We start from the raw sequence: 210,000 nt of genomic DNA, 5'->3' as shown, positions 1-210,000 counted from the left end.
AACCCCACTCGCAATTGGGAACGACAAAGAGAAGAGCTCCAGTAGCACCTTGACGTTTATTTCCAGCACAACCCTGACGTCTCCACACCACCCATTTCTTTCTGCTTCATACTGGACAGTTTTTTGGGGGGAAAAAGAATTAAAAATCAGCATTTTGGGGTTTGTCTCCAGGTGAGTTCGCAGTGTGGTGACCACAGGGTTGAAACCACCACTGAAATACCTCAAAAATAGTCTTCGGAGGACAGAATTAACCCAAATTTTAGAGAATCGCCTAAAACAAGCAAGATTTACCCTTCAGGGAGGCATTTCTTCGCAGCAGGAGCAAGAAGGAAAGAGCCAAAATAAACAACACGAAACAAAAAAGCTCCCCAGCGGTCTTCATCCCAAGAGGAAAACCCATTCAGTTCCAGCCCCAGGGCCCCGAAGCAGCGCAGTGGTTTCCTTCTCATCGAAGAGTTGGGTTGGCTTCAACCACGGGTTGACCAAGACGTGGTTGAAACTCAGCAGACGGTTCGGGAACTCCTCCGTTTCCTCGTCTGAAGACCCCCTGGGACGGCCTCAAGGCCCTCTCACCGTCTCATCCCCCCAGCTTTCTATCCCAATCACCCAACCTCTCCTTCCAGACCCACCGCTGGGTCCCCACCGCGGCCTCAGGAGCACAGTTTGATGTAGGTCACGGTGGAGCAGACGGGAGAAAAGGGGGAACACTTTCTCTCGGAAGGCGACGTGAAGGTGAAGATGTGCTGCATGTTCTCGGCGTTGTAGAAGGACACCTCCTCCCCTCGTAATCCAGGTACACCCTCACTTGCTGAGCTTCTGCCCGAGGCACAGCGGGGTGCGTTGGGGCGAAGTGACGGCCCAGTAGCGCCCCCGTTCTGCTGCACTGCCCAAATCCCTTCCTCGGGAGAAAACTGAGTCAGCCCTTTCCTCCTCACCGACTCCTTGGCCACCCCGAAGGCCCAACCGTCCGAAGCCCCGACCTCCACTTCCCAGTAATGCCGCCCTGATTGAAGCCCGTGGTGGCCAAAACCCGCGAGTTGGTGTCGAATCTTTTGGGGTTGTCGGGCAGATCCTGCTTCCTGCAGCCCATCCTCACGCTCTTCAGGTCCGCGGAGAGGATGAGGAGGTGGTTGGCCGAGTCGGGTCCAGGGTCAGGTCCTCTGTTGGAGACAGCAGTTGTAGAGATGAGAAGACGACGACTCAGTAATTATTAAAAATAATGCAGAAAAAAACACAACAGAAAAAGGAAAAACTGGGGGTGTGTTTTAGGGTTGTGGAACCCCATCCCAAACTCAAGGCCTCAGTGGGGATGGGGATCCAACCTCAAGGCCTGAAGAGCCAACGGGGATGGGAACCCAAGGCCTGAAGAGTCAATGGGGATGGGGATCCAACCTCAAGGCCTGAAGAGCCAACGGGGATGGAACCAAGGCCTGAAGAGTCAATGGGGATGGGGATCCAACCTCAAGGCCTGAAGAGCCAACGGGGATGGGAACCCAATGGGGATGGGAACCAATGGGGATGGGAACCCAACGGAGGCGTTGGCTGGGAGATGCTTAGGGCTCACCTTGAGCTTTTACGCCTAAATGGGAGCAATTCCAGTGCTGTGCACAAATAGAGCCACACGGATGAGAAACCTGGGGGCAGATCCCCGTTGAGGACATCAGAGGGTCACCAGATCATGAAGGGTGAAGCCCCAGTGGAACAGCGACATTTTATGGTGAATAAGCACCATAATAAGCAAATTATGGTAAATAAGATCTGGTTCATGATGCCCCATAGGACAACCCAAGCACTGGGGCACTGTGATCTTCAGAGCCCCTCCAACCTACAAAAGGACACCCCAGCTTTGGCTCTTTGTGGCCCGCTGTCCCTCAGAAGCTCCGGGTGTTGAGACCCCAGCTTCCTCCATGGGGAAATAAGGAGAGCAACTCAAACCGCCACGGAACGGGGCAGCAACAACGCAGGGCTGTTAGCAAAGAGCGCAGTAAAACCACATGCAGGTGATCAGTAATTACAGGCACGAAAAATTGACCTTAGATCAAGGCTTTTTTGCTTTCCCCCCCTCCAAATAAATGGATATTTTCTGATTCTTTGCTTTGCTCCTGGCCCCCTAGCATAAATAGACACCATTTCACGCCTGATGTCTGATACGGCGTTGACTTTTTCTTCCCATAATAAACACCCACGGAAAGCCGTGACCTAAAGGCACCTTCGCACACCGGATCACAGCCAACAAAGAGCGCACGCAAACTGATGAGTTTGGATCCCAACATCTTTTCCCCTTCCAAAATAAAAAACATAACGAGCGCGTTAATGACCTCAAATTGTGGTTGTAGTCAGCAAAGTCACCACCAAAGTCAGGATGAGACCCCACTGTGGCTTTGGGGACACCCGGGGGGGGGGGACGGGGACCTCAGGAGCAGAAAGGCGTTGGGTTTTGTGCCAGAGCTCCTTTAGCTAAAGGCCTTTTTTTTTGCTCTGCTGACATCCAATGGTTTGGGGATGGAAATGGGGTGCAGAGCCTGAAAGGATGCGGGTGATGGGATGCTGGTGGGTGCTGGGAGAGGGACCATAGGAAAGCCGTTGGAAAAGATGGCGCAGGGCAGGCAGGGGGCTGGGATTCCGTGGGGTTTTCTATCCCTGCTCATGCACACACACCAACATGCAGGCAGGGCCGCGTTGCTGATCCTGTCGACCTTCCTTCTTCCTCTCTGCGTTGCTCAGATGGGTCTGGGGGGGTTTTGGGGAGCAAAGCGGGGCCTCTCCTTAGCGGGGGGGTCTTTGGGGAGATCCCAACCCCGTGGGGTCTGCAAGCCCTGTGCTGAAAACCATCTGACGAGCGAAGAAAATAATGCACACCCATGGCTTTGCAAACTGGAGGATGGGATCGCAGGCAATGGGAGCCATGGGGCGCCGTGGGGCGGCTCTGGAATCTGCACATCCTGCAGAATTCAAGCAGGCCAAGGGCAGGAAGGGCAGCGACCCCGTTTTTTGGGGGGAGGGAGACAAAATCTGTTCTTTCTGTGCCACGCTATGGGTTGGTTAGGGGTAAAGAGGCAGGAAGGACCTCGCTCAGCTGGCAGATCCCCGGCGTCAAAAACCGGCCTTTGATTCCTGGACTGAGCAGGCTGGATCTGGAAATCATTGAGAAAGAAGAAATTAAATATATCTGTGTAATTTAGAGTGCCTTTCTTTCTTTTTTTCCTCTACCCTCTCTTTGGCTTTGCAAATTACAACCACAATTTAAAGTCTTTGCCTCGGGGCCGTTACACCTTCGCCGTTTCTCCTTTTACCTTTTTCACCTCTTCCCAACTCATCCCGCAGGTTTTCTGAAAGGAAGAGGGGGAGAAGTGAATGGAAACACCCAGAAAATGGGAAAAAACAAACCCCAAAGCATCAAAATATTGTTTGCTATTGAAGGGTTTGCTCAAACCTTCCCTATCGTGCCCGGCTTTGTTCTCCCCATCATTCAATGAGCTCTCAGCACAAACCCTGCTCCAAAGGTGCCAATTTTATTTGTTTTCCCCTCTTTCCTCTCCTGTTTTCCTTCCTCTCTTCCCTTTTTCCTTCCCCCCTTATCCTTCCTTTGCTCCTTTCTCCTTCCCTTCCTTTCTTTCTCTCCCCTTCTCCTTCCTCTCTTTACTTTTTCTCTCCTCCCTCCCCCTTTTCTTTCCCTTTCTTTCTTCCTCCTCCCCTCCTTTTCTTTCCCCCCTTCTCCTTCTTCTCACTCCTCCTTCCTCTCTTTTCTTTTTCCTTCCCCCCTTCTCCTTCCTCCACTCCTTTCTCCTTCCCTTCCTTTCTTACTCTCCCCTTTTCCTTCCCCCTTCCCCTTTCTCCTTCCTCCATTCCCTTCTCTTTCCCTTCCCCTTTTTCCTCCCCTCTTTTCCTTTTTCCCTTCCCCTTTTTTTCTCTCCCCTTTTCCTTCCCCCCTCCCCATTTTTCCTTCCTCTTTTCTTTCCTCCACTCCTTTCTCCTTCCCTTCCTTTCTTCCTCCCCTCCCCTTTTCCTCTCCCCTTCTCCTTCCCCTCTTCCCCTTCTTCCTCTCCCCTTTTCCTCCCCCCTTTCCCCTTCCTCCTTTCTCCTTTCCTTTCCCCTTTCCCCTTCTTTCCTTTCCTCTTTCCCCTTTCCTTTCCCCTTTCACCTTTCCCCTTTCCTTTCCCCTTCCCCTTTCCTTTCCCCTTTCCCTTTTCCTTTCCCCTTTCTCCTTTCCTTTCCCCTTTCTCCTTTCCTTTTTCCTTTCCCCTTTCCCCTTTCCCCTTTCTTTTCCCCTTTCCCCTTTCTTTTCCCCTTTCCCCTTTCCTTTCCCCTTTCCCCTTTCCTTTCCTCTCTCCCCTTTCCCCTTTCCTTTCCCCTTTCCCCTTTTTCCTTTCCCCTTTCGCCTTTCCTTTCCCCTTTCCTTTCCCCTTTCCTTTCCTTCCCCCTCCCCTCCCCCTTCTCTCCATCCCCCCCTCCCCCATTCCCTTCCCACATTCCCGATCCTCTCACACCATCTCGTGGCCGTTTCACACCGTTGCGATGGAGCAGCCTTGATGGAGCAGCCTTGAAACGATGGAGCAGCCTTGAAACGCCACCCCGGACCGCCGCAAACCTTCGCATCTCCTCCTCCTCCCCGTTTCCCCCCGGCCCCGTTTTCCCCGTTCTCTCCCATCTCCCAAACGAGGACGGATCTTCCCCCTCCCTTCCCCCCACCTTGGGCTCGGCGCTGCCCACCTTTGAACCTCTTGAGGACTTTCTCCAGGACCACCGTTTTGAGGCAGAAATTGCAGACGTGCACCTTCATGTCGGTGCAGACGGGCACGGGCTTCTGGCACTTCACCTCTTCGCTCCTGCAGGGGGGGAAATCACTGCGTTTCCTCTGCTTTTATCCTTATTTTTGCATCCCTATTCTCCGCTCGTTTCTGTTGTGCCCCCATGTCGTGTCAGGACCGCAGCGAATTTAGCTGTCAGAGCAGAGGGTGATTCCCACCCTGCAGAAAGTAATGGTGCGTTCAGCTCCTCTCCCACCACAGAGCCCAAATCTGAAAGCGATGGGGCAACCTGAGGGGGGGGAAAACGCCCTGTTTTCCCCCAAAATGGACGGCGTGCTGCACGCAGGCACCCGGTCTGCAAAAACTGACCCTTCAGTAAAGACGTTTTGGGGAAAAGAAACTTGAAAGGAAAGGAGAAGCGGCGCTCCGTACCTGCTGATGATGCTCATCACATCCTGCAAAGGGAGAAAAGAGGCCGTGAGATGTTTGTGCAGCCTGCAATACGCCTCAGTGGGGACCCCCACCCCATCAGCACTGCTTTTGGGGGGCGCCCATCCCGCTACTTTTGGCCACGTTCACGGTGTGGTTTGGGTTGGAAGGTGCCTTTGGTGGCCTCCAACCAACCCATCATTTTTGGAGGTCCCCATCCAACCCATTCCCTTTCAGGGGTCTCCCATCCAACCCACTCTTGGATGCCTCCCATCCAACCCATTCCTTTGGGGTCTCCCATCCAACACATTCCTTTTGGGTCTTCCGTATGGAGACCCCAAAGGTAGAAGGGCATCAGCCTGAGAGCTGAAGGGACACCGCTTTCCACATCTTGCCCCCTAAACGCTGGCATGAAAGCTGCACATTTGGGTTCCTGTGATACCTGGGCTCCCAAGGGAAGGGTTCACCCAAGGATTCATGGCGTTACGGGGGCAGATATTTCCACGGTGGAAATTATTCGCCCTCAAAAAGGGTGAGTAATTAATTATGGAGGAAATTTACAGGTTAAAGTACCCTCGCTAATGAGGAAACTCGTGGAGGTGAAGTCTACACTCAGCTCTATTTGTTGCCCTTTAAAATGAGGGAAAGAGGGGCAAAAACTGTGAACCAGGATGAGTTCAAAGCCAAGCAAAACCCAAAAATACCCTCCAGGGAATGGGAAGGGGGCTGGCTAAGGATTAAAGAAAACAATTAAGCTAATCACCACTCATTACACCATCACTTTTGTGCCTGTCGATGGGAGCTGAGCAAAGACCTCACAGAATCACCCCGCAGAGGCTGGGTAAAGATTTGCTCTGCAAATATTTACAGTGCTCTCGATGGGGCGTCAGAAGAGCAGGGCTTGAAATTCAGGTTTGGGCTCAAAGAGGAAGAAATGAATGGCGCAGAGCAGAGCTGTGCCTGCAGTGCTTTGCTCCCGGTTGCAGCTGTGACCGACCTTAACGTCACCCGTTGGCTTTTTTGCCTTCCAGAACGGCGTCAGGTTCTGCCTGGTTTTGGGGTGGGCCGTTGGGGTTTGTGTTCCCAACCCCGCTGCTGTTGCAGAGGAGGGTTTGGGCAGTGCTGGAGTGACTCCAGCTCCGTTCTTTGCAATCAATACCCAAACTCCATCTGTTCCTCCCCTCGTACTTTCCAGCTTGGTAAGAGCTCATTCTGACTTGAAAACCCAGCTCTGCTTTCAGCTCCCAGCCGAGGCTCTGCTGCAATCGCTGGCGTGGGGCCGCGTCCTGCTGGGCTCCGCGTGCCTCCATGCCCAGCTCTCGCCTTCCCTGCTCTGCCAGAGGAGAGGATTCCTCATTAGAAGTGAAAGTAATGGCGGTAGTAAGAACAAAAAGGGAGTTTTCTCCCAAGGATGTCGACAGCGTCCAGGAACACGTGAAGAAAAAGGAGATGGAAGCGTCAAGATGCAAAGCTGAAGGCGAATTTCTTTGCTAACCACGATTCGCTGGTCCAAAGGTTCCCTGGTCCGAAGGTTCCACCATTCTTCGGTTCTTTGATTCGAAGATTTTATGATCCACTGATCCAGTGGTTCTACAGACCAATGATTCTACGACCCAATGGTCCAACAGTTCTACAGATCAATGGTTCTACGATCCAGTGATCCACTAGATCTACAAATGAATGGTTTTATGATCCAGTGATCCAACAATTCCACCAACCAATGGTTCTGTGGTTCAGTGATCCACTAAATCTACAAGTCAATGGTTCTATGATCCAATGATCCAATTGGATCCAGTGATCCAGTGTTTCTACAAACCAGTGGTTCTATGGTTCAGTGATCCACTAGATCTACAAATTAATGGTTCTACGATCCAATGACCCACCATTCTACAAACCGATGACTCTATGATCCAATGGCTCTACAAACCAATGATTCTATGATCCAATGGCTCTACAAACCAATGGTTCTATGGTTCAGTGATCCACTAAATCTACAGGTCAATGGTTCTACGATCCAATGACCCAACATTCTACCAACCAATGATTCTATGATCCAATGGCTCTACAAACCAATGGTTCTATGGCTCAGTGATCCACTAAATCTACAGATCAATGGTTCTACGATCCAATGACCCAACATTCTACCAACCAATGACTCTATGATCCAATGGTTCTACAAACCAATAATTCTATGATCCAATGGCTCTACAAACCAATGATTCTATGGTTCAGTGATCCACTAAATCTACAAATCAATGCTTCTACCACCCAATTATTCCACAGTTCTACAAATCAATGGTTCCATCATCCAATGACCCAACAATTCTACGATCCAACGATCCAAAGACTCGTTGATCCCACGGCCCTGCGATCACAGACCCAACCGCCTCACCTTGAGGAACTCCAGCACGGGCTGCTGGATTTTCTCCTCCAGCTCTGTGATGAGTTTGTTGAGCAGCGTGATCTCCTTGGAGAGGTCGGTGATGTTCTCGTTCTGCCTCTTGGCAATGCTCTTCTCCATCTTGTCCAGCTGCCCCAGCAGGATGTGCTCCTGGTCGTGCAGGAACTGCCGGAGCCCCTCAAACTCCACGAGGAGTTTCTGACGCTCGGTCTCGATGGTTTTCTGGGAGGGAAACACACCAAAAAAAAGCTGGGTTGGCTTCTCTTCCCGCGTTGCTGCGGGCCTGATGTTGGTGCAGTCAACCAGCATTCAGGGGATGCATCCTCTGCAAGCACAGAGGAGGTTGCACGCATCATGGCTGCTTTGCTCTACGCTGGCCATCGGCACAGCCCCAGCTGAGCCTCAGCAAGCGGCGTGAAACCATCGTGGTGTGAAAGCACAGCCCTTGGCTGGTGTTATTTCCAGCTGGAAGAGCAGCAGGAAGGGCTGAGAGCACAGTTTTGTGGCAATGGTAGAATAGAAGCAAGGGCTGGGGGCGGCCCGGTGGTGTTTGTCCCTTCCGACAAGCGACATCCCAACCCAGACCCACCGCCACGGAGCATCGCACTGCGCTCACCAGAAGCTCCTGGGTTTTCTTATCGTCGTTCACTTTGAATTCCAGCAGTTCCTGCCTCTCCTTTTTCAGGAAATCCAAGCGGCCCTGGATTTTCTCCTGGGAAACCAAGAAAGGGATCATTTATCACTGATGATGTTCTCCCTTTCCCCTTTCCTTCCCTTCCTGTTTTATTCCGTTGCCGTTTCGCTCCATGTGGGCGCAGTTTGTCCTTCCAGCCCCACAAGGACAAGCAGCATCTCAAGCATCCCTTCTCACTGGATGGATTTGCTGCCTCAGCTCTGCCCATGCACACCCACACTTTGCAACCGACAGCAAACACAAAGAAACCTCCGAAGGGAGACGCAGGAGACCATGGCAGGGAACGTGAACTGCTTTCACCAGCTGCCACCGCCTTGCTAACCTTTTCTCCTGACACAAGCTGAGCCTTGGCTGCAGGCAGTGCCCTAGAATAGCCGAGGGTGTCACCTTATGGGCACCCATTGGGTGCAGAGGGCAATTAATCTGCTTTGCAGCCTCTCGGCTTCTCTGGATTTCCATCCTTTCTGCGGGGAAGGGTGGACCTGCAGCCCTTCTGCTGAGCTCAGGGTCCCCATGGAGCTCATGGTCCTCCAGCCCTCCTGTAAACTCAGGGTCTCCATGGAGCTCCAGCCCTCCTGTACAGCTCAGGGTCCCCATGGAGCTCATGGTCCTCCAGCCCTCCTGTACAGCTCAGGGTCCCCATGGATCTCATGGAGCTCCAGCCTTCCTGTACAGCTCAGGTCCCCATGGTCGTCCAGCCCTCCTGTGCAGCTCAGGGTCCCCATAAAGTTCATGGTCCTGCAGCCCTTCTGCAGAGCTCATGGTCCCCACAGAGCTCACAGCCATCCGGCCCAAAGCTGATATCAATGCATAAATGCGTTGTGCATAACTGGAAGGGGATTTCCCCCCCCCCCCCCCCCTTTTTTTTTTTTTTTTTTTTGGAGGAAGAGGAGGAAAACTAGAGAGGAAGCAGCGACAAAAACCTCTGCAAGAATCGGCGCTTCCCATTGCAAAAAAAATCAGCACTTCCCAACTCCAAACCGAGCGACACCACGGGGAGACGAGAGGAGAAGAGCGGATGCTGAAACGGAGGGGGGAAAGACACACGGACAGCAGACAGGCCGCGCTCGGGGTGGACAGACAGACAGACAGATACCTTGTACTCCTCGGACGCCTCATCCACGGGGACCACAGCGTGAGGCCGGTGCTCACGGGACCGGTCGCACACCACGCAGATGCTCCTCCTGTCATCCTTGCAGTAGAGCTTGAGGGCTTCGCGGTGCTTCACGCAGAGCCCGTCCTCCTCCGCTCCCTTCGCCCCGCGCAAGGCGAACTGGCTGATGATTTCGGACATGTTGGCCAACTGGCGGTTGGGTCGGAGGCTCTTCTGTTGGAAGATCTCCCTGCACTGAGGGCAGGGGAAGTCCATCTCCAAGTCCTTCCAGCTCTTGACGATGCACGCCCGGCAGAAGTTGTGCCCGCACTCGATGGACACGGGATCCTTGAAGAACTCCAAGCACACGGAACAAGTGGCCTCGTCCTGCAGGTTTCCAGGCAGGAAGACGGCAGCCATGGCCTCTCTCCTGCGGGCAAGGACTGATTTCACCGGGGCTGGAGGCAGAGCATGAATGCTTGGCACGCGGCCCCATGGGCGTTCCCGTTCCAGGAACGATCCCACTGCAGTGTCCGGTTTCCTTAAACTGGTAACGAAGGCCTCAGCTTTAGGGCACAGAGCACGGCTGGAGGAGAAAGGGAGCGAGGAGACGTCCCTGCTCTTTGCTCCTCCGAAAGCAGCTCGGGTCTCAGCTCCCCACCTGCATCAATGGCTGCTGTTATTAAGGGAACCGTTTGGGGCGCGGGGACCGAGCGGCAGAGCTGCAAAACTCAGGGCAGCTCGCATGGAGCAGCTGCTCCGGGAGCTCCTGATCAAAACCCCAGTGCTTAAAATGGCTTTGGTGGAGCTCCAGGGCTGTAAAAAGCAACGGGAGAAAGGGGAGACGCGTGGCATAAAGCGATACGGAGACGGGGCTGAGCGTTTCCCAAAGCCATAAATATCAGGCTCTAAACGAGGGGGGGTCTCGCAAAACAAGAAATCCCACGTTTTTGTTCCCAAATCTGCCTTCCAAGCAGGGATATTTAACACGGGGGGAACTCCTGGGTTGCTGGATGGGGTCGGTGCTGCGGTTTTCTCCCATTGCAGAGAAGGGAAGGAAAAGTCGTGGGTAACACGAGCCCAAATAACGAGCTGGGTGCTATCAACAGAGAAGAGCAGGCGCTTCTGGGGGGTGATTCATCGCCTCCTAACGAGGGAATGAAAACGGCATCGGGTGACACGCAGATCAGGGGCACCCATCGGCATTTGTTGCTGCTCCGCGTGGGTTTGAACCCAGCCCTGGGGTTTTTTTTGGGGGGGGGGGGTTGTGGCATGGGATCCCTTCCTCCTCTACATCCCCATCCTACTTCGAGCCCAGGAATAACGCAGAACGAACGGCTGTGCGTTGCACATACGTGTACCCACACGCGCCCCATGGATGCGACGTGCGCCCCGTCGTGCCGTCAGCCCCCGAGGGGAAGCGATTCCCACCCCTCTGCGCGCGCATCGACCCGCGCTCCCCCCCCCCTGCGCGCCGCTCCGTCCTCGTGCACGCGCAGCCTGGGAATCGCTCGCCAGGTCGGCTTTCGTCGAGCCTCAAGCAGGCAGGAGTCGTTTCTTTCGCTTTGGAGTCTATAGGAGGAGGCGAGGGGCTGCCGGAGTCGGGAATTGTGGATGGGGGAATATCGGAGAGAGAAAAGGAGGGGTGGGACGGACGGACAGACAGACGGACAGACGCATCCCGCCACCCGCATCTCAACGTACCTCGGAGCGGAGCTGTAGGAGAGGGGTGTCCTCCTGTAGCTCTGCATGGAGGACGGTGCTGTAGGGGTCCCGGCACCCCCACCTGCAGCGGGGCGAAGCGCGGGCCAGGGGCGGCCGCTCCGCTTTGCTGCGGCGAAAGGATCCAGCTCAAATCCCGAGCGCCACCAGCACCGCTCAGCTCCGGCCCCATTTGCGTCCCCCCCTTCTCCTTCCCCCCCCCCCCCCCCACCAGCCCCATCTCACTTACCAGCCCTTCCCCTCCCCCATTGCAGCTATCCCAGGCACCCGCCGCTCTCCTTCTCTGCTCTCCTCCTCTGTGCCAAAGCGTTTTTCCCAGCCCCGGAGCCAGGATCCTGTTTCCAGCACCTCCTTCCACCTGTCTCCCAACCCAAGTCCTTTCCAAAGCGGCTCTGCGTCCTTTAACCCCCCTCCCACGTCCCAAAATCCGAGGGATCGAGAAGGACCGAGGCTCCCCATCCCTTCCTCCACCACGGATCTCAATGGTCGCAGCAGCGCTTTTGGGGCAGCACCGTGCCAGCATCACCTTTAGGACACCTCTCACCCTCCACGGTCGTCTCGTTTGGGATCAGGAGGACTTTGGCCAATCCCAAACAGCACATATGGAAAACTGGACCCCGATCGCATCTTTTTCTTGCAGGATTTTTCAGCATCCTGGTGCTGAGCATCCAGGTTTCCTCCTGCTTTGGGTGTCTCTAAGCACATCCAAGCCCCAGTGCTGCATTTCCCTTTAGGAAACGAGTGAGCAATCACTGCCCCACACCGGATTTTCTCCTTCTAACCCCAAATCCTGACCCAGAACCTCCAACCACACGACTCCCACGTTTCACCCTTATTCCTCCCCGCATTATAATGGCTTGGGTTCTTTTTTTTTGCCCTTTGAGAACTCAGAATAACCCACCCCACCCCTTTAGGTCCCACCTGAAGTCAGGTTTGGTGCCTCCTGGGGACCATTTACCCCTTTGCATTTGATGGATGAGCCAGCTCTTGAAAAAAAGGGGAATCTGGGGTTCGTTTGGGTGAAATAAATATCTGCACCTTGTAGATACGTATCGTCTTTATTCCTCTTAGCATCCCATTCTCAACCCTTGGTTAAGAAGGCTGCAAAAATCCCAGCCCCGCATGCTGGGATGCAAGCAGGGAAATCACCTTGGGCCGCCCTTGGGGTTTTAGTTTGGAATTAAGATTGGAGCCACTGAGAATGCTGAGCCTGAAGGGCTGCTCATAGGGACGCCTGGAGAAGGCAAGCGCACGCAACGAGCCAAAATTTCACAGGGCCTGCAATTGACAGCTGGTTTATTGCAAGAGCTGGAATAAGAATCAGGCCAGGCGCACAGGGGAGCCCTGCAGGCAGGTTGGGTCCAAACACCCTGATTTAGGGCAAAAAGGTTAAAGTTGGGTTCGGGACTCGCAGCATGGAAGGGGCTGGGGCACCTTGGGGGACCCCATTGGGTGTGGAAAGGGCTGGGGCACCTTGGGGGACCCCATTGGGTGTGGAAAGGGCTGGGGCACCTTGGGGGACCCCATTGGGTGTGGAAAGGGTTGGGGCACCTTGGGGGACCCCATTGGGTATGGAAAGGGGTTGGGGCACCTTGGGGGACCCCATTGGGGGTGGAAAGGGGTTGGGGCACCTTGGGGGACCCCATTGGGTGTGGAAAGGACTGGGGCACCTTGGGGGACCCCATTGGGTGTGGAAAGGGTTGGGGCACCTTGGGGGACCCCATAGGGACCCCACTGGGATTAATCCGTGGGATCCTCATCCCACTCCTCGTTGCACAGGTCGGTCTCACAGCAGGAATATCGGGACGTCAGGCGGGATTCTGCATCTGACGCCCTCTCCCTGCCACAGTTCAGGGCAGAGGTGCAGCCCTGTTGGTAATACAGGGTCACCCTCCCTGAAGGAGAAAGAGGAAAAGGCAGCATTAAACTCATCGTCTCCACTGAGATAAGATTTAACCTCTTCCTACAGCCCTTGCCAACATCCTCCTCCGTTCTGCAAACCCGCCTGGGTTCCCATGCGTACACAAAGATGCCCCCCATTTAACCAAAAAAAAAAGATATCATTTTGAATCCATTGAACCCAAAAACCCCCCAATAAAATAAAAGGTTTTGAGCCCCACTTCCTACCCAGGGAGGTTTTGATGATGGCACATTTCTCCCTCCGCTCGCAGGTGGTTTCGTTGGCCCCGCGGAAGCACCCGACGTAGGGGATTTTGTATTTGCAGACCTTGCACTGCAGAGCTTCAACTGCAAGGGAAGAACGACAACAGAAACGACGCAAAGGGTTTTCAGCCCAGTTCTGCAGAGATTTGGGCCAATTTTCCCCCATTTTTTCCCAATTAGAAGGCAGCAGCGGCCCCAAAGATTGGGATCCCAACCATTGGGGTCCAACCATCACCTTCATTCACAAACCCACTGTGGCACAGAATGGTTGGGTTGGAAGGCACCTTGAAGAGCACCCGGTTCCTGTGGTGTTCTCCTCGTTAAAGCCAAATTAACCCCAGTCCTAATTAACTCACCCACTCCGACACACAGGACAAAGGCCAGCCCGACGAAGAGCAGCTTCATCTTGGGGTTGAACTTCCTTTGGGAATCAGCCCTAAAATGGGGAGAAAAAGGATAACAGAGACACAAACATCCATTTCCAGTCTCCTTTTCGGGGCAAAAACCAGAAATTCGAGGTATTGAAGAGAAAACCCAAGCGCCCAACGTGGGGCTCGAACCCACGACCCTGAGATTAAGAGTCTCATGCTCTACCGACTGAGCTAGCCGGGCTTGCAAAAATGCCTTTTTCTGCCTTTTTTTTCCCCTGCCTTAAGCTGTAGATTTTTGTAGGCGTTGAGCTTCAGAGTTGGCTTCACGTGGGAGCTGATATCACACAGCAAAATGCACCGCAGGGAAAAAAACCCAAAGCAAAACCCCAAAAGGGGCCCCTTTACCTGAACGCCACCAGGACTGACAGCACCTGCAGCCCCCACTGCCTTTATAGGGGCCGGATTCCTGCCATGTTGGGGCTGAACGACCCGAGAGCGGCTGGCTGATATTGTTTTATGGGAACAATGCTGCGAGCAGCTGGGCAAACACAGCGCAGGGGGCAAAAAAGCGCTCATGACGCGGGTGAGCACCTCTGAGATCCTTCCATTTCCTAGGGAATCCCACCCTGAACTGCTCAAAAATCCACGGTTACGGCCTTAAGGAACGCTGTGTTTAATTACGGCGCGGCGTTTTTAATTGGGGTGTGATTCCAAAGGTGATTCCAAGGAACCTGGAGGTCACCTTCGTCACCTGCGTCACACGAAGGCGGGGGGTTTTGTGGCTGCCCTTGGGCTGATGGCACAAATCCCAGTGAAACGCGGGTTTTCTAGAGCGTGAAGCCAAACGTTTGCCCAAATTGAGGGAGGTGTTCCCAGTGCGTGGCATTACAGCTCTGAAAATGGGGAGCGGTGTCTGAAAATGGGGAATGGTGTCTGAAAATACGGGGCATGATGTTGAAAATGGGGAATGGTGTCTGAAAATATGGGGCAGGGTGTCTGAAAATGGGGAATGGTATCTGAAAATATGGGGTGTGGTGTTGAAAATGGGGCAGGGTGTCTGAAAATAGAGTATGATATTTGAAAATGGGGTACGGTGTTTGAAAAAAGGGGGGTATGACATTTGAAAACGGGGTGCGAGATCTGAAAATATGGGGCATGATATCTGAAATTATAGGGTATAGCATCGAAAATGGGGCATTCGGTCTGAAAATATGGGACACGGCGTCAAAAAATATGGGGTCCAGCATCTGGAAATATGGAGTGCAGTGTCGAAAATGGGATGCGGTGTCTGAAAATACGGAGCACGGCATCGCTGTGTGTTCGTATTTCTAAGCTTTGTGCTGAGAATCGAAGGCAGGGGATTTTCTGGAAGGCGTCGGTGCATCCTGCAGCCTTTGCGTGGTTGATTTGGGGCCGGGTTTGCTGCTCTTCATCGTCGGGTTCCAAGGCTGGAAAGGTTTGCACTGCGTTAAAACCTCGATGCTCAATGCAGCGCTGAAGGAGGCAAACAGGAATCGCTCTGCAATGCGAACACAACGCTTCTTTCTGAACAAAACACCCCGATTTCGTGTTTTTAACCCCGTTTTTCCTCCTTTTTTCTTGTGGCACAAAGCAGCTCCTTTTTTTTCTTTTTTTCCCAGGATTGAGGGGAAAAAATAAAACGCACCGCCCAACGTGGGGCTCGAACCCACGACCCTGAGATTAAGAGTCTCATGCTCTACCGACTGAGCTAGCCGGGCTGCTAACAACAAATTAGCAGTGAAGCACTAATCAGCGTGCTAATTGCAGCTGTGCACCGTGCAGGGGGAGAGCGGAGCGTTGCAGGAGGAGGAGGGAAGCAGCAGAAGGAGCTCCGGGCTGAGAAATTGGGTTTGTTTTCTTCCTTCCGCAGTGCAAAATCTGCACAACGCACAGAGAGGCTCCGGGCGGCGCCAAAGGGCCGCGGGATTTATGCGCGGGGTTCAGCTGGGGGCGCTTCGAGAGGAAAATGAGGTTTAAAAATGAAAGTTTTTGTTATCTTAAATAAAATATATCAGTTTGAGGCGGATCTTCCCTGACCGGGAATCGAACCCGGGCCGCGGCGGTGAGAGCGCCGAATCCTAACCACTAGACCACCAGGGAACCCCATAGGAACCCAGTTTTACCATTCGCCCCCCCAAAATCGCGTTTTTTCCCCTCATTTTGCTGCTCCCTAAACAAATGGGATTTTTACCCGCAGGGCATCCGCTGCATTCAGCTCGAACAGCCCCCAGCCTCCCCTTCTCAGCTGCGATAGGAAGGCAAGCAGGCAGAGCGCTGCTATTTCTGCTCCTCCACGGAAGGATGAGGCTCTAATTATTGTAATTACAGCTTTTCTCATCCTTGGCAGCCACGAGAGTCCCAGAATATCGATTTTTCTCTGATTTTTGGGCATCTTTCCTCGCTGGGAGACAAACAGAGCCCCACCGTAACAAACGGCTCTTCCTCCAATTATTGCACATTTTGCATAGAATTCCCCATTTCCAGACTCCATTCCCCCCCCCCCCAAAAAAAAAACGGTTCACAAATCCCACGTTACAGCTAAAGCCGCATCAACAAATGGGATAAAAACGTGAACGTAAGAGGTTGGAAGCAGCTTAACGGGGAAAAAAAGCCGTGTTTTCCCCCACCAGGCTCTCAGAAGAATGGAAACGCGGCCCCGAACAAAAGCTCAGTGGGGATGTGGGTCAGCAGCAAAGAGGGGAAAGCCCAATTTAATGGCAGCGAGCTGCGCTCGTTAATTGGATGGGGAGGCTGAGAGTTTTGGCTGCTGGTCCAGGTCATGACCTGGGAACAAACAAATCCATGCAGGAGCAGGAATGTGTGAGCGTGAGGCTTCCTGCTTTTATTCCGTTGTGTTTTGTTTTTTTGGCTTGTGTTTGGGGTGCGTGAATGCGAAATGTAGGGGGGGGAAGAGGTGATGGGGTGGCTTAGGAAGTGGAAATACCATTTGGGGAATGGAAAAGAGGCCGATGTAAGTGCGAAAATGAAAAAAAAAGGGACTGAAAACGTGAGGGATTCCTGGAAGAAAGCGGTTTGAGTGAAAATAATGGGTGGAAATTGGAAAAAAGTGGTGTAAGTGCTCAGATGAAGGGGGTTGAAGTCAAAGTGTGGGAAAAGAACGGCAAAATAGCGCTCAGGGTTTGTAGAATAAGTCAAAGTACGGGGCAGAACGGGGAAAGGCAGCTTGGATTCTTAGAAGAATATGGATATGTAAAAGATACAGACGTGTAAAAAAAAAAATTAAAAGGTGAATGAAAAACTGAAGTGTTTCTGCCCGGTTTCGAACCGGGGACCTTTCGCGTGTGAGGCGAACGTGATAACCACTACACTACAGAAACCACACACGAGGCTGCTGTAGGCCGCTATTTCCAGTAGGGTTCACCAAAGCTCTTTTTCCACCCGAATTCCTCGCCGAACCTCGAAAACGGCCGTTTTCCGGTAAGCAGCAAAGATTGGAGGCGTGAGGAAGAAAAAAACAAAGGTGAAGGGAAAGAAAACAGAGCCTCCGACCCGTTTTACGGGTTGAATTTCCCTGACCGGGAATCGAACCCGGGCCACGGCGGTGAAAGCGCCGGATCCTAACCACTAGACCACCAGGGAGAGCTGGAGCGCTGCTCTATTTAACTTTATCTCATTTTTCAATTTTTTTTTCCTTCACTCTGTTATGTTCTTTCATTTCGCCCTTTTTCTTACCTTCTCCTCTTCCTCTTTTCCTCCCCTCGATTTCAAACGCTTTTCCTCGTTGCGGATGAGCTCTTTCCGCTTTGCGCGTTGCTAACGCTTCCTTCAGCCCTATGCAAAACATTGCAAAGAAAAACAAAGTGCAATAATAAACTGTGGGATTGGTAAAACAAAGTCTCACAAGAGCTCCCTGGTGGTCTAGTGGCTAGGATTCGGCGCTTTCACCGCCGCGGCCCGGGTTCGATTCCCGGTCAGGGAAAGGCCTAGTTATTTTCCTCAAATTTCATCGCATTTATAAATTCTGACCACCCCCAAGGAAAATATCAGCCTTAAAGCGGAGCTGCGAAATTTAGTTTTTTCCTTTTTGTAACCGCTTTTCCTTCCACCTCCTGTGCGGATGTAAAGGATGAAAAATCACCAAAATCGCGAAAATAGGTTAAAAAGATAAAAGTAAAGCCAGTGTTTCTGCCCGGTTTCGAACCGGGGACCTTTCGCGTGTGAGGCGAACGTGATAACCACTACACTACAGAAACCCCTGTGAAACTCTATCCTTGCCTGTCCCCTCTGTGACCTCAAAATCTGCTTTAAAAAACAAATAAAAATTAGGTCATTTTCCCACTTTTTTAGGTCATTTCTTCGGCTTTCTTGCGAGGGAGGCTCGTTTTGCTGATTTCTCACCCATTTTTGCATCTGCTGCAGCGGTTTGTTTTCCCCAACGCAAATCGGGGCAAATATTATGGCAAAAAAAAAAAAAAAAGGTGGTTTTACCGCTGTTGGCTTTAAAATAAAGAGAAAAATCAGAATAGAAGGGAAGCAAATGCTGCTCTGCTGTTCCCCCTCCATGGCCGTGCACAGGACTGAGGAAATCTTCCATTAAATCAACCCTTTTGGGGCAAAAAACAGTGAAGTGCTGCATCTCGTGGGACCGTAAGAAGCGAAGGGGAAAAAAAGATGTTAAAATTTAAGGGGGGGGAAAGGCAAAAAAGTGCACTTGTCAGGAGTGGGATTCGAACCCACGCCTCCAGGGGGAGACCAGAAATCCCAGCAGGGAAGGCAGAACCTTGAGTCTGGCGCCTTAGACCACTCGGCCATCCTGACGGCGAGAAAACGGTCCCTAAAAAGGGATTATCTAGACCTAAAAATGATGTTTTTTTAATGTACGTTTTAATTGGGGCTTTTATGGGGCTGGTCGCGACAGGGTTGGTTTAGATTGGGAAAAATAAAGGGGGAAAAAAGAATCAGGCGCCCAACGTGGGGCTCGAACCCACGACCCTGAGATTAAGAGTCTCATGCTCTACCGACTGAGCTAGCCGGGCTGTGCGGGTTACCTTATTTGACCCTATTTTGGTGTTGGTTTCAGCGGTTTCGTCGTTGTCGGGGGCTGCAAAATGTGCCACCGGGCTGCGTTTTTCCGCGCTTATTCCGAAGAAAAACGGCTTTATTCGGGGCCAAAAAAAAAAGATAATTTATTTCGGGGGTCAATTAAAGGGAGAATTCAATTAAAGAGTGAAGTGAGAGGGAGGTAAATGAGTCCTTATGGAGGTTTCTGTAGTGTAGTGGTTATCACGTTCGCCTCACACGCGAAAGGTCCCCGGTTCGAAACCGGGCAGAAACACTTCGGCCTTGAGCTTTTTTCCCGCTTTTTGAGATTTAATTATTATTGTTGCTGCGTTTGGGAGTGAAACCCAACGCTTCCCGTCGGCAGGAGTTGGGAAGGAAACAGAAGCAAAGAAAAGAAGGAGAATTATTCCTTTTTTGGGGGGGGAAATTCAGAATCTTTCCAACGAGTAAAAGGGGAAAAATAAAAAGGGAGAATTGGGGGAAAAAAAACATGTTTCCCTGACCGGGAATCGAACCCGGGCCGCGGCGGTGAGAGCGCCGAATCCTAACCACTAGACCACCAGGGAGGCTGAAAAGCTGCTTTCATTGCCTACTCCATCACACCTACCCAAAATTACTTTTACTTTTCCCTCTTTTATCTTAATTTTTGATCAATTTTCCTTCGATTTTAGCTCCTTGCCTTTGGGGCTCATCACTTCAATGACCTCCAAGGGTCCCTCCCGACTCGAACGATTCTACAGCTTCAGATCAAGATCCCACAAGGCATTTTATCTCCTCATTTTGACCTTAACGCTGAAATTTGGGGGGTTTTAGGCAACGTGGCCATTGCACGACGCAGGAATGGCTGCTGTGCTCTGACACATCGGGGGTTCTGCAGATGTTCCCATTCACCACCCCCAATCCCGTTGCCCACGCTGAGAAAACACCACAACTGTTGCTTAGGAGAAGTAATTTCTTATGATTTCTGCAGTTTGCATCCAGGATTTAGCAGGTAACACTCATGGGGTCGCGAACCAAAAGCCATCTCTGTGGGGTGATGTCCCAAAAGCCACCTGTGGGGTGACCCCATATGTGGGGTGATGAAACCATGAGGTCAACTCCGATTTGCGGTGATGAAACCATGGAGCGTTCCAAGATTTGGGGTGATGAGACCCTTTGGTTTCCCCAGATTTAGGGTGAAGTGCCCTTGGGGTCTCCCCATAGTTTGTGTGATGAGACCATGAGGTCTACCAAAGGCTGGAGGTGATGAAACCATGGGGTGCCCCCAGAATTGGGGCGATGAGACCATGAGACCTCCCCAGATTTGGGGTGATGAGACCCTTTGGTTTCCCCACATTTGGGGTGATGAGACCCTCTGGTTTCCCCACATTTGGGGTGATGAGACCCTTTGATTTCCCCACATTTGGGGTGATGAGACCCTCTGGTTTCCCCACATTTGGGGTGATGAGACCCTTTGATTTCCCCACATTTGGGGTGATGAGACCATGATATCTCCCCAGATTTGGGGTGATGAGACCCTCTGGTTTCCCCACATTTGACTGAGTGACGCTCGATGCATTGCTGCCCCACGGGGTCTCACGGGCCCAGCGTGAAGCGGCAGCCCCTCCCCAGGCAGAGCAATGGAAGGAGCCTCTCCCCACCAAAAGAAGTGGGAGGGTAGGCAAAAATGGGCACCTCGTTGTTGGCATCGAAAAACGCCACTCGCCCGGCCTCGTAATCCAGATAAATCCCAATCACCCTGGGGGCAGAGAGCAGCGCGATGGGGCTGGCGGGCGACGTGAGAGCCTGGTACTGCGCCCCGCATTGCCCCACCGCCCAGATCCCCGCCTCGGGTTTGACGCTGATCCTTCCCTTCCTCCCCACCGACTCCTTGGCCACTCCGACGGCCCACGCCTCCCCGTCTCCCACCTCCACCTCCCAGTAGTGCCGCCCAGCGTTGAAGCCTCGGCAGCCCAGGACGCAGCGGGACGAATCGAAGCGTTTGGGGTTGTCAGGGGTGGGGTGCCGGGCTTCTTCCCATCGCACGCATTTCTGGTCTTCGGACAGGAGCAGCCGGGGATGCGCCGTGTCGGGATCCAACGTCAGACTTTCTGAGGGTGGGAGAGATGAGAGTTGGAAGCACGGCTTGATCCCAGATTGCTTAAGGCTGTGATTTCCCTGCTCTCCCTTCTCCTCAGAGCCATCATTTCCCCATTCTCCCCACCCCGGGACATTCCAGCTCCCAGTTCAGGATACTGGAGTGATGCAGGAATGGTTTCATTCCTACAAGGCTTGAGGAAGAGGAGTTTTGTAGTCACCACGAGGTTGGAAGGGACCTCTGAGGAACGTCAGATCTGCATTCCATCCCCCACTATTCCTTAAGATCCTTTTTTTTATCCTTTGATCCATTTTGTTGCCTACAGACATGTAGAATTAACCCAATTTTTTTCCAACACCAAAGAGGATCTCAATTGAGTTCGTACCACCCATGAAAACATGCTTGAAAATCCAGCTGACCAAATATTCCGTTTGTTTACCAGAAGGAAATACACACAAACTGTCAAAATAGGGCAAACAGACCCAAATCCATCTCAAACTCAACACTTCTCCCCCTACCTCGAAACTGCATCAATGTCTCCTTGAGGGAGGTGTTTTTCTGAGCAGGGCTGGTTGAGTTCCCTCCTTCTGCAGGCAATATCTCTGTCACCTTCTGGGATTTCTCATTCTCCAGCCTGGAAGGAATGCACCACATTTCCTATTTTCCTCGCCGGTTTGGGTTTTTCCAATGACCCACCTCCTTCACCCACCACCATTCACATCAGGGTCTGCTATGGGGGTAGAGATTCCAATCCATTTCCCCTTCTGGCTGGATGCACTCCTGGGTGCTTAATTATCGGGTTAATTTCATTAGATGTTTGAATAGGGTTGCGATTTTATATGGCCCAGGGCACCTTTTGGAGCACCCTGCTTTTATCCTGTAGGTCTGAAAAGGGGGTGATATGGGAGTGGGATTTCACTGCTGAGCATCGCAGCCATAGGAACAAATTACACTCATAGAGACGCACGGAAGGAACCACAAACCTGCTCAAGATGTTCCTGCTGTCCTGCAAGGGGAAGAAGGGAGAAGAGCATCAGGGCAAGAGCGACGTCAACCCAACGTCATGACCCACTTTCATGACCCTTCTCCTTCTGTATGTGTAATTAGTGCCAATCATAGAGTCGTTAAGGTTGGGAAAAGACCACCGAGGTCATCAGGTCAACCCACCCCACTCATAGAATCACTGAGGATGGGGAAGGTTTTGAGGCCATCCAAGGACTCCAACCCCAACCCGTCACCCCCAATGCCACCAAACCATGACCCCAAGCACCACACCTACACCCACACGGCATGTTCTATGCTCCAAACCAGGATTCCCTGCAGGTAGATTCAGAGGTTTGGATGACCACGCTGTGTGTGAAGGGATGCAATCTTTAGGCATGCCATTTTTTTGGATGCAGAAGCAAGGTTGGATGGACGAACCCCGTACCCATCTAAAACAGGGATGTGAATCAACTGTGCTTGAATTAAAAGCGTTTCGAAGCTAACGGTGATGGGAACCTGTAGGAATTCACACGGTGGCTGCTGGCATTTCTCCTCCAGCTCGCGGATCTGCTCACTGATGGAGGAGATCTCCTCCAGGATCTTGGCCAGGTTCTCCTCTTTCCTCCTCACGATTTCCTGGTCCAGCTTTTCCAGCCTCCCCATGAGGAGGCGCTCCTGTTGCTCCACGAACCGCTGCAGCTCCTTGATGTCCAACGCCACCTTCTGCCTCTCCTGCTGGACCTTCTCCTGCAGGGAAATGCAGTGCAGGGGTGTAGAAGCGCTGCAGCGGAGCTGATTCATCGGGATGACTTTGTGTGCAGAGCAGCCATAAATTCCATTGCAGAGCGATGAGTAACGCTCTTTATTTTTGCTATTTCTAGCCCGGGCATTTCCCAGGGCTGTGATCTTTGTACCCAAAATGCTGCAGACCTTTGGCCAGCAGGCTGTGAGATGAAGGGATGACTGAAGGGAAGGCACAAGGCTGCACTTACGAGGAATTCCAGGCTTTTCCCTTCCTCAGCCTCTTTCAGCCCCTGCAGTTTCTCCTTCTTTTCCTTCAGGATCTGCACGTGAGCCTGGATTTTCTCCTGGATGGAGAAAAAAAACATTTTCCCGGTGCGTTTCAATCCAGCCCTCTCCCTTATGCGAAATTCTGGGATGATTTTCAGGATCTCTACGATGGTCTGGGAATGAGACCTTGAAGAACATCGGGATGAACAACGATGGAAGAAAATGGAGAGCCCTAAAGTGGAGAATGGCCATCCTCCAGCTCACAAAACACATTGAAGGAGGATGGAAACTCAAATACGGTGGGGAATGCCACACATAAGAGCCATCCTTCACCCTCCTCCTCCTCCTCCTCGGTGCCCTCCACCATCTCCTCGATGGGGGCAGCGTTGGGATGACCAACGGTGGAAGAGAACAGAGCCAACAAAGTGAAGACTGGCCATCCTCCAACCAAAACACGTGGAAAGAAGTTGGAAAGCCAAAGCTTTCCAAGCAAAGCAGCCCCCCAAGGCCCCTCCACGACCCTCCGTACCTTCTGCTCCTCCACCGCCTCCTCGATGGGGACGGCGGCGTGCAGGCGGTGCGCCTGGGACTCCCTGCACACCAGGCAGATGGGAGCCTGGTCCTCCTCGCAGAACAGCTTCAGGACCTCGTGGTGCCTCTCGCAGAGCCTCTCCCCAGCGCCGGGGGCCCTCAGGCTCAGCCTTTTGGCAATCTCGATGATCTTGGCCAGCTCGCGGTTGGGCCGCAGGTTTGGCTGCGTGGCCGTCGCCTTGCAGCGAGGGCAGGGGAAGGTTTGCTCCTCTTCCTCCCAGCAGCGGGTGATGCACGCCCTGCAGAAGTTGTGCCCGCAGTGGATGGAGACGGGATCTTGGAAGAAACCCAAGCAGAGGGAGCAGGAAGCCTCGTCCTGGAAGCTCTCAGCTGGGTTATCTTCATCCATAGCGGTGACAGCGATAAATGACAGAGCAGCTTTCGTTTTCTGCTCGGTCTGTTGCCCTTCCTGCAGGTGCTGAGGAGAAGGTGAAAGGGAGCAGTGAAAATAAAACCGCCTTAATTACTTCCTGCCTCGTTAAGAGCGAGGCAGGACAAACACCCTTCGAGACCCAGAGGGATGGAAAGGTAACCGTATTTCCACCCAGGCCATTCCCCTTCCTGCACGTGGAGGGAGAGGGAGTTTCATCGCAGAGAAAATAAACAGCCTTAATTACTTTCTGCCTCGTTAAGAGCTGCAGACCTCTGCAGGGCACCCCCTAAATCAAACACCAGGGGAAACGGATGGATGACCCCAACCCCACTCTTCCCTATGGGGCTCAGCCCCCGGCAATCTGCCTGCACTGCTCATTAATAAAGGCACCTTTATAGCACTAATTAATTAGCAATGCAGCTTGACCAGCCCCCCCCCCCGCCCCGCTCTCAGCACCAAAACCTCCCCTTGTTTCCTCACTTCTTTTCCATTCGTTGCTCCTGTTTCTGCGCTCACCCCGCAGCTCTACTTTCAATTCTGCTTTTAATCAGCTTTCTGATTTTGTTTTTCACGGCTCAGCGCTGAGCCGAGCAGCAGCAGCCAATTACAGCTTATCTTTAATCGCATCCTGTTGCCAAAAGCTTTTGCTCTGCTCGCTCTGCAAAGCCCCCCGCTGCGCCCAGCCCCAAAAACCGCCGTTTCTCCCCCAAAATGTGGCTTCAGAAATACTGAAAATGGTTTTAAAAATACCACGGGCTGTCCTGGAGCGTAATTCTTCACCCCACTGAATGAGAACCCCTCAATTTGCTCCATCCCACAGCCCACCGCCCTGCAGCGCATGCAAAGGTTGCATCCTGCATGCAAAGCAAGCGGTGCATGCTTGCACGGGGACAAAGCATCTCCTGAGAGCGCCCCTAAGCAACACATCTGCTGTTATCCGTGTGTGGCGACCCTCAGCTCGCAGCTTTTGGGTGCAGGACACTCAGAACGAAACCAGTGGGACGTTGATGTCCTCCAAACCCAACGACGCTGCTTTGCTTTGCTTTGCTTTGCTTTGCTTTGCCCCAAAGGGCCTCAATGGCCCCACCTGCACCCCACACCCGCCCCGTGGCCATGGGAATCTCTTTTTGTCCAGTGCTGAAAGGTTTGGGGCCTCTTGGAGGGGCATCCATGCGTGGCTATGGGTTTTCTGATCCCACCCCGTGGCCTGGCTTCCCGATCCCATTGCCCTCCTAGGGGCGTTTGGGGGGAATTCGGTGGAGATTTGGAGCAGTGTGGAGGAAAATGGGGTTTCTGGGGGCTGCCTGAGCCCATTTATTTTTGCCAGCAGGAAAATGTGATGGAGAGAAAATGTGGTTGAGGGAATACCTTCCCAAAGGGAGAGACTGAGGAGTGGGCGAAGCATCCATCGCCACATCCAACAGATGTGAAACAGTAAGAAGCCACAAAGGGAATCATTTCTTGTAACATCAGCCCTAAAACTTAAAGCTTAAGCTGGCTTTGAGCGAGCCCAGTTCAGAAATTTTGGTGCTTTATTATTATTATTATTATTATTATTCCTATATTGCTGTAAACTGAGGTGTGGCACCATTAAAAATAATTGGCATCCTCCTGCAAACGAGCCCCGAGCTCACAGCGAGCAGCACCCGATGATGCAGTGACAAAGCGTGGGCTCAGGGGGGGGCAGGAGGCTCTGCTGTGGGGCAGAGGCGTTTGCTCAACCCCTTCCTGCAAGGAGAGCAAGAACGTGACTAATTAAGGCGGACTTTTTAAATGGGTTTTCTGCTTAATTGCTTCAAGGCGTGGATGTTTTGGGTACCAGAGCTGCGATGTTCAGGGCACGAGTGCCTCTTTATAGGGGATGCAACCAGCGAGGCTCGGACCGTCGGCAGTTGTCCCCCATCCCAGCTCAGACCCCTCCCCAAATCCCCTTTGCTCCCATCCGTGCTGTGGGTTCTGTCCCCTTTCTTCCCCCCCTGCCGTGCCATAAGGACCAGGTGTTTTGGTGCTGATCTGTAGGGCGCAGAGACCGCTATGGGGGATGCAATACGCATCCTGGACCCTCACCCTACCCCAAGCCCCCTCCCCAAATCCCTTTTGTTCTCACCCCCCGTTCTTCCCCCCTGCCAACCCGTGGACGTGTTTAGGGCACACTTCTATGGGATGCGGCCATTGAGCCATCGCCACCTCTCCCCCACCCCGAGCTCAGCCCTGGCTCTGCCCACCCCAAACCCTCGGAGGAGGGGGGGCGATGGGAAGGGAAACGCCTTCCAGAAAGAAAATGAAACTCTCAGTGCTCCGCGGGGCCCCATGGCTGCACCCAACCCCACGTCCCACCTCCCCAGCGAAGCCTCCTGCCCCATTTGCCTGGAATATTTCCGAGATCCCGTCTCCATCCACTGCGGCCACAATTTCTGCAGGGACTGCATCGCTCGGTGCTGGGAATGGTGCACGGGGGATTTCTGCTGCCCGCAATGCAAGGAGACGGCGGCGGAGAGGATTTTATGTCCCAACAGGGAGCTGGCGAGGATGCTGGAGATCGCCAGGAGGCTGAGCCTGCAGGCAGCCCACAGGGACGCTGCGGGGCAGGAAGGATGCAAAAAGCACCGGGAACCTCTGAGCATTTATTGCAAAGACGATGAAGCTTTCATCTGCCTCATCTGCCGCGAGTCGCGGCTGCACCGGGCTCATGTGATGCTTCCTGTGCAGGATGCTGTCCAGGAATACAAGGTAAAGGCTTCATTTGTTGGCTTGGGTATTATTTTTTGATGGCGTTTTTTCCCATCTCACCACGATGCTCCCTCCGTGGCACTTCGCTATGGGGCTGCAGTGCGTCCCACCCCACACCCAGGGCTCTAAATGGGGGGCAGAAGCGCCGTCCCCCTTCTCTGGGTGCTCAGAACCCCCACAGCAAAGCAGGCTGTTTCACTATGATGCTTCTGCTGCTTCACTTCCCACGCTGGGTCCTGACCTGAAGGTTTCTGCAAGCCAAAGGGCCGAGGGCTTCAGCCCCTCCTCCCCATTGCAGAACTCGATCTGGTTCATCCGTGCATTCCTGATGGCTAAAGGTAAAAGACACAGCAATAAAGAGGGTGCTTGCAATGAGTCGGATCCAAAAGCTCTGTGGCATTGATCACCGTTTAAACCATTCCCTTGTCCTGAGCTCCTGGACCAAGAGGCTGAAGGGGAAGCCCTGGAGCTGACCACCATGCAGACCCCCTCCCAAATAAATGCGTTTCGGGCGCTCTGCGATCTCCCAGCTCCTGGAATTGCATTTTCTTCCCCCAGGAACAAATCCAATCCCGTCTGCAAGCGCTGAAGGAAGGCAGAGACAAACTCCTGGGGTTCCGAGAGGCTGAAATGAGGAGGAATTGGGAGTATTTGGTGAGCGTCTGTTTAACTGTTATGAGCAGGATGGGGGTCTGGGTGGGTTCCTTTGGCTTTAGGGGTGATAATCGGAGTTTTGCACTGGGATCGGGGTCTTTCTATGCACCAAACCTGGCGTGGGTTTTTTCTTTTGGTTGATTGGGGTTTTTTTTTTAAGGATTATAAGCAGAAAGAAAAAAAAATAGCAGGTGGAGTTTGGAGCCCTGGGAGGAACTCAGTCAAGGGATGGAAAGAAAACCTGATTGGGAAGGGAAGCAGCTGGGGGATGCAAAGCAAAACTTCATTGGGGAGAGACTCAATGGGGGGATGCAAAGCAAAATCCCACAGCAATGAAGCATCGTTGGCTCGGGGGTGCATTGCAATCCATCGGGACATCCCTGCTGTGGAATACGCTGGGATAATCGGGTGCTGCCTCTTCCTGGGGGTGCAGGACTTGCTGGCTCCTCCCGTGACCCCTTGTCCTTGCAGGAGAAAACCAGCACCGAACGGCAGAAGGTTTTGGGTGTATTTGAAGGGCTGCGGCTCTTCCTGGAGGAGCAGGAACGTCACCTGCTGGCCCAGCTGGAAAACACGGAGAGGGACGTGGAGAAAACGCAGGAAGAGAACGTCACCATCCTGACCAAGGAGATCTCCCAGCTGGATGCCGTCATCCAGGAGACGGAGGAGAAGTGCCAGCAACCAGCAAGCCAGTTTCTGCAGGTGAGGAGGTGGAGAATGCCTCAGTTGGCATCACCGTGTTTTATGGCTGTGGGTGATGGCCGACAGAAAGCTGTTGGGTTTTCAGTAGGGATTTCGCTGCCAAAATCTGTTCACTGAGTTTCTTTTTCCTTTTCTCCTTTCCAGGACATCAGGAGCACCGTGAGCAGGTATGAAGGGAGCTTCCTGAGCTCACCTCGTTCAATGGAAGCAAATGGGATGGAGGGGAGGGAGAGATGCCATGAAGTGGGAATGGCTCCAGGCTGGGAGCTTCCTTCTTTCCTCTTCCTCCAGGTTGGGAAAGGAGAAATTCCAACAGCCCGTGTTGCTTCTTCCAGACCTGGAAAGGAAACTCAGTCACTTCAGGGAGAAAAATAATGCATTAGAGGAGATTCTGAAGAACTTCAAAGGTATTGAGCATGGGCTGAAGTGGGGAGCATCAGTTGTGCTTGTTGGAATCAGAACCATAATGGACTTCTTGAAGAGAAAAGAATTTCTGGGCGAAATAAGAGATTCTGGGCAAAAAACCGCTGAGATTATGATGTTAAATCAGACATTTCTTTTCTTCTCCCCTTTCTTGTAGAAATCCTGATGTTTGAGCTGCCTGAAAAGAGTAAGTCCATCTTCTGGAGCAGGAGGGATTGAGAGAACCCAAAGGAAGGATGAGAGCAGCATGGGATGGGCTGTATTTTGGGGGAAAATCTGGGGAAGATACTTCTGTCTGAACAAAGTAATAAAAAAGAGGGGGAAAACATCTCAAGGAGTCAGGGAAGCCTTTGCCCAAAGAGGGTCCCAAAGAGGGTCCCAAGGAAGGAAGAGCATCCCAAAGAGAGCAGAGCTTCCCAAGGGATGGGGTGAGCTCCAGCTGACCTCCCTGCTCATCCCAGCAACCCTGGGGTCACGGGACACGCTCTGGTTTCCTTTGGCAGTGAGTGTGACCCTGGATCCATCCACAGCTCACCCCCAGCTCTCCGTGTCAGCGGATGGGAGCAGCGTGAGGTGGGAAGATGCCCAACGGGATGCAGCCAAGGAGGAATTTGGGACCGATCCCTTCGTGCTGGGCCGTGAGGGCATCACGTTGGGGAGATGCTGCTGGGAGGTGGAAGTGGCACCCGAAGGCTCCTGGGCTGTTGGTGTGGCCAAAGAGTCCCTAAAGAGGAGGGAAGAGAGCAGTGCGAGCCCTGAGGTTGAGCTCTGGTCTATGGGTTTCTGTGAGGGACAGTTTTGGGCTCTGTCCTCCTTTGAGCGCATGACGTTGCCCCAAATCCAGGTTCCCAAAAGGGTTCGGGTCACCCTGGACTACGAGAGGGGCCAGGTGGCATTTTTTGATGCTGATAAGAGGGCTCTGATCTTCATTTTCCCATCGGCCTCATTCAAAGGGGAGAGCATCCACCCCTGGTTCCTGGTGTGGGGCGAGGGCTCTCAGATCACGCTGTGTCCCTGAGGCTCCCCCGTACCCAAACACCAATATTACGACCCCAACATCCCTATCCCAGCGCTTTGGGAGGCTCCTATTGAATTCCTCGTTGGATTTTCTGTCTTCTCTTCCCATTCCCGGCCACCCCAAAAGCTCAAGCACCTTCAGGTCAGGGTTCAGAATTATCAATGCCAGTTTTGGGGTTTCATTAGCAAGCAGAGACCCTTTTACCCCGTCTTGCATCACTCGGATTCTCCAATCTTACGGTTTTAGATGAAATAAAAAGGTTTGTATGTCATAAAGTTCTTCCGTGCCTGTTTATTCACTGCTCCTGGATGCCAGGTTCATGGGGATTAAGGGGAGACCAACGGGTTCTCTTACACATAGAGGTGCAACCAGATGGGGAGAGACAGAAATCTTTAATCTTTCTGATCCACCAGATGTTCAGAACGACCCTGAGGATGTGGGAAATAAATCTGAAGGGTTTGTTGGCCCAAATCCCAAGGGTTTGGGGTGAGTAAATCCCATTCCTGGTGCCTGCACAACGTAGGCCGTGTTGGAACCCAGAAAGACCCATTCAAGTGGGTCATCCCTGAAAGCTGTCTACTGTATTCTGCTGTCTATTGGCAGAGAGAAAGACACAGAGGGGAAAATCAAGTACTTTATTAAGAGTCATTGTACACTCTGAGGCTTCAAATACCAAAACTTCAAGAAGGTGGACCACTTGATTTGAAGGTGACCATCTCAGGTCGGGGACAGCAGTACCTGATCAGGCAAACCCTGGGGAAATCCGCCTTCCTGCCGCTCTGTTGGGTGGGATTTTCCCTTCTGACCACTCTTTCCTACATTCTAATCACCCAGCACAGCATTTTTTCCCTTCTGTTGCCCCGTTTTTCTCTTGCTCAGCACTTCTTGGTGATATCACGTCAGTCAGTGTCATACCGGTGTGATTCCACGGCGGTGGGTTCGTAGGGATGAAGGATGCACAAAAACCCAGCTTCTCATCTCATCTTCTCCCCATGGGATGGGCAGGAAGGGGGCCGTCCCCTGAGGCTGTAGGATGTGGGGTGACCCTCGTCCGTGTCTCAGGGGCACAGCCTGAGCTGGGACCTGACCCCCACCACCCACAGCCACGGACGGACCCCCTCCCCAGCGAAAGATGCGTGGGAAAAAACAAAGATGAGCCCCCCTTCATCGGCGTCAAAAAACGCCACCGTCCCTCCGGCGTAGTCCAAGTGGATGCTGACCCTCCTGGGCACCCAGCGCAGTGCTAACAGGGTCACCTTGTGGGTGGTGAGAGCCCGGATCTGTCCCCCCCATTTCTCCACCCCCCAAATCCCCCCTTTGGGACAGAGGCTCAGTTGACCTTTTCGTGGGATGGATTCTCGAGCCACGCCGACGGCCCAGTCCCCTTCGTCCCCCACTTCCACCTCCCAGCAGTGACGGCCAGAGGAGAAGCTTTGGTGGCCCAAAACAAAGGGCCAGTAGGCGAATCTTTCAGGGTTATCGGGGAGGTCCTGCTGTCCCGCCCCACGTTTCACACTCTTTCTGTCTTCGGAGAGGACGAGGTCAGGGTGAGCGGTGTCGGGGTCCAGGGTGATGCTGGCTGCGGGGTGCAAGAGGAGGGGGAGGTTTTGGGGTCCTCCGTGCTGAAGCCACGAGGATGGGGAGAGGTTTGGATCTAAAGCAAGGTTTGGATCTTTGGAGAGGGTTGGCACTAAATGGGTTGCATGTGCTCCAGCTGGCCCCACTGGAGGAGGGCTGTAGAACAGGACCGTCCCTCCCAGCCTCAACCGTTCTGTGGGGCCATGGGTTGGCATCAGGAGGGTAAAAAACCCCAAAGAAAGAAGTAAAAAGATGAAAAGTGGAGACCCCTCCCACATGCTGGTGCCATATGACAATAAAAGAGTGTTTTGAGCCCCCAAAATGACCAGAAATGAAAGGTGTTTCTGCAGACTTCCAGCTCCAAAAGAAACGGTGGGGGGAGAAAAAATGGAAGGAAAGGGATCTGTGGGATATTACCCAGCACAGCCTGCAGTGCTTTATCTCCTAGGCCAACCCAGACCTGTTCAGCCAACCCCCCTCCCCCCAAAAAAAGAGCTGAAATCTGAAGGCAGGGATAATGACTGAGGTCAACCCGCCCGCCCTATTTGCTGATGGGAAATCATCAAGGCGAGGGATCTGCCCTGGGGCCATCATCCCAAATTACAGCCAGGCTCGGCCTGCAGGGTGAGGAAAACTCGTTTGGTTGCCCTGATTTTGTGCGTTCCTCCCTCAGCCTCCATTTCTGCCCGTTTGGGTTCAGCCCGTGGGTCCAGGCGCGTCTCCATCCAACAGGTAACGCGGCTTTGGGTTCCCATGCTGGGCAAAAAAGCACTTTTAGGAAAGGCAAAGCTGGAGGGGAGCAAAGCCAGAGAGCTTCACCTGTGAGCACTTCTAAGAATCACAGCAAAACGTGTAATTAAGAGAGTGGCAAACGAGGCATTCAGTCCTCCGGGGCTCAACCACTCGTTTCTCCCGACTGGGGGTAACCTGCTGCTCTTCCATCTCTCTGCATTACTCTGCTGTGTCCAAAATGAGCTGGTTTTCACCAAAATATCACCGTTTCCCACCTGAAACCTTGCTGAGTACCTTGAAGCTTCTTGAGGTGTTCCTTCAGAGCTCCGTTCCTCCATGAGAAATGGCTCAGCCTCTCTTCTGACCCCGCTGGCAGCTGGAAGGTCACCTTTCCGCACCTGGGGGAAGGTGGGAAATGGAAATGATAAATGGAAAATCGGTGCATTTTTTCAGGGTGGTTCCATCACAGAGGGCCATCCAGGAAATCCGATGTCATGAGGGACCGGGGGATGGAGATGCTTCCCCCCTTGGCAACCCAAACCTCGCCAGGGCAAAGGCTGAGCTTTTCTTCTTGAAATAACGACCTAATTAATTACTGTTTCTTGGAGACCTGCTTGGGTGGAATGGGCGAGAGAAAAGCTTGGAGGTATTGCAGGGAATTAAAACGAGCCTTTGCCACGCGGAGGCTCAGTTTTGAGATCGAGGCCCCTCTGATCATTACATCCCCTGGAATCACCAAGGAGGTAAAAGCAGGAAGCAGCACGCAGAGGCCAAAACACCCAAAATACCCCCCAGATCTCACAGTTCCCCTGGAGCAGAGGAGCGTTCGCTGATGAGCTTCCTTCCCTATGGTCATCGCTCGATGCAAAGCTCACAGAGCAGCTTTTCAGAGGGGCCACGTACCTGGTGGTGGGGCTTTTCACGTCCTGGGGACAGAGAGAGGAAGGGGAGAGGGAACTCAGGCCAGCGCACGACCCCTTTTGCCTTTAAAGCATGGAAAATCGAGCTTTTGAGTGAGGATGGACCTCTGGGGTCTTCCAAGCTGTGCCCCATTTTGTCCTTAAGTCATAAAATAACTGTTTGAGCAGAGATGGATCTCTCTGCTCTTCCTCCGTGCGGAAGGTGAGCAGTCAGGAGCACCCATGCGCCGCAATGGATCCTGCAGATCCACCCCACTTTTATCTCCCAACCCAGCCGTGGTTTTTCCCCTTTTAAAACGGATCCCCACGAGGATCTTCCACACTAAAAATACTGGGAGGCGAGGAGAAAATGGTGGGAGGAAGAGGAGGCTGCAGACCCCCCGTCTCCTCATTGCGGTGGGGGCTTCAGGCTGATGGAACGGTGTAAAATAGGAGGAAAATACCTGATGGAGCCACCAGCCCTGGGTGGGGAGGACATCCCTGAAGGATTTTTCCCCTTGAAAAGAGCTTCCCTGGAGGAATTCACTCACCGAATGCTGACTCTTCTCTCCCTGTGGTTTCGTTTCCTGCTGGGAAATCTCCTCCGAGAGCTTGGCGGTGTTTTTCTGCCTCTTCTCGATCTCATTTTTCAGGTCTTCCAGCTGCCCAGAGCAAGAAGAGCTCCGTGTTTTCCTGCTGAGCGCTCCCTGCCGGGGCCCAGCTTTCCTTCTGATGCAAGAAGTGGAACATAAAGAGCAGTGGGGCTGGAAATACCATGGGGGGCTCATGGGTGGGCATCACCCACCGGAGGAGCTCAATGGTGAGCTGGAACCCTTACTGAATTGTGTTGAATTTGGGGGGCGGGGGGGGGGGGGGGGGGGGGGGGGAAGAAACGAAACTCAAAAAGTCATAAACAGATGGGCGCGAATTCGGGGCAGAAATCCGAGGGTCCTAAAGGCACAGGAGGCAAAAAGGATGGAGAGAAATGAGGCTATGGACGACACAGCGCTGACACCTACCAGATCCTCCAGGTTTGGGCACTCCAGGGCTCTCTTCTTCCTCACAGCCCTTCTCTCTCCTCCTTTGGGAAGCCTAACATCCCTCTGGATTTCTTCCCTGGTGAACCTACAGAACCTGTTGTTTTCAGCCCTTTGATGGGGTTTGGGGTTTTCCCTTCCTGTTCCTTCCCATTCCGGGGTAGAGCTGCGGGACGGATGGGTTGAGCCCGCAGGTCTGCTCCTGGTGGCACCCTGGGCTGGGTGCGCTGGGAGCTCTGGGTTTCTCCTCTGTCTCTTTCCCAGTTTCTTGTCCTGGGGAGATGCTGAGCGACGTCGCCTTGCAGTTTTGTCAGCTTCCTTTTAGGATAAAGCCGTCGGGAGTGGGGTTACGTGGGGAAACCATAAGGAAATAGGGGAGGAAACGTGCAGGCAGATCCTTGCGGGGATGAGGAGGAGCACGAGGGTCGATCTGTGGGGCTCAGCCTCTTCTCTTGCAGCCCAACGCCGACTCAGAGCACTCACAGTCCTGGCTCTGAGCTCTCGAGGAAACATTTCCAGCCATTTCCACCCCACTGCCCTTGTGCTGAGCCCCACGGCTAAGTACAAAAACAGAATAAATCCATGCGTTACGTATATATTTAATTTTTGCATGGCAACCACTGAGACCCAACTGAAGGAGACGACTGCCATTCACTCGGGCAGGTTTGCAGGGGCGAAATCCACTTCCAGCAAACCCTTCCCATGGGGAAGAGCCGCAGGGATGGCAATGTGGGAGCTGAGGGAGCAGAAGCAAACTCCCTGCAACTGCAACCCCTGGGGCACAGAGCCTTTCATCCCAAAGCAAGGCTCCCATCTTAGATGGGGCAAATGGGTTTCGTCATGTCCTGAAAAGCACTTGATTGCAGAGCCTGGAAAACCAGCTGGGCTGGAGAAGCATCTGCGTTGCAGATTTATGGAGGAGAATTGACCCTGGTGGGAGCATTTGGCAGCAATGCACGGCACTGAGGAAAAATACCAACGCAGCAAAGAGCCGTACTGAAATACCAGCTGTAGGTTTGACCTTTGGGGATGCTGAGGCTGGGCTTCGTCGTGGGATGCACACTCATATCGCATCTGCTATTCTGAGCCCTGATGTCGCCCGCTCCCTCCCACTCTCTTTTTGTTCCTCTTTTTTTGGTTCTACAATCACCAACCTGTGTTCGTTTCGGTGCTGCCTCTTCCTCTTTTGTGCTTTCTCAGAAGAAAATGGGTTTTTGAGGGAATCCGTGCAGGTGAGTCCTCACCCTGAGCAGCTCCCCTTCACTTTGCTGGCCCAATGCTGACCCGGAGCCACGCACCCAAAGCCAACCCAGAGCCGTGCACCCGTAGTGAGGCAGAAAGGAGTGTGCAGGACGGACTTTTAATTAAGATTAATATCAGGAACGTAGGCAGAGACCAGCTCCCCACACCAGGCATTGCTATTTGCAGCGAAAGGCCGCATCCCTTTGCAGAACACCCCGGATCTGCCCCGCCATGGATGTCAGATAGGAAACAGACAGATGTATGCATTTCCTCCCAGCTCTTTGTTGCTCTCTGGTGGTTTCTGCAGAGGAACCAACGCAGGGCTCCCCGTGGGGCACGAAGCAGCCGGTCCCCTTGGCAGGATGCTCCAAGCGAGCGCAGCACGCATCCCACCCGACGTCCCTTTCACTAACGGGCATCTCAAGGACAGATCTTTAGTGGAGACCTGAACCCGACCCAGTCCAGATGGGACATCAGCTGCCCGCTCGTGGGCTGCTCCTCCGAAGGGGAATTTTGGGTGATTTCTTGCAGGCGAGCCCCCATCCCTATCTTGAACCAAGGGAGGACCTTCTCCCCATTGAACGAAGCCCTGGTGTACACCAAGATGGGAGTGTCGTCATCCGAGCTGAAAAACGCCACCCGACCCCCTTCGTAGTCCAGGGAGACCCGAATCCTTCTGGGCAATGCATTCAGACGTAGGTTGGCACGGGGGGACGTGAGGGAGTGATAGGCCTCCAGCGCCCAGACCCCTTCTTTGGGGCTGAAGCTCATGGGTCCCTTCCTCTTCATGGAAGCTCGGGCCACCCCAAGGGCCCAAACCCCCCCCTGTCCCACCTCCACCTCCCAGAAGTGCCTCCCCGAGGTGAAGCCCTGGCAGCCCAACACGCAGGGCTCGAAGCTGAACCTCTCGGGGTTCTCGGGGAGCTCCTGTGGCATCAGTTGACCCCGGGCTTGTTTTCGGTCCTCGGAGAGGTGGAGGTTGGGGTGAGCGGTGGTGGGGTCCATGGTGATGTTGGCTGTGGGACAAGAGGGGGAATGGAGATGGGATTTAGGCTTGGGGAGAGCTGCTGAGGTTCCTCTTCCTTCCACCCTTTTCTCCGTGCACTTTTGGACGTGGGTTGGTGGTTGGGTTGGGTGGCCTTTGAGGGTCTTCTCCAACATTTGTGATTCTATGGGGTGTGTGGGGCTGCTACCAACCTCAGTGTCCCCCAGTAGAGAAATGTGGGGAGAGGAGAAGAGAGGCAGGAGAACGGGGAGAGGACAAATTTTAGGGCAGCATAAGGAGGGAAGGGCAAAGACGTGGGGAAGGGACAGCTTGCATTCATGGAGGGGAAGGGGAAGCACAAACACTCTCTGGTTTTGCCTTGAATCTGTTTTTTGGCCCTGCAGGACCACCAGCATGAGGACCCTGACCCCATTCCCTCCCTTCCCTCTGGGATTGCCTTGTTTTTTTCCCATCCACACACCAAGAAAACCACCCTCCCACCCCATAGCCACCACTGCTGACGTACCTGGCTCTTGCAGTTGAAACATCAGGCTGTCTGAAAAGGAAAATAAAAGCACAACATCAGGTTTATGCTTCAGGAAAAGGGGCTGGGAGATGGGGAAGGGAAACCATGGGGGTCTGGGGGCTTCGCAATGCAAAAGCTCCGGGTTTATTGCAAGACCCCCGTGATCTTCCTAAACCTGGAGGAGACCCCAACCCAAATGGGTACCTTGGCACTTCCTCAGCGTGCATCTCACCAGGACGTTCTTGTGAAGAAAGTCCTCCAATCTTCTTTCCAGAGTGGGGGAAATCTCTGCCGGGGGGCTGAACTTCATCACCTCACAGCTGCAATGAGGGGAAGGATGGGGATGAGGGGAACGTTGTGTTTGTTGGCCAGTTGTTCGTTTTATTCCCCATAGGAGAAGCCATGGGATGAGGATGTTTGCCTGGGGACAAAATCCCTTTCTCCCCTGCCTCGAAGTCCTCCCCCAGCTGCCATCCAAAAATCGGGGTGAAAATGGGAAGGAGCCACATTACCTATTCAGGAGCCTCCTGATGTCCTAAAGGTGGGAGGAGAGAGGAGAGATGGATCAGAGGAGGAGCACCATGAGCTCCTCCTTCACACTGCAACGCACAGCAAAGACCACCCTGCCCACGGCGTGATCCCCCCAGCAGCAACACGGGGAGCTCCCACAGGGCTGAGTTTGGGCTCTCAGGGTTTGCGCCGTCCCCCCATTTCCCACCATCTCTTTGGGTTCTCACCAGCAGGAATTTGCTGTCGGGCTGCTGGAATTTGCCCTCCATCTCCCAAATCAGGGTGTCGAGGTGGGACATCTCTTCCAACACCTTGGTCACCGCGTCCTCCTGCACTTTGGCGATGGCTCTGTCCAGGTCTGCCAGCTGGACCAGCAGGAAACGCTCCTTCTCCTTCAGAAATCGCTGCAACTGCTCGAATTCACACACTACCCTCTTCCCTTCCTTCTTGGTTTTCTCCTGTTGGGATGAGAAAGAAAGCCAATGGGACGGAATGGGGGCAGGAGGACCCCCCTGGGGCCTCAGGACGCCGTGTCCTGGGGGATGTCCAACCAAATCCAATGGGAATTTACAACCAGTGCCAATGGGAACTTAACACCAAAAAGCCAAAGATCGTCTTGCCGGGGATTTGGGGAGCAGCTGGGATTTTTCAGGAAGTTTATCCCAAAAGCAAAACCAAAGGAGGGGGTGGGAGCTGAGTCCTGTAAGGGGGATATTTACAGAGTTTGGGAGGATCTGCAGCGTTATCTCCTTAACACAGGGGATGCTGTGTGACCCCGGCTGATAAACACAGGCTTGGCATGTTCCCAGCCCGGCTGCGATGCCAAAAATGCATAAGTGCCCCCAAAAATACATCAACACAAACAGGGCAGGGAGGAGGGGAAGGCAGAAACCTCCCCTGCTGCACCCACCAAATACAAGCCTGTCCTTCCACCAGTCTTTCTGCTTTCCAGGTATTTTTCCCTCTCCTCCTTTGAAGCCTGGAGGCGAGCCTGGATTTCTTCCTGTGCCAAAAGAAGACAGGAGGAGAACCTGTTTTCCCACTCTGTCGGATGGGAGAGGATTTGCTGAAGCCTGGAATCCTATGCAAGGTGCAGAGCTGGGCAGAGGGAAGCTTTGTGTGCTGCTCTGGAGCTCTGTGCAAGCTGGAAGTATTTTGCAGAGAGAATTGGGGGAGCGAAAGGGAGGGAAATGTAAAGAATGTAGAGAAAAATGCTGCGAAAGAGCAACAGAAAATCAGCACTGGCAGCTGTGCAAGGAGGCGTGGAAGGGCAAGATAAGCACACGGTGAGATTTCCCTCAAAAACACCCCAAAACAGCAGCTCTGGGGTGTGCATCTGTATTTAAGAGCTCTCAGTGGAGTGCTTTTTTGCAAGGCTGCAGTCAAAGAGCAAAGCACCAAAGGAAGGGGAGGCTGGGAAGGCTGCAAAGAGCGGACGGCGTTGGTCCCGAATTGCAAAGGGGGAGGATGGGGGGCAGCACCAAGGAAAGGGTCGCGTGGGGGCGCCCATAGGGATGCGCTGCGCTGGCGGCTCGGGGTTTTTGGGGACCATACCTTGTACTCCTGGGCCGCCTGGTGGGCAGGGAGCACAGTGTGGCAGCGGTGAGCCTGGGAAGCGTCGCACTGCGCGCAGATGGGCTCTTGGTCCTCTTTGCAGAAGAGCTTGAGAGCCTCGCAGTGCTGCTTGCACCAAGTCGAGGAATGCAAGCTCAGCTGCCGGGCGATGCCGGCGATATTTGCCAGCTCTCTGCTGGGGCGGAAATTTTTGTGCAACGTCGTTTTCCTGCATTGTGGACAGGGGAAATTACCCTCCAGCCCTTCCCAGCAGCGGGAGATGCAAACCCGGCAGAAATTGTGGCCGCAGGGGATGGAGACGGGATCCTGGAAGTAACCCAAGCAGATGGAGCAGGAGGCTTCGCTCTGCAGGCTGTCCAAGGGGCTCTGCGTGGCCATGGGCTTCCTGCTGGGTTCCGATCCGCAGAGGGAATAAAAGGCCTTTCCTCCTCCTTATCTCCTCGCTGATAGGGGAAATCCGGCCCCGAAGGCTGAGCCTGAGCCAAGTGGGGCTGGGAGATCTCAGCCCATAAGGGGATGATGGTAGGACCGGGAGCAGCTTGTGGATCCCCAGCATAAGACTGCCAAACTGGGCGGATCTGGGGAAAACTCAGAGGAAAACTCAGATTTTATCCTCTCCTCAAGCAGCAAAGAGGGTGGGGAAGGGAATTTCTCCTCTCTATGCAATTATTGTAAGGAACTTCAAAAGAAAACTCATTGAGGTCTCCTTGTTGGGATGGAATATAGACGAACATTGGAATAAAAACAGAAATGCGCTGAAACATAGAAATGTATTGAGGTACAACGTGCACTGCACGCTGCTGCGTTGGATGCGACTCTGCTTAACTGAACGGAATTACGTGGGTTTGGAATCAGAGAATTTGAGCAAAAATCCAAGCGCCCAACGTGGGGCTCGAACCCACGACCCTGAGATTAAGAGTCTCATGCTCTACCGACTGAGCTAGCCGGGCTCCTGCTGGTTATAGTTCATGGGCATTACTTCATGGTGATTACAGAGAGAAGTACTAATTATTCTGCTTAATTATTTTCGTAATTATCCTGCTAATTATGGGTTCTAGGAAATTGCGAACCCACGAGGAAGAGCTGCATTAGGAAAAAGAATGCATCCCTATGGGAACAGTCCGGCAGTGCTGCAGGGAGCGGGAAAAGAGGGGAAAAACAGGAAAAAATGGGCAAAACAGGACGTTTAAAAGTGGGAAAATTAAAAAGGAAAAAAAAAAGGAAAGAGTAAAAGTGAAAGTCGTGTTTCTGCCCGGTTTCGAACCGGGGACCTTTCGCGTGTGAGGCGAACGTGATAACCACTACACTACAGAAACGCGCTGACAGCCGCCCCACCCCATGGAGACATGAAGTAACGATTCCAGGCTCCGGTGCGGGATTCGCAGATGCAGGCCGCTCCGGACCGATCCCGCGCCGGTTCCGGTGAGGACAGAGCGCGGCGGGTGACAAAATAAAGGGAAAATGTAAAATTGATGCTCCCGAAGTGGGACTTGAACCGTGGTCATACGGTTGAGAGCAGCGCGCGCGCGCGCGCGCGCTACCGACTGAGCTACCCGGAGACGGAGCAGTCGGAAGTCACGCCCCCTAGAGCGCCCACCCCGTTGCCTAGCGACAGGAGGGCCGCTTCCGGTCAAGTGCTGCGCGGAGGGGGCGTGGCTTGCATTAAATAGGACGGAAGTTCCGGTCCGGTGGTACTGGAAACGGGGCGTGGCTTGCGGCAAAGGGGACGGAAAGCGGAAGTGCTGCCGTTGGTTGGCGGAGTTCGTACCATAGAGGAACGACGGCGGCGGTGGGAGGGAGGGAGGTAGAGCGGCCCCCGGGGGGAGCGGCGAGGGGAGCGGCGAGGCCCGAGGAAGGAGCGGAGCCTGCGGGGGTGCGGGGCCTCGAGGCGGGCCCCAGCGCTTCGCTGTGGGGCAGGAGAAAGGCTTCGGGGCAGGAGGAAGAGGGCCTCGGGGCCTCCCCATGGAGGCGGTGGGCGACGACGGGGCGTCGTCGGGGCGGCTGAACCCGGTGGAGACGCTGCAGGAGGAGGCGATCTGCGCCATCTGCCTGGACTACTTCGTGGAGCCGGTGTCGATCGGCTGCGGGCACAACTTCTGCCGGGTTTGCATCGCGCAGCTGTGGGGAGGAGGAGGAGAGGCCGAGCTGGAGGAGAGCAGCGGGGCCGCGGCGCTGGAGGAGGAGGAGGAGGAAGAACTGGAGGAGGAGGAGGAAGACGAGCTGGGGGAGGAAGAGCTGGACGTGGAGCAGGAGGAGGAGGAGGAGGATGGAGGTGGGGAGGAGGAGGAGGAGGACGACATGTGGAGCGAGGAGGAGGAGGATGGAGAGCTGTGGGAAGGTATTGGGGGTCGGTTTGGGCCTGTCCTGTTGGGTGTCTTTATGGATGGGGGAGGGAATGGGGGGCACCCTCTGTCAGTTTGCAGATGATGCCAAGCTGGGGGGATGCGTTGATCTGCCTGAAGGTGGGGGGGGCCCGAAAGAGGGGTCTGGACTGGGCTCGATGGGTTGAGGGCAGTGGAGTGGAGTTCAGCAGGATCTGCACTGAGGTCACAGCAACCCCATGCAGCTGTACCTGGGGCAGAGTGGCTGAGAGCTGTGTGAGGAAAATGGATTCGGGGCTGGATGTGAGCCTGCAAGAGGCCAAGGAGGCCCATGGCACCTGGCTTCTGTGAGAAATAGAGCAGCTAATGGGAGCGGGAGGTGATTGTCCCTCTGTGCTGGTGCTGGTGAGGCCGCCCCTCAGTCCTGTTCCCAGTTCTGGGTCCCTTCTTGCTACAAGAAGCCCGGTGGGGATGGTGGGGGTTGGACTCGATGATTCCCAAGGTCTTTTCCAACCTTGATGATTCTGTGATCCTCAGACCCCGTGGAAGAGGAGCTGTGGGACGGAGGGGTGCAGGAAGAGCTCTACTTTGGGGACGATGATTACGATGAGGATGTGATGGAGGAGGATGTGGAGGAAGAGGAGGAGGAGGAGGACGAAGCTCAGAGCCCTCCGCCCCCCGTCCTGCCTGCCCGCCCTCGCCGCCTGCAGACCTTCACCTGCCCCCAGTGCCGCAAAACCTTTTTCCAGAGGAATTTCAGACCCAACCTTCAGTTGGCCAACATGGTGCAGATCATCCGGCAGCTCCACCCTCACCCGCAGCGCCTCGCGCCGCCCGCCGGCCCCTCAGCCTCAGGGGGTCCTGGGGGGAATCCGGGGATCCTGGTGGCAACGGGAGGTCGGGGGTGTCCGAATCTGTGCGAGAAGCACCAGGAACCCCTGAAGCTGTTCTGTGAGGTGGATGAGCAAGCAATCTGCGTGGTGTGCAGGGAGTCGCGGAGTCACAAGCATCACAGCGTTGTGCCCCTGGAGGAGGTGGTGCAGGATTATAAGGTGGGGTTTGGGGAAGGGTCACGGTGGGGATAATGGGTGAGGTGGGGTTTGGGGGAGGATTGCTTGGGGGAGGATTATAGTGAAGGAGGAGGGATTTGGGGGATGGGTTGTGGTGGGAGAGCGGAGGCTTAAAGGGAAAGTGAGGTTGGGGTTGAGCTAGGTGCGTCTTGCTGGGCTGGTTGGGTTGGAATCGTGGGAGGTTGGGAAACCATACATTGCTGTGAGGAGGTGGAAGGGTCTGAGTACCCGTTTTCTGACAAAAAACCACCTTCCCAGCACAGTTCCTCAGAGAAAGCAGAAGGGAAGTGGTGTGAAAGTTGGCTCTGAGGTTCCGTTTTCAGCTCTGCCACCAAATTAGGGACAAAATGAGGACAGAGGAGATTGCCCCTCCTCTGACAGGGTTTGTTGAGTTGTGTTTCCTTCCCTCAGTACAAACTCCAGAGCCACTTGGAGCCACTGAAGAAGAAGCTGGATGCGGTGTTGAAGCAGAAGTCGAATGAGCAGGAGAAGATCACAGAGCTGAGGGTAAGAGCTGAAGGTTTCTGTGCTTCGTAGAATCGTACAGAAGAGTCATCGGGGTTGGAAAAGACCGCAGAGATCCACAAAGTTCCAGCCATCACCACTGCTGGGAGTGTCTTGGTGGCTGAGCAGAGAGAGAAGCTTTGCTGCTGCTCTGAGCTCTCAGAGGCTTCGTATTCCCTTCCCTGCAATTATTGGGCTGCGAGGCCTTGGAAACGGTTTCCCAGTTGAATTAGAGCTTAACGAGAGAGCTGTGTGCCTCAGTGTTGGGTGGGAATTGGTGGTTTGGGAGCCGGTATCCCTCCTCTGAGTTGAGGATGCTTTACATCTCTAAACCCGTGCAGACTTTGCTCGGTTCTGGCCATGGTGCATTGGGGATACGCACGACCTTGTGGTGCGTGATGAAACTGAGGGAAGCACAGCACAGCACCCCACAAAGGAGCTGATTTCTCAGCGCCCCCCTCTTGCAGCCATTCCCAGAACGCTTTTTCCTCCCTCTGCAGGAAAAGATGAAGTTGGAAATCAAAGAATTCGAGTCCGATTTCGAGCTGCTCCACCAGTTCCTCATCGGGGAGCACGTGCTCCTGCTGCACCAGCTGGAGGAGCGCTATGAGAGCTTGCTGGCCCGGCAGAGCAGCAACATCAGCCAGCTGGAGGAGCAGAGTGCAGCCCTCAGCCGCCTTATCGCAGAGGCAGAAGATAAGAGCAAACAGGATGGGCTGCAGCTGCTCAAGGTCTTCTTCCATCCCTTTCCTTGTCTTTATGGCAAGGCGATAGCACGATGACGGGAATAATGCTCCAGAGAGCTTCTGTGTCACAGACAGTGCCTGTAGTTGGTGGGCTGGGTGTTTCCCCACCCCTCCTTGTGGTGGTTTTTGAGGGAAAATGGCAAGAGGAGGGGATGAGAGAGATTTAGGGCCTGCTTTAGTGAGGAAAGCCTCCAGCAGTGTGTGGGCTGTGCCTTTAGTGCTTTGTTCCCTGTGGGGAAGGGAATCGTCCTGGCTCAGTGCTGAGTTGTGGCTGATAAGAGGATTTATTGGGAGCAACGGTGGGATTGGCATCAGTCCTCCCTAATCCTTTCCTTCTCTTTCCCACCTTGCTGCCTCCTTCCCACAGGACATCAAAGGCACTTTTATCAGGTCAGTGACTTTGTTTGCATCTTTTCAGTGTAAATAACTATTTTCTTTTTAATGTCAAAAAAGCATTTGAGCTTTTTGTTTTAAATCCTGTGTGACCAGCACAGTTGGGGCCTGGTAATGCTGGGGAAAGCTGTGTCCTAACTATTGGATGATGGAAACTTCTGCCTGGATGGGGTGTAAATGGGATCTGGAGAAAAACTGGGGCCGTCTGGGAGAGGAGAAGGATGGGGAGGAGATCTTGGCCCTGATTTTAGGAAGCGTGGCTGTGCCCATGCAGAGCTTATGCCATAGCAAAACTCCTCGGTCTGGAGAAAGGATTCTCCACGTCTTGGCAGACAGATGGGCAGTGCTGGGAGTTCTCAGCCATGCTGGGAATTCTCAGCCACGATGGATGCACGTGGCTCTGTCTGCTGGGTGGGGGAGGCTGGCTGCACCAGTGCAACCAGTTTGGCCGATCCGTGCCCTGCTCTGGTTTTTCCAGAGCACATATAGGCTGCATGCAGGGCCTCCTCTCTTCCTTTCTGCTGCTGAAATTCTCTGCTTTCCTTCTCCCCTCCAAAAAAAAGATGCGAGAACATCAAATTCCAGGAGCCCGAGATGGTGCTGGTGGATGTGGGGAAGAAATACCGCAACTATTTCCTGCAGGACGTGGTGATGAGAAAGATGGAGAAAGCCTTCAGCAAAGTCCCCCAGGGTGAGAAAGTCCTCTTCCTTCCACAGATCCACCTACTCGGGATGGGGTTCCTCCTTGGATCCTTTCACTTGGGATGGGATTTCCCTTCCAGCTCTGTCGGGGTTCCCCTTCCCGCTCTGTGCTCCCATGCTGTGCAGCCCTACGATCCTTTAGGAAAAGCAGCATCCCTCTGTTCTCCCCGTGCTTTTTCCCTTTTGCCTTGTCCTGGGTTTTCCTTTATTGTAGCTGCTGCATAGAACTGGGAGCGATGGATCTGGATTCACTGTAAATGAGGGATGGGCGCCTCAAGCTCAGCACGGCGCAGATATGAGCCCAGATGAGGATTTAGGGCTGGGGTACGAGGGGAAAAAAGTGCCGGGTGACCCCCAACCCAACCCCACTCTGCCTTCCTTGCAGCCGACATCACGCTGGACCCCGACACCGCTCACCCTCGCCTCAGCCTCTCCCTGGACCGCCGCAGCGTGAAGCTGGCAGAGCGGCGCCAGGAGCTCCCCGACAACCCCAAACGCTTCGACTCCGATTACTGCGTCCTGGGATCCCAGGGTTTCACCACAGGCCGCCACTACTGGGAGGTAGAAGTCGGGGGCAGGAAAGGTTGGGCGGTGGGGGCTGCACGCGAGACGGCTCGGCGTAAAGAAAAAACCATGGGGCCTCATCAAAAAAGGGAGATCTGGTGCGTTGGCACCAATGGGAAGAAGTACCAAGCGCTGACGGCCACGGAGCAGATGGCTTTGTCACCCAGCGAGCGGCCGCGGCGCTTCGGCGTCTACCTGGACTATGAACGGGGTCAGCTTTGCTTCTACAACGCTGAGAGCATGACCCACATCCACACCTTCAACGCTTCCTTCCACGAGCGCATCTTCCCCTTTTTCCGAATCCTGGCTAAGGGCACTCGTATCAAAATCTGCACCTGATGGCCCTCTAGCTTCTGATTTTTCCCCTTTCCGCCCCCCATCCACCCCGCCTCATCCTTTGGGTCCCGCTTTGGGACCCGACGCTGCACTTGTTGTCTCGCACCTGCTTGCTCACAAGGCCTCTTCCCTCCTCTCTCCTGTCCCAGCCTCTGTCCTCGTCCCAGCTCTTCTCCGGGGTCGCGATCCCAGGCTGGTTTGGTTTGGAAAAGGGATCCAATCTCCTCGCTGGAGGTTTTCCCTTCAGCTCTTGGTGCTACGGGCTGCCCTCTGCCTTTCCCAGCCCTCTGCAGCAGCTTTCCAGCGTGCCGTTCCCTGTTCTGTTTAAAGCCTGCGGTCGAGCTTTGCGTTGTTTGCTCTTTGGTTGCAGAGCTCGAGCTGAGGAGCTGGGTCTGTACGTTCTGACACCCGTCATCAGCTTTTCACTCAGGCGCACCAAGGAGCCTCGTTTCTTTTCATTTTCCAGTTCTGGGGCACCACCTTCTGCCCCCCTCCCATCCAGCCGCCATCTGGACCTCAAACCTTCCACGTCCTCCTTGTTCTGCCGCTTTGCCCACCTTCCCCTTTTGCTCCTCTTCCCATCTCTGGGGGTCTCCAGCTCTCCCTCCGCCCCGTCGTCCCCTCGCCAACCATTTCTTGTGGGCCTGGCACTTTATTTAGGGCCACGTAGGCCGGGGAGGGTGCAAAAAATCGGGCAGCTTCCACCTCTGAGGCCGCTCAGAGCGCAGCGCCGCAGCGGTGGTAAGCAGCTTCATTTCCCCTCGCAGCTTAAGAGCTCTCTGAGGTGGGGATATTTATTTTCTCTTCCCTTTTCTCAGCTGCTGTTGAATTTTCAGCTGAATCCTGTCCCACCAGAGAGACTCTGATCGCACCCTGTTGTGTTTTACTTCTTTTTGTTGGTGGATTGGTATTTTTTTTTTTTTCCTGTTGGCGTTACAGAGCTAGTTCAAAATATTTTTGGCTAAAATAAGAATTAAATGGAGATCTAGTTTTTTGAAATGTCAAGAAATAATAATAATAATAAAGAATAAAGTTTTAAAGCTGAGCCTCTTGCTTATTGAGAGCCCGCAGGGGACAGGAGTTGGTGCAGCCCTACCTGTTAACTCCTGCTGGTAAGATGTGACTTAAGCCTTGCATCATTTATCTTAAGTTAATGAGTTGTAATTGGGCTTGGGCTGTTTCCCTTCAGCACCTTGTGAAGGCATGGAGGCTGCTGGGTGAACCAAGCTCTGTGCTACCACTTCTTCTGCTCTCACAGCATCTTTAGTGCCTCTATTGGTGGTGGTGGTGTTTTCTTTTTGTCCATGGCTCTATTTCCCCAGGTCTGCACTCACTGTGGGCTGCTACTGCTCCACAAAGGGCTCAGGGAGACGTTTGAGTCCCTTCTTCCAAATGTGAGAAGAGAGCACCGATGTCCCCATCCTTACAGTTGTGGGCACAGCCTTGGTGCCAAGTCCAGAATGGGACATGAGGCAGCCGTGAGCTCAACAGAGCGCTCTTTTATTGAGTTTTGTGCATAAAATCTGTGTGCTGTTGCCACGTCCTCATCTGGTTCCAATGGTGACTTGCCACACCCGGACGAGGTTATCTGTGTAGCCAGCAAACAGCGTCTGAGGAGAGAAATGGAGGAATTGGATCAGGAAGAGACAGAAATCAGCCTTCAGGGTACGAAGGTAAAGACCTCAGGAGGCAGCTCCCCAAGGCAGAGGTGCTGGAAGGAGCAGGGAGTTTTAAGGCTGCGAGGAAGAGGGGATGCTTCTACCTGCCCATCCGCAGACCACGCCAGAGAGGTGCACTGGGGTGGCTCAGCTTTGCTGCTGGTGCTGATCACCTCCTGCTTCAGCTCATCCACGATGATTTTGCCTTCCAGGTCCTGTGCAGGACAGAAGAGAGCATGAGGGATTCAAGTTCCTGCAGGGAGATTGTTGTAGCCAAACCCAACCCTTCCAACTCACAACAGGCAGTGGGGTGCTCAGAAACAGCCTCTGGGTTTCCCCACAGGGATGCAGTCAGATGGCATCGAAGTTTCATCACAGCAGAGCAGTGGCTGTGCCCCACAAATGCCCCACACCACCCTCCAGATGCGGGGGATGAGGACAGTGCCCCCAGGGCGACCCATCCCACGTGACCAAAAGGGCTCTGCACCACGAGATCGGTGGGGCAGGACGAGGATTTCGACTGCAAAGCTGCCCCCAAACACACAGGATAAGAAAAGTGGTTCTCTGGGGGGAAACAGGGCCGTTCCATACCCAGATCTTGATGCTGGGGCCAGTGGCAGCGCAGAGCCAGTAGCGGTTGGGGCTGAAGCACAGCGCGTTGATGATGTCCCCTCCATCCAGAGTGTACAGGTGCTTGCCTTCGTTCAGGTCCCACAGCATGGCCTGGCCGTCCTGGGGGGCAGCAAAGAGGAATCACAGCAAACCATCAAACCTGTGGCTTTGTTCCAGTTGTCCTTTTAAAACCTTCCAGCACGGAAACAGCTCTCGGTTTGTGAGTGAGATGTGGGTGAGTTGTCACAGGATAATAAGAGGCACAGCACTGAGCTGTGAGGACACCAGAATAGGCTGCAGTTCAGCCTCAGTCTCCCCCCAGGGTGTACCTTGCCTCCAGAAGCACACAGGGAGCCATCAGGGGAGACGGTCACCGTGTTCAGATATCCTGTGTGGCCAATGTGGTTTGTCTTCAGTTTGCAGTTAGCCAAGTTCCAAACCTTGATGAGGGTACAAACATGACAGGGTCAGAAATATGGAAGAGAAAACAACAACCCTCTCCTGATCACTGCTCAAATCCTCCCCAGGACGTCGCACAGACCCCAAAGGAGCCGCTCCTCTCACCTTCACCAACTTGTCCCAGCCACAGGAGACAATGATGGGGTTGCTGCTGTTGGGGGAGAAGCGCACGCAGGAAACCCATTCGGAGTGGCTCTCATCCTGAGGAGAGGAACAGCGCTGGGTTGAGAGCAATGAAAAGCATCCCCAACCCGAGCTGCTGCATCCCACCGCTCCACGAGCCCCTCATAATTGCAGGACGTGTCCTCAAACCCCCCAAAAGGAAAGGTCAGCAGGTCACCGTGTCACTTGTAATCATTAGGCCGGAGCTGGTAGCTGCGGATTATGGATCAAAACCAACACAGCAAGGAGAGAAACGTGGGAACACGGCCTCAGAAACGAGCAGAAAGGGGTTTGTTTTCACAGCGTGAGAACTCAGACCCGCTGCCTCACCTGCACCGTGTATTTGCAGACGCCCAAAGTGTTCCAGAGTTTGATGGTTTTGTCCCTGGAGCCCGAAACGATCTGGCGGTTGTCGGAGGAGAAGGCGACGCTCAGCACATCCTTGGTGTGGCCAACAAAGCGGCGCGTGGTGGTTCCTCTGCAGGAACACCAGGGGGGTCACACGGGAGGGACAAAGCTCAGCAAAGCACAATTAAATTAATTAAGCCTCGCGTCCATTGAGGAGATCCTGCTGCACTGCCTGAATTCTGAATGAAAAGCGAGATAAAACAGGGCAATCTGCGCTTTCCATCTGGGTTGAAGAGTGCTGGCTCCTTTCCTCCTTCCAAACAGGAATGCTAAGGGGTGCCAAAGCTTTTGATATGGGATTGGAATAACCGTGAGGAGTTTAGGATATAAAACTCAGCTTCTATGGACACAGCAGCGTAAATGCTGAATGCTTTTGGAGGGCTGAGGTAGTTCTGCTTCCTGAGTTTCTTCTCCTCCAGCACACTAAAAATTGCAGTGAAAGAAGAGCTGGAGCTGCTCCAACCTCACTCCAAACTCTGCATCCCAAAATCACACTGAAAGAAAAGCCTGCTTGCTCCTGTCTGTACCCCACAGTGATGGTGAAGGAAGAACCAAACCCCCTGTGCTGCTCCACCTGCTTCTCTCCCATCATAATTGCAGGACGTGTCCTCAGATCCCGGAGGATCAGCACGCTGTGTCAGGTGTAATCACTGGGAGAGGGAGCTGAGGGAGGAATCGCTTCGGTCCTCCCTCCCAGCAGGATCTGTCACCCAACCTAAGAGGAAGTCACCTCATTTTCATGCTGCATCGCACACCTTTCACCCACCTCAACCCCCAAACAAAGCACAGAGCCCAGCTCTGCCCCAAATCCCTCCGCCCCGAAGCCCTTTTTGTCCCCAGGACTCACGTGGTGAGGTCCCACAGCCTCAAGGTGCCATCCCACGAACCCGACAGTGCAAACTGCCCATCGGAGGAGATGACCACATCGCTGACAAAGTGTGAGTGGCCACGCAGGGCGCGCTGCGGGATCCCATAGTTGGTCTCATCACGGGTCAGCTTCCACATGATGATGGTTTTGTCTGGAAGGGGGGAAAGGCAGCACCATCAGCTCCATCCCTTCTCATATTCCTGTCCTCACAGGGTTTTATTTCCCCCATAGCAATGTGAAGGTAACACACAGCACCCTTTCCTCTCAACCCTCCAACCCCTCCCTATGTCTTCATACACCGCAGCCTCCCCACCCTGCAGCTCCCTGTCCCCAAGCCCTGCACACCCCATCTCCCCCCTTTCTTGCACCCATGGTTCCTCCCCAGCCCCCTCTTCTACCACTGATGGTCTCCCCTTATTCCCCTTCAGCTCCCCCGTAGGCCCCACAATTCCCTCCCCGCCCTGCAGCTCCCTGTCCCCAAGCCCTGCACCCTCCATTTCCCCCCTGCCATGGCTCCCCCATAGTCCCCTCCTCAAGCACTGTTGTCTCCCCTTATCCACTTTCATTGTCATCCCCCATAGGCCTCCCAGTCCCTCCTCTCACCCCCATATTCCCATATTCCGCCCCCACTCAGCCCCACATTTCCGCCCCCCCCCCCATTCGGACCAGGCCCGAACCCTTCAGGCGCGGCCCTCACCCCGCGACGCGGAGAGAATCATGTCCGGGAACTGCGGGGTGGTGGCGATTTGCGTCACCCACCCATTGTGGCCCTTCAGGGTACCGCGGAGGGTCATCTGCTCCGTCATGGCGGCGGCGGGACGGGAGGATGGCAGCGGATTCAATCGAGGGCCCGGCCCGATCCGCTCCTACCGCCTGCGATGGCCGCCAGCGCGGAGAGAGAAAGAGGGCGGTGACTTCCGGCGGAAGCGGAAGTAGCCGCTGCGTTGTACGGCAAGGGGGTCAAGATGGCGGCGCCCATAGAGGGGCACGCTGAATGAGGGAATGGGCTTTGGAGGCGGACGGGGAAGGCTTTTCTCTGCCGCAGCAGGGACGCGAGGTGCGGGCAGGGCAACTTCTTTAACATTTTCTATTATTTAGCCTTTCATATTTAATATTTTTATTATCCCTGTTGTGCCAGGACAGGGAAGAGCAGGGCATGTAGCCTGTGCTCATCACCTGCAGCTGTCCTGCATCCCACAGCCAGCCCAGCTTTGTGATGCCTGAGCAGGATCTGACCCAGGAAGGCAAACAGGGAAGCACTGTGTCCTCCTCCCTTCCCCTTCCCTTCCCATCCCTCCCACGCTGCTGTTTGGGGGCTGTGACCCCTCCCCATTGCTCAGCACCCATTCGAGTGAGCAGTGGTTGATGGTGATATTTACAAATTTTTGGCGTCCTTTTGTGTTCCGCCCCCATTTTGACTCATCGGCCTTTTTCTATCTGTCCTCATCAGCAGATCATTCTTATTATTAGATCTGTCTTTTTCCAGCAACAGTTTTGCATTTTCACCTTGGTTTTATCACCTAACATACAACCTTTGGTCCCCATTTGACGATACTCGTGCAGATAAATCCCTAAAGCAGGAAATAATTCAGTCTTGGCCCTTCCTAAACCCATTTAGGTTCAGATTTTTTGCAGCATTCAGCCAAGACACGCTTCCAGAGCCAGGAATAACACATCTTGAAGTGCCAACGTGTCTTAAAATCCAGAAAATTGCCCCAAAACAGGCATGACTCATCAAGCACCATAGTGGGAATGATTTGCTTGGATGACCCCGTAGGTAAGGAGCCATTTGTTGGACACCACCACGTCGTTTTTCACAGCCCTGTGAGCGCAGCTTCTTGAATTTCACTCCAGACGTTCCAGATTTGGAGACCTCAAATGGCAAAGGTGAAATGGGCGTCAGCTCTCCGGGATGAAGGAATCTCTCCCAGGGTTTTCTGCTGGATCACAGCAGGAGGATTTGCTTTCCTAAAGCATTGAGTGACGTGAAGAGCCCAGATTGGAGCCAGCGGCCACATTCTTCTAAGGGAAAACCCTTCGGGTGCCCCTACGGTTCCCTTTCTATCACCATAACAAACCCCTTCTCCATCCATCCACTCATCCCCTTTTGGGTTTGGAGGTTGACAAATCCCTTCTGAAATTCTTATATTGCACACGTATCCTTCTTTGTTTACTTCTGAGGCAGCAAAGGTCCTCAGTGACTTAATTCAGAGTGAGATCAACAACCTTAGACATCCTTTATTAACTTCACATCGTTTCATGTTGTTCAGCAGCAAAAAAGAAATACAGGAATAGGAGTTTATCTGTGGGAATGCGCTGCATTTTCGTGCTTGTTTGGCTGATTGAAGGAAGCCGGGAGGAAATGCTGTGAAATAATCCCAAATGCTGAGAAACTGCGGGTGGGGGAGGAGGTGCCCTCTGTCCTGATGAGCAGGAGGGGCAAAATAGAAAGGAATAGGCATGAGCTCATTTCATATCTCTTTATTTTAGGGCATTGCTCACCAGTGCTGTCACGTTATTTGGGGCCAGGAGTGGCTGCTGCCCCATTGGTGCCCAGAAACCAACGCTGCCCCATTTGACATTGGGGTCTGCTCACAGACCACATCCTCCAACCAACCCATGGCTGAGAGCAGAGAGGCGACCAGCTCTCCCCTCCATTTCTACCCTTCCCTGCAGAAACCTGTTCCTGTCTATACAGGGCTCCCCATCCCTCCTGCCACCCTCGGCATTTAGGTAGGCTATAATTAGGCTCTGGGAACGTCCCCCTGCTGCCAGCACAGCTGTCGTGCCTGCAGTGACCCCTTCCAGCTCCCTGCGGACACGCAATCCCTCCAGCAATCCTAAATACCCATTTCCTGCCCTCCTGGGACAAACGGAGCTGCCAAAAAATCTCCAGCCCCCCACGGACGTGACCATCACAGCAGCAAGGAGCAAAGCAGGCGCAACGTGACTACGGTGCAGGTCGGGGTAAGCCTTTCTCTTTCTTCCCACAGCCCAGGATTTGGGGGGATCCTATTGGCTCTATGGGGCCTGGGAGATGCAGGAGAAACGCGATCCGTTTGTGGTAGCGAGGAGCAAAACAACCTTTTAGAATCCCGTACCTGAATCCGACAGCACTGGAAAGCAGGGGAAGGATTAAAAGAGCAACGGGTTCTTCTGTATTATTTCTCTCGTAGGGAAATGCAACACAGAAATCATTGGAGTTGCTTCCTCTGCTTTCTTGGCACAAATTTAGCTCCTCGTAACAGCGTTTATCTGACTGAGACCCCAGTGGGATCTACAGGGGTAGAACACAGCAAACAAAGCCTGACTGATGTTTCCTATGGGATCTGTTGCCTTTCCTGTGCGATTTGTTGCCTATTCCCATTGAGATTTCTGCTTTTCCTGGGGGGCTTTTTGCTTTTTCACGGCTTTTTCACCTCCGCCACTGTAGTGAATAGGAATTTTTAGGGCTTTTAGGACACTGATGCCATTGTGAACATAGGGATGAACTTGTAACAACTTCCTGGTGTGGTTTGCATATGGGATAGAGTGGAATTCATGGTGCTGTGGACATCTAACAGAGATGCCTGAGGGCTGGGCCCTTTTTGTGCCCCTTTTGGGGGTCAGCAGATTCCTTTGATTCAGATATAAAACATCTCAGCCACAATTTCACCAATCCTCCCAGTGCAGACCCAAAAAAACCATCTCCAATGACAAAGTCCACAAACTGAGAAAAGCAGCATAAAGCATCAGTGGCCCCAAATATTTATCCCTTCTCCCATTTATTTCTATGCGTTTATCTCCCACTTATTCTGGGCATCAGGATGGTGGGAGATTCCAGGTCTGCTTGTCTCCTAATTGTGATCTTTTAACGATGTTTCCTCTTCTCCCATCAGGTGGACATTTGGAAGTGGTTCTGATTGGGAAGAGGACGTGATGATGGCATCAGGTAGAGCTCACGAGGTGCTGTTTATCAGCAAAGCAATGTTCCAGATCTGGTTTTTTTCCCATTTTTCCCATATTTTTTCTCATTCAGGGAAGAGGAACGCGGATCTTGGTGAGTGATTTTCTTCCTGTTTCCATCAAAAAGTCCCTTTCCATGCATAGAGGATACACGTACCTCCCACTGATACCCATTTCCTTTATTCTTCCCTTATGTTTGCACTTCCCCGTATCTTAAACACATGAAACAAACCCCACATTAGATAAATTCATAAACAGTGCATTTTTGGACTATTATTTTCAATAGAAAAGCATTAAATGGGTGCAGAAGCCCCTCTGGAGGGGACTTTGCAGCACCCACAGAGAGGGGCGCAGGGCTGAGCGCTCTCTCTGTCTCTCTTTTAGAAGAATGGGACGCAAAAATCAGTGAGTGCCCTTTTTTTCCTCTGCCTTTATGGTGAGATCTGAGTGTGGAGGGCCTGAATTAACGCGAGTTCCTCTGTTTTAAGGGAAGCTAACAGAAGATTTTGGTAAGTCGCTTATTTTATTCAGTCTGAATGCACGTCTCGACACCTTTACCATCAGCGATGACCGAGGTGTGTGTATGCATCTCTCTTTATTCCATTTAGAAGAGAGTGACACGGAGCTCGGTGAGTGCCTTGGGCTTCTTGTCAAGGTGCAAAGGTGCAGCAGTGGGGACTGGGAGAAGCCCTTCAGCTCTTGGGTTTGTCCGCATCTGAGTCAGGATGCAGAATTGGAGGAGGAGGGGCAAAGCTTTGGGCATTCTGGGGGTCCTTTTTGCTCCTCGGGGTTAACCCACGTCCATTTCTCTGTTGTTTCCAGAGGAATGTGACACAGAAGATGGTGAGTGTCCTCTATGGGAGGGCTGAGGGTTGGCCCAGAGGACGACTTCCAGCAAATCTCCCCCTTTTTAATGGATGTTTTGATGCATTTCTCTGTTTTAAGGGGAACTCATGGCTGAGATTGGTAAGTCATTTGTGCTTACGTGTGATGTGTGATTATAGAGCCCTATTTGTGCCCCCTACCAAACAGGGCTCTGTGCATCTTAAGCTGGTTCCCATGGGGTTTATCCCTCGCTTTTCACACGAATATTGGGGTAAAAACCAACAAAAAGCCAACAGAGGGGCTGCAGAAATGGTGGTCGTTGGGTGACGTTGTGTTCTGATCCAAGGGGTGGCGAAGCCCATGAGAAATGGTTCTTTCTTTCTCTTTTTCAAGACAATCTGACTGCAGAGCTTGGTGAGTGCTTCCCTTTGCTCTCTGCTTTGTATCTCTGCTGGGTTTTTTAGGGGAAAAAATGCTTATTCCCCCCATAAACACACACAAATGTAACCCAACCTGGGCTGGGAGGAGGCTCCGACCCCTCACAGCTGCAGGTTGCAATGATCACAAATTGGAAGGTGGTTCCACCAGGTGGAATTCTGACAGTGTTTCTCTTTGTTTTCTCTTCCAGAGGAACGTGATAGGAAAATCAGTAAGTGCCATTTTCCTTCTGGAATTAATTGGGGGGTGATGGGTTCTTGCTTGGGGGAGAAATCAGTGAACGCATTTTGTTATGTCTCAGAATTGAAACTAATGCTCATCTGTTTCTCTGTTTTAAGGAAAGCTCACATCAGACCTTGGTAAGGTTTATTCCCATTAAATTATCCCTAATTCTGCACAAGTGCTGGGTGTGAAGTGGAAAAATGTGTGTATGGAAGTGGATGTATGCACACGTTCATTCATTCCTATAGATGCTCTCATGAATTCCTATAGATGTACTCAATTATTCATATGTATGTATATATTTGCATATATTTGTGTATATTTGTGTGTGTGAAGAGTTTGGGGTTTCCTCTGCTTGAAGATCGGGGTGAATGAAAGCAGATGTCCTTAAAAAGCCTTACTTTTAAAACACAAATGAGGGATGCATTGGGATAACGTTTAAAAACGGGGGGGAAAAAAAAGGATGAAAGGGGTAAAATATTGAAAAGAACAGAAAGTTCAGAGAACTGGAGGAAAATAAATGATAATTTTGGTTGGATTTGGGCTGCTGTGCATTCCTCCATTTATTTTCTCTCCTTGCTTTCAGGTGACGTTGACACAAAGCTCAGTGAGTGGAGCTGCTCTTCCCCCCCCTCATATTTAAGAACATTTTGGGTATTTTTAAGGCTATTTAAGAATATTTGGATTTATTTTTTTATCTGAAGAATTGATTTCTGGTGTGTGAGAAACGTGGGGTTTATTGTTGAGGATGGAGTAAATGTCCCCCCAAAAAAGTGGGATTTTGGGTTTTGTAGACGGGGAGGTGAGAAATAAAAGCAATGATCTGAGTGTGCTGGGGCCAACGGCTGGAGGAAATGCAGGTGATTAATATTAATTTTCTTCTTTCTCTTTTCTTCCCAGAGGAACGCGATAGGAAAATCAGTGAGTGTCCCATTTTTGGGGCCAAAACCCTTTAATTTGGGGAAGGGATCGGTGATACAGGCAGATAATCTTGTTGGCTTTTCCCCCTTGGCAGCCAAGCTCTCAGCAGAAATTCGTAAGTCCTTTTCTCCCCCAGTCTGAACCGTTTCTTTGCATTCTCAGACTTGCATTTTTTCGCTGTTTTAATTAAAATAATGGCTTTTTTTCTGTTGGTTTGTTTTTTCCCTGTTCCATAGGCAGACTGACTGCGCTGCTGGGTGAGTGGTGCCGTTAAATCCATGCATGGTTTTGAGCTGAAAGCCCTTAAAAACGGGAACTCTGCACCCAGGCAGCTCATTTCTGTGCTTCGCTTCATTTGCAATGGAATAAAAACGGGGGGGGGGAGGAAGTGGGTAAAACGAGCGTTGCATTGAGCAGAGCTGCCGGCCGAGGGCAGGAGGGCGCCGTGTGGAAAATGTGTATTTTAACCTTTTTTCCTCCTTTCTTTCCCATTTAGGGGACCGTGACTCCAAGCTCCGTGAGTGCCTTCCTCCTCCTGATTAAAACCCGAGCCAAGACGTGGCTTTTCCTCGCCGTGCCCCTAAAATCTCTCCTTTTCAGCACGGTTTTCCCCAAACTTTGCTTTTCTCCGCCCCTTACGTTGATCCTAAATGGGCGTCGTGCCCGAATCCGTGCCTTTCTTCCCTATTTCCTCTCCTGCCTGATGGCAGCGCTGTGTTTTTACCAATGGCTTTATGGCACGCTTTGTGCTACGATGCCCATGCACCTTATTGCCGCTACCTGCCCTGTGAACCAGAAGATAAATTGGATATAAAATAGATAATTCTATCGACAGAGGGTGACTTCTGGATCGACTCCTGAACGGCTTCATTTCTGAAAGGGAAAAGAAGGGATCTGATGTAAAACAAACTTTAATTTTTCCCTTTTTTTACAGGCAAACTGACTGCAGAACTCGGTAAGCCCTTTTCTTCCCCATTCCCATGAAATAAATGGAAGTATTTATGGAAGTAAGTGGAAATAAACCGGTTGATAGAGGTCAGGACAACCTGAAAACCGATCCAAATCTGCTTTTACTCATTTTTCCTTCTTGTTTTCCGTAGCTAAGTGCGATGCTACCATCAGTAAGTGCTGCTCCACGTGTTGTACCTCCACCTCGGGGTGATTTCCTGCTGTTTCAGCACGGAAATGAGGCCGGAATTCCTCAAATCCAACAAAATTCGGGTGGCTCGAGGGAATCTTTGCAGATATTGGGGAAATCAAAGCCAAATTTCGAAGGGGGGGAGGGAAAATCTCGGGGTGTTTCAGCAATGCAAGGGGGTCTGATGGCATTTTCTGCTCTCAGGGCTGTTTACAGTGGAACTCGGTGAGTCTGTTGCCCTTCTGTGTGTGTTTTTAATTATCACCTATTAGTAGCATTAATAATATGGATCAATATTATTATTGCTGCTCGTACGGATTGTTGCACAGTTATTTGTTTATGCCTTTTTCCACATTGCATTTTTTGTTATTATTTTTATTTATTAGCATGCATCAATGCCTGCCTTATGTTATTATGTTAGTTATTATTATTGGGCGGGACATATATGATGTATATTTTATATTATTATATATTATGATTACTAAATTATTTAATATATAGTATATAATATATAATATATAATACTATACTATATATATACTACATATACTACATATACTATATATACTATATATAGTGTATATATATAATATAATATATAATTATATATATATACTATATACTATAATACTAATATATATAATATAATTATGATTATAATTAATCATAAAATTATAATATTATGATTATAAAATATTGTATGATTGCTATATATTATGTTCATTATGTACTATATGCTACATATACATATATATGCTTACATATTATTCTATATTATAATATATACATAGTATATATTAATCATGCAATATGTAATATAATGTATATATAATGATGCCATATCTAATGTGTGTAATATATTATTATAATATGCATTATATTATTATAACACATTTAATTATTTCTGCCTTTTTCCATGTGTTTCACTGACCTGATGAAAAACTAAATATCCTAAAGGCAGAATTAAAGAAGTAACGAACCCCCCCCAAATTGACACCAAATAATTGGAGCTGTGGATCACATCACCAAAGCAAATTTGCCTTCAGCCCACAACAGGAAATTAATGATAAAGGGGCTTAAATTTGGGATGCACAAACGATGGCAAATAACCCCCTTTTGGCTTTTCTCTTCTTGCAGGGCAGCGTCACACCAAAATCGGTACGTGAGGGGCTTGCTTCCACCATTGGAAAGGAGGAAATTGCATCAATTTAATGTTAACGTGAAGCTGGGGTCAAATTGCTGATAATTCACCGTCAGCTGTCTGTGAATTGACAGAAAAAAGGCTAAATTTGAAAATAACATTTCTTTTTCATCTCTCTTTTAAGGGGAACTCACTGCAGAAGTTGGTGAGTCTCTCCCCCATCGACGTGAGCAAAAATGGCTCATCAGATATATAATAATCCCCTGTTTCTGCTTATTTTTAGGGGACTACAGCAGGAAACTTCGTAAGTGCCTTTAATTTTCTCCATTAAGGGTTAAATGTAATTAATTTTTTTTGATGCTTCAATGTGCTGCAGCCACCAAAAGCGTGTTTTAATTCTGAAGGTGATGAGCATCAAACCTTGAGCACCAGCACTGCTGGGGGCTGAGATTCGGGGAATTTGGGCTTTTAGAGTGGAAATGTCTCTGGGTTTCTGTGCATGGGCTCAGGGAAACACAACCAGGAATGAGACCCCAAAATGTTCCCACCTGAGGCCTTTTCCCATTGGGGATTTATTCTTTAAATCCGTATTTCTGCACGTTTGAGCGTGACTCATTGAACATCACAATTTTGGCGATGTTGAGCAGATATATATTGATATTTATTAATCAGTGATGGCACTGGGAGAAGATCTGAACCATTGAATCCCCATTTCTTTTCTCTTTAAGGGAAACACGCGGCGGAACTCGGTAAGGAAATTCCCTCCTTGGGTTTGGTTTTCTCTTTTGGGGGGATTTTTCCCTCCTGCATTTCTCCCCCTTCCCTCCTGCATTTCTCCCCCTTCCCTCCTGCATTTCTCCCCCTTCCCTCCTGCATTTCTCCCCCTCCTTTCCTCCCCCCTTTCCCCCCCCTTCCCTCCTCTTCCCTCCTGCATTTCTCCCCCCCCTTTCCTCCCCCCTTTCCTCCCCCTTTCCTCCCTTCAGCTCAGTTGGGTTGATCTGGAGTTATTTTCACATCTCTGAAGTTTTGAATGGGACGGGGGCAATTTCTGTTAGACTCACGTTTCAAATCGAAGGCTCGGATGAATAAACAGACCCCAAAAACGCAGATTTTGAGCCAAGAAAAATCACCTCAAGATGAACCTGAATGTCTGCGCTGTGGGCTGAGCACAGCCAGGCCCTGATTTCTCTTTATTTCTCTCTTATTTGCAGAGGAACGCGATCTGAAAATCAGTAAGTGTCACCCCAAAGCCAGGGGGCTGTGCTGGGCTTCATCCCCACAACATGAATGTTATGAATTCAATATGCACATATTTATAATTTTTTTATATTTCATATGTTTAGCATCAGCAGCATTTTAAAAAGGAATAAAATAACCCAAGAATCTTAGCATCAGTAGCAGCACAACGATGCAGTGTGGATCAAAAGCAGTAATTCCTATTTCTTCGTCCCCTTTTTCCTTTTAGGAGAACATGAAGCAGAGATAAGTGAGTGTTGTCTTCTCTCTTTTATGATGGAAAAGTTCTTCCACTGTGATATAAAAAATAAACTCAATGATTTGAGGGTTTTTTGGCTTAACCCAAATGCGGAGTGCTTGAAATCCTATGTACTGAATAGAGAATTTCCCATAGAAAAAAACCAGCGATTTGGGGCTGGAAGGAAACAGTTCCACTTCCTTGCTGAAAAGGGAATGAAAAGGGGGAAAAAAAAAAATCATAAAAAATGGAGTTTTTTGAGTCATGAAATGGGTTGGGTTCCACGTGGGAACCTGAATGGTGATGGTCAACACTTTGTTTTGGGTTCAGCCCAACAGCATCGGTGTCTCAGTCCTTATTTCTGTATCACCGGTGTTAAAAAGCACTGTTTTGAACCAATATATATTTTTTTAATTACTTTTCTTTTTGTTTCCTTTTCCTTTTCCTTCCTTTTTTTTTTCCCCCCTTTTTCTCCCTGTTTTGCTTTAAGGGCGCCTCACTGAGCTGCTTGGTAAGTGCATCAATTTCCATCAGTAAATCCAGCAACAAAACAAAACGTATTTTTTTTGGGGGGGGGAGGGGGAAGGAGGGGATAAAACACAACATTAATGAAATCAGTGCTTTGGAAAATGAGTAATTATTATTTTTCCTGGACATGAATGCTTCCTTTTCCCTTCTGTTTGCAGAGGAACGCGATTCCGATGCCCGTAAGTCCCTTTCTTTGCCCCACAGCTGTGATTCCCCCAATGGGAAAGGCAAAATTTCTGCCCCAAAAATCTCCTCTTTGAGACCACAGGAGACAAGAAAAGAAGCAGAAATGCCCTTATTTATTTATCTCCTTGCTTATGTGCAAAACCGGGTGACTCTTTTCCACCCGGCGCGTTGGGAAGAAATAGGCAAAATGGGAGGAAATGAAATTTATTCCTTTTCTTTGTTTTTCTGTTTATTTTTTAGGTGAGCAGGACATCCTCATTAGTAAGTGTCACTTGGGTTTGCTAAGAAATGCAGTTGCTGGGGATGTTTGCACCGCGATTGCTGCCACTGTTGGGGCTTTGTGTTGTTGGAAATGGAGTTACTGCAACAGAAAGAGGAGCAGGATGGAGAAAAATGGGAATAAATGGAATTGTTTGGAAGGAGAAGGTGGAATAGAATGGAAATATTGGGGGAAGAAGTGAAATAGAATGGAGTTATTCTTAAAAAATGGAATTTGGGAAAGGGGAAATGGAATGGAATTATCTGGGGGCAAAAGGGGAAATGGGGATGGAATTGTTTGTGGGGGGGGGAAGGAGAAAATTAATGATTTGAGGGGGGGAAATGGGGAAATGGAATGGAAGTATTTTAAAAATGCAGAACTGTGAAGGTTTCAGCCCATCTCAGAGGGTTTGGTGTCCCCGAATTCCCCCATCGTGACCCATTGAGCATCCTTGGGATGGCACCCAATTCTGTTTTCTCCTTTTTAAGGGAAACTGTCGGAAGAGCTCGGTGAGTTGCTTCCATTTCTTCCACAAAACTGATGCTGGATATTTTGTGTGTGTGTGTGTTTCCCTGCTTTGTCTCATGGTGTTCAAAGAGAGAACTGCAGAAGGGATGGGGCAAAGAGGATTTTTGGGATGAATAGCAGGGAAAACAGGGGCGGGATGGCGATGAGTTGGTGCAGTAATCTGTGGCACTAAAGGTGATTCATATCTTGCTTTTTCTCTTCTCTTCAGAGGAATTGAGGGGCAGGGAAGTTGGTAAGTGAGATTCCTCCCACTCTTCTGCCCCCCCAAAAATAAGGGGTGATTTGGATTCTGATCTCTTTTTTTCTCCCTTCATGTTCCTAGAGGAGAGCAATCCAGAGAGGGGTGAGCATCGTTGCCTTTCTATTGCTGGAGAACCTGTTGGCTGAAGGAATCCCCCCTAAGCATGCTGATGGGATGGGAATTCTGCAGCAGTCCTTGTTCTGATACGCAGTTATTATCCCTTCTTCATCTTCTATACGCAGAAATACAGACTTTTCCTTTTTTTTCTCTCTCTTTTTCCCTTTTTTTAGGAGAACACGATGCCAAAATCGGTGCGTGCCCACCTCCTCCTGTGCTTGTGGTGCCTTCAAGAAGCCTGGTGGTGACGTTTGGGATTGATGGGGTTGAGGATTTGGTTTGTGATAGAATTTGGGGGAGGATTCAGGCACCCAAACACAGCGTCAGGTCCCATCTCGTGTTCTCCTCTGGGCTTGGATCCTTGGATACCCCAAATCCATAATATTCCATTAGAAGTGACACATCCACCAACGATACATCCACAGAATATAAGGGAATAGTCTGCATTTTTAGTCTCCATTTGCTTTAGGTCCCATTTTCAGGTTAACCATGGAAAAAAACCCCAGTGGTAGAAAGTCACAATTCAGGGATCCCGCGTGTGAAATCATGACTTTCACTTTAATTGTAAGAAGGAATGAAACTCACTGCTTTTATTCCCTTTTAAGGTGAACTCTCCGCAGAAGTTGGTGAGTGTTTTTCCGCCCTCCAGCAAAACCAATGCACGCAGTTTGCAGTCTGTTTTTGGATATACATCATAGGTGGATATACAACCTGTGTGTCACGACAGCTCTGGTTTCCTTTTCTCCTCCTTTTCTTCAGAAAAACAAGAGAGAAGAATTGGTGAGTGTCAAACTTCTCCCCCAGAAATGGACTTTGGTGCGTTGGGAAGATCCCTACCGCCGCGTTGGTGCCAAACTTAATGGAAATCCTGTATTTTTTCCCCCATGTTTCCAGATGAACTCACTGCAGAGCTTGGTGAGTGACGATTATAACTCACACCCAGTGATAACGCTGTTTTTATTTGTATTTTCATGTATAATACACGTGTTTATGTCGTTATGATAATTCATGACGAGTTGCCATAAAGCAAACAGTCACAAAGCACAGAAATACGGGTTTGCTTTGAGACCAAATCATGGGAAGTCACAACATAAGAGGATAACAGCCATCTCTGTTGTTCCTCTTTTCAGAGCACTACAGAGCAAAAGCAAGTGAGTTTCTCCTTCCTCGTCTCCGGCACGTGAGAGATTTCGGGGTCTTTTGGGACAGCTGTGGAGATTTACACATAGAGCAGCACGAGATGAGAAGGCACAGTTTGATAACCTGCATCCAAACCGGTCTGAAATTGGAGAAATTTCAGAATAAATCATCTCCCTGGTACCCAATTATGTGATGGGATTAATTACAACTTTCCCAGGAAAGGAACACTGAATTTTTTCACGCCTCCATCAAGCGTGACGTCCATCAGGCTTAACCTTACAGCTTAAAGAATGGTTCATGTTTTCATTTAACCCCCGTGTCAGTTAAAAGATGGACTTCAGCATCACAGAAATAGCCCACAAGTGCTCAAAAAACGGGTCATGAATTCCCAGCCTTCCTCAGCGAATTGGAAAAAGAAAAAGCTAATTAATTTCTTTTTTCTTTTCAGGAAAATGTTTTGAGGAACACAGTGAGTGCCCTTTTCTCCCTTCTTTCAGCATCCCTTTTCATTTTAAGTTTGCATCACTGTTAATCACCCATCTTCTTATTACGCATTTTTAGGAAGAAGTGAAGAAAAGTTGGGTAAGTCATTTGGTTCATTGGGTTTCTGCTTGCAGACCCCATCCAGGAGCTCGTGTCCTTTAAATGTCTGCACTGTAGAAATATCCAGATTAAACATGTAGGTGGGATATATTGGGCCTCTGTGGAGGTATTGCAGACCCCATTTATGCGTAGGGGAATCACAGAATTGTAGGGGTTGGAAGGGACCTCCAGAGATCATCGAGTCCAACCCCCAGTAGAAGTAGAACCCCCAGGGAAGTAGAACATCAAGCTGTTGAGCCTTGAGCTCCGCAAAGACCGAGCCACCCTATTAGGACTCAAGCAGAGTTGAGTCAAATAGATTTAATTCTTTCTTTTCCATAGTAAACGTGACTCTGGACCCAGAGACGGCCCACCCTCGCCTCATCCTCTCCGAGGACCAGAAGAGCGTCCGATGGGAATACAGCCTGCAGGAATCCCCCGACGGCCCCGAGCGCTTCGACGCCGATCCCTGCGTGCTGGGCTGTGAAACCTTCAGCTCTGGGAGGCACTGCTGGGTGGTGGATCTCACAGAAGGGCAGTACTGCGCCGTCGGGGTCAGCAGGGAGTCCCTTCCGAGGAAAGGAGCCATCAGCTTTAACCCTGACGAAGGGATCTGGGCTGTGCAGCAATGGGGGTACAAGAACAGAGCCCTCACCTCCCCTCCGACCCCACTGAACCTGCCAAGGGTTCCCAAAAAGATCCGCATCTCTCTGGACTACGAATGGGGTGAGGTGGCGTTTTTTGATGCCGAGAACCAAATCCCCATCTTCACTTTTCCTCTGACCTCCTTCGGTGGGGAGCGGCTCCGGCCGTGGTTCTGGCTGGAGCTGGGCTCCCTCTCGCTGCCCCAATAACCCCGGAATCCCTGAAGATGCCTTACAGCAGCTCTTTGAGACCAGGGTGGAAAAACTCTCAGGAAAAAGCAGCATCAAAACCTCATTCTCCCCCTTCCCAACCAACCGTCGTCATGCAAAGGAAAGGAAATTCATCCTCAACATCATCAACGTCCTCTGTGTGTCATGTCTGGTGGCCCCCATTGATGTAGGGGTGGCTCCTGTTGGTGTCTGGTGCCCCCTATTGACGTAAGGTGGCCCCACTGACATATGGGGTGGCTCCTGTTGATGTCTGGTACCCCCTATTGACATGAGGTGGCCCCAGTTGATGTAAGGTAGCCTCCATTGACATGAGGTGGCCCTCATTGACGTATGGTGGCCCCCATTGATATATGGGGTGGCTTCTGTTGGTGTCCAGTGCCCCCCCCATTGAGGTGAGGTGGCCCCCATTGACATTTAGTGACCCCCATTGACGTATGGTGGCCCCTGTTGACGTGAGGTGGCTCCCATTGATGTATAGGGTGCCTCCCGTTGGTATCTGCCAGCCCCCCATTGACATGAGGTGGCCCCCATTGATATATGGGGGTACCCTGTTGACATGAGGTGACCCCCCATTGACGTATGGTGACCCCCATTGACGTATGGAGACTCTATGAGCAGCCCCTACCCTGGATCCAAAGCCTCCTGATTGCAGTGCCAACCTCTAGGGATGTTAAATGACCCACAGAGAGGATGGGGGCCTCTTTGGCCTGATGGAGAGAGGTGGGCACCAGGGTAAGTCGCTGCCTACATCACTGCTGGTGTTTTGTCTCAGCAGCTGATGTAAATTTCTGTGGAGAAGCTCTGCTGGTGGGCAGCTTGTCTCCTCTCAGGGCAAAAAGCAAAATATACAACACATGCACCCTGCCATCCACGTGGCCGTCTCTCTCCATCAGCTGTTGAAGGAGAAATCTGTGCTCAGAAGAGATGAAATGGGGCTGAGATTTGGCTTGGGAAGATGATCTGATTCCAACCAGAGTCCAGGAGACTTTGGGGAATGCGTGAGTCCTACAGGAGAATGGATAACCCTTCATCCAAGAGCAAGCTGGCACGAAGCGCTGGGGTGAAAACCCATAATGCCACGTGGTTTTAAGGTTTGGGGTGGCTTACACCCTGCAGCTCTGCTTCTAGCAAGGCTAGGGAGCCTAAACTGGGAGCCCTAAACCCATGGAGGAGTCAAACCTGTGCTTGAGACCATTGTGGGCCCAGCTGAAATAGGAGGTAGGCAATTACAGACATCACTGAAGCCACCCCAAGATTTGGGGAACTTTGGTTTTCACCTTTCGCTGCACTTTCGTAGGATTTCTCGTCAATGTCTGCGTGTTCTTGGCCACCTGGTTAAAAAAAAAATTGGTAATAATAATTAAATCTTGGCTTTTGCCCCGCTGTGGGATGGGCAGCTGGTGGTTCCCAGCTCACAATAAACCACTCGAGACTCTCTGGAGCATTTGTTTCTTTTTCCAGCTGGTTCCACGCGGGGCTCTCCAGCCCCTCTGCAGCTCACAGACTTTCCTTTGCAGCGCCTGCTCCACCTATTGCTGAAAAGGGGAAAATTTGAGATGGATCCCATTTTGTGAACATCTCCCACCTGCGGGTAATGCTCAGAGCTCTCAGCCCTGCGGGTTTAATTTCTCTTTCTGCAGCTCGTTGGGTCGGGAACCTTCATTATTGCAGTAATTAGGGATGGGATACTGGAGGCAGGAGAGGATCCAAGCAGGGGAAAGGGGAGAGGAAGGACGTACTGTAATCTGTCTGACAGCCTTCAGATTGGAGCAGCTAAAGGAGCAGCTCAGAATACCATCCCTCCCTCTGAATAAGGGCAAAAGTAACAGTTAATTAAAATATATATATATATTTTAATTGACAATCAGCATAGCAAATGGCACAGAGGTTGGGTAATGCTGGTGGTTGGTTTGCGTGCAACTCAAAATTGCAATTAGGAGTTCCTGTGCTAAGGGGAAAAAAAAGGTGAAAAATGAGTTCAGAAGCTGCCCAGCTGTTTAATTAAAGCAGTTGGGTGAATGTTGTGCTGTGGTGACCGAAGTAAGCGAGCCCTGTGCTGCAAATGCCCCCATCTGTCCTGGAAACGGAGGATGTCTTCCCCTATGGCCAACAATGACGGAGCATTTTAAGCCCAAAGCTTCATCCGGCCAAATTCCACAATGGAGACACGGATCTGCAGGGAGATTCCAGGCAGCACATTCTGTGTTTCCTTAAATAGGGCTGATATTTCCCCCTGTCCCACATGTGATCCGTCTGAGCTCACACAGCCCTTAAAAATCTGCAAGGATCTTGTTCTGCTGCCTGCCGGTGAGTGTCTTTTTGGGGCTATTTGGCACCGTTTTGGCAACAGGAGATGTCAACGTCGCCCTGAGTTCTCCCAGAGTTCTATGAAAAGCTTTAAAATTGGGTTTCTGCACTTTTTCCATCATCTGCCTGTAGGGAGCAAGCTGTTATCAAGGGGGGGAGGTGTGCTTTCAGGAGGGTTTGGGTTCTGTTTTGGGGGATTTTGGGCATATAAAGGTGGTTTCCACCTTCAGGATGAGCCTTGGAAAGGAGCGTTTTGTTGGCTGTCCCCTTGCCTTTCTTCCTACAAAGCAGGCTGCTTCCCACAGCCTTGGGAAGGCTGCACCAAAGTCTCTTCTAGCAGATTGCAAAGAGAAGGCGCGAAAAAACGAGGTTAGAATTCAAGTTTTTGGGGTTGAAATCTGGGTAGGAAGGCCAGAGTTTGATATTTTGGGGGTTGAAATCTGGGTAGGATGATTGGATCCTTCTCCTTTCTCCATACCAAGATTGGAGACACCGATCTGAGATGTCAAACTGCACGATGGAGCCTTAAGTAAGACAAACTTCAGGCCAGATGCCCAGGAGAGGTGTTAAATTTTGGTTAAAGCCCACACCGGTAGCAGCAGAAGGAAGTGAGCGATTCATCCTTCCCAAAACTCAACTTTTAGAAGAAATTAGGGAAGGAATCCTGCTTCCATGCTGAACCTCTCTGTATTTTCACCCCAGGGCAGGGAAAGGGGGATTGCAAGAGATTGGAGGCCGCACCACCATGGCCTCCGCTGCTTCTAGAGCAAAGGAAATGGGAGAGGGGGGCCACCACCACCACCCTGTCCCAGAGCATCGGATGGACGATGGAGGTGGAGGTGGAGCGTGGCCAGAGCGAGGACGGCTCGGAGATACGGAGGTCATCGGCCACCGAAACCACCTCAGGAAAGGGAATTTCCACGCAAAGCTCCACTTGGAGCACCTGGCAGAGAAGCTGAACCTTTTGGGGCTGGACGGAGACAGAGGGGAGAAGGAGAAGCTCTGCTCGTGGCGCAAGAGGACGTTCCTCTCCAATGGACCTCGGGATGATGGAGGTCCCACTGGAGCCCCCATAAAGGAGTCGGTGCAGGAGGACGGGGTCAGCCCTGTGTTATCCCCTAAAGTCCTGTTTTATCCTCCATGTCCACACTGCGAACTTCTTTTCTGCAAAACCCAACGCATTGCATCTCTTCCCTTCTTTCTCCCCCCACAACGTCCTCCCCAAACTCCTTTTTCTTCCTCCAGGAGCAGATTTGCAGCCATTTGGAGAACCTCAAGAAACAAAGGAAGGAGCTCTTAGAACTCAAAACGAGCGGAGAAAGGCGATGCCAAGACTTCCTGGTAAGAAGCTGTTGCCTTCAAGCTGGAAAAACAGACATTTTGGGGGGATCCATGTTGTTGCTTTTCCACATCCTACAGACACGGACGGAGGCTGAGAGGCAGAAAATTGCATCAGAGTTCCGTCAGCTCCGCCGTTTTCTGAAGGAGAGGGAGGTGATGCTTCTGGCACGGCTGGGAGAGCTGGACAGGGCTGTGCTGAGGAGGCAGGAGGAGGAGGAGGCCAAGGTGGAGGGGGACATTTCTCTCCTAAGCATCCTCATCTGTGAGATGGAGGAGAAACTCAAGCGACCCACGTGTGGATTGCTACAGGTTGGATTCCCAAGGGTTGGATGCTCCATTGGATCCCCTCCCTTCTTGTCCAGCCTTCTCCAAAGCTGGGGGAGACTGAACTATATTTTTCCCCCCATCTCTTTCAATTCCAGGATGCCAGAAGCACGCTGAACAGGTTTGTGCTCCTTCAACCTCATGCAGTGGGGTGGGAAGGGCTCCCCATCACCACCCCCATGGATTCTAGCACAGAAATGAGAAAAGTGTGTGACTTGGGCAAGGTTGGAAGTCCCATGGGGAACAAAAAGTGCCCCTGGATCCCAATGTAGGAATGGGCCAAGAAAAAGACCTCATGGCCATTGGGGTGACCCAAGGAGCTGCATTCTGTATGGAGCTGGTTGGCATCCCCAAACCTGTAACAAACGAACATTTTGAGGTCAACCGTTTCATCTGCCATCCCCACATCACCAGAGGTCCCCACATCTCAACCTGACCACCAGTGCCAGCACTGATGAGGTTTGTGTCCAGGTGGGAGATGGGCAGAACTCAAAGGACGACAGAGAACTTTGCAGATGTGGAACAGAGGCTCCGTGTCATCTCCCAGCAAAATAAAATCCTCAAGGAGACGCTGGGGAGATTCCAAGGTATTGTGGACCACAATATTTCTACCATGTAGAAGTTGCTCTGTACTGAAGTTTGGGTTTTGTTGTTGTTTATAATAGGAGTTGTATTGTTGGAAACAATTTGCATCAACTCGCGCTATCAATCATTTTTAGGCCTAAGAGCATCTGTCTTTTAGGACAAAATCCCACAGACCCCATATAAAATCTTGCACAGATATCCACAAAAAACACGGTGGGAACTGAAGCACTGTGGAATGAAAACTGTGGGACATGACATCCAACCTTCTGTTCATCCCCAGATCTTTTACCATCTGAGCTGGAGAAGGAGGAAGGAGCATCCGTAGGAGAAGAGGGAGAGGGTGAGTCCTTACAGAAAGCATTTTCCTTTTGCTCCGTTGGTCATTTTTTAGCCAAAATGCTGCTTCAGAGCACCTGGAAAATGATGGTTTTGAGTTTCCTAAAGATATAAAGGAGTTTCCTATATTTCAGCAAAGGTTTTCCGAGCTGGAACGTCGCTGATCCCAAAACAGATCTGGGGTGCTGTTCTAGTTTTAGGGTGATGCTCACCCCTTTCTTCTCCATCCCCAACAGCATTTGTCACCCTGGATCCCAACACTGCCACTGCGGGGCTTGTCCTGTCCCGGGACCGACGTGGGGTGAGATGGATGGACACAGGGCACAACGTGTCCCCTTGTCCCCAACGCTTCGATGTCTCCTGCTGTGTGCTGGGCTGTCGGGGCTTCACCTCAGGGAGGCACTTTTGGGATGTGGAGGTGATGGGTGGTGGCACGTGGGCACTCGGGGTGGCACGCAGCTCCGTGCCCAGGAAGGGTTGGCTCACTTTCCATCCCGATTATGGGATTTGGGCCGTGGGATGCTGTAGGAACCGCTTCCGAGCTTTCACATCTCCCCCAACCGCCCTCCCCCTGGGTGGGAATCCCAACAGGATTCGAGTGGTGTTGGATTATGGAGGGGGACGGGTGGTTTTCTACCTCGCTGCCCAAAAAAATCCCGTATTTGCTTTCCAAAATGCTTCTTTTTGCGGGGAGAGCATCTTCCCCTTCTTCTGGGTGGGCAGAGAATCCCACCTCCACCTCTGCCCCTGAGAGAAGGAAAAGGGAGGTCTGAAATTTTGGGGTGAGCATCGCCGTCAGCTCACCTGCAGCACATTGGGATCTTCCAGGCTTTGGGCTTTGTGCTCGTCGTGCCATTATTTTCATGGCATCCTAAAATGGTGCTGCATTATTTTTATGACATTGTAAGAGGATGGAGCAGAAAATTTGTCACAAATTAGCAAGGAAAAAAAAAAAAAAGCAGCAAATGAAAACATGGAATTTTCTTGTTGTGTTTAATGGGATCCAGGGTTGGGGGAAGGACCACGGCTCTGGGTGCTGTGGGATCATTTGTCTGTGTTCCCTGGGAACTTGGGATGGCATAGAGGGGACAGAGGGGGGCTGTAGGGTGACAGCATGGAGAAGATTCGGGTCTCCCCATCCCATGCTTGGGATTCAGATTCCCCTTTTTTGGGCTCCTTTAGGTCTCCCTACTCCTTTTTCGGGGGACAGAAACCCCCCCTGTGCCTCTTTTTGGGTCTCCCCATCCCTTGCAACGTGTGGCGGAAGTGAAAAAGAGACAGAAATTCTGCCCAAACCCACAGATTTTATGGAATAACCGAAGCGAAAGTGAAACCCAGCCGGGGCCGGGCTGCAGCCCGTGAGCATTTCTCCCCATTTCTCCAACCTCCCACAGCTTACAGCGACCAGCAGCGCTTCCAGAGCGCTTCCTGGGGGCTGGAGGTGCAACATCACAGCACGGAGCGGCTGGGAGAGGTGGGAATTCCCTTTTCCAGCTGCGCTTCCCTACGGGAAGCCCCAAAAGAACCTTTCTGGCAGCGGTGGGATTCGAACCCACGCCCCCGAAGAGACTGGAGCCTTAATCCAGCGCCTTAGACCGCTCGGCCACGCTACCCAGCTGGAAACCCCCAAATTCTCGATGGAAAATGAGAACAAGAAAAAAAGAAGTTAAAAAAATAATAATAAAAAAGGGGATTTCCGTTAAAATCACACTGAGGCGGCTTTGGTGTTTTCTGCCCAAAGCGCTGCGCTTTGTTTTGCTCACCTGCAGTACGGCAAAACGTTTTGGTGGCGTTATTTGCTCCGCCCCATCGAAGGGGACACACACCAACCCCCACATTAGGGGGGGTCCATCCCACCCCTATGGGAGGTGGGGAGGGGGCTGAGGGGCAAAGCACGACGCGATCCCCAACCCCAGCGGGGAGCAGCGCGGTGTAAACGCGGGCTCGGGTCCGGTGGGCGTTGATATCAAAGGGCGTTGATGTTTCCAACCCCTCTCCTTGGCCTCGCCCCCATTGGGGGCGGGACGGTGGGCGGTGTAAGGAGCTGGGGCCATTTTAGGCTGCGATCTCCTTCGGCTGCTCTCGTCGGGGCCGTGAGCTGCTGTTGGGGGAATGGGGCAGAATGAGGGGCGCACGCGGCTGCAGCACCAGGAGGAGCCTTTGGGGCCGTTGTTTCTTCGGGCATCCGGTGTGAGTGATGGGGGTCGTGGTGGAGGAGAGACACCCCCCCCCCGCTGTGGGGCTTGCAGGGTCAGTTCTAAAACGCAGAGCTGTTCTCATAGCACTGCGATGGGGCACAGAGGGCTGTCGTTGGTGCTCTTCCCTTGAGAAAGGTTTGCGTGGATTTTTAAAGTTGTTATCATTACTCTAATTGTGTTTTTTAAGTATTCTGTCTCGCTTTTGTGTATTTTTTGTCTATTACTGTGTTTTCTTCCTGTAGGGAGCCTTGTTCTGCTGGGAAAGCCACGCGTGGTGAGGAGGGTTGGTTTGTTATCCCATGGAGCCCACGTTGCTTTGGTGCCAGGATGAAGGCTCAGCCTGTTCTGTGGATCTAAACCCCCAATAACTGACAGCAGTCAATGATTGAGTACCATGTAGGTATCCTTTATTATTTTACAAAAGAGAATGGCGTTAACACCCAAAGCAGTTCTCTGCCTCTGCTTCTGTATGCATATTTATATTTTCAGAGGCACTGCATATTCATTAGAGTTCCACAAGCCCTGATGTATGGTCAAACCATTCCCCAGAATGTCCGTATCTTTCCAGGATCTCCATCTCCACCCATTTTCCTCCCTTATTTGGTTTATTTCTTCCAGCTGTGCTGCATTTTGAGGTCACCATCCTCTGTTCAATGGTCCCTCGGGCAGCTTTGGCTCACAGAGACACAGTGTTCTCACTCAATACAGACACTGGCTTGTCTCATTCCTGCTTTGGATCTCCATGCTTGCTTTTAGTTATCACAGTTTTGGTATCCTGTGCGATCAGGAGGATACAAAGTTTAACACCCGTGATTATTGCGAGGTGTACTTAAAATCTCAGACCAATTCTTCAGGTTATTTTTCTGGGTTAGATGTCCCACGCAGCCCCATGTATGCTCGCGTGTGCGGGACCCACACCTCTTCAGTTTGGATACTGAGGATGGCTTGAATCCCGTCTCACTGCAAAGGAAAAGCAGAAACAGTGCATGGTGGGAGGAACGGCTCATCCCACAGCTCCCAAAGGAAGACCCCGTCTTTTATTTAATTTTGGAGGGAGGACTTACCCAGTTTTTCAGCTAGTATCTCTGCAATGAAACAAAATTGAAATGCATGATGAGATGGGTCAGGTTATCATCCCATGGCTGAACCTATGGGAAGACCCCAAATCTCTGGTTTGATGAGGGGGACTCACCCAATATTGCGTGCTTCTGTCTGCAAAGGAAAAGCAGAAATAATGCGTTATGGAAGGAACATCTCATCCCACAGCTCCCAAAGGAAGACCCCATCTTTTATTTACTTTTGGAGGGAGGACTTACTTTGTTTTTCAACTAGTGTGTCTGCAATGAACCAAAATTGAAATGCATGATGAGAAGGGTCAGATTATCATCCCATGGCTGAACCTATGGGAAGACCCCAAACCTAGGGTTTGAGGAGGGGGACTCACCCAACTTTGCATGGCTTCTGTCTGCAAAGGAAAAGCAGAAATAATGCGTTATGGAAGGAAGGAACATCCCATCCCACAGCTCCCAAAGGAAGACCCCATCTTTTATTTACTTTTGGAGGGAGGACTTACCCAGTTTTTCAGCTAGAGTGTCTGCAATGAAACAAAATTGAAATGCATGATGAGAAGGGTCAGATTATCATCCCATGGCTGAACCTATGGGAAGACCCCAAACCTCGGGTTTGAGGAGGGGGACTCACCCAACTTTGCATGGCTTCTGTCTGCAAAGGAAAAGCAGAAATAATGCGTTATGGAAGGAAGGAACATCCCATCCCACAGCTCCCAAAGGAAGACCCCATCTTTTATTTACTTTTGGAGGGAGGACTTACCCAGTTTTTCAGCTAGTGTCTCTGCAATGAACCAAAATTGAAATGTATGATGAGAAGGGTCAGATTATCATCCCATGGCTGAACCTATGGGAAGACCCCAAATCTCTGGTTTGATGAGGGGGACTCACCCAACTTTGTATGGCTTCCCTCTGCAAATGAAAAGCAGAAATAATGCGTTATGGAAGGAACGTCTCATCCCACAGCTCCCAAAGGAAGACCCCATCTTTTATTTACTTTTGGAGGGAGGACTTACCCAGTTTTTCAGCTAGTATCTCTGCAATGAACCAAAATTGAAATGCATGATGAGACGGGTCAGATTATCATCCCATGGCTGAACCTATGGGAAGACCCCAAACCTCGGGTTTGAGGAGGGGGACTCACCCAACTTTGCATCGCTTTCCTCTGCAAAGGAAAAGCAGAAATAATGCATTATGGTAGGAACATCCCATCCCACAGCTCCCAAAGGAAGACCCCATCTTTTATTTAATTTTGGAGGGAGGACTTACCCGGTTTTTCAGCTAGTGTCTCTGCAATGAACCAAAATTGAAATGCATGATGAGCAGGGTCAGATTATCATCCCATGGCTGAACCTATGGGAAGACCCCAAACCTCGGGTTTGAGGAGGGGGACTCACCCAACTTTGCATTGCTTCTGTCTGCAAAGGAAAAGCAGAAATAATGCGTTATTGAGGAACATCTTATCCCACAGCTCCCAAAGGACGACCCCATCTTTTATTTACTTTTGGAGGGAGGACTTACTTTGTTTTTCAACTAGAGTGTCTGCAATGAACCAAAATTGAAATGCATGATGAGAAGGGTCAGATTATCATCCCATGGCTGAACCTATGGGAAGACCCCAAATCTCTGTTTTGAGGAGGGAGACTCACCGAACTTTGCATGGCTTCTGTCTGCAAAGGAAAAGCAGAAATAATGCATTATGGAAGGAACATCTCATTCCACAGCTCCCAAAACGTTAAAAAAAAAAAAAAAAAAAAAAAAAAAAAAGAAAAGTAATGGGAAGGGAAACTAGTTTTGCTGGAAAAGAAATAGAAGAGCAGTGCAGAGGGGTAAGAGGGGCAACTGCTTATCCCAGGGCTAATGCCAGGGGGCGATCTTGAATTCCCTCACTTTAGGGAAGGACACTTACCCAACTCTGCATCTTTTCCCTCTGCAAAATAGAAGCAAAAGAAATGCATGGTCAGAGGAACTTCTCATCCCCTGGCTGCTCGCATACCAGTGCCCCAAATCTTTATTCTGGGAAGTGGCCAATTACCACTGGGAAGCAATTAAGCCAATATGAAGGAAATTGGGCAAGAGTTTTGCATGTGGATCAATCAGGATCGACACATCTCATAGCCCCAATACATCCCACAACACCAACACATCCCACAGCCCCAAACCATCGCATGAACCCAGTCTGCAGTCTTCTATCAGTTCATTAAAGGGATTTTGGTGGTGTAAGGGGCTGGAAGAACTCACTCAACTTTCTGCTCTGTGCCACTGGAAAACAAAGTGGAGAAAGAGGTGGTCAGCAGGGCAGCTTGGTTTGTGTGAACGTCTCAAGATGGCCTGGAGCTTTCCACCTGCCCCACGACCCAGCCACATTCCTATCTTCCCACCCACACCCCTTTCCTTTTTCCCCTTCCTTCATTCCCAAAAAGAAAGGCAAACGTTATTTAATGAGCACTGGAAATGCCAGGAGAAATCTCCCTTCCTCCTCCTGTGTACCTCCGTGGAGCAGAGCTCAGCACCACCCCGACCATCCCTGTCCCTGCACAACATCCCCTCTGCTCTCAGCTCACCTTTCTTTCTGAGGAGAAAAGCAATGATGACAAATGACCCAACGAGAAGTGTGATGACCACAGCCAGAGCCACCTGCCAGGGATGGACGATTTGGGAAAAGGGATCTGAAAAAAGCATCAGGAAAAGGGTTCCTTTTCCATTGCCGTATGTGGAAAAGCAAGACTTGGGTTTCTTGAATTCACAGAACCTGAAGGGGCAGCAACAAGGGAGCAGTGACACACAATGGCCACATGCCCAGCTTGGCACAGGTGGAGGAGCTGCTCAGTATCCTGTGCCCACTGCCTCTGAGACATGGAGAAACCCATCCCAGAAACCCAACCCAACCACCTCATCCATTCAGATCCATTCCCAAATCGCGCCGTGTGCCCACTCCAACTCCAGCATCTCATGGAGCAACTCAGCCCCGACCTCTTTCGAAGGCTGCTGTCCTTCAGCTCTCCATGCATGGATGTGAGGATGAGGATGGACAGAGTTCAGGTCGGACACACGAACCCAGCGGCACCTGGAGGTGTCACCCCAGCCACTGACCTGACACCTCCAGGTTCACCACAGCGTCTGCGTAATTATCACCATCTTGCACAGCACAGCTGTAGGAGCCACTATCAGAGAATCTCACAGCAGTGATGCGCAGTTCCAGGTTTCCATCAAAGAGACCATTCCTGAGCAGTTCTGTCCTCCCTTTGTATTCCTCCATCTGCTCCAGGTCCTCCCCACTTTGGTAGTGGTGTACTAAACCAGAGGACCGGTGCTGGATCCATCTGATGTCTGAGCTCCAGGCATCCTTGCAAGGGGACAAGTGGCAGCGTAGCACGACATCCTGTCCCACGATGGCAGTGACATGGACGCTCGGTGCCACCACCCTGAGCTGGGCTGGGCAATGAGAAGGGCAGAGAGAGACGGTGAGATGGTGGCTGTGTGAATGTGGGGGCATGGAGCGGCACAGGGTGAGTTGGTTTGTGCTGCATTGCATGTAAAACAGCTGGAGAGGCAGCAGGAGGGAGTGGGGAAGGATTGCTGGGGGTGAGAGGTGAAGAAGAGACAGAAATTCTACCCAAAATGACACGTTTCATGGAACAACCAAAGTGAAAGTGAAACCAAAGTGAAAGTAAGACCCAAGTGTATCTGGGTGCTGGGCTTGGATCCTCCCTGCCCCACGGCTGCTCCCCCACCTCACAGCAACACCTCTGGCAGGCACAGCAGCCCCACTGGACCCCTACCTGATACTGGGCGGAGGAGGTGCAGAGCCACGAGAGGCAGGAGGGTCCTCCAGGGGAGGGCAGAAGTGGGGTGGTAGCAGCCCAATACGGAATGCATCTGTGCTGGAGAAGAGGAGGGGGGAAGGAGTTGGGGAAAGGAGAGAGAGGAAGAAAATGAAGAAGGAGGTGATGCAAGAGTTGGGGTAGAAGATGTGTAAAAAATGGGTAAAAGATGGGAGAAGAGGACAGGGGAAGGAGGTCAGGGTTGGAGATGAGGGAAGGAGTGGGGAGAAGGAGAAGCAGAAGGAGACTGGGGAAGAAAATTTGGAAAGAAGGTGGGGAAAAAGTTCAGGAGGAGTATGCAGGAAGAAGCTGTAGGAGAAGATAAGGACCCAGAGGGTTATAGCCACCAGGAGAGAAGGGTTAGGGATTGCTCAAACATGAGTTCCATGAGCACAGCCACCACTGCCCTGCGTGGTGCCAGTGCTCCTCACAGGCTGCTCCTCACAGGTGACCCCAGAAGGATTTCCCCTACAAGGAGCCGCACGGAGACAGAAATCCCTCACCTGAGCTGCAGGAAAGTGTGTGGCTGTGCCCTGCTTCTCCTACCTTTGCCCAGCTTCGACCTCTGCTCAGCTCCAGGCTGCAGTAATTTAATTTGAGGAACTTTGCCCTTTCGCGATGAGGAAAACAACTGGAGAACTTTGAACACCAACATCCCATTGCAGCTTTGTGCACCACCCTGGGGCTCTACATTCACCAGGAACATGGATGTAGGAGAAGCATTGCCACAGAACAGGAGGAAGCCGTGGGGTGCACTGTGTGAGCATTTCTCCCAATTTCTCCAGTATCCCACAGGTTACAGGGACCAGAAGTTCTGCCTGAGTGATCCCTAAGGGCTGGTGGTGCAGGATTACAGCATGGAGCAGCTGCAAGAACCCAAAGCACTTCCCACACTCAGTGCACTCATAGGGTGTGATCCCAGCTTGCAACCTCTCATGCAGGAATGGTCAATTTTATCCTAAAATCTTCTTGCACTTGAAGCCATGTTATTTTCCCCATGTATATCCCCCCATATTTTCCCCCATTCACAATGAGGTCACCCTGGAGCCTGCTCTTCCCCAAACTAAGTTCTTGTGATCACACAGAGGATGACATGGTGGTAACAAGCCACGTGGATGCAGCAGGGCAGATGGAGAAGGGGCGAGGGGAGATGCCCACCAGCAGAGTTCCCATGCAGGACGCAGCAGTTTTGCTGCCAGCATCAGGAAGCAGCTTCCCCTCCTTTCCCCGCCGGGAAATCACTCCTTTTCAATGCTTTTTAATTTCTCTCACCCACGTTTTGCTCAGATCTTCCAACTCAGCCCAAGCTTTCCATCCCCTCATGGGTAACTTCTCCCTCCAGAGAGCCGTCTCTCCCTCCGGAGAGCCGTCCCAAAACTGCTGCTTTCCTTGCACAAAAGGTGAACCATTTTGGTAGGGGGAGGGGGAGGGTTGTGGTTGCAGTGTGAACAAAGCCTGTGCACTTTTAGAATTCACTTCCTGCCTGCTGGTTTCATTTCTGAGGGCTGAATGGGCAGCACAGGCAGACAGCAGCATGGGTCCAACATTTCAATGTCTGCTGTGGGAGAAGGAGTCCAACAGAACATTCCTGAGACACAAGAGATGAAGGAAACAGACCCTGATGGAGTAATGTGAGGTAACCAGCAAAAAAAAAGGCAAAAAGGGTGAAAAAAGAGCAAAACCACATCTGTTGTCTGTTCCACCAGAGATCCAGATCAAATGGGTGAGAAGGAAAAGCCCCCACGTGCGGCTGCTCATCATTCCTGGGCAGTGCTGGAGGTCCTCGTCCTGCTGCTGCTGGTGGCAGTGATATGGGGGTGCCGATGAGCATCCCTGTGATGACTATGTCTCCATTTTGGTATAGAATGGGGGATTTCAGACTCTTGACTGGCTCCCCAAGGAAAGCCCCAGTTCTACATCTTGGGGCACGAATGTTGTGCACTAAACCAGGCTGTGCTCAACCTTCCCCATCAACCCAAGGGCATCACCCCATCACGGTTCATCCCATTCCCCTTGCATCTGCAGGATGGAACATAAAAAAAAATGGATAAATTCCACTTTTCAGCTCTCTGCATCTCAATGGCCCAATTTTCCCCTACTCTGTGCCACAGTTGCCATTCAGGAGTGCCTCCCAAGGGATGATCCCAAATTTTGGGACGGCCCTCCGGAAATCCAAGGCAGTGCTTCTGCTGAACCCCCCCCCCATCTACACCAAGAACAGAGAAATGAGTGATTCTGTGGTCACTGCCGTCGGTCTCACCCCAAATCTGGCACTGCTCCCCCAGGGTCACCTCTGTGAGCCTGGCTGCATCCCCATCCCCTCCAAGATGGATTTCCTATTGCAGGAAGCCAAGGGAAACGAAGCACAGCGGGAATGGGGCAAACAGATGCGTTCTGCTCGACAGCCAACCCAGTATTTTTTATTGAAGGAAACAACACAGGGTTAGGAGCTGACTGCATGAGCGCACACAGCGACGTCCCCCAGTGCCTGGCAGTGCTGGGGTCTGCACACCCCAAATTCTTTGCAGAGCCGTATTGCAGAGCTTCACCCCAAGGACTGGGGCTTTTGGGGTGGGCACACATTGGGGAGGGGGGCTGCACTGCCCTCCGCCTCCTACGCTTTATGGATGGAGATGCAAAGGTTCTTTCTGGCAGATCCATTCATGTTCACCATTACAGGCATCGTCCTCCACTTCTGTGTTCTTGAAGGTCCCACAGTGATTCTCCGTCGATGCAAGATTGCCAAACCTACAAAATAAGGCTGTTTGCACCCAAAACACCTGACTTGAAGGAGGCAGGCAGTGGTTGCAGAAATACTCACTCTGCGGTGTTGAAGGAGGAGTTGTCCACCCATTTCCATTGGTTTTTGGACACTTCCAATCCAATCCACACCGGTTGATTCACTGCACCTGCAATCTCCTTGAGGTTATCCTGGGAAATGGCACCAAAATCCTTCTGCAAGGGGCTCGTGGGGTGCAGAGCCACCAAGTCGGTGCGGTTGGACCCCAGCAGATGGGACTCAGACAGCAGCCGTGCTTGGAACGCTGCCTGGCTCTGCAGGTGGCTCCATGGTGGGAATGGCCTCAATCCCGAGGTGGTGGCACTGCTGGGACCACCTGAGCTCTGCTTCCATCCTCCATCCTGTCTGAAGGGTGGGAGGGGGACACAACCCCCATGTGCCCACCCCTGACCTGAACCCTGCTGTCCTTAACTCAAATCACAATGTGCCCAACCCCAATGCCACTCCAACCCCAATGTGTCCGACCCTCACATGCCAAAAGCTACCCATAAAGGTCCCGATCCTGACCCCAATCCACACAGTGATGCTTCAGCCCCATTTGGGTTTGGAACCACGCACCCTCCTGCTGCCACCCAGTCATTCCACAACAGTTTTCTCCCACAAAATCCACCAAACCCGCACGTTTTCAGGTCCCTTCCAGTTCTCTGCTCTATCTTTACCTTCTCTGCCTTCTTCCGGAGCACCACCAGCTGAGACTGCAGATTTTCACACTCCCTTTTAGCTTGTGTCCAGTTCCCCTTTCCCATGGAAAGCCTGTAGCATCGGTCCCCTAAAAGCCTCCAGAACTGGGGACAGAGCAGGCAGGCAGCAGGGGCTGGAGAGAAAGAGCCGTGAGCATCTTCAGGTGGGAGAAATCCCACCCAGGAGGATTTCCTTGGGAAGGGCATTACCTGCAGAGCTGTTCGGTGTGGATTGGCAGAAGAACTGCTCAATGGAGGCGTTCCCACTCAGCTGCATCCCCCTGCTCCCGCTGGTCTCAGGGCAGTGCTGGGCAGTGCTTGGGGGTGGAGTTGTTTTCTGAAAGACTTTTGGGCACAAACTGGTGTGAGATGCGGCCCTATGGGGGACAACCCCACGGAAACCACGCAGGGTTGGGTTTGAATCCTTGAGCTCCTGTGCAAAGCCTTTGTGGTTCTGATTGAAATCAGTTCGGCCATCTAAAACCACATGTTGTATAAGATTGGACATGATGTGTATTGCTTCTATCCCCCCCTGCCTCCCCCTTGGTTTCAGAACAGAGAGTCTCTTGCAGAAGGGAGTTCCTCTCATTGAGTTTTGCTTTGGGAATATTGGGTGATCACCCAAACCCCAGTGCAAAGCCCCAGCCTCACTTTGGGCTGAAAGAACGTGTTTTCTGCTCAGGAAGGGCTTTGCTTTCCTGTGCAGTGGATGTGGTTGGGATCTGGTCACTCACCCCACACGCTGAGCCCCACCAGCAGCAGCAGCAGCAGCAGCAGCAGCAGCAGCAGCAGCACCCCCAGCACACCGACCTTCTGGAAGAGCCACCGAGCTGGAAGAGCCCACACTTACATAAAGCAGGCATTTTGAAAAACCTTTTATATTTACAAAAAAATAATTACTCTGTGAAAGAGCCCCTCCACCAGCCTGTAACAGAAGTTGATGGCTGCTTTGTTTCCTCCACAATTTGGGGACCCCAGACCCTTCCCATTGGTTCCCATGCTGTGTATGAGCAGAAGATGATGCCTGCTCGTTTTCCTCCAGTTCTGGGGTCTCCAGACCCTTCCCTGTTTCTCCCAGTGGTTCCCAGCTGGGAAGGAGGTGGCACAGAGGGGTGACAGCAGCAGAGCACGTGGGCTGGGCTCCTACTGGAGGTCGGATGGGCACAGGGACATCACCTCCACGTGTGGTTTTGGAGGTGATGGAGGCCCTGCAGGTCCCATAGAGCATGGGGTGGAAGCTGAGCAGCCCCCAGGCCCTGTGAACCGAGCCCGGTGTGGGGCAGCTGGAGGCTGGGAGGGCTGTGACCTCTGCAGCCCCCGTGCCACATGGATCCAGGATGCGTCTGCCACCACTTTGTGCGCTGTCTTCCATTTTCTCACATTGGGTTTCCCGATATGGGCTGATTTTTGCTCAAAACCATCACAGCTCTGCCCATTCTCAGCCTTCCTTCTCCCCCATCCCTGCCTTTTCTCCTCTATACAAGCCAGCATCAACCCAGAGCCCAACCGACATTTCTGGTGCTGCTCAGAGTAACAGAGAGAAACACAAACCCCCAAACCAAGCCTGCAGTGAGCGCCCACCACACAGAGCATCCCTTACCGTGCTGCTGCTTCGCAGGAGACAAGCAGCCTGCAGGCTGCCTTAAATCAGCATAAGTAATTTCCTCATCCATGGCTCAGAAGCTCACGAGAACGGCCCCAAAATGACAAAGTCCCGCAGCAACTTCTTGCTTTGCCACCAACCCGCCTGCGCCTGCGTCCACTGCCAGGAAATGGCGTTGGCTGGGCTTTGTTGTCTTGGTTTTTGCTTTTAAATGACAACAGAACAAAACACAGACCCCACAAACATGGGTAGAGGTACCCTGCAGCCTTTCCTTTGGGGCACGATGGCCGATGCCTCACGTTGCTGCTCTGAGGGGTGGAAACACCTCCGGGTTCAGCAGGGAGCGACGTGGTGCTGAGCTGTGGGGCGAGCAGTGAGAAACTGAAAAATCACTGATAATAAAAGCCTAAAAGAAAACAGTAAAAATCAAAGACCCCAAATCGAGGCTTTTTAGGGGTCAGAGTGCATTGGCTGGTAATCAGGGCGGGGGAGAAAGGCAATGGTTGGTGATTCCTCCCCAGCCGATGGCTCGGCAGTTTGAGTGCTGAAGGGATGGGTTTGACTTTTAATTACCGCTGTCTATTAATGAATGCATTTAATTTCTTTGCTGTCCCTTCTCTTCCACGCTAAGATGTCCGCTGTGCTTCTGTGTGCTAAAAATAAAAGGTGTGAAAGGGCCCCGTCAGGGCTCTGCCTCATCCTGACCGTAGCGTGCAAGCAAAAAAGTGCAAAGATGATGAAGAAAAAAGGTGTTAACCAACAGCACTGCGTCCAGGCAGCGAGAAGCCCTTCTCCTTTGTGTGTCTTCGCTGCCACAATCGCTTTTCTCCCCCGCTTTCTGCGATAGTTTCATTGCTGAATCATTGCTTTGTTGGATATCATCTCCAATCCTCCTCAGTTACCCCATGGGAACACCTTTCTGGGGACGGATTTGTTGCTCCCCAGACTTTGGCACCTCTTCCTTTGCACATTTCTGGTCGTGGCCTTTGGCAACTCCATTCCTTGCCGACGGAGGAAAGGATGGAGACGTGTGCGGTTCTGCATGGGGTCTGCAGGGAAAAGGGCTGCAGAAGGAGCTGAGCGGCTGCTTTGCAAGCAGGAAGGTCCCACTGGTTCTCGTGGAGGGAGAAGTTACCCATGAGGGGATGGAAAGCTTGGAAGATCTGAGCAGAACGTGGGTGAGAGGCATTAAAAAGCATTGAAGATGAGTGATTTCCCAGCAGGGAAAGGAGGGGAAGCTGCTTCCTGATGCTGGCAGCAAAACTGCTGCACCCTGCATAGGAACTCTGCTGGTGGGCATCTCCCCTCGCCCCTTCCCCATCTGCCCTGCTGCATCCACCTGGAAATCCCCCCTGAAAAAGCCCATTTTGTGACCATGCACCACATTTCTGTTTGCATTCAGCATCGGACGGACACAGGCAATGGGTTTGGGGGCTGTGGGGGGATTTGGGGTGTATCTTTTTGCTGAGCCTAGCTTTGAGGCATGGGGGACAATTCCACTGCAAGGGGAGGGGGGTATTTAAGTGCATGTGGTTGTGATGAGTGTCAGTGGGAGATGTTGTGACTGCATGGGGGAAGGCTCTGATTTTCCCCATAAATTGGGGCTGATGTGGCTCCTCTTGTTCATTTTTATGGGGAAGGGTTTTTTTTCCTTACGTGGCATTGCATTTAATTTCAGTTCTCTCTCATTGCCAATCCCTGGCAATGCTGGGACTTCTCCTTTCCATCCTCATTTGGGCGATCGTTGCCCCAGAGGGAGGAATTGCTTTTCCTTTGGGTTGCTGCGATGAGTGTTAGCACCCAGAAATACATCCTTGTGGGTCTCTGCTTTTGAGGCGCTGCTGATGGATGCGAGTTTTGGTTTGCAGGTGAAGTGGAAGCCCCAGAATGGAAGAAATGAGGGAGCATCCCTACTTTGGGGGCACAGGACGGAGCAGGAGGGAAGGTAACAGCAAAGCCACGATCCAAAGACACCTCTTTGTTATTGTTATTGTTTTATTAATTAATCATTTAATTTGAGAACAAAAGGGAGGGATGTGGGGGGGGGGGGAAGAAAACGAGTCCCATTTCTCACAGCACTTCCCCCAAGGGGAAATTTTCTGCCGGCTGTTGAGCAGCAGGTGGACTTTTTGCTGTGAGCAGCCAGGCTTTGGAAGAGTTCTGTTGTTATTGATGCGATTCTGTGACGGTTTTGTTATAATTAATTACAATTAATCCTCACTGAGGCACTGCTTGGGGAAAAAAAAAAAACATTTTGGGGTCTCCTGCTCACACCTGGGATGCGTTGTTGATCCAGCAGTGCACTGGAGGTCTCTTCTCCCATAGGTCCCAGCCACAGGGAGTGCATTTCCTTCCAGCTCACGATGGCAGCTGTGTTCACAGTGCTGCTCATCACTGCTGTTGCCTTTGCAGGTGAGTGTTGAGGGCTTCGAAGAGCAAAGAAAACTCTTTGGGTCGCTGTGGGCATCCCACACTGGGGTCTGTGCCCCCAGGATACACGGCCGTAGGGCTGTGGCCCCGCAGCCGTGGCTGATGGGCTGTGCCCTGTGAGTGCAGGGCATCACAGCGGGCAGAAAAACCTTCCTCCACAGGACCAACCCCATCTCTGTGGCCTCTTTGCACCTGGCCTTGCCCAAAATTGGATTATTTTTGAGAAAAATGGGCCGTTTCTCTGCTGGTTATAGGTGCAACTATGGCACTCTAACCAAGCAGTTAGAGGTGCTGGCGTGAGTCTCGCCAAGCCAAGCGGTCTGTAGGACCAAAAGAACTCTTTCCTCTCCCATTAATGATGAATAACTCCACCTTCGGGCACCGCTGGGGTGGAAATCCTCAAAGCCTGCAGTTTTGAAGGTGCAGCTCCCACGTTTCTCATCCCTTTTGCTCTGTCCGTGGCAGTGCAGGCATTCCAGCCCCATCCCCAGCCCTGTGCTCAGTGTCCCTTCGACTGGGTCGGATTCAGAGGGAAATGCTATTACTTTTCTGAGGATGAGAGCGATTGGACGGCCAGCCAGAACAACTGCTCTGCTCTTGGTGCTTCCTTGGCTGTGTTTGACAGCGCTGAGGACTTGGTGAGGGGAACACAAATGAGCCACCCGTGTATTTTGTCCTTGGCTGCTCTTTCAGTGTTTCCTTTCTGATTCTGGGGTGAGGAGGTGGATAATGGGTTTCTTAAGGGTAGGTTGGGTCTACTCCTTAAAATCCAAGGAAAAAAAGAGATGTATTTCTATAAAGCTATGAAGTCACCACTCTGCCTTAACGACCGTGAGCTTTGGTAATGAATCGGGCACTGGGGTTATTGACTGAAAGAGTTCTGCATGCAGGGAACGTCCCAGAACAGAGTGATCTGTTGTCTCTCCTCTTTCCCAGAGCTTCACAATGAGACACAAAGGCAGCTCCCCCCACTGGGTTGGACTCTCACGGGAAGGCGAAGAGCATCCGTGGCAATGGATGACCCGCTCGCCTTCCTCTCACCCGTGAGTTCCCATCCTTGCCTTGGAGGCTGCAGCTTCTCCAGCCCTGAAATGTGGATTTGGGAGTGTGGGTGGTGGTTTGTGGGGTGAGAAAATGAGGGGAAGGCGCTTCGCACCGAGTCATAGGAATTAACTGAGCGGCAAAAGTGGCGCAGGAAAAGAGATTCCTGTTTAATTAATCATTTTTGTCTGATTTCACCACTGCGATTCCTCCCCCCCACCTGGGGTCTGTGTGTCTCTCTGTCCGTCCGTCTGTCTGTCTGTCTGTCCGTCTGCCCATCACCCCATCCAGGTTCCAGGTGCAAGGCGATGGTCTCTGTGCGTACCTGGGGGACTTCGGGCTCAGCTCCTCCCACTGCAGCGCGCACAGGAATTGGGTTTGCACCAAACCCGCGTTGCAAAACCCGAGGAAGAACTTCTGCATCAGCACCTGAGCGGCTCCCGGACCCGAACACGCGGTGCAAAAGAAGGAACCGAAAGCGAAGAGCTCCGCTTTCAGCTGCGCTCAGCAGCAGCAGGAGGGCAATGCGCTCCTCCAGCCCAGGTCCGACAGTGCCGCCTATGGGGCTGCGCGCCCCAAAGCAAATCCCGGGCGGAGCTTTGACCCCAATTAACATTTTTTTGCACCTTCTGACTCTTGATGACCGCTAAAATCCCAATTCTGGGGGCTATCCGTACGCTGCTTGCAACGACCTTCACCCCTGCGCGATGCAGCAACAGATTTTGGGGGGGGAAATTCATTTTCACCCGTTTTTCTCCATAAGGAAATACTCGGAGCGCCGTGAGCCCAATTTTAGGGACCCTAAAATCGATGAATAAATCTGCAAATTATTTATGTTTTGTGTTTTCCCTTCTGCGTCACTGCACGGGTGTAGAGGTAAATTCACAGGTAACGACTTTTAACGACCTCTGCTCACAGGTAGCATTTTTGTTGCTCTCCACCACTCCTACAAATTCAACAGACCGATTCCTTCTGGTGATTTTATGCAATAAAAGAATATATTTGGTTAAAGAACCCAAACCACCACCTGGTACTGAAGGAAATGGAAAAGCACAGACCGCCCGCTCCCTTCCCCTGCTGTCGCACAACAGAAGGACCCCAAGAATGTGCAGACAGCGGGGCGCCGGCTGAGCGACTTCTTCTCGGGGTGGGCACAGAGCGGGCGATGCGGTGACAAACGGGCGGCACGGGGGGAGGGCCTACAGAAGGAGAGCCGAGGAGACGGCCGGGGATGCGGGAGGTGCGGATGGAGCGGCTCGGAGGGGCAGCAGCTAATTCAGCATCCCTGCGGGGAGAGACGGGCAGAGCTGAACCCCGCGCCGGGCTCGGGAACGGGAAGGGGAACGGGACGGGACGGAGCGGGACGTTACCTGGAGCGGCGGCGACGGGGCGCCCTGAAACACAGCGAGACGAGGTCAGCGCGCCCGCAGACCCCCGCCACCCTCCCCCCCCTCCGGCGCAGCCCCGCTCCCAGCGCTCACCTTTCTGACCGCGCAGGAACACGACGAGCCCCAGCGCCAGGAAGACGAGTCCCAGCACGAAGCCCCCCACGCCCGTCAGCAGCTTGCTCCTGCCCGCGTCCGACGGCGGCTCTGCGGGGACCAAGGCGGGGGCTCAGCGCCGGGGGCCGCGCTCCCGCTCCCGCTCCCGCTCCCCCCGCGGCGGGCCGGGGCCCGGGGCCTTACCCCAAGGCTGGCTGACGGGCTGCCGCAGGCTGCCGTGCTCCACCCGGCACACGTAGCTGTCCCCGCGCCGCGGGACGGTCTCCAGCACCACCAGCACCTGGTACGTCCAGTCCCCGTTCTGCATCACGTCCGTGGACACCACGCGCTCCGTCTCCTCGCGCCCGTTCACGAGCCACTTCACCTCGACCTCCGGCGGGTAGAAGCCCGTCACGTAGCACGCCAGGCGGTCCGTTTCGGGCAGGGAGCCCGACTGCAGCGCCGACACCCGCACCTTGGGCTCCACTGCGGGGCACGGGGGGAGCGCTGCCGACCGACCGCCAGAGCGCGGCGCGTGCCCGGCCGTCCGCGCTGTGCCCCGCGGCACTCACCGCTCCTCTGCACCGTGAAGGGCTCATCCACCCCGTAGTTGTGCCGGCAGAACGTGTCCACTGAACCCCGTGTGTACTCCAGATACTCAGTGTCGTTGTTCCAGTATTCAGCTGGCAGCTCTCCCAGCGGTGTATCGGCCACATGTTTCCCCACTTCGCTGTCGAAGTGCGCGAACTGCTGCCGGTTGTAGAAATACCTCTCCAGAAATCTCACCCGCTCGGTGCCGTTGAAGTACAGGCACTCACTTGTCGTACCGTAGAGGAAGAACGCTGCGGGCAGAGGGCACGGTCAGGGCTCACAGCTGCCACCCGCCAGACCCCCCGCCCCTCCCCGGCCCCGCTGCCCCCTCGACTTTTCTGTCGCCCCCCTACCCCGTCCATCCCTCCGGAGCCCCGAGCGCCTCGCACGTCCACAAGGGCTCCGGCGGTTTCTCCGGGGCGGACGCATCGCCGTCCCCGCGCCGCGGCTCCCAGCTCACCCGAGGGCCGCGTGCCGGCGGCCGGCCGGGCTCCCAGCGCCAGCAGTGCCACCAGCACGGCCCCCGCCGCCGGGACGCGCCCGCTCCCCATGCCTGCTGCCGCCGGACGATGGGGACCCGGCACCCCGCGCCAGCCCAGAGCCCTGGACCGGGCGGGGAGGGCCAATGAGCGGCGGCGGCGCCGGTCGGCGTCACCCGTCTCCGGGCAGAGTTCGACGCTGCGGGGCTCCCTCTGACACTCTGCCGCCGTCCCACCGACCCACGGAAGTCCCCACAGCCCCCGTTCCCCTCCGTGTTCCCCCCATGATCTCACCATGGCCATCCTGTGCTCACCTCACCGAATGGCCATGGTCACCCCATGGTCACCCCATGGTCACCCCATGGTCATCCAGTGGTCTCAACATAATGATGCCACCGTCACCACTTTGTCACCCCATTCTCATCCCATATTACTTCTGTTCCCTCCCGTTGTCCCCTCATGGTCGCACACCATTTTCTTCCCGTGCTCACTCAGTGTTTTCTTCATTGCCCCTCGTGGTCACTCACTGGTCACCAAAGACCAGCATAGATCACCAGAGACCACTGAAGACTTCTGAAGACCACCAGTGACCACCAAAGAGCACCAAAGGCAACCATGGATCACCAGAGACCACTGAAGATCACAAAGACCCCCTAAAGACCCCCCATGCAAGCGCAGAAGGGTCGAATATGTACTGGAACCTCATCCTTATGTCATCAATGGATCTGGGTGGGTGGCAGTGGTTGCGTTTAGGTCAGCATACGGGGAAATCAGGGATGTCCCACCCGTGACCCCTTTCCAAAACTGCTTCTGAATGAGTTTCCCCCCTCTGACCCTTTTATTTTTAATGGGTTTCGGGGATTTATCATCAATATTTGCGGAGTGACGGAGGGGGCGTGGCCACAGCGGAGCCGAAAGCGAAAGCAGCGGAGCGCGATGGCTGCGGGGCTGCGGCTGCTGCTGGCGGGTGAGACCCGACCCCCCCCCCCCCCCCCCCCCCCCCCGAACCCCTCGTGTCCCACTCCCCACATCCACTCCCCCGTGCTGAGCCTCTTCCCCACCCCTAGGGTTCTTCTGGTCCCAATTCAGGGTGGAAGTCGCCGCCTCCCCTCCGCCCCCCCCCGCTCCAGTGCGTTGCGCGCTGCTGGAGAAGGAGGGGCGCAGCAGGGGGGGGCTGCCGGGGGGGGGAAAGGCCCGTCCTGCACTGCTGCGCTTTGGGGGGGACGCGGAGACCCTTCCCGAACCCGGCCCGAAGCCCGAAGTCATCTTCAATGTCAGCGGTACGTGGGGACCCCCCGGCACCGTGCTGAGCCCCCCCCCTTGTCCCCACCCCAACCTGTGTCCCCACCTCCTTTACTTCCCACAATGTTCCCATCGCCCCTCAAAATGTCCCCAATGTCCCCCAAACCCCCTCCTCCCCATGACCCCCCGGTTCCTATAATCCCCTCATGACCCCAGTGTCCCCAACATTCCCATTACTCCCCGTACCCCCATTATCCCCAAAATGTCCCCCATGTCCCTCAGTGTCCCCATCACCCCCATGTTCCCAAGGTCTCTGTTGCTCCTCCATGTCCCTATGGTCCTTATCATCCCCAAATTGTCACCAATGTCCCCAAAATCCTCATTACCCCCCCCACGTCTCCCAAAGCTACCAAGATTCCCATTACCCCCGATATCCTGATTACCCCCCAAATGTCCCCAATGTCTCCCCAGAGACCTCATTAACCCCAGTAGCTCCCAAACTGTCCCCATTGACCCCATTAACCCCAAAATGACCCCATAAACCCCCAATCCCCTGCCTCCAGACCCCTTCGTCCCTCTCACCTCTCTCTCTCCCGCAGACCCCTGGGGGGCTCTGACCCCACTCGGGGTCCCCCCCCGGGCTCCCCCCAGCTGTGAACTGAACCCCACGAACCCCCAGACCGTCTCTGCCCCATGGAGCCGCCCTCTGCACCCCGACGCCCGCAGCCCCCCAACCGCGGGGGGGCAGTGGTGGTTGGCGGCGGTGGGGACCCCCCAGTACAGCGCCACTGCGCTGCTGCAGGGGGGGGCAGGCACAGAAGGAACCATTGCTGCTGCCGGTAAGGGGGGGCCTCGGTGTCCCTCCCTGGGTGTCCCCATGTCCCTATCTGTCTCTCAGTGCGTCCCCATGTGTCCCTATAACACCCATGTGTCCCCATGTCCCCTCACCTTCCCATGTCCCCCAGTATCCCCATGTTCCCCAATATCCCCATGTCCCCTCACCTCCCCATGTCCCCACAGTGTCCCCATGTCCCCTTGCCTCCCCACATCCCCCAGTGTCCCCAAGTCCCCTCACCTCTCCATGTCCCCAAGTGTCCTCATATCCCCTCATCTCCCCATGTCCCCCAGGGTCCCCATGTCCCCTCACCTCCCCATGTCCCCTCATCTCCCCACATACTCCAGTGTCCTCATGTCCCCCCAATGTCCCCACGTCCCCTCAGTGTCCCCATGCCCTCCTGTGTCCCCATGTCCCCTCACCTCCCCATGTCCCTACAGTGTCCCCATGTCCCCTTACTTCCCCACATCCCCCAGTGTCCCCAAGTCGCCTCACCTCTCCATGTCCCCAAGTGTCCCCATGTCCTCCTGTGTCCCCATGTCCCCTCACCTCCCCATGTCCCCGCAGTGTCCCTGGCGGTGCTCACCAACACCCCAACACTCCAGGTCCGTGTGGGGTCCCCCACCCACCTGCACTGCGCCTTCGCCGCCCCCCCGTCCCCCTTTGTCCTCGAGTGGCGTCACCAGAGCAGGGGTGCGGGTCGGATCCTGCTGGCCTATGACAGTTCCACCGCCCGCGCCCCCCACACCACCCCTGGGGCCGAACTGCTGCTGGGGACACGGGGTGGGGACGGGGTGACGGAGGTGACGCTGCGCCTGGCGAGGCCATCACCAGGGGATGAGGGCACCTACATCTGTGCCGTGTTCCTGCCCCATGGGCACACGCAGACGGTGCTGCAGCTCGACGTCTTTGGTGAGTCCACGTGGGGCTGGAGGTGTTCCTGTGGGGTGTGGGGTTGGGTGGTGTTCCTATGGGGTGTGTGAAACCAGGTGGTATTTCTATTGGTCATATAGGGCATACGGTGGTATTGCTATGGGTCATACAGGACATATGGGACCAGGTGGGATTCCTGTGGGGGCTATAGGGTGGATGGGACAGGGTGGTATTCCTATGGGATGTGATTCCTATAGGATGACATGATTATATATATATCATCCTATAGGATGATGATATGGCATGATATGGCATGATATATGATATGATATGATATGATATGATATGATATGATATGATATGATATGATATGATATGATATGACATGATATGATACGATACATGGGATGATGATTCCTATAGGATGGGGTGGCATCGTCCCATAGTTCACCTATAGGTTTATAGGGGGGGATGAGCCCTGTAGGATGGACCCCTATGGGCTATATGGGACCAACGTCCCCCCACATGTCTTCCAGAGCCCCCCAAGGTGACGCTGTCCCCAAAGAACCTGGTGGTGACCCCAGGGACATCAGCAGAGCTGCAGTGCCACGTGTCTGGCTTCTACCCCTTGGATGTGACAGTGACGTGGCAACGCCGCGCGGGGGGCTCGGGGCCATGGCGATCGCCGGGGGGCACAGTGATGGACAGCTGGACATCGGGCCACCGCCGGGCTGCTGATGGAACCTACAGCCGGACGGCGGCAGCACGGCTGATCCCCGCACGTCCCCAACACCATGGGGACGTCTACAGCTGCGTTGTCACCCACACCGCACTGGCCAAACCAATGCGCGTCTCCGTCCGACTGCTCGTGGCTGGTGAGGGGGCTGTGGGGGTGTTGGAGACATGTGGAGGTATTGGGATGGGGGGGCCGTGGTTAGGAGGGACATCGTGGCTGGGGACACCAAGGGGCACTGGAACTGAGGTTGGGGACGTCAAGAGACATTGGGACCGCGGTTAGGAGTGGGACATCAGGGCCACGGCTTGGGACAACAAGAGATGCATGGATTTGGGTTGGGGACCGCAGCCCCAGGGTTGGAGACCCCACCCAGGGTGGTGACACCGTTCTTAAGGCTGTCCTTGTCCCCAAAGGCACTGAGGGGCCGCACCTGGAGGACATCACGGGGCTCTTCTTGGTGGCTTTTATCCTCTGCGGCCTCATCCGTTGGCTCTACCCTACAGGTGAGTGCTGTTCCCACATCCCAGAGCCCCCACATTCTCACACCCCATGACCCAGTGTCCCCATGAGCAGTGTCGTTGTGTCCCAATGTCCTAATGATGCCAAGTGTCCCCATGTCCTCCCACATCCCCCGTGTCCCCATATCCCCCCATGTCCCAATCCGTTCACTCTTTCTCTCCTCTCAGCCGCACGACCCGAAGTGGAAACCAAGGTAACACCCCTCAAAAAACCCCAAAATACCCCCAAACACCTCGAAACACCCCAAAACTCACCATTCTCATTCCCGTGCCTTGCAGAAATCACAGTGACCTCCACTCCAGCTCTCAGCACCTCAGCTTCGGATAAAGAGTTTTTCACCCCAAAACGTGCTGTCTCCGTGTGGTGGTGTCCTCACAAACCAGATCTGGGTGTGGGGAGGAGGGAACTGGGGGCAAACTGAAAGCACTGGGAGGAAGTCTTGGGTTGGTGAGGCAGCTGAGTGGCACTGGGGACATCTGGATGCCATCCCCTGTGGACATCTGTGTGACACGGGGATGGGATTGGGTGACACTGGGATCCCATCCCATGTTGGACATGGGGATGCCATGAGGGATGGCCAGGTCCCATCGCATGTTGACATCCGGGTGACATTGGGTGGTCATTTCCCAACCCATGGAGGCATCTGGATGACAGTGGGGACACCTGGGTGGACATCTGTGTCCCATGCCACACGGACCCCTGGATGGCATTGGGAATGGACAGGTCTTGTCCCATAGAGGACATCTGGGTCCCACTAAGGACATCAGGGCCCCATCAGGGCACATGACTGGGTGATGGTGAGGTCACCATGATGGGAGCACTGGAGGAGCTCGTGCTGAACATGGCCTGGTCACAGAGGGAAATGTCGGTTAAACATGAAGGGGAAAAGGGGGGATATGGGATGAGTATGGGGCGACAAAGTGGTGACGGTGGCATCATTATGTTGAGACCAATGGATGACCATGGGGTGACCATGGGGTGACCATGGCCATTCCGTGGGATGAGCACTGGATGGCCATGGTGAGATCAAGGGGGGAACACGGGGTGGGACGGGAGCCGTGGGGACTTCCGTGGGTCGGTGGGACGGCGGCAGAGTGTCGGAGGGAGCCCCGCAGCGCCGAACTCTGCCCGGAGACGGGTGACGCCGCCCGGCGCCGCCGCCGCTCATTGGCCCTTCCCGCCCGGTCCCGGGCTCTGGGCTGGCGCAGAGTGCCGGGTCCCCCTCGTCCGGCGGCAGCAGGCATGGGGAGCGGGCGCGTCCCGGCGGCGGGGGCCGTGCTGGTGGCACTGCTGGCGCTGGGAGCCCGGCCGGCCGCCGGCACGCGGCCCTCGGGTGAGCTGGGAGCCGCGGCGCGGGGACGGCGCTGCGTCCGCACCGGAAAAACCGCCGGAGCCCTTGTGGACGTGCGCGGCGCTCGGGGCTCCGGAGGAATGGACGGGGGGTGGGGGTGGGGGCAGAGCAGCTGTGGGGGGGCAGCGGGGCCGGGGAGGGGCGGGGGGTCTGGCGGGTGGCGGCTGTGAGCCCTGACCGTGCCCTCTGCCCGCAGCGTTCTTCCTCTTTGGTCATATATCTGAGTGCCAATTCCTGAACGGCACCGAGCAGGTGAGGTTTCAGGAGAGGTACGTCTACAACCGGCAGCAGTTCGCGCACTTCGACAGCGAAGTGGGGAAATATGTGGCCGATACACCGCTGGGAGAGCTGCCAGCTGAATACTGGAACAACAACACCCAGATTATTGAGTACAAACAGGGTCAGGTGGACAATTACTGCCGGCACAACTACGGGGTGGATGAGCCCTTCACGGTGCAGAGGAGCGGTGAGTGCCGCGGGGCACAGCGCGGACGGCCGGGCACGCGCCGCGCTCTGGCGGTCGGTCGGCAGCGCTCCCCCCGTGCCCCGCAGTGGAGCCCAAGGTGCGGGTGTCGGCGCTGCAGTCCGGCTCCCTGCCCGAAACGGACCGCCTGGCGTGCTACGTGACGGGCTTCTACCCGCCGGAGGTCGAGGTGAAGTGGCTCGTGAACGGGCGCGAGGAGACGGAGCGCGTGGTGTCCACGGACGTGATGCAGAACGGGGACTGGACGTACCAGGTGCTGGTGGTGCTGGAGACCGTCCCGCGGCGCGGGGACAGCTACGTGTGCCGGGTGGAGCACGGCAGCCTGCGGCAGCCCGTCAGCCAGCCTTGGGGTAAGGCCCCGGGCCCCGGCCCGCCGCGGGGGGAGCGGGAGCGGGAGCGGGAGCGGGAGCGCGGCCCCCGGCGCTGAGCCCCCGCCTTGGTCCCCGCAGAGCCGCCGTCGGACGCGGGCAGGAGCAAGCTGCTGACGGGCGTGGGGGGCTTCGTGCTGGGGCTCGTCTTCCTGGCGCTGGGGCTCGTCGTGTTCCTGCGCGGTCAGAAAGGTGAGCGCTGCGAGCGGGGCTGCGCCGGAGGGGGGGGAGGGTGGCGGGGGTCTGGGGGGGAGGGTGGCGGGGGTCTGCGGGCGCGCTGACCTCGTCTCGCTGTGTTTCAGGGCGCCCCGTCGCCGCCGCTCCAGGTAACGTCCCGTCCCGTCCCGTCCCGTTCCCCTTCCCGTTCCTGTGCCCGGCGCGGGGCTCAGCTCTGCCCGTCTCTCCCCGCAGGGATGCTGAATTAGCTGCTGCCCTGCCGAGCCGCTCCATCCGCACCCCTTGCATCCCCGGCCGTCGCCTCGGCTCTCCTTCGGGCTGCCCCCGCGTCCCTTCGCGCTGTCACCACGATGCACGTTTTGTCCCCATCCTAATAAACGCGCTGACTTTGTCGCCGCCGTTCGCTGCCCGTGAACCGTTGGGGACTTTCCGTTCCGCGAGGGGGTGGGAGGGAAGTGAAAGTTTTGTGGGGAAGCAAACCCAGCGCCCTATGGGCCCCGCGGGGCAGGGAGTGGTGGGCCTGGGGTCGGGTTGGACTCAACCTTGGTGGTCATTTCCCCCCATAGGGAGCTCACGGCCACCCGACGGCCCTTATTGAGACTCCATGGTCACACACATCACCTTTCTGTCACCCCGTGTTTCCTCGGGTCCCTCGGTGGTCACCCCATGTTTCCCCAAACCCCTCACGTCCCCTCCCTCATCTCTCCCTATTGACCACCCGGCCCACCCCTATGATAACCCAACGCCAGCACCAGCGGTGTGGGGACACAGACACAGGGCCCTGGCTGTGTCCCTACAAGCACAGGGTGGTGACAGCCCACACAGCACCATTTGTCACCTCGTCATCTGTCACCTGGCAGAGGACATGCAGCCACAGCCCGGCTCAACTCGAATAATATTTTCTTTATTTACATGTTAAAGAATCGAAAGGTTGGAAACATACAGTAAGATGAAAACACGGCTCTAAGGGTCTAACAGTGGGGCAGGAGGGTGAAAGAAGGGGAGGAAAAAAAAAGGGGGGGGGGAAACCCAAAACGAGTAGAAAAAAATTATACAGTCAACGTAAAAAAGGGGTGGCCCTCCCTCCCCCAGTGGGAACATGCGGCGCTGCGTGCCGGGGGGATTTATGTACAGGGGCCGGGCAGCTCCAATAAATTAAAACCTCCAGATACAACGGGGTGGGGTGCAGAGCCCCTCACGGTGTGGTTTTCCTTCTTTAAATGCTTTTTTTTTTTTTTTTTTTAATTTTTTTTTAATTTTTTCTCTTTTTTTTTTTTTAATTTTTCTTAAAAACCCCAAACCTTTTTTCTCCCCCCCCCCTTTGTTTTGGAAAAAATCCCAGAAGTCAGGAGAAAGAAGAAAAAAAAAAAAAAAAAAAAAAAAAAAAAAAAAAAAAAAAGCCAACCCTAACACAACAAACAGTAAAACCTGCTGGGGGGCACTGCTGACCCCCCCTTGTCCGACCCCACAGCCCCACACTGCCCTGGGGGTGCGCAGGGGCCTCCGGTCACACCGGGACCCCCAGCGGAGTCCATGGGGCATCCCCTGGGCTGCTGGGGGGCTCCCAGTCCGCTCCACGCCAGCCCGGTCCTGCAGAGCCACTCGGGACGTCGCCCCATGCAGTGCTGTGGGGTTTAACCCGAATCCGAGTCGCTGGTGTCCGAGGACGAGGAGCTGGAGCTGGAGCTGCTGGAGTCGGAGCTGGAGCTGGAGGCACTGAGCCGCGAAACGGCCACCTGCTGCGCCGACTCGGGCTTCTCGTTGGCTGCAATGGGACAGAAGAGTGCTCAGCACCACGGTGGATCGCACCCCAATCCCACCCTGGAGCCCACGCTCACCCTTTTTTGGGGGTTTCTTGGCGGAGTTGAGCTGCCCGCTGACGTCCTGCAGCCGTTTCTCCAGCTCTCGCTTCTTCTCCAGTGCCAGTTCCTCTTTCGTCTTCCCCACCGGCTTCTTCATGGCTGTGAGAGGTTGGGTTCAGCCCCGCGCCTCCCCCCCAGGGCCTCCCCCCCAGGGCCGCCCCCTCCTGAACGCAGCCCCCCACTCACTCTCACTGTAGGGTTTGCGGGGTTTCTTCCGCAGGCAGGACAGCACGTAGCGCTCCAGCTCGCGCAGCGTGGAGGGTTTGAGGGTCTCGAAGTCGATCTCGATCTCCTCGGGGTTGGAATCGCGCAGGGAGGGCTCCCGGGACTGGATGATGTGCACCACGCGGCCCAGCTTCTCCCCAGGCAGTTTGTTGATGTCCAGACTCAACTGCCTCTTCTCATCGTACGTCATCGGTTTGCTCTCCTCTTCCTCCTCTGAATCATAGAGGGCGGGTGGAGGCGGCAGCGCCGCTTTTGCTGCTTTCTTTGAGTTCCTGCAGGAAGCAAAGCACCATCAGGAAGATGAACCTCAGGAGTCACCCCACAGCCGACCCCCAAAAAGCAGCCTGCACTCACTTGGAGCCGCCCCCGCCGCCGCCGCCCTTCTTGGCTTTGCGGAGCTGCGCCTGACGCGCCCGGCTCTCCTCGTCTCCTCCTCTCCCTTTGTGCTTCTCCGATTTCTTCTTTTTCTTTTTCTCCCGCTTCTTTTTGGGTTTGGAAACGGGGCCCTGTGAGAGGGCAGCCAGCTGCTCGTGCACGGCCCGCAGCTGTGGGGGGAGACAGGGGGTGAGGCGGGCATGGGGAGCGGGCACAGGCAGCAGCACTGGCCCGGCTCCGGTCCTCACCTGCTCCTGCAGCTCCGCCAGGCGGTTGGCACGTTCCTCCTCTGAGTCTGAGCTCTCCTCACTCTCCGACGAGCTCTCGCTGCTGCTCTCGTCCTCATCATCATCCTCATCGTCTTCATCTTCATCGTCCTCATCGCTGGAGGATTCCTCGGAGGAGGATTTGGACAGGGCTCCGAGCAGCGGGGCGGACACCGAGGGCGGGCTGGCATCCTGCGGCTCGTCGGGCATCTTGGCGTAGCTGAACTCAAAGACGTCCTGAGAGAGAGGACAGAGGGGTAAGCCGGGTGGGCTGGGGGCTCCTGGGGCTGCTGGGCAACCCCACCCACCTGCAGCTTGCGGGCCATGGCCACCACGTCGTGGTCGGGCGGGTTGTATTTGTAGCAGTTGGAGAACATTAACCGGACGTCGGCAGCAAACTCCTGCGCGTCGTGGTAGTCCCGGTTCTCCATCTTCCGCTGCGGGGAGGGAAGGGGGTGAGCAGACCTCAAAGCCACCCCCAGGAGGCTGTGCCAACACCCGTGGGGTCCCCGAGCGAACCTTGATGGTACTGAGGTCCATGGGGTGCTTGATGATCTCGTGGTAATCGTGCAGCCCCAGTGCCGAGGCGTCGACCGGCTTGTAGAAGGGCCATGCGTAGGCGGCGTGCTTCTTGGAGAGCAGCTCCTTCAGGATGCCATTGCAGTATTTGAGCTGCTCCGACAATTTGCCCTTTTTGGAGGTCTGGTGCTGCTGGGAATCCGGCAAGTCCTTCTTGGGGGGTTTGATGGGGCGGCCGCTCTCGCGCCGCGCAGGGATTTTGGCCGCCTTGGCCTCCAGCAGCGTGGCCGACGGGGAGGATTCGCCGCTGGTGGCGATGATGGCGGTGGTGGTAGGGGTGGTGGTGTCTGCTTTCCGCTTGACGCCCTTTTTCTACCAAAACACAGAAAGGCTGATGAGCGCGAGGCCCGGCGCTGCCCACGGAGCCTCCTCCCGCCAGCACAGAGCTCCCATCTCCCACCTTGGCCACGGGTTGGGTGGGCGCAGGCGCAGCCAGCACGGCCGGGGCAGCGGAGTGCAGCGATTTGAGGAGCGGAGCGGAGATGACTGACGGGTGGGGAATGTTGACGATGGTGGTGGCGATGTCGGGGCTCGGGGTGTACACAGCGGTGTGAGACACAGAGGACACAGCCGGCACTTGCTGAGCAGCTGTGAGGCCTGCAAGGAGCGCTGCGGACAGGCAGAACCGCTGTTAGCAGCCAAGTACCTCCAGTGCTCCATCTGAAGCGCAACCCAAAGAGCCCCAGGTACCTGCTGCCCGCGACGCTCCCTTCTTGTGGCTGTTCTTGGCCACCGGGACCACGATCTCCTGCTCTTCTGGTGGCATCTGGGCCACCTTCTGCAGGAAGATCTTCTCCAGGGTTTGGGCCATCAGCACGATGTCATCCGTGGGCTATGGGGACAAGCGGAACGTCATGGGATGCAGAGGTGGCACCGCAGGCCCCAAAGAATCCACGCCACAGCCCTCACCTTGTTGTAGATGTAGCAGTTGGTGAACATGGTGTTGAAGTCCTGCATGCACTCAGCTGCCCCCCAGTAGTAGTTGTTCTCCAAGCGCCGCTTGATCGTCCCCATGTCCATGGGCTGCTTGATGATCTTGTGGTAATCCTGCACAGCGGATGGAGGACAGTCAGCGCCACGTCGGTGACCGCACCGCACCCCTCCCGGCCCCAGAAGCGGTTGTTGGGGGTTTTTGGGAGCTCAACATCCCCCAAAGCATCCGGAGGCTGACACGCACACAGATCCGCTCTCGCACCACGCACCAAAAGCAGGGCAAAGGGGTGCAAAGGGATGGAAAAACACCTCCGGGTCTGGTCCCCGCCCGAGAGTGCCACCGTGCTGCTCTGAAGGGACCTTCGGGTGCTCTTGTGGGGCGCCTACGCTATGGGGACAGCCAAAACACCGCTGTCCGCAGCATGAGGTGCAAATGGGGCCGCTAACGCTAAAGTAAGAGCAAACCTATGTGGAATTTACCTCTGGGCTTTAAATCCTTGGGCGCCACAGGTGCACGGGGGGCTGGCGTTTAATATTGGGGTCACAAGATGTCTTCTACAAATTCATGGATGGGAATCTGCAAAACGCATTCAGGGCACAAGAGATTAGGTGAGGAAACGTCCGGGTTCCCTCTAGAGCAGCTGCGTCTCCTCAGCCATACCCGTGCGGTGGCACTGGGAGGGGACGGCAGCTCTGAGGACAACAGGTCACCTACTGGGGGGCTTCAGAGCCCGTGGGGTTGGGGTTACGCCTCTAAGAGAGGGCGAGGCCAGCACAGCCCAGGCACCTGCAGCTGCATCTCTGTGGTGGAGCCCATAGAGGGGACAACGCCGTCCCTGTGGCACTCTCAGGCTGGGGACCGCGGCTCGGGGTGGCCCTCAGCACCCGGGGGACAAATGTGGGGACACACAGCCATGCTGGGGGACCCGCAGGAGGGGGCACGTTACCGGCAGACCCAGCTTGACGGCGTCGACGGGCTGACGGAAAGGCCAAGCGAACTGGTGTTTCCACAGGGCTTTCATCACCACTTTGTGCAGGTACTGCAGCTGGTTGGTGACCCGACCGGGCTTTTTGGGGTTCGAGACCTCTGGCGGAGGGGGGTTTGCCTGGGGGGTCTGCAGGGCTGGCACCGAGGCCATGGTGGGGCTCTCGAAGCCCTCGTAAAGCAGCGAGGGTTTGCGGATGCGTTTGCCTGGGGTCGATTCCGTTGCCAAACCCATAAGCCCGGCATTTCCCTCCCCCAGAATCCTGCAAGGGAGCAAAAGACATCATGAGCGGGGACGGGGCCAGCGTTCCACCGCCAAGGCGCACCAAAACAGCTCAAAAAACAGCAAAAAAATAATCAAAAAGAAGAAGGTGGCAGCAAACAAAGAGGCGGTGCAGGGGGTGACCTCGGTGCCCAGCAGTTTCACCACCCTGGGGTACAACAGCCTGCACTACAGCGTGACAAGGCAGCGCCCACTCAGACCCTAAACTGGAAACACAACAGTGGACACCAGATGTTTGGTAATGGGCACAGAGTTTAAGTGGGAAAATGATTTAAGCAGCTGGGAGATGTGGGATATCTGCAGCACGAGGAGAATTTATCACTAGGAAAACACGGGGAATGTTGAGCACTGGGGCTGCTTTCTCAGACAGCTCCCAGGGTGTCCCCCATCCCGCCAAGGACGCGGTGGGAATGACAAGGAAGGAAGGTGACATAAGGACACAGCGGCCCCATCAGCGGTGCTGTAGGGTGGGAGGACAGGGGAGACCCCTCAGTGTGGGGACAGTGCCCCTGAAAGCAGCTCAATCAGCAGGGCCCTAAAGGCTGCCAGGCCCTTGTGATGCTGACCCCAAGGACCAGGGGGGCGAGCAGTGGATAAATGGGGGTTGCCCAGACAGGATCCATGGGAAAAGCAGGGCTGCCAGGCTCCTGTAGGACCTGTGCCCCTGTGTCCCTGACAGAATCCATATGGACTGCAGGGCTGCCGGGTCCCCACATCCCTGAAGGATCCACAAGAATGGGAGGTGGATGAGCGGGAACAAGCAGCAGAAAAATGGGATTCAGTGACCCCAAATTCAGAGCTTTGTGACACAAAAGCCCCGTACCTCTGGTGGAGGTCCACACTGCACCCCAATCCCCAGGCAATGAAGGGGCAGCGGCAGGGAGCCGTTGTGTGCCTATATCCCTGACCCCAAAGGATCCACGGGGATGGGGAATGGATAAATGGGGATTTAGGAACTGGGTCCCATGCCCCTGTCCTCAAAGAATCCATGGGGACAGCACTGTCGGATGCACTGTAGGACCCAGGGCTTCATATCCCTGTCCCCAGAAGATCTATGGGGATGACTATACTATGCACCTCCCCGTGTCCCTGCTAGGATCCATGGGGACAGCAGCCTACCAGATCCCCTGTAGGATCCACAGCCCTAAAAGCAGCTTGGTGGGTGAATAGAAAGGAACAGTGGGTCCCTAAGGGGCGCCAGGTCACCACGTCCCAGTCCCCAAAGGACACACAGGTACAAGGAATGAATAAATAGGGAGAAGCAGCATCTCAGTGGGATACAACTGATATCAGGTGCAGAGATTTTGGACACATCAGCCTCATCTCCCCTTAAGATTCAGGTCCCCATGCCTCTGTCAGAACTATGGGGACAGAGAGGCTGACGGATTCCCCATAGGACTGAGTGCCTGTGTCCCTGACCCCAAAGAATCGATGGGGACAGAGAGCAGATAAACAGCGAAAGCCCTGTAAGATCCAGGTCCCCGTAAGGATCCATGGGGACTGCGGAGCTGCCACGTCCCCGTCCCCAAGCAATCGATCCACGGGGCTGAGGAGCACATAAACGAGGACAACCGGCAGGCAAACGAGATGCAATCGGCCCCACGTGGAACGCTAGGACACGGCAGCCCCACACCGCCATCCCCACAGCCCTGCGATCCCCGTCCATAACTGCCAACCCCCCCGGCCCCCATTCCTGCCCCCCATCACCTACTTGCTCTGGGGATTCACATTCTGCAGCATGCCGGCGGCTGCGTGCCCGGCCCTGGCTCCCGGCCTTCCTCCTCCACCTCCTCCTCCCGCCGCCGCCTCCTCCGACGTCCCCCCCACTTTGCCCACCGAGCAGCGCCCGTTAAGGCAGCGGCCCTCGGCCGGGCATGAGGCGGCGGCTCCGGCCGGGCCCCGCCGCGCGCCCTCACATCAGCGGAGAAAATGGCGGCGGGGCCTGGATGGAGAGGGGGGACCTTTCTGCTCTCCGCTGCGCTCGGAACCAACCGCGACGCCGCCGATATAGGACTGGGAACGCCGCTGGGAGCCGGATGGATCCTCGGAAGGGCGGCGTGAGGCGGATGGAAGGCGGGCGGAGGGCGGATGGAGGCGGATGGTTCAGCGGGAGGGCTCCATCTTGGCTCGTAGGCCCCGAAGAGAGATCGGTGCCGGCGGCCGCAGGCAGGGGTCGCTACGGAGGCCGGGGAGGGTCCGGTGGAGCCGTCCGGGAGCGCGAAGGCGGGGGCTGGGCCCGCCCGGTGGAGGATGGAGGCGGATTGGGGCCGCCCCCCAGCGCGCGCCGAGCCCGACCCGCACCGTCCCTTCGTCCCCACGAAATGGCGCCGCTCGGCCTGCCCCCGGCCGCCCTTATATAGACACCACCTGGATGCTGATTGGTGGGCGGACGCGCTGACGTCAGCCACCCGCTTGCACCCGCCCCACTGCTGCCTCATTGGGCGGCAGTGCTCACCGCGCAGCGCTCCTCTTGGCCGCCGCACACGCCACTCACCCTCGCCGCTCCCCCCCCGCCCTTCCGCCCGGCACTATGGTTGTCATTGGTCGGCGCTGCCATTCCCGGCGCGGCGATTGGCCACCGGGGATCACGTGAGGGCGGCGCTGTTGGCTGTTGTTGTCGCGCGCGAAGGTGCAGAGGGAGGGGGAGGGCTGAGGCGGGCGGCGCCATTTTGTGTGGCGGCGGCCAACGGGCGCGGGCGTCCCGGGGGCTCGGACCCTCCGCCCAAAAGCTCTTCAGGGGGCTCAGCGGACCCCAGTCTGTCCCTACGGGGCTCGGTGGGGCTCTCCCGGCCGGCAGCGGCCGTCGGGCAGCGGAGCTGCAGCGGTCCGCGAGCCGTGGGCTGAATTGTGGTGAGGCGGTGAGCCGGGCCCCGGGGATCCTGAGGGGTCCTGAGGTAATCGCGAACCTCAGCGCTGTCCTGGGGGGTTCAGTGCCACCCTACGGTGGCCCTGGGCCCTCAGACCATCCCCTGCCCCGCTCCCACAACGATCCGGGGGGAGTCGAGGCCACCCCATGACTATTCTGAGGTGCTCCGTGCCCCTCCTCCCCACGGCAATCCTGGGGGGCTCACAGCTACTCCAAAGCGACCCTACAGCAATTCGGGGGGTCTCAATACCACCCCACAACAACTGGGACCCTCAAAGCCTTCCCCCCTCAAACCAATTCTGGATCCCTCAAGGCCGCTCCACACCAACGCTGGAGGTCTCAACCCTTCCCTCCCCCCCAACACACACACCGGTTCTACGGTCCCTCAGAACCACCCCAGAGCGATCCTGAGACGTTCCAGAGCCCCTCTGTATTAATCTTTAGTTTCTTAAGGCCACCCCAGAGCACGGAGGTCTCCGCTGCCTTCCCCCGTAGCAATCCTGGGGGCTCGGTGCCACCCCACAGCAATTTCGAGGCACTCAGAGCTCCCACACAGCAATCCTGGGGTCCTCGAGGCCACCCCACGCCGATCTCAGGGTGCTCAGTGCCACCCCACAGCCGCCCCACGCCGACCTCGGGGTCCTCACGATCACCCCACGCCAATTCTGAGAAACAGTGCCACCCCGCAGCCAATTCCGGGGTGCCCCATTGCCTCTCCAAAGCCCCCACTCCAATCCGGGGTTGCTCAGTGCCACCCCACAGCCCCCCCCCCCCCAATCCCACTCCTGGATACCCCACGGATACCCCAACGCCCCAAGACAAATCTGAGTGTGCTCAATGCAACCCCCCGCGCAACCTCAGGCTGCCCCAGGACCCCCCCCCCAACTCACGCGTGACCCACAGACCCCCCGTTTCCTCCCCACCCCGAACTCCTCCGGCCCCACACGCCAAAGGCTCTCAAAGACCCCCCCGCAGCCATTCCGGACCCCAACAGGGCTTTGGGGTCCCCCCACGGCGCTCCGCGGTGCCGCCCCCCCCCGCCCCGTGACACAGCACTTTGGATCCCCGCGGGCCCTCCCCGCCGCCGCCCCCGCGCGAACACCCAAACATGGCGCTTTTCGCCCCAAAAGCGCCGCGCACAAAGCGGCGCCGCCCATTGGTCGTCTGCCCGCCGTCTTCGCCCCCCATTGGTTTCTTCTATGGCGGAGGGGCGAAACCAGATTTGATGGACAGCTCGTGCTCACGTGTCCTCCCCCCCCGGATTGGGTCTTTTTGGTTAAAAAAATAAAATAAAATCATAAAAAAAGGGCGAAGTTGCCCCATCCTCACTCACCTGAGCCGCTCCCACGGAGGGCCACGACCCCCGACCCGATATCATCCTCTCGTCGCCCCCTTAAAGCCCCGTTTTTGGGGCAAAAAATCAAAAAAACATCCCAGGGCAGAAAAAGGAGCCACGCGCTACGTCAGCTGCGCCGCGATTGGCCGCCCGCCGTCACGTGATACCCCCGCGCCACTCCGACGGCCCCATTCATGGAGTCCGGGCGACTCCGCGGGGTCCTATCGCCGCTCCAAGGGGGGTGATGGGGAGCATGCGCAGTGCAGGGGGCATGTGAAGGAGGAGGGAGGGGTGGAGCTGTGGGGGTGCGCAGTGCTGCTGGGGTGCTGCGGTGGGGTTGCATGGCGTTGCAAGGTTGCAGCCATGAAGATTCACGGCATTGTAAGTGTGCATCTGTAGGGTGGTATTTCAAGGGTGCGCCTACGGGAGTGCCCGGCGTTGCAAAGTGCACCTCTGGACGCGTATGTCATTGCAAAGGGTGCAGCTGTGGAGGTGAATGGCATTGCAAGGGTGTATCTATGGGAGTGCACAGCACTGCAAGGGCGCACCTATGGGTGTGCCTGGCATCGCATGCGTGCATGTGTGGGGATGCATGGCATTGCGGGGGTGCACCAACGGGGGTGCTTAGGATCGTGAGTGTGCGCCTGTAGCAGTGCCTGGCATTGCAAGGATGCGCGCAGGATGCGTACGGCATTGCAGGGGTGCAGCTGCCGGCATTGCAGAGGGCCGATCTCGCCCGCAGGGCTGTGCAAACCTGACTGCGGTGCAGCGCTTCCAGCTCGGAGTGCGCATTGCAGTGCGGTGCATTGCAGTGCGAGCAGCCACTGCTGCAGGGAGTGTAGTGCACGCCCCGAAGATGCCCCCTCGGCTCCAAACCCCAACTTTTACCCCCCATATCCCACTCTTTTATCCCCCAAATATGTAGTTTTACACACAAAACACGTTTTTACCATCAAACCTCAGGCTTTTCTCTCAAAATCCCTCGCAAAAGCAACATCCGCGCTGTGATGAGGCACCCGGCGATCTACGCAGCCTACTTGTCCCCTCCTTCATCAATTAGCGATGCTTACTAATTGCTCGCGGGTGGTTCAGCGCCTATTACAGCGTCGGGGCTCCCCGCTAGTTTCTTCTACCTAGCAACAAGTGACGCAAGGTAATTGCGGAGTGCAGCCATTGGTTGAGCCGCACGATCGCCGCCTGTCACAGCGCCGGTGTTCCCCGTGGATCTGTTCTGCCTAGCAACCGATGACGCGGACGGGTGTCCTGCGGGCTTGTTCTGCCTGGCAACCACTGACGCATAGAGCCGCGAGGCACGGCCATTGGCTGAAGTGATTGCCGGTAGCTGAGGGATGGGGGCTGCGAGCGGGCGCGGGGCGCTCGTGGCAGCGCTGCTGGGGGCGGCCCTTGGGAGCGTCAGAGCCGGTAGGGAGAAGTGGGGGCATGGGGTGGGCATGGGGTAGTGCCAGGGGTGTCCAAGATGCGTGTATGGGGAGCTTAAGGGGCTGTGCAAGGAGTGGATCGTGCTCTGGGGTACACGGTGGGCATGCACTGGTGCAAGGAGTTGTGCAAGGGGTGTTTGCGCATTGATGCAAGGGGAGGATGAGCAGGAGGGTGCTTGCGCGCATGCAGGGGGCTGTGCATGGTGTGGTTAATGCATTAGGGGTTGTGTGTGAGAAATGGAGTGAAAGGGGTGCCATGCACTACTGGTTCAAGAGAGTGTGCAAGGAATGCGTTGTGCTTTAGTGCAAGGGAGGAGTGCAAACAGGCGTGCATTTGTGCAAGAGGCTCTGTGCATTAGTGCAAGGAGTGGCCGTGCACCGGTGCAAGGGGCTGTGTATGGAGTGCTTTGCGCATTAGTGCGGAGTATGTGAGCAGGAGGATGCACACGCTAATTAGTGCAGAGGTTGTGCGAGGCATTGTTGGTGCATTGGTGCAAGAGGAAGCGTAAGCGTGCATGAGTTGAGCTGCACTCAGCATGCAGTGTGTACACATGCAGTGAGCGTGCCTGCAGCAGATGTGTCTGTGCACAGTGTGCGTGTGTGCCTGCTGTCCCCGTGTCCCACGCCCTGTCTGTGCCCCCACAGAGCCATCGCTGCACACCCTGTCTGAGGTGCTCTTCTGCCAGCCGGACACGCCGTCGCTGGGGCTGTCGGTGGCCTTCGACTCGGAGCAGCTCTTCTCATTTGATGTCCCCAGCTCGCAGTGGCTGCCGCAGCTCCCCGATGGCCCCGCGTGGCCCGCAGGCACCGAGCAGCCCCAGGAGCTGCAGCACGACACCACGCTGTGCCGCAAGCTGCACAACGTGCTCACCAAGATTGCCACTGAGCTGCCAATGCCTGAAGCCAAGGGTGGGTGCTGCTGTCCCCGCTATGGCCCTGCTGACGGGTCCCCAGCCATGGGTTCCCGATGATGCTGACCCCAGTGGACATCCCCACTTGATGCAGCCCCATTGATGCGTCCCCCGTGGCCGTCCCTACTGACGCCGTCCCCATTGATGTGTTCTCAGTGGACATCCCCGGTTGATCCTGTTCCCAGTGATGCTGTCCCCAGTTGACATCCCCAACTGGTGAAGTCCTTGTTGAAGTTGTCTTGATTCATTCATTCCCGCTGATGTGTTCCCAGTGGACACCCCCAATTGATGCTGTCCCCACTGATCCTGTCCCAGTTGATGCATCCCCAGTGGACATCCCCATTGATGTTAGCCCCTGTCATGCTGTCCCCATTGATGCTGCCTCCAATGGATGTCCCAATCGATGCTGTCCCCAACGATGAGTCCTCACTGATGTGTCCCCAGTCCATGCTGTCCCCAGTGACGTGTCCCCAGCAGTACAACTTCCCTGATGTACCCCCAGCTGATGCTATCCCCAGTGGTGCATCCCCAGTGATGTTTCCCCAGTATGATGCTGTCCCCAGTGATGCATCCCCCATTCATGCATCCCCACTGATGCGTCCCCATTGATGTGTCCCCCTGCAGGCATCCCGGTGGCTGACGTCTTCCTGCAGCAGCCGCTGCAGCTGGGCTATCCCAACACGCTGGTCTGTATGGTGGGCAACATCTTCCCCCCGGCCATCACCATCAGCTGGCAGCGGGACGGCGTCCCCGTCACTGACGGCGTCACCCAGCTCACCTACATCCCCATGGAGGACCTGAGCTTCATGCGCTTCTCCTACCTGGCGGTGACGCCTCACTCTGGTGACATCTACTCCTGCATTGTCACCCGCGAGAGGGACAACATCTCTGTGGTGGCTTATTGGGGTGAGTGGGGACGTGGGGCGATGCTTTGTGTCCCCGCAGCGGTGGCCGATTGGGGTGTGGGCAGTGGGAGCAACGCTTTGTGTCCCCGCAGTGCCGCAGGACCCCATCCCTTCGGACACGTTAGCCATGGCGGTGTGCGGCGCGGTGACGGCGCTGGGCGTCCTGCTGGCACTGCTGGGTTTGGGGCTGCTGCTTTCCGCCCGCCGGCGCAGCATGTGGGGACAGCGGGGACAGTGGGGACATCGACCCCGTACTCATTGATATCCTCCACAAGTTGCTCCCTCGGCTTGGGAACGGTGGCAGTGATGTAATTAAAGCCCTTCGTTTGCAGCGCCGTGTCTTCGTTTGTCTCCGCACCGGGAAGGGTGGTAATTAACGGGGTTGGGCGTTGTCCCCAGGTAGCAAAGTCTGATCCCACTGCACCGCCCATGGGGTGACGTGGGGAGGAAGAGAAGAAGGAGGAAGGACGGGGGGGATGAAGGCTGCAATGCTCGCCATGGGGCCGACGGGTTTCGGGGTGCTGGGGGCGATGGGGCTGGCGCTGAGCTGCGGGGCAGCAGGTAGGATGTGGGGCAGCGTGGGGTTTTTGGGGTGAAGCATGGGGGGTTTTAGGGCGCAGCATGGGCTTTCCAGGGTGCAACGTGTGGGTTTGGGGGTGAAGCATGGGGGGTTTGGGGGTGCAGCATGAGTTTTTTGGGTGCAAAATGGGGTTTTTGGGGTGCAACGTGGGTTTGGGGGCACAGTGTGAGTTTTTAGGGTGCAACATGGGGTTTTAGGGTACAGTGTGGGGCTTTGGAGTGCAGCATGGGCTGCTGCATGTATTCATAGTGCACAATGTGGGGTTCTTGGGGCGCAGTGTGAGTTTTTAGGGTACAACGTGGGATTTCTGGAGTGCACTATGAGCTTTCAGGGTACAACATGAGGTATTTGGGGCATAGCATGGGGTTTTAGGGTGCAGCCGGGGCTTTGGGGTGCAGCCCCAGCGCTGTGCCCACCCCGTGCCCCCAACGCAGGCGCCTTCGTGGTGCACGTGGCCAGCTCCTGCCCGCTGACAGCCAACGGCTCCCTGGGGGGCTTCGACCTCACCGTGGCCTTCAACAAGAACCCCCTGGTGTGCTACGACCCCGACGCCCACACCTTCTACCCCTGTGACGGGGGGCTGCTACACAACTTTGCCACTTTTGTCGCCTTCATCCTAAATGATAATGCCACGTGGGTGCAGCGTGCAGAGGCGCGCAGACAGGCGTGCACTGAGCTGTCTGCACAGTTCTGGGCACAGACAGCACTGCGGAGGAGTGAGCACTGCTGCATGCAAGTGGAGCGTTGCAAACGGGGGGCATTGCAAGGAGTTGTTGCATGGGGGTGTTGCAACGGGGTGATGCACAGCTGGGCATTGCAGGGGGCGCTGCACGGGGATGTTGCAAAGGGAATTGCATGGGGACATCATGCAGGGGGTTGAATGGGACTTTGCTTGGGGACATTCCAAAGCAATGGAGTGGGAGATTGCAAAGGGACGTTGCATGGGGACTTTGCACTGAGCATTGCAAGGGATGCACATGAGAAATTTGCATGGGGAAAGCACAGAATGCAGCATGGGGTCGTTGCATGCAGAATTGAGAGGGACTTTGCACAGGGAAATGCAAAGGGGCGTCACAAGGGGACATGGCACGGGACGTTCTAGGGGGCGTTGCATGGGGACACCCAAAGGGAACGCAAAGGGACGTTGCGTGGGGACATTGCAAACAAATTGGGTGGGAGATTACGCTGGGACGTTGCATGGGGATGTGGCATAGGGTGATGCACCTGCACGATGCACGGGGACATTGCATGGACTGTCCCACCAGCCACCCTGCAGGGTGACAGAGGGGACCGTCCCCAGCTCTGACCGTCCCCCCTTTGCTGCAGCACCACCCCAGGTCCGCATCGTCCCCATCCGCATCTCCAATGACCCCGACACCGTCCGCCTCATCTGCCACGTCTGGGGCTTCTTCCCACCTGCAGTGACCATCCAGTGGCTGCAAAACGGCCTCGTGTTGGCCTCGGATGACACCGAACTGCTGCCCAACGGCGACTGGACCTACAGGACACAGACGACGCTTAGGGCCAGCACTGCGGCGGGGAGCACCTACACGTGCTCAGTGTGGCACTCCAGCCTGGAGCAGCCGCTACAGGTGGACTGGAGTGAGTTTGGGGACGGGGATGTGGCACCCGGCCCCCACAGTCCCCCATGGCTCATTCTGCTGTTCCCACAGGTCCCAATTTGTCTCTGGGAATGATGGCGCAGGTGGCAGTGGCGGCCATGGTGCTGACCTTGGGGTTGGTGGCATTCAGCGCTGGGGTTTTCAGCTTCTGTCAGCGGCCACAGGGTGACGGATGGGGACACGGTGCTGGGGATGTGTGTGACACCAAGGATCTGTTGTCCAGCGTGGGGTGTCCCTCCTCATTAATCATCTTCTGTGCGGCAGGTCCTGATGCTGGTTCCAGTCCCCATCCTGATGCGGGTTGTGATTCCAGTCCTGGTCCTCAAAATGATCCCCGTCCAAGTTCTGGTCCCCATCCCGGTCCTGGTCCTCATTGTGGTTCTGGTCCCAGTCCTGGTCCTGGTCCTCATTCTGCTTCTGACCCCCACCCCGGTCCCGGTCCCCAACCCAGTCCTGGTCCTCATTCTGCTTCTGACCCCCACCCGGGTCCTGGTCCCCATCCCAGCCCTGGTCCTCATTCTGCTTCTGACCCCCACCCTGGTCCTGGTCCCCATCCCAGTCCTGGTCCCGGTCCTGGCACTACTCCTGGTCCCTATCCCTGACCCTGGTCCCGGTTCCCATCCCGATGCCAGTCCCAGTCGTGTTCCCCATCCTGGTCCTGTTCCCCAGTTTGGGACCTCAATGACCGGAAGTCCCATGTCCCAGCATGGGGACCCCCAATTTGGGGTGAGGGGTTCTCACCCCCCAATAAAACCATCTGCAACCCCAGCCTCGCTCTAATTCTCGTTCCCACGTTGTGTGGGTGGGGCTCCCAGTGCTCCCAGTGCTCCCAGTGCTCCCAGCCGTCTATGTCCCCTAAGCGTCGGCTCCGCTTCATTCTGCTCCGGTAACAGATGACGCTACCGCGACGCCGTTTCTGATTGGCTGCTCTGTGCCCCCCCCCCCCCCCCCCCGTCCCCCGTCCCCCCCCGCCCCACATCCGTGAATGGGGGGGAAGTGGAGTGGAGGGAGGGGGGGGCCGCCCCCCCAACCCCTCCCGCTCCCCCCTCCGCGATGTTGGTGCTGCTGGGGCTGCTGCTGGGAGCGCGGGGGGCAGGTGGGGGCTGGGGGTTGGGGTGGTTGGGGAGGGGGGGCTCTGCTTAATGAGACTCTGGTGGGGGGGGCGTGGGGGATCTCTGCTTTATGGGTTTGTGGGGAGGGATTTGGAGGGACTCTGGGGGGGTTCTGGGGGGATTCTGCTCTATGGGATCATGGTAGGGGCTTGGGGGGGCTCTGCTTAACGGCATTGTGGGAGGGGGGGGCATTGGGGATCTCAGCCTTTTAAGACTTTGGGGATGATTTGTGGGAGTCTCAGCTTTTGGGATATTGGGGCCACTTTGGGGTGGTCTCAGCCCTCAGGACCCCCAGGGAGGGCTTTAGGGCGGGCTCAGCCTTTTGGGATAATGGCGTCCTTTTGGGGGGAGGGTCTCAACTTTATGGGATGTTGTGCACAGTTTGGAGGGGGACTCAGCTCTGAGGGATATTGGGGACAATTTGGGGGATCTCAGGGCTTTGGTACTCACGGGAGGATTTTGGGATGATGGGGGACCTCAGCCTTTTGGGTTGCTAGGGATGATTTGGGAATGCTCGGCCTTATGGGATGGTGGGGGCACTTTGTGGGGAGCTCAGCTTTGTGGGGTATTGGGGCCACTTCGGGTTGTCTCAACCCTTAGGACTCCCAGCAAAGGCTTTAGGGATCTCATGGGATCCCAGTGTTGAGCTCAGCTCACTGTTGCGTCCCCACGGGGACCTCTGGGGGGCTCCAAATGGGGATGGGGTCACTGCCAGCACTGCCACCTCCCCGCTGTCCCCTCAATTCAGGTGCCTTCATGGTGCACATGGCCAGCTCCTGCCCGCTGGCAGCCAATGGCTCTCTGCTGGGCTTTGACCTCACTGTGGCCTTCAACAAGAACCCCCTTGTGTGCTACGACCCCGACGTCCGCCGCTTCAACGCCTGCGATTGGAGGCTGCTGCACAACGTGGCTGGACGGATTGCCAGTGCCCTCAACAACGGCAGCACCTGGGTGCAGCGCGCAGAGGCGCGGAGACGGGCGTGCAGCAAAGTGGCTGCACAGTTCTGGGCACAGACAGCGCTGCGGAGGAGTGAGCATTGCAAATGGGGCTGCATGGGGCGTTGCACGGAGGTGGTGTTGCATGGGGCGTTGCATGGGGACGTTGCATGAGGATGTTGTATAGCAATGATGCATAGCAATGATGCATGGGGTGTTGCACGGGGATGTTGTTGCATGGAGTCATTGCATGGGGCACCGCATGAGGGTGGTGTGTTGAGTGTTGCTTGGGGTTCTCAAGCAGGGGGATGTTGCATGGAAAAGTTGCACGGAGAATTGCACAGGGGTGTTGCAAAGCACATATGGAAGACTGCACAGGGGTGCTGCAAAGCATAATGCATGGGGATGTTGTATGGAGGATTGCACGGGGGCTTTGCTGAACATTCTGTGTGGGGCATTGCTTAAGGGTCCCAAGCATGGGGATGCTGCAAGGAAAAATTGCACAGAATATTGCTCGGCGTGTTGCATGGAGTTTGCTGCACGGGGATGTTGCATGGCGCACTGTAGGGTAGTTTTGCAGAGCACACTGCATTGCACATTGCACAGAGGAATGCACCGGGCATCTCCCGGCTGTTGCAGAGGACGTCCCATGAGGTATTGCAGCAGACAAAGCACAGAGCTTGCACAGAGCATGGGGACATCCTGTGGGGATGTGGCACAGAGCATTGCGTGGGGAATCCTACAGGGGAGATGGGGAAGTTGCACAGTGCGTTGCATGGGGCGTTGCACAGAGGAAGCATTGCAGAGAATGGGGCAGGGGCCGTCCACGCCTCCTGCTGCTCACCGTCCCTGTCCCTGCTCCTGCTCCAGCCCAGCCCCAGGTCCGCATCGTCCCTGCACAGACATGGAACCCCAGCGTGCCCATCCGCCTCACCTGCCACGTGTGGGGCTTCTACCCCCCCGAGGTGACCATCATCTGGCTGCACAACGGGGACATCGTGGGGCCCGGAGACCACTCACCCGTGTCCGCCATCCCCAATGGGAACTGGACCTACCAGACACAGGCGGCCCTTTCAGTGGCCCCAGAGCTGGGAGACACCTACACGTGCTCAGTGCAGCACGCCAGCCTGGAAGAGCCCCTCCTGGAGGACTGGCGTGAGTTGGGGTCGATGGGGTGACACGGGGACAGCGGTGTCCTTGCTGTGTCACTGCTGGCTGTGTCCCTGCAGGTCCTGGGCTGACAGTAGAGGTGACTCTGATGGTGGCTGTGGCCACTGTCACGATGGTGCTGGGGCTCGGCTTGCTTCTCACTGGTGTCTACTGCTGGCGGGCCCAGCCCCCTGCCCCAGGTGGGTGCTTGGGAGGGATCCTGAGGGGCTCCACGGACCTCTAAGGGATCTCTGTGGGGTTCCTATGGGTCCCTGTGGGTTGCTGTGGATGTTTTATTCTCTATGGGTCCCTGTGGGGTCTCTGTTGATCCCTATGGGTTGCTGTGGGGCCTCTGTGGGTCTCTCTATTGGCCTCTGTGAGGTCTCTACTGGTCTCTATGTGTCCCTATGGATTTCTATGTGTTCTCTGTGGGTCATATGAGTCTCTATGGGATGTGACCATGTGTGACAAGAGCCCCACTCATCCCTCCCATTCCCTCACTTTTAGGTTACACCCCACTTCCGGGTCACAACTACCCTTCAGGTGAGTGTCCCCAGCCTGTCCCTGTCCCATTGCCATCAATAAGGGCTGAGTGACCCTATCTCTCACCCCATAGTGACCCCCTCTCTCACTCCATGTCCCCGCAGGCAGCATCTGATGGACACCTTCTGTCACCCACTGTCCCTGTGTGTCCCCATCCCCAACCCTGAGCCATGGTGCTGACATTAAAGACACTCTGCAACCAACGCCTCTGTTGGTGTCTCTGTGAGTTTATTGGGACTGGTTGATGTCACCGGGGAGAGGTTGTTTGGGGTCATCGCGTCCATGATGGTGACAATGAGTGACATCGTGCATGGGGAGATGTCTGGGTGCTTGTGGGGTCTGTGTTTCAGGGCCAGTTCTGCTCAGTGCCTCCATAAGTGACCTGGATAGAGGTCATGAGTTGCCCTAATTAAGCAGGGGACAAAATTGAACTGAGCCATTGACTCAGGGTTGGAGTGTTATCCCAGAGGATTCTTCGGCCCTCTGTGCCTCTCCGAGTCCAACGGCTCCGTGCTGGAAGAAGCGCTCCATGCACCCCACACCCAGGAGATTCATCACAGCCCCCCGGCCGTGCTCTGACTGTCGGCTCCTTCCCTTCCCACCGACCCCCTGCAAAAGCCCTCGGCCTCCTCCCCTGCTCAGGAACACGGCCCCTTTGGGACACAGCCCTGCTGCCCGCTCGGTATTCGGGGGGGCCCGGGGGGTCCCACACCGCTCCCGTCCTCTGCCCCGCTCCGCGCTTTCGCTTTCGATTTCCGATCCACGGGAGCGCATTCTGCCTGGCGCCCGGTGACGTCACGCAAGCTCACGTCCGCCATTGGCGGGGCGGAGGCGGAGGAACCAATGGGGGCGCACTGCGGGACAGAGGGGCGTCCCAGAACCTGGAGGAGGCGGAGCGGTGCGGAGCGGTGCGCAGCGATGGGGCCGTGCGGGGCCCTGGGCCTGGGGCTGCTGCTGCTCGGCGCCGTGCGCGGGGCGGCGGGCGGTGAGTGCGGCCGGACCGGGACCCCCCCCTGCCCGTAACCCCAGCCCGGGGCTGTGCCCGTGGGACCCCCATCCACGGCTCACGGCCCCGCTGCGCTCCGGCCCCGCAGAGCCGCACTCCCTGCGGTACTTCCACACCACGATGGAGGATCCCGGCCCCGGGCTGCCCTGGTTCGTGTCTGTGGGGTACGTGGACGGCGAGATCTTCGTGCACTATGACAGCACCGCGCGGAGGTACGTGCCCCGCAAAGAGTGGATGGCGGCCAACATGGACCAGCAGTACTGGGACGAACAGACGGAGATCTTACAGAGCAATGAGCGGGTTTACCGTGTGAACCTGAACACACTGCAGGAACGCTTCAACCAGAGCGGCGGTGAGCACGGCCGGGGCCGCGGCTCCGTGGGTGCGGGGCGGGGCTCCATGGCGCAGTGCCGCCCGCGCCCCCCAGGCCTGGCCCTGCCCGGCGGCACCGTGCCGGCGCTGCCCGTCACAGCCGCACCGAGCTCGGGGTGTCGCGTCGCGGGGGACCCCAACCCCTCCCCACTGCAGTGGGACCCCGGAGCCGGAAGGGCTCCTCATCCCCTGCCCGGCTGTGTTGCAGGGTCTCACACAGTGCAGCGGATGTTCGGTTGTGACATTCTTGAGGACAGCACCACACGGGGATATAATCAGCATGCCTATGATGGGAGAGACTTCATTGCCTTCGACAAAGACACGAAGACGTTCACTGCGGCAGTTCCAGAGGCAGTTCCCACCAAGAGGAAATGGGAGGGTGAGGGGAGTGAAGCTGAGAGGTTGAAGTATTACCTGGAGGAAACCTGTGTGGAGTGGCTGCGGAGATACGTGGAGCACGGGAAGGCAGAGCTGGGCAGGAGAGGTGAGGGGGGGCCGCGGTGTGGGGCGGGGGCTCAGCATGGGGAGCTCAGCCCGGCCCTCACTGCCGCCTGCCCGCAGAGCGGCCCGAGGTGTGAGTGCGGGGGAAGGAGGCCGACGGGGTGCTGACCTTGTCCTGCCGCGCTCACGGCTTCTACCCACGACCCATCGTCGAGTGGATGAAGGACGGTGCGGTGCAGCACCAGGACACCCACACGGGGGGCGTCGCGCCCAACAGCGATGGCACCTACCACACCTGGGTCACCATCGATGCACGACCGGAGGACAGGGACAAGTACCAGTGCCGCGTGCAGCATGCCAGCCTGCAGCAGCCCGGCCTCTACTCGTGGGGTGAGTGAGGTGCTGTGGGGCTGGGGGGCTCCGGGCTGCCCCTTCCCCTGCTGACGACCCCGCTCTCCCCCAGAGCCGTCAGAGTCCAACCTGGTCCCCATCATGGTGGGGATGATTGTTGCCATTGCGGCCATCGCCATCGTGGTTGGTGTTGGATTCCCCATCTACAGAAGCCATGCAGGTAAAAGCAGAAGGGTGCAGGAGGACAGCGGGGGCAGTGGGGGGATCTGAGGTTCCCTTAGGAGCCTCCATCCTGGCTGTGATGTGAACCTGTGCTGATGCATCTCTCTGTGTGCAGGGAAGAAAGAGAAGGGCTACAGCATTGCTTCTGGTGAGTGATGAGGGCACAGCTGTCCCCCACCTCTCTCTGGTGCCAGGGCGGTCCTGGGGCCCCTACTTTCTTCCAGGTTCCCATTCCTGGTGCTTGGGGCTGCTCCATGCCCCATAGTGAGTGCAGGGGGGCTCATGGCTGCTTTTTCCTTACAGCAAAGGATGGTGGATCCAAAGGCTCAGCTGCAGGTGCGGTGTGGGGCTGGGGGTTGGGAGGGGTCCCTGTGCTCTCTGTGGTTCTGCCCCCAGGGCTGGGCTGTGCTGGGGTTCTGCAGGGAGACCCCCGGAACAGAGGGTTGGGGTGGGAATGCAGTCCCATGGGACACCATCTCTTCTCATCCCCACAGGGAGCGACCGCCCCGTCATCTGAGTGCTGTGCTTCAGCCTGCAAGGGGAAGGCTGTCCCCACCAGCGTTTGGGGTTGGTGATGGACACAGCCCCATCCTCTCAATCTCACACATCCCCCTCTGCTTTCAGTGCTGACTGTTAGCTTTGCTTGCACTGCTTCCTATGAAATAAACTGATGCGTGTTCTGTGCTCAGCTTGCCTGCCGTGTGCTCCATGCTGTGGTTGGAGATGGGGTGGCGAGAGGGCTGTGTCCTGGTTTGGCTGCTCAGGGTGCTGAGTACCTGCTGCCCTGCTGCTTTGCTCCGCCTGCTGCTCAATCCCCCTATGTTTCCCCCCCCCCCATCACCTCCCCTCTGTGACCCCATGCTGATGGCTGCCTGCTCCCCGTCCTGGATGAGCTCTGGTTTTCCCAATGCCATCCCTGTGTGCTGGGATCTCCTTGCTCCTCCTCCCTGCTGTCCCTGCATCTATTCTCCCTGTGCCCCCAGCTGGGTGTCCTGCAGCACTTCCTCCCTGCCCCCATCCTGCTGCCTCTCTAATCCTCACCCTTGCCCACTCCACATCCCTCATCCCTCCCTTCCCCAAGCTCTCATGTCCCTGTTGTGCCCCCTTCCCCTGCTGCTCTGTGTCCCCCAGCATTGTGCCCTACGCTGAAATAAATATGATTGTTCTGCTGCCCTCCAGCCCTCTCCTAGTTTCTTTCCCCTCAGCTGGGTGTTGCTGGGGGCTCTGCTCTTCCCACTGGGGGGGTGTAGGGGAGGGTCTGGGGATCCCTCACTCTCCCTGCACTTCCTATAGCATTGGGACTCCCGACCCTGAGATCCCAACACACCCAGGTAGAAACATGCAGTTTTATTCCCAGTTCTGTGTCACACCGCTGGCCTGGTGTAGGAGATCCAGACGTCCTCCAGCTGGAGGTGGCCCTGCAGACCTGTGCTCAGCCTGCCAGCAGGCTGCTCTGGACCATGGCTGGGGATGGTGTGGGGGGGGCCAGGGGGACAAGTCCCAGTTCAGCTGCTCTGGGCACAGATGTGGCCCCACGCTGATTACTTACCCCCTCCCCTCATCCCTCCTCTGCCCACTCCACACTCTTTGCTCACCACTCCATCACACACTGCTGCTCCCTCCTCCCCCTGCGTTCACCCTCGCACTCCCTGTGGTATCTGCATGGCTTTCATGCGGATACATGGCTGGAAATTGTCCCACTTTGGGTTGAGCTGTGCCTCCCCCCCACAGCGTACAGTGCTGCTCCAACCACATTTTGAAGGCAAACACTCGGCTTCCATAACCAACCATGCACTGAGGCTGAGCTGCCCACACCCCACGTCCCAACTCGCTCCTCTACAAAGCATCTCCACTTTATTCCATACAAATCCCAGAGCACCCCACGCTTCCCATCCTGCAGCTGGGAGAAGAGCCAGCCACTGCTCCCCGCGTCCCATCGCATCCCACTCCAGTTGCCCTATGGTTGTCAGCGCTGTAGCAGCCGGCTGTAGGGTCCACCGCGGGTCCTCAGCTCGGCGGGTGTCCCCATCTCTGCCACCGTGCCGTGCTCCAGCACCACAACGCGGTCAGCCTTCTCCAGCATCCGTGGTTGGTGGGTGATGAGCAGCACCGTCCGGTCCCCCCTGTTCCGCACCCACTGCTGCAGCTGTAGGACGCACAGATGCCCATCAGCATGCACTGTAGGGCCGGACCTTCCCCCCTGCACGCTGCTCAGTGCTCACCGCCGCATCGCCGTCCCCATCCAGAGCGCTGGTGGCTTCGTCGAGGATGAGGACGGTGGGACGCCGCACCAAAGCGCGGGCGATGGCGATGCGCTGCTTCTGCCCCGCCGACAGCTGCCCTCCTCTCTCCCCTACATCTGCAGGACGGGGTGGGGATGAGTGCGCTCAGACACCCGGGTCCCCCCCCTGCTCCCTGCACTCACCGGTGCTGAAGCCTTGCTCCAGGGCAGAGATGAATTCCAAAGCACCCGCGGCCCTCACAGCTGCTATGATGTCCTCCTCCTCGCAGTCCTCCATCCCATAGGCAATGTTATCCCGAATGGAGCCGGAGAAAAGCACGGGTTCCTGCCCCACCAGTGCCACCTGCCCCAAGGAAGATGCTGAGCCCCAGCACCACTCGCTGTGGCCACAACTCCTCCCTGCCCCTCACCTGGCGGTGCAGGTAGCGGTGCTCATAGTCCCGCAGCGGCACCCCCGTCCAGCAGCACCTCCCCAGCCCCGGGCTCATAGAATCTCTCCAGCAGTGCCACGCAGGTGCTCTTCCCGCTGCCATTCAGCCCCGCCAACGCTGTCACCTCACCAGGGCGCAGCTCAAAGGTGACATCTTGCAGTACGAGGCGCTCGGGGCAAGTGGGATAGGCGAAGGACACACGATGGAAGGTGATGTGGCCCCGCAGCTTGGTGGGCACATAGGTGCCACCGGTGCCCACAGCTCGCTCCTGGTCCAGGTAATCGAAGACCTTGCAGGCGGCCACCGCGTTGCTCAGAAGGTCACCATAGGAATATGCCAGCGCCTGCATGGCACAGCTGTGACCCCCAGGCACAGCACCCACAGTAGGGACACACGGATGTGGCCACAATCATGGGGATCCGGTGGCAGAGGACGCACTGCCCCCGACCTCACCTGCACACAGCGGCCAGCCTTAGTCTGGTAGAGGATGAAGGCAACGAGGCTGCCAGCAGTCAGGGTCCTCTCGCGGAGCTGCTGGTGCCCACAGTACAGCACCAGAGCCTGCACGGCCAACTGCAGCGCCTGCAAGGATGGGGCTGAGCGGGGATGTCCCCATCCCACATGGACACCAAGATGTCTCCTCATGCCAGCCTCACCCGCTGGACGAGGAGAAAAATGGCCTTCTCTGTGTCCCGCTGGTCCCGCAGCTGCAGGGTCTTGTCGAGTGCCTGCCTGTAGCGGTGCTCCTCCTCCTCCTCGCCATTGAACACTCGTACTGTCTCAATGGAAGAGATGGACTCCTGCACTGCCGCTCCAGCATCGGCCGCTGCATCCAGCAAGCACAGCCCGCTGCAGCAGCTGGGGGGAACAGTGGCTGTCAGCACGCATGGCATGGCCAAGTCCTCGCCATCCCACTTCCATTCCTGCCCTGCTGTTTTCTGCCATCTCATACTGGCTGTGCTGGACCCACGATCCCCATCCTGCTCTCCTGCTCTTCCCACTGTTGCTATCCCACTGCTGTTTTCTCCATCCCTGCCACCCCATCCCCACCATCCCAACCCCTGCCATCACCTGGTGCCGGGTGTTGTAGACTTTCCGCGCGGCGACGGCAAGCGGCACTTCGAGCAGCGCCAGCATCGTCAGGCGCGGGGACAGCCCCAGCATGAAGGCACAGAGCCCCAGCACCTGCCCCAGGTTCCTCAGCATGACGTTGATGTTGAGTGCCAACACGTTGCTTGCCAGCGTCACGTCGTTGGTCATCCGGGAGGCCAACTCGGCTGCGGGGTTGAATGGGGTGAGCTGGGGTATGGCGTGGGGACAGGGACAAAAGTGCCCCCAGTCTGTACCTGCTGTGGTCTTCTGGAAGAAGGCGAGGTCCCGGTACACCAGGCTGGAGAAGAGCTGGTCACGGGTGCGCAAAACGAAGCGGAACCTGATGAAGGAGAAGAGCCCACCACGGCAGCCGGCAAACAGCGAGCTGGGAAGGAATTGGGGGTTGAACTCAAAACCCATCAGGGGTCAGTGGAGAGCACAGAACCCTTCAGACAATCACTAAGAGTCAACAAAGAGCCCCAAACCCATCAAACAACCACCAAAGGTCAATGGAGACCCCAAAACCCAGTAGGGTTGGAAGGGATCTGGGAATGGAGACCCTAAAAGCCATCAGACAACAATGAGCAGTTGGTGGGTCTAGGGACAGAGGTGCCTAAATTCACTACACAATCAATAGGGGTTGGCCAAATCTGGGGATGAAGACCCCAGATGCTCTTAGATTACCACCAAGAGTGAATGGAGACCTCAAAAGCAATCAAATGACCACCAGGAATGGAAAGAGACCCTCAAGCCCATCTGATGGTGGATGAAATTTTGTGGAGGGATGTGGGGTCCCTACCTGCTGGCAGAGGCCAGGCACATGAGGCCGACAGCAGCGGTGAAGGCGGCGAGGCCGTCCCCATGGCGGAGGACATCCAGGGCTCTCCCGGTGCAGTAAGGCACTGAGGTCTCACCCAGCGCAGCCAAAGCGAGGAAGAGGAAGGCGCAGCTGAGGAAGGGCCACTCAGGCCAGGCAAGGGCCAGCAGCCGCCTCAGGGGCACCCAGGCCTCTGCCTCCTTCGCCCCCACAGCTACAGTGGGGACCAGGAGGCTCCAGGTGAGCAATGCCACCACGGCTGTCCCATGGGTCAGCACCAGCCAGGACGGTGTGGCCGTGGCCAGCAGCACCGGGGCGGCTCCAGGCAGCCCACGTAGCCCGTAGGGTCAGGAAGATGGCCGGGCCCAGACTCAGCAGCACCGCAGCCCCGTGGGGTCCCCTGGGGGCCAGCAGCCTCCCGGCCCCCCCCAGCACCAGAAGGCGCAGCCCGGCTTCCAGCCAGGAGCCCACCCGGCCCAACTGAGCCAGTGCTGGGAAGAAGTGGGCCAGGGCCAACATGAGGGCCAGGTCGGCCAGGAGCAGCGTGCATGACAGGCGCAGAACGTGGGGCCGCATCACCATGGCTGCGGGGTGGGGACCCCCAGAGCCTCTGATGCACAGCAGGACCGGGTGGGCTCCTCGGGGTGCTCCTAACGCGGGTTCTCAGCTCCCCTCAGCACCTGGAACACACAGCAGTGATTTGAGAATGGCCCCCCCTTCCAGCCCGGCTCCCCACGGACCCTCCTGGAGCACACACCAGCAGCCACCGAACCCCTTCAGCCCCCTCCAGTGGCCACCAAACCCCTCCAGTCCCCACCAGTTCCCCGCCAGCCCCTCGACAGTCCCCACCAGTAACCACCAGTCCCCACCAGTCCCCACCAGTCCCCATCAGCCCCTACCAACCCCCTCCAGCCCCTCCGGCCCCTCACCGCCGCCGCTCTCCATCCCCTCCCCGCTCCGCCGTTACTTTCATTTTCAATTTCCCCGCCCCTCTCCAAACTGCCGTGTTCCGACTTGCCTGGCAACTGATGATGCAACACCGCTTCGACCAATGAGCGGCGCCGCTGCTGCACCGCCTCAGCCAATGAGCGACGCTCTGGTTTCCGAGAAGCTGAGGCCGCTGCCGGGCATTGGGATCGAGGCCGGAGTGGAATCGGGGTCGCGACAGGAGCGATGGGCGCGGGTCGCCGCCTCCTCCTCTCGCTGAGCCCCGAGCGCCGGCGCTGCGCCGCGGTGATTGGTCTGATGGCGGCCTCGGCACTGGGTACGGGGCGGGGGGAGTGGGGGTGGGATCGGAGTGGGATTGGGGTTTGAATGAGGATGGGGTTGTAGTGGGGACGGGGATAAGGGTGGGGATGGGGATGGGATAGGATGGGGATGGAGATAGCCATGGAATAGGGTGGGCAATGGGAATGGGGTTGGGATGGAATGGGAATGGTGTGGGTTTGGAACTGGGATTGGGTAGGAGGGGGTGGGAATAGGGAAAGGAATGGGAACTGGGTCTGGGTTTGGGATGGGGATGGAATGGGGACTGAAGATGGTGTGGGAATGGGGATGTGATGGAGTGGGGATGGAGATGGGATTGGGGTGGGGGGTACAGCCAACTGGAGGGCAACACTTTGGGGGTTCCCCTCTGAGATTTGGGGGTGCAGCACCAAACTGGGGGTGCAGCACAGAACTTCCAGGGCACCGTCCCTTGGGGGGTCCCCGTGCCCTGACCCTGCTGCGGTGACAGGCGAGATGGCTGTGCCCTACTACATGGGACGTGCGAGCGACTGGGTGGCCCGTGAGGACGAGCTGGCGGCCATCCTACCCATGGTGCTGCTGGGCCTCAGCAGGTATTGGCATGGGGGGGGACGTGGTGTGAGCGGAGGGCAGCACAGGACCCCCTGACACCTCACTGCCACCACAGCGCTGTCACCGAGCTGGTGTGCGATGTGACCTTCGTGGGGACGCTGAGCCGCACGCAGAGCCGCCTGCAGCGCCGTGTCTTCGCTGCCGTCCTGCGGCAGGACATCGCAGAGCTGCGAGCCGACGGGGCCGGTGAGGGGCACCGGGCTGGGAGGGGACGTGGGGATAAGTTCAGGTGGCACTGACGGTGCTGTCACCCGGCAGGGGATGTGGCCACGCGGGTGACACGGGACGCAGAGGACGTGCGCGAGGCGCTGGGCGAAGCGCTGAGCCTCCTGCTCTGGTATCTGGCACGCGGCGTCTGCCTCTTCACCACCATGGCCTGGCTGTCCCCGCGCATGGCGCTGCTCACCGCGCTGGCGCTGCCGCTGCTGCTGGCCCTGCCCAGGGCTGTGGGGCACTTCAGGCAGGTATGGGCTGCTGTCTGCACCTCCACGTGCCTTTGGTCACCACCATGTGCCCGCTGTGCCATTCATGTGCCCGGTGTCACCATCACATACTCATTGTCCTCCATGTGCCCACTGTCCTCTCCATGTACCCACCATCCTCCTGCCTGTTGTCCCCTCTGTGTGACCATTGTCCCTCCATGTGCCCACCTGCCCGTTCCATGTGTCCGCTATCACTGCCACGTGCTCACTATTCCTTATGTGTGAACATTATCTTCTCCACATCAGTACTGTCCTCTGCACATCCCCACCTCTGCGCACCCACCGTCCCTTGTATGTCCTCTCCATTCCTTCCACTCTATCACCTCCATACATGCACTGTCCCCTCCCCAGCCCCCATTCCCCTTCCACCCGCCCTGCAGTGACACTGCTGTCCCCAGGCCCTGGCACCACAGATGCAGAAGGCGCAGGCCCGGGCCAGCGAGGTGGCAGTGGAGACTTTCCAGGCCATGGCCACCGTGCGCAGCTTCGCCAACGAGGACGGGGCGGCTGCACACTACCGGCAGCACCTGCAGCAGAGCCACCACCTGGAGAAGAAGGATGTGGCCCTCTACACCGTCTCTGTGTGGACCAGCGGTGTACGGGATGGAGTGGCTCAATAGCACGGGGATTTGATGGGATGGGGTTGGGGGATGTGGGGATGTGATGGCATTGAGATGTCAGGAGATGGGGACAGCATGCCGAGGGGCTGGGGGCCATAATGGCACGGGGGTGGCAGGGGATATGATGGCATGGGGACTGTGGGATGTGGATATGATGGCACAGGGACATCAGGATGTGGCAGGCACAACATTGACAGTATGGGGAGGTGACAGAGTGGGGCTGGGAACTTGGTGTCCCATGGGGAGGTGTCCCCTGGTGACCTCATGGCATCCTCAGTTCTCAGCGTTGGCCCTGAAGGTGGGGATCCTCTACTATGGGGGGCAGCTGGTGGCTGCAGGGACCATCAGCACTGGGGACCTTGTCACCTTCCTCCTCTACCAGATGCAGTTCACTGATGTTGTGGAGGTGAGCCAGAGGGGATGCCCACGTCCCCGTGTCCCCATGTCCCCATGTCCCCCCGCCACATCCCCTTGCCCTCCCGGCTGTATCACCGCGCTATCCCCAGGTCCTGCTCCGCTATTACCCCACACTGACAAAGGCTGTGGGCTCTTCGGAGAAGATCTTTGAGTTCCTGGACCGGAAGCCACAGGTCGCACCCTCAGGGACAATGGCACCCAGTGACCTGCAGGGCCACCTCCAGCTGGAGGATGTCTGGTTCTCCTACCCCGGGCGCCAGGAACCCATCCTCAAGGTGGGCACAGGGGACATGGGGACGTGGTGGGACAGTGTGACAGGTGTGGGGACACAGTGGGGAGATACAGGGACATAGGAACATGATGGACAGGGCGTGAACATATGAAACAAGGAGATGCATGGAGGGGATGGTATGGGGGTGTCGCAGAGGAACACGAGGATGTGGCATTGAGGGTGCAGGGACATGGCGCATGGTGGGGATGTGGCACAGGGACATGATGAGTGACACAGAGACGTGGTGGGGAGGGCATGGTGTGTAGGTGTGATAGCAGAGGTGTGGAAACAAAACAAGGGATCGGGGGGGGGGGGGGGGGAGAGTGTGTGTGGGGGGGAGAGCAGGGACAGAAGGACACAGCAGGAAGGCCTTGGGGCCATGAAGGGCTGGGTACAGGGACACCGTGGGTGTGACATCTGTGTCCCCAGGGCGTATCGCTGGAGCTGCGCCCTGGGGAGGTGCTGGCGCTGCTGGGACCCCCGGGTGCAGGGAAGAGCACTCTGGTGGCCCTGGTGTCACGCCTGCACCAGCCCACGGCCGGGCGCCTGCTGCTGGACGGCCACCCCCTCCCCAGCTACCAGCACTCCTACCTGTGCCGCCAGGTGAGTCACCGCATGTCCCCATGGCTCCTGGTTGTCCCCGTGGGTCACCGAGTGTCATTGCACATCAGCAGCCATCCTCGTTGGGTCACCAGATGTCTGGGTCCCCAGCCATCACCATCGTGTTCCCCAGTGTCCCAGCCAAGTCCCCAGCCATCCTTGCTGTGTCCCCAGCCATGTCCTCAGGTGCCCCTGATACATCCCCAGCCATCCCCATCACCTCCACTGCTGCATCCCCGCCGTGTCCCCGCTGTTCCTCCCACTGCAGGTGGCCGTGGTCCCCCAGGAGCCGCTGCTCTTTGCCCGCTCGCTCCACACCAACATCTGCTATGGGTTGGGGTGCTGCAGCCGGGCACAGGTGACAGCAGCTGCCCGCAAGGTGGGCGCCCACAACTTCATCACCCGCCTGCCCCAAGGCTACGACACAGGTACGGTGTCCCCGCTCCATTCCGTGCCCCCTGCAGGGTTCCCTTCCATCCTGACCCCCCTATCCCTGCAGAGGTGGGCGAGTTGGGAGGACAGCTCTCCGGGGGGCAGCGGCAGGCGGTGGCCATTGCCCGTGCGCTGCTGCGAGACTCCCGCATCCTCATCCTCGACGAGCATAGCAGCGCCCTGGACACTGAGTGCCAGCAGCAGGTGGGATGTCCCCCATGTCCCCACATCCCCCTCAGCCCTGCGTTCCCTCAGTCTGCACTCCGTTCCCCATGGTCCCCACCCCTGGAGGCCCTCAGTCCCTGGCAGTGGCTGGGGACGTCCCACTGACCAGTTCTCCTCCCATAGGTGGAACAGGAGATCCTCGCAGCCAGAGGGTCGGGGTGTGCAGTGCTGATGGTGACGGGCCGGGCAGCCCTGGCAGCGCAGGCACAGCGAGTGGCTGTGCTGGATGGGGGAGAGGTGCGCCAGCAGGGACCCCCCCACGAGGTGCTGCACCCCGGAAGCCCCACGTGGCACCTGCTGCAGGACTGGGGACAACAGGGAGCACCAGGGAAGGGGGACAGAGGGAGTGGGGATGAGGGATAGCAGGAGTTAAGGATGGGGATGGCAGGGGGTGGGGGCAGTGGGAGGTGGGATGGGGACACTGAGCATTGGGACTGAGAACGGGGACACTTAGGGTGGAGGTGGGGACACCAGGACAGCAACAAGGGACCAAAACTGCTGTGCCATGGGCACACAGATGCTGAGCCGGGCGCACTACCATATCATTGCTGTATGACACACAACGGCCACTGCACAGACAGCAGTGTCACTGAGTGCCAGCAGAGCCAGGGGTGTGAGACAGAGCTGGGAATAAAGCTGCATGTTTGTACCCAGGGGTGTTGTGTTGGGATCTCATGGTGGGGAATCCCGGGGCTATAGGAAGTGCAGGAAGAGTGAGGGACCCCCAGATTCCTCTGGCCCTCAGTGGAAAAATCAGAGCCCCCAACAACGCCCAGACAGGGGGAAAGAAACCATGAGAGGGCTGGAGGGCAGCAGAACAATCATATTTATTTCAGTGTAGGGTACAGTGTGGGGAGTACACAGAACCGCAGGGAGAGGGGCACAGCAGGGACATGAATTCGGGGAAGGGAGGGATGAGGGATGTGGAGAGGGCAAGGGTGAGGATTAGAGGCAGCAGGATGGGGGCAGGGAGGAAGTGCTGCAGGACACCCAGCTGGGGGCACAGGGGGAATAGATGCAGGGACAGCAGGGAGGGGGAGCAAGGAGATCCCAGCACACAGGGATGGCATTGGGAAAACCAGAGCTCATCCAGAGACAGGGAGCAGGCAGCCATCAGCATGGGGTCACAGAGGGGAGGGGATGGGGGGGGGGGGGAGAAACATAGGGGGAGTGAGCAGCAGGCGGAGCAAAGCAGCAGGGCAGCAGGTACTCAGCACCCTGAACAGCCAAACCAGGACACAGCCCTCTCACCACCCCATGCCCAACCACAGCATGGAGCACACGGCAGGCAAGCTGAGCACACAACGCTCATCAGTTTATTTCATAGGAAGCAGTGCAAGCAAAGCTAACAGTCAGCATTGAAAGCAGAAGGGGATGTGCGAGGTTGAGAGGATGGGGCTGTGTCCACCACCAACCCAAACGCTGGTGGGGACAGCCTTCCCCTTGCAGGCTGAAGCACAGCACTCAGATGACGGGGCAGTTGCTCCCTGTGGGGATGAGAAGAGATGGTGTCCCATGGGACTGCATTCCCATCCCAACCCTCTGTTCCGGGGGTCTCCCTGCAGAACCCCAGCACAGCCCAGCCCTGGGGGCAGAACCACAGAGAGCACAGGGACCCCTCCCAACCCCCAGCCCCACACCGCACCTGTGGCTGAGCCGTTGGATCCACCATCCTTTACTGTAAGGAAAAAGCAGCCATGAGCCCCCCCTGCACTCACTATGGGGCATGGAGCAGCCCCAAGCACCAGGAATGGGAACCTGGGAGAAAGCAGGGGCCCCAGGACCGCCCTGGCACCAGGCAGAGGTGGGGGACAGCTGTGCCCTCATCACTCACCAGAAGCAATGCTGTAGCCCTTCTCTTTCTTTCCTGCACACAGAGAGATGCATCAGCACAGGTTCACATCACAGCCAGGATGGGGGCTCCTAAGGGGACCTCAGATCCCCCCACTGCCCCCGCTGTCCTCCTGCACCCCTCTGCTTTTACCTGCATGGCTTCTGTAGATGGCAAATCCAGCACCAGCCACGATGGCGATGGCCACAATGGCAATCAGCCCCACCACGATGGGGACCAGGTTGGACTCTGACGGCTCTGGGGGAGAGCGGGGTCGTCAGCAGGGGAAGGGACAGCCCGGAGCCCCCCAGCCCCACAGCCCCTCACTCACCCCACGAGTAGAGGACGGGCGGCTGCAGGCTGGCGTGCTGCACGCGGCACTGGTACTTGTCCCTGTCCTCCGGCCGCGCATCGATGGTGACCCAGGTGTGGTAGGTGCCATCGCTGTTGGGCGCGACGCCCCCCGTGTGGGTGTCCTGGTGCTGCACCGCGCCGTCCTTCATCCACTCGACGACGATGGGCCGCGGGTAGAAGCCGTGAGCACGGCAGGACAAGGTCAGCACCCCGTCGGCCTCCTTCCCCCGCACTCGCACCTCGGGCCGCTCTGCGGGCGGGCGACAGTGAGGGCTGGGCTGAGCTCCCCATGCTGAGCCCCCACCCCACCTCCAGCCCCACACCACGGACCCCCCTCACCTCTCCTGCCCAGCTCTGCCTTCCCGTGCTCCACGTATCTCCGCAGCCACTGCACACAGGTTTCCTCCAGGTAATACTTCAACCTCTCAGCAACGCTCCCCTCACCCTCCCATTTCCTCTTGGTGGGAACTGCCTCTGGAACTGCCGCAGTGAACGTCTTCTTGTCTTTGTCCAAGGCAATGAAGTCTCTCCCATCATAGGCATGCTGATAATATCCCCGGGTGGCGTTGTCCTCAAGAATGTCACAACCGTACATCCGCTGCAATGTGTGAGACCCTGCAACACAGCCGGGCAGGGGATGAGGAGCCCCTCCGGCTCCGGGGTCCCACTGCAGTGGGGAAGGGTTGGGGTCCCCCCGGACGCGGCACCCCGAGCTCGGTGCGGCTGTGACGGGCAGCGCCGGCACGGTGCCGCCGGGCAGGGCCAGGCCTGGGGGGCGCGGGCGGCACTGCGCCATGGAGCCCCGCCCCGCACCCACGGAGCCGCGGCCCCGGCCGTGCTTACCGCTGCTCTGGTTGAAGCGTTCCTGCAGTGTGTTCAGGTCCACACGGACAATCTGCTCACTGCTCTGTTGCCTCTCCGTCTCTCCGTCCCAGTACTGCTGGTCCATGTTGGCCGCCATCCACTCTTTGCGGGGCACGAACCTCCGCGCGGTGCTGTCATAGTGCACGAAGATCTCGCCGTCCACGTACCCCACAACCACGAACCAGGGCAGCCCGGTGCCGGGATCCGTCATAGAGGTGTCGAAGTACCGCAGGGAGTGCAGCTCTGCGGGGCCGGAGCGCAGCGGGGCCGTGAGCCGCGGGTGGGGGTCCCACGGGCACAGCCCCGGGCTGGGGTTACGGGCAGGGAGGGGTCCCGGTCCGGCCGCACTCACCGCCCGCCGCCCCGCACGCGGCGCCGAGCAGCAGCAGCCCCAGGCCCAGGGCCCCGCACGGCCCCATCGCTGCGCACCGCTCCGCGCCCCGCACCACTCCTTCGGCTTTTTGGACTCCTCAGCACCGCCCCGCGCCCCCATTGGTTCCTCCGCCTCCGCCCCGCCAATGGCGGACGTGAGCGTGCGTGACGTCACCGGGCGCCAGGCAGAATGCGCTCCCGCAGGTTGTGAAGTGAAAGTGAAAGCGCGGAGTGGGGGAGGAGAGGGGCGCGGTGTGGGAACCCCCGGGCCTCCGAGCAGCGGGGAACTCGGCTGTGTCCCCACGGGGCCATGTCCTGCCCCCAGGGGAGAGGGCCGAGGGTTTCTGTCGGCCCGACGGGGGCAGTGAGGAGGAGTCATCCTCCATTCCATTCAAGGAGTTGTTTGGGGGGGTCGCGTCCATAGGGTCAGCGGCTCCGTGTCCTGGGGGGGGCGGTGACAATGGTGTCCCCCAGGGCTCCCTTTGGGATCTGTGTCATTTCCCCCCAGCACCCCGCACCACTTCCCCACATCCACGTGGGCCCAGCTGAGGTCGATGCCCTCAGGGTCTGCAGGTGGGCCTTGTTGTCTGCCTCCTGTTAATGATTGATCCCAACCCCGCTGTCCCTGCGCTGCTACCCCCATCTGCCCCACACTGCCGGAGCCATGGGGCTTCACTGGGCCTTCAGCCTCTTCTTCCTCCTCTTCCTCACTCCCTTAATGGATGGCAGCTCCCAGGACCCTGAGTACGGGGTTTTGCGGGTTGGGGTTGGTTGTGGGGTAGCTATGGGACTATGAATGTCTTGCAACGTCTGTGAGGGACTATGGGGCACTGTTGGGGCTGGGGGCAGCTATAGGATTGTGATGTGATGGAGCCTGGTGGGATTGAGGGAGATTTCTGCATGGTTGAGGGGTTATGGGGCCAGAGCTGGGGGGGGTTCCTCTGGGGTCTGGGAGGAACTATGGACCTAAGGAGTATCTGCATGCTTATGGGATCTGGGAGGGCTTATGGAGCAGCTATGGGGCTGGTGGCTCAAGCAGTGTTCCCTCAGGTTGGTGCTGCCATGGGGCTGTTGGTGGCAGCTGTGGGGCCGGTGACGGGGACGGTGACTGCGTGGGCTGAGGGGGACCGTGGGGCCGGGCCCTGCGCCCTCCCAGTCCATTTGGCCCTCGCACCCCATAACAACTTCAACCAGCTCCTGCACATTGAGGTATGGGACACTGTGGGACGTGGGGGGATGTCCCTATGGAGCAGATGGACTCTGGGTGTTCCTGTGGGGTGAGGGGGTTGGGGACACCCCCCGTGGCACACAGGGACATGTGCACCCTTGGGTCCCCTCCTGCCATGTCACCCACGTCACTTCACATCTCCTTCCCCAGAGCTCCCATTTCCCTAGAGCTCCCCCTTTATCCCCATAACCCAAATGTCTCCTGCTGCGTCCCTATGTTCCCTGCAGGTCACCCCAGTGCAGGCTGAGCGCTGTGGGGCTCTGCGGGGTCGGGGGCTGCTCCTAGAGGCCCACAGCCCCAACCTGACCCCCCCTATCACCCGGAGTCTGCATGTGGCCCTGGGGGGGCCAAGGGGTCACCTCATTGTGCAGACGGACAACCTCTCTACGCCCCCGGCAGACCGGTGAGTGCCCAAATCCACCTGAGGCCCCTCAACCCTAAAGCCATCCCTCATCTGCCCACGATTCTCCCCCCAGTGCTCCAAATGCTCCAACTCCCCTAAATAAACCCCAAAATTCTCCCCAAAGCCCCTCCAAATCTACCATGAATTCCCCAAATTCCCCCAAATCCACCCATTTTCACCTACATTGACCCATTTCCTCCAAATTCACCCCAACGCACCACGAATGCCCCCGTTACCCAAAGCCCCCCAAATATACTCTAAATGCCTAAATCCATAACCCCCACCCGTCCCCATATGTCTCTTTGTCCCCAGTGCGTTTCCGGGTCTTCTCCATGGACCCTGACCTACAGCCGAACCCTGAACCCGTCCTGGTCACCATCATGGTAAGGGCCCTATAAGGCTGGGCTGTGGGTAACCCTGTGGGGTTTCGGTGGCCCTACAAGGCTGGGTTCTCACCTTGTACCTCCATGTCCCCCCAGAACCCATTGGGTGCACGAGTGCGGGAGGTGCAGCGGGTGCCCCTGGACACGGTGCTGAGTGACCAACTGGTGCTGCCTGACATCGCCCTGTGAGTGGGGCTATAGGGGGCAATGGGGGGCCATGGGGTGGGACGGGGGCTGTGGGGATTTGGGGCTACAGGGGCTGCAGATGGGCCAGAGTAGTGGGGTTACTGGAGCATTATAATGGCCATAGAAGCTACAGGGGGTTGTGGGGAGCTATAGGACACCATAGGGTGATAGGCACTATGGGGGACTACAGGGCTGGGGCTGTAGGGGGTTTGGGCAACTGTAGGTCACCTTAAGGGCTATAGGGGTCTACAGGGGTTGTAGGTGGATATGGGGGACCATAAGAGCCTTAGGGACTCTGAGAAGCTGCAGAATATAGGGACCGAAAGGGCTCTGGAGGGCTCTAGAGGTCCATAGGGGTCAATGAGGAGGGCTATAAGGGACTATAGGGTCTATAGAAGACTGTAGCAGGAGCCTATAGGGAACCACAGGAGCCTGTAAGGGGCCATAGGACACCACAGGGGCCATACAGGGTTGTGGGAGGCTATAGGACACCAGAGGGATCCTATAGGAGCCATAGGGTCACCATGCCCCTGTGTCCCCAGCCCAGGGACATGGCACATACGGGCACAGTTGGCCGCCAGTCCCAGCACCAACGGCTCCACCGCCTTTGAGGTGCGCAAATATGGTGAGTGGGGTCCGGGGGGTCCCTGCTGTGCCCCCATACCCCCCATAACCCCATCTGTTGTCTCCAGTGCTGCCTGGCTTTGAGGTGCGCATCCGCCCCGAGCGTGGCTTCATTGTGCTGAGTGACCCCGAACCAGCCCCACTGCGCATCCACCTGCACGTCCAGTACGGGGACCCCTGGAGATAAAATCCCCCCAAATCCCCATCTAAATCCTACCCAAATCCCAAATCCCACCGGTCCCCCACAAATTCCAGCCAAAAATTTCCATCCGTCTTCTCCAAATCCCTTCCAGCTCTTCTGAATTCCCCAAATTCCCCTCCAATCCACCCTAAATCAGTGGCCCTGATGTCATTTGGGGTCAGTCCTTCACCCTATAACCTTTGGGTTCCCCCAGCCCTATTGACCTCTGGGGCACCTTGACCCTATTAACTTTTGGGATCTCTCCCTTTGACCTTTATGGCCTTTGGTATCCACCCCCCTGACCCTATTAACCGCTGGGGACCTCCTGACCCCACTGGCCCTTTGGACCCCCAGATTCCCAGATGGAGCACCGGTGTGGGGCCGTGCACAGCTGCGTGTGGGCTGCGGGAGGCTGGGGGCCGGGGGGGTCGCTTCCTGCGGGGCCTGGAGCAGCAGTGCCAGGTGAGACCCCAAAGCCTACGGGGGGTTGACCCCGCCCCTTTCCATTACCCCGCCCCTTTCCATAACCCCGCCCCTTTCCATTACCCCACCCTTCCCATAGCCCACCCCTTTTCTCATAACCACGCCTCCTTACCCATAGCCACGCCCCTTCTCACTATCCTCGCCCCCAGGTGACAGAAGGCCACGCCTCCCTGGAGGTGTCCCCGGTGGGCGTGGCCAAAGCGGCGGGCGTGGCGCTGACCGACCTGCAGGGGGCGCAGCTGCGCCTGGCGGTGGGCGTGGTCGAATCGGCAGGTGGGCGGGGCTTCGGGAAAGGGGGCGGGACCTGAAAGCTTTTGGGGTCCCAGAGGGGTTTTTGGGGTGACAAAAGGGTTTTGGAGTCTTGTGGAGGCTTTGGGATTTCAAAGGGGTTTTCGAGGGTTCCAGGAAGATTTTGGGGTCCCTCGAGGATTTTGGGACCCCTTGTTATCTCAGGGGGATTTGGGATCCCGAAGCGGGGGTGAGGCCACGAAGGGGGCGTGGCCACAGAAATGGGCGTGGCGACGGGGTGGGCGTGGTCAGAAGGGGTTATGAGGTGGAGGCGTGGCCTGACGGTGTCCCGCAGGGGGGGAACTCGTGGAGCGGGAGCTGCTGGTGCCGCTGGTCCGGTCCCAGTGGGCGCTGCAGCTGCAGAGGAGCGCGCGGTTCTTCGTGCCCGGAGCGCCGTACACCCTCGTGGTGAGCAAATCTGCGCGTGACTGTGCAGAGGGGTGCAGATGTCTGCGTGTTCGGGGCGCGCTTTTGCATTCTTGCGCGAGGCCGTGCGCATGCGCTGTTCTCACCCGGTGCGTGCTATGGTGCTCCCGCAGGGCCGGGTGCTGCAGGCTGGGGGAGGCGCAGCCCCGGGGGTCCCCGTGAGAGTGACGGTGGGGGTGACCGGAGCCCCCGCACCGCCCCTCATAGAGCTGCGGGCAGACAACAGCGGGGACATCACTGTCCCCATTAATGTCCCCAAAGGAGCCACCAGGATGGAGCTGAGCGTGAGTGGGGACAGATGTGGGAACGCAGGGTGGGGGATATGGGGACATGGGAACGTGGGGATATGGGATGTGGGAGGTGGGATGTGTAATATGGGACTTGGGCTCTCCATGCACTGTGGTGTCTGTGGGACCCTCAGGTGGAAGCAGGACAGCCCGGTGTCCCCCCAGCACGGGCACAGCTGTTGGTGACCCCGATGGCGGCAGTGTCTGGGCGGTTCCTGGTGCTGGGAGGTCCCCGGGGGTCGCTCCATCCCGGGGAAGAGCTGCGGCTGCAGCTGCACCATGTGGGGCCACCCCCCGCCCCGCAGCGCTTCCACCTCCTGGTGAGCTCCAGCACTTCTGTGCTGTGTTGCACGTGTTGCACGCTGTGTTTTGCATGTTCTGTGTCACACACTGCATATTGCATGTGCGCTGCATGTTATGCACACATGGTGCCACATGTGCATTGTGTGTTGTTACACGTTGCACGTTTGCTGTATGTTTTGTGTGCATATTGCAGTGTGTGTGTGGGTTGCATGCCCTGATGCATTGGCGTGGCATGCATTGTGTTGCATGCTGCACTGCACACATGTCACTTGCATGTTGCACGCCCAGCTGCACATCGGATGTGTGTCATGCATGTTATGTTGCACACAGCTTCTCACGCATGCTGCATGTCCCATGTGTGTTTGCACGTTGCATGTGAGTTGCACGCTAGGCATGCACACTGCATTACATGCCATACCCGGTGTCACACATCCCCATGTCTCTGCAGGCAATGGCCCGTGGGAGGGTGGTGGTGGCCCACACGGTGGCCTCCCAGGTGACACTGACGGAGGTGGCACTGCCGGTGACAGCAGACATGGCCCCATATCTACACGTGGTCGCCTTCTTCCTGAGTGGGGGAAATGTGGTGGCTGCCTCGTGGGGGGAGGCTGTGCGGGGGGGCTGCGATGAGCAGGTGGGTGTACTGGGGGGCTGGAGGGGCTGGGAGGACTGGGGGGCTGGGGGGGCTGGGAAGAAGTGGGAAGGACTCGGGAGGACTGGGAGAGACTGGGTGTGCTGGGGGAACTGGGAAGAACTGGATTAACTGGGACGTACTAGAAGTGCGGGGAGGGACTGGGAGCACTGGGAGCTCTGGTGGCACTGGGAACACTGGGACATACTGGGATCCATGGCTGCAGGTGCAGGTGAAGGTCCCTCCTCGCGGGACCACCCTTCGACCTCAGGACCCACTGACGGTGACGGTGACAACGGAGACTCCAGTGACAGTGGCCATTGGGGCCATCGACACTGCAGTGCTGAGCCTGGAGCCACGGCACCGCCTGAACGCTGCCAAGGTGACCCCAAATCCCTCACACACCAAATTCCTCATCCCCCAAACCTTCAATGACCCCCAAGCCCCCCAGATTGGGGATGTCCCAAATCCTTGCACACCACAAAACCCAAAGCCCCGACACTCAGAGCCCTGAGATCTCCCCCAAACTCTCAGGATCCCCCAAATCCCTGTGACCCTTTAGGGCTGCCTGGAGGAAATGGGGCCATGTGGCCATGTTGGGGACATTTGGGGACAGGGGGTGACCCCGTTCTGTGTCCCAGGTGGAGGCGGCTCTAGGCAGCAGCGATTTGGGGTGCAGCCCTGGGGGCGGCCCTGATGCCATTGGGATCTTTGGGGCTGCAGGGCTCGTGCTGGGACTGCAGGGTGGCAGCCCCACAGTGCAGGCAGGTGAGTGGGGATGGGGACACTGGGGGGTACAGGGAGATATGGGACACAGGGATGTGGGAATATGGCAAGGTACTGATATGACGACATTGAGATCTGGGGATGTGGGGCCATGAGGACACGGTGACGGGGCTCTCCCCACCACAGCCCCCCACTGTCCCCCGGCCCCCACCCGCCAACGCCGCTCTCTGGAGCTGCTGAAGCTGCTGGAGGAGAAGGGTGAGTGCCTGATGTCCCCATGTCACCCCATCCTGTGTCCCAGTGTCTGTCTCCCCCATCACCATGTCCCTGTGTCACCACATCCCCCTGTCACTTCATCTCCATGTCACTGCCTCTGTGTCGCCGTGTCCCCATCTTCATCCCCCTACGCTTTGTCCCCCATCCCTTGGCCCGACCCCATGTGTCCCCGTGGTGCCACCTTCACACGTGTCCCCGCAGCGGGGCCGTGGCGCGATAACGCGGTGATGTGGCGCTGCTGCCGGGACGGAGCGACGGCGCTGCCCATCCGTGCCACGTGCCAGCAGCGGGGACAGCGGGTGACGACGGCGGGGGGCTGCCGAGACGCCTTCCTGCAGTGCTGTGAGGTGGCACAGAACCTGCGGCGGAGGGGACAGCGCGGGGGGTTGGCACGGGGTGAGTGTCAGCAGTGTCCCCAGAGCGGGGAGGGGTGGCCATTGGTGATCTGTATTGATGTGGGGACATTCGGATGGGGGATCCCCATGGGTGGTGGCACAAAGGGGACATCCCATGCCCTGGGATTCCATGACCTGGGATCCCCACATGTAAGGATGTCCCCTGCTGTCCCCATGGCAGTGCTGGAGGCACAGCTGGCAGAGCAGCTGTTGGATGATGATGAGGACGTCCCCACGAGGAGCTTCTTCCCTGAGAGCTGGCTGTGGCAACGCGTCCGTGTCGCCGGCACTGCACGGTGTGTACCCGTGTCCCCATGTCCCCATTCCATATCCCCATGTCCCAATTTACTCATGTCCCCATCTCCCCAGGCTCTCAGTGCTGCTCCCTGACTCCATCACTATATGGGAGATTCAGGCAGTCGCCATTGTCCCCGGACACGGTGAGTGTCACCACCCCTCAGTGGCCCTGCGGTGTCCCCCTGACGTCCCCATTGTGGTGTCCCCATGTCCCCCCTCTCCCCCACCCCCCGAATGTCCCTGTGTCCCCGCCGTGTCCCTGCGCTGCCCCGCAGTGATGAGGTGCTGGCAGGGCTGTGCGTGGCGGAGCCGCAGCGGGTGACGGTGACGCAGGACGTGCGCGTGGCACTTCGGCTGCCCCCCAGCATCCGTCCCCGAGAGCAGCTGCAGCTGCAGCCCCTCATCCACAGCAGGCTGCCCCGCAGCATCAACGTAAGCCCTATAGAAACCCCCATAGGCACCTCAGAAGTACCTCTTTCTCTCCAATAAATACCCTTTTGCTTCCAATAGATAGCTCTCCTGCCCCATAGTACCACTGTGCTCCATACTTGCCCTGCTGCCCCATACGTATCTCTTTCCCTCTAACAAATATACCTTACCCCATAGATACCTTCTTTCTGCCCCATGGTTAACCCCCTGTGCCCCACAGATTACCTTTTCCTTTCAATAGCTGCCTCCTGCTCCTCGTACATCTCCCTCTACCCCACAGATCCCCCCTTAGACACCTGGTACTGCTTCTGCTCCATAGATAACCCCCTGTGGCACATGGATACCGATCTGCCCCACAGATACCCCCTTCCTGCCCCACTGTCCCATAGTCCCCCACTGACCCATGGCCACCTACAGCCTAGTGGCATTGGGTGACAGTGATGGTGATGCAGGTGACGGTGACGCTGTCGGCAGTGGAGGGGGTGTGCGCTGCGCTGGATGGCGTCCCCCAGATGTTAGAGCTGCCCCCGGGGCGGGCAGTGGCTGCACCCCTCACCCTGGTGGCCCTCCAGCCTGGGGACATCCCCATCACCGTCACCGCCCGTGGGCCATGGGGGCTGGGAGACCGCGTCACCCGAGTCCTGCATGTCGAGGTGAGATCAGTGGAGTCCCCTCTGGTCACCTGGGTCACCTCTGGGATCCCCTATGCCCTGTGACCTCTTGGACATTGCTGTCCTTGTGGGTCTCTGGTGGTCTTGCATACTGGGATTGTCACTTTGAGGTTCATGGACACCATGTCCCTGTGACTGTGGTGGCCCTGGATATTTTGGTCCTTATGGGATTTGGGGACACTGGGTCCTCAGTGGCCCTGGGAACTGCATTTGTCCCCTCATGTGTCCCCATGTCCTTGGTGGGAACGGTGCCACCCATTCCTGCAGCCCGAGGGAGAGCTGCACCTGGAGGAGACCACCTACGTCCTGGACACAGATGGTGGGTGTGAGGGCTGGGGGACAGTGGGGACATGGGGACGTGGGGCTTGATCCTGTGGTGTGGTGTCCCTGCAGATAAGCGGAGCCGGAGCCTGGAGCTGCCAGGGGATGTCCCTGCTGAGATCGTCCCCGATGGGGATTTCAGCATGAGCATCCGTGTCAGTGGTGTGTGCGGATGGGGACACGGGGTGGGGACATGGGGGTGGGCACAGGGGACATGGGGACGTGGGAGGACATTTGTTGGGGAGATTGATCTCCAGCCCTGATCCTCTCTCTGTCCCTGTGTCCCCATACCCATGTGTGCGGCCGTCTCCTCATGTTGTGCCCCTGTGTGTGTCCTCTGGGTGTCCCCACACGTTCTCACATCCTTATTACATCCCCGTGTCCCCTGTGTACAACCCTGTGTCCCCCAATGTGTGCCCCTCTGCACATCCCCATGGGTGTCCCAATGTCCCCATGTCCCCCTGCTCATCCCCATCCATGTCCCCATGCCTATCTCACATCCTATCCCCATGTCACATATCCCATATCCCACACTCCTGTGACCCCATATCCCCTTCCATCCCCACACCATCCTGTGTCCCCCTGTCCCCACAACATTCCCCATGTCCCCCTGTCCCCCTTGTCCCAGGCCGGGTGCCAGGCTGGGCGCTGCAGGGCGCTCTGGGGGTGGGAGACTCTCTGCTCCGCTCCCCCCGGGGCTGTGGGGAGCAGTCCCTGATGTCAATGGCACCCACTGCTGCTGCTCTGCGGTTCCTGGATGAGAGCGAAGGGTGGGGGCAGCTGCCCCCCGGGCACCGACAGCGTGGCCTCAGAACCCTGCAGCAGGGTGAGCTGTGGGGCTGTGCTTTATGGGGCGGGCTGTGCTTTATGGGGTGGGCTGTGCTCCAAGGGACGCAGTGCTGGATGGGGGATGTAATGAGGTTTGCATTTCTCTATGGGTTTGCATTTCTCCTTCATGGCTTGCATTTATCTTTGATGTTTGCAATGGGGTGTGCAGTGCTCCGTGTGGAGGCGCAGAGCCCTGCGGGGGTGCAGTGCTGTGAGGGCGATGTCTGCGGTGTCCCCAATGGTCTCCGATGTCCCCACAGGCTTTGAGCGGGTGCAGAGCTTCCGCAAAAGTGACGGCTCCTATGGGGCATGGCTGCACCGGGACAGCAGCACCTGGTGAGGGCAGCGGGGATGGTGTGGGGACGTGGGGACAACAGTGGGACACGGGGACATTGGGGTGCGGGGACATGGAGACGTGGGGATGTGAGGACATCACAGGGGCATGAGATGCGGTCCATGGGGATTTGGGGATGTGGTGACATGGTGTCCTGGCGCAGGCTGACGGCTCTGGTGCTGCGTGTGCTGGCCCTGTCCCGGCCTTATTTGCCAGTGGCTGCCAGTGGCCCTGCTGCGTCCCTGCGGTGGGTGCTGGGGCAGCAGCGCCCAGATGGCGCCTTCTTGGAGCACAGGGCTGTGGTGCACCGCGAGATGCAGGTGGGTGACATCCCTGCTGCGTGCAGTGTCCCCGTGCAATGTCCCCTGAAGGTCCCTGCCGACTGTCCCCACATGACGCTGTCTCACCCACGTGTCCCCGTGTCCCCAGGGCGGTGTGGCAGACCCCGGCCCAGAGGCCACCGTGTCGCTGACAGCCTTCGTGGTGGTGGCCCTCCATGGTGCCCGCACTCTGCTGCCCCCGGACAGCCCCGAGCTGCCCCTCCTGGTGCGTCCCATATCCCCATCCGGTGTCTTGGTCCCCATACCATGTGTCCCTTGTGCCCCCATGTCCCACATCCCCACGTCCCTCATATGTCCCCGGTCCCCTCTACGTCCCCCCAGTGTTCCTCCATCTCTCGTTCATCCCTACCCCCCATGTTCCCGTATGTCCCATGTCCCCCAGTGTCCCCCCATCCCTCCATATCCCCTACTGTCCCCCATCCCTCCATGTCCCCCTGTCCCCCAGTGTCCCCTCATCCCTCTGTGTCCCCTGTCCCCCAGTGTGCCCTATGTCCCTATATATCCCCATGTCTCCCTAGTGTCCCCCATGTCCACGTCCCCCAGTATCCCCCACGCCTCCCTGTCTCCCATGTCTCTTCATGTCCCCACACTCCATGTCCCACTGCCACAGGACAAATCCCTGTCCCGAGCCTCCACGTTCCTACGGGGCCGTGTGGAGCAGTTGGGGACCTATGGGACGGCCATCACAGCCTATGCACTGGCATTGGTGGACACCACTCCTCCAGGGCCGCATCCGGCAGTGGAACGCCTGCGGGGCATGGCCCGGAGCGCCCACGGTGCGTCCCCATGGGGCAGTGGCATTGGATGCCTTTGTCACCATGGGTGGCTCCTGGACCCCTCTGGCCCCTTCTTCGGATTCACTCTCATTCAAGTCCTTCAATTTTATTCTTCCTCAAACTCTTCTTCATATACTTCAAATTCATTCCTATTCAAATTACTCTCCTTCACGTTCGTTCTTCAGGTTCTTCTTTGATTTCGTTCTCCTGATTAATTCGTCCTAAAATTAATTCTCGTTCAAATTCCACAGATTCGTTCCACTTCGGATGGGTTCTTCTCCAAAACTGTTCTTCAGATTTACTTTCCTTTGATTTCGTTCTTGTAATTCATTCTTCAGAGCGATTGTTCAAATTCTTCTTCAGATCCATTCTCCGCACCCACTCTGGGTCCCCATGACCCCATATGAGCCCCCCGTGACCCCGTCCCCATGCAGGTGGCCGTGCGACCTTCTGGCCATCTGGTGGCCCCGCAGCCACAGTGGAGGCGACGGCTTACGCCCTTCTGGCACTGCTGCAGAGCCGTGACATCGCCGGGGCTGGGAGGGCAGCACGGTGGCTCCGGCAGCAGAGCAATTATGGAGGTGGCTTCCACTCCACTCAGGTGGGGGGGGGATTCACAGAGCCCCCTGTGTACCTCAGTGTGAAGGGGACTCGATCCCCGGGGTCCCCTTTGGTGGCTGTGTCCCCAACCTGCTCGGTGTTCCTGCAGGACACGGTGGTGGCCTTGGAGGCGCTGGCCCAGATGTGGCTGCAGTGGGGCCGCGGGAGCACAGCGGGGCTGAACCTGGGGCTCTCCTGGCCGGGGGGTGCCCGGGGGAGGGCTGGTGGCACTCAGGTGACGCTGAAGCCGGGGCTGGAGCCGCTGGAGCAGGAGCTGCAGGTGGGGACGTGGTGGGACATGGCAGGACATGGGGGATGTGAGGACATAGGGGACGTATCTGGACCTGGTAGGATGTGACGTGGAGACATGGTAGGATGGGACATGGTAGGACATGGGGAACGTGAGATGTGGGGGATGTGGTAGGACGTGATCAACATGAGGTTTTGGGGTCCCTGTGTCCTCGCTTTGTCCCCATGTCCCCCAGGTGCCTCTGGGCAGCCCGGTGACAGTGCAGGTGGAGGGACACGGCGAAGGGACGCTGACGGTGGGTAGCTGCATGGACATCGGTGTCACCTCCAAGAGCCGATGTCCCCTCACAACCTCCCCTCACAGTGTCCCCTCATGCTGTCACGGTGTCCTCCTGCTGTCCCATCACGATGTCACGCTGTCCCCTTGCTGTCCCCAGGTGCTCCGCCAGTTCCGCCTGCTGTCACCTCCCAACGCCACGTGCCAGGCGCTGCACCTGGAGGTGGCCATCACCGGCCCCATCCTGTACCACGGTGAGGCCCCGCCCCCAAAGACCCCGCCCTTTCCTCGCAGGGGGCGTGGCCTCGGCCCTGTTTTGCATACCCCAACCCCCAGCAGATGAGGACTACGAGGACTATGAGGACTATGAGGAGGCAGAGCCTAAAGAGGGGGAGGAGCCTACAGAAGGGGCAGTGCCCATGGAAGGGGCGGGGCCTGTGGAAGGGGAGGAGCAAGCAGATGGCCCCGCCCCACTCAGCCCCATGTCCTTATGGGATGCCCGGAAGCGGCGACGACGCAGCACGCAGAGCCCTGCCCACGAGGTGGCCTTTCTGGTCTGCTTCCGGTGAGGGGCGGAGCTTCCTGCTCCAGTGGGCGGAGCTTCCTGCTGATAGGCGGTGCTTATTGCTGATGGGCGTGGCCTGTTGTAGGCGGAGCCCAGGAGTGGCACTAACGGGGATGGCGGTGGTGGAGATCTCTCTGCTCAGTGGCTTCTCACCCCATAGGGCAGACCTGGACAAGGTAGGGGCCTGGGGGACTTGGGGGATGTAGGGGAGCTGAGGGGAGTTATGGGGTGTGGGCTTTGGGGGTGTTGGAGTCGTTGGGGTGGCAGAATGTTGGAGTTGTGGCTTATGGGGCTGTTGGGGTTTGAGGTGTTGTGGTTGGGTGTGCTGGAACATTGAGTTGGGGTTGTTGGGGTTGGAGAGTTGGGTCTGAGGGTGTTCGGGTGCAGGGCTGTTGAGGTGGAGCTGCTGGGTTGGAGTGTTGGGGTGTTGGATGTGGGTGTTGGGGAGGGACGTATCCGGGTGCTGCTGTCCCACAACAGCTGCGGGACGTGGTGGATCGCTGGATCAGTCACTATGAGCTGGATGGGAACCAGTTGGTGCTGTACCTGGATGAGGTGTGTCCCCCTGTGTCACCCGTAACCTCAATGGCCCCGTGATCCCATATCCCCTATGTCCCTGTCCCCACACCATACCCTGTTCTCCCCACACATCTTCGTGTTCCCCCATGTGTTCTCATTCCTGTCCCCAGCTCCCCCCCGAGCGGCAGTGTCTCAGGTTTGGGGCCACCCAGGAGGTGGCCGTGGGCCACATGCAGCCGGCAATGGCAGCCATCTATGACTACTACGAGCCCGGTGGGCACTCAGTGGGCGGGGCCTAAACGGGTGGGGTCTTGGTGGGTGTGGCCATCGGAGGAGGCGTGGCCCATCTGACCCCTCTGTGCCCCATCCAGGGCGGCGCTGCACCGTCTTCTACAACGCCCCACAAAGGAGCAGCACCATCGCCACACTGTGCTCCCCCAAAATCTGTGAATGCGCCCAAGGTGGGACCCCACTGTGACCCCATATGTGGGACCCCCATCCAGTGAACCCCTCCACCCAACTTTTGAGGATCTTGGGGTGAAATTATGGGGTTTATGGGGGAACGTGGGGGAGAGACATGCGGGACAGCGAGAGAACTCTCACCAAGAGCCTTGTGTTTTGGGTCCCTGATGATGCTGGGGCACCCTACTGATGCTGGGGGTTCCCAGGGGGGTGTCCCCATGCCCAAAGGAGGACACAAGAAGTGACAGCTGATGACCGCCACGACTTTGCCTGTTACAGCCCCCGTGTGGACTATGGTGAGACCCCAAATCGCTGCACTTCAGACCTGCTGACCCCAAATTGGCTGCATCCCCATCCTTAACTGCCCTAAATTCCATCTGCTGCCCCTGAGCCCCACAGCTGCACACTGTACCCCACAAGTGACCCCTGAACCCCAAAAGCATTCACTAGGATCCTGTAGTTTTCTCACCAATTATCCTTCTGACCCCCAAACCCCATACCTGCCCTATGATGTCCAGAACTCCTGTGATACAATAACCCCTGTGACCCCATCTTTACGACCTCCATGACCCCTTTGACCCCTTGCCCCCTCTGATCCCCAGCGCTGGTGATTCGGGTGTTGTCCCAGAACGAGATTGGGGCTTTTGTGGCGTTTGAGACAGAAATCAAAGAGGTGCTGCTTGGAGGTGAGACTGAGGGCACTGGGAAGGACTGGAAGGTGGGAATGGGAGCGCTGGGAGAGGCAGGGAGTACTGGGAGGGACTGGGAAGGACTGGAAATTGAGACTGGGTGAACTGGGAATTCTGGTAGAGACTGGGTATAATGGGAGCACTGGAAGAGGTTGTGGGGTGAGAAGGGGATGCTGGGATATATTTGGCCATACTAGGGTAGCATTGGGCAGTGCTGAGGGGGGTCTCTCAGCCATACTGGAACAATATGAGAATGTTTTGGGTAGTACTGGAAAAGGTTGGTGAGTTCATAGTGTGTGTACTGGTGCAGGTCAGGACACAACAGCAGCTCCTGGGGAGCGGAGGCGGCTGCTGGTGCGGAAGAGCTGCCCACTGCGCCTGCAACCCCACAGCATCTACCTGGTGATGGGGGGCAGCGGGGGGACACAGGACCCTGAGGGGCGGTGAGAAGGGGCTGTGCCCCATGTCCCCATGTGCCTATGTTCTCATGTTCCCATATCCCATATCCCAGTGTTTCTAACCCAGTGTCCCTGATCCTGACCCCATACCCCAATACCCCTGACCCTGTCCCCATCTCCAGCCCCCAGTTCCTGCTGGGCCCCCACTCGTGGGTGGAGGAGGTGCCGTCCCCCGGACGCTGTAGGGCCACACGGCTGCGGGGTCACTGCGCCCAACTGCAGGAGTTCCGCACCCGCCTGAGCCAACTGGGCTGCCAGCTGTGAGCCACTGGGAGCCACCGGGAGCATGCTGAGTGCAGCTGGAGCCATTTTTGGGTTGAACTGGCACCACTGTTGGATCAGTTGGGATCAATAGGAAATAAAGTAGTGTTGATTGGGACCGTGTTGGGATCAACCAGAAGTGTGCTGGGTTTGAGTGGGAGCAATTGGAACTGTGTTGGAACAAACAGGGATCACACTGGGTCAAAAAAGATCAGAACGGGTCCAACTGGGGTCATACTGGATTGAAGTGGGATCAGAGCGGGTTTAATAGACGCACAGTCCTCCGAACCACCACAGAGTCGGCCCTCCGGCGGCGCAGAGCGGCTCTGCACGCCGTCCGTGAGGCAACCGGACGTGACGTCACTTCGCGGCGCGCGATTCGAACTCCGGCGGCGCCCATCGGAGCGCCCCAATGCCGCGGCCCAAACCGCGCAGCCCCCGGCGCCGGGGCCGCCCCCCCCCCGCCGCCCCGCCGCCGCCTCCTCCCGCGCGGCCTCGCGGTGAGTGCAGCCCGGAGGGGTGCTGGGGGGTGTGGGGCTGAGCCTTTATCGCCGTTCTTTTCCCGTCTCTTCGCTCCGTTTCAGCCCGCCGGTACCGGCCCGGTCAGAGGGCGCTGCGGGAGATTCGCCGCTATCAGAGCAGCACCGCTCTGCTGCTGCGCCGCCAGCCCTTCGCGCGCGTGGTAACAGGACTCCCCCCAACCCCCCCCACCCAACGTGGGACCCCCCGCCCCAAAATGAGATCTCAATATGAGATCTGGGGGCCCCAAAATGAACCACTCCCCCCCCCCCCTCAATGGAACACCGCGAGAATGGGGCCGTACATAAAAGGGGGGACCCCCACCCCTCAAAATGGAGCATCCCCAACCGGACCTTTCAAAAAATACCCCCCATATACCCAAAACGGGACCCTTCATACCCAAAATGAGAGCCCCCCCTACTCCCCCCCCCCAATGGGACTTACCCTAAAGTGGGATCTTCCCCCAAAATCAACACCCCCTCAAAATTCGACCCTTCAGACCCCCCCAAGCTCTCTGCACCTCCAACCCCCCCTCCATGGATATCCCCCGTGTCCTTGTGCCCCACCTCCCCCCGTGTCCTTCTTACCTCCTCTGTCCCCCCCCGTCAGGGACACAGCATCCTTCACTCAGTGTCCCCCCCATGTCCTTGGGCCCCCCCGTCACCTCCCATGATTCAATGCCATGCTTGTGTTCGCCCCCCTCAGTGTCCCCATGCCCCCCCTCCCCCCCCTCCCTGCCCCCTCCCTGTGTCCCCCCAGTGTCCCCATGTCCCCCTGTCACCCCCCCAGGTGCGGGAGATCTGCCTGCTCTTCACACGGGGCGTGGACTACAAGTGGCAAGCTATGGCCCTATTGGCCCTACAGGAGGTGGGGGGCCTTATGGGTTTATTTTGAGGGGGCATTGTTTTGGAGGGTCTCATGGTTTGGGGTTGGGGGTGTCTGAGGGATACTTTGGGTGGAGCTGGGGGGCTTTGTAGTGCCCAAAAGATCTTTTTTGGGGGGAAGGGAAAGTGGATTTGGGCGTACCCCTTGTGCCTGGGGGTCTCTTTGGGCTTGAGGAGGGGTCTTTGGCTGTGAGGTGTTTTGGGATTGGGGATTGTTTTGGGGGGGGGGATTGGAGGTTTTTGAGCTGTGGAGTTATTTGAGGTCGTGGTTTTAGGGAGGGAGGTTGGGGGTAGGGGTTGTTTTGGAGGACTGGCGTTTGTAGGGTGGCCTGGAGGTGGGAATTGACCCCTCCCTGCTTTGTGGGGTCCCACAGGCAGCGGAGGCATTCCTGGTGCATCTGCTGGAGGATGCCTACCTGTGCTCGCTGCACGCGCGCCGCGTCACGCTGTACCCCAAGGACCTGCAGCTGGCACGGCGCCTGCGGGGGCTGCAGGGGGAGGGGTTCTGAGCTGCCCCCCCCTCCCGCCCCCAATAAACACCCCCTCCCGCCCCCAATAAACACCCCCTCCCCTACTCACACACACAGGCGCACAGAGCGGTGATGGGGTTCTGCTGCCGGGTTGGGGGGATGGTGGTAATGGGGGGGGATTTGGGGAGGTGGTGAGCAGAGGGGTGGGGGGCGCTTGGGAGGATGGATGGGTAGCGGGTGGGGGGGGGGGGGGTTTGGGGGATCTTTGCTGGTTGGTGGGCACACAATCAGAGTGTGAGTGACTTTTTTTTTTGGAAGGGGGCACCCCGTGGTGCTGGGAGCACTTTGTGGGGGGAGAAACTCCTGTATTTTTATCAGGACAACCCCATAAATTTTATCATGATTTGGAGCGGAGTGGGCACACGATAATTTCAGGGGAGTGAACCCAATTCCCCTCTTCTGGTAGGAGGGGTTTGGGTGGGGGGGGAGGGGGGGGTGGAGCTTTTGGGGTCCCTCCCCCTCATAAGGTGTTATAGGGGCAGAGCCGGGGCCCCCCATCCCACAGAACAATGGCGGTGGTGATGCTTCTGCTGCTGTTCCTCCTGGCCCTGATCTGGGGGGGGTCAGCCAGGTGGGGGGGGGCACCATGGGGGGGGGCCCTGCACCTCCTGCACCCAGGAGGGCCACAGCACCTCCACATCCTCACCCGGACCTACGGGGACCCCTTGTGTCTGCGCTTGGGGGGGCGTGGTGAGTAGGGGGGGCACTTTCATGACCCCCCTCATCCCCCTGACTCCTCTTTGGACCCCCATGGCCCCCTTTTCCCCATAAATCCCCCTCCTTTGGACCTTGAACCTTCCCCCTTTAAGATCCCCAACCTCACAGGCTCCCCAGAATTACCCATTGAGAGGGTGGAGGGACCCCCAAACGCTGCCCCCCAATTCCTTCCTGGCCCCCTTCACATTTGTCCCCTCCTTCTACCCCCCACAAAATAATTTGGGATCCCTAACCCCTCCCACCGCCCCATACTTTATCCTGGTACCTCTCACTTCTCCCCCTGCCCCTGGTTTCAAGGTCCCCATGGGGGTCCCTTCCCTCCAACCCACTCATTTCTTGCCCCCCCCCCCAGAGGTGGTGGTGCTGAGCTCTGCAGCTGCCATCCGCGAGGCACTGGCACGGCGCTGGGGGGACTTCGTGGGACGCCCCCACAGTTACCTGGGTATGGGGGAGCTGCAGGGGTTGGGGGCTCCCATGAGGGTTTGGGGTGAGTCAGAGGGGGGTCCCTGTGAATCTTCAAGGGTGGTTCTTTGGGTTTTGTAGTTCTGGGGAGGGTCCCAAGAGGGGTCCATGAAGATCTCTACGGGTATCTGAGGGGGTTTGGGGGTTCTGGGGGGTCCTCATAGGTTCTGGAGATTAGGAATTGGTGTCTGTGGGGGTTCTGAGGGATCCTCCTGGGTTTTGAGTGGAGGGGAGTCCCTGCAGCTCTCTGTTGGGTATCTGGAGGGGGAACTGGGGGTCCCCATGATTTCTGAAGGGGTCTGGTTGCGTTTTTTGGGGGGAAGAACGTTTCTGGCAGTCCCCACAGGTGCTGGACAGGTCTCGGGGTGCCTGGGGGAGTCTGGATGGGTCCCCAAGGATCCCTGCGGCTGTGTGAGGTGTTCTGAGAGGTCCCATGGGTGCCGGGGTGATATGGGTGTCACCCCACAGCGTCCTTGGTGTCGCGGGGGGGGCAGGACCTGGCGCTGGGGGACGCATCCCCAGAGTGGCGGCGGCAGCGGGGGGCAACGCGGGGAGCACTGGCGCGGGCTGTGAGACACCTGGAGCCTCTCCTGGAGCTGCAGGGCTGGGCGCTGTGCCAGGTGAGCACCCCAACGCGGGGCCCTACAACCCCAGGTGGATCCCATCAGCTCCAGGGCTGAGCTGCCCGTCCCCTTGACTCACCCCGACCCCCCTGTGGGGCACCCGCACCCCCTCAGTGACCCCATTTCCCTCCCCACAGGAGCTGAGCTCTTACGGGGCTGCCCCAGTGGACCTCTTTGAGGCATTCGCGTTCCACACCTGCAGCACCATCTGCCGCCTCGCCTTCGGGGACTTGGTGGGGACACGGGGGAGGGATGCGGGGTCTAGGCGTCACCTCGGGGAGCGGGGGGACTCAGGTGCCACTACAGGGGGTCTCAGATGTCAGGTGCCACTGGAGGGGACCAAGGGGTCTTGGGGTGACCCAGGTGTCCAAGGAGGGTGGATCCGAAATGCTCAGGGGCCACTTGGGGTCTCAGATATTCAGGTGTCCCTTTGGGGACCCAGCCACCTCTAGAGGGACCCAAATGACCACATACCTCTTTAGGTTCAGAAGTCTCTCTGGGAGGACCCAGGAGTCACTCTGGGTGACCCCAGGCCCTGTGCCCCACAGATGCCCCCCGAGGCAGAGGTGCGCTCCTTTACACGCTGTGTGGTGGAACTGCTGGAGGTGTGGGGCTGGGCCAGTGTGCGGGCACTGGATGTGCTGCCTCCACTAAGGGTGAGCCCTACGGGGCCCTATAGGGCTTATGGGATCAGCATGGGGCTGGGAAGGGGGTCCACGTGGGGTCTATAGTGAGAATGGGCTATATTGTCCTTGGGGGGTTACAGATGGGGCTGGGAGGTCTGTAGGGGCTGAGGGGGGTTAAAGGGGTTATACAGAGCCCTGGGAGGGTATTGTGGGGTTTCTGTGGGGCTGGGGGGATTCTCAACGGCTGTCTTAGGTTTGAAAGGGTCTATGGGGAGATATGGGGCTGGGATGGAGTATGGGGTCCCTATGGGCCCAGAGGAGCTCTGTAGGGCACTGAGGGGGGTCCCTGTGCCCCACAGGTGCTGCCCAACCCGGGGCTGCGGGAGCTGCTGCGCCTGGTGGAGCGCCGCGACGCCTTTGTGGAGACCCAGATCCGATGTCACCAGGTGGGGATGTGGGGACATGGGGACAGAGGGGGGACACAGCTGCAGGGGGTAACGCATGTGTCCCTACAGGGCTGCACATCCCCCCCTAGGGACACAGTGCTGGGGGCACTGCTGGGGGGGGACCCCACTGTCCCCATGGGGCCGCTGGGGGGGGACCGCCTGCACATGGCCCTCGTGGACCTCTTCATCGGTGGCACCGAAACGACAGCGGCAGCTCTGCTGTGGGCTGTGGCCTTCCTGCTGCACCACCCCCAGGTGACACCACGTCACATCTGTGTCACAGCCACATCTGCTTCCCCAGGGTTCCCATGCCAGTCTCCCATCCCCACGTACCCCCAGGGTGTCCCCACGTGTGTGCTGGGTGTCCCCTCCCGTACCCTACTGCCCTTCCCCATTGCACCACATGCATGTCACAACCATGTCCATTTCCTTGTGTGGATAATGGCTCTGGGGTGCTCCCACCTGTGTCCCTGGTGTCCCCTGTATGATGGCCATCACCGAAGTGTCACGCTCGTGTCACCTCTGTGCCACACCAATGTCTGTGTCTGCGCACAGGGGAAGGCCACCCCATGAGTGACCCGACGTGACACTTGGTGACACGCTCTGACACACGTCCCCTGTCCCAGGTGCAGGACCGAGTGCGTGCAGAGCTGCACCAGGTGCTGGGCCCCACGGGGACCCCAAAGCCAGGGGACATGGGACGACTGCCGCTGCTCCGCGCTACCGTCACTGAGACCCTGCGCCTACGGCCCCCCGCGCCTCTCGCACTGCCCCACTGCGCCCGGCGCCACTCCAGGTATGGCCAGTAATGCACCAGTATGGACCAGTATGGGGCCATACATCTGCCTGCAGAACCATGCACCACTGTCAGTGTTTTGCACTAGAATGAACAAACACAGACCAATTTGTAATAGGGCCACGGGCTGCAGCAGTCCACACTACCAGTAGGTCAGCCCCAGTAGAGCTCATCAGCCCCCATTAAGCCCCAGTACGTCCCAGTTGGCCACTGTAGGGTCTCCCAGTCCATCCCAGCAGCAGTCTGTCCCTTCCCAGCATTGCAGGAATTCCAGTGCCCGCAGGATCCATCGTTATCCCAAACCTCTTCGCTGCGCACCACGACCCCAAGATCTGGGACCGTCCTGCTGAGTTCCTGCCTGGTATGTGTGGGTGCACCCCACAGATGTGGGCCCTGAACCCCAGGGTGGGTTCCTCCCTCTACACCCACTCTCTGACCTCTGTTCTGCCCCACAGAGCGGTTCCTGCAACCAGGGGTCCCCTGGCGAGCGCTGCTGCCCTTTGGTTGTGGGGCACGCTCGTGTGTGGGGGAGGCGCTGGCTCGGGCAGAGCTCTTTGTGTTTTTGGGGTACATCCTACAGCGATTCCGCCTGGAGCCGCCTTCTGATGGGGCTCTGCCCCACTTGGGGGTCACCGCCGGCACCGTGCTGCGCTGCGCCCCATTCCGTGTGCGCCTCGTGCCCTGCCCACCCCAGAGCTCCTGAGCCCAGTGTGTGGGATGTGTGGGTCAGTGCTGGTTACTCGCAGCTTTATTGACCCCATAAAGGCTTCACTGTGCCCCACAACCTTTCTAGTGCTCTCAGTCACGCTGCGGCCGCAGCTTCATCTCTGTGAAGGGGATGGAGTACTCGAAGCCCTTCCAGGGGTACCAGTTGATGCCCTGCAGAGAGGGAGGGGGGGATTTGGTCACACCCTGTAGGCAACTTACAGCGGTTCTACAGACACATATAGGCCCTACAGGGGGCCCCAAAGTACCCCCTTCCCTGCTCCAGCTTCTACAACTCTTATAGGGTCCCATACTCATAGGAGAGACATGAGGCTAAAGGAAGCTTGTGGGGGGTAGCCCTCCATATTTACCCCACATAACCCCCCATGGCCCCACAGTAACCCCCTCCCTCCTGTCTCATTGGGTTGTTTTTATGCCCCCACAGACCCCTTCATAGCCCCCATAGCCATACCTGGTGGTCGTAGGGCACCCCATAGCGCCCGTTGAGGTTGGCATAATGGCAGTTGCGGTACCACCAGGCTCCGGTGTAGGCGACGGCGCAGGGCCGGGGGCGGCCCCGGGGGTCGTGGTCCCGTGTGGAGAAGGGGCTCCCAGCGTGGTAGGATAGTGCATCCCCTGTAGGACCCACAGCAAGGTTATGGGGACCCCTAAAGAGAGCTCTCCAGGACACCCACATAGGGTTCAGAGCCCCAAGGATGAACCACAGACCCCCAGGAGTCCCCACATCCTCATAGAGACCACCCTGTGGGGCAGAGCCTCCTCCTCCTCCCCTCTCCTCCCCCCCGGAACCCTTGTGGGCTCCCTGTGGTCTTGAGATCCCACTGGATCAATGATCCCAAAGACCCCTGCAAGGCCCCCTCACTGTGGGCAAAGGGACTGCCCCCTATTCTCCCCAGGATTCCCCCCCCACCCCATGATCTGGGTGCCCCTAAGAGCCCTCCCATGAGTCAAGGTTAACCTTATACCCTCCAGGACCCCCCCCAGCCCCACACGCACCAGCTGTGCCACTGTAAGCCCCGAGATGGAGGCGAAAACTGTCCTCAGGACCACCGACGGCAAAATCCCGATAGCGGGCGAAGGCGCTGTCTGACGGCGTCCGGAGGTCCACACGCAGCTCCGTGGGCCCAGAAGCTGTCAGCGCATGCAGCGCCGCATTTCCTGCCCACATCCCACAGCCATCATCATCCCCGCCCCACAGACCCAACTGGGGCCCTGCCCCGCACCCTACACCCCCCACCCCACGCACCCATCTTGGATCCATCCCGCATCCCAGTGGGGTTCAGTCCCATGTCCTGCAGCCATCAGCCATCCCCACCCCGGGTGCCTCACCCCCACCTCAGTCCTCAGTCTCCCCAGGTTTTGAGGTCCTCACCCAGCCAGAACTCCCTGGAGATGTTCCCGAAGCCGTGGACGTACTCCTCCCACCCCCTCCAGAAGTTGGTGCCCCCATCCATGCGGCGCTGGAACACCTTTGGGGGTGGGGGGTGGGGTCAGAATCTCCCCCAGACCCCACACTGCCCCCAGACCCCCCATTACCTCCCCCTAAACCCCCAACACTGCACCCTAAGACCCTTGTATTGCCCCCCAGGGCATCCTATTGCCTCTCCCAGATCCACCACAGCCCCAAATTTCTCCCTGGGTGGTGCTCCCCCATTTATAGTTCCAGGGGGTTACTGGGATCCCCATGGATAGTATAGGGGGTATGTGAGTCTCACAGAACACTGGGATCCCCCTGCAGTTTCCAGAATTACCCCAGTTGCCCCACAAGACCCTCCCATTAACCTCCCCTCCCCTCCAGCCTCCCCCCACATTGCTTCTCAACCCCCCCAGAACCTCCCCAGATGCCCCAAATACCCCCAGTTGCTCCACAGGACTCCCCTATTGCCAACCCAACCCCTATAATGGCAACCACCAGCCAGCCACCCAAACCCCATGACACTCATTGCCCATCAGACTCTTCATAGCCCCCCCCACGCCCCCCACTTCCTCCCCTTGCCCCCAGCCCCACCAGCCAGCCTCCCCCATCGCTCTCCATGTCGCAGAAGACGCGCAGTGGCCGTCGCTGGTCACCCCCGAGGAAGATGAGGACTTCTCGTGAAGGCCCTGGTCCATTGAGCTGCTCCTCAGCGCAGTCCCGGGGGTGTGGGTGAGGAAGGGGTGCTGGGGGACAAAGTGCAGTGTAGGTGCCCCCATCCACAGGACCCAACCAGTTGGGGGTCCCTGTTCACCTATCAAGGGACGAGGGCATCCTACTGACCCCCCACCTAAGGAACCCCCCTACGTAGGGACCCATTATTCAGGCACTTGGGAATCCGAGAGCCCCCCCACGCAAAGATGCAGATTTTTGGGTACCCCCCTCCATACTTCAGGACCCAGCATCCTTGTGTTCCCACCACCACAAAGCATCCAGGTATTTGGGCACCCCAGAGTCTCCCACCCAAGTGCCCTGACACCTGGGTGCCCCCTCCCCCCCCAAGGGACCTCCTTTCCCAGCTCACGGGTGTTGAAGGTGGTCTCGAGGGGCTCCAGCCCCCGGCCCCGGAGCTGCACCATATAGTGTCCAGTGGGCTCCAGGCCCCACAGTTCCTTGGATGTTGCCTCAGGGGGCAGCTGCAGTGTCTGGGGAGAGGACATGGGAAGGTTATTGGGCTGCTATGGGGGTCCCTAAAGGGCATTACAGGGGTGTTTAATGTCTCCAGGGAGCATAAAGGGGCCCAGGAGGAGGATGGGAGTGCTGCAAAGGGAGTATTGAGGACCTCAAGAGATTGTGGGGTGCAGTAGGGTTCTTAGGATGCTTGGGGGCTTTTGGGTTTCCCACGGTGGGAACAGGGTCCCCAAGGAGGTTATCTGGGTCCCCAAAGGGGCACTGGGATCCCTGCGGGGAGATCTGGGTCTCCACAAGGAATACTGGGGTCTCCAAAGGGGCGAGTGGAGATCTCAGGGGGCTGGGGGGGGGTTCCTAGAGGAGCACTAGGGTCCTCAGAGATGCCATGCTGATCCCCAGGAGGAGTTCTAGGGTCACAAACAGGGTTGCAGGGAAGCCCTATGGGTTACTGGGATCCCCCCATAGGCATACTGGGGTACCCCAGGAGATACTGAGGTCCCCTGGGAAGTTCAGGGAACGCTATGGGGCGTTACCTTCATGGGGCCTCCGAGGGGTCCGTAGGTGAGGTTGTAGCCATCCGGAGGGACACGGGGAGGCGCCCAATGCAGCTGAGCACTGCGGGGCCACAGTTTGCCCACCCATAGCGTTCCTGGGGCACCTGGGAAAAGATGGAGGGCACTGAGGCCCACAGCCCTCCCTTGGATGTCCCACACTCTCCCTCCCACTAACTCCTTTTGGACCCCCCCCCAAAGGCCTCTTGAGAGCCCTCAGCACCTGCTGACCACCAAGACACTCCCACCCCACTGCAGTGTCCCAGTGACCCCCACCCACACTACTCCCACACACAGGGGGCTTTGGGGTGCCACATAGATCTCCTATAACTTCCTAGGCACCACCCCCACAGGGACACCTCCCACCCGTGACACCATCAACCATCCAGCTCTACCTGAGTTTGAACACTGCTTTCAGCAGAAGGGCTTAATTCCTGTGTGAAGCCATGCCGGTCCTTTTCAACTCTGCTACAGTCTATATACTGAGGCCAACAATGCATTTCCCCTAATGTAGATCCCTCCAACACTCAACAGTGCATCCAACAGTCCTTCCAAACAACCATTTCTCCACAGAAACTCACATCCCTCCATCCAACCAGTTGCTACATGTTCACCCAACAAGCTCTTTTTATATTAAAAAAAATTAATTCATTCCATCGGTCATCCCCAAACAAACTACAACATGAGCGATCCATCCATCCTTCAAATAAAATCTCTCCAGAGCTCAGGAAAAGTTCCTATTGACAACAGTGTGCAAGTGGAACCTGGCAGGGCCCAGCTGACTCCAATTCCAGTGCACAGAGGCATTGAGGCAAGAGCCCAAAGCTCTTCATTCAAGTATCTGCACGTGCAACCAAGCGTCAATTACTCAAAGACCCACACTCCCATCTGAACAGGCATCACAAAATCCACTCCCCATCGGTCCCTTTGTAATTCAGTGCACGGATTAATGGAGCCATTCCAAAATGGGAACTTAAAAGCTCATCCCATGGCAAGAAGAAATCAAGATTCACAGCACAGGCCACGTTTCACTTACCAACATCAGGAAACCCAGAGCCCAACATGTGCCAATTCCTGCCCTCACCTGTGACGGCGTCAGTGGAGATGGGGCCCAGCCGTTTCCGCCCCCACAACCCATAAAGGTTGAACTTGTAGCGGCGGGACGGCGACAGCCCGGGCACGCTCACCGAGCGCGACCCACCGTCCACGGGCACCACCTGCGGCTGGCCTTGCGCGTCCTTGTACTGCACCGTGAAGGAGTCAAAGGAGCCCTCGGGGACGCTCCACTCCAGCTGCACGGAGTCGGGGCTGACGTGCGATGCCGTCACCTCACCCAGGCGTGGTGGGGAAGGTGGTTCCTCCGCTGCTGGCGCGGCAGCTGCAGCACAAAGTCCATGTCCATCCATCCTACTATCCTCGTGTTCTACAGCTTACCAACCATTCTCCAAACATTCACCTGTCCCGATTGACAAGTTACCCTACCCCAACCTTCCATCCATACTTCCATCCATACAACCCAATCCTCTCCACTCATCACTACCCCCTACTCCTCCCATCCTGCATGCTCCCGTCCCTCCATGCTTCCCCATGCTTTGCCACAGAACCTTTCCGTTTCCGTTCACACACCAGTCACCAGCACAGCCCATCACACTGCTCACGCCACGCGCCAAGCTCAAGGCCCTCCTCAAGAGAGGCACAGCATGCGGGGGCCCTCACCTGTGATGGTGTCAGTGGAGATGGGGCCCAGACGTGTCTGCCCCCACAGCCCATACAGGTTGAACTTGTAGGGGTGGGACGGCAGCAAACCAGGCACGGTCACCGTGCGGGACCCACTGTCCAAGTGCAGCTCCTGCGGCTGGCCCTGCACGTCTACGTACTGCACTGTGAAGGAGTCAAAGGTGCCTTCGGGGACGCTCCATTCCAGTTGGACGGAGTTGGGGCTGACATGGGATGCTGTCAGCTCTCCCAGGCGCGGCTGGGATGGTGGTTGCTCCTCCACCTCTTCTGCAGCTGCAATACAGAAGACACAGCGCAGGATAACAGCATGGTCCTGCCCATCAGCCACATCCACTCACCCTTCCCTGCCCCCTTTTTCCATCCACTCTCAATCTTCTCTGCACTTCAACCAACTGCCATTCCTTTACACCGCCACCATCCAGACAACCAGCTTACCGTCCCACAATTCATGCAAGGATTCTCTCTGTACTTCCATCCACTCATTTCCCTACGCAGCCACGTGCTCATAGTTCAGAGCAAGCAACGCTTACTCCTTTTTCCATCCAAGAATTATCTAACACATCTGTGAACATATCCATCCACTGTCCCAGCACACCAAGGATCTACCTATCCCTTCTCCATTCACCCACCTATTCCTAAGTTCTTCCATCCATCCTTTCGCTCCTTCATCTATCGGCCCATCCGTTCAAACAAATACTCAAACAGCCACAATCTTATAGGGCAGCCATCACCCCACCCGTTCCCCATCGCTCCCTTCATACTTAAGTGCAACATTCCATGGATCCTTCCCTAAAAAAGGCACCCTAATCGGGTTCGTCCCGTTGCCAGAGGAAATCAAGATCCCCAGCCCACGCCATGTTTCTCTTTCTATCTCCAGGAAGCCTAGAGCCCACCAGGTGCCAATTTCCGCCCTCACCTGTGACGGCATCAGTGGAGATGGGGCCCAGCCGCTTCCTCCCCCACACCCCGTACAGGTTGAACTTGTAGCGGCGGGACGGCGACAGCCCGGGCACGCTCACCGAGCGCGACCCACCGTCCACGGGCACCACCTGCGGCTGGCCTTGCGCGTCCTTGTACTGCACCGTGAAGGAGTCAAAGGAGCCCTCGGGGACGCTCCACTCCAGCTGCACGGAGTCGGGGCTGACGTGCGATGCCGTCACCTCACCCAGGCGTGGTGGGGAAGGCGGTTCCTCCGCTGCAGGAGCTACAGCAGCAACACAGTAAAAGTAATTAGTGCAGAAAGCATCCACGCAAGCAATCCTCCATCCACGCAACAACCAAACAAACATTCATCCAACCATCCGGTTCTGCTCTCAGCACAAAATTTATCCAAGCACCATTCCACAGAAATTATCAATCATCCCATCTTCCTCCATTCTTCCTCCAATCATGCAGGCACTCATCCCTACAGGCTTTCCATTCTACAAGAAAACACTTCTTTCTCAACCAAGATGACTGTAAGCAGGACAAGCCATTAAAAGTTTCGATCATAGGCCAAGCCCATGGCCAGCAGGACATGGATGGAGCACACAGCATCCTCCCTCACCTGTGACGGCATCAGTGGAGATGGGGCCCAGCCGCTTCCTCCCCCACACCCCATAAAGGTTGAACTTGTAGCGGCGGGACGGCGACAGCCCGGGCACGCTCACCGAGCGCAACCCACCGTCCACGGGCACCACCTGCGGCTGGCCTTGCGCGTCCTTGTACTGCACCGTGAAGGAGTCAAAGGAGCCCTCGGGGACGCTCCACTCCAGCTGCACGGAGTCGGGGCTGACGTGCGATGCCGTCACCTCACCCAGGCGTGGTGGGGAAGGTGGTTCCTCCGCTGCTGGCGCGGCAGCTGCAGCACAAAGTCCATGTCCATCCATCCTACTATCCTCGTGTTCTACAGCTTACCAACCATTCTCCAAACATTCACCTGTCCCGATTGACAAGTTACCCTACCCCAACCTTCCATCCATACAACCCAATCCTCTCCACTCATCACTACCTCCTACTCCTCCCACACTACTAGCTCCCGTCCCTCCATACTTTCCCATGCTTTGCCACAGAACCTTTCCGTTTCCATTCACACGCCAGTCACCAGCACAGCCCATCACACTGCTCACGCCACGCGCCAAGCTCAAGGCCCTCCTCAAGAGAGGCACAGCATGCGGGGGCCCTCACCTGTGATGGTGTCAGTGGAGATGGGGCCCAGGCGTGTCTGCCCCCACAGCCCATACAGGTTGAACTTGTAGGGGTGGGACGGCAGCAAACCAGGCACGGTCACCGTGCGGGACCCACTGTCCAAGTGCAGCTCCTGCGGCTGGCCCTGCACGTCTACGTACTGCACTGTGAAGGAGTCAAAGGTGCCTTCGGGGACGCACCATTCCAGTTGGACGGAGTTGGGGCTGACATGGGATGCTGTCAGCTCTCCCAGGCGCGGCTGGGATGGTGGTTGCTCCTCCACCTCTTCTGCAGCTGCAATACAGAAGACACAGCGCAGGATAACAGCATGGTCCTGCCCATCAGCCACATCCAGCCACCCATCCATCCATTCATCCTCTTTCTGCTCCCTTTTTCCATCCACTCTCAATCTTCTGCGCACCTCAACCATCTAACCCAACTGCCATTCCTTCACACTGCCATCATCTGGACTACCAGCTTACCGTCCCACCATTCATGCAAGGATTCTCTCTGTACTTCCATCCACTCATTTCCCTACGCAACCACGTGCTCACAGTTCAACAGAGCAAGCAACGCTTACTCCTTCTTCCATCCAAGAATTATCTTACACATCTGTGAACATATCCATCCACTGTCCCAGCACACCAAGGATCTACCTATCCCTTCTCCATCCACCCACCTATTCCTAAGTTCTTCCATCCATCCTTTCGCTCCTTCATCTATCTGCCCATCCGTTCAAACAAATACTCAAACAGCCACAATCTTATAGGGCAGCCATCACCCCACCCGTTCCCCATCGCTCCCTTCATACTTAAGTGCAACATTCCATGGATCCTTCCCTAAAAAAGGCACCCTAATCGGGTTCGTCCCGTTGCCAGAGGAAATCAAGATCCCCAGCCCACGCCATGTTTCTCTTTCTATCTCCAGGAAGCCTAGAGCCCACCAGGTGCCAATTTCCGCCCTCACCTGTGACGGCGTCAGTGGAGATGGGGCCCAGCCGTTTCCTCCCCCACACCCCGTACAGGTTGAACTTGTAGCGGCGGGACGGCGACAGTCCGGGCACGCTCACCGAGCGCGACCCACCGTCCACGGGCACCACCTGCGGCTGGCCTTGCGCGTCCTTGTACTGCACCGTGAAGGAGTCAAAGGAGCCCTCGGGGACGCTCCACTCCAGCTGCACGGAGTCGGGGCTGACGTGCGATGCCGTCACCTCACCCAGGCGTGGTGGGGAAGGTGGTTCCTCCGCTGCTGGCACGGCAGCTGCAGCACAAAGTCCACGTCCATCCATCCTACTATCCTCGTGTTTTACAGCTTACCAATCATTCTCCAAACATTCCCCTGTCCCAACTGACAAGTTATCCTACCCAACCTTCCATCCATACTTCCATCCATACAACCCAATCCTCTCCACTCATCACTACCTCCTACTCCTCCCACCCTGCTAGCTCCCGTCCCTCCATACTTCCCCATGCTTTGCCACAGAACCTTTCCGTTTCTGTTCACACACCAGTCACCAGCACAGCCCATCACACTGCTCACGCCACGCGCCAAGCTCAAGGCCCTCCTCAAGAGAGGCACAGCATGCGGGGGCCCTCACCTGTGATGGTGTCAGTGGAGATGGGGCCCAGACGTGTCTGCCCCCACAGCCCATACAGGTTGAACTTGTAGGGGTGGGACGGCAGCAAACCAGGCACGGTCACCGTGCGGGACCCACTGTCCAAGTGCAGCTCCTGCGGCTGGCCCTGCACGTCTACGTACTGCACTGTGAAGGAGTCAAAGGTGCCTTCGGGGACGCTCCATTCCAGTTGGACGGAGTTGGGGCTGACATGGGATGCTGTCAGCTCTCCCAGGCGCGGCTGGGATGGTGGTTGCTCCTCCACCTCTTCTGCAGCTGCAATACAGAAGACACAGCGCAGGATAACAGCATGGTCCTGCCCATCAGCCACATCCACTCACCCTTCCCTGCCCCCTTTTTCCATCCACTCTCAATCTTCTCCACACTTCAACCAACTACCATTCCTTTACACCGCCACCATCCAGACAACCAGCTTACCGTCCCACCATTCATGCAAGGATTCTCTCTGTACTTTCATCCACTCATTTCCCAATGCAGCCACGTGCTCACAGTTCAACAGAGCAAGCAACGCTTACTCCTTCTTCCATCCAAGAATTATCTTACACATCTGTGAACATATCCATCCACTGTCCCAGCACACCAAGGATCTACCTATCCCTTCTCCATCCACCCACCTATTCCTAAGTTCTTCCATCCATCCTTTCGCTCCTTCATCTATCTGCCCATCCGTTCAAACAAATACTCAAACAGCCACAATCTTATAGGGCAGCCATCACCCCACCCGTTCCCCATCGCTCCCTTCATACTTAAGTGCAACATTCCATGGATCCTTCCCTAAAAAAGGCACCCTAATCGGGTTCGTCCCGTTGCCAGAGGAAATCAAGATCCCCAGCCAACACCATGTTTCTCTTTCTATCTCCAGGAAGCCTAGAGCCCACCAGGTGCCAATTTCCGCCCTCACCTGTGACGGCATCAGTGGAGATGGGGCCCAGCCGTTTCCGCCCCCACAACCCATAAAGGTTGAACTTGTAGCGGCGGGACGGCGACAGCCCGGGCACGCTCACCGAGCGCGACCCACCGTCCACGGGCACCACCTGCGGCTGGCCTTGCGCGTCCTTGTACTGCACCGTGAAGGAGTCAAAGGAGCCCTCGGGGACGCTCCACTCCAGCTGCACGGAGTCGGGGCTGACGTGCGATGCCGTCACCTCACCCAGGCGTGGTGGGGAAGGTGGTTCCTCTGCTGCAGGTGCAGCAGCTGCAATGTACAAGAAGTAAATCGTTGCAGAAACATCCACCCAATCTACCTTCCCTCCATTGAACAACCCAACCAACATGCATTCTGCCATACAGCTGTGCCCTGAGCACTCGTTTATTCAAGAACTCTTCCATGCATCCTTCCTTCCATCCACCACGCAACATTTATCAGCCATTCCCTCCTCCATGCTCCCTCCAATCTTGCAGGCACTCATCTCTACAGACTTCCCAAACCAATAACAAGGAAACGTTTCCTTCTCGAGCACGATGACTGTAAGCAAGAGGAGCCATGAAAGGCTCCTGCCATATGCCAAGCCCACTGCCAGCAGGACACGGATGGAGCACACAGCATCCTCACCTGTGACTGCATCAGTGGAGATGGGGCCCAGCCGCTTCCTCCCCCACACCCCGTACAGGTTGAACTTGTAGCGGCGGGACGGCGACAGCCCGGGCACGCTCACCGAGCGTGACCCACCGTCCACGGGCACCACCTGCGGCTGGCCTTGCGCGTCCTTGTACTGCACCGTGAAGGAGTCAAAGGAGCCCTCGGGGACGCTCCACTCCAGCTGCACGGAGTCGGGGCTGACGTGCGATGCCGTCACCTCACCCAGGCGTGGTGGGGAAGGTGGTTCCTCCGCTGCAGGAGCTACAGCAGCAACACAGTAAAAGTAATTAGTGCAAAAAGCATCCACGCAAGTAATCCTCCATCCACGCAACAACCAAACAAACATTCATCCAACCATCCGGTTCTGCTCTGAACACAAAATTTATCCAAGCACCATTCCACAGAAATTATCTATCATTCCCTCTTCTATTCTTCCTCCAAACTTGCATGCACTCATCCCTACAGGCTTTCCCTTCTACAAGAAAACACTTCTTTCTCAACCAAGATAACTGTAAGCAGGACAGGCCATTAAAGGTTCCGGTCATAGGCCAAGCCCAATGTCAGCAGCAGGACATGGATGAAGCACACAGCATCCTCCCTCACCTGTGACGGCGTCAGTGGAGATGGGGCCCAGCCGCTTCCTCCCCCACACCCCGTACAGGTTGAACTTGTAGCGGCGGGACGGCGACAGCCCGGGCACGCTCACCGAGCGCGACCCACCGTCCACGGGCACCACCTGCGGCTGGCCTTGCGCATCCTTGTACTGCACCGTGAAGGAGTCAAAGGAGCCCTCGGGGACGCTCCACTCCAGCTGCACGGAGTCGGGGCTGACGTGCGATGCCGTCACCTCACCCAGGCGTGGTGGGGAAGGTGGTTCCTCCGCTGCTGGCGCGGCAGCTGCAGCACAAAGTCCATGTCCATCCATCCTACTATCCTCGTGTTCTACAGCTTACCAAACATTCTCCAAACATTCCCCTGTCCCAACTGACAAGTTACCCTACCCAACCTTCCATCCATACAACCCAATCCTCTCCACTCATCACTACCCCCTACTCCTCCCACCCTGCTAGCTCCCGACCCTCCATACTTCCCCATGCTTTGCCACAGAACCTTTCCGTTTCCGTTCACACACCAGTCACCAGCACAGCCCATCACACTGCTCACGCCACGCGCCAAGCTCAAGGCCCTCCTCAAAAGAGGCACAGCATGCGGGGGCCCTCACCTGTGATGGTGTCAGTGGAGATGGGGCCCAGACGTGTCTGCCCCCACAGCCCATACAGGTTGAACTTGTAGGGGTGGGACGGCAGCAAACCAGGCACGGTCACCGTGCGGGACCCACTGTCCAAGTGCAGCTCCTGCGGCTGGCCCTGCACGTCTACGTACTGCACTGTGAAGGAGTCAAAGGTGCCTTCGGGGACGCTCCATTCCAGTTGGACGGAGTTGGGGCTGACATGGGATGCTGTCAGCTCTCCCAAGCGCGGCTGGGATGGTGGTTGCTCCTCCACCTCTTCTGCAGCTGCAATACAGAAGACACAGCGCAGGATAACAGCATGGTCCTGCCCATCAGCCACATCCAGTCACCCTTCCCTGCCCCCTTTTTCCATCCACTCTCAATCTTCTCCGCACTTCAACAAACTGCCATTCCTTCACACCGCCACCATCCAGACAACCAGCTTACCGTCCCACCATTCATGCAAGGATTCTCTCTGTACTTCCATCCACTCATTTCCCTACGCAGCCACGTGCTCACAGTTCAGAGCAAGCAACGCTTATTCCTTTTTCCATCCAAGAATTATCTAACACATCTGTGAACATATCCATCCACTGTCCCAGCACACCAAGGATCTACCTATCCCTTCTCCATCCACCCACCTATTCCTAAGTTCTTCCATCCATCCTTTCGCTCCTTCATCTATCTGCCCATCCGTTCAAACAAATACTCAAACAGCCACAATCTTATAGGGCAGCCATCACCCCACCTGTTCCCCATCGCTCCCTTCATACTTAAGTGCAACATTCCATGGATCCTTCCCTAAAAAAGGCACCCTAATCGGGTTCGTCCCGTTGCCAGAGGAAATCAAGATCCCCAGCCCACGCCATGTTTCTCTTTCTATCTCCAGGAAGCCTAGAGCCCACCAGGTGCCAATTTCCACCCTCACCTGTGACGGCATCAGTGGAGATGGGGCCCAGCCGTTTCCTCCCCCACACCCCGTACAGGTTGAACTTGTAGCGGCGGGACGGCGACAGCCCGGGCACGCTCACCGAGCGCGACCCACCGTCCACGGGCACCACCTGCGGCTGGCCTTGTGCGTCCTTGTACTGCACCGTGAAGGAGTCAAAGGAGCCCTCGGGGACGCTCCACTCCAGCTGCACGGAGTCGGGGCTGACGTGCGATGCCGTCACCTCACCCAGGCGTGGTGGGGAAGGTGGTTCCTCCGCTGCAGGAGCTACAGCAGCAACACAGTAAAAGTAATTAGTGCAGAAAGCATCCACGCAAGCAATCCTCCATCCACGCAACAACCAAACAAACATTCATCCAACCATCCGGTTCTACTCTGAACACAAAATTTATCCAAGCACCATTCCACAGAAATTATCAATCATTCCCTCTTCTATTCTTCCTCCAATCATGCAGGCACTCATCCCAACAGGCATTCCATTCTACAAGAAAACACATCTTTCTCAACCAAGATGACTGTAAGCAGGACGGGCCATTAAAGGTTCCGGTCATAGGCTAAGCCCACGGCCAGCAGGACAGGGATGGAGCACACAGCATCCTCACCTGTGACTGCATCAGTGGAGATGGGGCCCAGCCGTTTCCTCCCCCACACCCCGTACAGGTTGAACTTGTAGCGGCGGGACGGCGACAGCCCGGGCACGCTCACCGAGCGCGACCCACCGTCCACGGGCACCACCTGCGGCTGGCCTTGCGCGTCCTTGTACTGCACCGTGAAGGAGTCAAAGGAGCCCTCGGGGACGCTCCACTCCAGCTGCACGGAGTCGGGGCTGACGTGCGATGCCGTCACCTCACCCAGGCGTGGTGGGGAAGGTGGTTCCTCTGCTGCAGGTGCGGCAGCTGCAATGTACAGGAAGTAAATCGTTGCAGAAACATCCACCCAATCTACCTTCCCTCCATTGAACAACCCAACCAACATGCATTCTGCCATACAGCTGTGCCCTGAGCACTCGTTTATTCAAGAACTCTTCCATGCATCCTTCCTTCCATCCACCACGCAACATTTATCAGCCATTCCCTCCTCCATGCTCCCTCCAATCTTGCAGGCACTCATCTCTACAGACTTCCCAAACCAATAACAAGGAAACGTTTCCTTCTCGAGCACGATGACTGTAAGCAAGAGGAGCCATGAAAGGCTCCTGCCATATGCCAAGCCCACTGCCAGCAGGACACGGATGGAGCACACAGCATCCTCACCTGTGACTGCATCAGTGGAGATGGGGCCCAGCCGCTTCCTCCCCCACACCCCGTACAGGTTGAACTTGTAGCGGCGGGACGGCGACAGCCCGGGCACGCTCACCGAGCGCGACCCACCGTCCACGGGCACCACCTGCGGCTGGCCTTGCGCGTCCTTGTACTGCACCGTGAAGGAGTCAAAGGAGCCCTCGGGGACGCTCCACTCCAGCTGCACGGAGTCGGGGCTGACGTGCGATGCCGTCACCTCACCCAGGCGTGGTGGGGAAGGTGGTTCCTCCGCTGCAGGAGCTACAGCAGCAACACAGTAAAAGTAATTAGTGCAAAAAGCATCCACGCAAGTAATCCTCCATCCACGCAACAACCAAACAAACATTCATCCAACCATCCGGTTCTGCTCTGAACACAAAATTTATCCAAGCACCATTCCACAGAAATTATCTATCATTCCCTCTTCTATTCTTCCTCCAAACTTGCATGCACTCATCCCTACAGGCTTTCCCTTCTACAAGAAAACACTTCTTTCTCAACCAAGATAACTGTAAGCAGGACAGGCCATTAAAGGTTCCGGTCATAGGCCAAGCCCAATGTCAGCAGCAGGACATGGATGAAGCACACAGCATCCTCCCTCACCTGTGACGGTGTCAGTGGAGATGGGGCCCAGCCGCTTCCTCCCCCACACCCCGTACAGGTTGAACTTGTAGCGGCGGGACGGCGACAGCCCGGGCACGCTCACCGAGCGCGACCCACCGTCCACGGGCACCACCTGCGGCTGGCCTTGCGCGTCCTTGTACTGCACCGTGAAGGAGTCAAAGGAGCCCTCGGGGACGCTCCACTCCAGCTGCACGGAGTCGGGGCTGACGTGCGATGCCGTCACCTCACCCAGGCGTGGTGGGGAAGATGGTTCCTCCGCTGCTGGCGTGGCAGCTGCAGCACAAAGTCCATGTCCATCCATCCTACTATCCTCGTGTTCTACAGCTTACCAAACATTCTCCAAACATTCCCCTGTCCCAACTGACAAGTTACCCTACCCAACCTTCCATCCATACAACCCAATCCTCTCCACTCATCACTACCCCCTACTCCTCCCACCCTGCTAGCTCCCGACCCTCCATACTTCCCCATGCTTTGCCACAGAACCTTTCCGTTTCCGTTCACACACCAGTCACCAGCACAGCCCATCACACTGCTCACGCCACGCGCCAAGCTCAAGGCCCTCCTCAAGAGAGGCACAGCATGCGGGGGCCCTCACCTGTGATGGTGTCAGTGGAGATGGGGCCCAGACGTGTCTGCCCCCACAGCCCATACAGGTTGAACTTGTAGGGGTGGGACGGCAGCAAACCAGGCACGGTCACCGTGCGGGACCCACTGTCCAAGTGCAGCTCCTGCGGCTGGCCCTGCACGTCTACGTACTGCACTGTGAAGGAGTCAAAGGTGCCTTCGGGGACGCTCCATTCCAGTTGGACGGAGTTGGGGCTGACATGGGATGCTGTCAGCTCTCCCAAGCGCGGCTGGGATGGTGGTTGCTCCTCCACCTCTTCTGCAGCTGCAATACAGAAGACACAGCGCAGGATAACAGCATGGTCCTGCCCATCAGCCACATCCAGTCACCCTTCCCTGCCCCCTTTTTCCATCCACTCTCAATCTTCTCCGCACTTCAACAAACTGCCATTCCTTCACACCGCCACCATCCAGACAACCAGCTTACTGTCCCACCATTCATGCAAGGATTCTCTCTGTACTTTCATCCACTCATTTCCCTACGCAGCCACGTGCTCACAGTTCAACAGAGCAAGCAACGCTTACTCCTTTTTCCATCCAAGAATTATCTAACACATCTGTGAACATATCCATCCACTGTCCCAGCACACCAAGGATCTACCTATCCCTTCTCCATTCACCCACCTATTCCTAAGTTCTTCCATCCATCCTTTCGCTCCTTCATCTATCTGCCCATCCGTTCAAATACTCAAACAGCCACAATCTTATAGGGCAGCCATCACCCCACCCGTTCCCCATCGCTCCCTTCATACTTAAGTGCAACATTCCATGGATCCTTCCCTAAAAAAGGCACCCTAATCGGGTTCGTCCCGTTGCCAGAGGAAATCAAGATCCCCAGCCCACGCCATGTTTCTCTTTCTATCTCCAGGAAGCCTAGAGCCCACCAGGTGCCAATTTCCGCCCTCACCTGTGACGGCATCAGTGGAGATGGGGCCCAGCCGCTTCCTCCCCCACACCCCGTACAGGTTGAACTTGTAGCGGCGGGACGGCGACAGCCCGGGCACGCTCACCGAGCGCGACCCACCGTCCACGGGCACCACCTGCGGCTGGCCTTGCGCGTCCTTGTACTGCACCGTGAAGGAGTCAAAGGAGCCCTCGGGGACGCTCCACTCCAGCTGCACGGAGTCGGGGCTGACGTGCGATGCCGTCACCTCACCCAGGCGTGGTGGGGAAGGTGGTTCCTCTGCTGCAGGTGCAGCAGCTGCAATGTACAAGAAGTAAATCGTTGCAGAAACATCCACCCAATCTACCTTCCCTCCATTGAACAACCCAACCAACATGCATTCTGCCATACAGCTGTGCCCTGAGCACTCGTTTATTCAAGAACTCTTCCATGCATCCTTCCTTCCATCCACCACGCAACATTTATCAGCCATTCCCTCCTCCATGCTCCCTCCAATCTTGCAGGCACTCATCCCTACAGACTTCCCAAACCAATAACAAGGAAACGTTTCCTTCTCGAGCACGATGACTGTAAGCAAGAGGAGCCATGAAAGGCTCCTGCCATATGCCAAGCCCACTGCCAGCAGGACACGGATGGAGCACACAGCATCCTCACCTGTGACGGCATCAGTGGAGATGGGGCCCAGCCGCTTCCTCCCCCACACCCCGTACAGGTTGAACTTGTAGCGGCGGGACGGCGACAGCCCGGGCACGCTCACCGAGCGCGACCCACCGTCCACGGGCACCACCTGCGGCTGGCCTTGCGCGTCCTTGTACTGCACCGTGAAGGAGTCAAAGGAGCCCTCGGGGACGCTCCACTCCAGCTGCACGGAGTTGGGGCTGACGTGCGATGCCGTCACCTCACCCAGGCGTGGTGGGGAAGGTGATTCTTCCTTTGGTTTTGCTGAAGCTTTAACACAACAAAATACACATAGAAGACAGACGTCCTTTCACCTATGCACTCATTTGTGCTATTGTTTATCTATTTATCTGTGCATCCAGTCATCTATAGCCGCCACCCACTCAGCACAGAAAGCTATATAACTTTCTTTCTCCATATTTTCCCCTCCATTCTCATCTACTTAATTATCTTTTTTTGCTAGCTAATCCAGACTGTCATAAATCCACTATTGTTTACTTTTTTTTCCATCCATTCACGCACTCATTTTCTCCACTCATCCAAAAATCCATTTTTGCATCTATTCAGTCGGCACCCTCTGTCCCACCTATCCATCTACCTACAACCAACCCATGGGCCACTCACACCCTCATCCAGCTTTCCATCCTTTCAGCTCTCCAGCCCTCAGTCCCTGCACACAGTCATTCACAGCATCAAATCAAGGGGCAAGATTTGTTCCCTTGTCTCCCAAGTTTGAAGCTTGAAGTGATCCAAAGGGGGGCTCACAGTAGCCTCACCTGTGACAGCATCAGTGGAGATGAAACCAATGCGCTTCCGCCCCCACACCCCATACAGGTTGAACTTGTACCGGCGGGACGGCGACAGCCCGTGCACGGTCACTGTACGTGACCCACCGTCCACCGCAAGTGCCTGTGGCTGGCCTTGTGCATCCCTGTACTGTACTGTGAAGGAGTCAAAGGAGCCCTCCAGGACACTCCATTCCAACTGGATGGAGCTTGGAGTCACGTGGGAGACTGTGAGCATGCCTAGGTGGGGCCGCTGTGTTGGTTCCTCCTCTGATGGTGCTGGAACGATCATGTCAAGATGCAATGTATAAATATCTATGCATCCATCTAACCTACATTCAACCTTCAGTCTGTCCTTCCATTGATCCCTTTATTCACTCCTCCATCCACTCATCTCACCATCCAAACATCCAACCACATCAACCTGGATACCAAGTGCTGGTGAACATCTGAGTTACCCCATTGCCACCATCTGGGGTTACCTGCTTTGGCCATGGCCCCCTGGGGCTCAGTCCCCTCCATCTCATAGAGGTTCTTCCATTCTGGTGGAGGCTCACTGGTGTCACCCAGCCCTGCAACCCGAAGAGTAGCGTGGAGTTTTTGGATGCCACCAAGCAACGCTGTCCCCGTCCTCATCCCCACCCCTGTCACCTACCTGCAGTCACCAGGGAAGTGTAGGACTTGGAGACACGTCCCCGCACCACACCGTGCACCTCCACCCGGTACGTGGCCCCTGGCACCAGCCCTGGCACCCGGGCCACTGTGGTGTCCCCTGGCACCCTCATCTCCCCCTCATCCCCCTCCGGCTCCTCCAGCAGCTGATAGCGGATCACTATGGTCTCCGCATGACCCCGCAGCCCATCCAAATCCACCAGGGCCTCACCAGCAGCTCCTGGCAACACCTGAGGTTTGGGGTGGGGGTTCTGCTGGAGGTGGCGGAGGAATTGATGACGCAGCAAGGCCGGGCTGCGGCGAAGCAGGTAGGAGAGGATGGCACGGGCCACTGCAGGCACTGTCTGGTTGCCTCGGAGTGGAAAATCCGTGGCCCGGAGGTGGCTTTCTAGGCGCTGCAGCAAGGATCCATTGTAGGAAGAAAGCTTGACCCCCAGCTCATGCAGGGATGGGACATTTGGGAGCACTGGGGACACAGGGGATGCTGGGGATAGTGGGGACTGTGAGGATGCTGGGGACCACTGAGATGTAGGTGACCTTGGGGACACTGGGGACTCTGGAGACAATGGGGATTCCAGGGAAGTTGGTGCTGCTGAGGACTCCGGGGACACTGGAGACCTCAGGGATGCTGGTGACCTTGGAGATGTTGAGGATGCTGGTGACCCCAAGGACCCCAGGGACACTGGGGACCGTGGGGATGCTGGAGACCCTCGGGCTGATGGTGATGCTGGGGCCACTGGAGATGCCAGAAATGTAGGGGTGCCCTGTAGCCCCCCTTGGTTGGGCAGAGACTGAGCAAGCACTGTGAAAACAGAAGGGATCCAGGTCACTAGCCTGTCCCCAAAATCCCTCATCTGCCACAGCCCAGGGACACAGGGATGGATGGACACATGAACACAGGAGGACAAACAGATGCCTAAGGACAGACCGTGGACATTGGGGAACCATAGGGAGTGCCTGGAGACATCCAGACTCATGGGCGCAGACAGATAGGGACAGAGGGACACGCAGGGAAGCATCAGGATATGTAGAGACACGTGGACCCATGGGGATGCATGGGGATATTCTGGGGTCACACAGACCTGAAGGGACACAAGGCCCCAAGTGAACAGATGAGCCCATGGGACACACAGTCCCATGGAGATACATTCAGATGGACAGGCTCAGGAAGACATATGGACCCACAGGGACAGACTGCTGACACACAGACCTCTGCAAGACAGACAGATGCATGTGGACCCTCAGAGCCATGGGAACAATAAAGACACATGGGGACAGACAGAGGCTGCAAACACCACCCATCTCTGCTCCCATTCCAGTACCCATCCCTGCCCCATGACTGCCTATAATCGTACCCCACGCCTGTTCCTTTCTCCATCTCTTTAGCTGCGACATTCCCATCCCCGTTCCCATTCCATCTTCACTCCCATGCTTGTCCCCACCTCAATCATCCCTGTCCCCACCTCAGACCCCACACCCATGATGTCCCCACCCCGTGCTTGCGTTATTCCTGTCCCCATGCCTGTCCTTGTGCTGTGCTCATTCCCATCTCTGTGCTGAATGCTGTCTCCATACATGTTGCCCCCTCGCAATGTCATCCCTGCCCCCATTTTTGTGCCCACGCCATCCCATGCCCCTTCTGTCCCCATGCCTGTCCCACAGCAGAAGGCACATACAGGTGCGGACACGCAAGGTGCCCGGTGCCCCGAGGTGCTGCTCCCGCTGGGCCTGGATGAAGATCTCAAAAGCTTGTCCAGGTGTCAGCCCTGTCACTTCAAAGGTAACAGCTGAACTAGGCAGCTCGTGGGTGGTCAGTGCTGCTGGTTCATCCTGGGGACAAAGGACACATCAAAGACACACTGAAGACACCATGTGGGACCTCTTCCTGAACCAGGCAGGTGGCCACAGTCAATGACTTCTCCTAGAGCTGGGAGATGACTCGGACACATGGGGACACATCACTGCCTCCATGCTGGGCAGCAAAGGAGTGGCTACAGGTGTGGCAGAGGATGTGCTGGAGACAAGCAGCAGATGGGTGACACCACCACGACTAATCCTCAGCACAAGGGACACAGTGGGGAGATGTCTCCACTCCTGAGCCATGCTGCAATGGTGTGAACTGGCCTCTGTCATGGTCTGAAGACAATAGGCACATTGGAGACATGTTGGGGACACAATGAGGACACTTTAGAGATGCCCCCAAATGGGGCAGAAGTCGATGACCATGGACACCAGCCCATCCTGGGGACAAGTTTCACACTGCAGACACATTGGAGCCACCACACTGGGACATCACTGTGCTGAGGATGCGTCCTCATTCCCATCCCCGTCTCCAGCTCACCATGGGGATGACTGCCACCTCATAGCCATCCACAGGCTTGGCTGGCCGCGGCCAGGTCACACGGAAGGACGTCTGGTTGCGCGCAGCCAGGCGCAGCGTCACTGAGGGGATCTCTGCAGGGAAAGAGCCCAGATGGGAGGTGGCCCCACAGGAACACTTCTGAGCCCTACAGGATGAGGCAGCCACAGCGTGGGGACACCCTCAGAACACCACAGGACAGTAGGTCAAAGGGATGAAGACAATATGGGGACACGGAGGGAGTTTCCAAGGAACAAAAGTGCCCAAGCCATGGGAACACCAGGACACTCAGGGCACTGGAGGGATCTGGGACAACTGAAAGCACAGGGATGGGGACACTGGGAGAGCACTGAAGGACAGCAGAGGAAACTGGGGGACAGACAAGGATACTTGGAAGCGGCATCAGGACCAGATGCCAAGGGAGCAGCAGGCCTGGGGACATACCGAGGGTGCAGTGGGGCCCACCACGGCCAGGGGGGCAGATGGGGGTCGCACAGAATGGTCCCGTGAAGCCCTCAAAGCAGTGGCAGCGGCCAGCCCGGCAACGTCCCTGGTCACTGCAGTCGAAGGGACAGCGGGGTGCAGGACACGGGAGACCATCCCCGGCCTCCCCCATGCGGCACCCACAGCAGCCCCCTGCCCCAGGGGTGTCACACAGCCTCCGCGCTGCTGTGCTCCCTGTGGGGTTGAGCAGGGTCCTCGTGAGCCACACGCCTCCCTTTGAATTCTCCATGTCTCCCCATATGTCCCTCACACACCCCCACAGCTCATTATGTCTCACATGCACCCCTGTGTCCTCCACGTCCCAATGTCCTCCCCATGTCCTACACTGTTCCCTTGTCCACATCACCCATGTTCCCCCGTTACTCTCCATCATCCTACATTCCACATTTCCCTGCATCCCCTCATCCTCCCATCCACATCCCCTACATAGCTCCTATGTCCCTATCCCCATGCTCCCTACCGCGTCCCTCATGTCCCCACTGTCCCCCCACATCCCTCAAACAGCCCCATGTATCTCATATCTCCGAAGTCTTCCCATATCTCCCATTCTCCCCAACATATCCCCCGTATCCCTGATCCCCACACCCTCCATGTCCCCATCTCCCCCCTCCCCGCCCCCATACCAGTGCCAGCCTGGGGCCCCAGGCTGTCCCCGCACTGTCCCTGCAGCGCCCGCACTTCTCCCTCCAGTGCCCGCAGCCGTCCCAGCACCGCCTCCAGCACCTCTGCCCCACAGGAGAGCTCCGGGGGGACAGGGGGAGGACCGGGGGATGTTCCCGCATTCCCTTGCGCTCTCCGAAGTGCCAGCGCCAGCAGCAGCAGCGGCAGCCCCGGGGTCATGATCCTGCAGGGAGGGGATGGATGCCAGCGGCACAGGGACCTCCCAGGGGACACACAAAGGTCTCGGACACCGTGGGGTGGGGTTACACCCACCTCACACCCCTGGTGTCACTCTTCCCACCCCCCTCCCCCCCCCGCCCCCGAGGGTCCCATACAGAGCTGGGGCTGTGGTGTGGCCCCAGTGCTGCCAGCTACACCCCAGTGATCCCAGTTCCCACTGCCTCCAGTAGCTTCACACACCACCCTTCAGAATATATGAACTCCAGTAACCATCAGCAGCCCTGCCCAGCAACACCAATACCACAGGGAACACAAATAACGTCAGGAATTCCAGTAACACCACAGCACAATAATTCTACTGACACTACCACCACCAGTAGCACCAGTGAGACCGACAACATCAGCAATGCTGGCAACACCAGCAATTGGCACCAGCATGCCAATTTCTCCAGTAATTCCAGTGACACCAGCAACTCCAGTAATACCAGCAGCACCAGCAAGTCAAACCATCCAGCAACTTCAATAATTCCAGCCACTGCAGCAGCACCAGTAACCCCAGCAACCCCAGTAACTCCAGCAGCACCAGTAATCCCCACCAGCTGCACTAACTCTAATAACTCCGGTAACTTCAGCAACTCCAGCAGCACCAGTAGCACCAGCCAGCTCCTCCAGTAACCCCAGCAGCCCCATAACGCAGCGATGCTGCAGCCCCATCCCCACCCCTCCTTCCCCCCCATCTCCCCAGTACTTTCCCAGTGCTGGAGCTGCTCCCAGGGGTCAGGATGTGACCTGTGGGTGGGGCCTGGAACTGGACCAGTTGGGTTCAGGTGAGTCCAGCTGCACCCAATTGGGTCTGGCTGGTTTGGTTCAACCCAGTTTGGCTCAGCTCAGTTCTGCTCACCTCAGCCCTGTTCAGCCCAATTGGGTTCTGTTAGGTTCTGCTGGGCCAGGCCCGGCGGCAGCAGCACGGCACTGAGGGCTCCGGGGCGGCTCCAGCCCTTTCATAGCCCCGGGCCGGGCGCAGGGCCAGCGCTGAGCTCATGGCGTGGCCACGGCACCTGTGGGCTGCACAGCAGGCAGCTCCAGGACACAGCGGCCAGCAGCAGAGCAGAATGCGGCCGAGGAGGGGCACGATGTCCTCACATCGGCCACACGCTGAGCATCGGGGGATGTAGGGACCACCTCCCCATGGAGCGAAGGGAAGCAGACTCCCTCCTCCCCCCCCCCCCCCCCCCCCCCCCCTCCCCCCACTGCAGGGCCCTCCGCCCTGGGCTGAGCAGAACCAGGCGGACCCAGAGGGGGCCATGATGTGTTTACAGGCAGCGGTCGCTGCGGCAACCAAACATCTGGGCGGCGCAGCCAGATGTGGGGTCCAGCTGCCATAGCAGAGCAGTGACACAACGCGTGGGGGAGCGCGGGGGGGGCTGCAGCCCGGAGCACTCCCAGTGACCCAGCACTGCCCGTCCTAGTGATTCCAGTGCTCCCAGTAACACAGCACGGCCCATCCCAGTGCTCCCAGTATCTCAGCGCCACCTGCACTAATCATACCAGTAACTGAGCACTGCCTGCACCCATGATCCCAGTAACACAGCACAGCCACAGCTGGCGCCCCCAGGAACCCCAGCTCTGCCTGACCCACAGCTTCCAGCATTCCCTGCCACCTGTGGTTCCCAGCTACTACAGTGCCACCTGTTCCAGTAATCCCAGTGCTCCCAGTAACCACAGTGCCACCTGTTCCAATAGTCTCAGTGCTCCCATTAAGTCAGTGCCACCTGCTCCACAGCTCCCAGTAACCACAATGCTGTTTGCCTCATATCCCCCAATGCTCTCAGTAAAAACAGAACCCACTACAATTTTGGGGTAGACTCACTATGGGTTGGCTGTGGGGCCAGGCTATGAAACTATATTGCAGGGGTTTGCTATGGGGCAGAGCCTTGAGGCTATGGGGCTGTGCCATAGGGCCATGCTGCGTGACAGTGCCATATGGGGCCATAGGACTGAGCCACAGACAGGGCCGGGTGAGGCCATGACTCAGCCTGGCCCTGCACTCCCCCCCCCGCTTCTCTTCCCCCCCCCCACTTCCTCCCCCCTCCTGGGCTGTTGTTGTTGCTGTGGGACACGGGGTGGGGAGTACAGGCTCGGCAGGGATCCACTGTGTGGGGGTTGGAGGCACCCAGACACCCACATCCCCATGGGGAAGTGTGAGATGGGGTCCCTGGGTGTTGGGCCCCCCAGTGTAGGAGTTACAGGGCAGAGCTGGGGAAGGGAGGAGGCGGATGCTTGGGGTCCCCAGGGCCTCGGGGGGAGGGGCAGAGCCCACGGGGTGGGAGAAACGGCCGCCAGGGTTCACTGGCTCGTGATCGTGTTTTGCTCTTTGCCTCCGGCTGGGCGGACCCAACCCGGGGGGGGCTGCGGGATACATGTGGGGCTGAGACATGGGACACGTGTAGGGTTGACGAGCACACGTAGGGCTGGGGGGGAGGGGTGCGTGGTGTGCAGAACAAGTAGGGGTCAGGAAGTGACCCTAAATGTGGCCCCACAGCTCTCTCCCTCCACGACCCCAACACAGCAGCACACAGAGCCCTTTGGTGCCACAGGGAACACACGGGGCCATAAGGGGCAGGAGAGAAGCAGGCGACACAGCAAACCAGCAGGAGCCAGGCTATCCTGAATGGACCCTGCTGCTTCCATACCACCTGCCCTCCCCATCTCAAGCCCCCATCCTGTCCCTGTCCCCTTTCCTAATCCCCACAGATCCTATAGTGGGGTAGCAAAGTTCTAGGCTGAAGCAAACAAGGACAAGCCCAAACAAAGCAGCCATGGACACAGAAATGAAGGAAGAAAAATAGCTCACTTTCAAAAGGTCTCAGGTAGGCAGAGATCTCCAGCAAAATGACCTCCCCTCCACTGTCAGCCCTTAAATGAGGACTGAGAAGGGGTGGATTCTGGCTCCATCCCTCCCAGGCACTCAGGTGCATTGCATACACCTGAGCTCCCCTGGTTGGCCCCACCTTCCCACCCTCCCAGTGATTGAGGTGCTCAATCACTGCTTCAAGCCCTGACTTAGCATTGCCATTACACGCTATAACATCCCAATGACAGAATGGTGACACCTTAAGCCACTCTGGGTGCCCCTCATATGCCTTGGGGGCACCCATGTGTGTGGTGGTGACATCCTGGGCATCCTTCAGGAACCTCTAGGACCCCAACATCCTTCAGCTCTCCCAATTCCTCCACGATTGTCCCCACTGAGACCCACACAGACAACAATTACCTCTGTTAAGACACAGTTATGGGTGGGAGGAGTTGAAAGGAATGTGTTGTTTTAAGCTGTCAGATAAGGAGTCAAAAGGAAAATGGAACAGCTACATCACTTGGCTCAGGAGGTGAAGCAGAACAGCCGGGCTGAATGCTGACCGCACTGAAAGGACTGTTCGTGCTGTTTGTATTTTTGCCTATCATGACAACTTTGTGGTGGTTTCTGGGATTCCGGAAAATTATGTCAGATGTCCCAACGCATCATGGTGATGAAAAGCAGCAGCAGGGAATCGTTCCTTGAACTGACAAATATGCAGAAATGTGAGGAGAAATTCCAGAGGGGGAAACTTGTGGTTGGCCACAGCAGTGACGGTGCAGCAATACAAGGACAAGAGTGTAAAAACCAGAACACAAGTATGTGTAACAGCACCACAAAAAGGAAGTGAGACTTAATTATATAAGCCTAATCAATGTGATAGAACACACAGCGCTGTGTGAAATCCTGCATGATACTGCAGGACAGCTAATGAGCTGTCACCTGGCTGTGCACACCAAGGGACTGACGTAAGGAAGAGCAACCAGGGAGCAATTCTCAAAGCAATGCCTGTTTGTCACCTTTATGCAGCTCTGCGTGTGCTTGCTTTGTGCCTTACTGCCTGGCACCTCATCCCTGCTCTTGGAATAATACAGGACCTGACTCAGAACGTTTCAGGTTTATGTCACCGAGACTCGCTGAGGGACAACAAGGGTTAAACTCTACAGGCTGGCCTTAAAAAGGGCTGTGGGGGAGGAGGAGGGGTCCCAGCAAAATCTGTGCAGCCTCCTTGTATCCACAGGGGATGGGATGGATGTTCACACTGAAGAACTGGGTGCTGAGGGCCTCTGTTTAAAACACTGAAACATGAAATATTTCTCTCGGCAAATCATAATTGCAGAGTGAGTGATCAGCGTGCATTTTTCACCTGGGAGCCAGAAATTGGTTCTGGCAGTTTGGCACACAACGTTTTGTTCTGTTTGCATGGGACATCCTAGCTGAATTGCTTGTTGTATTAATCATTAAAACTTGTGCTTCTGTATTTAAAACATTTTGCCGAATACCTTTAAGGTCTGATTGGAATTAAGATGAGCTGTCATTATTCAGCAGCAGTTTTCCACAGACTGCTGGTCAGTCCTGACTCCAAGAATGCCCGGGGCAACTCCTTTCCTTTCCTTTCCTCTGCTCTCAGGGGTTTGTCCTCAGATTAACTTCCCTTTGCTTTTATTTCTGTTCCCCGTTCCTGTTTAATTCTGACACCAATTTCTCTTGGTCCTTCCAAACTTCTGAGCCCGCTCCTTGCTGGGGAGGGACATGCTGTATTTTTGCAGCAGTTTATCTGTTACAATCCTGTCTGTGACACCATTTATATTTTTCTGTTGGGTAACATCTGATCCCCAGGCCTATGGCATTGGAGCTGGGGCGGGCATCAGCAGAGAGCAAAAATGGCTGTTTTTGTCTTAATACTTTTTGTCAGTCACAGCATTGTAGGAATTGGGTGGGAGATACAAAGTTGAGTGCTGTTGTCAGAGATCTCCAGTCCTACTTCTCTTGGTGTGGTGGTAGACTGGAGGAAAGTGTCCTTCAGCGAGCTGGGTAACAGATCTTTGTCTTGCTTGGGATTGTGCCCCATCACACAATCATCTATGGGATTCCCAGTTTTCAGGCTATGATTCATCTGTTGGGATAGGAAGGTGGAGGGAGGAATGAAGGAAGGAAGAAGGTGCATTAGCCATATGTGTTAGCAGGCACATAGAAGATGTGCCCTCCATACTATCTTGATGTGCTCCTACCATCCCCACAGCCAGGCAGTATCCTCCTGGAGGACACTTTGGAGGATCTCATTACCTGTTGGCAGTGCCATCAGAGCTTTTACGCTCTCCTGTCTCCACTCAGGCAGGGGAAAATTAAGGTCTGCAGTCACTCCTCATATGCCCCCTTCCTGCCTGTGGTTTCCCTGCCTTCTTCCTCTTGCGTGAGTGTTTCCTTCCTGGTGCTGAGCGGAAGGGAAGTAGCACCTAGTGTTCGTGGTCAGTGTTGACAACGGGGGCACTGAGGACCCATCACCCTTGCCAGGGTCTCTGTGAAAGGATATGCGAGTCCCTGAGGTAGTGGGGGAAGGCTGGAAGGGCAGGGCCGTTGGTGAGGGTCACCTGGGACAACTGGGAGGGATAGATGGACAGCTGGGAGGTCTTCAGGATCTGTAAGATTTGTGGGATGGGATCAGTGGCAAGGCTGGGAGGGGACCGAGAGGTTTTTGGGGCAACTAGAAAGTCTGGGTGAAAAATTGGGATGCCTAAGGGATCATCTGCGAGGTTTGTGGGAAAACTTGATTCATGTGGTTGGTGCACTGGGAAGTCTGGGGGACAGCTTTGAGGTCTGGAGAATGCCAAGATAAGGAGGAAGAGATGAGAGTAGCAAAGGAAGAAGAGACCTCAGAGAATGGGGGGAAGGAAGGAAGGATGATGGGACAGACAAGGAAGGGCAGTATTGGAGGGGAGGGATGGGGAGACTGAGCAAAGGAGGTAGGCAAGAGTCTGCTCTGCAGGATGCTGGTTACCCCTCTCCCCACAGGTCTCCTGCCATGTCCACACCTCCTTCCAATGTGACTGTCTCTGCAATCCCCAATGCAGCACTGGGACTGACCCTGCTGTCACTGGCAATGGTCATAGGGCTGCCAGGCAACGCGTTCGTGCTGTGGAGCTATATCGTCACCCGTCGCTGCAGCATCCCCATGGTGCTGGTTGCCCATCTGGCCCTGGCTGACGTGGCCACACTGCTCACTGGCCCTGTTTACATCCAATTCCTCAGCAGTGGCCGCTGGAACCTGGGCCCAGCCGCGTGCCGTGGTTGCAACTACATCTGTGCAGCCGCCATGTACACCAGCGTCTTCCTCATCGCACTGCTCGGCCTGCATCGCTGCCTGGTGGTGTCCCGACCATCAGCTGCAGTGCTGGCAGGTGACCGTGCCACCCAGCTGGCCCACGGGGCTGCTGCCGTCACTTGGCTGGTGGCCTTGGTGCTGGCCACCCCTTCTATTGCTTTCCGGCACGTGGAGAACGGGATGTGCAAGCGGAACCACAGTTCCAGCGCTTGGCTGGTGACCCACAACCTGCTGGAGACAGGGCTGGGCTGGGCTGTGCCACTGGTCGCCGTGGCCGTTGGTTATGGGCTGCTGCTGCAGCGGCTGCGGCGGACGCGATTGGCACGGCGGGGCCGCACGCTGCGGTTGGTGGCTGCCGTGGTGGTCGCCTTTGCCGTCACGTGGGGACCCTACCATGTTGGGAGCTTGTTGGAAGTGGTGGTGGAGCTGCAGAGCTGCAGTGAGACTCTAAGAAAAGTTGCCAAGGCCATCCGGCCACCAGCCACTGCGCTGGCATTCCTCAGCAGTGCCCTAAATCCGCTGCTCTATGCCTGCGCCGGACGGGGACTGTGTCGCACTGCTGGGGCTGCACTCCTGCCCTGGCTCCTAGAGGGCTCCACAGCCTCCAGCAGTGCCCGTAGGACTGTCACCCATCGGGCCAGAAGCTCGCGGGGACAGCGGGAGAATGGAGGCAAGGAGGTGGCCAGGGAGGATGTGGGGATGGGGGATGGGAGGACAGTGGCAGAGGGAACAGTAACAGGTGATGAGGGGACAGTACTGGAAAGCACTGAGATGGGGGACAGTGGGAGGGTGTGATGGATGGAAAGGCTTTTGGATGGATGTTGTCATTATATTGTGGGGTGGCATGGGGAGGGGTCCCTGGGGTCCTCTAGGGTTGCATTGGGGATTCCCAGGGGTAACTGTGGGAGCTTTAGGGGAGGGTGGCCTTTAGGGGTTATTGGGAAAACTCAGGGGATATCGGGGAGTCTCAACATGTGGGTCTCAGTGAGGACATTCAGGGAGGAACTGGGAGAGCTGAAGGATGTTTGGGGGCCCGGGGGTGTCCTGAAGCATGCCTAGGATGTCACCACCACACACAGAGGTGTCCCCATGGCATATGACAGGTGTCCAGGGGACCATAGGGTGTCACCATTGTGTCACTGGAATGTCACAGCAGGGTCCCAGGAAATTCATCTGGAATGCTGTTGGAGTGTCCTCAGGGGTCTCTATGGAGTGTCATCATGGAGTCAAAGCTGTGTCATAGCTGATGGTGTCACTGCTGGATGGGGCCACATGTCCCTTTCCCATGGCCACCTCATCCTTTGGTGACATCACTGGTGACTTCATACCCTCCCAATGGGCTCAGCCCTGCCTCCCAGAGTCAGTGATGGCAACACCTGTGCCTGTTTGTGTTTTTACAGGAAGAAAAAATAAAGTACATAACTTCACAGTTTTGCCTCATTCTTCCCCATTTTGCTGAGGGCCAACAAGGCAACCTCACCCAGAGCCACAGGATAGGGGACACAGGGGACAGCAGATGGATGTGGGGACTGGGAAGAGAGACAGGGACAGAATGGGGGCGTGGGATGGGAAGGACAGGTGGCGCAGAAAAGGGACAGTTTGGGATGTGAAAGGACATGGGCTGAAGAAGGGGTGCAGGGACAGGACTGGGGCTGTGAGGGGGGACATACAGTGGGTATAGGAGAAGGGATGAGGCGGGAGCACTGGGATGAGGAAGAGACACTGGGTCAAAGCTGGATACACAGTACAGGGTTAGGGGAAGAGAAGAGGGACACTTTGTCATAAGGCAATGAATTCCCCTAAACCATGGGGTCTGGGCTTGAGAACTGGGACGCCGCTTGGCTGTCTCTCCATGCTCTTCTGTGGTCTGCTCTGTCCCCTGCTGGTGCGGCACTGCCACCATCGGTGCAGCTGGCTTGGAAATGGAGCAGGGAGTGAGGGTCTCAGTGCAGGGTGGGAATCAGATGAGGAGTGCCCGGGAATCCCTTCCAGACCCAGCGTGTTTCCTGCAAGAGGATACCACTGTGAGCCATGATGGATATTTTGGGGAGCTCAGACCCCACAGCCAGAGCCCTCACCTATGCCTCCACCACCAAACTGCCCCGGTGATGATGGCAGTGAGGAAAAGGATGGTGATGGTGACGACGATGGTGGAAGACGCACTGGGGTTTTCTTGAATGGGGAGAGAGCAGAGGATAGCCGTGAGCATGTGGCAGCTCCAGGCCACCCAAATCCCATCCCCATTCCCTACCCCAGAGGACGAGGAGGCTGTGGTCACCCAGGCTGCAGTGCTGCACACGGCAGGCGTAGCTGTGCCCGTCCCGGGGGGACACCAGTAGGGTGCTGCGGAGCTGGTAGGTGAGGTCTGCGTTGGGTAACACAGCGCCGGTGCTCAGCGCTGGGCTCGGGGGCACCTCTCTGCCGTCCCGCAGCCAGGCGACGGTGATGGGCCGCGGGTAGAAGCTGGTGACACGGCAAACCAGCAGGAGCTGCGCTGGGCCGGCTGTGTGGGCGAAGACCACAGCGATGGGTGGCACTGGGGACAGCAGCAATGGGAGTTCAGTGTGAGCACAACTCAATCTGGGAGCAACAGGGTGGCTATCTGAGGGCCAAGGATCGCTCACCTCGTCTCTCCAGATCTGTCCTCCCTTCCTTGTGCAGCATGAGGATGTAGTCTGGCAAGGAGGTGGAGAAGATGTGCTCCAGAAGCCCCGACACGGCGCGGAGGTCAGTGAGGGTGTTGCTCATCAGCTCAGCCAGCAGGGTGGACCTCCGGGGAACCCAGTGCTCCCCACTCAGGTCGTATGTCACCAGGTCTCTGCCACCTTCCCCAATGTTGACAAAGCTCCATCTTGTTCCGTTGGTGTAAAGCTTGCAGCCTGTGTGGATCTGGAAAACCAGTGGGTCTGCAAGGGGCAGAAGGGTATGTGAGCATGGGGACATGAAGATGGCTGGGGAGGTGTGGGCACGATGGGCACCGTGACCACATGAGCTGCCAAAGGAGAAGAGCCGAGCAGTGCAGGGTGGCAGCTCAAGCACTTTGTCCTGCAGAATGTCCCCCTGCAATATTTTCCTTCGTGTTTTCCCTTCCCTGATTCGTGCCAGGTGATTCCCATGGCCCTGTTAATTGTGGGAGCAGATCCTACATGTCCTCCATATCAGGGGAGCAGGATCAGGGGGCAGAAACCCCGCAACGCATTTCAGCGCTCCACTGAAATCTCAGGAGACAGAGTGTTTCCCATCACCCTTTGGAGGCTGTCAGCCCCTGCCAAAAGACCCCACAACCCATCACTTTTTGGAGGCTGTCAGACCCCTAGAAGATCCCACAAACTCTGTTGCTTGGTCTGCAGCTGTCCCTCCTACTCACAGTCCAACCCTGCCTTTGTAGCCATCTCATGCATGAACCGAATCGTATTGCGTATGCCGACCATGGAGAAGGACAGAATCTTCTTCACTTCACTCTTAGCCGTGGCCTCGTGGACCCATGGCCGGCAGATGTTTAAGTTCCAGGTGTGTGGATCCAGCACCCCTATGGGCACATCTGCCAGCAGAGCCGTCCCAGTCAGTTCTGTGGAGCTGATGTTATCCAAGAGCAACGTGTAGAAGAGCTGGAAAAACTGCAATTCTTCAGGGGGAGGGCATGAGGCTGCAGGAAAGAGGGGAGTGAATGGTGGATGTACCCCATTGCCCAGGTGACCATCTCTGCTGTAGAAGGACATGCAGGGTGTCATGGCAAGAAGCTCATCCACATGATCCCCAGTCTAGAGGCAAGTGGGCATGGACAGGGGCCCCTTTGGGTGCTGTGAGGCTGGGGGCAGCCCCTCGGTGCTGGAGACTATTCCCATCACACAGGAAAAGGTCTCTTAGCCATGCCTCCCCACACACTGCTATAGGGTCCCATGATGATGGCTGGGGTGAGCAGGGGCTCCCACTTACTTTCTGCTTCTGCCCATGTCTCGTGGAGGAGAAGGAAGAGGAAGAGGCAGTGAGGCCACATCGTGCCTGCAGCGAAGGCAGTGCAGCAGGGATGGTGGGAAGAGGAAGTGCAGTGGGGTCCCGAAGGCTGCGCTCCACCAATGGGGCTGGCCAGTGAGGTTTCGGGGAGGGTCTAAGATGGGGGCTGGAGAAGCATATGAGGGAATGAGGCTGAACTTGTTTTCTTTTGGATCACCGTGCAGCAACTGCACCCCTCTACTGGTGGCAGAGAGTGAGGACATTTGTGCCAATATTGGGGTGCTGCAACATGTGATGGGTGCTGGGCAAAGGGTCATGGGGTGACCAGGAGCCCCCATCTCCCCCTAGCCAGCCACCCCCAGGCACAAACAGACATGTTTCTCTTCCCCTTTCCTATGGGCCCCATACTGGGGCCAAAGCAGAACTGAAACTCAGTCGAGGGGAAGTGCAGAGCCGGTGTGGATGGTTCCAGTGCTGTCCCTCCTGACTGCACTTGGTGTCCCTGAAGGGCTGTGGGGCTTCTGCCCACTCAGACCCCGGTGGCACTGCGGTGACCCCAGAATGTGGGGTTTCGACTTCCCAGGTGAGGGCTGAGCCCCGGAGGTCCTCAGGTGCTCCCATGGTGCGTGTACCCTCTGGGCACCACTTCTCCTCACTCCCTCTTGGCTTTCCCTCGAGCCCCTTCCCTCTGCATGCCCCTTCCCAGCCCCGTTCTGCCCAGAGGTGCGCAGAGGCACTGCTGGGATCCACTGCTTTCGGAGCCAGAATTGTTCAGGAGTGCGGATGGGTTCCTCCCAGGGCTGAGACTGGGGTGCTGCCCCCATCATCTGGGAGCACCTCGCCCCACAGCACGGTTATGCCCACAGAGGAAGTACTCGTGGGCTGGGATTTCCGCACAAGCTGTACAACCTATGGGTCTAATTATTCGTTTATTCCACGCTCCGTTTGCCTCAAACCTGCCTGTTTTCACCCAGATCCCACTCACACCCACATCTCCATGGTGAGCAAGGCAGTGTTTGAGCGTCGCTTTCCTCTCGGAGCACAGTAGAGCTCAGTGCTGCTCAGCACTTCCAGCGCCGCTGATGGGCGTCGCTGGAGGGGGAATTGGGCACAAATATCTCCAGAATACGGTTAATAAAGGCGGTGGGTGGGCAATAAAATGCAGAAGGTGCCAATGGGAGGGCGCAGCTCGCTGCTCGTGGGCAGGTGGGTACCTTTATCAGGGCTGGGGGAGCTGCCGCGAGTACTGGGGCGCCTTCACGAGGTGCAGCGCTGAGAAGCACTCAACTGTGCCCCCTCCCCTCACCGGGCGTTCCGCGGCCGCAGCCCCCGTAGTGTCCCGCGGCTGTCCCATCCTGCGCTGCGCTGCGGTGCTCCTCCAGAGGGATGCTGCGCTCCTCGTCCAAGCGCTGCCGCTTCCTGCAACGGGAATGGGCGCTGCGGGGCGGGGCGGGGGTCTCTCGGAGGAGCAGCGGGGCAGGAGGTGCTCTCACCTGTATCTCCACACCAACACTGCGGCGACGGCGGCCGCAGCCAGCAGCAGGACCGCCCCGAGCCCCGCGCTCAGCCCCCGCTTGGAGTGCTCTGAGGAACACAGCCCGTCAGCTCTCTTGCTCCTCGTGCCGAGGGAACAGGGCTCGGGAGCCGCATCCCCGAGGGGAACAACATACCCCAGGGGACGAGGAGGCTGCGGTCACCCAGGCTGCAGTGCTGCACGCGGCAGGCGTAGCTGTGCCCGTCCCGGGGGGACACCAGCAGGGTGCTGCGGAGCTGGTAGGTGAGGTCTGCGTTGGGTAACACAGCGCCGGTGCTCAGCGCCGGGCTCGGGGGCACCTCTCTGCCGTCCCGCAGCCAGGTGACGGTGATGGGCCGCGGGTAGAAGCTGGTGACACGGCAAACTAGCAGGAGCTGCGCTGGGCCGGCCGTGCGGGCGAAGACCACAGCGATGGGTGGCACTGGGGGATGGAAACGAGGGGATTGCAGTGCGGCACGGCTCAGCCCCCACGTCTGGGGCTGATGTGGCAGCACCAGGATCAGCTCACCTTGTCTCTCCAGATCTGCTTTCCCAGCCTGGATGAAAATTCTCAGAATGTCCACACAGGTGTTGTTGAGGAGCACTTGGATCACCTCATTGAGAGTGCTGGCATTCACCATCAGGTGCTCAGCTATGGCTGCCAACTGGTTATGTTGCATCTGATCCCAAGTGCCTTTATCCAGGCAGAAACGGAGGAAATTCTGGCCCTCGTAAGCAATGTCTAAGAAGGTCCTGATGGTCCCGTTGGACTGGAGCTCACAGCCTATGGAGGACTGGAAGACAAAAGGGTCTGGGGGCAAGGGATATTGTGGTAGAGTTGGTATGTGGGATACTCAGCTTTGTGGCCACTTTGGGTCTCACTGAGTGTTGCCCCATGCCTAAAAACTCTGGTTCTTGTATCCAATGTCAAAAAAAGGTCCTGGTGGTCCAAAGCTCAGTCAAGTGAATGTTTGTGTCCTGCAGCCAGAGGCAGGACAAGGACATATTGTCCCAGCACTGTCACCTCCCGAGAACACCATTCTCTCGGTGCCCTGGGGAAAATGTATGAGTCCCCAAGGGGCTGCTGGGCTCTGGAGAATGGATCCAGTGCTGCACCAATGTCTCTCTGCACCCCATCCCCCTCCAAGCACAACCTATTCCTTCTGGGATGTTCCCTGCCATGGTGGTGACACGGGGACAGCCCATGCAGGGATGCTGGGGCTTAGCCCTAGCACCCAGTGACACTGAGTCAGCCCCCGGGGAATGAGCACTGCACATCACTTCCCTTCTCTGGAACCACTCTACAGAGAAGTGGTGACGCTGAAGTGTCCCCAAGGGCCCAAATCTGGCACCTGTGGTCTGATTTCCTGCACAGCCCATCAAGGAGATGTCCAGCCCTGGAACTGTGATGTCTCTGTCCCTCCTGTCAGGGCTAGTGTCTGGAAGGACAGTAGAGAGCAGCCAGTGGGCTGGCAAGGATTGGCTGTAGTGTGGCTGCTGAGAGTACCCACTGTTCCCTCAGGTGAATGTAGGTCCCCAGTCTGCCCAGCAGGTATGCACTCTTTATCATAGTCTGCCACAGTGTGATCACTGTTCCTTACTATACTGAAGCTTGATCTGCCCCAGAGGGGACTTTGGAAATGGGGTGGGGAAGGGACACGTACAGGGCACTGTGGTGTACATCTGCACCAGCCTGCTGAAATCTCTCACGTATGACTTGATGGAGCTCTCGATGACATCCCAGTCACCTTTTGGCAAGGATGGGCGCAGCCAGGGCCGGTAGTAGTGGATGTTCCCAGTGCGGCTGTCCAGAGACCCCATTTCCACGTCCCCCAAGAGTCCCAGTCCTCCCACAAGCACGGAGGTGCTGTTTTGGAAGGTGGCGAAATGGAGAAGCTTGAGCATGTGGGAGCCTGCAGGAGATGGGAAGAGAGCTGGGGGAAGTGTCCCCAGTTTTGTCATTGCTGATGGCTCCTTGGGGCCCCCCATAGCTCGCCATCACCTCAGCTTCATCTATCCCCCAGCTTGACCACAGCCCCGTAAGGGAGGATTTGTGAGGTGAGAAGAAAGGGTTAGGGTAAGCCATGGTTAAAACTTACCCTCTGGCTCTGCCCAGGTCCCAGGGAAGAAGAACAGAAGGAGGACGGCGTGGGGCTGCATGGTGTCTGCAGTGCAGCTCCTCACAGATGCAGCAGGATGATGAAGGGACTGCTCACTTCTCAAGGCAGCTCTCGCCTTGCTGGTGGCACTGGGTGGCCAAAGCAGCCAATAGGTTCTGTGCTGAGGTTTTGGGGAGGTCCCTGAGGTGCCCTCTGCAGGGAGCTGGGCTGAGGTATTCAGGCTATGGGTCTGGAAGGATTCTTTCTGGCCCATGGCTGAACCGAAAAATCCTCAAGGGTTACCATGTAGGGATGGCACAAGTGGTCTCCTCCTCTTGTAAGTCTGTCCCAGGAGCCATCCTGCCTGAGGTGACTTTGAGGTCAGTCTCCAGTGGGAGACCTCCAAAGACCAAGAGTCACTTGAAAGGAGCATGGGACCAGGAGACACATCAGAATGGACTGCAGGGACAAGGAACACGAGGAGGCACACTGAGACCAGCCCACCAGCAGCACTCCACTGTCCTTCAGACACTAATGGCCCTGCTGAGAGAGACAGGGACATCACAATTTCAGATCTTAACGTTACCTTTCTAATAATAACATGTCATCAGACTTAGATGGTTAAGTTAGTCTAGTTTGATTTTTGCAAAACGCTGTTAATCGCCTTGCATATTCCCCATTACTATAAACAGAACCACCACATACATTTTTAACAACTCAAGTTTTACTTATTGGCATTTTTTAATTTTTTTTTTTAATGCAAGAAAGGCATTTACTAAAAAAAAAAATAAACCCGAAACATTAAAAATATTAACAAGACAGTGTCTGAGAGAACATTAAGATGGCCCTGTGCTCGCTGCTAACCTACCCTATCATTAGATGTGCCACATAATGAGATTTTAGTGCATCAACTAAAAAAAAAAAAAAAAAAAAAAAAGCATGACAATATAAATTCGATCATTTCTTACAGATATTCATAAGCAGTTAACACAGGTTTCTTGGGTTTGGAGAATTGTTCCCTCTTTTTCTTTTTTTTTTCTTTTTTTTTTCTTCTTTTCTTCTTCTCCTTCTTTTTCTTATTCATTTGTTCTTCATTTCTACCCAATCCCCCCGCTTAACTTCGTGTTCGTCACTTGAAATCAGAATGGAGAAGCCCTTTCCGCGGTCTCTACTGCCACCGCGTGGCCAAAGTGAAGAACTGCACCGCGCTGTGACGAGGGGCGGAAGCGCTGGTGGCGGCTTTAGGGAGCGGAGAGGGATCAGAGGAGCTCATGGAGCGCAATGTGCGCGCTGGCCCCCTCAGACTCTCCTCCTTCCCCCGCTGATCTGTAGTGATCGGTGGTGCCCCGCGGAGCACCAGATTTTAGGTAACCAAATAGTGAAGTATTTACATGATGGCCTTTAAACGTAAAACAAGTGAAATATCGATAAAAGAGCATGCGCAGTGTAGCGCAAAAGCTGGCACATGCGTATTGTTCTATCAAAACTAGCGCATGCGTAATGCTGTGCTAAAACTGGCACATGCGTGTTGTAGAGCCGAAACTGGCGCATGCGTACTGTTGTGCTAAAACTGCCGCATGCGTACTGCTGTGCTAAAACTGCCGCATGCGCACTCTTGTGCCAAAACTGGCGCAAGCGTACTGCTCTGCTAAAAAATGGCGCATGCGTACTGGTGTGCTAAAACAAGCGCATGCGTAGTGCTGTGCTAACACTGGCGCATGCGTACTGCAGTGCTAGCACTGGCACATGCGTACTGATGTGCTAAAACTGGCGCATGCGCGTTGTAAAGCCGAAACTGGCGCATGCGCACTCTTGTGCCAAAACTGCCGCATGCGTACTGCCCTGCTAAAACTGCCGCATGCGTACTGCTGTGCTAAAACAAGCGCATGCGTACTGCTGAGCTAAAACTGGCGCATGCGCACTGTTGTGCAAAACTGACGCATGCGTGTTGAAAAGCTAAAAATTGTGCATGCGTACTGCTGTGCTAAAACTGCCGCATGCGTACTGCTCTGCTAAAACTAGCGCATGCGTACTGCTGTGCTAAAACTGGCGCATGCGCATTGTTGTGCCAAAACTGGCGCATGCGTGTTGTACAGCCGAAACCTGTGCATGCGTACTGCTGTGCTAAAACTGGCGCATGCCTACTGCTGTGCTAGAACTGGGGCATGCGCACTGTTGTGCCAAAACTGGCGCATGCGTGTTGTTAAGCCGAAACTGGCGCATGCGTACTGTTGAGCCAAAACTGCCGCATGCGCACTGTTATGCCAAAACTGACGCATGCGTGTTTTAGAGCCAAAACGGGCGCATGCGTACTGTTGTGCCAAAACTGGCGCATGCGTGTTGGAGAGCCGAAACGGGCGCATGCGTGCTGCTGTGCTAATGCTTCCGCATGCGCACTGTTGTGCAAAAACTGGCGCATGCGTGTCGTAGAGTTACAACTGGCGCATGCGCACTGCTGTGCTAAAACTGACGCATGCGTGTTGTGGAGCTGAAACTGGCGCATGCGTACTACGATGCTAAAAACCAGCGCATGCGTACTGATGTGCCAAGAGTCGCACATGCGCACTGTTGTGCCAAAACTGACACATGCGTGTTGTTAAGCCGAAACTGCTGCATGCGCACTGTTGTGCCAAAACTGGCGCAAGCGTGTTGGAGAGCCGAAACTGGCGCATGGGCACTGCTGTGCTAAAAGTCGCACATGCGCACTGCTGTGCCCAAACTGACGCATGCGTGTTTTAGAGCCGAAACGGGCGCATGCGTACTGTCGTGCTAAAACGGGTGCATGCGTACTATTGTGCCAAAACTGGCGCATGCATGTTGTTAAGCCGAAACTGGTGCATGCGCACTGCTGTGCCAGAACTGGCGCACATGCGCACTGCTGTGCCAGAACCGGCATGCGTGTTGTGGAGCCGAAACTGGCGCATGCGTGCTTTTGTGCCAAAACAGATTCCTTCGGGGACTGTGGTGTGCAGGGGAATCCAGGTGTGCTCTCACATCTCATCAGTTGGCCACCATCCCCACCCTGTAGTGCATGGGGATGCTCTGTGTCACTGTGTTGTCACCCAGCATCTCTGGAGCTTCACTGGAGTTGTGGGGACAGGCAGCCAGGTCACCTCCAGCATCACCCCAGCAATGACACCTGACATCACCCTAGTGCCACCCCAACATAAGCACCTCCCTCCTAACAATTGTTACTGCTTAATATCACCAGTATCACCTGCAACATCCCTCCAGCACCACTGTCACTCCAGTATCTCCCCTCAAGCATCACTCCTTGATATTAAATCCCACCGATACCTAACATCACTCCTGGCGTCATCACCTCTCAGCATCACTGCCTGATGTTACCCCTCAGTAATACCCCAACATCACCCTCCAACATCCCTTCCCAGTGTCACCACTGCAACAGCATCACCCCTTGATGTTAAACCCCAGTGAACCCCCATCAGCCCCCACATCACTCCCTAGTATCACCCCAGTGTCACCATAATCCCCATAAACAGGAAGCAGAACCCCTAGAAGTGCCCTATTACTATCTGACCCCAGAGAGACAGCAAACTGCTGAAAAGACAGAGAAGGAACATGCCAGCAGAGGATGCAACAGGCAGTACCAGCAGGGCGTCCCCTGCTTCAAAGGGCACTTTGTCTTTCATCCCCACTGCAGTTTCTCTCCTTCTTTGGTTTTCCCCTGGGTCTGCAGGGTTTGTTCCATTGCACATTGTACCAGCATGGTACAGAGCCCAAATAGAAGAGAACCCCTGACAACCTTGCCTCCAACAACCAACCTCAGCCCCAGCAAACAACTTTGCCCCCCAACACCCCCTCACCTCCTTGTCACTCCCTAATATCCCCTCAGTATCTTCCCAACAATGTCACAGCCCAGCATCACTCCCCAACATGATCCCAGCATCCCCACCCCCATCACCCCAACATGTCTCCCCCCAGTGATAACCCACCATCACCACAGTGCCATCCCCACAGCATCACCTCTATAATGAGCTGGAAAACACAGCAGCAATAGTTGAGCAGCTAAGCCCTAGGTTGCAGTAGATGAAGGTCAGCTCTAGCGCAGCATCAGTGAGCACACTCCCAAAGGAAACAAAACTGCTCTACATTGGAAAGCCTCAAGTTGGCAGAAACCCACAGTAAAAGCCCTGTTCTTCCACTGCCAGCCCTTAAATGGGGGCTGGGAAGGTGTGGATCCTGGCTCCACCCCTTCATCACTCAGCAACATTGCGTGCACCTGAGCTCCTCTGGATCGGCCCTGCCTTCCCACCAGGTTCTCCATCTCTGCTTCAAGCCGTGACTTAGCATTGCCACTACACCTTCACCATCACTCTGACAGTGTCACCCCAGTGTTATCCTCCAACAATGTCATGCCAGCATCACTCCCTGCTGTCACCCCATCTTCACCCCCCACTGTCACTCTCTGTTATCACCTCAACTTCACCCCTGGTGTCACCCCATAGGATAACTCCAAAATCACTCCTGCTCTCCCCCCACACTGTCCCTCTGTCCCTCCATCCCTTGCTGTACACCCCCCTGTCCCACCATGTCCCCTTGTGCCCAGCTGCTGGCATTAGCCCCCAGCTGCACCGTAGTGCCCCGTAAGTGGTTGTGTGTCACCTCCACTGTCACCTCCACCAGCACGTATGGGGAAAGCTCAGCCCCGTGTCACCCATGTTACCCTCAGTGTCCCCTCAGTGTCCCCTCTGCATTCCCGTGTCCCCTCCATGTTCTCATGTACCCTCTGTGTGCCCATATCCCACCCATTTCTCTGTGTCCTCCCTGCGTCTCCTCCACATCTCCATATATCCTTCATGTCTCCATGTCCCAGTGCCCCCCATCTCCTTGTCCCATCTGTGTTCCTATGTCCCCTCTGTGTCCCCACGTCCCCCCCATGTCTCTATGTCCCCATGTCCCCCCATGTCCCCATGCTTTCAATGTGGTGCAGCACAGAGTGGCTCACATGACACAACAGTGTCCCTGCCGCTGTCACCATTGCTATTCCTGCCACTGTTGCCACTGTCACCAGTGCTGCCGCTGCCTCCCGGAAGCTGATGGGCACCAGGGATGTGCTCTGGGGGGATGTGGGGACAGCAGGGATATTGTGGGGACATTGTAAGGAGATTGGGGGATTGGGGGACACTGGGGGGACACTAGAGATGTTGGGGGCACTGGGGGGACACTGGTGTCTTTGAGGACTGGGACACTGTGTGGCATGGGGACAGGTGCCCCCACTGCGGTGGCCCTGGCTCTGCGGAACGCCATCTCCAGGCAGTGCCAGATGGTGATGGTGGCATTGTGCGTGACCTCACCGTGGTTGTGCACTACCAGCACTGTGGTCACGTTGGCCACATGGCTGCCCAGCAGCAGTGTGACACCGGGCATCACCGTTACTGCAAGCTCAGGATGCTCATCTGCCCCACAGCGCTTCTCGAATGGCACCTGCGGTGGCACCGGCACATCCTGGCCCAGCCTGTTACCTCCATGTGTCACATCACCATCACACCCCAGAGTGCGCTGAGTAGCTGGGAGAGGGCTCGATGATGTCTCTGGAGCTGCTCGCTGCATACTCCATAGCTCTGGGACACATCCAGGTGTCTCTAGAGCCCATCGTGGGGCCATGAAAGAGTTCTGGGGCATACAGGGGGCACTGGGTTCCACAGGACTGAACTGACATGTGGCTGCTCGCCAAGTAGCTGTTACGTTGGCAATGTTTGGGACAGCAGCTCCTAGCAGGGCTGTGTAACCGCTCAGACACCGATAATCAATTGTTAATCTTCACCTTCCATTTGGTTTCGAAACTAGACGGACGGGCGAGTTATATGGGGAGAGTGTTCCGGAAATGTTTTTTCTCCAAATCTGTGACGACTTCAGAAATCCCACATCATGCTACAGCAGAAATGGGGTGCTGCAGTACATCAGTGATCTCTGATTCCCGGAGCACAGGGGCTGCATGAAGTATATACACGCTGCAGGCACCCTACTTCTTTGGGGTTTGGGTTGAATCTTGAGGATGTCAAATCCTGAATTGTTTTCACAATGGTCTTTAATCGCAAAGAAAGTAGGCGACACACGTTTCTCATTGGAAAGCCATAAGCTGTCCTCTCTAGTTTGGCAAACAGCGCTCGCTCCGATCACACCGGTGATCTCAACTTTGCCGTCCAGGCTGCACACACAGCTTTTCAGCATCTTGCTGTATCAGTACTGAAATTTGTGTGCTGTATCAGTACTGAAATTTGTGCTCCCCTATCTATTAGAAATTTTACCAAATGCCTTTGAGGACAGACTTCAGTCAAAATATGCATGCCACTGTTGCTCATCCTGTGATAAAACTCCCCTTGCCACACCTGCTCGTTATCAGTCTTTTTTTTTGTTGTTGTTTACAGTCTGAAGCAGTGATGGAGCACCTGGTGAGGGGTGTGGCCAGCCCTGCAAGCACAGGTGGAAGCAATTTGCCCGTGGGACCGGATAGGGCTGAGCTTGGCTCCACCCCTCCCTGCCTATATTTAAGGGCTGGGAACAGCAAGGGCAGCATTCCACTTGTGGGCTGCCTTCTTGGGAGTATTGGGAGCAAGTTTTGCCCTTTGGAATGGGGTGAGTGATTGATGCTTTATTGCAGGGCTTTGGTCTTTCCTTTTTGGGGATCCTGACCACTTTTAAGGGCTGAAAGCTGTAAGGGCAGCATTTCTCCATGGAGGCTGCTTCTTTTGGTGCATGGGCTGAGTGTTTGTTTTTGGAATGGGGTCATTGATTTCTTCTTTATTGTTGGATTGTAATTTCACTTTCTGGGGAGCTCCTGACCACATTTAAGGTCTGTTGGCAGAAGGAGCAGCTGCTGCACCTGGACATCGCTTCCTTTAGAATGTGGTGTAAACCCTTGAAACAGGGTGAGTGGTTTTTTTTTTTTGTTTTTTTGTTTTTTTTTTTTTTTTTCTCTCCAGGGTTGCAATATCTTGTTTTTGGGAGGATCCTGACCCCACTTAAGGGCTGGCAGCCTTTAAGGTGGTATCTGTCTTTGGAGACTGTCTCCTTGGGAGTGTGGGGTGAGGTCTGATCCTTGAGAAAGGGTGAGTGATTCCTTCTTATTTTAGGGCTGTGATCTTTCCTGTTTTTGGGGCATCCTGACCAGTGCTGGCAGATGTAAGGGCAGCGTTGATCTCTGGAGACTGTCTCCTGTGGAGCGTGGGTGAGTTTTGGTCTTTGAAAAGGGTATAAGTAGTTTCTTTGTTTTTTCTTTATTTCAGGGCTGCAATCTCCCTGTTGTTGTTTTTTGTAGTATGCTGGCCACATTTTAGGGATGGAAGCCATAAGGGCAGCATCTCTACCTGGACACTGCTTCCTTGGCAATGTGGGCTGAGTGTTCATCTTTGGAATGGGGTAATTTATTCTTTGTTTATTTCAGGGCTGTTATGCACTGCATCCAATCATGCAGAGTTGTTTAAGGGCATTCTGTGCACCCTTAGGTGTAATAAATCAGCTGATCTAATTTTTCAGCTCAATGGGGTTTAAGGATCGACTGGTCAGTGGTGTAAGCACTGTGAGATCTGCTGAGCAGATAACGGAACATCGCGAGCCCCATGTTTGTGCACTAGATTGTATGCAGGCAGGTTTTTGATGGCTGTGGGAAGCTCACACAGGGATCGAATGGGTTGCAGGGGGCTTACCTCGCTCCATGGGGTCTATTCTCCCAGCCCAATGCGCTACACGGCTGGCGATAGAGTGAGGTGCATCGACCAGGGCCTGAAGAACAGTCCCAGACGGCAGTGGCCATTTGCTTCATCCTCATTGAGCATAATGCGGTCTGCACCACTCGAGCATAGGGACAACAGGTATTTGTTCCTATTTTGTCTGGTTCTCTCCCACGTCTCCTTTACAAATTTGTCAATGGTAATGGATCCCAAGGCATCATTCTCAGAGCACATTGTGACTGACCACCTTGGGGTCCTACAGTCCTTTCTGTTTGAACAGCAGATCTGGCTTTGTCTTTATAGAAAGCCAAGGATTGTCCTCTTCCGGACCGCTGTACTCAGCATCACCAGCGTGATGAAGTGAAGCCCCTGGTCTGCTGAGTAGTGGGACTGGCCCAGAGAGGTTCTGTGATGGATGTGGGTTATCCCAGCTGGAGTACTTGGTACCATTGGTGGTGATCTCATCCAACTGCCACTCAACGAACAGGAACATCCACAGCCAGATCAGGCTGCCCAGAGCCTGACCCAGCCTCACCTTGGAAGGGACAGGGTGTCCATCATGTGTCTGGGTAACCTGTTCCACTGTGTCACCACCCTCACTGTACAAGATTTTCTTTATATCTAGGCTAAATCTTTTCTTGTTCTTCCCTTCAGGTATTGAAAGGCTGTTACCAGATCACCTTGGAGCCTTCACTTCTCCAGGCCGAACAGCTCCAGCTCTCTCTCTTTATAGGAAAGGTGTTCCATCCCTCGGTTTGTATCTGTGGACATTCTCTGGATGTGCTCCAACAGCTCCACGTCTGTCCTGCACTGTGGACATCTACATCCAGACACAGCACCTCCAGATGAGGTCTCACAGCGCAGAGCAGAGGGGCAGGACCGCCTCCCTTCACCTACTGACCGCGCATCTTTAGATGGAGCCCAGCATACAGTTGGCTTTCTGGGCCAGGAAGGTACATTGCTGAGTGCCCACTACTCAGCCTGTTGAGGTCCCTCTGGATGGCGTTGTCCCTCTGGTGTGTCACCACACCCCACAGCTTGGTGTCATTCGGGTGCACTCAACCCCACTGTCAATGTCACTGATGAAGGGGCAATCTCAGATGTTTATACAAACTCAGCAAAGAACACCTTGAGAGCAGCACCACAGCAAAGGACTTGCGGATCCTGGTGGCTGAGCCAGGATCCATGAGTGGACATCAGCCAGCAGAGTGCGCCTGCAGCCTGGAAGGCCAACTGTGTTCTAGGCTGCATTAAAAGAGGAGTGGCCAGCAGGGAGAAGGAGGTGATCGTCCCCATTTACTCGGCTCTTGTGAGGCCCCATCTGCAGCACTGCGTCCAGGCCTGGGGGCCCCAGCACAGGAAGGACATGGAGTTCATGGAGCGGGTCCAGAGGAGGGCACTGAGATGATCAGAGGGCTGGAGCAGCTCTCCTATGAGGAGAGGTTGAGGGAAACGGGCTTGTTCAGCCTGGAGAGGAGAAGGCTTGGGGGAGACCTCATTGCAGCCTTCCAGTACTTGAAGGGTGTGTATAAGCAGGAAGGGGAACGGCTGTTTATGAGGGTGGATTGTGATAGGACAACGGGGAATGGTTTTAAACTGAGACAGGGGAGGTTTAGGTTGGTTATTAGGAGGAAGCTTGTCATACAGAGGGTGGTGACGCACTGGAACGTGTGCTTTAGAGTCACTTCCAGGAGGATCAGCTCCGTGATTTTTCCCAGCACAGAGGTGAGACTGACATGTTGGTAGTTCCCAGGGTCACACTTTCTATCTGTAATAAGAGCTGTGCTGTTGCCTTTTTTCTGCTCACCAGGGACTTCACCTGACTGCCTCAACTTCTCAAATACCACTGAGAGCGGCTCGGTGACTGCAGTGGTGAATTCCCTCAGATCTCTGGGACTCATCTCATCAGGACCCAGAGACTTCTGGATGTTCGGGTTCTCAGGTGGTCCAGAACCTGATCTCCTATCACAGTGTAGGATTGGGAGGGGTCTGTGGGACCAGCATTGCTTCCTCAATCACCACCTACCAAACCAAAGGTGAGGGCTGTGTATAATGAGCAGTTATCAGAGAAGATGGAAGCAGAAATGTTGTTGGGTACCGCCTCCTTGCCTGTTGTTCCCAGCTCAGTGCTGCTGGTAAGCAGCATTGTGCACAGAGTGCAGCCATGTTGCTCTGAAAAAGGAGCGCAGGTTTGTGAAAGAGGCACATCTGCAGGGCAGTGCCTTCATTACTGCACTGTGTCCCACAGGTGGTAGCGGAGCTGCGGCGCTCCCGAGCGCCGTAACGACTGCATTGGGATGTGTGGCTCTTCACGGCAGCAGCAAGGAACCGGAATCTGCGTTTCCTGGAATGGCCGGGAACCTCACTTTGCTGGCTGGTAATTGTCTGCCCAGCAGGTAAGGGCAATGCTCACCCACCAGTGTTTACCCACTCCCTAGCATGGCACAGCACGGTGCTCCCAGAGCTCTTAATTGCACTTGATGGTGCCCGGAAGGCTGCCTGTCCTTTTCTTTCTGTGTTCTCCTTGACTCTGGCCTTTCGCTGCAGTGTTTTCCTTCCCTTTGCCCTTGCTGTTCCCTACTGCGTTCTCTTGCCCTCCTGTTTTTGTGTTCCATGCCGCGTTCATTTGGCCGTTGCCTTTGGCTTTCTTTGCCGCATTCACTTCAGCATTCAGTTTTGGCGTTCCGTGCTGCATTCTCTGGCCCTCCTGTTTTGGCTTTTCCCTCCATGTTCTGTTAGCCGTTGCCATTAGCTGGGCATTCTCTTTCCCTCCTGTTTTAGTGTTCCATGCCGCGTTCTCTTGGCCGTTGCCCTGGGCTTTCTTCGCCGCGTTCACTTCGGCATGCAGTTTTGGCGTTTCTTGCCGTGTTCTCTTGGCCGTCATCCTGGGCATTTCCTTCCACGTTCTCTTGGCCCTTGCCCTTGTCTGGGCATTCCCTTGCCCTCCTGTTTTTGTGTTCCATGCCATATTCTCTTGGCCATTGCCTGGGCATTCCCTGGGGCGCTCTCTTTGACCTCCTGTCTTGGTGTTCCAGCCGCATTCTGCATTGGCCTTCCTTGCTGCGTTCTCTTTGGCCTCCTATTTTGGCACTCCCTGCCATGTTTTTTTTAGCCCTTGCCTGGGCATTCCATGTCTTATTTTGTTTTGGTATTTTGTGCTGCGTTCTCTTGGCCTTTGCCCTTGGCCTTTCCTGCTGTGGTCTCTTTGGCTGTATATTTTGGCCTTTCCTGTTGCGTTCTCCTTGCCCTCACCTTGGCTTTCCATTGGTGCTCTCTCTGCTTTTGCCCTTGCCTTAGCTTGGCTGTTTGCTTTGCATTTACCTTGGCTTTCCATGGGAGTTCTGCTTCCCTTTGCCTGCCCTGGGAGTTCTGCTTGCCTTTGCCTTTGGCACTCTGGGATGAGCTGGGAGGCAGCGTTAACGTTAACCTTGACCTGAACCCACAGCTGAATGGCAGTTCTAACAATAGTTGTGTTAACCTGCTGTGTATCTGTAAACCAAACCCTTAACCCGGTATTAAAAATTTCTCTTGCCCTGAATGCTGCCGTAAAAATAATGCCCCATGTTTTCTGTCAAATAACCTGAATTGTGATTGTAGTGCAGTATACTGATGTTAAACCAACTGTAACTTCAACCCTATCAATAGCATTAATTACATCCCTAACGTTAATTATAATTAATGATAATCCTTGCGTCATCATTACGGCAATGTGCTCAGGGTGCAGCGCGTTCATTACTGTGTTGTGTCCCACAGGTGGTAGCGGAGCTGCGGCGCTCCTGAGCACTGTAAGGACAGCATAGAGATGTGTGGCTCTTCACGGCAGCAGCAAGGAACCGGAATCTGCGTTTCCTGGAATGGCCGGGAACCTCACTTTGCTGGCTGGTAATTGTCTGCCCAGCAGGTAAGGGCAATGCTCACCCACCAGTGTTTACCCACTCCCTAGCATGGCACAGCACGGTGCTCCCAGAGCTCTTAATTGCACTTGATGGTGCCCGGAAGGCTGCCTGTCCTTTTCTTTCTGTGTTCTCCTTGCCCTTGCTGTTCCCTACTGCGTTCTCTTTCCCTCCTGTTTTTGCGATCCCTGTGGCATTCTCTTGGCCATTTGCCCTTGGCCACCTTCGCTGCGTTCTCTTTGGCCTTCGGTTCTGGCCATCTGTGCCACATTCTCTTGGCCTTTGTCCTTGGCCTTCTTTGCCACGTTCCCTTTGCCTCCTGTTCTGGCGTTCCCTACAACAATCTCTTTGGCCTTCTCCTCTGGCGCTTGTGGCTGCGTTCTCTTTGGCCATTGCCCTCTGCCTTCTTTGCCCCATTGTCTTTGGCCTTCAGTTTTCAAGTTCCCTCAGCATTCGCTTCGGCCTCCTGTTATGGCGTTCCCTGCGACGTTCTCTTTGGCTTCGGTTTTGGCATTTCCTTCCACGTTCTCTTTGGCCATTGCTCCTGGCCTTCTTTGCCACGTTGTCTTTGGCCTCTTGTTTTGGCATTCCTTATGGCGTTCTCTTTGCTTTTGGCTTTGGCCTTCTGTGCCACATTCTCTTTGGCCATTGCTTTTGACCTTCTGCATCGGCCTTTCATGCAGTGTTCTCATGGACCTTGCCCTCCATTTTGGCCTTCTGCGTTGATCTCTTTGGTCTCCATTTTGACACTTTCTGCGGCCTTCTTCCTGGGCCTGACCTCTGACACGGCCTTCAGCGTTCTCCATGCCTTTCCTGTCCCTTTGCCTTTGCCCTCTGTTTTGGTGTTCCCTTGGGTGTTCTCCTTGCCTTTTGCTCTTGCCTTTGCCTTGGCCTTCCCTAATGGTCACTCTAAGTATAATTGTAACGTATCTAACCCTAACACCTTTACCCTGACCCTAATGAGCTCTGAAACCCAAATGCAGTGCTAATTTTAACCATGACAATACAGTTAGCTATACAAAGTGTCCAAATTAACCCTGAACCTACCCTTCACTCAGGCACTAAACCCCTCTGTAACCTTCTGTGTAATACTAACCCTAATCCTACAGCTTCCCCATTAAATACTCCTAACCTTACTCTTAAGCCGTTTCTCGGAGCGGTGTTTGGCTTCCACGTTTTGTGGGGGTGGGCTGACGGTGGGCGCGGTTTGGGTCTCGGTGTTTCTCCTCCTAAAGCGTGTCTCTCTGTATTACAGGTGAAGATGCCTTTGACGCTTCCAGTCGATGACTTCCCCCCTGGGACAGCCTCGGCTTTCCAGGCCTCCCACACTCACCGCCAGCTCAGTTCGGTTGAGCCGTTACCCGAATCCCCACTCCGTTCCCTTTCCATGATCTTCCTGTCATTCTGCCACAAGCCCCTACCACCGCCCAGGTCATCACAGGCAACATGTGGGATGCGGCACTCGGTCTCCTTGCAGTTCATCCAATTGGCCTAAGTCCAGGGATCCAACCCACCCGCACCCTTCCTGAGGGCCCTTCTACTTCCAGGCCAATCAACGCTTCCTTCTGATGCCATCTGCGTTCCTTCCTGGCTGCTTTAACTCTCATGCCCCTTTGTGGCCATTTTGAGAGTTGCGCTGATTTCAGCGTGTGCATTCAATTGACTTCAACCAAATTGGCTTTAGTTTTACATTCAATTAATGTAAACCAAATTGGCTTTAGTTTTACATTCAATCAATGTAAACCAAATTGGCTCTAGCTTTACATTGGTTGCGGGGTTGGGTTAGCTTTGCTTTGTTTGTTCCTAGGCAGGGCTAACCCAACCCCGTAACCAAGGGCCAGTGAAGGCGTTTTGTGTTCCTTCCCGGCCAGTCTGAGACTTGCGCCCCTTTGTGGCCATTTGAAGAGTTGCGCTGATTTCAGCGTCTGCATTCAATTTATCTCAATCAAATCGGCTTTAGCCTTGCAGTCATTTTGCATCAACCAAATTGGCTTTGCATTCAATTTATTTCAATCAAATTGGCTTTAATTCTATATTCAATTAATTTGAACCAAATTGGCTTTAGCTTTACATTGGTTGCGGGGTTGGGTTAGCTTTGCTTTGTTTGTTCCTAGGCAGGGCTAACCCAACCCCGTAACCAAGGGCCAGTGAAGGCGTTTTGTGTTCCTTCCCGGCCAGTCTGAGACTTGCGCCCCTTTGTGGCCATTTGAAGAGTTGCGCTGATTTCAGCGTCTGCATTCAATTTATTTCAACCAAATTGGCTTTAGCCCTGCAATCATTTCGCATCAACCAAATTGGCTTCAGTTTTACATTCAATTAATGCAAACCAAATTGACTTTAAGTTTGCATTGGTTGCGGGGTTGGGTTAGCTTTGCTTTGTTTGTTCCTAGGCAGGGCTAACCCAACCCCATAACCAAGGGCCGTTGGAGGCAATTTGTGTTCCTTCCCGGCCAGTCTGAGACTCGTGCCCCTTTGTGGCCATTCTGAGAATTGCAATTTCTTTGGATGGGCTGAGATCTGCACTGCTTTTGAGATGGGTTACAGTATACAACATTTTCACAAATGTGATGTCACTAATGGGGTATGGAGGCTTTGTACCCTTTCTCTGGTTGGTCTGACATCTATGTGAACTATGTGTTACAACTGTGTTGAATATGTGTGTGCTACACCTGTAAACTGCGTCGTGCCATAGATGCAACGTGTGTTGTGTTGCGCCTGTAAACTGTATTGTGCCATGTACAGAATGTATGGATGCTGTGCATATAAACTAAGTCATGGAATCAGAGACCCATATTCATTACATGTTCTGCTTCTACACGTGTAGTTGCTGGTATAGTGTAAATGTATATGAGTCATGTCTTGTTGAAACAGTGCTGTAATAAACAAATAGTTAAACAATGCAAGTATGTTGTGTGTCTTAGATTGTCACGGAAAGGACATGAAGGTAGGTGAGAAAGGTAGGTGCGGAGGGTGGTAGACGTGGGGTTAGACTTACTTACACGGTTAGACACGTGGATGGGTGGAGGGTTGGACACTAGGACGGTTGGACGGTTAGGGTTGGACGGTTGGACGTTTAGGGTTGGACGGTTGGACACTTGGACAGTTAGGGTTGGACACTTGGACAGTTGGACGGCTAGGGTTGGACAGTTGGACGGCTAGGGTTGGACAGTTGGACGGTTAGGGTTGGACACTTGGACAGTTGGACGGTTAGGGTTGGACAGTTGGACAGTTGGACGGTTAGGGTTGGACAGTTGGACGGTTAGGGTTGGACACTTGGACGGTTGGACGGTTAGGGTTGGACACTTGGACGGTTGGACGGTTAGGGTTGGACACTTGGACGGTTGGACGGCTAGGGTTGGACACTTGGACGGTTGGACGGCTAGGGTTGGACACTTGGACAGTTGGACGGCTAGGGTTGGACACTTGGACGGTTAGGGTTGGACACTTGGACAGTTGGACGGTTAGGGTTGGACACTTGGACAGTTGGACGGTTAGGGTTGGACACTTGGACGGTTAGGGTTGGACACTTGGACGGTTGGACGGTTAGGGTTGGACACTTGGACGGTTGGACGGTTAGGGTTAGGGTTAGGGTTAGGGTTAGGGTTAGGGTAGGGTTAGGGTTAGGGTTAGGGTAGGGTTAGGGTTAGGGTTAGGGTTAGGGTTAGGGTTAGGGTTAGGGTTAGGGTTAGGGTTAGGGTTAGGGTTAGGGTTAGGGTTAGGGTTAGGGTTAGGGTTAGGGTTAGGGTTAGGGTTAGGGTTAGGGTAGGGTTAGGGTTAGGGTTAGGGTTAGGGTTAGGGTTAGGGTTAGGGTTAGGGTTAGGGTTAGGGTTAGGGTTAGGGTTAGGGTTAGGGTTAGGGTTAGGGTTAGGGTTAGGGTTAGGGTTAGGGTTAGGGTTAGGGTTAGGGTTAGGGTTAGGGTTAGGGTTAGGGTTAGGGTTAGGGTTAGGGTTAGGGTTAGGGTTAGGGTTAGGGTTAGGGTTAGGGTTAGGGTTAGGGTTAGGGTTAGGGTTAGGGTTAGGGTTAGGGTTAGGGTTAGGGTTAGGGTTAGGGTTAGGGTTAGGGTTAGGGTTAGGGTTAGGGTTAGGGTTAGGGTTAGGGTTAGGGTTAGGGTTAGGGTTAGGGTTAGGGTTAGGGTTAGGGTTAGGGTTAGGGTTAGGGTTAGGGTTAGGGTTAGGGTTAGGGTTAGGGTTAGGGTTAGGGTTAGGGTTAGGGTTAGGGTTAGGGTTAGGGTTAGGGTTAGGGTTAGGGTTAGGGTTAGGGTTAGGGTTAGGGTTAGGGTTAGGGTTAGGGTTAGGGTTAGGGTTAGGGTTAGGGTTAGGGTTAGGGTTAGGGTTAGGGTTAGGGTTAGGGTTAGGGTTAGGGTTAGGGTTAGGGTTAGGGTTAGGGTTAGGGTTAGGGTTAGGGTTAGGGTTAGGTTAGGGTTAGGGTTAGGGTTAGGGTTAGGGTTAGGGTTAGGGTTAGGGTTAGGGTTAGGGTTAGGGTTAGGGTTAGGGTTAGGGTTAGGGTTAGGGTTAGGGTTAGGGTTAGGGTTAGGGTTAGGGTTAGGGTTAGGGTTAGGGTTAGGGTTAGGGTTAGGGTTAGGGTTAGGGTTAGGGTTAGGGTTAGGGTTAGGGTTAGGGTTAGGGTTAGGGTTAGGGTTAGGGTTAGGGTTAGGGTTAGGGTTAGGGTTAGGGTTAGGGTTAGGGTTAGGGTTAGGGTTAGGGTTAGGGTTAGGGTTAGGGTTAGGGTTAGGGTTAGGGTTAGGGTTAGGGTTAGGGTTAGGGTTAGGGTTAGGGTTAGGGTTAGGGTTAGGGTTAGGGTTAGGGTTAGGGTTAGGGTTAGGGTTAGGGTTAGGGTTAGGGTTAGGGTTAGGGTTAGGGTTAGGGTTAGGGTTAGGGTTAGGGTTAGGGTTAGGGTTAGGGTTAGGGTTAGGGTTAGGGTTAGGGTTAGGGTTAGGGTTAGGGTTAGGGTTAGGGTTAGGGTTAGGGTTAGGGTTAGGGTTAGGGTTAGGGTTAGGGTTAGGGTTAGGGTTAGGGTTAGGGTTAGGGTTAGGGTTAGGGTTAGGGTTAGGGTTAGGGTTAGGGTTAGGGTTAGGGTTAGGGTTAGGGTTAGGGTTAGGGTTAGGGTTAGGGTTAGGGTTAGGGTTAGGGTTAGGGTTAGGGTTAGGGTTAGGGTTAGGGTTAGGGTTAGGGTTAGGGTTAGGGTTAGGGTTAGGGTTAGGGTTAGGGTTAGGGTTAGGGTTAGGGTTAGGGTTAGGGTTAGGGTTAGGGTTAGGGTTAGGGTTAGGGTTAGGGTTAGGGTTAGGGTTAGGGTTAGGGTTAGGGTTAGGGTTAGGGTTAGGGTTAGGGTTAGGGTTAGGGTTAGGGTTAGGGTTAGGGTTAGGGTTAGGGTTAGGGTTAGGGTTAGGGTTAGGGTTAGGGTTAGGGTTAGGGTTAGGGTTAGGGTTAGGGTTAGGGTTAGGGTTAGGGTTAGGGTTAGGGTTAGGGTTAGGGTTAGGGTTAGGGTTAGGGTTAGGGTTAGGGTTAGGGTTAGGGTTAGGGTTAGGGTTAGGGTTAGGGTTAGGGTTAGGGTTAGGGTTAGGGTTAGGGTTAGGGTTAGGGTTAGGGTTAGGGTTAGGGTTAGGGTTAGGGTTAGGGTTAGGGTTAGGGTTAGGGTTAGGGTTAGGGTTAGGGTTAGGGTTAGGGTTAGGGTTAGGGTTAGGGTTAGGGTTAGGGTTAGGGTTAGGGTTAGGGTTAGGGTTAGGGTTAGGGTTAGGGTTAGGGTTAGGGTTAGGGTTAGGGTTAGGGTTAGGGTTAGGGTTAGGGTTAGGGTTAGGGTTAGGGTTAGGGTTAGGGTTAGGGTTAGGGTTAGGGTTAGGGTTAGGGTTAGGGTTAGGGTTAGGGTTAGGGTTAGGGTTAGGGTTAGGGTTAGGGTTAGGGTTAGGGTTAGGGTTAGGGTTAGGGTTAGGGTTAGGGTTAGGGTTAGGGTTAGGGTTAGGGTTAGGGTTAGGGTTAGGGTTAGGGTTAGGGTTAGGGTTAGGGTTAGGGTTAGGGTTAGGGTTAGGGTTAGGGTTAGGGTTAGGGTTAGGGTTAGGGTTAGGGTTAGGGTTAGGGTTAGGGTTAGGGTTAGGGTTAGGGTTAGGGTTAGGGTTAGGGTTAGGGTTAGGGTTAGGGTTAGGGTTAGGGTTAGGGTTAGGGTTAGGGTTAGGGTTAGGGTTAGGGTTAGGGTTAGGGTTAGGGTTAGGGTTAGGGTTAGGGTTAGGGTTAGGGTTAGGGTTAGGGTTAGGGTTAGGGTTAGGGTTAGGGTTAGGGTTAGGGTTAGGGTTAGGGTTAGGGTTAGGGTTAGGGTTAGGGTTAGGGTTAGGGTTAGGGTTAGGGTTAGGGTTAGGGTTAGGGTTAGGGTTAGGGTTAGGGTTAGGGTTAGGGTTAGGGTTAGGGTTAGGGTTAGGGTTAGGGTTAGGGTTAGGGTTAGGGTTAGGGTTAGGGTTAGGGTTAGGGTTAGGGTTAGGGTTAGGGTTAGGGTTAGGGTTAGGGTTAGGGTTAGGGTTAGGGTTAGGGTTAGGGTTAGGGTTAGGGTTAGGGTTAGGGTTAGGGTTAGGGTTAGGGTTAGGGTTAGGGTTAGGGTTAGGGTTAGGGTTAGGGTTAGGGTTAGGGTTAGGGTTAGGGTTAGGGTTAGGGTTAGGGTTAGGGTTAGGGTTAGGGTTAGGGTTAGGGTTAGGGTTAGGGTTAGGGTTAGGGTTAGGGTTAGGGTTAGGGTTAGGGTTAGGGTTAGGGTTAGGGTTAGGGTTAGGGTTAGGGTTAGGGTTAGGGTTAGGGTTAGGGTTAGGGTTAGGGTTAGGGTTAGGGTTAGGGTTAGGGTTAGGGTTAGGGTTAGGGTTAGGGTTAGGGTTAGGGTTAGGGTTAGGGTTAGGGTTAGGGTTAGGGTTAGGGTTAGGGTTAGGGTTAGGGTTAGGGTTAGGGTTAGGGTTAGGGTTAGGGTTAGGGTTAGGGTTAGGGTTAGGGTTAGGGTTAGGGTTAGGGTTAGGGTTAGGGTTAGGGTTAGGGTTAGGGTTAGGGTTAGGGTTAGGGTTAGGGTTAGGGTTAGGGTTAGGGTTAGGGTTAGGGTTAGGGTTAGGGTTAGGGTTAGGGTTAGGGTTAGGGTTAGGGTTAGGGTTAGGGTTAGGGTTAGGGTTAGGGTTAGGGTTAGGGTTAGGGTTAGGGTTAGGGTTAGGGTTAGGGTTAGGGTTAGGGTTAGGGTTAGGGTTAGGGTTAGGGTTAGGGTTAGGGTTAGGGTTAGGGTTAGGGTTAGGGTTAGGGTTAGGGTTAGGGTTAGGGTTAGGGTTAGGGTTAGGGTTAGGGTTAGGGTTAGGGTTAGGGTTAGGGTTAGGGTTAGGGTTAGGGTTAGGGTTAGGGTTAGGGTTAGGGTTAGGGTTAGGGTTAGGGTTAGGGTTAGGGTTAGGGTTAGGGTTAGGGTTAGGGTTAGGGTTAGGGTTAGGGTTAGGGTTAGGGTTAGGGTTAGGGTTAGGGTTAGGGTTAGGGTTAGGGTTAGGGTTAGGGTTAGGGTTAGGGTTAGGGTTAGGGTTAGGGTTAGGGTTAGGGTTAGGGTTAGGGTTAGGGTTAGGGTTAGGGTTAGGGTTAGGGTTAGGGTTAGGGTTAGGGTTAGGGTTAGGGTTAGGGTTAGGGTTAGGGTTAGGGTTAGGGTTAGGGTTAGGGTTAGGGTTAGGGTTAGGGTTAGGGTTAGGGTTAGGGTTAGGGTTAGGGTTAGGGTTAGGGTTAGGGTTAGGGTTAGGGTTAGGGTTAGGGTTAGGGTTAGGGTTAGGGTTAGGGTTAGGGTTAGGGTTAGGGTTAGGGTTAGGGTTAGGGTTAGGGTTAGGGTTAGGGTTAGGGTTAGGGTTAGGGTTAGGGTTAGGGTTAGGGTTAGGGTTAGGGTTAGGGTTAGGGTTAGGGTTAGGGTTAGGGTTAGGGTTAGGGTTAGGGTTAGGGTTAGGGTTAGGGTTAGGGTTAGGGTTAGGGTTAGGGTTAGGGTTAGGGTTAGGGTTAGGGTTAGGGTTAGGGTTAGGGTTAGGGTTAGGGTTAGGGTTAGGGTTAGGGTTAGGGTTAGGGTTAGGGTTAGGGTTAGGGTTAGGGTTAGGGTTAGGGTTAGGGTTAGGGTTAGGGTTAGGGTTAGGGTTAGGGTTAGGGTTAGGGTTAGGGTTAGGGTTAGGGTTAGGGTTAGGGTTAGGGTTAGGGTTAGGGTTAGGGTTAGGGTTAGGGTTAGGGTTAGGGTTAGGGTTAGGGTTAGGGTTAGGGTTAGGGTTAGGGTTAGGGTTAGGGTTAGGGTTAGGGTTAGGGTTAGGGTTAGGGTTAGGGTTAGGGTTAGGGTTAGGGTTAGGGTTAGGGTTAGGGTTAGGGTTAGGGTTAGGGTTAGGGTTAGGGTTAGGGTTAGGGTTAGGGTTAGGGTTAGGGTTAGGGTTAGGGTTAGGGTTAGGGTTAGGGTTAGGGTTAGGGTTAGGGTTAGGGTTAGGGTTAGGGTTAGGGTTAGGGTTAGGGTTAGGGTTAGGGTTAGGGTTAGGGTTAGGGTTAGGGTTAGGGTTAGGGTTAGGGTTAGGGTTAGGGTTAGGGTTAGGGTTAGGGTTAGGGTTAGGGTTAGGGTTAGGGTTAGGGTTAGGGTTAGGGTTAGGGTTAGGGTTAGGGTTAGGGTTAGGGTTAGGGTTAGGGTTAGGGTTAGGGTTAGGGTTAGGGTTAGGGTTAGGGTTAGGGTTAGGGTTAGGGTTAGGGTTAGGGTTAGGGTTAGGGTTAGGGTTAGGGTTAGGGTTAGGGTTAGGGTTAGGGTTAGGGTTAGGGTTAGGGTTAGGGTTAGGGTTAGGGTTAGGGTTAGGGTTAGGGTTAGGGTTAGGGTTAGGGTTAGGGTTAGGGTTAGGGTTAGGGTTAGGGTTAGGGTTAGGGTTAGGGTTAGGGTTAGGGTTAGGGTTAGGGTTAGGGTTAGGGTTAGGGTTAGGGTTAGGGTTAGGGTTAGGGTTAGGGTTAGGGTTAGGGTTAGGGTTAGGGTTAGGGTTAGGGTTAGGGTTAGGGTTAGGGTTAGGGTTAGGGTTAGGGTTAGGGTTAGGGTTAGGGTTAGGGTTAGGGTTAGGGTTAGGGTTAGGGTTAGGGTTAGGGTTAGGGTTAGGGTTAGGGTTAGGGTTAGGGTTAGGGTTAGGGTTAGGGTTAGGGTTAGGGTTAGGGTTAGGGTTGGGTTAGGGTTAGGGTTAGGGTTAGGGTTAGGGTTAGGGTTAGGGTTAGGGTTAGGGTTAGGGTTAGGGTTAGGGTTAGGGTTAGGGTTAGGGTTAGGGTTAGGGTTAGGGTTAGGGTTAGGGTTAGGGTTAGGGTTAGGGTTAGGGTTAGGGTTAGGGTTAGGGTTAGGGTTAGGGTTAGGGTTAGGGTTAGGGTTAGGGTTAGGGTTAGGGTTAGGGTTAGGGTTAGGGTTAGGGTTAGGGTTAGGGTTAGGGTTAGGGTTAGGGTTAGGGTTAGGGTTAGGGTTAGGGTTAGGGTTAGGGTTAGGGTTAGGGTTAGGGTTAGGGTTAGGGTTAGGGTTAGGGTTAGGGTTAGGGTTAGGGTTAGGGTTAGGGTTAGGGTTAGGGTTAGGGTTAGGGTTAGGGTTAGGGTTAGGGTTAGGGTTAGGGTTAGGGTTAGGGTTAGGGTTAGGGTTAGGGTTAGGGTTAGGGTTAGGGTTAGGGTTAGGGTTAGGGTTAGGGTTAGGGTTAGGGTTAGGGTTAGGGTTAGGGTTAGGGTTAGGGTTAGGGTTAGGGTTAGGGTTAGGGTTAGGGTTAGGGTTAGGGTTAGGGTTAGGGTTAGGGTTAGGGTTAGGGTTAGGGTTAGGGTTAGGGTTAGGGTTAGGGTTAGGGTTAGGGTTAGGGTTAGGGTTAGGGTTAGGGTTAGGGTTAGGGTTAGGGTTAGGGTTAGGGTTAGGGTTAGGGTTAGGGTTAGGGTTAGGGTTAGGGTTAGGGTTAGGGTTAGGGTTAGGGTTAGGGTTAGGGTTAGGGTTAGGGTTAGGGTTAGGGTTAGGGTTAGGGTTAGGGTTAGGGTTAGGGTTAGGGTTAGGGTTAGGGTTAGGGTTAGGGTTAGGGTTAGGGTTAGGGTTAGGGTTAGGGTTAGGGTTAGGGTTAGGGTTAGGGTTAGGGTTAGGGTTAGGGTTAGGGTTAGGGTTAGGGTTAGGGTTAGGGTTAGGGTTAGGGTTAGGGTTAGGGTTAGGGTTAGGGTTAGGGTTAGGGTTAGGGTTAGGGTTAGGGTTAGGGTTAGGGTTAGGGTTAGGGTTAGGGTTAGGGTTAGGGTTAGGGTTAGGGTTAGGGTTAGGGTTAGGGTTAGGGTTAGGGTTAGGGTTAGGGTTAGGGTTAGGGTTAGGGTTAGGGTTAGGGTTAGGGTTAGGGTTAGGGTTAGGGTTAGGGTTAGGGTTAGGGTTAGGGTTAGGGTTAGGGTTAGGGTTAGGGTTAGGGTTAGGGTTAGGGTTAGGGTTAGGGTTAGGGTTAGGGTTAGGGTTAGGGTTAGGGTTAGGGTTAGGGTTAGGGTTAGGGTTAGGGTTAGGGTTAGGGTTAGGGTTAGGGTTAGGGTTAGGGTTAGGGTTAGGGTTAGGGTTAGGGTTAGGGTTAGGGTTAGGGTTAGGGTTAGGGTTAGGGTTAGGGTTAGGGTTAGGGTTAGGGTTAGGGTTAGGGTTAGGGTTAGGGTTAGGGTTAGGGTTAGGGTTAGGGTTAGGGTTAGGGTTAGGGTTAGGGTTAGGGTTAGGGTTAGGGTTAGGGTTAGGGTTAGGGTTAGGGTTAGGGTTAGGGTTAGGGTTAGGGTTAGGGTTAGGGTTAGGGTTAGGGTTAGGGTTAGGGTTAGGGTTAGGGTTAGGGTTAGGGTTAGGGTTAGGGTTAGGGTTAGGGTTAGGGTTAGGGTTAGGGTTAGGGTTAGGGTTAGGGTTAGGGTTAGGGTTAGGGTTAGGGTTAGGGTTAGGGTTAGGGTTAGGGTTAGGGTTAGGGTTAGGGTTAGGGTTAGGGTTAGGGTTAGGGTTAGGGTTAGGGTTAGGGTTAGGGTTAGGGTTAGGGTTAGGGTTAGGGTTAGGGTTAGGGTTAGGGTTAGGGTTAGGGTTAGGGTTAGGGTTAGGGTTAGGGTTAGGGTTAGGGTTAGGGTTAGGGTTAGGGTTAGGGTTAGGGTTAGGGTTAGGGTTAGGGTTAGGGTTAGGGTTAGGGTTAGGGTTAGGGTTAGGGTTAGGGTTAGGGTTAGGGTTAGGGTTAGGGTTAGGGTTAGGGTTAGGGTTAGGGTTAGGGTTAGGGTTAGGGTTAGGGTTAGGGTTAGGGTTAGGGTTAGGGTTAGGGTTAGGGTTAGGGTTAGGGTTAGGGTTAGGGTTAGGGTTAGGGTTAGGGTTAGGGTTAGGGTTAGGGTTAGGGTTAGGGTTAGGGTTAGGGTTAGGGTTAGGGTTAGGGTTAGGGTTAGGGTTAGGGTTAGGGTTAGGGTTAGGGTTAGGGTTAGGGTTAGGGTTAGGGTTAGGGTTAGGGTTAGGGTTAGGGTTAGGGTTAGGGTTAGGGTTAGGGTTAGGGTTAGGGTTAGGGTTAGGGTTAGGGTTAGGGTTAGGGTTAGGGTTAGGGTTAGGGTTAGGGTTAGGGTTAGGGTTAGGGTTAGGGTTAGGGTTAGGGTTAGGGTTAGGGTTAGGGTTAGGGTTAGGGTTAGGGTTAGGGTTAGGGTTAGGGTTAGGGTTAGGGTTAGGGTTAGGGTTAGGGTTAGGGTTAGGGTTAGGGTTAGGGTTAGGGTTAGGGTTAGGGTTAGGGTTAGGGTTAGGGTTAGGGTTAGGGTTAGGGTTAGGGTTAGGGTTAGGGTTAGGGTTAGGGTTAGGGTTAGGGTTAGGGTTAGGGTTAGGGTTAGGGTTAGGGTTAGGGTTAGGGTTAGGGTTAGGGTTAGGGTTAGGGTTAGGGTTAGGGTTAGGGTTAGGGTTAGGGTTAGGGTTAGGGTTAGGGTTAGGGTTAGGGTTAGGGTTAGGGTTAGGGTTAGGGTTAGGGTTAGGGTTAGGGTTAGGGTTAGGGTTAGGGTTAGGGTTAGGGTTAGGGTTAGGGTTAGGGTTAGGGTTAGGGTTAGGGTTAGGGTTAGGGTTAGGGTTAGGGTTAGGGTTAGGGTTAGGGTTAGGGTTAGGGTTAGGGTTAGGGTTAGGGTTAGGGTTAGGGTTAGGGTTAGGGTTAGGGTTAGGGTTAGGGTTAGGGTTAGGGTTAGGGTTAGGGTTAGGGTTAGGGTTAGGGTTAGGGTTAGGGTTAGGGTTAGGGTTAGGGTTAGGGTTAGGGTTAGGGTTAGGGTTAGGGTTAGGGTTAGGGTTAGGGTTAGGGTTAGGGTTAGGGTTAGGGTTAGGGTTAGGGTTAGGGTTAGGGTTAGGGTTAGGGTTAGGGTTAGGGTTAGGGTTAGGGTTAGGGTTAGGGTTAGGGTTAGGGTTAGGGTTAGGGTTAGGGTTAGGGTTAGGGTTAGGGTTAGGGTTAGGGTTAGGGTTAGGGTTAGGGTTAGGGTTAGGGTTAGGGTTAGGGTTAGGGTTAGGGTTAGGGTTAGGGTTAGGGTTAGGGTTAGGGTTAGGGTTAGGGTTAGGGTTAGGGTTAGGGTTAGGGTTAGGGTTAGGGTTAGGGTTAGGGTTAGGGTTAGGGTTAGGGTTAGGGTTAGGGTTAGGGTTAGGGTTAGGGTTAGGGTTAGGGTTAGGGTTAGGGTTAGGGTTAGGGTTAGGGTTAGGGTTAGGGTTAGGGTTAGGGTTAGGGTTAGGGTTAGGGTTAGGGTTAGGGTTAGGGTTAGGGTTAGGGTTAGGGTTAGGGTTAGGGTTAGGGTTAGGGTTAGGGTTAGGGTTAGGGTTAGGGTTAGGGTTAGGGTTAGGGTTAGGGTTAGGGTTAGGGTTAGGGTTAGGGTTAGGGTTAGGGTTAGGGTTAGGGTTAGGGTTAGGGTTAGGGTTAGGGTTAGGGTTAGGGTTAGGGTTAGGGTTAGGGTTAGGGTTAGGGTTAGGGTTAGGGTTAGGGTTAGGGTTAGGGTTAGGGTTAGGGTTAGGGTTAGGGTTAGGGTTAGGGTTAGGGTTAGGGTTAGGGTTAGGGTTAGGGTTAGGGTTAGGGTTAGGGTTAGGGTTAGGGTTAGGGTTAGGGTTAGGGTTAGGGTTAGGGTTAGGGTTAGGGTTAGGGTTAGGGTTAGGGTTAGGGTTAGGGTTAGGGTTAGGGTTAGGGTTAGGGTTAGGGTTAGGGTTAGGGTTAGGGTTAGGGTTAGGGTTAGGGTTAGGGTTAGGGTTAGGGTTAGGGTTAGGGTTAGGGTTAGGGTTAGGGTTAGGGTTAGGGTTAGGGTTAGGGTTAGGGTTAGGGTTAGGGTTAGGGTTAGGGTTAGGGTTAGGGTTAGGGTTAGGGTTAGGGTTAGGGTTAGGGTTAGGGTTAGGGTTAGGGTTAGGGTTAGGGTTAGGGTTAGGGTTAGGGTTAGGGTTAGGGTTAGGGTTAGGGTTAGGGTTAGGGTTAGGGTTAGGGTTAGGGTTAGGGTTAGGGTTAGGGTTAGGGTTAGGGTTAGGGTTAGGGTTAGGGTTAGGGTTAGGGTTAGGGTTAGGGTTAGGGTTAGGGTTAGGGTTAGGGTTAGGGTTAGGGTTAGGGTTAGGGTTAGGGTTAGGGTTAGGGTTAGGGTTAGGGTTAGGGTTAGGGTTAGGGTTAGGGTTAGGGTTAGGGTTAGGGTTAGGGTTAGGGTTAGGGTTAGGGTTAGGGTTAGGGTTAGGGTTAGGGTTAGGGTTAGGGTTAGGGTTAGGGTTAGGGTTAGGGTTAGGGTTAGGGTTAGGGTTAGGGTTAGGGTTAGGGTTAGGGTTAGGGTTAGGGTTAGGGTTAGGGTTAGGGTTAGGGTTAGGGTTAGGGTTAGGGTTAGGGTTAGGGTTAGGGTTAGGGTTAGGGTTAGGGTTAGGGTTAGGGTTAGGGTTAGGGTTAGGGTTAGGGTTAGGGTTAGGGTTAGGGTTAGGGTTAGGGTTAGGGTTAGGGTTAGGGTTAGGGTTAGGGTTAGGGTTAGGGTTAGGGTTAGGGTTAGGGTTAGGGTTAGGGTTAGGGTTAGGGTTAGGGTTAGGGTTAGGGTTAGGGTTAGGGTTAGGGTTAGGGTTAGGGTTAGGGTTAGGGTTAGGGTTAGGGTTAGGGTTAGGGTTAGGGTTAGGGTTAGGGTTAGGGTTAGGGTTAGGGTTAGGGTTAGGGTTAGGGTTAGGGTTAGGGTTAGGGTTAGGGTTAGGGTTAGGGTTAGGGTTAGGGTTAGGGTTAGGGTTAGGGTTAGGGTT

The 210,000-nt window shown here is 55.7% G+C and overlaps 30 protein-coding genes across 31 annotated transcripts; 15 read left to right on the top strand and 15 right to left on the bottom strand.

Annotated features, from left to right (window-relative positions):
* Nucleotides 1–650: 650 nt before the first annotated feature.
* Nucleotides 651–11,095, bottom strand: LOC306956722 (E3 ubiquitin-protein ligase TRIM7-like; the record flags this gene model as incomplete). Its single annotated transcript, XM_079548002.1, is given in 15 exon segments — nt 651–689; nt 691–728; nt 731–782; nt 788–804; nt 807–866; nt 869–1,007; nt 1,013–1,146; nt 1,149–1,160; nt 3,294–3,329; nt 4,711–4,826; nt 5,181–5,203; nt 7,570–7,800; nt 8,195–8,290; nt 9,369–10,026; nt 11,070–11,095. Coding segments are annotated over 14 exon segments (1,410 nt in total). The 5' UTR covers nt 9,786–10,026; nt 11,070–11,095.
* A 1,732-nt stretch (nt 11,096–12,827) lies between these two features.
* Nucleotides 12,828–13,655, bottom strand: LOC306956725 (uncharacterized protein; the record flags this gene model as incomplete). Its single annotated transcript, XM_079548005.1, has 3 exons — nt 12,828–12,982; nt 13,215–13,334; nt 13,607–13,655. The coding sequence occupies 3 exons, from the start codon at nt 13,653–13,655 to the stop codon at nt 12,828–12,830; spliced, it is 324 nt and encodes a 107-aa protein (XP_079404131.1).
* Nucleotides 13,656–20,239: 6,584 nt separating this feature from the next.
* On the bottom strand, nt 20,240–23,676 carry LOC306956720 (E3 ubiquitin-protein ligase TRIM39-like; the record flags this gene model as incomplete). Its single annotated transcript, XM_079548000.1, has 5 exons — nt 20,240–20,754; nt 21,260–21,398; nt 22,242–22,472; nt 22,718–22,813; nt 23,266–23,676. 5 exons carry the CDS (start codon nt 23,674–23,676, stop codon nt 20,240–20,242), a joined length of 1,392 nt encoding a protein of 463 aa, XP_079404126.1.
* A 2,334-nt stretch (nt 23,677–26,010) lies between these two features.
* LOC306956721 (E3 ubiquitin-protein ligase TRIM7-like) lies at nt 26,011–29,227 on the top strand (the record flags this gene model as incomplete). Its single annotated transcript, XM_079548001.1, has 7 exons — nt 26,011–26,430; nt 26,989–27,084; nt 27,556–27,786; nt 27,931–27,953; nt 28,078–28,193; nt 28,367–28,396; nt 28,713–29,227. 7 exons carry the CDS (start codon nt 26,011–26,013, stop codon nt 29,225–29,227), a joined length of 1,431 nt encoding a protein of 476 aa, XP_079404127.1.
* A 1,058-nt stretch (nt 29,228–30,285) lies between these two features.
* LOC306956712 (E3 ubiquitin-protein ligase TRIM39-like) lies at nt 30,286–34,085 on the bottom strand (the record flags this gene model as incomplete). The annotated part of the gene is made up of 5 exons (XM_079547993.1): nt 30,286–30,806; nt 31,832–31,935; nt 32,441–32,463; nt 32,988–33,098; nt 33,957–34,085. 5 exons carry the CDS (start codon nt 34,083–34,085, stop codon nt 30,286–30,288), a joined length of 888 nt encoding a protein of 295 aa, XP_079404119.1.
* A 735-nt stretch (nt 34,086–34,820) lies between these two features.
* LOC306956719 (E3 ubiquitin-protein ligase TRIM39-like) lies at nt 34,821–38,689 on the bottom strand (the record flags this gene model as incomplete). The annotated part of the gene is made up of 7 exons (XM_079547999.1): nt 34,821–35,731; nt 36,227–36,256; nt 36,431–36,546; nt 36,739–36,761; nt 36,964–37,194; nt 37,647–37,739; nt 38,291–38,689. The coding sequence occupies 7 exons, from the start codon at nt 38,687–38,689 to the stop codon at nt 35,136–35,138; spliced, it is 1,488 nt and encodes a 495-aa protein (XP_079404125.1). The 3' UTR covers nt 34,821–35,135.
* Nucleotides 38,690–40,273: 1,584 nt separating this feature from the next.
* On the top strand, nt 40,274–44,950 carry TRIM41 (tripartite motif containing 41; the record flags this gene model as incomplete). Its single annotated transcript, XM_079547997.1, has 7 exons — nt 40,274–40,552; nt 41,184–41,684; nt 42,114–42,209; nt 42,707–42,937; nt 43,320–43,342; nt 43,909–44,036; nt 44,433–44,950. The coding sequence occupies 7 exons, from the start codon at nt 40,274–40,276 to the stop codon at nt 44,948–44,950; spliced, it is 1,776 nt and encodes a 591-aa protein (XP_079404123.1).
* Nucleotides 44,951–46,440: 1,490 nt separating this feature from the next.
* RACK1 (receptor for activated C kinase 1) lies at nt 46,441–49,920 on the bottom strand (the record flags this gene model as incomplete). Its single annotated transcript, XM_079548003.1, has 8 exons — nt 46,441–46,557; nt 46,710–46,820; nt 47,197–47,337; nt 47,547–47,657; nt 47,782–47,877; nt 48,169–48,316; nt 49,094–49,265; nt 49,812–49,920. The coding sequence occupies 8 exons, from the start codon at nt 49,918–49,920 to the stop codon at nt 46,492–46,494; spliced, it is 954 nt and encodes a 317-aa protein (XP_079404129.1). The 3' UTR covers nt 46,441–46,491.
* A 14,464-nt stretch (nt 49,921–64,384) lies between these two features.
* Nucleotides 64,385–69,318, top strand: LOC306956711 (E3 ubiquitin-protein ligase TRIM15-like; the record flags this gene model as incomplete). The annotated part of the gene is given in 11 exon segments (XM_079547992.1): nt 64,385–64,406; nt 64,972–65,008; nt 66,430–66,511; nt 66,515–66,544; nt 66,684–66,692; nt 66,694–67,080; nt 67,227–67,322; nt 67,401–67,617; nt 68,090–68,233; nt 68,512–68,571; nt 68,804–69,318. Coding segments are annotated over 11 exon segments (1,599 nt in total).
* A 4,714-nt stretch (nt 69,319–74,032) lies between these two features.
* LOC306956724 (myelin-oligodendrocyte glycoprotein-like) lies at nt 74,033–75,711 on the bottom strand (the record flags this gene model as incomplete). The annotated part of the gene is made up of 4 exons (XM_079548004.1): nt 74,033–74,094; nt 74,397–74,501; nt 74,926–75,267; nt 75,615–75,711. 4 exons carry the CDS (start codon nt 75,709–75,711, stop codon nt 74,033–74,035), a joined length of 606 nt encoding a protein of 201 aa, XP_079404130.1.
* A 2,566-nt stretch (nt 75,712–78,277) lies between these two features.
* LOC306956710 (killer cell lectin-like receptor subfamily B member 1B allele A) lies at nt 78,278–80,809 on the bottom strand (the record flags this gene model as incomplete). The annotated part of the gene is made up of 6 exons (XM_079547991.1): nt 78,278–78,404; nt 78,478–78,587; nt 79,116–79,270; nt 79,347–79,481; nt 79,871–79,966; nt 80,737–80,809. The coding sequence occupies 6 exons, from the start codon at nt 80,807–80,809 to the stop codon at nt 78,278–78,280; spliced, it is 696 nt and encodes a 231-aa protein (XP_079404117.1).
* A 1,817-nt stretch (nt 80,810–82,626) lies between these two features.
* Nucleotides 82,627–84,643, top strand: LOC306956709 (C-type lectin domain family 2 member B-like; the record flags this gene model as incomplete). The annotated part of the gene is made up of 5 exons (XM_079547990.1): nt 82,627–82,684; nt 83,065–83,151; nt 83,635–83,807; nt 84,106–84,212; nt 84,502–84,643. The coding sequence occupies 5 exons, from the start codon at nt 82,627–82,629 to the stop codon at nt 84,641–84,643; spliced, it is 567 nt and encodes a 188-aa protein (XP_079404116.1).
* A 424-nt stretch (nt 84,644–85,067) lies between these two features.
* On the bottom strand, nt 85,068–86,833 carry LOC306956708 (class II histocompatibility antigen, B-L beta chain-like; the record flags this gene model as incomplete). The annotated part of the gene is made up of 6 exons (XM_079547989.1): nt 85,068–85,156; nt 85,581–85,604; nt 85,692–85,802; nt 85,896–86,177; nt 86,264–86,533; nt 86,743–86,833. 6 exons carry the CDS (start codon nt 86,831–86,833, stop codon nt 85,068–85,070), a joined length of 867 nt encoding a protein of 288 aa, XP_079404115.1.
* An 864-nt stretch (nt 86,834–87,697) lies between these two features.
* On the top strand, nt 87,698–91,256 carry LOC306956707 (tapasin; the record flags this gene model as incomplete). The annotated part of the gene is made up of 8 exons (XM_079547988.1): nt 87,698–87,728; nt 87,829–88,041; nt 88,603–88,842; nt 89,406–89,750; nt 90,248–90,586; nt 90,861–90,950; nt 91,134–91,159; nt 91,245–91,256. The coding sequence occupies 8 exons, from the start codon at nt 87,698–87,700 to the stop codon at nt 91,254–91,256; spliced, it is 1,296 nt and encodes a 431-aa protein (XP_079404114.1).
* Nucleotides 91,257–92,208: 952 nt separating this feature from the next.
* On the top strand, nt 92,209–93,641 carry LOC306956715 (class II histocompatibility antigen, B-L beta chain-like; the record flags this gene model as incomplete). The annotated part of the gene is made up of 6 exons (XM_079547995.1): nt 92,209–92,299; nt 92,514–92,783; nt 92,870–93,151; nt 93,251–93,361; nt 93,472–93,495; nt 93,581–93,641. 6 exons carry the CDS (start codon nt 92,209–92,211, stop codon nt 93,592–93,594), a joined length of 792 nt encoding a protein of 263 aa, XP_079404121.1. The 3' UTR covers nt 93,595–93,641.
* A 1,339-nt stretch (nt 93,642–94,980) lies between these two features.
* Nucleotides 94,981–100,594, bottom strand: BRD2 (bromodomain containing 2; the record flags this gene model as incomplete). 2 transcript variants are annotated; one of them, XM_079548007.1, is made up of 12 exons in its annotated part: nt 94,981–95,111; nt 95,185–95,307; nt 95,395–95,705; nt 95,788–95,978; nt 96,057–96,311; nt 96,383–96,511; nt 96,594–96,965; nt 97,054–97,262; nt 97,344–97,485; nt 97,563–97,700; nt 98,534–98,834; nt 100,566–100,594. In XM_079548007.1, 12 exons carry the CDS (start codon nt 100,592–100,594, stop codon nt 94,981–94,983), a joined length of 2,331 nt encoding a protein of 776 aa, XP_079404133.1. The 2 variants fall into 2 exon arrangements, with proteins under 2 accessions (XP_079404133.1, XP_079404134.1); XM_079548008.1 differs by having other exon boundaries at nt 95,788–95,939.
* A 3,811-nt stretch (nt 100,595–104,405) lies between these two features.
* Nucleotides 104,406–106,573, top strand: LOC306956698 (class II histocompatibility antigen, M alpha chain-like; the record flags this gene model as incomplete). Its single annotated transcript, XM_079547979.1, has 4 exons — nt 104,406–104,478; nt 105,141–105,404; nt 106,031–106,312; nt 106,404–106,573. 4 exons carry the CDS (start codon nt 104,406–104,408, stop codon nt 106,571–106,573), a joined length of 789 nt encoding a protein of 262 aa, XP_079404105.1.
* Nucleotides 106,574–106,787: 214 nt separating this feature from the next.
* LOC306956706 (HLA class II histocompatibility antigen, DM beta chain-like) lies at nt 106,788–109,115 on the top strand (the record flags this gene model as incomplete). The annotated part of the gene is made up of 5 exons (XM_079547987.1): nt 106,788–106,872; nt 107,326–107,607; nt 108,218–108,493; nt 108,565–108,678; nt 108,778–109,115. The coding sequence occupies 5 exons, from the start codon at nt 106,788–106,790 to the stop codon at nt 109,113–109,115; spliced, it is 1,095 nt and encodes a 364-aa protein (XP_079404113.1).
* A 451-nt stretch (nt 109,116–109,566) lies between these two features.
* LOC306956705 (HLA class II histocompatibility antigen, DM beta chain-like) lies at nt 109,567–112,368 on the top strand (the record flags this gene model as incomplete). Its single annotated transcript, XM_079547986.1, has 6 exons — nt 109,567–109,609; nt 110,374–110,655; nt 111,432–111,716; nt 111,791–111,910; nt 112,218–112,253; nt 112,358–112,368. 6 exons carry the CDS (start codon nt 109,567–109,569, stop codon nt 112,366–112,368), a joined length of 777 nt encoding a protein of 258 aa, XP_079404112.1.
* An 803-nt stretch (nt 112,369–113,171) lies between these two features.
* LOC306956704 (class I histocompatibility antigen, F10 alpha chain-like) lies at nt 113,172–115,162 on the top strand (the record flags this gene model as incomplete). Its single annotated transcript, XM_079547985.1, is given in 9 exon segments — nt 113,172–113,238; nt 113,348–113,611; nt 113,840–114,115; nt 114,193–114,206; nt 114,210–114,462; nt 114,536–114,643; nt 114,761–114,793; nt 114,949–114,981; nt 115,140–115,162. Coding segments are annotated over 9 exon segments (1,071 nt in total).
* A 1,393-nt stretch (nt 115,163–116,555) lies between these two features.
* Nucleotides 116,556–119,809, bottom strand: TAP2 (transporter 2, ATP binding cassette subfamily B member; the record flags this gene model as incomplete). The annotated part of the gene is given in 12 exon segments (XM_079547983.1): nt 116,556–116,791; nt 116,868–117,004; nt 117,071–117,230; nt 117,298–117,342; nt 117,344–117,661; nt 117,772–117,900; nt 117,975–118,157; nt 118,159–118,176; nt 118,390–118,595; nt 118,665–118,795; nt 119,210–119,560; nt 119,562–119,809. Coding segments are annotated over 12 exon segments (2,106 nt in total). The 3' UTR covers nt 116,556–116,611.
* A 469-nt stretch (nt 119,810–120,278) lies between these two features.
* LOC306956696 (antigen peptide transporter 1-like) lies at nt 120,279–124,494 on the top strand (the record flags this gene model as incomplete). The annotated part of the gene is given in 11 exon segments (XM_079547977.1): nt 120,279–120,365; nt 120,367–120,491; nt 121,140–121,270; nt 121,343–121,548; nt 121,965–122,162; nt 122,464–122,592; nt 122,693–122,878; nt 123,304–123,477; nt 123,743–123,902; nt 123,974–124,110; nt 124,255–124,494. Coding segments are annotated over 11 exon segments (1,773 nt in total).
* Nucleotides 124,495–124,934: 440 nt separating this feature from the next.
* LOC306956729 (class I histocompatibility antigen, F10 alpha chain-like) lies at nt 124,935–127,599 on the bottom strand (the record flags this gene model as incomplete). Its single annotated transcript, XM_079548010.1, has 8 exons — nt 124,935–125,618; nt 125,777–125,809; nt 125,966–125,998; nt 126,116–126,220; nt 126,294–126,566; nt 126,656–126,931; nt 127,160–127,423; nt 127,533–127,599. 8 exons carry the CDS (start codon nt 127,597–127,599, stop codon nt 125,596–125,598), a joined length of 1,074 nt encoding a protein of 357 aa, XP_079404136.1. The 3' UTR covers nt 124,935–125,595.
* A 617-nt stretch (nt 127,600–128,216) lies between these two features.
* Nucleotides 128,217–142,452, top strand: C4B (complement C4B (Chido/Rodgers blood group); the record flags this gene model as incomplete). The annotated part of the gene is given in 43 exon segments (XM_079547978.1): nt 128,217–128,318; nt 128,603–128,761; nt 129,008–129,155; nt 129,158–129,187; nt 129,496–129,566; nt 129,663–129,751; nt 130,295–130,377; nt 130,445–130,541; nt 130,912–130,952; nt 130,955–131,019; nt 131,190–131,313; nt 131,624–131,736; nt 131,868–132,038; nt 132,176–132,361; nt 132,793–132,978; nt 133,202–133,357; nt 133,617–133,743; nt 133,888–133,959; nt 134,179–134,373; nt 134,554–134,668; nt 134,742–134,812; nt 134,962–135,101; nt 135,551–135,751; nt 136,037–136,088; nt 136,163–136,252; nt 136,719–136,916; nt 137,179–137,254; nt 137,416–137,572; nt 137,682–137,798; nt 138,204–138,369; nt 138,804–138,970; nt 139,079–139,249; nt 139,455–139,514; nt 139,656–139,749; nt 139,832–140,060; nt 140,146–140,236; nt 140,541–140,615; nt 140,750–140,852; nt 140,951–141,040; nt 141,248–141,337; nt 141,644–141,727; nt 142,041–142,173; nt 142,311–142,452. Coding segments are annotated over 43 exon segments (5,127 nt in total).
* A 409-nt stretch (nt 142,453–142,861) lies between these two features.
* CENPA (centromere protein A) lies at nt 142,862–144,361 on the top strand (the record flags this gene model as incomplete). The annotated part of the gene is made up of 4 exons (XM_079547976.1): nt 142,862–142,949; nt 143,034–143,131; nt 143,758–143,835; nt 144,227–144,361. The coding sequence occupies 4 exons, from the start codon at nt 142,862–142,864 to the stop codon at nt 144,359–144,361; spliced, it is 399 nt and encodes a 132-aa protein (XP_079404102.1).
* A 530-nt stretch (nt 144,362–144,891) lies between these two features.
* On the top strand, nt 144,892–148,755 carry CYP21A2 (cytochrome P450 family 21 subfamily A member 2; the record flags this gene model as incomplete). Its single annotated transcript, XM_079547982.1, has 10 exons — nt 144,892–145,072; nt 145,452–145,541; nt 146,030–146,181; nt 146,322–146,417; nt 146,733–146,840; nt 147,170–147,256; nt 147,326–147,511; nt 147,883–148,052; nt 148,310–148,413; nt 148,508–148,755. The coding sequence occupies 10 exons, from the start codon at nt 144,892–144,894 to the stop codon at nt 148,753–148,755; spliced, it is 1,422 nt and encodes a 473-aa protein (XP_079404108.1).
* Nucleotides 148,756–148,850: 95 nt separating this feature from the next.
* On the bottom strand, nt 148,851–171,510 carry LOC306956700 (tenascin-X-like; the record flags this gene model as incomplete). The annotated part of the gene is given in 35 exon segments (XM_079547981.1): nt 148,851–148,931; nt 149,230–149,393; nt 149,775–149,936; nt 150,151–150,247; nt 150,787–150,951; nt 150,954–151,006; nt 151,277–151,397; nt 151,917–152,041; nt 153,019–153,312; nt 153,651–153,944; nt 154,588–154,875; nt 155,218–155,511; nt 155,838–156,125; nt 156,804–157,097; nt 157,435–157,728; nt 158,375–158,668; nt 159,026–159,313; nt 159,656–159,949; nt 160,275–160,562; nt 161,212–161,499; nt 161,835–162,128; nt 162,486–162,773; nt 163,116–163,409; nt 163,735–164,028; nt 164,671–164,964; nt 165,322–165,615; nt 166,122–166,409; nt 166,613–166,702; nt 166,786–167,604; nt 168,479–168,632; nt 169,144–169,256; nt 169,606–169,839; nt 170,289–170,509; nt 171,407–171,417; nt 171,421–171,510. Coding segments are annotated over 35 exon segments (8,244 nt in total).
* Nucleotides 171,511–176,300: 4,790 nt separating this feature from the next.
* On the top strand, nt 176,301–177,476 carry LTB4R (leukotriene B4 receptor; the record flags this gene model as incomplete). The annotated part of the gene is made up of 1 exon (XM_079547980.1): nt 176,301–177,476. The coding sequence occupies one exon, from the start codon at nt 176,301–176,303 to the stop codon at nt 177,474–177,476; it is 1,176 nt and encodes a 391-aa protein (XP_079404106.1).
* Nucleotides 177,477–178,641: 1,165 nt separating this feature from the next.
* On the bottom strand, nt 178,642–180,678 carry LOC306956716 (T-cell surface glycoprotein CD1b-3-like; the record flags this gene model as incomplete). The annotated part of the gene is made up of 6 exons (XM_079547996.1): nt 178,642–178,687; nt 178,760–178,853; nt 178,933–179,217; nt 179,306–179,587; nt 180,049–180,327; nt 180,618–180,678. 6 exons carry the CDS (start codon nt 180,676–180,678, stop codon nt 178,642–178,644), a joined length of 1,047 nt encoding a protein of 348 aa, XP_079404122.1.
* Nucleotides 180,679–181,918: 1,240 nt separating this feature from the next.
* Nucleotides 181,919–184,308, bottom strand: LOC306956728 (antigen-presenting glycoprotein CD1d-like; the record flags this gene model as incomplete). The annotated part of the gene is made up of 6 exons (XM_079548009.1): nt 181,919–182,054; nt 182,129–182,219; nt 182,306–182,590; nt 182,678–182,959; nt 183,813–184,082; nt 184,248–184,308. 6 exons carry the CDS (start codon nt 184,306–184,308, stop codon nt 181,919–181,921), a joined length of 1,125 nt encoding a protein of 374 aa, XP_079404135.1.
* Nucleotides 184,309–210,000: the final 25,692 nt, after the last annotated feature.

This window comes from Tetrao urogallus, assembly GCF_951394365.1.
Source record: "Tetrao urogallus genome assembly, chromosome: 37".
NCBI lineage: Eukaryota > Metazoa > Chordata > Aves > Galliformes > Phasianidae > Tetrao > Tetrao urogallus.
This window is presented reverse-complemented; position numbering and strand designations above follow the sequence as displayed.